Source organism: Canis lupus, chromosome 27 (assembly GCF_048164855.1).
Source record: "Canis lupus baileyi chromosome 27, mCanLup2.hap1, whole genome shotgun sequence".
NCBI lineage: Eukaryota > Metazoa > Chordata > Mammalia > Carnivora > Canidae > Canis > Canis lupus.
The window spans coordinates 21,632,047-21,920,404 of record NC_132864.1 but is presented as its reverse complement, the minus strand read 5'-3'; the positions used below and the strand labels follow the sequence as shown (position 1 = coordinate 21,920,404).

At 45.1% G+C, this 288,358-nt stretch overlaps 2 protein-coding genes and 4 long non-coding RNA genes across 24 annotated transcripts in view; 2 read left to right on the top strand and 4 right to left on the bottom strand.

Moving 5' to 3' along the window:
* Nucleotides 1–1,401, bottom strand: part of LOC140618983 (uncharacterized) — a 4,608-nt gene extending 3,207 nt beyond the window's left edge. The window contains exon 1 of the long non-coding RNA XR_012018957.1: nt 1,293–1,401. This is a non-coding gene — a long non-coding RNA (uncharacterized lncRNA). The remainder of the gene's footprint in view (nt 1–1,292) is intronic.
* A 31,057-nt stretch (nt 1,402–32,458) lies between these two features.
* LOC140619404 (uncharacterized) lies at nt 32,459–39,488 on the bottom strand. 19 transcript variants are annotated; one of them, XR_012019312.1, is made up of 7 exons: nt 39,238–39,488; nt 37,545–37,659; nt 36,325–36,427; nt 35,408–35,489; nt 34,649–34,760; nt 32,851–32,960; nt 32,459–32,635 (listed from the first exon to the last, which is right to left on the bottom strand). It is a non-coding gene; the product is annotated as an uncharacterized lncRNA (long non-coding RNA). The 19 variants fall into 19 exon arrangements; XR_012019317.1 differs by having other exon boundaries at nt 34,649–34,752; XR_012019315.1 differs by lacking the exon at nt 32,851–32,960 and having other exon boundaries at nt 39,238–39,487.
* Nucleotides 39,489–46,102: 6,614 nt separating this feature from the next.
* On the top strand, nt 46,103–57,315 carry LOC140619403 (uncharacterized). Its single transcript, XR_012019298.1, has 4 exons — nt 46,103–46,279; nt 46,993–47,059; nt 54,372–54,526; nt 57,175–57,315. It is a non-coding gene; the product is annotated as an uncharacterized lncRNA (long non-coding RNA).
* On the bottom strand, nt 49,009–62,552 carry HSPB8 (heat shock protein family B (small) member 8). The gene is made up of 3 exons (XM_072802735.1): nt 61,778–62,552; nt 55,494–55,557; nt 49,009–50,012 (listed from the first exon to the last, which is right to left on the bottom strand). The coding sequence occupies exons 1-3, from the start codon at nt 62,142–62,144 to the stop codon at nt 49,853–49,855; spliced, it is 591 nt and encodes a 196-aa protein (XP_072658836.1). The 5' UTR covers nt 62,145–62,552; the 3' UTR covers nt 49,009–49,852.
* Nucleotides 62,553–73,660: 11,108 nt separating this feature from the next.
* LOC140619400 (uncharacterized) lies at nt 73,661–113,985 on the top strand. The gene is made up of 4 exons (XR_012019294.1): nt 73,661–73,892; nt 100,309–100,366; nt 111,800–111,947; nt 113,804–113,985. It is a non-coding gene; the product is annotated as an uncharacterized lncRNA (long non-coding RNA).
* Nucleotides 75,389–228,267, bottom strand: SRRM4 (serine/arginine repetitive matrix 4). Its single transcript, XM_072802733.1, has 13 exons — nt 227,687–228,267; nt 120,492–120,638; nt 115,734–115,820; nt 113,755–113,826; nt 110,867–110,893; nt 109,030–109,080; nt 105,569–105,667; nt 102,593–102,749; nt 89,253–89,557; nt 85,051–85,254; nt 84,200–84,310; nt 83,468–83,608; nt 75,389–81,826 (listed from the first exon to the last, which is right to left on the bottom strand). Exons 1-13 carry the CDS (start codon nt 227,815–227,817, stop codon nt 81,529–81,531), a joined length of 1,830 nt encoding a protein of 609 aa, XP_072658834.1. The 5' UTR covers nt 227,818–228,267; the 3' UTR covers nt 75,389–81,528.
* Between the last annotated feature and the right edge of the window lie 60,091 nt (nt 228,268–288,358).

The window sequence follows — 288,358 nt, the reverse complement described above, 5'->3', positions numbered from 1 at the left end:
GGTGGCTCAGACCAGGTGGCAACAGTGGGGCTAGTGAGAAGTGGTGGGATTCCATATCCATCCTGGGTTGGCATGAGTCCCAGCCTACTCATGCAGTATAGTAAGGCTCTTGTCTTGTGCTCTCCAGCTCTCACCTGTGCCCAGGGGCCCAAAAGGCAGGTGTACGCAACATGTGCCATCAGACTATTCTATTCCATTCTGGTTCCACATGTCCTCAGTCACTGAAGCCACTCAGAGTGGTGACGTGGCCACCACTGTGCTCATTATGAGAACCTCAACATCATGTCAGGGAGGCACCTCAAAGCTAGTGGTCTTGGGGATGCCGGGGTAGTACCACGTGCCATGCAGTGACAAGGAGAAAGGCCTCTGGGCCTTACAGCTATTCTGTTTGTGCCCGTGTGGCACAAAGACTGTCATCAATATTTCTATCAGCTTCTGGCTGGTTCTTCCTCCCTCTCTTGACATAGGAGCTCATTCTAGGCCTTGGATTCCGTTTGCTCCCTCTTTCTCCTCAGTTAACCCCATCCTGCTTCTCTGGGTGCAACCAAAACAAGATTCTAGAGGAGAGCAGAGAGAGAGAGAGAGAATGAGAGAAGGGAAGAGAGGGAAGATATATGTGTCATAGGTTGGGAGCTGAACAAAGCAATGTGTGCCAACTCAGTGTTGACACTGTTGTTCCAGTTTACAGGTGAACAGATAGGAGCTCAGACAGGTTGGGATGCCTGGGTTGAGCCTTCGGCCCAGGTCGTGATCCTGGGATCCTGGGATCGAGTCCCAGTTTGGGCTCCCTGTAGGGAGCCTGCTTCTCCCTCTGCCTGTGTCTCTCATGAATAAATAAATAAAAATCTTAAAAAAAAAAAAAAAAGAAGAAGAAGAAGCTCAGACCGGTTAAGTGATTTGCCCCAGGCCATCTCTTGTGTATGCAAGCTCTCTAGTATTCCCTTTTCTTCCTCAATACAAAAACCTCAACCCCATAGTGCCCATTCCGCCCCGCCCCCCAAATCCAAAATGGCAAAATACCATTTCCTAATAGAACAGAATATTTAGAATTGAACATTTGCATTTCACACCTTGGCTGTGCAGTGCCTGTCACTCATAGCAGACAGTCGTTAGAGAAAGCCAGCCTTGAATCACCTAGGAAAGGATCATACTTTCCAAGATAAAGAATTGTGATCCATGCAGTTCATGGGGGCATAGGGAGGGGCAGGCAGGTTTTGATGATAAAACAGAATATTTGAAATTCTAAAAAACTGGAGGAAGGATGTCTGATTACCAACCTCCTGTCCACTCACCAGACTGGAGCTGCCTGGAAATTTGGGGATTCTGGTCCATCATCTCAACAGACCGTAAACTCCACGAGGTTGTGAACGATGCCTTTAAAAAGTTCTTTTTCCCTACAGGATCTTGAAAATAGTTAGACGCTTTATACAAAGACAGGCAGATTCCAGTTAGTACTAACAGCCCATGTTTACTGAGCACTTGCTTTTTTTCCGGAAACCACATTAAGTGCTTTAGTAATCATTACCTCAATAAATCCTTAAAAAGAAAAAGAAGGGCAGCCCGGGTGGCTCAGGGGTTTAGCGCCGCCTTCAGTCCAGGGCGTGATCCTGGAGACCCGGGATCGAGTCCTGTGTCCGGCTCCCTGCATGGAGCCTGCTTCTCCCTCTGCCTGTGTCTCTGCCTCTCTCTGTGTCTCTTGTGAATAAATAAACAAAATCTTAAAAAAAAAAAAAGAAAAGAAAAGAAATGCAAAGCCCAGATGCTCAGATGGTAAGTGCTATTATTATATTATATTATATTATATTATATTATATTATATTATATTATATTATTATGATCATTTCAAAGAAGATGAAATGGGGCTCAGAAAAGTTGAGTAAATAAAGCCCAAAGTCACAGAGGTCCTGGAGGGGTGAAGTATCTGAACCCAGCTATGGGGGCTTCTGTTATTCTGACAGGATGCTGACCTTGGAGTCCATTAGGTGTGGGTCAGAGCCCCAGCCTTTCTCTTACCTGCTGTGTGACCTTTGGCAAGTCACTTACCCTTTCTGAGCCATATTTCCCTCATCTGCAGAGTAGAAGTAGTAAGACATCTCATCGAGTTGGTGAGAAACGGAAAAAGAAAATACAGAAGGTGGCTGGCATTGTGTTTGTCAACAGTGGCCACTCTGAAGAGCTAGATCTCTCTCAACACTTAACAAAAATTGATTGCGAGAAGAACTATTTCCCTTTTCCAGCACGCAGAGGGTTAACTCAGAACCTCAGGCTGTTAGCATTTCTCTAATCTTGGTGCTAATTATGTACAGAAATCATTTTGCTTCTGCCACGTATAATGAAAACGATTGTACAGAAATGGAATTTATCATGCTATGTGTTATGAGAGGTTTTGTTTTTTTTTTTTTAAATACTACCTCAATTTCCCCCACTTTTCTTCATTTCCCCCTCTCCTTGCCAGATAATCAAATACAAAAGTTATATTAACCTCCCAACCACTTCAATTAAAATGCTCATCCAAAATTTGAAAACAATTAAAAAACCCATTATCTCAGATTTAACGTTCTCTGATTCCGTGTCTATTTTCTGCCACAGCATAAACGGCAGGTAACATTATCGCAGTAGGTGCCTTCTAGAAAGCAATGTCTCATTCTCTGCCAGTGGGTCCCACGGCTGCTCTCCCAGCACAGGCCTTATTAAAAACCCACACACCCTGGTGTACTTTGTCATGTCCAAATGCATCAAAATAATTGATTGTTTTTAATGAGCCCTCCATCTGTCTTATTTTCTTCTGTCTTTCTCGGTAGTGGGTTTCAGAGAGAAGAAAGGATAGGCTCCACTCTTGGGAGGTCATGGACTCAAAGATGGGAGGGTCTCTGACTTGGATCTGCCCCCCAGGGGTTCTGAGTTCTCTGATGAAATTAGAAATAGTTTTCCCAGAGAAGACCTTGCCAGGAAGTGCGTTAGGGGTTATAGTTAGGGGCTGCAAAGGACACCAGAGCCATTATCGATCCAGCTTAGAAGAAAGCAGCGTCTTCAATCAGTCCTTGTGTTTTAAGTTTGGGTCAACAAACATGTATTGAGTCCCTGCTGTATACTAAGACACCATGTCAGACAGTGGAGACATGGTCTCCAAGATCTAGAATCAATCAAAATATTCCTTGCATCAGACATATTCATACACTACTGGTGGGAATATACCTTTTTGCAACCTTCCTGAAGTGCAACGTAATGATATCTATCAAAAGATTTAAGAGATGTGCATGCCCGTTCACCCAGCAATTAGCCTTCTAATCATTTATTATAAGAGGATAATCACTTAATATGTTTGAAGATTTAGCTACAGCTGTTTTCTTTGCAACATTATTTGTAAAAGCAAAGGAAAAAAAAATCTTGAAAAGCCTAACTGTCAATGACAAGGAATTACATAAATTAATGACGGCATATCCTTAGAATCAAATAATTTAAAAGCATACTTGAGAGGAATATGTATTGGATGGTAAAAAGTCTATGATATACTGTTAAGTGAAAGAAACCAAATAGGATAGCAAGTAGTATGATCTCAGTTTTATGGGGGGAAAAATATATATATATAGCACCACTCTGAGAAGATGAGAATAAGGGTTATTTTTACATTCTTTTCTGAGCTTTTTCTGTTCTGATTTTTTTTCTGTTCAGAAAAGAAAAAGTTATTTCCAAAAGGGATATGTGTGAATTGCAGCCAGAAATGGAAGAGGAACATTTGGGAATTGAAGCCGCTTTAGGAGCTAGCTGGGTCCTCTTCCGGCACGGCTTCTCTTCTGTGTTCTTCCTTACTCACTGTGTCTTCCGCTTGCCCACTGTTCTGCTTCCTCAAAGCCTCTTCCAGCTCCTGGTCCATCAGAGCCTCCCCAGCTGGAGACCCACCCTGATACTTCAATGCCAATGTCTGACTCTTTCAGCCTCTGGATATAGCTTAGTCCACACTTCCAGGAGAGAGACTGTGAGTGGCCTGACTCCTCTCTTTCTGACCAGGCTGTGGCCTGTGTCACCAGCCAGTCTATATGGTCAGGTGGGGTAGGTCGAATCAGGTGTGGTCTAATCATTGGGCTCAGAGCAAGGTTGTCCAGAGCCATCTCTTAACGAGGGGATGGGGGAGAGGTATTTGCCTTTATGAGGCTCTGTGGCTGGGCAGCCACAGTGATAGACATCTTCAGCACAATGGTCCAATCGAAGAATTTGAGTAATTCAGAGCCCACACAACCACAGGGGACCAGATCCTTATGTTTCTGTACTATACTTTGATCAAATAAATTAAATCATTATTGATCCTGGTGACCTTTGGCCTGACATCACAGCTTACACAATATCAGGGGGAGGGCATATAGCATGAGTATCTGACCTAGGCTTTGTTCAAGCTATAGATGCAGACAAGGCAAAATCACAACTGGATCATGATCAGGGAATTAGAGCAGTAGAGCCTTCCATGATTATCATAATAATAACAGCACCATGTTTCATACAATGGCATAGTTTACTACACGCCAGACACCGATCCTCCTGGGTGTCATCCTGGTAACTCCTTGAGCAACCTTACAGCCTAGGTACCTGCTGGTAGTTCCATCTCATAAATGAGGAAACCAAAAGTTGGGGAGTTGAAGCAACTTTTCTCAGGCGTAGCTGGATCAGAATTCAAGCCTAAGCCTTTTCTAATTTCAAATCCTGCATCTGTCACTACCTCTCCATACCACTTAAATAATTTCTGTCCCAATTCCTTATTCTGGAATAATTAGCAATAACTATTGCCACTTCTTGACATTCCCTGGCTTTTAAGCCAGAGCAAGATAAAGTTCTGGCTCAATTTGTCCCAGATCAGACAAGCCACAGAACTGTAATAATTAGAATGCTTTTTGTTAATAGATAATGAGAATCCAACCAAACTGGAAATTCATTAGTCCAACCATTGAACAGTCTTATGCTTCTAGTGAAGATGAAGTAACATGGATGGGAGTTATCCTCCTGCCTGAGGCAATAAAAAAAATAGATGTAAAAATATGCTACAATGATTTTCAAGCTATTTGGGGCTCAGGAAACAAAAGACAGTGACCTGTGGGAAGCAGGAAACTAATGAGGTGAGTCCTAGGGGTCCCCCAGTGTTCCATAAGTTTCCAGGTTACAGTATGGGCAGGGGGGAGCCTGATGAATCCCCCAGAATTGAGAATACAGAGCTGAGAGTCTAGGGAATCCACAGTCGTTAGAGTTTCTAGTTAAGGAGAGATGAGAGCCACACAGAGAACTTCAGAGATGAAGGAGGTACTGATCAATCCATGAGTGCAAGGAAAGAACCACCTGTGAGGATTAGAGATAACAGCACTAGACATCCACATTGGATTGAGCCAGTAACTGTCCCCACTGGACTGCATGGAAAACCTTAGGAATCTCAAGACACCGGAGAGAGTACAGAGGGATCTTGTCTCATTGGTAGGGAATAATTAGCTCTAGGCTGAACATGTTGTCCATAAAAATCTATCTATAAAGTGGAATTCCCCATAGCTGGGATATTTAATGATATGCATTTTTTCACCCAAAATCAGAAAGAAGATAGAGATCACTATCATCTCTTCTGTTTAACAACATCCTAGCCAATGAAATAAGGCAAGACAAAGAAATAAAAGGCATTCAGATTAGAAAGGAAGAAGCAAGTGATCTTCATTTTTAGACAACAGGACTATCTGTGTAGAAAATCCTATGCAATCTGCAAAAAAGCTAATATATCTAATAAGTGAGTTTAGCAAAGAATTATTAATAACAACAAAGAATTGTCTGGCCCAACATGTCAATAGTATGAAAGTTCTAGAAGAAACTCTGCTTTGGAAGAATATGTAAGAGGAAATTTTGGGGGCACCTGGGTGGCTCAGTCTGTTAAGTGTCTACCTTCAGCTGAGGTTATGATCCTGGAATTTTCAGTTTGAGCTCTGTATTGGGCTCCCTGCCTAGTGAAGAGCCTGCTTCTCCTCTCTCTGCTTCTCCTCCTACTTCTCTCTCTCTCTGTCAAATGATAAAATTCTTAAAAAAAAAAAAAAAGAAGAAGAAGAAACTTTTGTGACCTTGGTTTAAGCAAAACATTCTTAAACATGACATAAGCACAATCTATGAAAACAAATGAACAAACTGGACTTCATAAAAATTAAAATCTTCTGCTAGCCTGATGGGGCTGCTATAACAAAATACTACAAACTGGGTGACTTATAAATAAGAGAAATTTATTTCTCAGTTTTGGAGGCTGGAAGTCTAAGATCAAGGTGCCAACAGATTCAGTGTCTGGTGAGGACCCACTTCCTGGTTCATAGACTGTACTTCCTCCTTGTGTCCTCCAAGTGTGAGGGTGGAGAGGGAGCTCTCTGGGCTCTCTTCCATAAGGGCACAAATCCCATTCATCAGGGCTCTGTCCTCCTGAATTTATCACCTCCCAAAGGCGCTTAGGATTTCAACATATGGATTTTAAGGAGACATAAATGGTCAGTTCATTGCATGCTCTGCAAAGGTACTGTTAAGAGAATGAAAAAATAAGCCACAGACTGGAAGACAATATTCGCAAATCATATACATCTGATAAAGGCTTTGTTTTTGTTTTTGTTTTTAAGATTTTATTTACTTATTCATGAGAGATACACAGAGAGAGGCAGAAACCTAGGCAGAGGGAGAAGCAGGCTCCATGCAGGAAGCCCAATGTGGGAATCAGTCCCAGGACCCCGGGATCATGCCCTGAACCAAAGGCAGATGCTTAACCACTGAGCCACCCAGGTGTCCCTGATAAAGGCTCTGTACTCCAATTATATAAAGAACTCTCAAAACTCAATAATAAGGAAACAAATAATCCAGTTAAGAAATGGACAAGCTTTGAACAGACAACTCACCACAGAAGTATGTTTGAGTGTATTTTGCTGAGCTTACTTGCCATAAGTAAGCTCAGCAAAATACACTCAGCATCATTAGTTGTTAGGAAAAAGCAAAGTAAAAAACCCACAAGATGACATTACACCTATTAGAATGGCTAAAATTCCAAAAACTGACCCTACGAAGCACTGATGAGGAGTGGAAGAAATTGTAACTTCTCTTATATGCTGCCAGTGGCAACGTAATATTGCACAACTATTTTGGAAATCAGTTGGGCAATCTTAAAAAAAGTAAATTATACCTATTCTATGATTCAGCTACTGTACTTCTAGGTATCTACCTGAAAGAAACGAAAGCATAGGTCCATATAAAGACTTACACACAGTGCTTGTGGCAACCCTAATTCTGAGAGCCCCAAACCCAAGTGTCCATCATCAAGAGGTGAATGGATAAGCCAACTGGGATATCCATATGATGGTATACTGCTTAACAATAGAAAGGAATGAAGTGGTGATACACACAACAGAGATGAACCTCAAAATAATTGCGCTGAGTGGGAGAAGTGAGACCAAAAAAAAAAAAAAAAGGTAAATACTGTGTGATTCTTTATATAAAATTTAGGAAATGTAAAGCTTATCTTTAGTGACAGAAAGCAGATCAGTGATTGACCAAGGCGGGAGGGGGGGGAGGATTAAGAGAGGTAGAAATAAATTTGGGGGAGGATGATAGATAATGCTCTTTTCTTGATTGTGGTAATGTTTTCACTGGCGTGTACATACATTAAAATCTCAAACTGTACTCTTTAAATCTGTGCTGGTTATTGCATATTATACCTCAATAGAGCCCTTAGATTAAAAAAAGAAAAAGTGTGAATACACAGATTTGAAAAAATTGGTTAACAGAGTAATTCTGGCTCCAAGAGTATCTGGAGGAAAAAAAAAAAAAAGAGCTCACACGGTATCTTCTTTTTGTAATGTCCCTTTCTCTGGTTGCTCGGCCTCTCCCAGAGGGGCTCTTCTCATGTGGCCAACAGGGCTGCCACAACTCCTGGACTTCATCTTTCTACATTCAGATCCAGAGAAAAGAAATCGATGTGCTTTCCCCAGCGATCTTCCCTAACCTCTGAAACTCTCTTTAATTGGACCAGCTTAGGTCACAAGCCCATGAACACAGCAACCAAGCAACCAGGAGACTGCGATGCTCTGAATGCCTCAGATCCAAGTCCTTGGAGTGAGAGCGGAAAGGGGATGGATTTCTAAAGCAATTCAGGACTGTGGTCCCAAGAAAGGCAATGCAGACTGTGATGATCAGACCTCTGGCTACAGGAAGCAGGGTGGATGGGGGCCTCAGCAGCTGTGCTCTGAAACCTGCCACCTTGGTGGTGTGGAGGTGCTGTCTCCCTGGGGCTGCTCCCAGGCAGCGGCTGAGTGCAGAAGGAACACTAAGGCAGGCCCATTCCAGGAGACACAGGCCTCCCCTCACAGGTGCCTTTGCCTCATGGACTCCCCAGGGGCCTTGCTGAATGGCCCTTACACCCTTCTTTCTTTACTCCTCTCTACCCCTCACTTGACATCCGTCCTGCACCAAGGTGACGGCTCTCCCAGCCTCTCCTGGCTTCTCAGAGCTTCCCTTCCATTTCCCCTAATAAATCTCTTGCGTGTTTAACCCCATTTAGCATCTGCCTTTTTTGGAACACCCGGATTAACACAAGTGCCAGGGAGGCAACTAACAAATCTCTACCTTTAATCAAAAGTTCTAAGTTTTACTTGGTATGTTCTTCTCCCATATTTTATTTGACTTGTGGCTTTGGTTACCGAAACTGCTGGGGACGCAAAAGCCTTGAAGTTGATATAACAATATTGACTTATTGGCTGATAACCCTGCCTTCTATTTGCCAAGCACTCAATGATTTACAAGGCCTTTTATGGCACATAGCTTCATCTGAGCTTTACAAAAATGCAGTGAGGCAGGTGGAATTATTTGATGTTAGTCATAGGAGACTGATACTCTGAGAGGTCAAAATGAATTGTTTAAAGTCCCATAGATTTATGTCACTACTGTGCCTAAAAAATTTTCAATAGCTCCTTGCTGCCTTCAAAATAAACACCAAGCCATTAATGTGATACAAAACTGCCCTGTGCTTTGGCACTAGACATATTAAGCTATGTTCAGGGTCCCAAGAAGGCCACCTGGCCTTTGCACGTGCTGTTCCGTCTTCCTGAAATTCCTTTCTATGGCCTCTTCTGGTATCAAGTAATTCTCTTCCTATAAGAAGATATTCTTTAAGACTGGATCATGTGTCCCTTGGGTTCCCCAGCAACCTGTACTTATCCATTTCATAGCATTCTGCAAAATATATAGTAACTTATACTGTAACATATACCATAATTGCCACTAAGTAGGGCTGATAGTCATCAGTTGCCAGAGGAAGAAACAAAATTAGGGAAGTGGAGTGTATTAGTCAGAGTTCTCCAGAAAAACAACCAGAAGGAGATAGGCAGATAGATAACATAAGGAATTGGCTTGCACAATTATGGAGGCTGAGAAGTCCCAGGATCCACAGTTGGCAAGCTGGGGACCCAGGAGAGCCGATGTGTGATTCTAGTCTTGAGTCCAAAGGCCAGAGAACCAGGAGAGCCAGTGATACATTTCTAGCCTGAAAGCTGCTAGGCTTGAGATCCCAAAAAAGCTGATGTTTCCATCCAAGTTTGAAGACTGGAGAAAGACTAATAGCTCAAACAGTCAGGCAGGGAGAAGTTCCGTCTAACACAGATTTTTCTTCTATTCAGGTCTTCAGTTGACAGAATGAGGCCCACCCACACTGGGGAGGCCAATTTACTTAACTGAGTCTACTGATTCAAATGTTCATCTTATCCAGAAACACCTTCATAGACACATCTGGAATAATGTCTGGCGAAATGTTTGAGCGCTCAGTGGCCCAGTCAGGTAGACACATAACATGAAACACCACGTGGAAAAATTGCTCAAGGTTGCATGACAGCTGGTGGCAGAGCTGGAGCACAAAGTCTGTCTCCAAGGATCTTTTTATACAGACATGTTACTGTCCCTTTGGAAAAGACAGCCATGGGCTGGTGACACCTACATGATCCATCTGAAGTTCCTGTATTTCTTAAGGATGTACAGGTACCAGGCTGTATGCTTGGCATTTTACTTACATCCCCATGACCTTGGACTGTCATTGTCTACAGATGCATGGACATTTGTTGAGTGAACAAATCACATTTGCCACTGATTATGGGATTCAAACCCAGGACCGTCTGACTCCACAACCAGTGCCTCTTACATTGCATTGTCCTTCTCGAAAAGGAGAGCTTGTTGTTCCAACCTCTGATTTCTTTTCTCCTGGAAACATGTCCTCCTGGGGCATGACTTTGTCTCTCCAGATGGCCGCAGGCTGGGCGGTACCCATTGCCAGGTCCAGGAACTTAAAATCACAGCTGCCCAGGACCATGCCTAGTGAGGAGGCATCATTATCCCTTTGCCAAAACTGATTTCCCCAGAGCTCCATGGTGCTGCTGAATAAGCAGGCAAGCAGACCTTGAGTGCAGGAGCCTGACCACACACCTTGCAGGTCAGCTGGCATTCACTCTGGGCCTTTCTACCCAGGTTCCCTAGATGCACAGGGATGTGCTGGGTCTGCAATGCCAAGTGGTAGCTCTGTTGAGGAGATTTGTATTTTTTTGTTTCTCTTCTCTGTTTAAATCTCAGCAGCAGCTGCTCCTCTGTCCATGGCAGGTTCTGAGTGTCTCAGAGAGGCATCAATATTGACAGATGAGGCCTCACCACCCAGCAGGGGATGCAGTTTCAGAAGAGGAGCTGAGCAAGCTCATTAGGATGGTTTCTCAGTACCCTTTGGCAGCCCCAATTACCTGGCTCTGAGCAACATGAATATGGATCAGTGAGAGGAAAGGGATCATGTGGATTAGGGTGTTTTAAAAAAAACAACAACAACACAGAGACAGTATAGAGTAGGCTTTTAAGGTCAGTACTTTTGCAGTCAGAGAGACCTGTCTTCCAATTCTGTCTCTGCCCTTTGCTACCCATGTGACCTCAGGAAAGGGCATTCAGCACTCTGAACCTCAATTCCTTTATCTGTAAAATGATCCTCATGATAATAAGTACTGCAAAGGTATGTTGTTAGGATCACATGACTTCATGTATTTAGGACAGGGCCTTGCATACTCTGAATGTTCAATAAATGTAACGGTTCCTACTGTTCCATCTAGAAATGGTCACATCCAGAGCAGCTGGTTTCTCTCCTAAGTGTGAGGAAACCTTTTCCAAGAGTCTCCCTGCAGACTTTCCCTTATGGTTCATTGGCCAGAATTGAGTTATATGCTCACTCCTGGGCCAGTCACTTGCTGGAGGAACAGTACTTCTATTACTGGCCTCAACCAGTGCTTGTCAGACAAAATTAGGTCATGTGACCACTCCTGATTGGCATTCAGTTGAAGATTACCAAGCATGGCAAGAAGCAGGAAAATACAACTTATAATGAGGAGAAAAATCAGTCAATTGAAACAGACTCAGAACAGACACATATGGTAGAATTAGCTAACAAGGACATTAAAACCAGCATTCTAACTATATTCCATGAGTCTCAGATGTTAGGTAGAAATAGAGAAGCCATAAAAGAAAAAAGGCCCAGATTGATCTTTTAAGGATGAAAACTCCCAAGTGTGAGATGAAAAATATGCCAAATGCAATTTACCACAGATTAGATGTCGCAGAAGAAAAGATTAGTGAAGGTGAAGACTCAGCAATAGAAATTATCCAAAGTTGAACACACAGAGGAAAAAGAATTTTTATTTATTTTTTAAAAATTAAAAAAAAAATTTTTATTGGAGTTCAATTTGCCAACATATAGCATAACACCCAGTGCTCATCCCGCCAAGTGCCCCCCTCATTGCCCATCACCCAGCCACTCCAACCCCCGCCCACTTCCCCTTCCACTACCCATTGTTCATTTCCCAGAGTTAGGTGTCTCTCATGTTTTGTCACCCCCACTGATATTTTCACTCATTTTCTCTCCTTTCTCTTTATTCCCTTTCACTAATTTTTATATTCCCCAAATGAATGAGACCATATAATCTTTGTCCTAGGAAAAAGAATTTTTAAAAAATGAACAGAGCATCAGTGAGCTGTTGGACAACTTCAAACGGCCTAATATAGGTTTAATTGGAGTCCTTGAGGGAGAAAAGAGAAACAGGAGATGAAAGATGTGAAGAACAAATGACTAAACATTTACTATATTAGATGGAAAGCTTCAGCATTGAGTATATCCTGGTTCAGAGCTCAGGGTATGCCACTCAGAACCTGTGCGAGCCTGGGAATGTTAAGTCACCAGCTCTGAGCTTTGTGGTGAGTCCAGATTCACCGAGTAACCTCCCTCACAGGGTCACCATCCCACAGGAGATACGGTTCACGGAGCACTTGCCACAGTGCCTGGAACACGATGAGCCGCTGGTACTGCTCTGCTATTACTTCTATCACAGCCTTTTCCAGCTCTGGCCTTCTGTGGTTTCCAGAGGTTCCAGTGTTGACCCTTTGGTTCATTTATTTATTTGTTTGTTTATTTTATTATTTTAAGAGAGAGAGAGAAAGAGAGAAAGCATGCATGTGGGCACATGAGTAGGGGGTGCAGGGGATGGGAATAGAAGGAGAGGGAGAAAGAGAGTCCCAAGCAGGCTGTACACCCAGCATGGAGCCTGAGGTGGGGCTCCATCTCCTGGCCCCAAGATCATGACCTGAGCTGAAATCAAGAGTCAGCCACTTAGCCAAATGAGCCACCCAGGTGCCCTGAGCCTTTGGTTCATTTAATAATAACTGACATTTATTGGGTACTTATGATAGCTCAAGTTCTGTGCTAATTGCTTTATTTGTATTAACTTATTAAGTACTTACTACCAACCTCTGAGGAATGTGTATGTTTATACCCAGCTCCATTTTATGGATGAGAAAACTGAGGCCCATGGGTTTAAGTAGTTTGCCTAAGGCCACAGCTGGTGAAGGCAGTCAGCTCTGTTAACCCCTCAGAGACTCTGATCATATCTTGCTCAACCTCCTTATTTTATAGTTCATGAAACTGAGGCCCAGAGAGGCTGAAGGTCTTGCCAGAGGTTGCACAGCAAATGAGTGGGAGAACCAGGGCTAGAATCCAAAGCCTAGCCCCGAGCTGGTTTCATTCCTTTCCAGGACCTCTCTAACAGGCTATGATTCCCAAGGCTTTTTAGTCAATGTATTGTCAGTATCTGCAACCAATTTCCCGGGCTCAGGCTGGAGCCTGGTGCAAGATCTCCTTCTTTTCCTTCACTTATTTTCCAGGGCAGGTGAGCAGCTCATTTAAGTCCTGTCCTCTCCAGCCAGCTTCCTAGAGCCTTGATGGAATAATTTATGCAAACATCTTACTTTCAGGTCCATTTGCATTCAAAAGCACTGCTGGGAGTAAAAATGCTTAACCTAAAGTAAGGAGTTTCCGAGGCAGGTTTTGAGGCCTCTGTGCTAGGGATGTTTTGTGATGGGCGTGGAATCTCACTGGGCACCCCTAAATCACACTAATCACTTGTTCTGTCTTGCTTTATTCCTTCACTTTTTTTGGTTATCTTTCTGGGCACTCCCAAGGGCCAGGGATTTTGCTTGGTATTGGCAAAACAAAAGTAAAGATGGTAGGGCATTTGTTCCTCCCTTTGGGGAAGACAGAGAAAGGAATTCATGACAAAGTTGTGACGATATGTGTTATGACACAGGATGGAATGCCTACCTCACTACTTGAGCCCATTCGGGTAGGCTTCCTGGAGGAAGGAACATGAGTTGAGTTTTGAAGGATTAATACAATGTCATCTCTTCCCACTGGAAAGAGCTCCGTGAGCACTGGGTTTTATATGAAATGTTGGCAAACTGAATTTAAGTAAAATTTTTTTTAAAAAAAGAGAGCAGTCAGGACAATGCCCAGCACTGCAGGTACTCAATAAATATTTGTTGAATGAATGCATAGAAAAATAGAGATCCAGGAAGGGATTCCAGACAGAAGGAACAGCATGTGCAAGTGCATGAGAATGCAAAAGGATACAACACATTTGGGAATGGCAGGAAACTCACTGTGGCTTTAGCACAGGGTCCATGGCTGGGGTGGATGAGTCAAGGCTGTGGGTCTGAAAAGGAAGGTCCTTGAACCATAGGCCAAGTTTGGACCTGAGTATAGACTTAGCCCTGAGGGCAATGGGAAGAAATAGTTGGGTTTTATTAAGCAGGGCAGTAACATGACCAGCTTTATGCTACAAAAGGATCATCCTGTTTATTGTGTGAACAAGAAAATAGGGATGAGGGAGAGAAGGGAGTATGGGGCTGGAAGCCCAGAGCAGCATCTGTTCTACTAGTTTGCACAAGGACTCCTGGTGAGAAAGCCAAGCTTGATTGAGGGGGCACAGGATGGGGTGGCTATTGAGGCTTGAGGGAGACCTCGTCCCAGCTACACCTTCCTTGGCTTCCTGCTGGAAGGCATGTGGTCATGCGGAAAGCCCATTACCATCCCACCAGGAGAAGCTTCCCCTTGTTAAAATTCTGGACCATGGTGTCTTGTATTAAAGCTGATATTAAGCCATAAAATGTAATATGTTATGACACCATAAAATGCAGTGTAATTGCTATAAAACCATAAAATGTAATGTAACAGGCACAGTGTCCATTACACTGTTTCACAGTCTAAAACAGCTAGCTTCCACTCTGCTTTTAGACAAACAAACAATTCCTATTCATGACTACCTCTGGAGAAAGGTATAGGAAAATCAACCCAGAGGAGCATGGATTGTAATGTGAATGTTCAGGGAGGAGGCAGTGCTGTGTGGAGGAAGATCCCCAGGCTTTTAGTTAGACAGATCCTAGCCTCCAACTCTGTCCAGTGATGTCTAGCTCAGGATCCCAAAAAGCAGAACCAAAGATGGGAATTGAGACTAGATTTCTCTTGAAACCACATTAGCCGAGCTCATTCCTCTGCCTTAATCTGCTTCTTGCACTCTCCTCCTGTAAAGTAACTGGTGGGCTCTCAGACCCCCACATGAGTCAAGTCAGAGGTCTCAGAATCTCCTCTTCCAGAGGGACACCAGCCTCCAGGCCTCTCTGAGCAAGGTGTGCAGGTATGAGATGTGAGCAGCCCACATTGGTGGTGATTAGTGATGGGCGCCCTGGTTATGGGTGATGTGTGCGCAGGAGGGCGGTACTGACAGCGCGAACAACAACAAGCTTACAGTTTGAAGCTCTGTCCCTTTGGCTGAAAGGCTTTCCTCTCTAAGCCTGAATTTTCTCTATACAAAATGAAGCTTAGTACTATCTTAGTGTAAGGGGCTGTGTAAATCAAATGGGATCCTAAGGAGTCCTGTCTAGTTCCAGGCCTATACAAAGCACCTTCCTATGTAGATATCCTCTCATAAATAAAGCCACATACACCTAGCATCACCCACATGTAATAAGCATCACATAACGCACATGCTTTGGGGAAACACCAGCCCAAATGTGTCTATAGAAGGTGGTATGCAAATAGAAACAAACACACATTTATTATTATTATTTTTATTTATTTATGATAGTCACACAGAGAGAGAGAGAGAGAGAGAGAGAGAGAGAGAGAGAGGCAGAGACACAGGCAGAGAGAGAAGCAGGCTCCATGCACCGGGAGCCCGACGTGGGATTCGATCCCGGGTCTCCAGGATCGCGCCCTGGGCCAAAGGCAGGCGCCAAACCGCTGCGCCACCCAGGGATCCCACAAACACACATTTAAATGTACATATAGAAACAGTGTCAGGTACATAATAAAGCAGTCCTAACAAAAGGGGTGTCTTTTTTTAAATTTCTTTTTTATTTTTTTTTTTAAGATTTTGATTATTCATGAGAGACATACAGAGAGAGGCAGAGACATAGGCAGAGGGAGAAGCAGGCTCCCTGTGGGAGCCTGATGTGGGACTTGATCCCAGGACCCCAGGATCACAACCTGAGCCAAAGGCAGATGCTCAACCATTGAGCCACTCAAGTGCCCCATGTCTTTTCTTTTTTAAGATTTTATTTATTTATTTATTTGAAAGAGAGACACAGAGAGAACACAAGCATGGGGAAGAGCAGAGGCAGAGGGACAAGCAGACTCCTCGTTGAGCAGGGACCTGGACGCAGGACTCGATCCCAGGACCTGAGATCATGACCTGAGCCAAAATCAAGAGTCAGATGCTTAACTGACTGAGCCACCCAGGGGCCCCACAAAGAGGATGTCTTGATAAAATAATAACTCAAGGCAGAGAAGAGACAATGATGGTATGATAAGAGGCATTCAGTGTGGCTGCACCAGAGGCTCAATTATCTTGTATCTGCTCCATCCTGAAGCCAAGCTACAGAGAAGGCATCTTTGTAGTGAGTCAGGGGTATTTGCAATGGATGGTATACTCCTGTGTTGGTGTGTGATGAGGAGATGGGCAGAGTACTAACATCATCTGCTACAGACATGAGAGAAAGAGAGAGGTCTCCAAAGAGGTGATAGGGATGTCCCATGGCCATTCAGCAGTGGGGGAATTATTTTTTTGTTTTTGTTTTTATTTATGATAGTCACACAGAGAGAGAGAGAGAGAGAGGCAGAGACATAGGCAGAGGGAGAAGCAGGCTCCATGCACCTGGAGCCCGACGTGGGATTCGATCCCGGGTCTCCAGGATCGCACCCTGGGCCAAAGGCAGGCGCCAAACCGCTGTGCCACCCAGGGATCCCTGGGGGAATGATTTAAAAAGAGAATAGACAGCCCATCTCCCCACCCTTAGGGGACTCTGTTCAGGTGGAAATGCTTGACGGCAGCATAATGATAAGGTCCTGTGGAGGCCGAGAAAAATTAAGGCCATTCCACCTCAAGTTTAGCATTAGCACAAGTATAGCCATCTTAGGTCCCTGGGAATAAGAGCTGAACTTTACAGGAGAAACTGCAGATTGTCCTAGGCAGGGAATCCCATATCGGAAAGACAGTAAAGCTCAGAATGCTCTGGCAGAGAATCCCATATCAGATCTTAAGAAACGCCCCCCTACCCCTGGACAAGCAGAGCAGGACTAACTCCATTCTGTGCTACACCTGCCATCTCCTGTAAAACCCCCCACACGACCTGCCTATTGTTTAAGGCACTCCCTCACCCTAGTTTAGCTATTAAGCGCACCCTTATCAGAAACTATCACACAGAGGAATGCGGGATCTCTGACCTTTAATCGCCAAGGAATGAAAACCTCTCGTTTGCCCGCCAAACCTGCGCACCAATTCTAACCAGAATAATAGGCTAGTTCAAATGGTCACTATAGGGTGAATCGTAATTCAATTGGCCACCTGCGTGTGGGCCGACATGACTGTGCAACTTTCTACATACGTTACTATCTCATTGGCCACCGACCCCTATAACACTACTATGCTTCTTAGTCTCGGGGTCCAAGTCCCTGCTCTGCTGTATGGAGTATACTTGGACCCAAGCTCGAGCTTGTAAATAAACCCTCGTGTACTTGCATCGGCGTCGGCTCCTTGGTGGTTTCTCGGATTCGCAATCTTGGGCACAACAGTCCATTCTGTGTGTTTGTTTGGATGCAGGGTATATGAATGATTAGCACATGGGAAGGCGTTCGATCATGTAGTATGTATCCCTCCCCTTCCACTCTTAATCGTGCAATACGTGGTGCCTGTTGTACCATTTCAGATTTCTATTCAGCTGCAAGAAACAGAGACACAAAAATATTGGCTAGCACAAGTTGGAAGATTATTCCCTTTCACCAAACAGAAGCCCAGAGGGAGGACAGTCCAAACTTGAAGTCCTATGGGGCCAGAAAGTAACGTAAACATCTAAAGAGAGCGGAGCCATGGGTACCCAGCTTCACCCAATTGCTGCCAGGAGATACCACGTGGTCTCATTGTTGCCTAATCTTTTGATCTTTCAAGAGAAGCTTAAAACCTGGATTTGGTATGTGTCATCTGACTCCTAAATGTCAACAACGAATTAAAAATGTTGAAAGCGCTGAGGACCTAGTAAAACCTGTGTGACATATTTAATCCAGGGCTGCCAATTTGTGATGGCTGATTTAGTCGGAACGATATAGAAATTCTTGTGTGTGCACATACACATGCATCTATCACCGTGTGTGTACCTCAATATTGTGAATGAGTCTGGAGCTTTCTTACCGAGCTGTTTTCAAGTGGTGGGTGTGCTCTAAGTCCTGGGGATTCAGCAGTGAATGATGGCATTAACCTGAAAGTTTGAGAGCTGGAGTCTGGGTACCAGGCTCTGCAGCAGGTTGGAAAAGCAGAACCATTATGAGTGGTCAAAGGGCTTTATTATAGAGCTAGACCTTCTGTGATCAGGGGCATTGGTGGGGCTGCCCGTGTAAACCCATTGCCTCTGCATCAGATGCTGAACCTGAAGTCAACAGGGCTGCCAGTCACAGCATACGGACATGAAATGAGAGACAGCAAGAGCAAAGTAGAACCCGTGAAGATGGGCTGGAACCCCCAGCTGTCTTTCTCTGGGACCCATGGATGGCTCTCAGGGCCTCCAGACTTCAGTGATGCTGTGATCTATAGGAGGACCATGGAGCTGCACCCAAATGTGGCCTGGTGTTTGGAGAAGGCAGAAGAGAAGATCTGGCAGGAGAGGGAGGGGCCATAGGCCTGTCTGTTGCCCCTAAGCCCCCAGCAAGATGGGCCACCTGACCCATGACTTGGTTGGAACGTTGTGATAATACCTGAACTTACTTTCACCCTCCTAGCATAAACGTGGCACATATTGTCAAAGTTCATAAAAATAAAAATAAATAATAATAATAATAAAGAAGAAGGGATGCGTGGGTGGCTCAGCGGTTGAGCATCTGCCTTCGGCTCAGGTCATGGTCCCAGGGTCCCAGAATCAAGTCCCACATCGGGCTCCCTGCATGGAGCCTGCTTCTCCTTCTGCCTGTGTCTCTGCCTCTCTCTCTGTGTTTCTCATGAATAAATGAATAAAAAAAAAAAAAAAAAAAGAAGTAAAACCAATCAATTACATAGTAATTACTAAAAGCATACTGTGCAGTCAGTCACCAAAAAGAGTTTGCAAACCCTGGAGCACTCAAACCAAGACATGGAATGAAGTTCAGAGATACAAGGGATACATTGTGTTAACCCAGTTTATGTGGCATGTAGGCAGTGAGTGTTTGTTTATTCGCAGGCCGGTTACAATATTAGAATGCTCTTAAATGAATGGGAATGTTCCTAAATGAAAGTGGTGACCTCGTGTCAATTTGGGTGAACAATTTAAGCTTTGCTTATAATTTTCAGAGGCATAAGCAAGAAGTGACCCAGGTCAAGTTAGCCCCACTTGTCTTAGAAAATAAGCTTAATTAAGCTATGCTGGTATAGCTAACTGCTTTTGTGTGATCAGGGAATTCTCAAGGGTGGTCTCCGTGTGTGTTTGACTTGAACAATGTCCACCTTTAGCTCACCCAGATTTCTCTTGTGGCCTACTCCTTGCAGGGGAAGTAATTTGGGACAGGATTTGCACTTCACTAAGAAGACACCATAGGAAGCCACTGCAGACAGAGAAGACAAAGAGTGACAAAGGAAGTGGCAATCCTGTTGAAGAGAGTTCTGGAAGGGGAAGAGAGGCGGCCTGTGGGTGCTCACCCAACAGAGGCCTCAGGCAGAAAGACCTGATGCTAAACTGAGAAATGAGCTGGAGGTAGGAATTAGCTTGGGGAGATGGGTGTGGGGGAAGCAAGTAGTGTGTGAGGGAGGGAGAGGGGGAGGGAGGGAGGAGAGAAGGAGGAGTCGAAGGAGGAGGGAGAGAAGCAGGGTAAGAGAGACCTGTAGAAACAGAAGAATAGAGACAGTGAAAGAAAGAAGCATAGAGAGACGGACAGAGATTGGAGAGAATTAAGGAATTTAAGAAGTACATGTATTTAGAACATCAAATGGAAGAATACTATGAAATGGGCTGGAGAAATAAGCCTGGACCAATAATACATGAACACTCACACACACACACACACACACACACACACACACACACACACACACGTTGTGCCCAAGTTTGTGAATCCAAGAAACCACCAAGGAGCTGACACCAATGCAAGCGCCCGAGGGTTTATTAGCAAGCTCTAGCTTGGGTCCAAGTGTGCCCGACTTGGACCCCGAAGTGAGTTACAGCTGGGTTTTTTATAGGCTGGTCTAGGGGATTTTCAGAAGGGGTGGAAGAATTTCTCAAGTTCTGTTTACATTCTGATATGGAGCTTTCAAGGGCATTAAGCTCTGTTCTCGTTCTAATATGGGACTTTCTACCAAGGGGGGTGGGCTCTGTTGTCTTTCTGATATGGGATTCTTTGCCCAGGGCAATTCTGAGCTCTGTTGTCTTTCTGATATGGGATTCCCTGCGAGGACATTGAGGACATTCTGCAGTTTTTCCTATAAAGTTCTGCTCTTATTCACAGGGGCCTAAGATGGCTGTACTTGTGCTAATGCTAAACTTGAGGTGGAATGGCCTTGGTTTTTCTCGGCCTCCACAACACACACACACAAATCAATACATATGTATATATAAATATATAACATACACTTGGATGTACACAATTTACCCAGTTAACACAATAGGCATCCACATCTGCCCATACAGATACACCAAAAAATACATATAAGTCCCCAGTGATTTCACTCCATTCCCCTCACACCCCAGGAGCAGCAGGGGTTAACTCTGGTCAGATCCTGGAGGTGTTTCTGCCATTGACTTTACCATTGGAGGGGTGGTATGGGCACTCAGCAAACCACAGCCATCCTACCCCCTTCGCCCCCCACCAGTAGGCAGCCCTGTTAGACATCTCATTTTGTTCTGGGGGTAAAGATGGCCCTTCTGATAACAATAGCAAAGCCTGACTGCCAAACTCGGGCTTGGCTTCTGGAGGCCTTGAGATGAGGCTTTGTTTCTTCTTCTTCTTCTTCTTCTTCTTCTTCTTCTTCTTCTTCTTCTTCTTCTTCTTCTTCTTCTTCTTCTTCTTTTGAGGTCTTGTTTCTGATTCACCTTACAATTCATTTTACGGTGTTATTAATGAATATAACAGACCATAAAAGTAGGGAGGAAATGAGACAGCAGAATGTCCACACTGTGAATTTTGGTGAGACACTGGTGAATGGGAAGGACACAGAGCTGTCAGCCAGGACAGTGTTATTGGGAGCTGTGGTTTGAAAGCAGAAAGGAACAGAATGGACAAACCCAGGGTCTTCCCTCCCAACTCGGCTGCCTGTGTGCCTGTGAGGGCCTGAGTGTGACTACATGAGAAAGAACTATGTGGATGCATATCTACAGGTGTCTGTTGCATGCATATTTGTATCTGAGTATATGGGAGGGCAAATCTAAAACCCCAGGAGCAAACTCTAAGGTTTCTACGAAAATACATTTTCTTTTGCACCAATGACCCCCCTCCCTTCTGTTTACAGTGGGAAAAGTAATCATGATTTCAAAATTTCTGCTAATGCTTAGTGTCCAGTTGGAGACCTGGGTTAGATGCATCTTTCTTTTCTAAGGATGCACCACCAAGAATTTTGAATAGTGCCACGGAAGGTCCTGGAGCTGTATGTGATGGAGATCAGAAGAAATATTCATTTGCTTCACAAAATAGAATAAAATTTTGCAGATATCTCCTGGCACAGGAAGTTGGAGAAGGATGTGGATCCTGGGGAGGGAGAAGGCATAAACAGAGAAGGAACCAGGCAGGGACCCAGGGGGAAGGACAGTCTGTGAGGCTCTAAGGAGCTTTAAGAATGGAGATGTTGAGTGTTAACAGTTTAGGGTGTTTCCTGTTTCACACTGTGCTGTAATTCACTCCCGATGTCACTAAACCTTCCATAAAAGTCTGCGTATTAGTTGAGGTAAAGGTTAAGCTGCTGTAACAAAGAACCCCCAAATGCAGTGGATTAAAGAAGACAGAAGTTTATTTCTTATTCGTGAAGCTGTCCTGAGGTGAGGGGTAACTGGAATATGTCAGGCTTTGCCCCACACCCTCGCTCAGGGAACCAGCTTCCTTTCCCAGCATTGTCCTTATCTGCACGGTTCAGCTACATCCGAGCACATCCCTAGGCCTTAGTATAAAGGGGAAGGAAGAAAACGAACATGATACACAATTTTCTTTTAAGCAAATGGGGCAATGCTAAACACATCACTTTCACATTCCATTGGGTAAAACGCAATTCATATGGGCTCATCTGGGCCCCAGGGGACGCTGGGAAATGTAGTCTTGGCTGAGCTCAGCTCTTACTTGGGAAGAAAGGGAGAATGGAATTTGTTAGAAAACCGACAATATCTATTGCAATCTTAGTCCCTATCTGAGTCACCATAGCTTCTTACCTGGGTTATTGTAATAGTTTCCCGCCTGCACTCTGGCTCTCTTCAGTCTATTCTGAAAGCAACAGCCGTTAAGTCCTGGAAAAATATATTATTCTCAGCTCAAAAATCTCTGATGGTCTCCTGTATGCTCCGAGTAAAAGCCAAAGTCCTTGGAATTGCTTACTTCTAACGTCCTTTCCCATCACTCCCTCCAGTCACATTATTCTCTGTCTTCTCCAAAAATGCCAGGCATGCTCCTATCTCAGGGCCTTTGTACCTCCTGAACTGTCTACCTGAAACACTTTCCCAAATATCCACGTGGCTCATCTCCTTCCTTCCTGAAGTCGTCACTCAGATGCCACCTTCTCATCAGTCAGGCCTTCCCTGACTGACCCCACTCCATTTAAACTGACAACTCTATCTCAATTCTCTTTAACTCTCTTCCTCTGATTTTTCTCCATAGTACTATCATAGTACATATATCATATATGGCATATGTGTCCATGTGTTTGTGGTATGTGTATGATTTATTTGGTTGTTTTTCCATCAGAATATAAGCACCAGAGGGCAGGGATTTTTATTGGGTCCACATGTTCATGCCTTCAAGTTATACTAGACTGGGATGAGGAGGCTGGATCTTTAGCTGTTAAAATGACCAGTCTCTATACCAGCTGTCTTGGAAAGGGAATGAGACATTGGGCAAGGTAGCTCTCCTCTGATGTTTGGGAAGGGAGGCTGAAGGGGGATCTGGTCAGTGCAGCATAGTGTCCCTTACTGGAGTCATTCTATGAATGAGAGGAGTAAAGAGTGAGTGTAAAAGCAGAGAGACAAGCTAGAAACACCTGGTAGGGAATGACTCTCCAGGTTGGGGGTGGTGGGAATCCCTAGTGACCAAAGGAACAGAGGTGGGAATGCACAGAGGATCTTCACGGATTGTGAAGGGCTACCTTTCCTCTCTGGGAACAATGAGTGACACTTGCAAATGAAGGTTGGGGCTTTGCTGTTATTTGGAAACTAGATGCTCCATCCAGGGAATAAAACTCCCTGTCCCCACACTTCAGGGCTGGCTCTTTAAGATCCAAACCACAAAGCAAACCTACAGAAGAAACATTCTTGGCAACCAGGTGCCTCCCAGTCAGTCCTCAGTTTTCGGACAAGCTGTGATGGAGCGATTAAATTTTGTGCCACACAGACTCAAGTCCTAAATAATGTCTCTGTAAGAGACTGTCTGAGATGCCAATTGCATCTTCCTTGTATTTCATGAGGACTCCCAAGGCAAAACAGAGCCAAATAAGTGGGGAGAGGTCACAGTCTGAGCACTTTGCATTCTGCAACAGTTCTTTGGGGTTCCACAGAGAGGTCATTGAATTGGGGCTTCCAAAATCAAAATTCTGGGCAGGAACAGAGACTCACTGTGTGACTTTGGGCAAGACATTTCCTTCTTGGGCTTCAGTCATCCCATATGCAAACCAATGGGGAAAAACATTCATTGCTCCCTAACGGGTCTTGAATATTCATAACGTTTTCCTTTTAGGGAGGGCTTATGCTATGTGGAGCTTTTTATAAGGGTTATCTTATTTAATCTTTACAAGAATCCTATGAGGTAAGGGTTATTATGTGAGGAAACTAAGGCTCAGAAAGGTTAAGTAACTTACTCAGGCAGCACAGCTATCTAGTGTGGGGGTGGGATTTTAATGCCAGCAATGGAGCTTACAATCTAAATCCCTCTGTTTTAGTTTTGTTAACAATAATCCTAAGGGTTCAGACTATTTTTAACCTTACAGTCTAGGGGAAGATGATTTATCCAAGGTCACATTCAGTTAGGTCTGCAACTTCCAAATGTCATTCTGATGCTTCGCCTGCTAGGCTTGCTCTCTGATCCTCTAGGCTGTCTTGCCCTTGGGCTGGAATTGTGTGCAGGACTCCGTAGAATGTACTTTGATTAGTATTGTTCCAAGAGGGCCAGAGTTTGGGGCAGATGTGTTGGGGAAGTCTGGACTTGACCCTGACAAGACTTTTCAACAGTTATTGACAAATCTTATCCTGGCAAATAGCCAGATCTCATCCTGCCTCAAGGTTCCCTGGACTCTACTTCTTAAATTCTCTGAGCTGAAGCCTAAGGAGACAGCTAGGTCTGCTCTTGCTTCCTCCTAGAACAGCTAATACATCAGGCAGCAGGCAGGGCATCCCCTGGGGCCAGCCACTTGCTGCAGGAAAGGAAACTAACCTGAGATGCCACTTGGTCGCCTGTGAACCTGGTTAGAGTTTCGTGTTGGTCAGAGTTCAGGGAGAAAGCACTCATGCCTTCTGGGGATGGTGGAAATAGATACCTTTCTGGAGGAAAATTTTGGTCACTTGCATCGAAACCCTTAAAAATGTGCATTCCCTTGTTGGAGATGCGCTCATTAAATATATAAATATATTTGCATGAAAATGAGTGAACAATGGTTATTTCTGGGTGATGGGTGTTTAGGGATATATATTTCAAAATTATAATAGGCAATTTTTTTAAAGAATTCATTTATTTATTCATGAGAGACAAAGAGAGTGGCAGAGACACAGGCAGACGGAGAAGCAGGCTCCGCAAGGGGAGCCCAATGTGGGATCGATCCCGGGACCCTAGGACCATGGGACCATGCCCTGAGCTGAAGGCAGACGCTCAAACACTGAGCCATCCAGGCATCCCTAATAGGCAATTTTTAAAGCAGTTTTAGATTTACTGAAAAATTGAGCAGAAAGTGCAGAGTTTCCAGCACCTCGGCCCCCCCTCCCAAGGTTCCCCCATTATTAACATCTTACACTGGTCTGGTACATTTATTACTATTGAACCAATATTGATACATTATTAATAAGTCCACAGTTTACTTAGGGTTCCCTCTTGATGTGCATTCCATGGGTTGGACAAGAGTATAGTGACATGTATCTACTATTACGGTGTCATACAGAATGGTTTCACTGCCTTAAAAATCCTTCCCTTCCTCCCTCTTTCCCCCCAAACCCCTGGCAACCACTGATCTTTTTACTGTCTGCATATTTTGCTTTTCCCAGTATGACATACAGCTTTAATCCTACAATATGATGCTTTTTCAGATTGGCTTCTTTCACTTTGCAATATACATTTAAGGTTCCTTCATGTCTTTTCATGGCTTGATAGTTCATTTCTTTTTAGCACTGAGTGCTATTCCATTGTTTAGATGGACCACAGTTTGTTTATCCATTCACCTGTTAAAGGACTTCTTGGTTGCTTCCAAGTTTTGGCAATAGTGAATAAAGCTGCTGTAAACATTCAAGTGCAGGGAGTTTTGGTGGTTTTTTGTTTTGTTTTGTTTTGTTTGTTTTTAGAGATGAGTTTTCAACTCATTTCAGTAAATATCAAGGAGTACAATTGTTGGGTTATATGGTTAGTTTCAGAAGAAACCACCAGTACTGTCTTCCAAAGTGGTTGCACCATTTTGTATTTTCACCAGCAATGAATAAATGTTTCTATTGCTCCACATCCTCACCAGCATTTGGTGTTGCCCATGTTCTGGGTTTCAGCCATCCTAATAGGTATGTATTAGTATTTACTTATTGTATTAACTTGCATTTTCCAATAAGCTTGATGTTGGGCATCTTTTCAAATGCTTGGATCCCATCTATGTATCTTCTTTGGTGGGGTGTCTATCTAGATCTTCTGTCCATTTTTTTGTTTTGTTTTGTTTTGTCCATTTCTTATTTGGGTTGTTTGCTTTCATATTGTTGAGCTTTAAAAGCTCTTTGTATATTCTGAATACCAACCCTTTACCAGATATGTGCCTTGCAAAGATTTTATCACACCTGTGATTTATCTTCTTATTCTCTTAATAATGCCTTTCGCATAGTAGAAGTTTTTAATTTTAATGGAGTCCAACTTGGCAATTTATTTCTTTTGTAGATCATGCTTTTGATATTGAATCTAAAATGTCATCACCCACCCAAGTTATCTAGATTTTCTATTGTCTTCTAGGAGTTTTATTATTTTTATTTTTAATCTTTCCAGGAGTTTTATAATTCTGCATTTTACAGTCTATGATCCATTTTGAGTGAATTTTTGTGAAAGGCATATTATCTATGTTTGGAATCTTTTTTTTTTAATTTTTGCATATGGATGTCCAGTTGTTTCAGCACCATTTGCTGAAAAGACTAGCCTTTCTCCCCCAAATTGCTTTTGCCCCTTTGTCAAAGATCAGTTGAGCATATTTGTATGAGTCTATTTCTGGCTCTCTATTCTGTTGCATTGATCTTTTATGTATTCTTTCACCAATACTACCTTGTCTTGATTATAGTTGCTTTATAGTAAGTCTTGATGTCAGGTAATGTCTGTCCTCCAACTTGGACCTTCTTTGTCAATATTGTGTTCACTATTCTGGGTATCTTCCCTCTCCATATAAATAAACCTTAAAATCAGTTTCTCAATAGCCACAAAATAACTTGCTGGGATTTTGATTGGGTTGCTGGGATTTTGAATGGGAATAATTTTCCTTTCTTTTGCTTATTCTAATTTTCTAATATCTCTTCAAAAGCTTGATTACCCAGTGCATGGACTTTTTAGAGCCTTCAAATCTGGGTCTGGATTCTAGTTCTGGTATTTATTAATTTAACAAACTTTTTTTTGGTGATGTTAGCTATGTACTAGGCATTATTTGAAGCAGTTTACAAAGATTCACACATCTAATCTCTGTTACAACTTTAGAGTCTCCATTTTACAAGTAAGGAAACTGAGACACCGAAAGGTTGATTTATCAGGGAGAAGTGTAGAGAGGATATGTGGCAGACAGCTTTAAGATGGCCTCCTTTGATCGATGATGCCACCTCCGGTGTTCTTATCCTGTGTAATTCCTTCCCCTTGAGTGTGGGTAGGATCCATGATTTGTTCTAACCAATGGAATATGGCAAAGGTGATTATTTTGCATAAGATCATAATGTCCATCCTGCTAGCATACTGTCTCCCTTGCTGGCTTTGAAGAGGCAAGTTGCCATGTGTAGGGGCTCATATGATAAAAAAAAAAAAAAAAAAGGCAAGAAATTGAGACCATCAGTGTGATAAGCCTTCAGAGACTGAATATTGCCAACCATCAGATGGGTTTGAAAGCAGGTCCTTTATAACACTCAGGTGAGACCCAAGCCCTTGTCAATGTCTTGATTGCAGCCTTATAAGAGACTCTGAAGCAGAGTCTAGACTCCTAAGCCACTGTGATATAATAAGTGTGTGTTGTGTTAAGCCTCTAGGTTTGTGGTTATTTACTTTGCAGCAATAGAAAACTAGTACAGGACATAAACCAGGAATCCTTTCTGGTTTATCCATCCAAATCCCATACACTCCACCTTTCCACCTTGCTGTCTCCCTTCTTCCCAGTCACAGGGCTTTGGGCAAGCTATTCAATCTATCAGTCTTGGTTTCTTCATCTATGCGATGAAAATAAAAATAATTCCAAATTCATATAAGGTTGCTATTGGAGATGAAGGAGAAAATCGAAGATCTTGGTAAAATGGTGGCCATTCAATGGAAGTTATCCTGTTGTTGAACCTCACAGCATCTGGAAGGGCACACGAGTTAAAAAGAATGCAATCATACACTAGGAAGCTGGTCTCAAACTAAACAGGGGGTCCAGAGATTGAGGCAAAATGGCTTTTCCATTCTATTCCTTTGGGTTCCCCTAGAATTCAGCTGTGTCTTTTCTACTTGGCTTTTGTTCATCTTCTCTCCCTTTGCTCACATTCCCTTGCATCTTTCCACCCCCTCTTCTCCTCCTGTGTCCCATCTCTCTCCCAAATCAGCACAGAAGGTGACAATCTCAAAATTTAAAATTGCCCTTGGAAATCCCTTAGGAGCCATCCTATTACAGAGTTACATGCTATGTCTCACTAAATCTTCATCTAAAATTGGAGCTGAGGACTATTTATTTGGTTTCTGTTAGGAATCATGTTAATCTACGTCTGTCTGTCATCTATCTATCTATCTATCTATCTATCTATCTATCTACTTGTGATATATTTATCTAAGTAGGTATATTATATGTATCTGTGTGTCTTTAAGCTGTAGAACCACCTTCAGTGTGACAAAGATATCTTCACCCTGAGAGACAAGTAGGAAATGACACTAACTGGGAATTTGATAAATTCACATTTCTCATCTCATGCCTATTCTGGGGCATACACTTACTGAGTGGAATAAGGGAGCATAATTATCAGCACACTTGTGTTGATATTTCTCTTTTTATCTTAACTTTTGAGGCTCCCACTAATCGTATTTCATCAGTTCTAATTCTAAGCACACTATCAGTTCTAAGTACACTTTTTCTAATTTTAACCTGTCTGAAATGGAGATGCATTTTCCAGTCTGTTGTCCGCCAGCCAGCAGGCAGGCACAATGTGGTTCCATTCCCCATGTCCAAGCAAATTTGGTCATAGCTGTTCATATTGCCGTCACTTCCACCAAGTTATACACACTGCCGGTCCTTCACAGGTTGATTTTAATTGCTGCTTAAAATGTCTTTGAAAAGATTACACTACAATATGATCTGGTATTGAAGTGGAAAGTTTCCGAGTACACAGAAAGGACCCCACGCAGAACAGTCGAGTGGAAGTTTCACATTAGTGAAAGAAATGCTTGTCTTTGGAGGAATGACTCCAGTTTTAAATGTTTTGAAAAGTAACAACCAAATTTTACTGAATGCCTAGAAAGTAAAAGACCACTGTAGGTGAGTCTGTATTGCATTTTGTCACCGAGATTTGTGCAGGAGTATTCCTTGTCACACACCAAGCCAGGCAACAAGAGGCAAGAAAAATTGCCAAATCCCTCAGCAAAGATGGAGGGAATTTTAAATGAGGCATGGTGTGACTAATTTAGGTGTTGAAAAGGACTATAAAGGCATCGGTTGGTAATTTAATTACAAAAGTTTATAAAAATTTTTTTTTAATTTTACGAAAAATAACCGTATATCAAGATCAATGATGGAGTGATAAGGGTGCCTGGCTGGCTCAGTTGGAAGAGCATGAGATTCTTGATCTTCAGGTTGTGAGTTTGAGCCCCACACTGGGTGCAGAGATGATGAAATAAAATAAAATAAAATAAAATAAAATAAAATAAAATAAAATCTAAAAAACTATAAAAAAACAAAAGATCAATGATGAGTTTAATGAAAGACAGTTGAATTCAAGTTAAATTTCTGTGATACAGTTCCAATTTCATGATCAATGAATTCTTGTGGTATAACAGTGTATTTTTAAAAACCTCTAAGCAACTCCCTCTATCTTTCTGAAAATGTGTCCCAACAAGAGGTAGAAAAGGGGGGGAAAAAAGATTTCAAAATGAAATCTATATGCATGTGTTTTATGGACATGCAACAATAAGCAGCAAAACTGTGTGTTTCCATTAATCTGGAAAGAAAGCATGAGTGAATGCAACTGTTTAGTTGCTGGGAGGGATGCTTACCTCAGCTTTGTTTATAAGAATGAAAAACTAGAAATAATTTACCCGTGTGTCAATAGGAGTGAACTTAAATTATAAGACATTCATATAATGGAATTGTAGAATAGGCATTAAAGACGAAGTCAATGTTTATTGGTATTAGAAGGTATTCATGATACATAATAATAAAAAGGAGGATACAAGCCAAGCTTGATACCATTTTTGTAAAATAATAATCATCATAATAGTAGCGATAGGGTCTCTATATTCAACACATGAATGTTGAAGAGAAACAAATGAAATATAATAGTAGTTGCCTCCTGGAATGCCTGGGTGGCTCAGTTGGTTAAGCATCTGCCTTCGGCTCAGGTCCTGATCTGGGGCTCCTATGATTGAGCCCCACGTCTGCCTCCCTGCAGAGCTCCCTGCTTCTCCCCCTCCCTCTGCCCCTCCCCCCAACTTGGGCTCTCTCTCAAATAAATAAATAAAATGATTTTAATAATGTAGTTGTCTCCTTCTCCGAAAGGGGGAATGTGATTTTTATTTTCGTCTGAGTGTCTGATTCTCCTTAAAAAAATATTTTCATATAGTTAAAATAATAAGAAGAGGGGGGAAAAAAGGAATTGATATAGATCCTAGGAGATAAATGAAGAGGAGCCGCGCCAGCGCAGGCTTCCTCTGTGATGTCTCTTTAGATGTCCATAGGCTCCTATTCCAGTAATGACTTTGTCTGCTGGAAAAAAAAAAAAAATCCTAATCATGCCATTAATGAAAGTATTTTGGTGGCAAATGTTTTTAGTTTAGTAAACTAAGACGGCAGTAGTGGAAGCCCCCAGTGTGTGTTTGCATTTGGGTGGGGAGGGCTTTGCCAAATTTGTGAATACTCCAAGCTTGGGTGAGTTTTTCTTTCTTTTGTCTTTCCTCTCCCTTCCCTGCAGGAGGGAGGAAGCTTTTGTTTTGGCCACCAGCTATGTCTTTCTCAGTGGGTGTGTGTTAAGAGACTGCAGCAGGGAGGTGGTGATTACTGGAAGTGGCTCTGTTTGGGACTGAAGATTTGTGGCCCCCCCCCCCCCCCCCCCCCCCCCCCCCGCCAACATTCATATGTTGGAGCCCTAACAACCCCCGCCCCCCGTGTTTGCAGATGGGCCTCCAAAGGAAGTAAGTATAGCTAAATGAGGTCATAAGGGTGAGGCCTTGATCGGATAGGATCCGTGTCCTTCTAAGCTTACTGTGTGTGTGAGATTGCACGTATGCATGCATACGCCCCTGCAACCGAGGAAGGGTCCTGTGAGAGCACAGTGAGGTTGCAGCCCTCTGAAAGTCCAGAAGGCAGGTCTCACCAGACAACAAATTAGCAGCACATTGATCTTGGGTTTCCTAGTCTCCAAACTGTGAGCGCTAAATTTCCACTGTTTAAACCACCTAGTCAGTAGTATTCTAGGTGACCCTGCATCCATTCTGGCTGCCTCTCTCTCCAAGACGCTGAGATCGCTCCTGGCCTGAAGGCAGAGACCATTATTCCTGATCAACACTTGAGATGTCTGGACCCTCATCCCCTGTGTAGCCCCCTCTTCACCTGATTCCTTTATTAAAAAAAGATTTATTGGGATCCCTGGGTGGCGCAGCGGTTTGGCGCCTGCCTTTGGCCCAGGGCGCGATCCTGGAGACCCAGGATCGAATCCCACATCAGGCTCCCGGTGCATGGAGCCTGCTTCTCCCTCTGCCTGTGTCTCTGCCTCTCTCTCTCTCTCTGTGACTATCATAAATAAATAAAAATTAAAAAAAAAAAAAAAAAAAAAAAAGTTGAAAAAAAAAAAAAAAAAAAGATTTATTAATTTATTTGAGGGGGGGGAAGGGAGAACATGAGCAGGGGGAGGGGCAAAGGGAGAGCAAGTAGACTCCCGATGTGGGGCTGGATCTCAGGGTCCTGAGATTGGTAACCTGAGCCAAAAGCAGGAATTGGCTTCCTAACTGACTGTGCCCCCACCAGACACCCCTCACGTTGATTCTTTGAGTCTCCTTTTCTTCATGCCAAGAGCATTCCGACAAATGAAACTGAGCATTCTCATTGCTGCCTTGTTCTGCTAACGCTGGACTCTCTACCTGGGGTTCTGGGGTGTCATCCCCTTTCTGCCCCTTCCCCCTGCCCACACAAGTCTCTTCCTGCTCCTGCCTCATGATCATCACAAGGTGTGTGTGGAGGCCGAGAAAATTAAGGCCATTCCACCTCAAGTTTAGCATTAGCACAAGTACAGCCACCTTAGGCCCCTGTGAATAAGAGCTGAACTTTACAGGAAAAACTGCAGAATGTCCTCGGCAGAGAATCCCATATCAGAAAGACAACAGAGCTCAGAATGCCCTAGGCAGAGAAACCCATATCAGATCTTAAGAAACTCCTCCACCCTTTCCCCCATATTGGAATGAAAAAAAAAAATTCCTCTACCCCTTCTGAAAATCCCCTAGACCAGCCATAAAAAACCCAGCTGTAACCCACTTCAGGGTCCAAGCCCCTGCTCTGCTGTGTGTAGTATACTTGGACCCAAGCTCGAGCTTGTAAATAAACCCTCATGTACTTGCACCGGTGTCGGCTCCTTGGTGGTTTCTTGGATTCACAATCTTGGGCACAACAGTGTGTGTGCCTGTGTCACTCAATGGGCCCTTGAGTTGGTCTGTTCCCTACCAGGAAATGTGTCTTATCCTTCATTTTGATGTTGTTTTGGAATCTAGGTGAGGTTTGGTGGGGTGAGGTCTGGGGCCGTCGACCAAGAAAGAATTCTTGAGACATCTTTGGTGAAAAATGGTGGTTTTATTAAAGCACTGGGACAGGACCCATGGGCAGGAAGAGCTGCTGCCCGAGGGTTGTGAGGAGTATCTGATTAGGAGAAGTGAGGCTTTCAAAAGAATTTCTGTATGCTAAAAAACCCCTACAAGATATTGGAGGCCTTGCCATTGTTGAGTTAAAGTTGTTTTTCCCTGTAATAAAGCATTAACATTAAGATAGTTGGGAGCTTCCTTCTGGAAGTTAGGTTACTGATAAGAATGCTTTTTTCCTTGTAAATCACTAAACCATTTTGTAAATTGAGGGAGACTCACGTCTATAGTACTATAATCTCTATAAATTAACTATTTGTTTTTCCTTTCTCTTAGCTTTAGGGTAGCCAGGAGTGCCTGAGTAATGTCACACATACCCAACCTGGGTTGAGGTGGGGGGGTGGAGGTGGATAGATGGGTGGGGGATGTCAGCTTGTGCTTTGTCCTCACTAGCCTTCTGTTCCCTCATCAGTTGTATCCCCAGCACCTAGAAAAGTCAGGCACATAAGATGCACCCATTAAATATCTGTTGTAGAATAAATGAATGAAGAGGAATGAGTAACATAGGAGTGCCTGGCCCCTAACAACCCCAGATTCTTGGACCTTCTGAAATAATCTAATGCAGTTTCCAAAACTCATTGCTTTCTGGATCCCTCAACACTCTTAAAAATTATGGAGGACCCCAAAGCGTATGTTTGTGTGATTAGATCTATCATTAGTTACCATATTAGAAACCAAAGCTAACAATTTTTAAAAGTATTTATTTAAAATCCATTTAAAAACAGTAATAGGCCCATGAAATGCTCAGAGAGGGTATGTCAGTTGTCCAAGATCACACAGTAGGCCAGTAGCAGAAACTGGGATTCAAACCCCGAGTTAGGGTTTGAGTTTTGGCTGAGTCCATTATTCACATTCTCAGAGCATAACTAAACGCTTGTGAGTTGAAAAAAGGAGAAGAGGTTAGGTTTCTCCCAAAATGTGGGCTTCCCTCAGAGTTGATAGAGGGTAGGAATACCCCAGCAGGTCAAAGAAGAGCTGAAGGGTCAGGACTGGCTCAAGTTGGAGGTGAATCTTGGTGGATTTCCCTCAGACTTCATAAGAGATGCTTTGAGGCCAATCCACCAAATATCAAATCCATGATATGTAGTTCTCTGAAAAATCAAGTTGCTAACGACCAGTTGCTCAAATTAGTCAAATTTTCCAATTTTCCAAATCTCATTTAAGGAAAATTCTCATCGAATATAGTTAATGAATATCAATATACTCCTCCTGAATATAGTCAATGACTACATTCTTCTACATATGGTGTTTTAATATGCTCACTGATACTACTCAATGAATTTATACTTCTTGAATACTCTTAGCCCCAAATTTATTCAAGATATTTTAATTATATTCAAGATTCTAAGATATTCAAGAATATATTTTTCATTAGAAGATAGTTATAAGAAAGCTAAATAGCTCCCATGATATTTAGCTTTAGACAAATTGAGCTGGAAATGCTGCTGAGAATATATTCAAGACCAATTTATTAAGCAGATCATATTCATAGTCATTGGAAATCTTTAAGAAAGCCAGTCTTCAAAGCATGTTTGGCAAATACAGCAAGCTGATGAGTTGGTGGTCTGGTTGTTAGCATGTGTCAGGCCAAGGCCTCTTGTGCCCATCTGGGGCCATACATCTCTCAATTCTGTGGGAGATGCAGGAGGAAGAAGTCCTATTACAAGACTATGAGTCATGTCTGGACCCTCAGAGGATAAGAAAACATTGTGTCCCCAAACACTACCTGGACCCATTGGTCACCTTTTTGAGAGGGAAAAACACAGAAGAGAAAAAGAGAAAGAGGGACTCATGTGGGCTGCATCATACTGCCGAGGACTTTGTAGGCATTATTTCTCTTAATCAACCCAAAGTTATGAAAATTATCCCTTTTGCTAATGAGGACATTGAGCCTCAGACATGTGAAGTGACTGGTCCAACATCATCTAGTTATTCAAGGTCAGAGTGCAGGTGTGAACTCGGGCAGAATGGATGTGAACTCAGGCAAAGTGGGGATGTGAACTCAGGTAGTATGGGGATGTAAACTCAGGTGGAGTGGGGAGGTGAACTCAGGTAGTATGGGGATGTGAACTCAGGTGGAGGGCAGCTTGGGTGGCTCAGCGGTTTAGCACTTGCCTTTGGCCCAGGGCATGATCCTGGAGTCCCAGTATCGAGTCCCACGTCGGGCTCCCCACATGGAGCCTGCTTCTCCCTCTGCCTGTGTCTCTGCCTCTTTCTCTCTGGATTTCTCATGAATAAATAAATAAAATATTTAAAAAAAGATAAACTCAGGTGGAGTAGGGAGGTAAAGTCAGGCGGAGTGGGGATGTGAACTTAGGTAGTATGGGGATGTAAAGTCAGGTGGAGTGGGGAGGTGAACTCAGATGGAGTGGGGATTTGCACTTGGGCAGACTATGCATTTGGACTCAGACAGTGAGATTTCAGAACTAGAGGTCTGTGCCATTGGACTATATATTCTCCCACGAAGATGAAAGGGAATCAGTGAACAGAGAAACAGACATTGGAGGTGCAGGGCTTTGCAGCGAAGGAATCTGGGAGCTGTAATGGGATTTGATGGCATGTCCACTTGGATGTTAGACGAACCAAGAGAGGAAGCAGGAGAGGAATTATGAGTCCCATGGACAAGCCCCCTTTCCCTTCTCTTTGCCATGTAGAAATGAAAATGATAGAAATTCTGATGATCTCCTGGTCTATTTGTTTTCCCATAGTCATGTGTCCCATAGTCACTTAGAGCTTGGATCCAGCTATATTATGTTCCCTGAAATATAAAAAAAGCTAAGCACAAAGAACCATGAGAGAGGAACACTAGCCACTGGCATAGAAGCTTGCACAGCTTCCAGCAGCAACTTTATAGAACTTTTCCAAAATACTCACTTCATTCTTTCCAGGAGAAAAAAAAAAGCCCTTTAATTTTGTTCTTTATTATCCAAGTAAGATGCACACTGCATGCATATTGCTGATAAACAAACAGACAAGACACATGTAAGCTAAAATACTAAAATAAAAATCACCAATAAATCTTCCCTCCCCTAATCCAAAAAAATCATTGTTAATAATGGATATATTTTTCCCAGGGCTGTAGTTTCTATGCAATTTTCAAATGAGATCATATTGCACATGTTATTTTGTAACCTGAATGTATTTGTAACCCTGAATGTATTATGATCATATTCATAAGAGCCACTTCACATCATTTTTATTAATTGCAGATTTGTGATTGTTGATGACTTTATTCCCTGTCCCCAAAGAGGTGAGAGATGGGGAAACATTTTGGGCCTACCTAGGGTGCGGCTTGCCAAATCAGGGACCCTCAGACGGGACATTAGAGGGCTTTACTGGGTGGATCTTTAAGCCACCTGCAGTCTCCCCTTGGCTAGTCAGGGCTCAGGAGCCTTCTGATGGGGAAAATTTGGGGAGCCCTTGCAATAATATTCCACCAATGTCGTGAGGCTGTGAGCAAGTGCCCTCACTTTCTTAGGCTCCTCTGTTGAAAGAGGCTGTTTTGAGAATTGTATGTAATAAGACTGTTGGGTGCCCAAACAGGACCTGCTCCTTCTCCCTCTGAGCTCTGTGGATCTAACACAGACACTTCCATTGACACTGGAGGGTCTGCAGAGCCCTCCCAAGGACAATGGAATTTAGTGGTGGTGTTCCTCCAAGACAATAATGTTTGGCAGGGCACAGCAGAACTTGGCAGGACTGCGTGACTGGGCTCCTCTGAATGGCAGGAATTTGGCCCCGGTGCCCTGGGCCTCAGCATTCTTTTTTTCCCCATGGGCTGGCTTTCCTACCCCCAAGTCCCCCTCTTCTGCTTCTGGCTTGGTGTCCTTCGCGGTTCCCAGCTGTGTCTTTTTGCGGAGACCCAGAGAGGACAGGCTCAATGCAGTGGATGTACTGCTGGTGATAATGGGAAGTTGGTGAAGCCCTTGGGTGGTGACCTGAGGCTGGACAACCTTTTCCTCGATGTCATTTAGCATTTGAGAATAATTGCAAAGAACAGACATCCTCCAAGTAGTCATTTTCCTATGCAAGAGAGACTCCTCCAACAATAACTTATTTCTAGCCAGTTAGTGAGATAATGTATATGTAAAAACCTCACCCCAGTGCACATAGGAAGCATTGCATATGTGCTATTCCTATGCTTATGGTCACTTTTAAAGGCATAGAAAGCATGAGGATCCTGCATCTGGGCAATGGTGGGGAGGGAGTCTGAGGCCCTCTCTCCACTCCCACTCCTCGGGCAGGATGCATGCCAGGGAGTATTTTCATACCCCCTCACTGCCTGAAGACAGCCAGGGTGTCACCAGGCAGATAAATGTGCTCATCCTCTCCCGCTAAAATTGGCACGTCCGGTGTGGAGTTTCGATGATTTATTTACCAGTGACAGTTCTGCTCTGGGGTGGAAGTGCCCTGGTTTGCGGAGTGGTTCATTCATTTGTCTTTGTTGGCAGTCCAGGCCCGTGGGATCCCCATCTCAGCTCCCACCAATGCCTTATTCCTTCCATATATTGCTGCTCTCATTGAGGCAGGGAAGATAAGGAGTTCATGGTGTGCTTGCCTTCCCACCTGCAGAAGCACCCTCTTGGGTCTGTTTTGGGTGGGGGTGGTCCCTCGAGATGGTGCTGGAGGTGGGAGGTATATGTGGCATTAGAGAAACCACATCTTACAATCATGGACCTTTTTAAGATGCCACGGGGAGTCAGATTGCTCTGGGCTCAAATGCTGTCTCTGCTGTTTATTAGTTGTGTGGCCTCAAGCAAATGGCCTGACCTCTCTGATCCTTGAATTCCTCATCTGTTATGAGGGAATAATAACCCGCATTTCCTGCTCTCTTGTGAGGATAGAATACGTAAAGCACCTGACACATAGTAAAGTGAGCCTGACATATGTAGGAAGCTCTTAATAAAAGGCAGCAGTTATTCCTATCTTCATATACTCATTATTATTCCCCTGGGCTCAGAGCTGGTCCCTGGAAAAGAGGGAATGTGTTCCCTTTACACTTTTGACATACCAGAGGGGGAAACAACTTCTAGGAAAAGCCAGACAGCTGGGATGAAGGTCCGACTCCCTATGCTTTCTCTGTGTGAGATCTTGAGGGAAGGTACTCTGAGCCTCTGTGTTCCCATCTGTAAAATGGAAAGTAATTGGCTTCAAGGGCATTCTGTGAAGATCAACTTTCTTCTACCTTCATTACTTGCAAAATGCTTTACGATTTACAAAGGGTCGTGACAGTCATTATCTGATAACGGATTTTCAACAGAGATACTCCAGCCCCAGGGATGGAACATAAACCCCGATTCATGAATAGAGAAACCAGGGCTCAGGGAAGGACAGCAAATGATACTGTCCCAACTCATATTCATTCACTTAACCAATATTTATGGAGTGCTTACTGCACACCAGCTACTGTTTGAGGTGCTTCAGATACGTTGATGAGCAAGACAGGCAAAAAAAATCCCTGTCTTCACAGAGCTTACATTCTAGGGGTGTGACATGGATGGAAAAAAAAAACAATGGAAATAATAAATACATTATTTATGTAACATGTTAGAAAGTGGCAAGTCTTGTGGAAAGAATATATCATGACAGGAGGCTCAAGAATGATGGATGAAGGAGGGTGGGCTGCAGTTTTAAAGAGGGTGTTCAGGATGAGCCTCATTGAGAAGGTGACAGCTAAGCAGACGCTTGAAGGAGATGAGAGTGTCAGCCAAGCAGATGGAGGAAGAGAATTCCAGGCAGAGAGAATAGCATGTGCAAAGGCCCAGAGGTGGCAGCGTGCCTGAGGTATTCACAGAACAGAGAGGGGTAGAGTGGGGAAAGTGGAAAAGGATGAGGTTGGAGGGACACAGAGGTAATGCAATGTGCATGCAGAGAGAATCCTTTAGGGCTTTGTAGGCATAATAAGGACTACAGCTTTTACACTGAATGAATTAAGGAGTTATAGGAGGGTTTGAATAAAGTTGAGCCATGGTCTGAGAAATATTTTTCCCAGGATCACTCTGGCTATTGTGGATGAATTGACTGTGGGGTGTCCATCAGTGGATGGATGTATAAACAAAATGTGGTCTATCCATACAGTAATATATTATCATATAGCCATTAAAAGGAATGAAGTTCTGACACATGGGTGGATGAAACTCGAAGACATGATGCTAAGCGAGAGAAGTCAGACACAAAAGGACAAATATTGTATGATTTCGCTTTTACGAGCTGTCCAGAGTAAGCGCACTCACAGAGATGGAAAGTAGGTTAGAGATTACGAGGGACTGGGGAAGGGAGGAATGGGGAGTTATTGCTTAATGCCTGCGGAGTTCTGTTCGCAGTCATGAAAAGGTTTTGGAAATAGATAGTAGCGATGGTTGCACAAATTGTGACTGTCATTAATGCCACTGAATCGTGTACTTGCACAAAGGGTGAAATGGCAAATTTTATTACATGTTTTATTTACCACCATGAGAGTATTTTCAAAAGACTGATTGTGGGGACGAGAGTGGAAGTGGCCTCTGCTGTAATGTCCGTGGGCTCAGATCAAGGTGGAGGTGGAGAAGAGGTGAGAGGTACTCAGATGCCAGATATGCTTGGGAGTTATGGATTTCCTGAAAAGTTGCAGGTAGAGCTATTGATTCCCAGCACCATGTTGGAAACTGGGTCTCCAGAACCTTCCCGAGGACCCCAGGATCACACAGCAAGTGTGTTATACTCACTGCGGGTCATGCTCTTCCAGCTGCCTGCAAGGTTTCCTGCTCCTGGTCACCCTGCCAGGACTGGGAGGTGGATTCCTCTGGTCCTTCGGGGCACATGGTGGTAACTATGTAGAGTGGATGTTCTGGGCTGGAGCCCTGATGGACGTCAGCCGCCCCTCAACCACCGTCACATCCTGGGCTGGCACCAACGGTCCTGCCCTGGTGGTTCAGCTATGAGTTGGCAGGTCCCTTCTGTTTGTTGCATCACTCTGTTGTTGTCTTGGAGATGAGCTGCAAGGTCATGAGCCCAGTTTAGGAACTAGGTGGAGCTAGGTGGAGCAGATGAGCTCATGAGCAACACTGTTGCTGTTTGCAAGGGGGACCTTAGTAACCGGCCACAGAGAGATTGGCCCAAATCTTCCTCCTCTCGAATTCGGGCACCATAGACAGGGGGTCCTGGGGAACTCAGCATGGGTTATGGTCTCAGACAGTCCTGGGTTCAGATTCCAGCCCTGCCTCCTACTTCCTGTGTGACTTTGGGCAGATTGCTTCTCTTCTCTGATTCCCCATTTCTTCCAGTTGGGATGATACTACCCAACTCTGGGACTTCTAAGGGTTAAGGGATAAGTAGATGAATGAGTGTTGTAAAGTGACCACAGCTAGACAAACAAGGACTCATATGACAGAGGACATCAGCATATGGACCATGCCTGGTGACAGGTTGACAAGGAGGGGTGTATATGATGCCATGTTCTGAAGAGGCAGAGAAAGGGAGAGAGCCGTTTGCAAGAAGAGGTACTGAGTTCTTTTTTGCCCAGGTGGAGCTTGAGAAGTCCCTGCATGGAAATGCCCAGGAGGCATTTGGGGCTCAGGAGAGTTGATCTGGGCCAGAAAGAGGGACTGGGTGTGCTAGCTTAGACAAGATGGCTTAGTGGAGCAATAGGATGTGTGATGATCCCAGGGAAAGCATGGGGGAGCTTAGGACAAGGTTCCCAGCACCACTGCATTCATGGGATGGTTCCAGGAGACAGGATCAAAGAAAGAGGTGGAGGGATTTGCCCAGTGGTCACAGGAGTCAGTCATTGAGCTGGACTGGATGTCCAGGTGTCCCCTTACAGGTGGCAGGGGAGATGCTGCTTGGCCCATCATCTCTCCCTCTCTTTCTGTCTGTCCCTCTCTCTCACTCACTATGATAGCAGCTGGCGATTGTCATTTTCAAGTGAAAGAAATAGACTTTAACTAATTTAGGGGAAAAGGATGTGGTATAGCTCGTATAATTGAAAGAAAAGCTAAGCATTGGACCCCAGGAAGGACAGGAATGGGGCTGCTCCAGGGATCTAGCAAGTAAGAAAAATGAACATCTCTTCAGGGTACTGTCACTGGGATGAATCAGATTCAGCTATTTTCCATCCTTGAGTCTCTGCAAAAAGTTTCAAATTCCCACGAGAGAAGCCCTGATGGCTTTAGCTCGGGACGGGGCTCTTTGATGGAAAATCCCCATGAAGCCACACATAACAGTGAGGATACCCCAAAGATATACGAAAGGGCCCCAGATGCTGCCAGGTGGAAGCCATTGGTGCGCACCCCCGGGGCCTGCACGGAGGCTCTCTGGGGTTTCTGCAACAGGGCTCAAAGGGCATCCCTGGAGGAGGTAAGACTTGAACACAGATGAATGGGATTGGCCACCTGATTCATTCATCACTGCCCACTTACGCCTGGCAGGATCCCAAAGGGATGAGACAGCAGGTGGGACGGGAGAGCTTTAATGAGAGGAGGAAGAGCAAAACAAGACCCTCGCCATTCAGACTAGTAATTAGGGATGCAAGCAGGGGATAGGGGAAGGTGTCCACACTGCCTGGCTTTTTATATACCAGGAATTGCTCTAAGTATTTTACATATCTCAACTCATTTATTCCTCACCACATCTCGACAAAGCACCACATCTCTACTCCTTCCTCACCTCTATGGTGTTGCCCGTGAGCCCAAGGCACAGAGAAGTTAAGACATTTGCCCAGGGTCACCCAGCTAGTAAACGATGGAGCAGAATTCAAACTAGGGCAGTCCTGCTCTGCAGTGTGTACGCGTAATCATTTCACTCTACGGCCCTGCAAATCCCATGTCGTAGGAGAGGAAGGGAAATCTGTGTCAGGTGATCTGTTCCATCAAAGTGTCCCTTATGAGAATCAAATCCTGGATTTAACCACTCAGTTTGCTTTTTTTGTCTCAAAGTCAATATATTCTCTCTGCAGAATATTTGGAAAACCCAGAAATGCACAAAGGAAAAAAATAACTTGAACACCACCTTTTTTAGAAAAATAACAATTAAAAAAATATTTATTTATTCACGAGAGACACAGAGAGAGAGGGAGGCAGAGACACAGGCAGAAGGAGAAGCAGGCTCCATGCAGGGAGCCTGACATGGGACTCGATCCCGGGTCTCCAGGATCACGCCCTGGGCTAAAGGTGGCGCTAAACCGCTGAGCCATCCGGGCTGCCCGAAAAATAACAACTTTTATGCAAATTTGTAACAACTACATAACTAAAATGCAGCTGTGATTTTATATTTCTTGTAAATAGATGATCATACACACTGATTAGCTGAGGCCAACTTTTCCCTTGTCCTATTGCTGTGACCCTAAATCAGTTTTAGGAGCATAATAGTTAATGGCTGCATACTTTTCCCCTCGTATGGAAGTACCCTCATTTGTCCAACTAACCCGTGTAGTGGATCCATATTGTCATTTCCAATTCTCTGTGAGTATAAATGCAGCAGGCATTGCCGGTGGTCTGCTCAGAGTTCTGCGTCTTTAACCGTCTGTGCACCCTCCTCGCCTCTGCTTCTGGGTGGGTTTGCATCTGTGACTCTTCTTTGCAGAACCCCTCTGGGGCTCCTAGAACCACTTTGCTCACAGGGTCAAAGTGTCTGCATCCCCCACTTCCATCCCGAGGGCAGACCGTAGCCAATGAGCGTTGGCGTGGGAGACTTAAAGCCCAGATTCCTTGACTGGGTTGGAACACATTCTGACCCGCTCTCCACTCCTTGACAGGGATGCTGAGCGACAGCATGCAGCAGAGGCGATGTCTTGCCATTTTCAAGGCTGGATCACAAAAGACATGACAGGCATGCCTCTCTCTTACGTCGTCTCCGGGATCACCTGCTCCGAGGGAAGCTAGTGGCCGCATCATGAGGACACTCAACCAGCCCCCTGGAGAGGCCCACGTGGTGAGGGACAGCCTGGAGAGTGAGCTCGGAGGCAGACCCTGCAGCCCTAGTCAGGCCTCCAGATGACTGGAACCCTGGCCGACGTCTTGACTCAACGTAATGAGGCACTCAGACCAGAACCACTCAGCTGAACTCAGCTGAATTCCTGAGACTTAGAAACTGTGCCATAGTATTTATTATTTTTGGTCAGTACGTTTTAGGGCTCATTTGTTATGCAACAAGAGCTGGCGGCTACACTTCCCTTTTGCATGTTCACGATGCACCCTGGCAGGCCAAAGGAGGGTGTCGAAGCTGCTCTATCCTGGCACTTTCCAAAACTGTTTGACTATAGAGCCCACCCCACTCCCCTTTCTTCTGATGGAACTCACTTTGGGAGCTGCCAATCCAGTGTGAAATCTGGGACATATCCAGCAATTCTCAATTTCTGTCGGTTCCGCAAAGACATTATTTGTCCTCCAACAACGGTGTCTGTGCTGGCTCAGATCTGAGGGTCTGGCGGGCGTGTGTGCGTGCACGAGCATGCACAGCTATCGGCAGTAAGCTCTGTCATCCTGTCTGCCGTGGGTTTTATAAGCTGTCACTGTCAGAACCAGAAAAGGCCAGTCTGTCATGCATCTCTGACACTGCACGAACAGGCATAGGAAAAATGAAATCATCCCGTGATATCAGGTCACTCACGAGGCCTCGTTTCCAAGACAGCTGGCCTTTGCCTCTCCTCTGCTCTCACTGCTCTCCTGAGCTGCTGAGGTCACATCTTACTGTAGTTTGCAAACTTTTTTGCTCATCTTCGCAGCCACCCTCTGGAGGACAGGCAGGGTGGCAATGAATGAGTCCTGCTTTAGAGATGAGGAAACAGAAGATTAAGGGTTCTGTTTTGCTTTGTTTTTTTGTTTTTTTGTTTTTTTGTTTTTTTTCCCCAAGACACACATCTACTTGAACCCACGCATTATTCCCTTTGCCAGGAGCTCTTAATCCTTCCCACCCCTCCTGCTCCCTGGGTCAGATAACACAGTGCAACGGCACCTGTCTGCCTGAGCCTCTCTTTCTTTTTTGTTTCTCTCTTTTTTTTTCTGCCTGTGTTTCAAACTGTCTTAGCCACTCTGCCACTCCCACCTGTGGGGCCTTGGGCACCTTTCTGGATCATTGCAGTTTGGCTACAGATTAAATGGAACAATGGATGTGAGGAGCATATAGTAAATATTCAGTAACACTATTATTAATAATACTAATCCTTCGGGTTTCAGCTCTGACATCATTTCTTCCAGGAAGCCCCAGGTCACCGTCACCATTCCCACTGTATCTGGGCAGAGTCTAAGCCTGCTCTGGGCTCCTGCTGAGCGGCCTCAGTCTCCAGTGGTCCCTAACCCTGGCTGCAAATTACAATCTCCTGGGGAGCTTTTAAAATATATCTCTGCCCGGGCTTCATTCCAGACTAATAATATCAGAATTTCTCGAAGTATTTCTATAGCATGAGCTTACCCTTGTTCTTCTCTTGGGCCAGTGAGGGTGCCTAGAAGCTGGGTGTCTGGGCTTCAGCCTAGGAGAGAGTCCCCATACTTCCATTTGGGGCCTGGATGGGGAAAAGTGTGAACCCAGGCAAGCAACATTGCCCACCTGTGTCTGTCCTCAGTTTCCAAGTCTTCCAGGGAGGAAAATGCTATAGTCTACCGTTAGCATGTTCTTGGCCCCTTCCTTCCCACACTGTTCTCTTTAAAAAAAAGAAAAAGAAAAAAGAAAAAAAAGAACACTTTCCATGGTTTTGCAGGATAACCAACAACAACGGTGATGACAATAGCTGATATTCTGAGAACCCGCTTTGCCCTAGGGACTGTGCTGACAGCTGAGGGGCTACAGCCATCCTCCTCTTTTCGTTAAACATGACATAATTCAGATCTCAAAGTTGCATTGACAGGTTTCTCCTACAGTACAATACAGGTTCATTCCTGGGCAGGAGGTGGGCTTGGCCACTGAGATTATGGAGATGTGGTGTCACAGTTACCTCTAGACCTTTAAAATACCTTCCATGTCCCTAATTTCTGCTTTTCTTCTCCGAGATGGAGACACTGGGGACTGGGAAGCAGCTGGGAAAATGTCCAGTGGCTCAGTAACCCACCGTGGGTCCCTGGACGACCCTGGACTCAGTTTTTCAGGAGGGACCCTCCACACCTTACTTACTATGGTCCTACCCTGTGTTGGCACCTGTGGGCTAAGCACCACACACACACATTTATTCCTCATCTTAGCCCCAAATCAACATCATCCACTTTTGTGAATAAAGAAATGAACACTTGCAGAGGTCAAGGGACAAAGTCACGTGCAGTGGTGAGCAGCAGTGCTGGGGTCAGAACTCAGATCTCTGTTGGTCCCCCTGCTTCCCGATCTCAGAGCCCATGCTCAGAACTGCCCTGGGACCTGCTATTTTCTTTACTTCCTCACTTACTGCCTGGGACCCCACTACCCCCACGAGGGCAGATTCCTACATCTGTCTAGTTCTCCAGTGTCTAGTGCTGTACTGATACAGGGTAGGCTGGGCAGGGCAGAGTAATATTCAAATCTTTGACAACTGGGAGGCCCAGGGCACTGACTATTCAGAATAGCCACTGGTCCAAAGGCAGCTGCCTATTCTCAGAGGGACTGGCAGGGCAGGGAAGGTATCTATATTTTAGAATGTAACTTTTATTATTATTCAGTCATGGCCAGGCTGAACGACCAAGAGAGATGTTTGCTATTCAAAGAATAGCCTGTAGGGGCACCTACCTGGGTGGCTCAGTGGTTGAGCATCTACCTTTGGCTCAGGTCGTGATCCCGGGTCCTGGGCTCGAGTCCTGCATCAAGCTCCCCATAGGGAGCCTGCTTCTCCCTCTGCCTGTGTCTCTGCCTCCCTCTATGTGTCTCTCATGAGTAAATGAATAAAATCTTAAAAAAAAAAAAAAAGAAAAAGAAAAAATAGTGTTATACTCACAGCTCCCAAGAGGAGAGGGCTTGCCACACCAGAGTCAGTTTAGAGGCAGACGGAATAGGCGGAAATATGAACAAGGAGCTTTTACTGTGGTTTCTGCAAGAATGAACAGGTGAGGCAGAGTAGGCAGGCTTAGGTTTGGCTTGTTTGAATAATTTCAGCCAGCGTTGGGGCGCAGGGGCTGTCTCCTGGCATCTGGCACCTTACCTTGGATGATCAGGGCCGGTGGATAGTGGCTTGGAGAGTTAAGAGTGTGATGAAGAATGTGGTTGAAGTGTGGGCTCTGGATTGGTTGATTTTCCCATGAAAAGTGTGCCTGCAGGTGAGTCCTTTACTGTGTGGAGGAATTAGCCAAGCTGGAGAGGGGTGGTCCCTCCAGAGTCAGCAAGCCCTCAGGTGATCAAAGCATCAGAATAAAAAGACATGCTTAATACAGGCCAGGACAATGGGGTCACCTTGGAGGCTCAGGAGGTGTTATTTATCAAGTGACAAACACTGAAGGATTTCAATATTTGGACACCTGGAGTCCCGTATCTGTGCATGCAATTGAACTGATGAAAGGCAAGAAAGGCATTGGTAATACACCGTGAATTGCTGAATTGGGGGCACTAAGCCTGGAGTCCTCCCCCCATCCCGTGTATCTCAGTTATCCCTGGAGAATGGCCATAGCTGTTGCACGTGGCTACCTTCCCCTTTCCCTCAGGAGCCTCCCAGGTAGCTCGTATCTGCTTGCACCCAGGAGGCCTGGAGCTGGGAGTCTGGTGCATTGACCCTGCTGCAGTCGGGGTGACTCAGCCAACCCTCAGCAACCAGGCAGCAGATCTCACAGCCGGCCTTGAGCCTCCCACCCCTTCTGACAACTCCCGGGCTCAGGACAATGGGTGAGAAGGGACCTCCTGGCAGCCCCACACCCTGCCAGTTCCAGGTGTTGGCTCATTTAAGAGACAGTATTGATTTTCACATTATGATGCATAACTTGTGAGGCATGGGGTGGGGGTGAGGGGGTGGGGGCGGAGGGAGAAGCCAGCCGCTGATTCCCGGAATTTATTTCGAGACACATTAATTTGTTTCTTCCCTTCAAGGTCAAATCAAGGCATCTCCATACATCACCATTGGCAGCTGCTGGCTGGCAGGCAGTTGGGAGGGGGCAGAGGTGGGCTGCGAATAAGACTTTCTGGGGAGCTGGGTCAAGGGAATGGGGTGGGGGGAGCAGGTCCCCGGCACCCCATGTTCCAGCATCATCAAGGAAGTGAGGGTTTAGGAATAATACCCTCTCATGTGGCTGGAGATCTACAAAGGGCCCGGAGCCCTCTATTTTGACGACAAGGCTGTGTTTAAGCTGGAAGCTCCCAGAACTGAAAGGAGCCAGGTTTCTGGGGTTTGAGATCATGCATTTGGCCTAATTTTCCAGGGTGACCCACACTCACCATTCATTCGCTCAGTACATATTTATTCCTTGATGTGCCAAACATTGCACTTGGCACAGAAGACACAGAGGGTGGGTTCGCTGCCCTTCGTGCTCGGGGGCTCACCATGCATAAGCCCAGAAGTGGCAAACATGGCAATAGTGGCTTTGTTTTGCTCCCTCTCGCAGCTACCCTCACAGTGTATAGACACGGATCTGACTCCCAGTACGACACATCATACGTGGTGGGTGCTCGGTAAGTATTTGTTGAACAAACATCACATGAGTAGGGATTTCTCCCTTTGACTTGAATGATTCCTCCTCCCACCCTTGAAAGCAGGGCAGTCAAGGTCAGTTGGGTTTTTATGATTGTTATTTCTTCTGCTGCACAGATGCCCATGGTGTTATATGGTGTGCTGTGTGGGGACAAGGGTAAGCCAGAGAGGGCTCTGGCCACTCTGGTGGAGTCTGAGCTGAGACCCTAAAGATTTAGCCAGCGAAGAGGGTCAGAGAGTAATCGTGGAGAGAGAGAACAGTGTATCAAAAGTTCTGGTAGCAAGAGAAAACTTGTCTGGTTGGAGAAACAGGGGGGAAGGTAGGTGGGGCAAGAGGGTGAAGGTGGGGGGTTAAGGTAGGGTGGAGAGAGTTAGCCGGACGACAGATCCCATAATGTCTCGCATGTCTCACAAAGAAGCTTGTACTCAGTCCTTCCAACAGTGGGGAACCATAAAAGGATGTTAAAAGGGACATACCTTTAATGAGGGCTCATGTGTTTTCTACTGCCGATGAGGCCCCTCCCAACCCTACCCTTCCTTGCTCTCATCTTCAAGTCTGACAGGAGCACCCTCATCCCTCTCTGATAAACCATCATCCCTACCCGCACACCTCTGCAAAGCCCAACTTGAAACACCATCTCTCTTTTCTTCCCACAAGGTGGACAAACTCCCTGAAGCCACCCTTAGATTTTCTTTGTTGAGAGAATGGCAGAGCAAGGTCCTATTTCATAGTAGGTCTGGAGTCCGATAGCCTGGGCCCCTTGCTTACCAGGTGTGTGATTTAGGGCAGCGCCCTTAACCCTTCTGGGCCTCTGTTTCCTTATCTGTAAAGTAGAGATGAGAGTTGAACATACCTCCTAGAATTGCTGAGCAATGGAGCTGTGTGGACACATGAAGCCCTAACGTGGTGTCTGATACACACGAGGGAGTAAAGTGAGGGACAGGCCTGCTTTTATCTACCTGCTTGTGTAGGTAGGTCAGTGAGCTCCTATGGCCAGAAACTGTGGCTCATTGTTCACTCTATCCTTGGCTCAGGACCCAGCAGGTAGGTGTTCAGGAAATATTCATTGATTTCTGCTATCATTTGGGGGTTTAGAGATGCCCTTGAAGATTTCTTTGCAGCCCAGAAACAAATATCCAGGTTCAAGCCCTGCCATTATCCTGTGACTTACCAAAGTCGCTGAGCATCAGCCTCCTTTTTTTTTTTTTAAGAATTTATTTATTTATTTATTTATTTATTTATTTATTTATTTATGAGAGAGAGAGAGAGAGAGGCAGAGACACAGGCAGAGGGAGAAGCAGGCTCCATGCAGGGAGCCAGACGTGGGACTCGATCCCGGGTCTCCAGGATCATGCCCTGGGCCAAAGGCGGCGCTAAACCGCTGAGCCACCTGGGCTGCCCAGCATCGGCCTTCTTCATTGTAAAATGAAAGTCTACTTCCTAGGTTGTCATGGGGGAAAAAATGGGATTGGCTCCAGGGATAGAACATGTGGCCCTGTTTTGGTCAATGAGATAAAAGGGGAAGTCTTCCAAGAGCTTCTGGAAAAGATCTTGCTCACTGATAAAAGAGAAAGCCAGATGAGATGACTTTTTTTTTTTTTTTTTAAACTCCTGCCTTCTCTTCCTGTACATTGTCATAGGAAGATGAGATGATTGGAGCTGCTGCAGCCATCTTGCAAACAGGAGGACAGATCTAGACTTGTCAGAGATGGCAGAGGAAAAAGATCTCTGGGCTTTGGTGGCATATGAACTGAATAAATAACTCGGAAATCACTCATCTCTAAACTTGTAAAGTTAGACAATAGATGTTTAGGTCACTTAACCCACTCTTTGTTGGGCATCACTATTTGTGGCCACAAGCACTCCTAATTGATAGTCTCTCTAAGTGGTATAGCATTTAGCATTCCTCATTAAAAGAAGCACACAGGCTAAGAACATCAGCTCCTTTATTAGTATTATTTACTGTTATTCCCCCCCTAAACAACAGCACAATTCAAATAACAATGACACACACATCCCGCTCATATACATAATACCACTAGCCTGCCTGCCAGCCTGTCTGGCCTTTGCTTGGTTCCTGGCGGAGCTGTTTGGAGACAGCCCCCTCTGTAAAAATCCCAAATTGGACATAGGAGGCACAAGAAAGGGGGGACTTTAGCCAGAGAATAAATGGGCATCCAGAGTCCTCAGGGAGTGCCAACTTGGGGACATGCTATATAAATGCTTGGATGAAGAGCAGAAGGCACTATTTTCATGTGGCTGTTGAGTAAATCCCATATATGGGGATGTAAGACCTATCTATAACCCTTTGCAGGCCAGGGCTGCTGAAACACAGCAGGGTGAGCTCTAGGCTCCAACCACCAAACCATGGGGCAGGCATGGAAAGTAGGAGCCCAGAACAGGAAACTGGGTGACAGGGAGGTCCCCAGAGAAGAACAATCCTTGCATTTGCTGCAAAAGGAAGATACAGTGTGAAATGTTATGTCCCCTTTTATCTGTTTTGCAGCTATAGAATGTGCAACATTTTCATTATGATAGAAAAGGTAAAGAAAAAAATCTCCCAGCATTTTGGCCTAATGCAACTGAGCATGACCTGCCAATTGCGCCATCCTGTGGAAAAACCTAGAACTACACTATCCAGGGACTGGTCAGTCCACCCCCACCCCTAACATTTTAGTCACACTAAATCTATGAATTCAGCTAAAGTAATGTACTCTGGAATCAGAGAAGCCTTGGGGCTGGGGAGGGAAAAAGATGGGTCGAGACTGGGTTCTCAGGAACAGGTGACTTCCTGGCTGTCTTGGGGAAGCTCATTGTTGAAGTTGCTCTCTCCAAATGGTGAGTAAGGGGGAACCTGGGGAGCTTCGATGATCAGCAGGCCTTCTGGGGAAAGTGAGGCAAATACTGTCACAGGATCCACCTCTGCGGGAAGCCTAGGAGAAGCACAAGATATTATCCATGTGTTATTATTATTATTATTATTATTAAAGATTTTATTTATTTGAGAGAGAGTGAGAGGGAGAGAGCATGAGCTAGGTGAGGGGCAGTGGGAGAAGCAGACTCCCTGCTGAGCAGGGAGCCCGACGCCAGGCTCTGTCCTGGGACCCTGGGATCATGACCTGAGTGGAAGGTAGCCACTTAAGTGACTGAGCCCCCAGGTGTCCTCATGCATTATTTTTAATATAGCTTAAACATCCTTTTGTTCATTTGGAAGAAAATAGTTTTGACATGAGTTCAGGTTCTGAGGGCATCCACCGCTGGGTCTGAATCCCAGCTCTGCCCCTCGCTAACTGTGTGATCTTGGGAAGGTCACTCAATTGCTCTGAGTTTATGTCCTCATCTGCCAATGGTGGTAGCAGTATAAACGTGTGTAGTAATTTGAAGTGAGACAGAGTCTGAACAGGCTTTGCAAACAGTAAAATGGTGGTTCCAACAGTAATTTAAAAGATCGCCATGGCCCAGATGTCTGGTCTTTGGTTGAGGTCTCTACCCACATCTGCCCAGTTGTGGGCGGAAATGGCCAATACTACCGTCCTGTAATAGAACATAGGTAAGATGCTACAGCAGGTAACATGTTCTCATTTGCCATGTGTCTGTTTAACGTGCTTTACTACACAAGGCATCACTGGCAAATTAACGACAGAACAGGCTGGCCACATGGGAACATTCTCTTACGTTTAGGATGAGCCTTGATTTGGGTCACAGCTGAAGTACCCTTAACAGGTCATAATTGCTTTTTCCCCCAAACACATTTATAGGAAATGACCTGGCCAGAACTGTATAAAGAGCCCAGAACAGCTAATAGGTAGGAATGAATATGCCCATTGCAGAGAACATTTAGCAAAGGCTTGGGGTAATCAAGTGGCAGGCTCAATGAGTGAGAGCCTCAAAGGGATTTCGGAATCCAACTCTGGTTCCAGTTCTGAAGCTATTTTTTATGAGTTTTTGATTGTTTTGGGTGAATGAGACAATCTGGGACCTGGCTCCTTCCACTAACTACCGGAATTGTGAGAACATGTTCATGGCTTCATTTGGATGCCATTATTAATAAAGATTATGAAAACTAGGACCTTCTGAGCACTTTCTATGTGCCAGGTACTTCGCGTGTGTATCATTTCATTTAATCGTTAACAATAATCCCACCAGGCAAGTTCTGTTACCGTCCCAATTTACAGACAAGGAAATTGAGGTCAGAGAGGTGAAGTGATTTGCCCAAAGTCACACTGCTGGTAAGAGGCAGATGGGAATGGAATTGGAATCTTGGTCTCCAAACTTAGAGTAGCTGATCATGATGTTCTAATGCCTCCCCTGGTACCAGACTTTTTGGGAAAAAAGGGAATGCCAGAAGGGTCAATCAGCACAGATCTTTCCACTGGTCCAGGATGGCCTGGCTGTTAGAATTGCAGAAGTTTTGATGAAAGGACCAAGCAATGAGGCAAACCCATTCCTGGCCAGGGCAGGATCCTTCCTGAAAGGGGGTGGGGAGTTTCTGCTGTGAGTAGCAACATGTAGCCACATGAGCAGTATCTACCCAGGAGACTTACAGAGCCACAGAGATTAATGAGGGACCCGCTGGGAAGGAGGGAGGAGAAAGAGGGAGCTTGGGCAGATGCCAAGTCAAACTTCTGAAGCACAGAGGAGGCCTAAAGTCTGGACCTCCCTCCCACTGCTGGGGATGGGCCGACTCTGTTTAACTATTTGTAGGCTAACTGGTAGCACACCTGGTACGATGGGGCAGGGCAGCTGTGAGCCAGAGCATGGCCTTTGCAGGCAGGCAGACCTGAGTTCAAATTCTGATTCTTCCTGACTGTGTGTGACCTTGGGCTTGTGACCTAGCCTCTCTGAATCTATCTCCTTATAGGAAAAGTGGGTTAACGATGTTCACCTCTTAAGGTAGTGCAAGAATTACACAGGATAATGAGAGAAAAAGGCTTGGCTCGACACCTGACATACAGTAAGTGCTCAATAAGTGTTAGCTTCAACATCGTTACTGTAGTCATGACTATTCAAGTGGGCACCCTGGTGGCTGTGTATATTTTAGCACAAGTGGTCGTATCACTGAACCATAAAATGCCAGAACCCAAAAGAATCTCCTTGATTGTTCAGGACAGTGCTCTCATATTACACCTAGGGAAACTGAGGTCCAGAGATGGGAATAGACTTGTTCAAGGTCTCTTACCAGATGACCTGTACATTGAACCTCCATGGTAGGAAGATTATTCCTCTTCCATTCTCTTTGAATCCTTCCATTTGCATCCAAAGGAACATCTCAACTAAGTGTTAACATGACTTTAACACCTTTAGCCTCTATCCCTTGCTATTTTCTGTTTTTAACAAAGAGAGGGCTGATCTAAGGCTCGGATCCTTTTAAGCAGGCAATGCTATCTATTTAACTGCATTTTTCTTTCATTGGATTTGTTTTATGATTGCCCTCTTCAGCGAACATTTTAGCAAAGGGAATTTAACTTTCTCAAAAGTGATCTAATCAGAAAGAAAAGAAATCTGAAGCAAATAAAAATATGGGAATATAAGCATATAAGGCAAAAAGTAGTTGAAGATGGTCTGTGAATGACCGCAATATGGTCTCCCCTATCCAGGTAGGAAGGCCATGGCCTTTGAAACTGGGGAGACCTGTGTTCAAATCCCAGATCTGGCTCATGACTAGCTGGGTGACCTTTGTGGAATTCCAAAATCCCATTAAACTTCAGTTTTTTCATCCACAAGGTGGGCTTAATAATACCCACTTTATAGGATTCTTTTAAAAGTGGAATAATATTAAACTAACCCCTTCTTTAAACCTAACTCCCTCTTCACATGGCTCTTGACACACTGCAGGTGTCAGTAAATGGCAGAACAGATATCTGGGAAGATGTGGAGCAAGGAGCTAAAGTTTGCTTTGGCTCTGAACATCTTCCATGGATGATTTCCTGCATCCCCTGCTTCCTGTCCTCTCATCCAAGTTGGGTGTGGAAAGGCCCCATCCACACACAAGTCTTGCCCTGCCCCCAACCTGATCAGCAAATTCCAAGATCTCTCCTGCTCCCCCTCATCCGGTCAAAATGGTGCCTTTCACATGGGGTTGGATGTGTTGGCAAGAATTTCCTAGCCGTGACAAAGGCAAACAGCTGTAGCATCCTGCCTGGGAGGAAATCTCCAAGGGTCTCAGTCTGGCTGAAGGAACTTCCCTGTCCTCTGATGACTAGAGTTTTTCCTGGGAGAGGGAATGGAGCCTCCTGAGTGTGGGCCAGGGCCATCCTTGGTGTCTAGAGTCTGGGCAGAGCCAGGGCATCCCAGGAGGTCCCAGCTGCTCTCATGTGACTCCAGCCTTGCAGAATTTTTAAATAACATTAGTCCCCACGGACTGAATGCTGAGTCTGGACCCCATGCTAAATGCTTTACACACATCCTCTCATTTGCCATCCCAACTCTGTCCACGAGGGAATCTGGGGACAGAAGCTCAGAGCAGTTGTTCCAAGGTATCTACTTTCTTTACCAAGGAACCAGGACTCCCTACACCCAGAGAAGCTTCAAAATACTTAGCAACTGGCACAACTAGACAATGACCAGCCAGAATGGATGGAAACATGCCATAAGTGATGGAGGAGGGTGCTGGGGACCCCTTGCTGTTGGAATGTGGGAAGGTTCAGAGGGTCCTGGGGACAGGATCGGGATGCTGGGCTGGCAAGGGAGGGCACTTGGGGGTGCTCACGACAATGGCTAGTCTAATACTGTAACAAGTAGCTCAGCTAAGCTGCTGGACCCCAGCTGTGCCTTGAGCAGCTTTAGGCATTTCTATCTAGTCAAGTCACCCCAGCAAGCTGCTTTCCCAGAGGCCTCAGAGATGGGGAAATCCACATTTCATAAAGATGATTAACCCCCTGACTTCTTTCCATCTCCTTCCACAGTGCTGTCCTGCCTGTGACTCCATCCTGAGACCTTATTTGAGTCTCTTCAAAGAAACATCAGCTCCCCCTGCATTTTTCCCCCTTTCCTTTCCCCTGTCCCTCTCAGCAGCCTTTGATCTGGCTGCTGTTGGGGGGGGTGGGGGGAGGTGGGGTGTTGGGGATGGCAGGCGAGCCAGCAAGCATGAAGACAGCCGTTTGCCTTATGAGGAAGCGTCTATGGGGTTCTAAGGACTCCAGAGGCGCTGGGTGTATCAGTAATGGGCACAGGGCAGGAGAGAGAGGACTGCAGAATCCCAAAGCTGAAAGAGGCCTCAGGATTCAAGCCAGCATACTCTCTTCCAGCCCCAGGAAATTTTCTTTTTTCTTTTTTCTTTTTTTTTTGGCCAGGGCTAGAGGTGGAGTAAAGTGCTCAACAACATGGATAAAGGGAACAACAAACTGCCACTTGTGGGGGCCTACTGTGTGCTGGTGGCTGTGCCATGATTTCATTCCATTCCCAGCTGGTGGCTCTGGAATCACCAGCCACCCCATCCCTTTTACAGGTGAGCAAAGGGCATCCCTTGCTCCAGGCGTGAGCACTGAACTCAGAGTTCAGGGATTGGTTTGGGGCTGTCCTAAATTCGAATTCTCAGGACTCTGGGCAGGTCTCTTCACCTCTGGGGTAGTTTCCCCATCATACAAGGAGGGTATGATGATTAAATGCATGGCCTGGGACAAGACTTTGGAGCTAGAGTATGTGCAACGGAGAGCTGCTGGGTAGAGGGTGCGTCTGGGAAGAGGTGTCTGTTAGCTCCTTGCTGTGTAGACTTCCTCCCCACAGCTGTTGCCATGAGGGCCCCTGTGTGGCTTTGATTCACTGGCCCGGCCTGGTGGTTTTCCTGCTGCTGGCATGGTTCCCCCAGGCCCAGCCCTGCCCGCACCTCTCAGCCAAAATTGCCCCCCATGCATCCCAAAGTCTCAGCCTCCAGAGCCCTCCCAGTGGGCAACAGCAATGCCATGATCCCTTCTGGCTTCATTCCTGTGGACACTCTAGGGAAGGCGCACACTGTCCCGGTGGTGGGCCCCTTAGGTCCCCCCTTGCAAGCAAGCTTCACAAGATTCTTCTGGGCATTTGGGCATCAGGGGAGAGTCTTTCCTGATGGTGATGGGGATCCTGCCCAGGCGGACCACACGCATAGGAGAGTGGCCTGGTTTTCATGGAATCACAGACAAGTCATTTTGCCTCTCGGACTCTTCATTTACAAAGTGGTGGCATTGTTAATTCCCACCTCACAGGGCACTGAGCAGGTGTGACAGCATAATTTATGCCCCCCCCCCCCTTTCTGGGACCCAATGGCAGGTTTGCTGTGACACTTTTGTCCCTTTAGGTGGGAGGGTTCAATTCTCTCCCCTGGGGCTTATCTTGGAAGAGAGAGAGATGCCCAAGAGGGAGACACTCCAGATCTTGGGTCCCAGGCACTACTCACTCAGTCACCCCCACCCTGGAACCCACACCACCAGGTTACTTACTGGATTTTCTTTGTGAAATTCTTGGAAACGATGCCACCTTCTTGTTGCTTCTCTTCGTGTTTGCCTAGAAGGGAGAAGAATGCCACATGTAAGAATATATGTCCCATAAACTGAATCACATGTTGCACCTTATCTTCTAAGCCTTGCACCTTCACCCCTTCCTCCTAGCCAGCCACAAGAACCCAGAGGCTAGCATCCCAGGAGGCATGGTAGGAAAGAAGTGGGGTCACGTACCGAGTGTTGGTTTGCCACCCAGTGGGCTTTACAACTCACAGGGCCTTTGCTAGCTCTGAAGGTGGGCATCTTTCCCCCTTGCCTACTGATGGGGGAACTGAGGCACAGTCACCACCAGGCCTGGCTGTGAACCAGCTCCCCCTGAATCTACACCAAGTACTGGGGTCTCATGCCTCTCTTTCTGTTCCAGCTTGCAATTAGCTCTTTGAGCCACATTATCCATACTTACAACAGATGAATTGCCTGGAAATAATGCTTCAATCTGCTAAATTAAAAACAAAAACAAAAACAAAAAACAACAAGACCCAGAGTCTCCAAAGGGAGCTCTCCTTAAGAAATGGCACATTAGATACCACAGATTTGAAATTCCACCTGCCCTGCCTTCTACAGGGTGACAGGGGAAGGCAGTTTTTTCTTCCTCAGGAATGAAAAGATAAGATTACAAGGGTTGGGCCCAAACCAGCTATCACCTTGCAATTTATATAGCAACCTTTTAAAAAAAATTTTATTTATTTATTCATGAGAGACACAGAGAGAGGCAGAGACACAGGCAGAGGGAGAAGCAGGCTCCATGCAGGGAGCCCGACGTGGGACTTGATCCTGGGACTCCAGGATCAGGCCTTGGGCTGAAGACAGACCTCAACCACTGAGCCACCCAAGCGTCCCTATATAGCAACTTCTGAGCCTTTTGGCTGCTCCTTTTTTTTAAATGGAGAGAACCTCTAATTTCTCTCTCTCTCTTTTTTAAAGTTTTTATTTATTTATTTGAGATAGATAGAATAAGCATGAGATGGGAAGAGGGGCAAAGGGAGAGGGAGAAGCATATTCCACACTGAGCAGGGAGCCTGACAAGGGGCTTGATCCCAAGACCCTGAAATCATGACCTGAGCTGAAGGCAGCTGCTAAACTGACTGAGCCACCCAGGCGCCCCTCTAATTTCTCTTTAAATAAGCCAGAGTAGTGCCCAGTAGAGGCTTCCAGCTCCTATCTTTATTTGTTCATCTGTGGGGCCACATTCCCTGGCCAAGAACCCTCATGTGTCCAGGGACACTCTTCTGAGAAGCTTTGGAATCCAGACTGTAAATAACCTTGTGGGATTTTTTGCAGCCCAGGTTTATTAAAAAACTGACAATTAATAGGTGATTCCATTATTAATTGCTTTTTAAATTATTAATAATTGCTTTATTCATGACTGTTCTGATATTAATACATGTATTATTCTAGAAAAATGTAGAAAATAAATAAATAAATGATCGAAACCACCCATAATCCTATCACCCCAGTAAAACCACATTTTTATATATGTTCCAGACTTTTCTTTCTATGTTACTTAGGCACACATAAATGTTACATAGTATAGATGTATATGACGTATTTTAGCAAATGGGATCCTATGTTATGCTCAAAACTGTTATCTCTTGCTAACACATTATAATTATTTTTCCAGGGATGCCTGGGTGGCTCAGCGGTTGAGCATCAGCCTTTGGCTCAGAACGTGGTCCTGGAGACCCGAGATCGAGTCCTACGTTGGGCTCCCTGCATGGAGCCTGCTTCTCCCTCTAGTTCTCTGACTCTCTCTCTGTGTCTCTCATGAATAAATAAATAAAATCTTAAAAAAATTATCTTTCCATGTTACACCAAATATTCTTCCACAATGTGATTTTTTAATGGTTGCACAGCATTCTGCTATAGGGATACCTAAGTTCATTTGCCAATCCCTGGCTTTTGGGCACTGCAGGGGGTATCTGACCTTGGAAAGAACCTCACTGCACCGAATATTCTTACAGCTGGATCTTGCATCCAGCCTGATGACATCCTTAGGATAAATTCTAAATTCTAGAATGCCTGAGCCTTGATCTGTGATGCTATACTGCCCTTACGAAAGGCTGCATCAGTGTATTCTCTTACGGGCTGAGCAGAAGGGGGTTCAGGGATAGGAATTCGTTTTTGAACCAGAGTGTCTGGTTACCCAGAACACACAATGATGTGAAGGTGCTGCTGCTGGGAGAGTTGATTTGGACCTGCCAAGTCCATGTACCAATTGTCAAGCTCTAACCCAGGCCTGTGGCCAGGGGAGCACTGTCTGTTCCCTGACACCCTCCCCACGGCTTGGGCCTCCAGAGGCCTGCTTCCTCTGGGGACTGGCCAGTGCCTCTGACTCAGCCCTTTTGCACACTTGGTGTCCTGAGAATAGTAAACAATGATGATGATCGAAAGAATAGCAATAACAGACTCTTATATAGCGCTTACTTGGTGTCAGCCACTGTCCCAACCCCTTACTATGGCTACTTTAATTTTCACAACCTTAGAAGTCAGGGACTTTCGTGATTACCCTTTTGTGGATGGGGAATGGAAGTTCAGAGAGGTTAAGTGATAAGCCCAAGGTCACACAGCTTGGAAGTGCCAGAGCAGAGGTATGTAGGTTTTGGACTTTAGTCCCTGCTCTAACATTTGTGAGCACATCTCTACTCTTCTCTGAGCCTCAGTTTAGTCTTCTCTCTATAATAGGGTGACAACTGCTTCCTAATTATTGGGTTGCTGAGCAAATGAGCATGAGTCACAGAATTGTTTTCTAAGTTGTAAAAATGCTGTGTGAAGGTGATGGTTTGTGGCTTATTTTGATGTTCGGATAAAGGACTGCTGCTGAAAGGCTAAGCTGTCCTATCCTTGCCCTGAAAATAGGGTACTGGGGTTAGGGAGGGGAGGACCTCTGAGCAGGCGCAGCTCCAAGATTTTCATAAAGAGGAGCCTGGTTGAAAATGGATGTTGCTACCGGAGGCTCATCGTGAAGCTTAATTTGCATATAATTTGAATATCTATTTATTGGGGCAGCTTAAGGATTATGAGTGATTTTTTAATTTCTTATTTTGCTTTCCCATCTACATTTTCTACTGTGGAAATATTTTATTTTTGTAAACAGAAAAAAGTAATTATGATTCTGTTTTTTTAAAAAGAACTCATCCAGAGGCCAGAGCAAGCCAGAGGCCCCTCACTGCTACTATTTTTTCAGCATGCCTCAGAGAAATGTAGGTGCCAAGAAGCAGGCATCAGCACTTCGGGGAAAGCCATTGGCCCAGCTAAAGAAAGAAGGTGCTGTTTCCAGGGGAGGCAGAGGCCCTGGGATTAAGGAGAAGGGGTGGGAATAAGGCCTCTGGGTTTTCCAGTTCCTTCTTGGCTGGGACCTAGCCCAGTGGCCCATGAAGAGAACATTTCTTGGCTGGTGGCTGCAGGGTGGGAATTGGGGTGTATAAGGCATCATGGAAAGCATCTAGTCTAGCATTTTCCAAATACTTCCTTGGAACTGGACATTCAAATGTGGTCAGATAAGACAGGGCTGCCTCCAGAGATCCACAAACTACTTTAGTAAATTCAAAGCTCTGATAAGGCCTGCAGTGAGGAGACCTATTGATCATTTTGTTTCCTCTGGTACCTTTTGAAATTCCAGACTGCCTATCCGGCATTTCTTAGATGCCTATTGATATCTTAAAATGTACCATTTGGCAAATACTGATTTAGTTCAACTCTTCCTAAGACCAACAGCAAAACTGAGGGCCAAGAGGTGGCAGGATTTGTCCAAAGCCGCATAAGCTGAAGAAAACTCAGCCATCCTGACTTAGAACTGTCTAAGCAGGCCTGACTTTGAATTGCAATGTGCCATGGAGGATCTCGGGGGTCTCGGGTGAGTTACTCTCTCTAAGCCTCAACTTTCTCACTTGTAAAGTGGGTATCACAAATCTACCCATATCTCCTTGAAAGTCCATGTCAGGAACCAAGGAGTCAACATACAGAGGCATTTAGCACAGTGCCCGGCACCAAGTGCTTGAGACAGAACAGGTCTGTCGTTATGTGATGCAGGGTGAAAAACTGGATCTGATTTTAAATGGAACCCCAACATCAATGTGATTTCTTGAATCCATTTTCTGAGAGTCTCTGTATGTACTCTCGGGGGATTTGGATTCTGTCAAAGCTGAGGTAGCTACGTGCACACCTAGGAAGCATTTTACAACCTAAAAAGGCTTCGTCTATCTCACTTAAGTGCTCAATGACCCCATTTTAGAAATATGGAAACCGAGGCTCCATGACTCACTCAAAGCCTCTTGTGGAGCCGCTGGATTTGTAAGGTACACTCAGCTGGTGTCTCAGCCTGGAGCTGCCACAGCCCAGTTATTAAGAAGCACCCAGAAAGGAGAACGGAGGAAATATCCTCCAGGAGACCACGGGGCATGGGAACCCCCCGACCTGGGGTGGAAATCTCTGGAATCCTAGTTAAAACAAAGAATTTCTGATTAAAACAGAATTTCTGTTTACAGAGTGCCAGGTGGACACTATTATTAGACCCATTTTACAGTCTCTCTGCACTTACTATCAGAGATTGTCTGTGTGTATTTTTAATATTCTCTACAGACTTGCAGGGCCAATCATCATGCTCCCCATTTTGCAGAGAAGGACACTGAGGCTCAGAGTATTGAGAAGACTTTCTTGTCCATATCCATCCGGCAGGGTCGGGATCTGAACCCAGGTCTCAAAGAGCATCTACCATTTATGGTTTACTGGGGCCTTACTCTGGGTGCAGCATTTTAGTAACAGCAGCGTCACAGCAAGATGAATACTGATCCCCCTTGCTCCAAGCAGCAGGTCCACACTTGACACACATCGGCTCATGTCATACAACAACGATCTCCATACAGTGTAGCCACTGGCACCCCGATTTCCAGATAAGGAAACAAAGCACAGAGAAGATAAACAATTTGTACATCCTGCTGGTCAGTGGCAGAGCCAGTTTGAGAACTCCGGCCTGGCTCGGCAGCCAACTCAGGAAGCCCTGGCTACACCCCTCCATCCCCACGAGGCCCCAGCGTGTCTCGTGTGGCCCACCACACCCGGCCCGAGCCTCTGATGTTTATATTTCTGCCCTGCGAGGCTTTGAAACTCCCCCTACACGGCGCCCTGCCCTACCGGGCTCGTCTCTGCCCAGCCTGGCTTTGCAATGGCTTTTATTGATTTTCTGGCCTGGAGCCTGCCAGACACTCTTTTTAATGGAGCATTAATTGGGAGGGAAGAGAGAGGAAGCGGATCCCGGCTGCCCGGCTTAATGGGGACTGAGCCTCTGGTCTCCTCTTCTGGGATGTGACCTGGGCCTGGAGTCCTGGGCAGGCCCAGACTCTTCCTGCTGCTGACTCATGGTGTGACCTGGGCCAAGTCCTGCTTGGGCCTCGGCCTCCTCAGCTGTAGAATGGGAGTAGAGGGCCCGTGTCTCAGGGCTGGAGTGAGGGGGGATTATTTGGTGGCAAGAATATAAGAGTTTTAGCCCAGTTCTTGGTACCTAGCAGGCGCTCAATAAATCATCAAATTGCTTCTGGCCTTCCAGTTCCCAAGACAGCCTGGGGTAGAATCCAGGAGGCTATGGGCAAGTTACTTTAAGCCTTCTGTGCCTCAGTTTCCTCATCTGTAAAAAGAGGAGACAAACAGGCCCCACCTCCTCCAGTTGTTCGAACTGAGATGCTACAGGTAAAGCGCATAGCAGAGAGTAAGTGTTCAACCAAGCTTACCAGTCAGTGTCATTAGAGTGACAGTCATGCCTCAGTTTCCTTATCTGGGACAGGGGAGGTGTGCCTCTTGAAACCTGTGCTGATTCTTAGCTCTATCATGCCACAGCATTAAACACACCCTTCTAGACTGTGCTGTGACACCAGGGTGCCAAGGGCCCTATCTCTTCTTTGCCTGTGTATTTCTTCTCTTTTGACTTATGTTTTATATATATATTTTTTTCTGTCAAAACGTGTGACGTGGTTTCCATTTCCCTGCCTGTCCTCTGATTGAGACAGCACCCAAAGCCCCCATCAGCTGGGTCAGGTTGAGGCATCTCCTGGAAGCCAGGAGAGGAGTGCTTTTCCATAGATAACTTCTATGGGCTGCATTCCTGAGCCCTGAAGTCACCTGTGTCACACGCTGTCACAGCTCACCCTCTAAGGGAACGTTCTCTTGGCTATTCCCGGGGCTGAGGCCTACACCCCTCTCGGGGACCTGTCTCACTCCTGCCCCTCACTCACCGGACACCTCCACGTATCCATCCTTGGTCTTCACCATCAGCTCCTCTGGCTTAAAGCTGTGCACGTTGACACACACTTTCCAGGGCTCCCCGGGGAAGGGTGGGGGACTCCTGCCCTCCGCAGGTACCCCAAACCTGGCTGCGGCCGTGGGCCCCCGGGGCACCATGCCTGACCTCAGGGTCCCAGGCCACCCGGTGGAAAATCGAGGCAGGGCCCAGTTGCGCCATGAGGAAGTCAAGTCGTCGGGGAAGGGGTCCATGCCAAAGTCATCATCCAGCAGGCGGGAGGGCAGGGGCGAGTCTCGGAAGGGGTCGCGGCGCAGGCGGCTCGGGTAGTGGCAGGAGAAGGGCATCTGACCGTCAGCCATGGCTGCGGAGGCTCAGGGACAGGGGCCACCTGCCCAAGGTCACCCAGCGACGTGATACGGGTGCCTGGCCCTCCAAGCTTATGCTTCGGCTTCAGAAAACGCCGGACCATCCACTGCCGAGGACGGAGGGCGCGTACCCGGCTGGGGTCCCAGCCCCGAAGCCCCCGCTCCCGGCGACGCGACGGCCGCAGCCCCGTGGGCAGGCGCCCGAGCCGAGCCGAGCCGAGCCGAGCCGAGCCGAGGGGCCTCCCGCGCACTGCAGCCCCGCAGAGCAGCCCCGCCCGGCCAGGCTCTCCGCCAGCGCCGCTCGCAGGGCCGGAGCAGCGTCAGGAGCTCAGGGAGCCCCGGGGACGGAGGCCTAGAAACTTCTCCGGGCTTCTCCGGGCGGGCGGAGAGCCTCCTATTTATTGCTGCCTGGGGCCGGGGGCGGGTTCTGCAAGCGCCTCCTGTCACAGGAGTATTCGGAGGTGATGAACCAGTCCCCGAGAATCCGCGGGGAGCAGCTGGGCTCCCGGGGCGGGCGGGGAGGGCCCGGCGGCCGAGCGCAGCCCGCGGCCCGCCCCGCTCCCCCCCCCCGCCCCCGCCCCGCTCCCTCCCCGAGCCTCGGCTCCACGCGGGCCGCAAAGGCCCAGACGCTATTAATAACCGCTCCGCCTGCTGAGGCTCGGGTCACCCCAGGCGCGCCTCCCCCCGCCCCCAGCGTGCTGCGTCCTGCCCCCCCCCGCCCCCCAGGAGCCCAGAGGGCTGGGAGCCCCGTGCACCTGGGCTGCCGTCCCCACTTAGAGCCCACGCGGGAGCCCACCTTCAGCGTCCCCTGAGAGCAGTAAGGTCATTCCCTTCAGCAGGAAACTGAGCTGTCGGTGTTCCCACCTGTAAAATGGACGTACTGGAGCCACCTCGGGGGTGTGTCACGAGGATCACACGAGGATCACATGTGGGGGCCCCTGGGCGGCTCAGTGGGTGAGTGCCTGCCTTTGGCTCAGGTGGTGATCCCCGGGGCCCGGGCTCCCCCCTCTGCTTGGGCTCCCCATGGGAGGCCTGCTTCTCCTTCTGCCTATGTTTCTGCCTCTTCCTGTGTGTGTCATGAGTAAATAAATAAAGTCTTTGAAAAGGTATCGCATGAGGGAATCATCTTTAAACATTTAGCAGACTGACACATACTCAATTTTGAGTTCTCAGTTCCACAAGGCTTGCTACATGCTAGACCCTGTTCTAAGGGCTTTCCAAATATTAACTGGTTCAACCACAACAACCGTCCTGTTGAGGACACTGCCGTGGGAAGTGTTAACCAAGGGTAGCCTCTATTATTAGTAGTCATCCTTGTATTATGACTGTTAATAATGCTAATTATCAGAAAGTGCTGTGCCAGGCAGCCTGTCGGGTCTGGAACTGGAACCCCAGAGAGGACCTTTCTGCTAGATTTCTATGCCCCTCCCACAGAGCTGGGAGAATGAACTCACAGACTGTCCATTGACCTAAGAGCCCCCCTGAGCTTGGGTGCCAGCCTGATCTGTCCCCAGCCACAGGCGGGCAGTTTGGGCGTGCAGCCCTCCCTCTGTGGGCTGCAGGGTCTCAGCCCTGCCTTCCCCGCGGGGTGGGGTGGGGGTGTTAAGGAATTCAGTGAGTCACTGGTTGAGAAATCGGTTTGATGTTAGGCAGTGCCCGCATGAGGCCGTTTGCTAAAAATAATAGTATGGAGAACAACAGCCACCATCGTTTACAGCCTCCTCCTCTGTACCTGCCTCGGTGGGGAGCACGTGGCTGCCACTCTCACGTGAAACCCTCACAACAGCAGTGAGGGGGTTAGCACCACCCCCATTTTGCAGGTGAGGAAACAGAGGTGCAGAGCGTTGCCCCGTGCACAGAGCTATGGGGTGGCAAGGCCTGGGGGGGAGCACCCGGGCCCATGCTGAGCCGACTGGTGGAGAACCCCCTCTCCCTCCCCCGCTGGCCGAGAGAGGGAGACTGAGGCGCCCCCACTGCCCCTTCCCGAGTGACTGGGTCCCCACTTGACTCTGGTGAGATCATCGGGCTAGAAGCTTCAGGCTGACGTCATGGCTGGGCACCGCAGCCTCAGCTCTCCCCATAATTACCGCCGGGCGGGGCGGCTGGGTTCGCAGCCCCAGTGGGGAGACGCTGCGCGACACCGAGAGGGAAGCCGGCCCTGCCCGGGACTGGGCTGGGGCCAGCCGGAGGCTTCCGAGTGGGTGGCCGGTCCCCGGTTCGTTTGTGCGTGGATCTGAGTGGGTGGAGCGGCTCGTGTGTTCATGCAGGGACCGGGCTGTGTTCATTTATGGGTGAGTCTTGGAGGACCCTCCCGCTCCTTCCTCTCTAGGCTTCTCCCCACAACCCCACGGAGCCTTCTCATTTTGAGGATGCTTGCAGCACCGAAGCCAGCAGCAGAAGAGGGAGGCTGTGCAGCTAGAAAGCAGAAATAGCAATCATTAGCATTTACCCAGTACTTTCCACGTGCTGGGTTCTGTTCTAAGCCCTTTGAATTTATGTATATTAATTCATGGAATTCCCCCCCTACAACCCTACAAAGAAGGGGCTTTTTTTTAAATCCCCATTTTACTGCCCAGAAGACCGAGGATCCGTGAGATTATGTGACTTGCTCAAGTCTACACATCCGGTTAAGTGTCAGAGCTGGGACTCAGACCTAGGCAGTTTGGCTCTTGACCACTCTGCTGCACTATCTCTCCCTTCCCCCCCTCCCCCCCGCCTTTTAAAAAAGATTTTATTTATTTATTCATGAGACACACACAGAGAGAGGCAGAGACATAGGCAAAGGGAGAAGCGGGCTCCCCGTGGGGAGCCCAACATGGGACTTGATCCCCGGACCCCATGATCACGCCCTGAGTCGAAGGCAGATGCTCAACCACTGAGCCACCCAGGTGCCCTGCACTATCTCTTATAATCACAGTCATAACTCACATTTATTGAGCACTGACTGTGTACCAGGCCATGTGCTCAGCACTTTTTATTCATGACCTCACTGGACCCTCATGGTTCAGAGAGGTGAAGCCACCTGTCACAGGCCACACAGTAGGGACCTGGGAGCCCCCAGTCTCATCCAGTGATCTTTCCACATGCTTGCTGTATGTTGTCCCCGCCCCTGTCCTCGCCCCCAGGTTCTCATCACTTTTCTGGGTCAGGCCACCCTTCCATTTTGGAAAGCTGAGGAAGGAGGAAGTTGTTCATCCTGTTGCCCCAGCCACCTGGAGAGGAGTCAGTAAACCCTACAGACTGTCATTATCCAGATGAAAATATGGGACCAGGCCCAGGAGAAGACAGAGAGGGGAAGGTGCCTCCAGGTTGGCTCTCCCTGGGAAGGAAAGACTCTGCGGAACCTGTGTGTTGAAGCAACCGTAGACCCCAGGTTCCAGAACAAGTGTTCTCTTGGCTACCTTCATCCTAGAGCTTTCACATGGGAAGGACCACAGTTAATCCTCAGACAGATAGGCCTGGGGGAAGGTGATATCACCCTGCAGTCTGGGAAACGGGCCCCAGGAAGAAGCAGCAGCAGCCTGAAGTCACACACGTTGGCTGCCCAATTCTGTGCTCTTCCTTTTCATGGCAACCAGACCCCACATTATCTCCTCCCCTAGATATTTCCAGCCCTAACCCTTGCCCAGTATCACACCCCTTTACCTGCAGGTCCAGCCCTAACTCTATGTGGCATGGGGGGTCTGTAGGTGCTGAAGGAGGGGCCTCTGTGATTCCCTCAAAGGCATGGCTTTCTGGACCTCATTTTTGCTTAGTGTTTTCTCTGCAATTCTAGGGGTCTTGTTCCAGGCGTGGAGGCCGAGCCTGGAGGCCTCCTGCATTCACTCAGGCTCCAGATCCAGGAAGACTCGGGCCAGAGTGCCCTGCATTGGACACCCCTGGAGCCCAGCACCTGTTTCAAATAGGAGGTGCACATGCTCATGTCATTTATTCTTCCCTTTCAGACCCACAACAGGGACAGCACTAGGGGAATTTCCAGCTCACTCAGCTCCGGGAGGGTGGGACCCACGGGTGTCTTGTTCACATGCAGTATCCCCTGCTCCTAGAAGGGTGCGTGGTGCATCGTAGGAGCTCAGCAGATCTCAGCCGAGCCGATGATGTCACGTTAGCAACCTGCCTCAGAATTGCCCTGCTCATGTGTGTCAGACCCAGTGCACAGTCACAGCATCAGAATATTAACTAAAATTTCCAGAGTACTTAGAAGAGGCCAAGCTAAATGATTTCCAAGTGTGCTGTTTATTTATTCCAGCCCCCCCCCCCCGCCACCGAGAAGTTCACCCCATCATTATCCCCATCTTCCAGATGAAGAAACTGAGGATCAACGTGAGGCCACTGGCTTAGGGCTTCTAAACTCTGCTGTGTGTCAGCCTCAAGCCCAGTGCTCTTTCCTTCGCCAAACACTCCTGCAAAAACAGATGATTAATAAATAAATAAAATAAAATAAACAACCCACATGGTTCCTCCTTATGCAAAACAATGCCTTCACAATCCCACGCAGCTAATGCTTATCCATTGGGCTCTAGCTTCCTCTTACCATTATCTTCAAAATTCTTTCCAGGGATCGTTTCCTCTGACCACCTCCACAGGTAATAATAATTATACCACTTATTTAACCTTTTGTAAGAGTCATATTTTGCACAAATCAATTTCTTTAATCCTACTCCAAACTGCTCTAAGATAGGTATGATTATCCCTGTTCACAGACAACATAGAGGCACAGAGAGCTTCAGAAACTCTCTCAAGCTCACCCTTAAATGAATGTGACACTTTTTTGAGCTGACGCCCCAATCGAGGCAGCCTGGCTCCAGGCCCTGTGCTCCTAGCCTCTACATGATTCTGTGAATAACAACCACCCAAACCACAAAACAGTAATGGTCCCCACCATTATTTGAGACCTCTTATGTGCCAAGCTCTGCTAAATCCCCGATATGCCTTACCTCTCTTCATCCTCATGACAACCCTACGAGGCGGTAGTGTATTGTTAACCTCATTTTAGGATGAAAAGTAAAGGCACAGAGTCAGATCTGTGCTGTTTGATGGCTAAGCCAGTCCTCTTTGCTGCCCAGTGGGCTGTGCCACTGTATGCCTTGTGAGAGCGGGGGCTTTCGAAACCCAGAGGGACCCAACAGATCACAGCTGACCTTTAGGTCACCAGCCCACTTCTCCCTCTACCTTCTTGCTGGGCTCCTTCTCTGGAAACTTCTTTTAGCCCTTCCAGACTTTCCCAGTAGAACAAGTGACACCAGGAACTCATAGCATTTGAGAGCCTAAAGGCTGCCTGGGACAAGCCATCACTGGGTCAGCCAGAGGGATCCTTCTGTGTCACCAGTGTGAAAGCTGCTCAGAGCCAGGGCAGGGGCCAGGGGTCCAATGTGCTCAGTGGGAGCTCCTCTTAGCTGTATGTGTCTCTGGGAGAAGGGAGGCCAGGGGTCAGCTGTGGACAGAGAGGCTCATTCCATCCCCTCCATCCATCTTCAAAGAGGGGTGCCTCCAGCCAAGGGCTCTCAGGGGCCCCTCTACTTACTCCCATGCTTTTATTAGGGCTTCCAAAATCCCGTTTCATAGCCTGAATAATTATTCTGCAGCCTGGTAAATAATATTTCCACTAGCCTGATTTTTAAAGAAGTGACAGTGTTGGCACTTAAAGCTTAAGAAAGACAGTAAGGCCTTGTGGATAAGAACTTGGACAGACCTGGCTGTGCTACTCTGGGTCAGTGGCCTAGCCTCTCTGAACCTCTGCCTTGTCATCTGTTAAAGGGGGATGACAGCAGTACCTATCTCAGCGGGTAATTGTCATGGATCGTGAGGTGGGAAATGGTTGTGGAGGTGGGTGTGGGCTAGGTATGTAGGGCCTTGTGGACTGCATTGACAAGCTAGGCTTTGTCTTGGGCACTTTGAGGAACCATTGAACTGTTTGGAGAAAGGAAAAAGGAGTGATGAGATCTGAGTTCTAGGAAAATCACTGACCACTTGTGGAGAGGACACTGGAGGGTAAGACTGTCTTAGGGTCCAGGGAAGATGGCAGCTTGGGTTGTGTTGTTGGCTAAGAAGAGAGAAAGGGTGCATATATAATCCATGATCTATTTAAGAAGCAGAAGTATTTTGACTGAGGGATTGGCCTGGAGGAGAGGAAAGGGAACATCGGATGCACGCCCAGTGTTTAGATGTGGGCATCCGGTGGGTGGTGGTGTCCGTCAATGAACATACGCAGAGAAGCGATGTGGGGAGTGGGGAGACTCCCTTCATTATTCATCCATCACATATTTATTAAGTTCTTATGTGCAAAACACTAGCCTAAGGGCTAGAGATGAGACAAAAGTCTCTGTTCTCATGTCTATCAAACAAGTAGTCAAATCAACAATTAAAACAATTTTAGGGGGGCACCTGGATGGCTCAGTGGTTGAGCACCTGCCTTTGGTTCAGGGCATGATCCTGGGGTCCTGAGATGGAGTCCCACATCAGGTTCCCTGCAGGGAGCCTGCTCCTCCCTCTGCCTATGTCTCTGCCTCTCTCTCTGTGTGTGTCTCTCATGAATAAATAAATACAATCTTTGAAAAAAAAAACAATTTTAGAAATTGAGAAGTTTCATGAAGAAAATTAAGGCTCTCAGCTGCCTTTCTGATCTGATTCCCTGCTATCATCACCCTTTACTTGAGTCTTGTGGCCTCCTTTCTATCCTTCGGACAGAAAAGTCACACATATTTCTGCCTGAGGACTTCCCTCCTGCTGTTCCCAATGCCTATGACACTGTTCCCTCAGATCTCTCTGAGACTGGTCTCTTACTTCATTTGTGTCTCTACTTAAATTTCACCTACTCAGAGGAACTTTCTCCAACATTTGATCGACAATCAGCTTCTCTCTCTCTCTTTTTTTAAAGGATTTTATTTATTTATTCATGAGAGACCCAGACAGAGAGAGAGAGAGAGGAAGAGACATAGGGAGAGGGAGAGGCAGGCTCCACGCAGGGAGCCCAATGTAGGACTTGATCCCCGGGCTCCGGGATCACGCCCTGATCCAAAGGCAGATGCTCAACCACAGAGCCACCCAGGCATCCCTACAATCAGCTTCTCTTACATTAGCTGATTTTTCTTCATAACTCCAGTTACTAACTGACATTTATACTTTATGTCTCCGTTATTTTTTGTTACCCGTCTCTTCCATTAGAACGTAAGCTCCTTGGGGGCTGAGGGTGGGAACTTTGGTCTGATTGTTTAAGGCTGTGTCATCAGCATCTAGGACAAATAACTAGCACATAGTTGGGATTTAGTAAAATTCAAGGCACAAGATAGGAAGCAACGTACTTCCTGTTGCCATTGTGGTTGGTCAGAGCCACATAACTAGCTGTGGCCAGTGAGTTGTGTACAGGGAATAAGGTCTGTCACTGTCAGTTCATAGCATGTGAGTAGCCCATGGGAGACCTCAGCTCCACAAAGAGAGGACCCTTAGGTGATTTTTCTTCCTTCTGCACAACATCACTGATGAATAGAATGTCACCACTGGCTCCCAGGGGGAATGGGTGAAAAATGAACCCTTATTCTCTTAAGATTCTGAAATTCGGGATTTGTCCATGGCTCCGTCATAACACAGATGATTCTGATAGCTAGGCTTCCAAATTCTGTCCTTTTGTGGTTGTTGTATTGTTTCAAAGGAAATTCTTCAATGTTATTATCATTCTAATAAACTAGTCTATCTGCTTCTCTGCCCAACGGGCCAGCCTGAAAGTGGTATCTATTCCTCTCAGCTTGGGACATTTAGGTAGAGGGCCATTGGAGGCACTCCTGCAGAGGGGTGGTTCCGAGATCTTTGGAGGGAGGGAGAGCTGGAGAGTCTGTAATCTTGAGCCCCAACCCCCCTTCTCCAGATACCTCTGAGATCAGAGTAGGAGCTGGTTTGACCAGTTGGTGACCATGACACCAGGCAACTGCTTTGGAAAGTTTTGTTTTTGTTTTTGTTTGGGTCTGGGAGTGACAGCTCTTTGGAGGGTTTGGCCTGAGAAGGTTTTCATGGTTTGTGCTGGGAGAGGAGGAAGGTTGCAGTTGCTGAGGAGGCTGCATAGAGATAGACCAGAAAAGCTATAAATAAGGTATATCCTGGGGACTGTCTTACTTTCACCCTGAATATGAATTAGGGTAATTTTAGTTGTGAGCAATAGACAGTCTAAATAACAGTAACTGAGAGAAAAGGGAACATTATTTCTTCTTAATATTAAAGTCCGGAGACACTCTGTCTCATCGCTGGCATGGTACTCCTGCTTTGAAAAGCCCTCAGAGACTGAGGCTTTTCCATCTTCTTGCTCTGTTTGTTTGGGCTCAATTTCCAAAGCCACCTCATGGACCAGGGAGCCACTTGAGTGCCAGCCATCATGCCTGCATTCCAGCCAGCAGGAAGAAAAAAGAGATGAAGAAGAAAAGGAAATGCACAGGACAAATCACTTTTATAGAAATGTCTGGAAGCTACTGTGGAAAATGCTCCCTATATTTCATTGGCCAAAGTTAGTCACATGGCCACACCTAGCTGCAAGGAATGCTGGAAAATAACATTCTTTATTCTGGGTGGCAATGAACCTAGTTAAAATTATAACTAGGATGAAAGGGCACTGGCTGTTGGGAGGCAACTAGAAACTCTGCAGCATTGTGAAAGAGTAAAGTATCCTAAAGGCTTCAAGTTGGGTTCCTTTGGAAAACTAGTGGGGAGTATGTAGTTCTCTGCACCAACAGGCTGATATTTTCATACACAAAAATGTTTGCCTGGGATTTCAAAGGATCCACAGATTCTCTGAAGCCCAAGCATAGGGGGCCATGGATTCTTGATCTAGAAATAGGGTTCAAGGTGAGGGAGACTGAGGGAAGAAAACCAAACTGTGTGTGTGTGTGTGTACACCTGTTCCAACCCTTGTTGATTTGGCAACATGATGTGGTTGGTGTTGTTTGTTTTAGATTTAGATTTGAGAGTAGATTGTCAAAGGTACACAGTGTTATACCTTGAGAAAGTATTGGATAGTTTCACTGGCAATGGGAAAAAAAAAAAAAGACAGAAAGAAAAACTGCCATGAGTCATCTCATCATGGGTTGGCCATAGCTGTAGGTTGCTTTGGAGTAAGCATTCAGAGGCAGTGGAAATGCTGTGGCTGTGGGTAGAAATGCCTGAACAGGGCCCCATGTCATTCTAGCAGATTGACGTTAGAACTACTGTGGTTGAAAATGTTGATGAAATACCAGGGTGGAGATGGACCTGGGGAAATCGCCAAGGTCTTGGGAGACTCTAGATTCCTCTGATTGGAGGGAGGCAGCCCGGAGTGCCTCTCTTGAGAATTTGGTATTCTAGGTGATGAAAGGTGAGAAGAGAGAATGTTGGATCTTGGCCAAGGTGACCTGGAACCCGCCCAGAAACTTGACAAGAGCTTATCTAGGCAAATGAACTTACCCCCACTTTTTTTGATATCAGTAACAATGATACTAAGTCAGGTGCTGGGCCAAGTGCTTTACACGTATCACACTTCATGGCACCCTTATGAGATTAATCCTTTTAGTATTCCCATTGGAAAGCTGGGGAACCTGAAGCTCAGAGAGATCAAGCCACTTACACATAGGTGCATAGCTAGGAGGTATCGGTCAGGCTCGAACTCAGGTCTTCTGATTCCCAAGTCCTTGCTATCAGCCACTGCCTTTTAAAGAGCACAGCAGTTTCTAATCCTAGGGACTATACCCCTGAGCCAGGCACAGTGCTGGATGAATAGTGGGTGCTCACATCTGTCTGCCTCATCCCCATGCTGCCTTCTCTCACACCCAGGGAAGGACACAGCCCCTCATTGATAGAATGTGTGCATGAGACATCCTTAGGGTCCCTGTGTGGGACACGCCACTGTTTTGCCACAGTTTTCCTAGCCATACTCCCCACCGTCTACCCAAAGTAGAGATTAACCAGTTCAAAAATGCATGGGACTTGGAAGGAAGAAGATCTGGCAACTCCAGGCAGATTTAATCGCTTTACAGCCACCAGTGCTGGGCATGGCACTCCCTGTGGGCACACAGGGATGGGGGATGAATGAGGCAGACAAAGGCTTCTCTCCTCTTGGAGATGGGCTATAAACAAGTAAACAAATAAGCCAGTTACAGACAGTAATAGCACTAAGGAAGGAATGCACAGGGTAGGCAGGGGACCAAGAGCCTACTTTTGGCAGGTGGAAGTCATTGCTCTGGTCCTGTACACATGCAATCGCCCCTGCCCGGGATCCCCAGTCCTCCCTCCTCTTTCCTGAGCTCCTTCTCCTGGCCTGATCCACTCTGCTCACTTCCCTCGCATCAGCCAAGATGTCTGTTTTTCTGTGATGTCTTCCTTGAACCTCCTAGGCTGCCTTAGGTGTCCCTTTGGACTTAGCCACATCCTGGTGTCCAGTTGTGCCACTTACTAGCTATGTAGGTGGGGCAACCAGTCTGTGGCTCAGTTTCTGCATCTGTAAAATCAGCATAGAAATAGTACCTGCCTCATAAGGATGTTGCAAGGATGAAATAATGTAATTTATGTTAATATACATCAAGGGCTTGGGATCGTGTCCAGCACATAGTGGGTCTTATGTGAGTGTTGAGTGTTGTTGCTGGTGCTGTCATTACCATTGTGGCAGCTAGCTGCACACCTATGTTATCACACCTGAGCAGCACACAATATGTATAATTCATGTAATTCAGTGGTTCCCAATCCTGGCTTCATATGTGAATGACCTAAGATGCTTTTAAAAACACCACTACTGGGCAGCCTGGGTGGCTCAGTTATTTGGTATTGCCTTCAGCCCAGGGTGTGATCCTGGAGACCTGGGATGGAGTCCCACGTTGGGCTTCCTGCGTGGAGTCTGCTTGTGTCTCTGCCTCTCTCTGTGTGTCTCTCACTAATAAATAAATAAAATCTTAAAAAAAAAAAAAAACACATCACTACCTGAGACCGACCCTCAGCCATCCTTATTATTGGGGCTGGGTGGGACTCAAGTGTGTGTGGCTTTGTAAAGTGCACAGTTCATTCTAATATGTAGCCGGCATTCAGAACCACTGGCCTGACCCCACTTCTTTTAACAGGTAAAATAACTAGGACCCAGAGGGGCTTAATTTGTTTAGGTCACAAGGTGAACTAGGGGCAGGAGTCTTGGCTTCAGATGTCCTCCTGAGTCCCCTGCTTCTCTGACTGCCTTCACCCTGAGGAGAGGCTGTGTGTGTCCCTGGGATTGCATAAGTAAAGGGGCTGGCTGCATGCTGCCTCGGCTCCATCTCTGGGCAGCTGCTAATCTGGCCTGAAAGAGAGCCATCTCCCAAAGCAGCTCTCCCTCTCCTGTGGCCAGGACAGAGGAGGCTGGGAGGGGGTGGGGTGCTTCTTCAGACCAAGAGCCAGAAGAACACCCAACTCCTGTAACTGGGAGCCAGAGCAGGAGGTAGAAAGGCAGATGCCTCTTTTATGAGTCACTGAGGGATGGCTGGCATCACAGGGACAATCGCCTGGCAACCACATTTTCCAGAAAAAGTCATTGGGGATCCTTACAAAGGGCTAGCTCTGAGTTTTGGGGCTCTCACCTTCAGAGGTAAAGAGTTAGAGCAGAAATGGACCTGGAGCCCACAGACCAAGATTCAAATACCCTCTAGCTATGTGGTAATCCCTCTGTGGCCCTCAACTTCCTCCTCTGTTGAATGGGGTTGTCATGAAAAGGAAGTAAGTTAATGCATGAAAAGGGCTTGGTACATGATCATTGATCTACAAAAGGTAACTTTTATTATTACTTCTATTATTATGCATTGACGAAGCCTCATAAGGGGACACTGGTTGCTGCCTGTTTGAGAAGAAATAAATCAGCATGTGGTGGTGGTGGTGGTGGCTGCGGCTGCTGGGCCTCAGTAGTCCCAGTCCCAGTAGATAGCAGTGGCTCTACTCCAGGGAGTTTGTCTCATTCAAATGACAATTTTAAGAGAGATTTCCAGAGGGGCGAGATACAAGGGGAGGTGACAGTGGTAAGCTATCTTGTTTGCTCTTTCTCTCCTAGCTGATAACCTTGTGAGGCATAGACTGGGCTGTACTGCAGACAAGGAAAGGGCTGAAGGGCTCTGGGGATGGGAGGGGGATTGTTGTCTGGCCCCTGGGATGACATACATTATCCATGCATGTGTTTGTATAAATTTTTTTGACTTGCATAGTGTTTGAAAAAAGGAAGGACACACATTTTAAAAAACAGGAAATTTTATCTGAAAATTCACTCTCTTGAGAAGTGGGGAAATCTGGCAACACTGAGCTGAGCTAGCACACACCTGGCAGTGGTGTACTGGAATTCCCGATCCCCACAGTCCTAACCCTGCCCGCTTCCCTCACCTGCCTGCCCCTGTGGGGGTTTTCTACCCCTGTTTCCTACAGCAGGAAATTCTGAAGTTGGGCACTGAGGGCATTTCCGGAGGCCTCCACAGGACCTTGCAGGAACCCCGCTGTTCCCAGGTGGCTTATGGCTGTCTCCATGAGCCCTGCTTCCTTAGCTCTGTCTCGGTTTAGGGAATAGTAGTCATGCTCCCTAACATTCACTGAGGGCTTCCCATGCATCACCATTCCATTTGGTTCCCACAGCAGCCCAGGGAGGGAGCTGTTGCTGTCTCCATTTTAAGGATGAGCAAGCCAAGTCCCAACGGGGTGTCATCCTTGCTCGGTGCCACACAGCTAGTAATGGCAGGGCCTATCTCAGAATTCAGATCTTTGGACTCCCAAGTCTGTGCTCTACACACTGAACTTCCTCCTGCTTATTAAGGCCTGGGAGAGAAACCATTCTACCAAAGAGAACTGATTACTCTCTGCAGCAACCAAAGTGTTGTGGAGCAGAGCAATGCAGAGTCTGAGGGCTGGAGTCAGCCTGTCTGGATCCTATCATTGGCTCCATGGCCTTGGGCAAGTGAGTTTTGCTTTTCAGGGCTTTAGTTTCCTTCTACATAGGAAGGAGATTCTAATGCCTACCTCGCAGGGTTGTGGTAAAGACTGAGATAATGCACATAAAATGCTTAGGGAAAGGTTTCCCATGGCACTCCGTGGATGCTAAGAATGTCTATGCAAAACCAAAGTGTCTACAGGTTTGCTTTGAAGACTGAAGAAATGAGATGAGCAATGCGACCACGTGTGCACACAGCAGGTATTGCCCAGGTGTTCTCTGTCCCGGTCTCCCTGCCGCCCCTCTTCCTTCCCTGCTTCTGGGCACCCCACATAGACAGAGGATCCTGGGCCACAGATGAGAACACCATACCATGGAACCTTTTATTAGAACAGAGACATGTTTTGTACAGGCTGAAAAATCGGAAACCCCGGGAAGGTTATGCTTAGCTGTGGACACCAGAAATCAAACAAGCCACGGCCGCTGTGTCACAGGGTAGAGGACAGGGTCCCAGGATGCTGGAGGACACAGGAGCTTCTCCCCCTCCGATGTGGATGTTCCAGGAAGAGGCTGGCTGCTCAGGCTGAGCTGGGCTGGTGGTGGGTCCCCTAGCTTGGGGTTTTCCAGATGGGAATTCCAGCCCCCGGTGTGGAGAAATGGCCTTGGGGTGCACCAAGTCTGCTGGGCTGATATGGTGGATTCTGTGAGGTCCTTGGCCTATGACTGCTTGAGGGAGCAGCCAAGAATTGGGAGAGAAAAGAACCTGCCCAAAGTCCTCACAACAGGGACCTGGCATGAAAGAGCTACCAAGCGAGGGGGGCATGGAGCCAGGTGGGTCTGAGCTCAAGGGAGTTCAGGCATACCAGTTCCCCCTTCCCAGGCCTCAGTTTTCTCATCTGCAAAATGGCACCATGACCTATGTCACTAGCTTGTTCAAACAACTGTACAAAATACAGCCCTGACACAATAAACAGCGGTGAACTCCAGAGAACAATGAAGTCTTCTTGGTCTCTCCTTTGATCACTCTGGACGGCTGGGCTTGGAGAGAAGGTCAGGCTAATAGAGGGGGCTTCTTTGACCTGGGCTACAAGAGTTGTATCAGGTGGCAGCACCCGGAGGCCTCCCATTTTTGACTGCAGGACTCAGCTACTACAACCTCACCTTGCAACTGAGGTCCATGCCCTGGGTTTTTATGTCCCTTCCTTGGGAGACATCCTTCAACCTACAGTTGGCAGAAGACACAAGGGACTGAATATCTGACGGTTCGGAGCTCACAGCATCGGAGTTGGAAACCCCACCCTCCACCGTGCCAAGAATGCTTAGGCCAAATCCCATTTTACAGATGATAACACTGAGGCCTGACACCCACCTCCCTTTCATCCAGACAGACACACACAGGCCAGAGAATCACAAAAGAATGTTGTTCCAGTCTCTTTGGCTCAACTTGTTAGATGAGGCATATCTTTTCTTGGCCAGAGAAAAGGAATTACAATTTGGTCTCTCTCTCTCTCTCTCTCTTTTTTTCAAAGAGTTGTGACTTTTTAATAGAAGTTGGTTCGTGCACAGGCATTTTATTCCTCGATTAATTTCCATCAAAATGAGGTTTTTCCCGGAGATAACCAGTGTTTTAGTTCCATTTGAGCTTAATTTGTATGACCGAAGACTCCGTTTCTGCCAATTCCAATTTGCTGGGTGATTCTAGCACTCATTACCTGAGTGAAAATGCCCCTGCTGCAGACAGCCGCACCCAGAGCTGAGAGATGGACCGATTTCCAATAGCAATTCAGGGGAAGAGGTGGTCCCTCTCCTCTCCCGATATCACTCAATAAATAGGGAATAAATTATTAAATAAGCCAGGTTCTGATGAGGGGCCCCCATCATGATATTTACAATGCAAAACAATCATCCCCCCAAAAAACTCCTCAATAAATTAAAAAAAAAAAAACCAACCAAAACAACAGCCACAGACAGAGGGGAGATGCCAAGTCTATTCGTATCACTCGCTCATTGGTGCAGAAGTGAGGAGGAAGAGGCTGCAGTAAAGCATTGCGGGATGATACTGGATCCAGCATAAGCTCCTTAGCTGGATGCAGCTGGCTAATGGAGGAGGGAGCGTTTTGAGGAATTCTGGTTTGTTTTTTAATCACACTCTTCTATTTAGCTGGAGAGCAAGCAAGGCAAGACACACGCTTGTGAGATTATTTTGAATATTTGTGGAAAAGAATACAATGGAAGAAATGATGGGAGTGGGACTTAAAAAAAAAGTGCTTGAGAACCTTCGGGAACACCCAAATGTCAGCCATCTTCAAGCAAAGCCTTTGGCAAAAAGGATGCTTCTGAGCTAATGCATGATAGGGACTCTCTGAGACAGAGACCCTTGTGTCTCGCAAGCATCTTAATTGTGTTTTGCTTCTGAAAGATTGCCTTTCCTTCAAGGAAGGGAAGAAACAGAGCTAGGAATGCAGTGGAATCTCGAGGAACTAGAATGTTCCTGGATGAGGGTTTTGAGGGAGTTAGCGTTTCTTAATTTAACCGAAGGGAGTTCACATATTGTTTTCAAGTTTTACTCTAATGACTGAGAACCTCCGAAAAATATTTAGGTTCTTTTTCTTTTTCAATCCTGGTGAACTCATTCTGTCTTTAGACAGTTTTCTAGGCCTCAGGTCAACATTCTGGATTCTATCTCAGAAACTCCCCCACTTCTCAAAGGGATTGTAATCTTTGGCCCGGAAAAGGGGAGCAATCTGTCCAGGGTCATTCATCTAGGCAGGCAGCAGGTCTTGGGCTGCATGTTTACTGGGCCTCAAGCCACATCCCCCAATGCTGGCTTGTAAAATAAGCACATGCCACGTGCGGGTTGCAGGTGATTTGTCTCACTCCCTGGAAACAGAAGGTAATGTGGGCGAAGTAGGCAGAGGAACAGTGATGCCAGGAATTGGGCCACAACAAGGTTACCAGCGCCCCAAAAAGCATTTATATTTGGATGCATAAGAAAGGAAATGTAAGGGAAATTAGAGAAGGCTATTTGGCAGGAGGTGGGGGGACAGAGATCCCCACCCCCACACCAGGAGGCATTTAAGCAGCCTCTTGCAAACTTTCCCCTGGCTGGGAGTTAGAGCTGGATAGTCACATTGCCAGGGAAACAACCAGGGATATTGCAAAAGTCTCACTAAACTCAAAGCTGGACCACAGGAGCCAGCAATTTCAAGGCAGTTGAATGGTGACTTTGGAAAGAGTAGGGCCCTCTCTGGGAAGCAGCAAGTAGACAGTGCCAGTCAGAGAGGCAGGACTGGTAAAGGCCTCTAGATCCTGGCTCCATGGGATCCGAGATGACCTTCTTGCGGGGACCTTTGGCTGCTCCTTTCATCTTGTCTCCCCACCCCCGCCCCACCCGTCCCTAATTTCTGGAAATAGCATTGTGCTCTCGTCTGATGGAAAGCAAGAGATCACAGTAAAAGGCTTTAGCTCTGGGTCTGTGTATCTCTCTTAGGAGGGTGGACCCTGCTTCCAGAAGCGGTGTGTGTCCATGGGCAGAAGGAAGAGAGCAGCCTGGAAAAACCTCAGGGGATGGGGAGAAATTAGCTTCAGTGGAGGTGGAAGTATTTGTAATTTACACAAAACCCACCAGGCATGCTCAGAAAAGCTAGCGAGTGATCCTGCCCACTACCTGCCGCCCTGGAGTAAGGGTGAGACCACAGGTGCATCTCCTCTCCCCTCAGTCAGCTCCATTCTTGCCATATTCTCTCCATGTCAACTCCAAGTTTGATCCCAGCGCTAAGCCAGATGTCACTTCAACCACTGTGGCCCCCCAAGCTCAAGACAGCTACATCAGTAAATACTGAACAACGCCTCCTTGGTGAGCCAAAGGACAGTATAGCTGTCTCCCAGCAGGTGTCTCCCTAAAGTGCTCACCCCACAATTCCTGACTCTGCAAGTTGTGCCTTAGTTAGGTTATGCTAACTTTAGACTCAATCCCCACGTGAGCTGTGACTCCACTATATCATTTCAGGGCCTTAGCTCACAAGCCTCGTGGCTGTTGTTCATCCTTCCAATACCTCAGTGAGGCAGCTGGTGGGCAGGGAGCTGGGGCACAAGCCTGAAGCTCACCGACATAAGGAACCTTGGGTCTGAAACACTCCCCCACCCCCTCAGGCCAACTCCAGGATGTTTGGACTTAGAGCTTGTGGGTGTCACCTGAAGGGACAAAGCCAACATCCCTACTCACATCCCACCTCTCAGATTTCATCCACAAAGATGCGAGGGAAAAAAAGATGCACAAAAATAGAAGCCCCCCTCCCCAAACACACACACACACACACACACACACACACACACACACCTTTCCATATAAATAAATAAATAGTTGAATACTGCTAATGGCAACCGAGAGAGAGAGAGACAGACAGACAGACATCACATAAATAAATAAATAAACATAAATAAATAAAATAAATAATAGGTTTGCTAGGAGCCCCAGGCAAAATGGTCCCCTAGAGTTGTCTGAAGGCAGTCTGATGGGAGGCTCTGGGGCCTCTCTCACTGCTGTCCTGCTAAAGAGGTTCCGTGGCTCGGAGAGCCTTGGTCTCCATGATGGGAGACTGGATCCCAGTTTGGGTTCCTGGGCAGGGAAGAGGGTTATTTACAGTTGCTGTACATGCCCTCCCAGGGCACCTGCCCCTGTCCCAGGCACCTGCCATCCGGCCTTCTGTGGTGACAGCATTGGCATCCATCAGTCTGGGTGGGTGGGGCCCAGGGCTGAGCCAGAGGGCATCATGGGAAGGCCAGCTTGTCCAGTGCTGTCTGGGGCACCTCGCTCCTGTGGGTGGTTGGGGGGCAGTTTCTGGTCCCATGGGCTGATGTAATGGGAAGGATTGGGGGCTGGGGGAGACGGTCACCTTTTTCAAGAAAAAAGGATTTTTTTTTCAAATGTTTTCCCTGGGGTGTGAAGGATAAAGAGTGTTTGGCTCCCCATTGCTGGCCCCAGTATCCAGAGCCAGAAGCCGTGCCCCCTCACTGTCTCCCTCCAGGCCCTGTCCTGCCACAGTTGCCACTGCAAACTTGAAACTCACCCACAAGGCTCCGGAAAGCCGGTCAGCTGGTGAGGGGGATGCCCAAGAGTTTATTTTAAGGATCTTCCCCCTCACACCCCTGTTTGCGGTGCCTGCTGTAGATGAAGCAACTGGTGGTATTTGCGTGTTGGAGATCAGCTTACCCATGCTGCCCAGCCCTGGGCAGGGGGAAGACAGGGTGAGGGCCGAAATGAAGGGCAGGCTTGAGCTCACAGGAAGCCTCAGAAGCCAGCAGAATCCCAAGCTATGGAAGATCCAAGGCCCTGTCCCCTCACACTCTCGGGATTTGGGTCTTTCCCCCCAAACCTGAGCTGCTGTGCCCCGTCCTGGCAAAATTCCTGAGAGGCAAAGGGGGTGGCTGAGGCCGAGGGTGGGTGAGTAGATGCTCGGCTGCACGGGGTGGGCTCCAGGGTGTGGCAGTCTGGGAAGTGGGGGAGGGCACAGGCAGGCACCAACCCGAGGGTAGGGCCAGACTGGCCGGCGCTGGGGACTGGCAGCGGGCCATGGCACTGGGGAATGTTCAGCAGATGGTCTCGTGGAATTAAGTCAGTGCCAGCTAGTGGGGGCTGAGGCAAATTTAGGATCTGGGGCTGTGGACCAAGCTGTCCTGACTGTCCACTGTGTCCTTTCTCAGTGAGGTTCAGAGGCCCTGTGAACAGCCAAAGGGCTGTCTAAGCCATGAGGTGGCCTTTCCACTGCTAGAACCTACTGGACTGCTTTTCCTGACCCCACCAAGATAATGGGGGAGGGGGCAGCAGAATGACCCCCTGCCCTTTCATGTCTGTACTCACAACCAGAGAACCCATTTCCTAGCTCCTGACACTTTGTACCAATCGAAATATCCGTGCTCCCTACTCAGGTTAGGTCCCCTTCTCTCCCCACTCAGCCTTCTGGCCTTTGTTCCAGCCTGTTTGGGGAGGTGGAAGGCCTGACACGCGCCCCTGGGCCTGACTGCACCTGGTTTCCTCTCCTCTGCTCCCATCCTACGAGGGTCCACACACTCGCGTGGTGAGACAGGCGAGGATGAGGGCAGGGGGATGAAGCACTGCTAGCCTTCCTCGTGCACCCTGTGAGCAGTAGGTTGGCGGAACTTTGTTTTCCCGGCCAGGCTCAAACGTTTGAGTCACGGACCCATTTCTTCTTACAAAACCCTGTGGTTTTTTTGTGCCAACAGAGGGTGGTTCTCTCCATATGCCCAGGCCTGAACTGAGCCCCAGGGTGGTGCTGGTGGAGGCTCCTAGCAGCTTGACATGGAGGCTGAAGGCCCCCGGTACCCTCCTCCTCCTCCCCAGGAGAGCAGGAAAGACAGGGTCCAGGAGCCCTCAATGTCTGTCACCGAGGAGAAGGCAGGGTGGGCAGGGAGGGGTGGGGGAGGCTGGCAGAGTGAAAGGGGCCCCCTGCAGGCAGCTGGCTCAAGGAGGGCCCGTGTTTAGCGCCTCGTGCTGGAGTAGCTGTCTGCGGAGCTGTAGCTCCGGCTCCGGCTCCGGGAGCCCAGGCTGGGGCTGCGGGAGCCGGAGCTGCTGCTAGCGCGGGTCCTGCTCCGGCTGCGGCTGCGGCTGCGGCTCCGGCTGCGGCTGCGGCTGCGGCTGCGGCTCCGGCTGCGGCTCCGGGTGTAGCTGCGGCTGGCAGAGCGGCTGCTGCTGCTGCTGTACCAGGAGGAGGTGCTGCTGAGGCTGCTGGATGATGAGGGGCTGGGCCGGTAGTAGGGGATGGGGCGTTTCCGGGCACTGCGGAGACCAGAGGGAGCGCGCTGGAGGACCAGACCGCCCAGCCTCCCCCCGAGCGCGCCCGCCGTCCCCAGGGGAAGCGGACTCCTTCCTCCATCCCAGGCTCTTGGGGAAAACACCCTTTTGCGCGCTCCTCCTGCTGTCCTGAGACCATCTAGTGCTGGTGTCTCGAGAAGTGACAGCTCTCACTTGAGAGCCAAGCAAGCCTGAGGCTGGGAGTCTCCAGCTGGCAACCGAATCTACATCTAGACTTTAATTGCACGTTTTGTTTATCTCTTTTTACTTTTACTGGAACCTTCTATTTATGGTAAGAGAGGCTGATCTTCCATTTGCTATGGTATACTGTGGTGCATTCCTTTTGCATTAAATGTATGGACCTCTAAGAAAGAACATATCTGTGTAAAGAAAGGTCAACAACAGTAGCTTACTAAACAGGTAAGTGCAAAGTGCTCGGATGCCGCTGGATGCCTAAAGTTTGGGAAACACTGAATGGCTCATCAGGATGGATTATCTGAGGTTGACTCAGGAGACGAGAGACTTTTAGAAATGCCAGTTTATCTCAGCCTTCTTCTAAGTCCACCCCAATGGCACCTGTGGTCCATGCTGTGGGAGTAGGACTCCCTTCGTGTGTGCCATGCTGTTCTATGGGATATCCGAGAAGGTGATGCCATTGCCCCCATTCTTATTGTTTGGAGTCACAAGTGCTTTTCCCTCCTCCAGGTCATCTCTAGGGAGGAGGCCCAGGGCAGCCAGGACATCGAAGCTCCATTCCTGTGAGTCCCTGGATGGAATGGCTGACCCTTGGAGGGCCAGGAGGAGCTGATTGTCCGGAGCCAATTTCAGGACAGCACTCAGCCATTCTTCCTGCTTTCAAGGCCTAAAACTATGTGTCCATTCAGACCTCAGGTTTTTTTTGTAGGGCTTTTCTTATCTAAGACCTTAACTGTTAGAGGCAACCTGATCCACCTAATCTGACCATTCAATCTGTAACAATGACACAGCGAGGGTTCTAGTGTTTTGCATTTCAGTTTACAAAGTGTGTTCCCATCTCTTTGCCCCCCTTTTTTTTCATCTTCATGATACACACTCCTGAAGGAAATATTCATGGATGAGAACTGAGAATCTGGGAGGTGAAGAGACTTCTCCAGCTTACCAGGAAAGTGGCACAGCCGGGTTCCACTCCAGATCCAGTGCTCTCCCCCTGGCCCACCGAGGCTCCCTCTAAATTCCTTTGGCACCTAAAGATCCTTCTTGCCCTCTCCACACTTGGTGCCAGCTATGATCAGGGCCTATTAAAGCCTGGCATGTGGTCTGACCGTGATCCGTCTTCGCTGGCCGGCTCCACCCCCAGGAAAAGACCGGTCCCGCTGCTTTGCCCCCTTCGCCGGGATGCAACCTCGCAGCCCTCTCCGCAGACCCCGGCCACACCCCCTCCTCAGGCTGTCCCCACCCCTGTCCCGGGGCACCCATCCTAGCCCCGCCCCGAGGCCCTGACCTCTCCTGTCAGGCCTCGCAAATTGCCTGAGCTCCCACAATCCTGAAATCCAGCTCCACGGGGTGCAGGGGAGATCCCGAGGCCCCGACGGGTGGGAGGGGTGGGAGTGAGGGTGAAGGTGGGCACCCCGGCCCTCCTGGCCTCACCTGGTTATCCTCCGCGCCTCCAGGTGGCTCGGGGAGTCTCTCCGGCGCTTGCGCATGGGCGAGTAGGACCGCCGTCTCCGACGTGCTCGCTCGCGCTCCCGCTGCTGCGAGTCCTTCTCATTGTACTTGGGGTCCCGCTCCCTGAAGGGGTGCGGGGGTCACTGGGGAGCCGGGGCTGGCTTTTCCGCATGAGCCAGGGGCACTCACTTCCTCTTCCCTGCGCCCCGCACCTCATTGCAGCAGGTGCTGGGTTCCTCCCGGGGCCCCAGGGAACGCGGTGGGGAGTAGGACAGGGCTCTGGTTCAGTATTGTGGGGAGACCAGGCGTGGGCGCGGGTGTCGGCCTTCGAGGGTGGGCGTTACAGGGGCCTAGGTGCTGCGGGGTTAGGATGTGGCGGTCCAGAGGGCCCTGGTGCATGCGTAACAACTGCGGCTCTGAATAACGGGGATCAAGGGTAATATTAGGTGCGTGAAGAGGCTGAGGGCCGGGGATGCGAATTCTGGGGTGTGGCTGGCTGTACTTTCCAGGGGGGCCGTTAGAACCCCAGGATATGTTACACGTCTCCACTCCAGCCGAGACCAAAGAAACTACGAGGATGCTGGGTGGTCTCCCCATCCCTACTCCCTCAAGGCTGGACAAAGGGGGAGCTGGGGCGGGGCTTGGGTGACGCTGCGCAGAGGCCGGGGGGAGGGGCCGCGAAGGCGGAGCCCGGGCTTGGGGGCGGGGCTGTACCTGCCGGGGCTGTACCGCGAGTAGCTGGGGCTGCGGCGCGATCGCGAGCTTCTGCTCGGCGGGCTCCTCTTGCCAGACTTGGAGGAGTAGCTGGAAGAGCGCGAGTAGGACCTGCGGGACACGGTAAACAGTCCCCGAGGGCCTGCTGGGCTTCGCCGGGGCCGTGCCGGGGTCGTCCCGCAGGGGTAGGGTTGTATGCGGCTGGTCCCCCGAGGGCGACTTTGACTTTCTGGACGCCAGACCCAGGAATCTGGCCCTTTCCTGAGAATGAAATTCCCTCTCTTTTGGGCGACTAATAATAATATTGGTAACTCCTCCTTACTGAGTTCTTACCATCTAAGGCCACTTACTAGTTATGTGACTTTGGACAGGTGATCTCACCTCTCTGAGCCTCTGTTTTCTCATCTATAAAATGGGGATAAATAATCATACTTTCCCTATACAGTTGTAAATTCAATGAGTAAATCACTTACATACCTCACATAGGCAGCACACAGGAAAGGTTAGCTATGACTGTTAGGCTGTTAGGTATTTCATTGAATTAATGCTTTGTGTGCATTTCTCATTGAATCCTCAACACATTGTAGGGCGAGGTACTATTATCAATCTCATTCCACAGATTGGGAAACAAAGACACTGAGAGGTGAATGTTTTCATTTTGCAGATAAGGAAACTGAGGCTCAGAGAGGTTATCTGAGCCACCAGCTAGGAATGGGTACAGTGGGCATTCAAACTCATCTGTCTGACCTCCCCCCCCCGCCCCCCACCAGGGCCAAAGGACATTTCCAGTTACCATAACTAGCTCCCTAAGGAGGAAAGCTCTGCAGATCAGAGGCCAAAACTGCACTCACCTTTTTCCAGAGGAGGTGGATCGGCTTCGGGTGTACCTGGGGGAGACTCTGGGGTTTGGGGATCGGGAGGAGTGGCTGGAAGAGCGGGTGCTGGCATAAGAAGGGCTGCGGGAGCAACCTCTCATAGGGGAGCTCCGGGCTGTGGATGGGACCAAACCAGACTTCTTCACCTCTGCACATTCCAGACATGGCGACTGAAATCCTCTGCAGATGTGGGGAGAACTCCTGTCAGCACTGGCTTGCCTGCCGATCTGGAGGCATCTGCTGATACTCCTCTGCCTACCTTTGCCTAGGCTGTGGTACTCTCAGAAACCCCTTTCCACCTATTCCCATCTTACTGCCTCTGGAAAGACTTTCCAGAGCACAGATGTTAGAGGAATAGGAACAGAGGGGAACACATTCCACAAGGGCACTTCAGAGGATTTTAGGTCAGTGGGCATAATGGTAAATAACACCAAATCACATAGACATTTATTTCCTTTGGAGTCTTTTTTAATCCTGGTTACATTAATGAGAATGGGTTGGGTAGTAGTGGGTTTTCCACTATCTCTGTAATACTGGCAGTCACCCAGACATGGTGCTCAGAGCCTTGGGAAGGCAACTGTTGCTAACTAGAATTAAATACACTGTCTTTATGTATTTTCATATATAAATCATGTATTTTGCAAATGCTTTCTATTTAGGACAAGTGCTACAAATTTTCTATGTAAGGTAGTAATGTAAGTTTCCTTATATAAAAAAGTGAGTTTATTAAAATAATATCAGTAGTATAGGGATGTGATTAAAATCAACAAGGGGCCATACAGGTGGTTCAAGTTTGGGAAGCTTTGATGTAGCCCATTTTGCAGATGGGGGAATTGGGACCCAAAAAGAGTGAACGGTTGTTCAAAATCACCCAATGACAGGATCCTGTCCTCTGTATTCCCACCCTGCTTAGAGCCATGTGAAGCTCACGTTGAGTTCTCAGTAAGGACCTGTTCATTTGGTTTGAGCCAAGAGTCAAGTTCCAATCATGTTAATATGGTTTCCAGGCTCATCATTATCTGGCCCCGCTTACCCCTCCAGTTTCACCTCTTGGCACTTTCCTCTCTTGACTCCAGCCATGATAGACTACTTGTTTGTCCTGGAATATGCCTGTTCTTTCCCTGTCTCCAGGCTTTAGAACATTCCCACTGCCTGGAACCCTCTTCCTTCCCCTCCTCACCTGACAATAACTATTCATGGTTCAGACTTCAGTTTGACCACACCTTTTCTGGGAGGCTTTCCTTGACATCTCCCTGCATCTAGTTGGGTGGCTTTCCATATGTTACCGCAGCCCCTAGCCTCTATGCATCCCCTGTCCCTGGAAGAACTCACTTGGTCTTACATTTTTCTTTTCCTCCCCCTTGGCTATTGAACTCCTTGGGGGAGAGGACTCGATTCTAGATACTGTATCCCAGCATCTCACATCTGTCCAAGGTCATGAATAAATAGTTGTGAAGAAACATATTGTCATGGATGCCCTCCCAACCACCTCAAGAAATTGGTGCTAGCCTCTCCAATTTAAAGAGAAGACTCAGAAGGGTTAGTTACTTCCTCAAGGCTACCCAGAGTCTCAAGCTCTCATCTGTCCAGCTTCAAAGCCCCTGTCCCTGTCACCTCACCAGTCCCCAACCTTTACTCTCCAAGGTTCCATGGATTTAAAGCTGATAATGTCTCTTCCATTCAGCCTTCTGCTCATTGCTGACATGACATAAATAATCATTAATTTAGAGATCATTTGTATTTCAAAATGAAAGGCTGAGTTTAAATTATTTAACTTGGCTGTCCATGTAGATTAAAAGAAGCAGGTAACAGCTAGATGCCACTTAGACTTTAGCTTCAGTGCTATGACAGATCTGTGTTTGAATCCCAGTGCTGTCCCTTATTAACTGAGTTTCTTAACTACTCTGAGTCTCAGTTTCCCCACCAGCTAAAAGAGGTCAATGCTAATACTTATCCCATAAAGGTTCTATGAGGAGTTAAGGAAGATTATCCATGGCAAGCACTCAGTGTGGACCCTTGCATATAATCAGGGCTCGACACATATTAGCAGTCATTGTTATTATCAGTTGTTATTACTATTGCTATTCTGGTTCTTTTTCTTTCTTTTCTGCTATGGAGTATAAAAGTAGACACTCGTCCTCCCTCTCTCATCCGGGAATTTCACTGTCTCTTCTTGGAGACATTGATGTTTGGTTTGACCCAGCTCCAGCTCCCAGGCAAGCTTGGGTGTGAACTGAGGCCAGGGATGTCCTAGGGCAGGCAAACCAGAGGCTACATGTGGAAGCCAAGCTGTTTGTCCAGAACTGAAGTGGGCTACGTGTTGGGAAGAAAGGGCGCTCTGTCCTTAAAGCAGCCTTTAACTGCTTCACTGCTAAGGCTTTGGGGCTATCATCCTGACATCTTGGCCACTCCAAACAAAAGCAGGCTCCCACCCCCAGAAGAAAGAAGACCCCACTGTTAGCCTTGCAGAATGTACCAGCAAACCTTTTCCACTCCTCTTGCATCTACCTCATTAATTATATGCTCCAGAGAAAAAGGATCATGCTATTTTTATTTCTCCAGCACCAAGCTGAGTGGTTGGCTTATCGGAGGTACCTGATAACCAGGAGAGGGATAAGTAACTGCATGAATGATCTAGAGTAAATGATCAGCGATTTTTACTAGCTATTATTGTGACATTATCCTCAGTGATTAGCATTTTGCTGTGATTTCTTGAATGAGAGGGTAAGGGGTAATGAAGTAGAATTATAACTGGCTCATAAGCAACTGCACGGAAGGGTTCTCTGCAGGAAAACTGCATCTAGCAAGTGCACTAAGAGACACACACTATACATGGGTGTGTGCGCGCATGTGCACATGCACACATGCTCACACACAGGTTGCAGGTCTATGGGAACTCTCTGTACTCTGTGCATCTACAACCCATCCTACTATCAACATCCCACACAAGAGCGATACATTTGTTACAGTGAACCTCCGCTGACACTCCACCACCCCAAAGTCCACAGTTTCCATTAGCATTCACTCTTGTGAACTTAATGGGTTTTGACAAATGTAGAATATGTATTCACCATTGCAGTGTCGTACAGAATCCGTACTGCACCTGTTCATCCCTCCCTACCACCTGCCCTCTCTACCTCTCTCTACCCACTGATCTGCTTACTGTCTCCATAGTTTTTTTTTTTTGCCTTTTCCAGAATATCATAGAGTTGGAATCATACCATATGTAGCCTTCAGATTGGTTTCTTCCACTCATTTAAATTTCCTCCATGTCTTTTCATGGCTTGATAGCTCATTTCTCTTTAGTGCTGAGTAATATTCCATTGTGTGGATGTACTACAGCTTATTCACCTACTGATGGATGTCTTAGTTGATACCAAGTTTGGGCAAGTATGAATAAAGCTGCTATAAACATCCAGGAACAGGTTTCTGCATTGACACAAGTTTTCAGTGCATTTGAATGTTTTTAAATAGCAGGGACTTTAAATGAATTTAATGTTAGGCTTTCTCCTGAGATTACTGGTAAAACTTTTTGCCTGCCCAGCCTCCATCCTCCCTGATATCAGTATCCTGACTTTTCCTTCAGAGAACCAGACATCCCCTATGTTTTGTGTATGTGGGAAGACTTCTCACGAACTCTGATGGTGGCATGTGACAAATTCTTGCCAAGAGCACAGCATCTCCTGGGCCACAGTGATTGGTCCAAGGGTGGGCAAATGACCCAACATGGACGAAACAATGAGAATCTTCCCTGGTATTTTGCTAAATTTTGGGGAAAGGAGTGTTCTCCTTCCACTGGCTGGCTAAACCGATAGAATGGTTGGCATATGTGAATGCTGCTTGGCACATGTGCCCATGCTTTAGGAGGATCTGCTTGAGAATGAACCCAATAGAGAAGGAAGCAGAGATGAGACATGTAATGGGAAAGACAGATTCTCAATGATGTATTTTTGAGTCCCTGGATCAAGGTGTACCTGAAGCTGATGTCCTTGTCCCCACCTCATGCCCCCCACCCCCAAAATTTTTTGCCAGTTTGAGTCTTTTCTCTCTTGCAAATCAAAGGCTCCTGGGTTAGGGGTGGGAAGTAGGTGGGTATAGGGCTAAGGTGAAAGACTGAGATAGTGGAGATAAGGCATATCGCCCCTCCCCCACCCGTTCTCCACCTCAGTGACACTGACCTTGACTCTCTGCCCCTGCTGGTAGGGGAGAGATTCTCCAAAGTGGCCCCCTTGTTCTGGGGTGAGGAGGTGGTGAAGGAGTTCCCTGAATCCGATGTGTTGCCACAGTTGAGCTCCCGGCTTTTGTTTAGGCCCCCACTGGGGCTCCCCTTCTCTTGACCCCGCGACCTGGCTGAGCTGATTTGCGTGGAGGGTGGTGAAGAGGTGTCATTGCCTGAGTCATACTCCTGGGAGCGTCCTCGGGAGGTGGTGAGCGGGCTGGCTGTTTTGGTAAAGAGGTCAGCTGCAGACCCCGACCCAGTGATCTGAAAGCAAAAACACCCGTTGGACACTGCTGATCACTGGGCCTGTGTGTTGTGTCTAAATAACCAAGAAATGTTTACCGTCATGATGCACTGTAACGAAAGGAAAGAGAGAGAAGAGGAAAGAGAGACGCCAAAAAAAACAAAAGCACAAATTCCTGAAAGAATTCCACAGAAAGGAGATTTTTTTTTTACCCCCTGCTAGAATAACTGGAAGATTTAGGTATCATGCAGAGAAAAAGCATGCGATCCAGATTAAACCAAAGAAAAAGGAAATTATACAAAATTTAATTTCTAATGAATTAACTCAAACAAAAGTGACAACTCAATCGAAAGGGGGGTGTGTGTAACACCCTTAACCTAAAACAATAATAAAAATAAAGGAAGGGGAAGGGGGAAAAGAAATGGGACCATGGGCATGAAAAACATGTATCTTTTAACTTAAAAACAAAAGAGAGAGATAAAGCCAAAATCTTAAACTTCAACCAAATCCTCAAACGAATTTGACTTTTTTTTTTTTTAAATAAAAAGTTCCCTGCATAGAACCCTACACAAATATCGCATGGGGAAAAGAAATGAAATAAAGAGAGTTTTTTTTTTTTTTTAATATAAAGTCAAGGTCACAAAATGACATTTTGGTCTTTTTCAACTAAAGGGGAAAAGAAAGGGGGACAAAAAAAATGGAAGTCAAATAGTCTGACTGAAAACAAACGAAAACAAAAGCTCTCTACAGATATCTGTGTGTGTCCTTTTCCCCCTGGAGAAGGTAGCTAAGGCTCTCGAGTGGCTTCTAATAAATTCTCTCATGTCTTTGCGGATTTTATCCACTTACCAAGCAAGAGCTCCTCCTTTAGTACGTAGGTAAGGTGTAAGAGAAAGGGAAGAGCGGGCAACGTCAGTCCATCATTAGAGTCGAAATTGACAAGAAAAAACACACACCTTTCTGCACACCCTCACACTTGGCTCTGAGCTTTGAGTTTTGGTTTTTTGCAGTGTTCCTAAGAGGTTGAGGCATCACTTCAATTTGGTTTTCTCAGCAAGGGGACCTCAAGCCATCAACGGTAACCTTGTTCGTCCCTTGGTACCCAAGTTGGATCAAGAAACCCTTGCTGAAGACGCAGTGTGTGTGTGTGGGAGTGCTAGGATTTGCCTCCATCTATGTGTCAAGATCCAGAGGGTGTGTGCTTGTGACAAAGCGCTTTGGGATGGGGGGGGGGCACTTGGACATTTGGCTTTGGGGTGAATGGGAATTGGGGGGGTCCCAGAGTCCTGTTTGGATCTAATCTGGGACAGATGGAGGAGGAAAGGGGGTGGAACCAGCCCTTGGGAAGGCAGTGGATGGTTTTCTTTAGATATTCAGACCAGTGTCACAGCTGTGATGACACAGGGGGTCTGGTCTGGCCCCTGCCAACAGTACTATGCTTATTTAGCCATGGGCAAGTCGGACTCCTGCCTTGGGTCTCCTCCAGCAATTACCATCCTTATGAGGCAAGAAATCTGTGGAGCTGGGAGGGTACTACCTGGAAACCACTTCCCCTGATACTACCTTATGGGTAGCTGAGACCCCAGAATTCTCTGTTTAAATGGCCTCTGAGCCCCCTGCCAGGGACTCTGCAGGCTCATCTATGGATCTCTTCTCCTGGGGACACACCTTGCTTCAGGTTTGCACACTCTTAGGTCCAAGGGTGGCCATTTGGACAGAGCTTTAATGTTCAGGCTGAGGTGTCCACGTGCATGTGTGGGAGGCCCATGGTGTAGGTTGGTGGGAGCGGTAGGAGGAGAAAGGGAGGGACCAGGGCCTTGAGGCAGGGTCCCCCACAACACACTGCCATGCTATTGCCAGCCACTCTGAGGGGGCTGAGATTCTAAAATCAACCCGGACTTTCCGGATCATTTTAAAGGTATGTTTGCCAAGATAGGAGAACATATTGTGTTTGTTTGCTGGCTTGACTTATAAACATTCAGATATCTAGTATGTGGGCCTCCTTCTCTACTCTTGCGCTGGGCCCCATGAATATTAGTGAAGCCTGACCATCAAGAGCCTGCTTCCTTCATACCCCTTATTCCTTGTGCCTTGTGCCTAAAGGAGTGGGACTTTTGGACTTTCTTAGAGAACCATTTCTGCCTTCTCAGCAACTGGTCATGAGGGTGAGACAGAGACACCAGAACTATGAGGGTAACAGCAAACTCTGGTGGCTCAGGATGTCAGCTTTTGGGCTGGGGAGGTGGAACTTCCTTTGTGGATTCTCCCATAGGCTTTGCACACAGACAAAGTGATGGTCCAGCTCTACCTAGTTCTACCTAGCACAGCGGCCACTTTATGTGCTTGGTGATCTGGGGAGCTTTGGTCTGAGACAAGGGACCGCAAAAGGCCCTGTTCCCATTCAGTGCCTCCATTTGTCTTCCTATTTGCAGTAGGGAAGCTGATCTTCCCCATCTCCGGGAGTTCAAAGGCAACACGTGTATTTCTACCACCTCTGTCAGGAATGAGAAAACGTCATGGGGTCTGATGGGCTCTTGGACTGGGCCTTGGTCCAAGGATGGGTACAGATAATCTTTGCCTCGGAAATGGTGAATGTTTGGTGGTCAGAATATCACAAGTGAATCAGGCAAGCCATTTTTGGAGGGAACCAGGGGCCTGTGAGTATAATGGCCTCCATTTTCTATCCATGATAACTGACTTGCTACTTGGGGGCATCCAGACTGGCCTTCCTCTCCCCGGATACTTGTTCCCAGCCCTGACTGCCAATTTTCAAAGCATTTGTCCTGGTGCATCGTGGGTCCCCATGGGCAAGGAGTTCCTGAGTGTGAGGCCCCTCCAGGCTGATGGAAACAGAAGGGAACTTTGCCCTGTTCACCTTCTCATCCCTATACCCTGAGCTCACTTATACACTTTCAGCATGTCTCCACCTGACCATGACCATTATCCACGTGTAACCTGTGTAATTATAACTGAGAACTGTATAAAGCATGATGCTTTATACAGAGAAAATAGAGATAAAGGTCCTCTGGAATGTTCTCATTGGGTTAACCCTAGTGCCTGAAAATATCAACATCTCCTGCTTGTTTAAAAGTCTCATTTCTTTTGATGAATATAAATTCTTCAACATGGGTGACAATATCCTTTACAACCCAACTCAGATCACAGACCTCATCTCTTCCACATACCCCCACAGTGGCCTCTACAACCTAAGCCAATCGGTTAGAATTTTCTTGGTTTTGCGATGTCTTGCTCTCCCAACCCCAGGCCATTTGCACATGCCATTTCCTCTGCCTAGAATACTCTTCCCCATTAGTCCATTTCATATCGACTAAATTTATACATCCTCCATATTATATATCACCTCCTCCAGAATGCCTTCTCTAATCCCCCAGATCAGGATGGCACAACACTCCATAGTTCATTCATTCATTTGACCTTTCATTCGTTCACTCTTTCAAAAATGAGTTGCTTCTGTGTGCCACAGCACTGTTACTCAGTGGGGTAACATTGCTTGTTTTATTGCCTGTCTCTCCATCTGAGTGGGAGTTTGTTGAAGACAGATGCCATGCATGACCAGTTTGGTACTATACCCAAGTAACCACCAGTGCCTGGCACAGAGTAAGTAAGTGCTCACTATATTTGGCTAAATGAGTAAAGCTGCTCCATAGCCCCTTACAAGACTGAACTTGGGAGCCTGGGCCCATCCTAACTTAATTCAGTGGTGAAATGGCTGTCATCAGACCCTGGGGAGGTCCAACTGGGTAACTGCCAACTTGGGAATTTGATGGCTTTTTAAAGGAGGGACTGACCCCCATCATATTCAAAATAGTTCTAAAAAAACGAGGTGGATTATTAGCTGAAGGCTGGTATCTCAAGACCAGCTCAGGGTTGGCTGTGTGATCAAGAGATAACTTTAGAACTGAGTCCTAGTGCATTCTCAAAAGCCTAAGTTCCAGGCTGAGATGAAAAGCTCCAGTTCTGAGAAGACTTCCAGATGAAACAAACTATGCTTGGTCTCCTTACTTCCCTTCCACTCTTTACTACTCTAGGAGGTAAGCTTAGAAAAGTGGCTGGATCTGGCCACTTGCACATAATAGGGCTGTTAGCTCATACTTTGTTCAGATTATAAAAAGGTGCTCCTTCTGGGTCAGGCGTTAGAAAACAATGCTCCCTTGGCCAGACTCATCTGGATAGTTTAATGGCTTCTTAGTTTTAGACTCCACCTTCTCCAGAGCTCTCTATTCACTCCATGCAAAGATGAGGAAAGATATTGAGGGGAGCCAGAGATAGAATGCGTGTGTGTGTGTGTGTGTGTGTGTGTTGGGGTGTGTGACAGCCATGATAATGCACAGAAGACCTTCATGATAGGCAGACAATGGAGGCCTCTGTGTTCTTGTCTCTGCTCCTTCCTAGACAAGTACTCACTCACATAAGATGTCAATAGTTGTTCACTCGATATTGACATGAGAAGATGGCTCCTCCTTGCTCCTCATTTAGATAACAGCCCTCTCAAAATTCATTTTTGAAGAGATCTTCATCTGTTGGGCATTAATTGACCTTGGCCCCTGTCCTCCCGGTTAGGCTGCAAAAACGATGCTCAAGATACTTGCTAGGAGGAGTCATTCTATACCCACAGTTGTCCAGGAACAATGCCCTCAGGGTACATGGGGCCCTGGTTTAAGACCTGGAGCCCTCATCCAGGGCACTCCTCTTTGGTCTACTCTGACCCCTTCCTCCATATCAGCCTTGTCCTTTTTCTGTCTTCACAAAGGCCTACCTGTGGGGCTTGGCATAAAAGCTCAGCCACTGTAAGATCTGTTTAATTACAAGATGAAAAAAAATCTGTCTTAATGTGGATTATCCCCAAAATCAAGACAGGAATTTGAATGCTAGTAGTTTATTTGAGAGGATAAGGAACTTCTGTAGGGGAGTGGGGAAATGAGATGAGGGAGAAGAGCCAATGAAAGATAGGTTATCAAACCAGCTATCATGGAAGGCAGTCGGAGGACACTCTGGAAGCCAGTGAGGAACTAACCCAACCAAGGAGGGAGCTGGGATATTTATACACCAGTTCTCCACCACTCATAGACTGAAGGCTGCACCCAGTGGGTGTCATTTCTCTAGTGTGCTCCTACTGCTGCACGACCAAGCAAAGTAGTCTTTGGTGGCCACAGAGCATCTTCCAGGAGCGGGAGCTGGCCTTGTGCCCTGAAGTGGAGAGTGTGAAGGGATGTAAATGAACAGTGTCTGCTTCAACATCCCAAATCACCATCGGAAAACCAACAGGCCAAGCTATGTTTTGCTTTAGCCACGTTTTCTTTAGCCCACTTAGTATATATGTACTTAGATACATAGCCTGCTTGACAGTAAATTTGAATTAGTTGCCAACATTGTAGAATGGGGTAGTTTCACATAACAGCTCTATTTCTAGTTTGTGCTGAAGAATAGGATCTGACAATGCTTGGTTCACATTTCTGCTCGCTAAGAATCAGCTTGAGAGAATGCAGCTGCCCGTTTTAGGCGGGGCGTAAACTTTTTTGGCCCCCAGCCCTCTGTGATCCCAGATGCTTATATTTATTAAGGCTAGCCCCTGAGACATCTGAGTTTGTGACCCTCTCTTCTTAGTGTCTGCTGCCACCCTGACCACTCCAAAAGCACCACAAACACAGTGAATCCTGTATGCTCCATCTCTCCCTTCCAGAACTATGAAATGGATTGCTCCATCCTCTCCATCTCAATCCTTTTCATCCCTCTTAGGCTCTTGCCAATGGAAGGAACCAGAAGACCAAAGCCAGACCCTGACAAGATCCTCCCTTCTGGATCAGGATCGCTAATCTCAGATTTTTTTCCTCCCTAAGGACAAACTGTATTTCACAAACTCATGGCCATTGGAAGAAAGCAAACAAGCATTTTCCTTTTACTCCCTTGGCCCCCTCCAATGTGAAGCTCCGATTTTTTTTTTCCTCTTGAAACCATAAGCTTGACTCATCTCCTTGTTCCTTAATATACTCAATGTTAACACGTGGGTTTTTCTAATAAGTAATTAAATCCCCCCCACCACCAACCCCAGCTCCTGGTATTTCACTGGGAGTCTCTCTCAGCCCTCCAGGGAAGCTGGCACTGTTATTTATTGTTTTTGTTTCAAATCATTATTTAATCAAGAACAGGGAAAAAAGGCAACCTCTCACTTACACTTCAAAATTTAATTTCAGCTGAATTCTGAGATCAAGAGGCAGCACGGCCTAATAGGTTACAAAAATACAATCAAGAAGAGAATTCCAATTAAACTGAACAAGTCCATTTACTGAGCTTCAAATGGCCCCATGGAGAGAGATGGCTATAAATTTTTTTCCCCTCCCTGCCATATGGGGGACTGGAAATTCTCATGTGAATATAGAGCTGCATGGCAGAGCTTTTTGCTAGAGGGTTCTGGTTATTCCTTAAAAAAAAAAATCCTTTTGTTTCACAAAGACATTAAGTTTATTTTCCTTGCTGTTGTTCATCTTCCTTTGTACACTAATTAGGAAGACAGAAAAAGAATGGGTTCCTTGACCTTTGTGAGTCCGTGTGAGAGGAGGCGGGATGCGGGGACAAGAAGATGATGGGAGTCCTTCAGGGCTGGGGCGATCCCATGGGGCAGTGCAACTGCAATTGACTTTGGGCCCATGTTTGTGGCCTGGCTTCCTCCGTCTCTGCCACCACCACCCCGTCCCCAGCCCAGGCGGGAAGTTGAGGGGAGATGGCAGCTCTGGGGCTAACATTCCCCTGAAATCCTCCCTGCTGCCCCCAGCCTACGGGTTCTCAATCTCTATATGGATCCACTCAGACAAATTTTGCACCAGGCCAAATTGAAATGGAGACAAGTTAAGTTCAATGTAATGAGTTTTTCATCCAGCTAAATGCATTTGATTTAAGGGCTCATCCTTGCGTCGGAGGCCATGTCAGTACCACCTCTTCTGGTGGTAAGATGTCACTTTCGTGATAGAAAATGGTGCTTTTCTTTTATTCCGAACTGACATGGTAAAAGTAAAAGTTAACAATGCTATGCCACTTTCCATTAAAAAATCACCACCACCACAACAGGTCCAAGTGCCCGTCTCATACCGCCCTTCCTCCGCATTCTTCTGGTCCCTCTCTGCTCGCAACTGCAGTGAATGGTGTGGCACGTGGAGTCTCTTGGCTGAGTGAGAGCTCGAAGGCTTTTGCAGAATGTGTGAGAGCCTGGATCGGGGTCCGAAGGCTGGGGCTACCACATGGTCTCCCTTAGCCTCCTTTTCCCTGTCTGCAAAATGGGATGCATCCTTTCATCCTATCTTTCTCCTAGGCTTATTCTGAAATTCACCTCAGATTGTAGATATGATTAAGCTTTTTGAACCCAGAGATACTTCAAAAACATCACAGCTAGGATGATTAGGAGTAAGCTTAATATAACCACTGCGATGACAAATAATAACGCTAGCAACGACTGCATATTGAGTGCTAGTTATGTCCTGTGCATTGGGCGAAACTGCTCACACAGAACTGAAATTGAATGAGGCTAGGATCCTTGTCTGTCTTGTTTACTGCTGCTCACCTAGCACTTGGAACAGTGTCTGGCACACAGTAGGTGCTGAATGCAATTTTTTTTTAAATGAATGGATACCTCAACTCACTCCATCCTCACAACCACCCTATGAAATAGGTATGATTATTAGCCTGAAGTATAGATGGGGATGCCGAGGCCCAGGGAAGTGAAATGACACAAGGGAAGTCATGTCGTTAAGCACATGGATTCTGAGGGCACACTTTCGTGTTTGGATCCTAATTTCTCCATTTCATTTAGCTGCCTTCCACTGAGTTGTTCTAGGCCATGGCTTCCTCAATGTAAAATGGACATATTAGTAGAAGTTCCCTTGAAGAGCTATTATAAGAAATCGATGAGGTGGCACAGGTGAAGAATTCAGCCTAGCACCTGGCACATGGTAGGTGCTCAATTGGTCTTGGTTGTTGTTGTTACCCAGGGTCACCCAGGGAGGCAAGATCAAGAACCCCAGAGTCTACAGATCTGCCTCAAAGCCCATGACTTCCTCAGTGCCCTCTACAGCCTCCCCCGTTGACAGGTTTCACAAGGCTCTTTTTTATGGACCCCAGGTTCTTTCTGCTGTCTTTCCTGTTCTTCTTCCTTTTCTCTTTTTTCCTCTTCTCCTCCTTCCTCCTCCTCTTGTTTCTCTTCTTCCTCTTCTTCTCCCTCTCCCTTTTCTCTTTCTCCATCATCTTTTCTTTCTCCTCCCTCTTCCTCTTGTTTCTCTTCTTCTTCCTCTTCTCTTTCTCCTTTCTCTTCTTTTTCTCCTTCCTTTTCTCTTTCTCCCTCCTCTTCCTCTTGTTTCTCCTTCCTTTTTCCTTCTTCCTTCTCTTCCTCTCATTCTTCTCTTCCTCGTCCTCCTCCTTCTTCTCTTGTCATGGGATCTGCAGGTTTTTGTTGGGAAGGTACACATGGCAACTACTGGCCCAAGCTGGAGGTGGAAGGAGGAGAAAAGGAGCCCGCACTTCTCCTTGGTCTAGCTTCCATTGTGATCAGCCCTCTTCCAGATTCCCTCTCCCGTAAGGGCACACTTGACAGAGAGCTCCGTGCCCTGTGACAACAGGGAAAGGACTTGGCCAGGCCTTGGCCAAACCTTGGCACCACTAACCCCTCTGTCCTCCAGTTGGTCCTCTGGCTATCAGAGGAAGCTTCTGAGACACAAGCCACGATTCACACCAGCTCTCCTTCCTCCCAACTGGGCCACCTACTGAAGTTACTTCAGCTCTGTGAGCCTGTTTTCCTGTCTGAAAATGGTGGTAATAATTGTATCTATCTCAAAGAACTGCTCTGTGGATCAAATAGCAACAACAACAACTGCGTAAAGTATGGGACAGTTTCTAATGTTACTTTACTTTTGTCCCTTTGTTCTAACAAAAGTACCGGTACACAGAGGTATCTCCCTCTCCTTTTATTCATTAGTCATCTCCATTTCATCTCATCCTTCAAAGCCCAGCTCTAATGTTCCCTTATTTGTAATGCCCTCCCAGGCATGGAGACAGCATTGTCTTGTCCCTTCTCTACATTGTACTTACTTCCATCACCACCAGGGTGGATAGCCTGGGTATTCAGCAACTGGGGAGGATGGACATTGCCCCATCCGAAGGTAGCTGGCCTTGGTACTGAAGGCTGTCAGGTAGCACTTTCTAGTTGCTGAACTGTGAGGAAGTCCCGAGGTACCAGGGGAGGGAGGGAGTAGCTTTGTTGACTTGGAGGGTAGGGAGGGTAGGGTGGTGACTTGGAGGGTAGGGTGGTGTCTATTAGCCAACTAGCGCACAAGTTTTGGAATATTCTGACAACCGGGAAGGAACTGGTGCTCACTGACTCAATCTCAGCCCTAGTTACTTATCTCACTGTAGTGCAGCCTTCTGTTGACTACCAGACTGAGCTCTGGGGTTGAGGAAGAGTGTTTTATTCATCTCTGTCTCCCTGATGCCTTGAACAGAGATGGTTGAGTGGAGATAAAGAACATGAATGGGGCTGTGAAGGGTCCCTAAATCATCTCCTTAGGACCCTCCATTTGGATTTGGGCTCTGACTGAGCAAGAGGGCTTCAGGTTATCTTTAGCTTACCAACTAGGATTTCAATAAGACACAACCTGAATTTGCATATTCATATATGCAAATATGCCCCTTGATGTAATGTGCCTGTCTTTGATTTTTTTAAAGAGCCGTGCATTTGAAATACCTGCAGCGGAGTATGTCAGGAACCAGGGTGTAGGAGACCCTCTGTGCTAAGGCTCCTGTTTATCCCCAGAACCCCATCTCTTGCTCTGGAATTCCACCTCCATCCCAGACTCCAGAACCCCATCTCTTGCTCTGGAATTCCACCTCCATCCCAGACTCCAGTCTCCGTTTCCTGCTTCCTTTGCCTGATTCTTTTTCATCACTAGTTTCTCAGTGGTTGCCTTCTCTGCCTTAACATAATACTAACCCTGGTATCCCTTCCCTGCCTGCTTCCTCCTATCCCATCTCAGCATCTCTGCATTAATTGTGGTGCATTGTCTTTTGTAGTTTTTACTTTGTCTCTCTCCTAAGAAGGCACAGGCCCTTCTATATTCACCAGATCCTGAGAGCCATGGCAGAGCTTAACCCTTGATAGATGTTTTGGGAGATAACTGGCAGATTTGAATGAATGATTGGGTGGGTTTTTCAGGGGCAGTGACTTTGCTGTTCTCTTTACCAGGGAGCTCAGGAAAATCCTGGGGCCAGGACTCTCAGAAAACCTGGTCCAACCTGGCATCTTCATCCATCTCTGCCTTTTGCAGGAGAGAAGAGGAGAAAGAGTCTAGCATGGAGGGCACTTGGAGGGCTAGACTTGGGGGTATCTGATGCCCCCAGAAGTCAGGCAACTATGAGTAGCGTGGGGCTAGCCATTAGGGCTGCAGCTGCTATTTGGGATGGAGGAAGCTGAAAGCAGAGGCAGCGGGGGCCCTGGCCCTGGTCCCAAGTCATGCACTGACTAGCCCGGGCCTGGAGCCATACTATGATTACTATGACTACTCCTACTACTACCAGTGCTGCTAACTATTGTCACTGCCCCACTACTATTTCCATGGCTACTCTTACTGCTGCCACTACTATTATCGGCAGTGACTATGAAGCATTTCCCCACTTGCCTGTTGCAATCTAAAACATTTACTTACATTAAGTCACTGAATCTCCACACTATGCCTCTTCCGAGGCAGGTCTCATTGTTTGCCTCATTTTGCAGATTTAGAGAAAACTGAAGCACAGGAAGTTTATGGAACTTGCTCAAGGTCCCACGGTTGGTAAGTACCCGGAATGCTGTAGTTGTAACACCCACAGGTATTTTCTGAGTTTTTCCCCTGTGTCAAGCACCAGACCCCAATACTTCACAATATTACTTTGCTTTTGTCCTAACAACAGGGTTTTTTGAAGAGACTTATTCTCTGCATTTTTTTAACAGATGAGGAAACAGTAACTCAAAAAGGTTTAAGTAACTCTCCCTAGCTCAGAGCCAGTATTTGATGGCATCATCATAGCACTGTGTTTTGAATGACTTTGACTTGTGATAGCCCATGGAAGTAATTCTCTTCTCTGAGTCTCAGGTTTCCAGTTTCCCTTTTTGGAATCAGGGCATTGTGCTAGGTGAGCTCTTTAATGCCAGGCATTTCTAGATATGGGTGAGCTTTCAGCTCTTCTGATAGGGGTTGGGCCCATGGGAAACATTGAGTCTTCAAGAACCAACAGCCAATCTGGTTCCTCACCAGCTGGTATGGGAGGACCACACATTTTCTTTTTTTTTTTTTTTTAAGGAACGTCCAGCCTTTTGCAACATCTTGACAGACCTAGCCTATTAGGAAACCATCTCAGGCAGGTGATCAAACAAGCCAGCTGCTCCCAATGGCACTTTTTAGCGAGGGCCAGTTGGGGCCACCAAGTGGATTGCCACAAATACCAGGACCAGAATGACTGGGTGATTTTGACTCACTTAAATTCTCTACCTCTTATTGCTTTTATTTTTATTTATTTTTAAATTGCTTTTATTTTGAATTGATTTCTAACTTCACAACAATTCCTCTGAGAGACAAATGAGATTGTCATGCTCATTTTCCAGGTGAGGAAGTTGGGGCCGGGAGGGGTAGAAGGAATTGTCCAGCCAAGCCAAGACTCCCACCCATACCTCTAGACTCTCTGCCATCTTGAAAAGACCTTTAATAGGACATCAGCAGAGGAGGAAATGCAAAATATCCAGCAACCACAAGACAGCTCTACAAAGGGGGCGCCTGGGAATGTTGCAAATGGTTCTAGTTGGGCAAAGGATTTGAGCAAAATGAGGCACAGGGTGCCTCAACTGGTAAAGAAGAGCTTCTCAGAATGCACTGCAGGTGATAACTTGCATCAGATAGTACCAACTAGTGTTTATCATCACCTTCCCTTTCTGACCTTCCTGCAAGCACCCCAAGCTTCTCCTCATTTTCACCTCATCCGAAAATTTCAGATTTACTCATAGCTAGAGGAGATAGGTCCCTTCCAGCTGCCAACTGCGATTGTAGGCTATGTCAATATTGTGTCTCCTCTCTTTTGTGTATCTGTCCTTTTAGCATCAACAAAAGGCCTTTGCATACTTTATCTTACTGGAAATCCCGACAATCCCATATGAAAATGGTATTATTTCATGTTTACCAATGAGAACACTGGGTTTCAAAGAAGTGAAGTGACTTTCCCAAAGCCACACAACCAGGGAGTAGCAAAGCTAGGACCTGAGTTCAGCTCCAACCCTACATCCCTTGCTCAGGAAACTTCCTGGCATCTGAAGTCACATTCCGGCTCCTCTTTGTTGACCTGAGAAAGCATCACATGATTCCATTCAATGGTGGGTTGCTAAATCAGATTCACTCTTGCTTTGCTCTGTGGCTTCACCCCAGACAGTAACCTCTCTGAGCCTTGCTTTTTCTGTCCCACCTGTGGAAGGGACCAATGAGAGCAGCCATGCCCTCGATTCCCTGAGACCTTGTGTGGATGCATGAGAGGACCCAGATCAAGTGCTATGAGCTCCTTGAAGGAAAATCCTCATATACATTCAAGGCCGTGTTTATATAGGTGAAATCAAATCCCAGCTGCTAATCAATGCTGCAGGCTAGCTGGCATCAAAGATACAGACTTCACTGAAAAGCTCGGAATGCCTCGGATACATCAAAGACCCCCTCTTTTCCTTCCTCCCCAAAGAAACCTCCTATGGGTGTCTCACACATGCATTCCTGCAGATGTCACTCTGGAGACCAGCGTGCAGTTTTCAATGTTTCCCCGATAGAAAGCCTGGGTATTTAGCTTTACTTCTCCCCCACCCCAACCGAGTGCTGCCAAAGGCTGGTGAATGACCATTTGGTTAATCAATAATGAGGGCTGAAAGCCAGTGGCATGTTTGCCCGAAGCTGAATTAAAATGTGACGTACACTGCCCTGAACTTGTGCTTCCATCTCCCCCAAGTGTCATGGCCAAGACTGGCCGAGGAGGCCGTGTGGAATACTTACTACACCCCTGGCCGACAGGAGGCTGAGCATCTGGAGGGGCTGGCTGGGCGGGTGGCTGGAGCGGGCCTCCGGGCTGGCCTTGCCGAGGGTCCTGGAGCAGCGGTGGGAGTGCCTTCGGCGGGACTTCCGCCCTTCCTCGGGGGACCTGCCGCGGTGCCTGGGGGCCGGGGAGAGAGGAGAGGGTCTTCGGAAGGGGAGTGTGGCACAGGGCTGGCTGTAGGGCCAGTAGGACCTGAGGACTATGGAATGTGTTTGGGGATGTTTATATGAACTATGTGTGCTTCCATCTATCCCTCTATCTGCCCCCCCGCCACTCCCACCTGCTCTTTCATTCAGTAGCTTGTTCTCTCATTTGTTCCTTCCACAAAGGTTTATTCATGTACCTGACTCTGTTTGGGGGCCTGGGAATGCAGCTGGGAAGACAAAAAACATCCCAGCCTCATTCGGTTTCATGTCCTTGCTGTATGTGTGACGGTCTATCAGTATGTTTGTACGTGACTGTGTGTGTATGTCTGGGTGTGTGTCCATCTGTGTTTGTCTATAAATATGACTGTGCGTATCTGTATGTCTTTGCATATGTGACTTCGCCATCTGTAAAACAGATGCATCCCAGCGACTGTCACCCAAAACTTTTGGGAAAAGAGTAGCTGGAAAAATGACAAGGGTGGTCAGACCCTATAAGCTGGTCAGACCCGGGCTGCCCTGTCTGCAGGAGAAAGCAAAGGAGTCTCTGACTCTTTACAAATGGTATAGTTAGACTCTGTTGGCCTGGCAGCTCTGGGCCATGGTAGAAAGAAAAGTAACACCTCATTGATTTGCAATCCCTTCTGAGGGTAGTTCTCAGTCCTCTCTCCAACTTGAAGATGCAACACAAACAAGGCAGGTGGTTCCCATTTTACAGATGAGGCAGCTGAGGCTCAGAGTTGTTTGGGGACCCACCTGAAGTCACAAAGCTTTGCAAAGTGGCAGAAGTAGGACTGGGGTAGGGTTTTCTGAGCCAGGAGGAACTGAGCCTCTCAGTGTGGAATGTCCCTCTGTGCTCTGGGACCTCCGGATCATTTCAACTGGGTGTGCGTGCCCCCAGGGCCAGCTCTCAGTTGCTTTGATGCCTGCTGGAGTGTCCCTCCGGCCCATCAGGCACTGGAGAGCTCAGGCAGCAGCACCACCAGAAAAGGTGACCGTGGAAGAGGACTAAGGCTGTGGTCTGCAGAGGTAGGCACTTCCCGAAGAGGTAAGATAGACTGCGAGCACCAAGCTCTCCGCACCATCCTCTGACCTAGGCCAGCAGGGCTTAGCTGCTGAAAGCGATTTGGCCCCCGGCTGGAGGTGAAGGGCTCCGGCTGAGTCACCTGGACCTGAGTCTCTGTCCCAACACTGTCAGTCACCATGACCTTGCTCAGATAGACATCTTTGCTCACCAAGATGCAGTTTTGTCAGCTGTACCGCATCAGTAATGCAATGGAGCTCAGTGAGCCAATGCCCTCCAGACAGAGGCCACCAGGAGCTTGGTGGCTGAATAAGCGTGTTCACTGCTCGCTGCGGTGGTGGGGAGCACACTCCGCAGGAAGTGGAGAATGTCCCTGTACAAGAGTGTCAGAAAGAGCCTATCATGGGCAGGTGGCTGGTGCCCCACTTTAAGGAGCATGGAAGGCACTGGGGCTTTGTCCAGGATTGGATGCTGTCCTTAAGTGGGGGTGATACTCTGATTATGATACTCTTCATAAATCTTGGAGCCTAGACCAAGGCTAAAGCCCCAACTGGTAAAGAAAGAGCAGTCTCCCGTGTGAGCCAGGATAGAGAGATGCTGGGTCACTTTTGTGTTTTGTTCCTATTCCATTTCGGCTCTGACCTGACTACAGAGGGATCTTCCTCTTGTCTTTATCACTCAGGGTCGCAGAGCCACCTTGCTTGATGTCAACACTCTTTACATTTGCCGGTGTTCAGTGGGCACACCAAGGTGTCCCAGTGATAGCAGCCCACACCTCAGGGGCTATTTTTCTCTTCCTCCAACGCTTCTCACGCTGGGCTCCACATTTGCATTGCGGGGGGGGGGGGGGAAGATTTAAAAATCTCGCTGCCCCAGCCCCGCCTCATCCCAACTAGATCAGGACACCTAGAGGGTGGGATCCAGGAATTGGTATTTTAAAATTTTTTCCAAGGTGACAGCAGAGTGCAGCCAAAGTGGAGGAGCCCTGGTCTGGTTCATGGTGTTAATGGGATGATGTAGAGAGGAAATGTATTTGAAACTCTAGTCCCGAGTAGGACTTAGACCAATATTCCCCCTCCCCCTCCTTCTGCTTCTTCCTCCAGACTTTGATTTAACTGGGATGCTGTGGGACCAGGGCAGTGACGTTTTTAAATCTCCTTGGGTGACACTAATGCATAGCCCCAAATTAAGAAACTTAAGTCCAAATTAAGTGTGTGGGAAGCACGTACTAAAGGACAAAGCAGCTTCTGGCATCCAGAAGCTGGCCTGGATGTGTCCACTGGATGTCAGCGGTTTCAAACATCAGCATTAACACACCCCCATGCTTCGTTCTTCTCCCCTGTGGGAGCCCTACTTCCCCTTCTCAGGCTGGGATGGCCAGTGTGTCAGCACAGAGAGGGTCCAGGTTAGGAGTCACCTGACTTGGAAGGGCCTCAGAACAAGGTACTTTGTGCTGTGTGGCCTTTCCCAGGTTGCTCAGCTTCTCTGTGCATAGAGCAAGCCTGAGAGAGAAGGCCAAGTCCAGAGCCAGCCTCCCCAGCTCCATCCTAGCTCTGTCACTCAGTAGCTAAGCGAGTGACAGGTTCTTATCCTCTCTGTGCCTCAGTGTCCTCCTCTTAAAAATGGGGAAGAGAAACAGTAACTACTTCATAGGGTAGTAGAGGGGGTCATTTTCTCTACAGGGAGGTGTTGATGGTGCCAGGCAGGGGCTGTCCCCTTGGGCAGTAGCTGGGTGGGTGGGGGGGAACTCCCTGGGGAGAAGCGGTTACCTGCTCTCACAGCTTGAGGAGCGGGACTCCGAGCTCTGGGACCTCGAGGGATAATGGTGATGACGGTGGCGGTGAGATTTTCGGGGCCGGCTTCGTGATCTTGGGGATAGGGGGTGACAGGGAGCGAGTCAGAGGGAGGAATGAAGGGAAGAGAGAGGGGGGAGGGGAGAAGGAGAGGGAGAAGAGGGGAGAGAGGAAGAGAGAGATTTTGATCTTGTGACACATGTCATCCTCTGTACCCAAGTCACTGTCCCTCCAAAGTTAGGCATTTCCTCCTGCCCCCCCCACTCCTGCCCCCCCCCCCCACTCCTGCATCACCACAGCTTTTTGCCTGGGCGTTTGGGGGTCTCCAACCAGCTGTGTTGAACACAAGTGAGTGGCAAGGGTTCCTCTGGAGGAGCCAGCGTGGGTGACTCAGACTCCCAGCCTGCCGAGGCAGCCCTGAGGCAGCCCACATCTGGACAGGAGTGTCACCTCCACTCATCACCTCTCTCCCACTTAAGGCAGGAGTCTCAGTCTCGTCAGCTACCATCATGTGTGAATCAGTCAGGCAAGAGCTAAAGAAAGAAGTGGCTGTGCTTCCAGAATATTGGTGTGGTAGTGGATCTTCTAATTTTTCAAGTGAATGGAGAAACACAGATTTTTATGTAAAATATCTCTATTTAAAATGGAAGCTCATTTTTAAAAAAGACACTGTTTTGGGGGCAAGGAAAAACACATTTGCAGAGTAAATTAGGCCTTTGGGCTGCCAATTTATAACCTCAGACCTGGAAAATTAAGTCCAGATTCTTCACGTGGAGTCAAAAGCCTATTTTCAGGGTTACAAACATCACTGACAACAAAAATTATAACAACGATTAACAACCACCACGACCACGAATAAGAATATTATTACAGGTTGCATCAGTTCCTCCTGAATGATAATAAGGGCTCAGAAGTACTAGCAGCAGAGGCAGTGGTCACTGAGGATGTACAAGGAATGTCAATAGTCTGGGCCAAGGCAGGAAGCCAGTGGGAGTTAGAGAGGGCTCTATCGGGAGGCAGCCTGGTTATCCCCAACAAAGGACTCAGCTCTTGTTAATGTGACAATCAGACCATATTCCTTCCCTGCTTTAAATCTTTTTATTGCCCTCATGTCAAGTCCACACTCTGATCTTGAGCCCCAAGGATCTTGAGGAGTCAGCCCCTGCAAAGCTCTCTAGCTTCCTTGGGTGACATCGCCTGCCCTGGCTGGGCAGACTCGAGCTAGTCCCAACTCCTGTATTCTGGCTCACTTATGTCTCAGTTCACGATGTCCTCGCGATGGTGATGATGACAGGTAGCCCGCACCCCAGCGCATACCGCCTGCCAGGCACCACAGTCTATATGTTTTCCTTAAATGGACCCATCTCTTCCTCACAGCAACCTATGAAATAGGTTCTTTTTTTTTTTTTTCCCAGATGAAGAAACCACTTGCCTAACCTGCAGGCTGGAACAGTTAACTCCATCCTTAGCCTCAATCTAGATACTTCCTCCTGTGGGACGCCCCTGCTCACCACCAAGCCTTCTCGCCGTGACCTGCCCCGTGTCTGGCTCCTGTGTTTTGCTGGGAACCCTGAGGCTGGAGACATTGGCTAATTTCTGTCCTTGGGCCTAGCCCGGGGCCTGCCATGGTTTAGATCCTTACTAAGGGATGCTGAATCCAAGGAGGCTGGGTCTCTCCAGTGGTCGCTTGTTTAGAAGCAGCCCTGGCCATGGGCCTGGGCAAGAAGAGCCATCTTTTATCTTAGTGGTGTCTTGTTTTCTTGCTTTTCCCTCTCCTGACTCTCTATTTTTATTTTTATTTAAAAAAAATTTTTTTTAAGATTCTATTTATTCATGAGAGACACACACAGAGAGAGAAGCAGAGACACAGGCACAGGGAGAAGCGGGCTCCACGCAGGGAGCCGGACATGGGACTTGATCCCAGTTCTCCAGAATCACACCCTGGGCCGAAGGCGGCGCTAAACCGCTGAGCCACCCGGGCTGCCCTGACTCTTTTTTAAAAATCTTGTGTAACCTAGCAATTTCTGGACTCATCCAGCTCTTGGTACCAGGGAGGGTGGCCACCTTGCTGCCCTCAAGCGGGCAGTCCCTGCCTCAGTGATGATCCCCTCGTTGCTCCTGCCAGTGCTCTTAGAGTCGGAGTGCAACCCCTGGCTCTGTTTATACTGCAGCCCCACTGGGCAAGTGATGCCACAGCCTCTGAGAATAGGCACTCAGTCTTGTCTGCGCTTAGCATGAATGCAAACTCAATACATGTGACCGATGATTGCCTTTTGACTTGAATTGAGCAAGCCTGATGATCCGGAAGTTGTTTCCTCAGCTCTACTGCTTCCTTCTGGAGCATTCCCTAGGCCCCCTGTGGGAATGGCTCAAATGTCCTCCTTTGCACTGACCTTGGATGAAGTGACCCTTTGGGCAGCAAAGCAGGGTGCCCCGCCTCTGCATCCCTCCCTCCTCTCTTCCCTCCCCAACAGCCAACTGCCTTTCATCCTATTGCCTTTGATCCTCACTTTAGAAGCTCCTTGGCGGGAGATAAAATATTAGTTGATTGGAAAACACACACACTAAACATTTGCAGGGTATAAAGTAGGTGGGTTGTAACCACATTTACTTTTAATTTGTCTGGGAACTGAACTCCGCAGGCAGCACTAGCTGATTTGAATTTCTACTACCAGCCATAAACCGTGAACCAGCTGGGGCCCCGAGACCAGGGGTAGGAGCCTCACTGCTATCTCCATGATGTAAGCCCAGCAGCCAAGGCTCAGACTGACACACACACTCACACCTGTGCTCGCACGTGATCACGCCCCCATCACCACTCATGCACACATGGCCCACCTGTGTGCACAGGGAGACGCCACCCCGCACCCTCCACGTGCATGGTGCACACAGGTAAATAAGCAGTGCACACGCAGAGTGCAGAGAATTAGCACACGGAAGGAGACAGTGCACCTATTGGCACATTGTCTGCCTTCACGCTTGCATATAGGCAGGAGCACCCAGAATGCATTCGTGTGAACACAAATATATACCACACACACACTGACCCCACTGCATATGTTGGTACACACGGGCACACAAACGTTTGCAGGATGGAAAGATGTACAGAGATCTACAAACAGTGTGCACACTACACGTAGGTGTCCTTCATAAAGATGTATACACGGTGGCCGCCGGGCACACAGATGTGCAACATTCACTTTCATGCACACACAACACATGTACGCACACATCATATACACGCCCTTGTGCATATACCCAAACCCACAAGGGCAGTGCATCCCAGGCCCTGTCCTTTCCCTGCTCCTGTGCCTCTCACCCTCCTCACTGCCTCCGTCTCCCTGTTTATTTGGCAACTCCAACACTCCAGCTGTTATGAGGCCAGGTTCCCCTCCCTCCCCAAACTGGAGAGAATGTTCCAGGTGGTCTCTACTTACTGTTTTTTGTGCCTCTTCTCATCTCTCCTTTTGCTTTTTGGGCTTGAGGAGCTAAAGGAGAAATGGCCAATTAATTGACAGATGCAAAATTCCAGTTACAGATAAAAAGAAACGAGCGGCTAAAATGCTTAACACACAGTGACCACCAGATCCAGGCAGTTTGGGAACAGACGCGAATCACTTCCGAGACCAGAGCAGTCACTGCTGCTGACTTTGACCGGCAGGTTCAGCCACAGGCACAGACTCGAACACTGACCGAGAATGGGGTGCGGGGGGGGGGGGGGGGCATGACCAGCTGTGGTAGCTTAGTAAGAGCAATGGTGAATAAAGGGGATACCTGCCATTTTTGGAGGACTTAGTAGAGTGAACAGTCTGCTAAATCCTTTTTGTCAGCAGTCTTATTCTCCCTGCAACCCACGGGGAGAGGCATGTTTAACACGGACTTATTTTACAGATGTGGAAACAGCCTCAGCTAGGAGAAGAAGCTTGGCCAGGATCACACAGGGGAGCTGGGATGTGGCCCCAGACCGTGGACCCCCAGAGCCCATGCTCAACAGACTGATGTTCAATTAATTTATAAGAGAGAAGGATGGAATGTTCAGGGAGATACTCTGAAGCTTCACAAAGCTTGGCAGAGTCACAAACGTTCTGGGCATGGATATTTAAGTATCTGTATTTGTTTTTTAAGTCAGAGGGCTGGGGTATGCGTCCAATGGACCGTGATGAGTGGGAAGGTTCCCAGCATCCTCCAGTGGAGGCCCCAGGGGGTGAATGCTATTTGGTAGCTCAAGCCAGACTGGCTTTGGAGAGTCACCAAGAGGGCACGACTGGTCTAGGTCCTGGAGAAGGGGAAAAAACCTCATCCAACTCATCCAACTGAAATTGCACCTTGAGGTTAGAGCTGTGTGGTTTCTCTCCACGTTTGAGACTCAGCCTGGGCAGTGGAAGAGCCCAGGGCCTCGCTGAAAGATCCAGGTTCATGCCCCAGCTCTGCTGCCTACTTGCTGTGTGACATCAGGCAAGTTACCTGTCCTCTGGAAGACCCGGTTTCCTTGACCGTGGAGTGGGGCCATTGCTCAGGCTGCTGGGCTGAGGGGATGGATGACATTGGTAACCACTCTCTACCTGTTAACTGGATAAACAAAAGGACTTTGCACTCTGCCAACTGCTCTAGATGTGGATGTTACTTCAGACACCACGGTAGGGTGTCCTGGTCCTCTGTCGGACAGATCTGGGTTTGAATTTTGCCTGTGCCTCCTGACTGTGTGTGGACATGCCTGTCCCATCTCCTGCCTGAATCTCAGTTCCTTCATGTGTAAAATGGGAATAATAAACATATCCACTGTACTGGGTTATGATGGAGACCAGCAGAGACTAAACCCGCACACACAGGGCAGAGGCTTGGTGCAGGATCCAGTTTATAGCGACTACCCTGTCAGTGACAGCTCTCTTTGTGCTGACTTCGTGTCTCCAGTACAGTGGGACTTGGCCTCTGTCGCTTGGCTACAATCTGGGGAGGCTCTGGCAGGCCGGTGGGGCTGATGTTTCCCTATATGCCCCAATCCAGGATTTCAGCTAGTGATTTCAACAAGTGGACCAGTGCAGTGAGATGTTCCAGGCAGGGGCATCGGTGGGGGCTGGTCAAGAAGCGACCATCTGCCCAGATGGAAACCAGCCCCAGGCTTTCATTTTGGAGGAAACTGAGGCCCAGGAAGATGAAGGGGGCGTGCCCAAGAGCACAGAGACGGAGACAGAGAACTGACCCCAGAAGCTGCCTTGCTATGAAAGCAGGAAAGAGAGCAAGCAGCCAGAGGCAAAAAGGCGAAAAGATTCTTACCTGTGCCTTCTCTTCTTGGAGAATGACCTGATGAAAGGAACCAAAAGGAAGAGAGGCAGGGAGGGAGGCAAAGGGAGCGAGGAGGAAGGAAGACAGGGATTGAGGGAGGGAGGGAGGGAGGGAGGGAGGGAGGAAGAAAAGACAATAAATAGAGGTGAGCTGAGGCTCGTCTTCCTGGGACAAACGTCTCGTGTATTTGTGATCATGCGGCAGGGGGTCAGGACACTGGCAAATCCTCCTCCTCTCACAGATTTCATAAGACCATTTTGAATTTCCAGTCAAAACATCCAGTGCTTCAAATCTCACCCTAAAGGGTTCATGTCTATCTCAGATGGGGGTGGGTGAGGGGACATACGAGCATCCTCTGCTTCCTCCTCGATCCCCATCTCACCTTCACCTTTCTCTCCCTAGTGGTGGATTCTTCATCACCATCTTCCTCCTCATCAAGGACAACCAGCTCCTGTACGTGGAGCTCTTAATGGGTGCCAGGCTTTGTGCTAAGCATCTCTCACACACAGTCCCACTCAATCTTCACCCAAACCCTGCGAAGTTCTACTAATATCATTTTACAGACACTGAAGCTCAGAGAAGTTGGTTAAGCTGCCCAAGGTCACAAAGCTTCACCCTGCTCATTCTTCAGAGTTCCACTCAGATATCACCTTCTTGTAGCATTTTCTGATGCCATCAGGCTGGTCGGTGCCAACCCTCCACTCCTGTAAGCTTGGGTAAGCTTCTGAGCTTAGCCTTATAATACAGACCTCTGCACATTATAATTATGCATCTCCCCGATTAGAATGTGAGCAACTCCAGGCCAAGGGCTGGATCTTGGTCACTGACTGTTCTCAGGACCTAGATTCCTCATTCATGAAACATACTGGGTATTCAATAAACGTATGTGAAAAATGTTTTTTTTTTTTTTTTTTTTTTTTTTAGCCCTGAAGCCATGCTGATTGAGAGGAGAAACAGAAAAATCTCCAAGCATTCCCCTGCTCCTAAGCACCTATTTCCAAAAAAGTCAACTATCATTAATCCAACATCTCAAGAGCTTGGAGAAGCTGGGCCAGAAGTAGGCTGGTGCTCGGTAGGTGCTTTGGAAAGGATCACCAACAGTATCTCCCTCTCCTAATCTCTCAGTGATGGGCCTCCTTCACTCCCCACCTCCCCTCCTGGGCTGGCTGTGGCTGGCAGAAAAAGCCTGCCTTCTGGCATGGTTTCTTTTTCATGAGTAGAAACCAATGAGTGAGAAGCCACTTGATTTCCAAGATCTGGATATGGAAAGGTCTCCCAAATTGGGACCGAATGGTCAGCGTAGGAAGGTGACAGGATGGCAGTCTCAGTCAGGGGCAGGGCATTGCCTCCACAGGAGACCTCATGTTGGGAAGGTTTTCTAACACCAAATTAACAACCTTTCACTTATTGGCTTGCCCACGTCTTGTGTTAAGTGAGACTCAGCATCAGTGGAGATGTCTGGGCAGGCAGTGGACATAGCTAGTGAAAAACCAAACTGGGCTGAGACCATTCTGGCCATGAGGGCTGAGACATGACCACACTCTTGGCTTGGGAAAAGCCACTTTGAGGCAAATTTGAACAAGGAATGAGAGGGGGGAGGAAAACCAAATGAACTCTAACCTTTTATTCTACTGTGCTTGTCTAATGGCACAAGTAACCCACTACTGATGCAGATAAGCAAAAAAGAGGATACACATCACTCTTTCCCACTCATCCACAGCCAAACACAGCAAATAACTTATACAGGGAGTTTCACACTCCCTGCCCCCAGGGGGTCAAGCGGGCTTCGTAAATGAGGGGGGCTCCGTGGGGCCTGTAGCAAAGCAGAGCACCTACGCTCTGTCTAAATGCACAGCAACCCCTGAGCCTAGTCAATGGCTTCCTGTGGGAAAATTGGTCCAATGAATACAGAGCTGCTGATTTTACAGAGGAACTGGAAAACTTGGGGTTTTTCATTGCACAATCTCCTGATTATAAAATGTTGAGTTGGCCCATGAACCACAGATTTGAGTCCTCTGGTGTACACTTTCAGTTATTCCCCCCTCCCCCCGTGCGTGCGTGCGTGTGTGTGTGTGTCTGGGTGTGCATGCATGGAGTGGGCACCTTTTGGAATGTGTGTCCAGCTCACAAAGTCCCTTAACTACCATCCGTAAGGGTGGACAATCCCAGAAGCCATGTTTTACACAGTCCCGTCCTCTAGGATGGGTGGGACCAACCAGAGAGGCCTTTCCTTGGGAATTTGGAATGAGAAACATGACAGAGGGCTTCAGTGTCTTCTTGTGGCGGGGCTGGCCACACGGGGGGGATGGGAGCAGGGTGCGACCCTGTCTCCCCAGGTAGAATAGGAACTGTGTATCTTGCTTGGGGTGCCACGCTTTCCACTCCTTGGTTCTAGATCCTCACGAGGCCTGGCTGGTCCCCAAGACATTCCTGTCTCCTTATTATCAAACAAACCCCCTTTTGCTCAGAGTTTGTGGTAGTGGGCCCTGGGTCCTTGCAACTAGAGTTCCAAGTTGTATGTATGTATGTATGTATGTATGTATTTATTTAAATTTAATTTAAATTCAATTTGCCAACATACTGTATAACACCCAGGGCTCATCTCATCGTGCTCCCTCCTCAGTGCCCATCACCTGGCTACCCCATCCTCCACCCCTCTCCCTTTCTGCAACCCTTTGTTTCCCAGAGTCAGGAGTCTCTCATGGTTTGTCTTCTGTGAGTCCCAAGTTATACAAGAAAAAGGAAATAATAACACACAGATGAGTATTTTATGTAAGTGAAATGAGAAGCTTCCCAGTGAACTTTTGGGGCCACCTACTCTCATCCCAACCCCCAGCACCCCCGGGGCATCCCTGGTTGTCAAGGCGAAAGGACAATACCTGTGTCGCTTATGCTTTTTGGAGCCTTTCTTCTTCTTTTTCTTGACAGGCGATGGACTATATGATGGGGACCTGCCAGGGAAGGAGACATCTTCAGAGGGAGCTCCTTAAGAACTGGGATTGGCTTCAGAGACCCTTCTCCAGCCCCCACACATGGTCTCACACACACGGATAATACCAATACTGATATTATCAGTACTTGCATTTACTTATTTGATATAATCAGATTCGCATTTGCTTTCAACATCACCGTGTATTTTATATGCATTCCCTCACTCCGTCTTTCCTAACTGTGTCTTAGGCAGGTACGACTGCTACCTTCCTTTTACAGACAAGGAAAGTGAGGTTCAGAGAGGTAAAGCAACTTGCCCAAAGACACACTGCTAGGAAGTGGATAAGCTGGGATTCAAATGGAAGCCTCACTGATGGCAGGGGCCTTGTTCTCAATCCTTTTATCATCCCCTGGTTAGGCCAAATATTTTGTGTCTCTCGTTCTCCCTCCAGCTATACCCCTCCTCTCAGATACTTTAGTCTCTCCTCTTTCCTTACCCTGGCTCCCTGCTAAGATTGAGCCCCCGGAGGAGACCTCCTCAGGCTGTAGTTAGCATGGATGGTGCTATCAGAGGTTCCCAAAGAAACAGAGCACCCAGGACCATGATTATGACTATGACTATGACTAAAGACTGAGGTTCAAGCAACCCGAGTTCCAATCTTGACTATACCCCTAACTCATGAAGTTACCTTGGGCATGTCACCGCTTTCTCTGGGTCTCTTATGTCCCCGGTGACAAAATACCAATATCAAAAGATTGATACAGAGAAGGAGGTCAACAGGGGCCTCTCAGAGAGCAGGCTGGGTGCAAGACAATAGGGAGCGGTGGGGACCGTGGTGAACCAGAGACCATTGGCCTCTCAGATCAGCCGAAGCTCTCATGTGGAAATGCAGCCCCAAGCTTCTGGAACACCTGCCTTTTAAATAGAAGTCACCAGCAAAACACATCTTCATGTGAAATCCCCTGGTTTTTGAATGTTGGCCACCAATTAAAATGACAAAAGAACACCTTGTGGTCAAACAGAAAAAATCCACAGGCGAAACTAGGGCTGAGAACCACCTGACTATTAGGGAACCACAGCACCTGTCCTCAAACAAGTGCCCAGTGGACATTTATTGAATGAACAATTGAATTAGTGAAGCCTGACTTCCTTCTTCCAAATGTTTTGCCCACCCCTTAAATCAGGGACCTCAAGCCCCTTGCCCCAATTCCTACTCTCACCCTACAACATAGGGTCTGCATTCACATTCCCTTCTGGGTCTTCTTTGGGGCTGTCCTCTTAGAACTAGGCTAAAGGGGTGTGGAGGCGGCAAGAAGCTGGAAAAGCAGTTGTTGGGGCCCGAGTCCGCCAGACACTGCTCTCTGCTGCCCCCTGCAGGTTTATCCAAACACTGCCTCCGAGCTTCCCCGTGATCTTCAACCCACCCCTCTGGGTCTGGCACACTGGACGTGATTTTAGTCTAGTGAGCGGCAGGCAGCCTAGAAGAAAATCTGGAAATACCTTTAAATTAAAAAAAAAAAAAGAAAAGAAATAGTACATAGGGAAAAATCCACGGGGTACTGCCCACACAGTAAGTTTTCAAACAAACAAACAAACAAACAAACAAACAAAAAATCAGTATTCGTGGTCATGATTATGCTGATCCACTGGTCACTTAAGATGTACCAGACACTTGTGACAGCGCCTTCCACATCCATTTTTCTCCGTCTGATTCTCAGCGAACGCTGGCGATAAAATAGTATCACTATTTTATACAAGTGGAAACAGGCACAGAGAGGTGAAGTGTTTTGCTTAAGGTCACACAGCCTAAGAGGCAGAGAGAGGACTCAAACCCAGGGGGAGTCACTGTTTGACTCTGAAGCCCACTTGACCCTATTTTGTCCTTTGCTCCATCTTCAAGCTTTCATCTCCCCTCAGGACGCTTACCTCCTTCTCTTCTTCCGGGTAGATTTCTTCTTTTTCTTCTTCCCCCTGGAGGAAGGTGGTGGCGTCAAGTCTTTGTCTCGGGAGGCACTGTGGGGAACACAGAGTTGGGTATTAGATGACCCAGGATGTCCCCTCACCCCCAACCCGGGCTGTTGCAGCCAGGAAGAAGGACTCCATTCTTTGGAGGAAGAAGGACCCATGGCGAATGCCTAATCACCCCCTCATGGCTGATTCAGTCCTATTTCAGATTAAGTGCTTCAAATAAGGAGTTAATGCCAACCTAATGAGACAGAGGCTCTATCGTTACCCATACACCAATTGATTATTTAAAACAGAGTTATAGAGGTTAACTGCTCCTTAATAGATTTATTATTGAATTTGCAAATAGCTCACCTTGGTAAATAAATCACTTTTTAAATAATTAATCGGCAGTTCAGCCCCCCTCTTTCCCCAATACTTCATGTCCATAGTTCCTGCTGGAAATTTAATAGGAGGAGGAAGTTATGTTAAGTAGCAGCTGATTATTAAAAGTATATTTGCCGAGGTCTAATGTAATGAGATACATATCTTATATCGCTTCACAGAACCTCAAAAACCTCTGCTCTTCAGGAATAATTATTTCCCATTCAATTAAATTCAAATGCTCGGGCTGCAGTTAAATGAAGTCAACTTATCTCCTTCTATAATTGGGGCAGGCTCCAGGGATTTTTTAAAACACTATCCCATGGCAAAAAGAGATGGGTTTGGGATGAAAAACTGCTTGGGAATTGAAACATGCCCACCCAGTTGAACTTGACTGAGAAAATGTAATATTAATAAGAATACTATTGTCATTATCAGCGATAACACCACCACAGCTAATTCGCTTATGATGTGCCAAGCATTTTCCATTCTTTTATACTCACAAAAACACTTTGAGGGTGGTATGATTCTTAGGGTCTAATTTTACAGGTGGTGAAGAACATAACAGGTATGGAATCATGAATTGGCTTGTGCATGGGTGCATGGTTAGGAAGCAACTGAGCCGAGATTTGGCCTCTGTGATTCCCATCCTATTTATTTATTTATTTATTTATTTATTTATTTATTTATTTATTTATTGTGATTTCCATCCTGAGAGCTTTCCCACATAACCAACTGCCTTCTTAAAGTTGTTTATGTAGACATTCTTCTGGAAATCACCTGGTTTTTTAGAGACCATCATGAAATGCTGCCATATTGAATTCCATTCTAAGAATCTGGATCATTATGGTTGGTGGAAAAAATGCCCAAGTGACTAGACTATATGTGAAGGTCTTTGCATTGCCAAAGGGTAGAAGTCATATAGCTATATGTAGAACATTTTTAAGAGAGTCACTTTAAGCAATTTAAAATAAAATACCACAGGGATTAAGTACCTAGCTACTCAACTACACTTATATGTTATAAAGCACAAAGCATGATACACATATCCAGGAAGTAAACAGGCTGCTTGTGTAAATGTGGTAGACCATTTCCAGATTTTTCCGGCAACAAGTTCTTGACACAGAGTAAAAGCTTAATAAATATTTGTTGGGTGACCAAATGAGAGATGAATGGATGAAATAATTTAGCCTCTTGTTAAATTATCTTGTTTTATATAAACACTTCCCAGGGTAACTGTTGCCAGGAATTTGAGAGGAAAACAAAACACTCAGGGGAAAAAAAAAAAACCCTTAAAACTGTGTCTTATAAAATAGAGACAGATCTCATTGTTTCAAACAATTATTCTTACTTCTTTCAGGAACCCCAGGGTTTCAGGGAAGCAGATTTGGAAACCACTGTCTTCCACTCACATGTGAGTGATGGAGTAAGATGGAGAAAGACCTTGAATTTGGATAGATTTGAGGTCTGTGAGAAGGGGGAAAATCAATCCCTTCAACAAATCCCAAATGCCTTTATCTAGGTAGGTCTCCAGTGCCTCTACCTTTTTTCTTCTTCCTGTCCCTGTGTGCCTTGGTGTGCCCTCCCAGCAGGGCTGGAGGGGCCAGAATAGTGTTTATATCAGTACACCACAGTTATATAAGCAGCAGTGAAATATGCAGAAGTTAAGTCTGTGCAGACATAGAGTGGTTCAGTACACGGTGGTCAAACATACAGAGTAGGCAACAATAAAGAATGCTGGCTTTAGAAGCTGACACACCTGCACTTACATTCCTGCTCCATTACCTCTTAGCTCAGCGACCTCTCTGAGTATCACTTTCATCATCTGTGACATGGAAATAAAACAGGAGACCTGTGTCCTAAGTTTGTCACAAGAAATGAGGACCTCACTCAGGTAACGTGCCCTGGTCTGGCACAGAGCAGGTTCATGTAAACGCCCTTTCTATTATTATAATTATGCATAATAACACAACTACTATATATTTATTTATTATATGCCAAGTGACTTTTTATTATCACCTTTAACATTATCACCATTATTGTGTTTTTTATCACGTCGGAGAGTGGGTCTCAGATAAGAGAAGGGAGCAAGGCAATTCCACAACCAAAGGGACACTCCACGATCAAACTGACAACATGGCATCATTTTTCAGATTTTCATGCCCAGAACCTGCTCTTCTGGCTCCGTGAGGCCCTAGCCAGCATTTAAAGCACCTCTTGGGGCACCTGGGTGGCTCAGTTGGTTAAGTGTCAACTCTTGATTTTGGTTCAGGTTGTGATCTCAGGGTCTTGAGATTGAGCCCCGCATCTGGCTCTGTGCTGGGCATAGATCCTGTTTAAGATTTTCTCTCTCCTTATGTCTACCCCTGCCCCTGCCCTGCATTCCTGCCCCTTGCATGTGTGCACTCTCTCTCTCTCTCTCCAAAAAAAAAAAAAAAAAAAAAAGCACCTCCCATATTCTAGGCTCACTGTCAGGATCCGTACTTATGTGATCTAATTTAATCCTTATGAGAATTAGAGCTCAATATTCCCATTTCATAGTTGTGAAAACTGAGGCTCAGGAAACCAACTTGCTCAATGTTGCCCAGTTGGTACGTGATGTGTCTCTTATGTTTTCAAAGTACGAAATGGGTAATGTTTTCAAAGTACGAATTCTCCCCTCTCTCTCCATCTCCCTCAGCCTCACATGAAAACCACTTTCTTTTGTTTCCTGGAGACCATTCTCCAGATCTGATAATGACCTTCACTTCTCTAAGCTGACAGGACTTCACTGTTTCTTCCCTGTTGAAATCAGAGCCTAAATAAAGCCTGCAGCCAAGATGGTAGCCTGGGTGGAGGATCAGACTTCATCTGTGAGAACCACGCTGGCTTCCCAAACCACTTCTTCAGAATTCAGGTTCTTAACTAGACAACCTTGTTCATTGGCCCCAGAAGTCTATGAATTCTCTGAAATGGTACGTGGAATTGGGGGAGTATTTCTGGAGTGTATACACTTTCTCTGGGGGCAGCACTCCTAGCTTCCATGTAATTCTCAGATGGGTGCCTAATATGGTTTAGAACCTCTGCCTTAGGAAACCAAGAACTCCAGGATACAAGGAAAGAATCTGGACCAGATTAGGGGTCTTCAGGCTAATCTTGACCCTGCCACCTATGTTTTTCAGTTTCCCTATCTGTAAAATGGCTCGACACCCTCTGATTCAACAGGAAGAGGCAGGGATTGTATCTGGGGCTCTCTGCTGGCAAGCACACTATGTTCATTTTCCTCCTGTCCCTGATGGGGTAGATACAAGCCCAGGGTAGCACGAGAGGGGCAAGTTAGTTTGAGGACTAGGAATAAAGCCTCCAACCAGCTGGTGAAGCCAGATTATAAAGACAGTGCTGCCAACAAAATTGATTCTCTAGAGGCCAAAGACAGACTAGGCTTTATGTATGCACGGTGCAAAATTTAAAAATAGAAGTCAGGGGATAGATTGGCTTTTTCATTAGCATCGATGTATAATGTGGTAGATGTTAGTCTAGGATTTAAGATCAGAGAGACCGTAGTTCAAAATTCACTCTGCCACTTACTGGTTGCTATATTTTGGGCAAGTCACATTACCTCTCCGAGCCTCAGTAAAATGTTGTGTCTTCAGATGGCAGCACAGTGCCTGTCACTATTGGGTGCTAAAGCCATCTTGGCCGAATAACTGAATTTAAGGAATGAATGCAAAGATCTGGATCTTAGGAGACAGATGTGGGCTGAAATCATGACTTGGGAATCAGTGGCTCATAGAGTCATTAAAATGGACAGGAACTAGCTCTCTCATTTGAGACAGGGGCCACAAATTGTGGCCCCCAGGCTGAATCTAGCCTGTTTTCATAAATAAAGTTTTCTTGAAACACATCTATGCCCCTTTGTTTACATATGGTCTGTGGCTGTTTCGGTGCTATGATGGCAGGCGTGAGTAGTTGTGGCAGAGACCATCTGGCCCTCAAACTTAAATTATTTGCTATCTGGTACTCTACAGAAAAAAATCTGCTTTTTCTTTTTTTGAAAAGATTTTATTTATTCATGAGAGACACACAGAGAGAGGCAGAGACATAGGCAGAGGGAGAAGCAGGATCCCTGCTGGGAGCCCAATGCGGGACTCGATCCCAGGACCCTGGGTTCACCACCTGAGCCAAAGGCAGATGCTCAACCACTAAGCCACCCAGGTGCCCCAGTTCGCTCATTTTTTATTGGATTTAAGCGTCTGAAAGAGGAACTTGGAAAGGAGAAGTGGGTATGAAGGGTGACCAGAAAGACAAACTTCATTTCTTCATCCTTAACTTGAACTTCCTCATTGGACCAAAGAGAGGGTGGGGGTGGCATCTCACCTGCGTGCTCTGGCAGGACTGAGCTCCCGGCAGGCCTTGTCTCTCTCCCAGCTGTTGGTGCCCAAGGCCTCGGTGGCCAGATGCTGGCTCAGCTTCTCCGAGGGTCCATCCTGAGCTGGAACCAGAGGGCTGCTTTGGGGTTCTGTCCTACAGGGGAACAAATAAGGAGATGGAAATGTTAGGATATGATAGATTTTTTTTTTCTTTAAGGGAGAGAGAGAGAGAGAGTGTGTGTGTATGTGTGTGTGTGTGCGCGCGCGCATGTGAGTGGGGGTGGGGAGGGGCAGAAACAGAGGGAGAAAGAGAATTTTAACTCAGAATTTTAATGACCCTGAGATTATGACTTGAGCTGAAATCAAGAGTAAGACCCTTAACCAACTGAGCCACCCAGGCGCCCTAGGATATGACAAATTCTTAATGTTCATCAAACATTCACACACATCCTAATATTTCCCAACTTCCTTTGCACTTAGGTTGGGGCCATAAGAGATTATATCTAGCCACTGGTCTCTGGGTGAGAGTGACATGAGTCACGTCTGGCTTGAGGCAGTAAGGTTTGTGTGCTTTCTTCAGCTCTCTCTCCCTTCTTTGCAGTGACCTCGGAGGCCACATACCCCGAAAAGTGAAGCTTACTTGCTGGAGGAGATACCTAAGCCACATCAGACTATGTATGTTAGAAATAAGCCTTTGTCAGGTTAAGCCACTGAGATTTAGGGGCTTATTTGTTACTGTGGCATTGCCTGGCCTATCCTGACAGAACCACAGGGAGAGGCTGGAAACCAGTGTTTCACTTCCTTGTTCAAAGCAGAAGAGGAGGCCAAAACATGATAGGATTAGTTTCAACTCCCTTCACCAGTTCCGTCCCATTTCCCTGCCTTATCTCTGTATGGGATGGATATCCCTGGACTCAAATACTATTTTCACCATTTAGTAGATAGAGGACTCAGTTTCTCTGTTTTACAGTTTCCTCAATGGTAAGACAGGGAATAACATTAGTCCTTATGTTGTTGAATGGTCATGAAGACAAAATGAGATAACACGAAGCAAACAAAAAGGCCTTTCCATTTCCCTTTACCTCCCTGTGAACCAAACCTCCACACTCTGGTGTCCTTAGCAGGTATAAGCCACCTACTTGGGATGCATGTATTTTGCATAAAGGCCTGAAGTGCCCTCCTCTGCCTCTGAGAAGAGTCCCAGGCAACTCTAGGAAATTACCTGAGTCCCACCTCCTTCTTTGAGTCCTGAAAAGATGAAGGAGGTGCCGTGGGTACTCTGTCTTTGAAAACACTGTCACTCATACCTCTGGGCCCCCAACCAAGAAGAGTCAGGAGTTTGAGAGGCGCAGGTGGATTTGGCACCATCCAGTAAACTCGCCTCCCTCCTCACTCTGCAGAATCCAGATCAAGCACTGATCAAAGGCATTAGGATTTCTCCTCCACCAAGCACCTGCAGCCAGTGCCTCAAGACTGGTTTTATGACTCAGGATGAATGCATCTGATAAGCCTCCTGCTCCTTAGGGCTGCCTAGAGAGCAGGCCAAACCCAGTCAATATTGAAGGAAGGGCAGCAAAACACATCCATCTCTGTCAGCTGCTGATCAGTGCATCTTTAGAAGCAGAGGTGAGAGATGCTGCAAGCCCAGGAGGGATGGGGATTCTTGTCCAGACCTCCTCACCACCAACTCTAGGCTTCCTGAACTTCAATCTTCCATACACCTCTCTGCCCTGCTTCTCTTACTGTGAGGGTTCCATTTCCATGCCTCCAGTCTATTCATGCGGAATGCTGCCCTGGATCTTCAAACCACTCAGAGCTTGCAATGTCTGCCTGGTCCCCAGCAAAGCTTGCCTCTTCCCATGGTTGACCTGGCCTGGGCTAACCTGTGTCCAGGTCAGTTCTAAGTGTGGGGCTGCAGAGAATAAGGGGGAGTGTCCTCTGTGATAATGGAATTTACATTCGAGATGGAGGTATAAGGACATACACAAGTAATAATATGACTTACTGGATGGTAATAAATTATGGAGAAAATAAGCCAGTGTAATGGGAAGGGGTGACTGTTCTTTCGTAGAGAGTGTCAGGGAAGACCACTCTGAGGAAGTAATGGGATGGAGGTTTAAAGGATTAAGGACTAACCTTACAGTTTGTGGTGGTTTTAAAATGTGTTCACAGATTCTTTGACAGCCCTGCCATCAAAAGATGAAACCTAATTTCTCTCCCCTTCAGTACTGGCTGGGCTTAGTGATTCACTTTTAATGACTAGAAGGCAGTAGAAGTGATAGCGTGTGACTTCCAAGACTAGGTCACAAAGGCAGCCTCTGCCTCTCTCTGTTTGGATTGATCACTCGAGGGAAGCTGTCACCATGATGTGAGGACACTCAGGCAGCCCCGTGGAGAAGCTCTTGTGAAGAACAGCTGAGGCTTCCTGCCAACAGTCAGCACCAACATGGGCATGTCACCTCGGAAGTGGATCCTCCAGTCCCAGTGAAGCGTGAGATGACACTACCACCCTGGATGACATCTGACCACTGTCTCAATGTGAGATGGTCAGCCAGAGTCGCCTGGCCAAATTCCTGACTCACAGAAACTGTGAGACATTATTTGTTGTTGTCCTAAGCCACAAGGATTTGGGGGGTAAATTTGTTGTCAGGTAATGTAGAAGTTTGCATAGGTCAACCTGCAGGAAGTGGGAAATGTGCTCTAGGCTGAAGAAATGGCAGGTTCAGAGACCCTTGGCTTATATATATAATATATACAAGAAAAGGCAAGCAGGGCTAAAGTGGATAGAGGGGAGACCACGGACCAGGGTTCAGGTCTTGTAGGTCTTGTAGGTCTGTGGCTGAGATGGGAAGCCTTTGGAACAGAGGAGTGACATGGTCCAGCTTACATTTGGAAGCATCACTCCAGTCGCTTGAACAGAGGACAGAAGGGAGGGATGACAGGGACAGGGACACTAGTGTAACTGTCCAGGCTCTGATCAGTGGGTCAGGGATGAAGATGACAAGATGTGGTCAGGTTCTGATATTCGAAAGTAGAACTCGTATCATTTGCTGCTGGTTAAATGTGGGATGGGAGAGAATAGGGCATGGGAAGGGTCAAGGATGACTCCCTGGTTTTGAGCCTGAGCCACCAGCAGGGAGGAATCTCCACTGAAGAGGTGGAGACAGTGATGTCGGGAGCAGAGTTCTGGGGTGGCCTAAGCCCTGTTCCAGGATGTGACAGTCCCGTTGCTACTATGACTCCTAATACACGCTGTTGACATCTGATTGTCTTCTCTCATGCTAGACTATGAGCTCCCTGGGGGTAGGACCACGTCTTACTGTCCCAGAGCCCGCTGTGTGGTAAACACTCAACATTTGTTTAATGAATAAATGAAAGAGCACACGCTTTGGCTAAAGAGAACATGCATCTGTTTCAACAAGTTAGAAAGGGCTTTTGCGATGCTTTGAGCTAATCCGTTCATGTTAGAGTTGATGGAGATAAATCAGCCAATGTCTTGGTCAACTCAGACAGCTCAGTCAATACATTTTCTCTTCTACCCCGTATTTCTCTTAGAAAAGTGACCAGTGAACTTATCAATGTATGTGCATTGCCCAGAAGAGTGTTGAACTAGACATACACAAGAACAGCATTTTGGACTCTGGGGCATGATAGGAAACCATCACACAAATCTGTATCAAAGGCAAGCCCTCAATAGGAAAAAGAAAAAAAGAAAAAAAAAGAGAAAGAAAAACAAACTGATGTGAGCAATTTGGCAGTGAATGAATACATGATGAGTAAGTGCTGGCATTGTGTGGAAGGTCTCAGTGACTTCCGCTAATGGAGGGAGTGGAGGCATGGGTTATCTGCAGGGCAGGGACAGATGGGGGATGCTCTTGCCGGGCGCTGGGGGACAGGGCTTGGGATGAGGACAGCGCCTCATCCATCATTGCCAGCATCAGGGATGAGCAAATCCTGATGATGGTTTGATGAGGAAAAGGTACAATGTGGTTGCTGCATTTATAAGCTGACACACCTGACGTGTTCTCATTTTCTGTAGCCCTGGCTACACCATCCTGGCTATACAGACCACATCCCAGATTTTGTAATAAAACAAACAAAAAAACCTGAGCAAAACCAGAATTAATTCTTACCAGGCAGATAGGGAGTTGTGAGGGAAGGAAGAAAGGAATTCTCCATAATATCATAGAACTTTTAAGATCCTTTTTCAAGACGGTCTGACACTTTGCTTCTCTGCTTTCTTAAAAGTGAACGACTCAGAGGCCATGTAGGCCCAGGTTTCTAAAACCTGGCACACTATCAAAGGCTCCCAAGAAGCTGTTAAAAATATAGACTTCTCAGTCCCATCCCAGCCATAATAAATACAAGTCTCAACGGGGTGAAACCAGGAAATGCACGTCTTGAAGAAACGTCCCTGGTGATCTTGCTTCCTCTGGATTAAGAGTAAATCCAAACTGATTACCAGGTAATCTGTACCAGGTACCCGATAAAAGGCTCTGCATGATCTGGCCTCTGCACCCATCTCCTACCCTTCTCTCTGTCCCTTACTCTGCTCCAGCCACATGGCTTCCTTGCTGTCCCTCACATGGAACAGGGCCTTTGCTCAGAGCCTTTGCCCTTTGTTCCCTCCACTTGGTATGCTGCTCTTACAGTTCTGTGCATGGCCACTTCATTCAAATGTCACCTTCTCAGAGAGGCTCTCTCTGACCTGTTCTGTGATTTTGCCCCTGTGTTCACTGTCTCCATCACAGTTGTCTGCTGTGCCTTACCCCTGGACATTCGTTACTATTTGAAATTACTGTTTTATATGTTTATTTGCTAACCATTGGTCTTCTGGACTCAGATGTGAGCTTCATGAGAGTGGAAACTCACCTCTTTTCTTGCCAATGAATCCCCAGGGACATAGTGCCTGGCATAGTGTGCCTTTTTGCTCAATAAACAATTGTTGAATGAACGACTGGATGGATGGATGGATGGATGGATGGATGGATGGATGATGACTGATCCCATGTGGGAACCATAGATCAGAGTCAACATCTCTCCTATGTATAAAGAAGCAGTAGTTCAGGGAAAAGGGCCCATCTGATGTCACTCAGCATTTCAGTGAACTCAGACCTCAGCCATGGCACCCCCTCCTCCCTCATAGCCCCATTCTCTCTTCTCTCCCCGCCTCCCGATCTGCATCCTTACAGGGCTTTAAGAAAAATTTTATGTTCTATCTTTGCTGAGGAGTCCTGGCAGCTGCCTCGTTTTTACCACACGGCCCTTCGATGTTGCATAAAAAAGCACTTAAAAGGAGGCAAGATCTTCAGGGGACAGCTAAAACAGTGAAGTCAAGGGCCGCACACTCCACTTCACACAAGGAGGGAGGGGGCCATGCGTGCTGAATTCCTCAAGGCCTTCCAGCTCCGTTCCTGCTAATCAGCGACCTGGAGCTTAGATGCTGCTCTCCGTAGTCATGGCAACCAGCAGATTCCCAGCCTCTGATAAAAGTCAGGCCTGAACTTTCTACAAAACTCTCCAAGATGCCTGGCTCCCTAGCTGCTTCCCTGCTTCTCGCATCAAAGCACCCTGCTCTCAGCAAAGTGCTCAGTCAGCCCTGGGTTGGATACAGATTCTCATGCCCCAAGCACTAGATTGAGTTAAAGACCAATTGGGGAATCCGAGACAAAAACAGTGTTGGAGGAATAGGAAGCGTCCCCAGCCCTGGCTCTCCTCTGTATAGAGTAGGGAAACTGAGGTCTTCAATAGGCAAGGGGACTTGCCCAAAGCCACACGATGAGTGACTCCATCAGAGCTCTTTCCATGTCATGTAATTGTAGCAGCAGCCAGCATGTATCAAGCACCTGCTCTGTGCCAGACACAAGGACGGTCCGAGCACCATCTCGTTTAAGCTTCCACAGAAAGCTAGGAATAGGCATGGTCATCCCTACTGTACAGGTAGGAGAGGAACAGACCCAGGGACAGTAAAGTGGCAAGAACACTAGCTGCTCTGCTTGTTTATGAAAGCATCAACTGAAGAAAAAGGAGAGAGATCTGGAAAACACTTTGAAAATGTAAGGAAGTATTAAGTGGGAGGATAGGGTGAAACTTGGTAATTTCATCGCAAGACAGGGATTTGCCTTATGTGTTTGGAGGAGGGGCTATATCTCAAGTTTGGCTTGAATGTTATATTCCACAAATAGGAAGGACATTTGGTCATTAGACTGGGGACACTTATTGCCTCCATCCCACAGCTAGCTTCTCCAGGGTGTTGAGTACTAATCCAGCGTCTCAGCTGATGCTGACAACTCTCTGTAAGTCACCCAGGTTAGTGAACTCCTCCCCATTACACAGATGAAGGCACTGAGACATGGAGAGACAAAGAGTCTTGCTTTCCTTCCAAGGCTCATGCCCCAGCTTCTTGTCCTGTGCCTGCATTTAGGCCTATGAATGATTCATCCTTGTCCCCCATACTTGGCCAGACACCTGTAACCTGCCTGTTTCAGGAGAGAGTGAAGGCTCACACCTTCGGCTCAAGAGTCCACCAGAAAGCTCAAGGCTTATCATGGGGCTGAGTCAGCCCACAAACAAGATGGATTTGGCTAATTTGTGCCTTGGTTCTTAGGGCTTCAGTCCTCGCCTAAGGTCTAGGTGCCAAGTCCTTTTTAAGGTTAATAAAGCCTGGTGAGGGGTGGGTAATCTGTGGAGGCTGTGGTTCTTTAAGCTTTGCTGTCATGGCTAGGAAAAGTATTGGAGCTTGGGAGAAGACTGGGGATTCCTGAGAGCCTCTGAGGGAGATGGCCCTGGAATCAGGGTCATTTGTGTTCATCCTAGTAGGAACAGAATAAGAAATAAGATTTTTTATGGAAGCTTGGCATGTCTCTCATTATGTCATTCATTTATGCAACAGCTGTTTGCTGAGCACCTACTTAGTATCAGATTTCAAGGACTGTGAAGTAACTAAGACTGGCTTCTGCTCTCAGCCTGAAAGGCAAGATAGATCCCTCTACTGGGAATTACAGTACAGTACAGTGATTTCAGAGGGCCATGGAACCACAGAGAGAGCACCTAATCCAGCCTGGGGAATGTGGGCGGATGGCCATGGAAGGTTTCCTAGAAAATGTATGGAAACTGGTCAGAAGAGTGGAGTAAGTAGCATTTAGAAAGAGGTCATGGCAGTTATCCGGATAAGACAGAGGGGCTGGAGGGGGGAAGCAAGAGTGGAAACTGGTTGATTTCACCAAGCAAAATGCCCATAAAGTCCATCCAGGTTGCCACAATGGCGGGGTTTCCTTCTTTTTTTGTGGCTGGGTAGTAGTCCATTGTGTACATATAAAACATTCTCTTTACCCACCCACCCACTGATGGACACTGATGGTATTACCATGTCCTGGCTATTGTCAGTGATGCTACAAAGCATATGGGGTACAGGAGAAAAGAAGCTGAGACTGGGGAGGAGGCCAGGGCCGGGGTCCTTCAGGGTCATGTGGAAGAGAGACAGGTGCTTCCCACCCCTTCCTTGCTCCTGAATCCCCTGGGGATCTTATTAGGCTGGAGGTGCTGACTCAGCAGGTCTGGGGTAGGGCCTATGCTTCTGTGCTTCTAACCGATGTGCAGGTGCTGCTGTGGCTCCGGGAACTGCACTTTGAATAACCAGATTGCAGATTTTATAAAGGATTCAGACCCGCCCCTGCAGGGTGGCCTACACAGACAAGCACAGCCCTCTAGCACACTCTCTCTTCCAGCAGGACGACGATGCTTGAGTTCAGCTCTCAGGGCTGAGAGTGTGTGAGTGTGTGAGCATGTGTGTGTGTGTGTGTGTGTGTGTGGTAAACACTCCTGTATATCAAAAATTGTCCAGGTCCCAAGTTCAGGTCAAGGGACGAAAGAACCATATGGAGAAAAATCAGCTCAGCACTTCTTACCCAGCTCAGTCAAGCGGGTCAGGCACCCAACATGCCTGGGTTGTGGACTCTCATCACTGAACACATCCATCCTCTGCCCTCCCATCAACCCCAAATTCAGCCAGTCATCTCTCCCTCCTCAGGCTGGCCTGCCGATTGCCGATTTGCCTAGTGAAAAGGCAAGCGGCTGAGAGGGGGACATTTGATTCTTGGGACTGCCTGGAATGCAGGCTTTCCCCAACTTGGGAAATGGCCAAATTCCAAAATGCTGTGGTTTTCCACTTGAATGGGCTGCAAAAAGTAATTAGGTGATGCTGAGAAAGTGCACAGGTCCTGGGATCCTACTGACCTGGGTTCAAGCCCTGATCCCACCCAGCTGGGTCACTTGAGACAAGAGTAACCTCTCTGGCTCCAGCCCAGGGCCCCCTCAGAACCTTTCTACAAGCTTTCCCTGCAGACAGGGTTTAGAGTTCTCCATGGAGCATGAGCGGCTGACTATATTTTCTTGCCAGGGGAGGGACATTGCTAGGTGAATCCCTTTGGGCGTCATTATAGCCACTGCTGGAGGAGGCACCAAGCAAGCAAGACCTGCTGGGAACAGGACAGAAGGCTCCAGCTCATGGTAGGAGGAGCCTTGGATTCAAGAGGCAAGAGCAGTAAAGACTGGTCCCAAGAAGGGCCACCAGGGACTACTCACTTATTCTTCATTCAGTCACTGATTCAATAAATATTTACTGAGCACCTACTATGTGTAGGCCATGTTCTCAGCACCGAACATGTAACAGAGAACAAGGCAGAAACAATCCGTTTGGCGGAGCTTGCATTCTACTGGGATGGGCAGAGGGAGGGGGAGCAGAAAACACGCATAACTCAGTGGTGAATACAGAGGCTGTTGGAAGTTGCAAAGAGAAGAGAAATGGAGGATAAAGAAAAGTGGGGATGCTACTGGGAGAGGGCTGGAATTTTAAATGCACTGAAACTAGAGCTGAGTGAGTAAGGGGAACAAAATCTGAGAGGGGAAGGCATCAGAGAGGTAACAAGGGACCAGATCACGGACAGGCTGGTGGACTACTGCAAGAATCTGACTTTTTCTCTTAGTGAAATGAGAAGCCATTGGAGGGTTCCAAGAAGAAGAATGATGAGATCTGATGTAGGCTTTACAGGGTCTCTCTGGGGGCTTGATGAATGCAGTGCACAAGGGAGCCGGGATAAATGTAGGAGGACCAGCTGAGATTGTTGCAACCATCCACCTGAAGAGAAGATAGTGGCTGGGGTCAGTGTTGTCACTGCCATAATGCCAAGTGGTCAGATTCTGGACACAGACTGAAGTTGGACTCAGCAGAGTTTGCTCATGGATTGGATGTGGAAGTGAGAAATAAAGGGGTCTAGAGTGACTCCAAGGTTTGGCTCTGAGCAATAGAGAGGATGGAGCTGCTGGCTACTAAGAAGGTGAAGACGGGTGTTTGGGATGCCAATTAGACACCCACGTGGAAATGACAGGTAGCAGTTTAATGCCCAAGACTAGAGTTCAAAGAAAACATTAGTGCTGGGGAGGTGCCTCTAAGAGATGTTGGCATTTAGATGGCATTTAAGGCCGTGTGATCAGATCTTCTTGGGGGTAACATGGAGTACCTCACTAGAGTGAGGCAAGAAGCTGAGGAAGTAGGTAAGCTCTGCGCCAGTGAGGTTTTAGAATAACAGGATGGCTCAATAGGACTGTCCCAGGCTTGTGGACTGGCTCTTAAAATACACAATTGACTACTGAGCAACACACGGATTGGGGGTGCCAGCCCCGTGCAGTCGAAAATTCATGTATCACTTTTGACTCTCCCCAAACTTAACTACTAGCAGCCTGCTGCTACGGATAACATAGTCAGGTAACACATGTCTTGTATGTCATATGTATTAGACACCATAGTCTTATAACAGAGTAAGCTAGAGAAAAGAGAATGTTATTAAGAACATCATGGGGAGGGGAGGTATCTGGGTGACAGCTGGTTAAGCATCTGCCTTCAGCTCGGGTCATGATGCAGAGTCCCGGGATTGAGCCCCACATTGGGCTCCCTGCTCAGGGGAGCGCCTGCTTCTTCCTCTCCCCCCTGCCTCTCCCCTGCTCACATTCTCTCTCTTGCTCTCTATCTCTCTCTCTCTCAAATAGATAAATAAAATCTTAAAAAAAAAAGAACATAAGGACAATGCACTTACGGTACTATGCTGTATTTATTGAAAAGAATCCACATAGATGTGGATCCTGTGCAGTTCAAACCTGGGTTGTTCACAGGTCTGCTGTGCTTATAACGTGTCTGACTCCTCCTGTTCATTCATTCCTCAGCTATTCATTAATTCATTCATCTGCTAAGCATCATTTTACTTCTGGTAGAGGGTCATTTCGAAATGCTCCAGACATGCTCCTTCCCCCAAGGAGGCCTTCCTCAGAGTCCAGAGGAAGACGTGGGTCGGGTTCATGAGAAACTCTCAGGAGCCAGAGTGACCCAGGGAAGAAGGGAAGAAGTCCTAAGGAGAGCAAGGGCAAGGTTGGAGAACATCTGCAGGGAGCGGGCAGGGTGACCGGTCTAGGGAGGGTTGGTAGAGCATGGTGATCAGATTCATCAAACAGACTCTCCTGGCCGCTCCCCAGCTGGGTGACCTTGAGCAAATCTCTTCACCTCTCTGGTGAAACACAAACTGTATGCACCTCAGGGGGCTGTCACGAGAATAAAATGGCATGATGTATGCTCGGTGCTTCCATGGCGGTCCTTTAAATACCAGCCACACTTTCCAGGGCAGGTCACGTTGTTCTCCAGCCTCACTGCTGATTCTGATCCCCTGTCCCCAGATGGCCAAAGGCAAAGGATTCTGGGAAGAGGAAGGACAGAGAGGTTGGCGTGCCCTTGAGCATCTCAGGAGTTCCTCCCTACACTGGGACCTTGCCTCTCTACCGTCAAGCGAAGTGGCTACTTCAGAACCCAGCGATAGCCCATTCCATGCCATGTCCAGGCATCTTTCTCTCTCAACAGCCCAGGGATGACTTTGTCTCTCCTTGTTGTCCCAGAGCCACCCACTGGAGTCTTTCATCAGCTAGAACTACAGTTGGGCGGGGGGGCATGGGGCTTCTGAGAGTTTGGTGCAATTAGGACTCTGTGTTCCTGCACACACACACACACACACACACACACACACACACACTCACACGTGTGCACGCACGCCTCCTTCCCCGGGCTGAGGTTTGGAAGAAAATTCCTAACAAGCAGAGAGTAAAGCTGCCACTGAAATCTGCAGAGAGGACAGAACAGACAAGCCACAAATCTCGATGGCAGGCGGCGAGCAGGCGGTGAGCTCCTGAGGTCTGGGCTCGTTAGTTTTAAAATAACACAGCAGAGCAGTGAGATAAAGGGCTTCAGTGGGGGAAGCTGTCAGACACCTCGCCTCACACTGTTGGAACCACCCGAGGGGCCCCATCTCTCCTCCTGGGTTACAGAAACGCAGACTGCCAGCCGGGGCGGGGGCTGTGCGGCCAGATCACAGTCAGAGCTTGTCAGACGTAGGCCAGGCCTTGGAGGACTTTGAGCCCAAGCCTGGAGAAGTGGGGGTCTGGGGAGGCTGGGTGCTACACTCAGAGACCCTTGACAAATGAGCAGCTGAGCAGGGCCCACCACTCGGTTCCTTTGCTGCTGTGCCGGATGCTCTTGGCCACCTACGAGGTGGATGGGAATATTGGCTGCAGATGCCTCACAGGCAGCCCTTTGCAGGTTATGCCAACCCCACCCCCCCCGGGGTGGGAGGGTAGGAAGGCAGTCCACAGCTGATGACTAAGTGACCTAGAAGTCCCAGAGACCTGCCCCCTTGCCTCAAGGTAGCACCAACTCTAGGCTGCGATCCACACTCCGGAGCCCCCCCTGGGAGCAGGCTGAGGCTACACTCGGGTGAAACCACACTTTCCCTCTGCTTTCTGCTCCTGCCTTAACCCACTGCCTCACCTCCTTTCTCATGAGAGCATACCCTCAGTAGGTCACATGCACCCCACCCTCTGTCTCGGGCTTTGTCTCTTGTGAATTCCATCAAAGACTCAGACCCAGACCAAGTTTTTCCTCTATCAAACTACGGTATGCAAAAGCAATGGTCGGGGAAGTACTGTATTTTTCAGATGGTCATGGGTTTGAATCTCTGCTTTGCTACTTCCGGGGTGTGTGACCCACAGGAAGTTAAATTTACTATCATCAGGCCTTAGTTTTCCCATCTGAGGATGGCAAATGTTAATGGGGGTTGTTCATAGTACCTGCCTCATAAGGTGGGTGTAAAATGCTTAGCACGTTTCCCAGATACATAAGAAATGCTCAGGATATGTTATTTGATGATGACGACGATGATGAAGATGGTGATGATGAGGATGGAGCCCCAAGGGTGAGGTTGGTCCCTGAGAACCCCATCAAGCAGCAGAAAGCTCTCAGAAGACTCCGCCCCTGCAGCTTCAGCACCAATGGCCAGTGGGTTCTCAATCCACACCCTTCCATCCACCAGGGCCCCCTCCTTTAGGCTTGTCCCAGAGGCCCCATCCTTTGCCATCATGGTTCTTCTCTGACAAAGGATTCCCTGTGGGAGGGAGGGACCTCTGGAGGGAGCAGACGTCTGGCTTTACACAGAAGTGGCCATTTCTCAATGCCAGCTCAGGCATCCCGCTGTCCCACCTGTAGGAAATGGCTCCTCCACAGTAATTCTGATTAAAGAGTTGATGGGAAAGGTCTGTCCCTCCACTGGGACTTTTATCTGCTTTTTAAAAGTCAAACCCATTACTGCAGGATTGCGGGTTTATTAGGGAGCTTTATCTTTATTAGGCAGTCAGTTTTGTGATGATTGCCCTCCAACTCTGATGGGTTCCTCTCAGCTCCGGGAGGGCTTGGGCGCAGGGGTGGGTTGTGGCAGGGACACATCTCAGGAGGTGCCAGGGGATCTTGGGACAGCCCCTCCCTAGCACACCGGCAGAGATCTTTCTAAGCTCCGAGGTTTAGCTCAGGGCTCATGGTCCATGGGCAGCGACGGACCAACCAGGAGCCACCCAGAGCTTTGGAATCGGGTGGCCCGGAGCTCGGAAGCTGGTTCTGCCATTTTCAAGCTGTGATCTAGGACAAGTCACTTCATTTCACTTCTGCAGAACAGGGTTAATGATACCGTCCAGCTCGTAGACATGATGCACGTAAAGTGCGTAACACCATTCCTGGTGCAGAGTAAGCACTTAATCAATGTTAGCTGTCACTGTAATTGTAATTATTCATTGTAAATAGACTTTGGGACACAGATGCCTGAATCTCTGTCTTTGCTCCAGCTGATCCCTCTACCCGCAGTGCCCTCTCCTCCTTTCTCTATAAAAAGAAACCCACCCATCCTTCCAGGTTCAGCTCAATGAGCTCACCCTCGTTTTCTGACCCTTACTGCCCATCCTCCTGAGGGAGCACATTCTTTACTTCACCATGTTTCAGGAACTCTTGGTAAATCCCTCCAAGATATTACAGCATGACCTTGAGCAAAGCCTCCCCTCTCTTTGAGCCTTGGTTTTCCCTTTTTTAAAAATGGGGATAAAACCTCATCTATTGAGGTGGTTGTGGAAAATATATGAATGAATATTAGACTAAGCAGAGTGTCAGATTATTGCTAACTATTGTTGCAACTATTACTGAAAGAGATTTGGTAGCTCCAGTATGAAAAACAATTTCTGCTCGGCGAGGAGCCTTATGGCTTAATCCTTTCCCTCTCATTTTTGAGGAGTGCATAGCTTCTAATCTGCCGGGAATAGCTTGGGACCCTGAAGGCCAGCTCCAGTGACCTCTACAGAACCTGTCCAATTACAAGATTTTTGTAAATCAGAATCTTTCTTGGGTCTAAATTGTCCCTAGCTTCTGACCTTTTTCTGAACACACTGGGGATGGGACAGTAGGGCTCTGAACCCACTAACATGACCCGTTAGCCCCCAATTTAAGGATGAGAGTTGTCACCTACAAACACATCTTCTCGGTGCCTAAGCGGAAGCCTGGGCATGCTGACTTCTCTAAGTCACTGTGTTTAAAGACATGGGATCTCACATTTATTGAGCACCTATGATGTGTCAGGCACTTCATCAGGCTTTTAAAACTCACTATTTCATTTAAGTCCTACAATAAAACTTTGGGGTGGTTATTGTAAGGGTTGGTTTTAGATGAGAAAACAGAAGTTCAGAGAGGCCTAGCGGCTTGTCTAAGGACACAAAGCAAGCAAGTGAGGGAACCCAGAGTTCTCAAGGAACTGTGGCTGGGTGTCCCTGGTCTCCGGACTGAGTATGGCTACGTGTTTACCCAGCTTTGGGGGTAACCATGTCCCTTTCTTCTGCTGACCGTGTCTTTGCCTCTCCTATGCTGACTGGTGTTCTGTCCTCCTATTTCCTCGCCTGCACCCGGTTCCTCGGCTGCTGTCTGCAGTCTATTGACCGAGACACTCAATCAATCAGCCAGCTTGCTCCGACAGCTAAAAAACACCCCGTCGACCAATTTCCCCTCCAGCGCCTTTCCGCGGACCATGAAACCTCACTAATTTGGAATTTGCAATGATTTCTGACACAGAACCTGCATTTCTCATTCCGGTAAAAAACAGTCTGAATGAAATGTCATCACAGGAACCCCTGGGGGGTTTTGAGCAAGGTCCCAGCAGCCAAAAGGCCCTTTTTGCCACTTCCTCCCTTTTGTTCTTGCTCCTGATTTCTTCCATCAGTATCCATTTTTATGTTGGATTCTAACTGACAGCACCATTATAAATGCTACCATTACCAATAATAACAGTGGCTATTCATGGAGCACCAGCTATGTGCCAGGCACTGTGCTAGGTGCTTTGCATTTGTTTACTCTGCCAAATATTCACCTTAATTCCTTGGGGTTGGTACAAAGAAACTAAGGCAAGAGGAGAATCCACTAAAAGGTGGGAGAGAGGGAATTTGAACCCAGACAGTCTACCTCCAGAATCCATGGTCTTAACCCTTAAATAAAACATAGTGCCTTTGGGACCGGGCACTGTGGGGGCCATCTGTGAACCCTGTGAACCCCAAAGTGCCTCCTGCTTTGGGTTTCTGAAAGCATTATGCAATGAGACAAGATAGCTCTGTGTCCTACAGCTGCATGATGGATGTCAACATCCAGGGTCAGCAGTCGTGGAAAAGCTGCCTCCTCACTCCACCACCAGGAGCAGTCCTGAAAGACACACAGCCTTCAAAAGAAACTGGTGGCAAAAGTCTGAGAAGGTTCAAAATCCTGTTTGAGAGTGTTGGTTGCCCTTGGGGACGCACCACTGACCCAGAGCTCTGGTTTCTTCCTATAGATATTTTTCTATATGCCGGTGGTAGAGATGAGAAACACACAACCAGAAAGCTATGCACTGTCCCACTCAGACCTTCCTTGTGCAAAGGTCCTGTGGCCTCCTTTCACATAAGCCCAGAGCGGATCTGCCTTTGTAGATTTGCAGTAGGGCATCCTCCTTTTTCATGGAGGGAGACATTGGTCACTCAGATTGCTTTGGGAATATGGTTTGAGTGGGAAAGAAAGATATACTATTAAAAAAAAATCATTGAAATGTTTTGATCCTACCAATTACCCATTGAGCTGGTATAGACTGAGCCTTGGTTCCCTGAACAAATCTCTCAGCCCCTGGTGGTGGGACCTGAGGCCAGAGACAAGTGTAGCCTGCAGGACTGAAGCACAGATCTTAAGACCAATCCAACACTCCTCAGACATAATGATGCTGCCTCCCTAGGAAGTGCATATTCGTGGTCACATTTTTACTTGCACCCAGGAACACATAAAATGGGTCCAGATGTGTGTGTGTGTATGCGTGCGTGTGTGTGTGTGTGTGTGTGTGTATAAGGCAGGGTGAAGCCTGGACCAAGATGTTCTCTGTATCAAGATGCATCATGTGGCAGGGTCAATTATGTCTAGAGTGGCCATGTAACTCATTGTCCAAACCAGGACCCTGGGGATTAAAAGGGGCGCTGACGGTAAGTGTCTCAGAGGGTGTATGGTCATCCTAGCCATCTCCTGTTTCTGATCATGAGTCTTGAGTGACAACTGCCTCCTCCACGTCTCCTCCCGAAGGGCCTCTGGCACCTCAAACCTAACCTGTGCAAACCTCACTACCCCGTCCATCCTCCCCCAGCTCCCCCTTCCAGCTTCTCATCCAAGCACTGACCTAGCCATCACCACGGACACTCCTCACATCTGACCCTTCTCACTCCAGGGGGCCTCGGTACCCATCTTCTCTCCACCTGCTCTGGCACCCACCCCGCGCAGGGGTCCAAGGCCTCTTCATCTCTCGCCCAGACAACAGTGGCTGCATCTTCTGTCACTCTGGCCCTGTCCAGCCCACTCTCCATGCGGCAGGCAGGGTCATTTTCCAGACACAGGCTTGAACACGTAGCTCCCTTCTGCGGAGCCCTGAGAAGCAAGCCCTCCCTCTCGATGTGGTTCTGGTTGCCTTCAAGGCCCAGGGCGGTGCTCTCCAGGTATGTCATTGTCTGAGGCTTCTCGGCCACTGTGCTTAAGCCTCCTGAAGTCCTTGTAGGGTCCCTGCCTCCTGGTGATCTGTCTGCCAGATGCAACTAAGGGCGTAGCCTGGCGCCAGACCGCTGGTTCAAACCCTGGTCTTGCCACTCTGTGAGCTTGGACAATTGACTTCCCTTCTCTGGGCCTTCCTTCTTCATCTGTAAGATGTGGATAGTGATAGTATAGGTACTATACTATTGGGTTATGTCATGGATTAACAGTGCATATATGTAAAGCTCTTGGAACAGTGCTTGGCACACACAGTAAGTGCTCTGTGTTTACTAAGAAATGAGCCCTCTTATCTTGCCTACTTTATGTTGAGGGCCTCCTGTCCATTTTTCAGATTTCAGCTTAGAATGTCACCTCCTCTGGGAAGCCTTCCCAGACTGCTAAGCGTGTTGTGTTCCTTCTCTATGTTCATAATACCCTTCCACTGCGATCATCTATTTAATTCTCTGTCCCCCTGCCCTGACCAGACTGTGAGTCCTTTGAGGCAGAGCCCAAGCCTTTTACTGCATTGTATCCTCAGCACCTAGGCGAGTGCCAGGCCCATGGTGTATCTTCAATAAATATTGGGTTGGATGGGAGAACTGAATGGATAAATAGCCTAATCAAGCAGTGGCTACAGACAGCCTTCTTGGGAGAGTTTCTGAGTCCCAGGACGCCGATATTTGTAACAGATGTCTCTGCAGGATAGGCAGGTACAGAAAGGCAGCCAGGTTTCCCCTGAGGACACTGCACACAGAAATGGCATGTGGCTCTCCCCCTGGTTTCCTGCTGCAGATGTCCATCCGTTCCACCTTCCAAAAATGAGCCCCTCCACTCCAGGGTAAAGAGGAAAAACTGAATCCCAGAGCTTGGTGTCCAGGAGTCCCCACCTGTACTGACCTCCCTCTGCTGTCCTCCAGGTGTCCCCTCCTCTCCCACCCAGTCAGCCTTTCTGAACTCAGAGGCCAGGGTTTGAATCCCAGCTTTGCCACATACTAGTTATAGGGCCTTGGGAAAACACATTCATCTCTGTTCCTGGTTTCCCCATCTATAAAATGGAATGTGTAATAGTGCCTACATCACAGGGCTGTGGTGAGGTCACACATTTTGTGATGTGCCCAGTACATGGCAAGAGTGCCACAGCGCTTTTCAAGACTTTAAAAACAATGATTCCAAATTCCATGTCTTGTTCACGCTGTGCTGCCCACTTCCGAAGCCCTCTCCCCATGTCCCTACACAGCCATGTCCTACAGGGTGCATTTCTCTGTGTGTCTGGATGCCCCAGCTGCTCTTATATTCTCTAGTGAAGATCCAAGGCTGCAGGAGACACCTGGCAAGATCTGGGCGTCTGCATTGTCAACTTGGCTCTGTCTAAACACAGTGGGTTTGAGCTCTTTTCTGAAGCACCAGTTGGCCAGCAAATGTCCCTGGGCCATCTTGGGAATGGGACCATTCTCTTAACAACCAGCCTTAGAGAGAAGGACTAAGGGTCATGTATTTGTGATGTGATGCCAGGAAGCTCTGGTAGGCAGGCGAGGAGGCTAGATCAGGGAGGAAGGAGCCACTAACGGGTATGTTGTCTAGCCAGCCTCCACTGCGGGTGCCTGGGGCATCATCCCGCCGGGGAACCCTGGAACCAGCAGACCACACGATCCCATGTTACTTTACCCAAGGCACCTCGAGTCTTTATTCTTCAACTCTTAGCAGTCATGGTTGAAGGCTGCTGCCAAGGGGCATTAATTCCTGCCCTGTGTCCCGGCAGAGTGGGCTTGGTGGCCAGAGAGGCCCAGATCCTGTTGGTTGGAAGTCAGGCTGGCACGCTCAGGAACTGTGGGCATCAAGGGCACAGGGGCAGGGCAACACCAGCACCCCATCTGCAGCCATGCCTGCACACCTGCACATTGCGTGGGGCATGTCCTGAAGAAAGCCAGCCACCAGGCAATTATCTAACCTCTCTGGACTTTCACAAGGGGGCCCTGAATTCTGGGAAAAGGCAGACTTCATTCCCCTTGTCAGATCCCCCACTCCTGCTCCCTTTTCTTTTCCACCTTCGTTCTCCTTCCCCAGATATTCTCGAGCTTCTGCTCTCACAAGCATTTTTAGGGTGCAAAGATTGGACAGGATGCTCAAGTCTCCCTGTCCAAACCCTTCTTCCGAAACCAGCTCAGCGAGGGGATCTGGCCTGCCCCAGGGAGTGGCAGATACCAGGTCCCCTGACATGCTGGGCTTCAGGCCCCTCCGTGGTGCTCTTCCTGGAGGCCGCATCCCTGCCCGTCCTGCCCGTAGCTTCCTCTGGCTGGAGGGGGCTGGGCTGGCGCAAGGCCGAGGTCAGGCTGGGTTGCCCGGCGCGGGGCTGGCAGCTTGCGGAGCCTTCCTCCCGCCTCCGCCAGGCCTGCGTGGCTCAGCATTTCAAACACATCCTTATGTACTGGAACAGTCTCAGGAAGAAAATAGGATTTTGCCTTTTGTTGCAATTTAAAAGAAGTGGGGGGGGAGCCACAAACACATCCTTCCCTCTCGCCAGAGAACGGCCCATTTGAGAAGATCAATCAAATGTTTTCAGCCAAAGCCTGTACAGGTCCACATTTTCCCAAATTACATCAGCTCAGCTGAAAGGAAGATGAGAGACACGGAGGAAGGGGCTGGGAAGCAGGGGTAAGGGGGCTGGTGGTGGAATCATCCCCGGGGGAGCGGGGGAGGGGCTCCACTGTCTGTCTACACACCTAAGGGAGGGCAGGAGGAGCGGGGACAGAGACTGGACAGCAGGTAGGACTCCTTCTCTTTGTGGAGAGTCTCGGCTCCTGTTAGGAAGAGCTGCAGAGCCCCGCAGAGACCCCCACTGGGAGTTCAGCCCACTTTCAATCGCTCTTGTGGAATAGGAAGCTGATCCTGAGACCCATAGCCAGAGCCAGGGAAGCTACCAACCCCGGGGGAGAAGTGTCTCCCTGCAGAACGACTCAGTGCTTATCAGGCACAGCATGACATGTGGATCCGTCACGATCAACTGTACGCTCTGTCATGGGTTTGTTACTAAGGATTATTAAGGCAAAAAATTGGGGAGGAGTTTCCAATTAAAACAGATGCGTAAATATATGAATCTTCATCATCTCAGTTTATGGCAGTTCCTTTCAGGAGGGAACCTTGATGTTGTCCTTGATCTCTCTTTCCCAAGACCCAGGTCTGACCTATCAGCAAATCTAGATGCTACCTTCAAAATACACCCAGAATCCAATCACTTCTTTCCTCCTGGGTGGCTGCCACCTGGTCTAAGCCCCCATCATCTCTCACCTGTGTTTTTTCAAGAGCCTCATAATGGAACTCCTTCCTTCCATCCTTGTCCTCCTGCAATCTACTCCCCAGAAGGCAGCTGGAGGGATCCTGCTGAAACTCAAGCTAGATCCGGGTACTCCTCCCTTCAAAACACTCCAATGGCTTCCCCAAAGCCAGTCTAACTACAAGGCCCAGTCTGGCTCCTGTTGTCACTCTGGCCTCACTTCCTACTCTTTTCTTCTGCCCCACTGGCCTCCTGGTTGCTTTTTTGACATGCCAATTATAGTCCTGCCTCAGGACCTTTGCACATGCTCCTTCTGGAGACATCTGACTGCCTGAAACATCCTTCCTCCAAATATCCATGTCTTCCTCCCTCACCTCCTTCAAGTCTTTGCTCAGATGTCACCTTCTCAGTGACATTTCTTCCCTGACACCCCTACATAAACCCTATTTAAAATCACAACCCCTCCCCATTGTATGCTTACCTCTTCCTGCTTTATTTCCCCCTATAGCACTGTACACTTTGTATTGTGACATAACCATTTCCATGTTTATTTTGTTTAATGTATGCATCACCCACTCCTGCCCCCCCACCAGTAGAATCTAAGTTTCATGAGGGCAGGGATTTTTTTCATCTCTTGTGTTCATACCTGTTTCCCCCAGACTCTTGGAGAGTGCCCGGACAACATTCAGAGCCTTGTTGATATTCATTAAATGAACAAGTGAATGGATTCTAGACTCCTCCTACAATAGAATCCTTTACCCTGAGTTGTATTCTGCTATGCTTCCCTGAGCTGGAAAGAAAGGTGTGGAATTAAGTTGGTGGGCTGAGATTGTTATCATTATATGTGATGCTAGGTTTATGCGGGTGCATGTGATATGTAGGTGAACATCATCTGTCACATGTCTGGGCTGCTGGGGAAAAAAGTTGAGAACAACAGGATCAATGAGCAGATTTAGGGCATGGTATAGGCCTTAAGTGCTGTGTGATGTTGAAGAAGTTGCCCGCTCTCTCTGAGAGATAGCTGAGGAACGAGGGGATCGTCGCTGCGCCCAGAGCACTTTGGCTCGGGTCCCAGTTCCGCAACTATTAGCTGAGTGACCTTGACTAAGGAGGCTCTATAAATAGAGGCTCAGGTTCAATAGGGGAGGAAAGAAGCCACCGAGTAGGAGGGGCAGCATACGTGGATGTCAGCTTTGGAATTGAGATGGGGGCTTGAATCTTGGCTCAGCCACTCAGGAGCTGTGAGCTCCGTTTCTATACCTTGAATGGGAATAATCCGATCCCACAGCAATATAGAGGAGTAAATGAGTAACCGGACAATGATACAGAAATAATAACAGCTAAGTAATATTTTTAGCACTTCTATTCCAGTCACTGTTCTAAGTCTTTTATGTATAACTCGTTTAATCCTCATCACAAGGCTATGAGGATGACATTATTATTCCTCCTATTTTGAAGCTAAGGAAACTGAGGCACAGAGTGGTTAAATAATTCACCCAACATCACACAGAAGAGCCAGGTTTCAAGATCTAAAACCAGCCCTCCCTGAACCACCTGGCTCCTTAGCATCCTGACACCTCTCACACCAGAAAACCAAGGCTGGGGCTCCCAAATCGACACCCCCCATTTTCCAGGCACGGCCCTACATCTTTAAGCACTTGAGTTCTCCTGAGCCTCTGAGTGGTGAGGGGCACCAGGTAGCTGAATTCGGGTTGATTAAATCAAGGAGAAAATCAATTAAATTTAAATAAAGAAAAAAGATTGGAAATCAGGCACAATGCCTTCTTAATTACAGCACCTAATCACTGGCTGGAAAAAAAATAACTCCAGAACGTTTCATTTCATATATGGCCTTGTGTATCTGAAATGAGAGGCTTCTAATGAAATGCACATTACCCCACTTGACTAGTAATTGACTAGGCAATCCTGACAGTTTCAGGGTGGACATTATCAGGCACAACAGCCAGGGCTTCTAGAGGAAGTGGCAACACAGGATGCTTTGGAGTTTATGGAGGGGTAGCTGACCCCAAGGTCCCCTTTCCTAGCAGTACCACTCGCAATGCTCCCGACAAAGAATGTGGCCGCTGGGCAGGGCTGAGCGTGCAATGCAGCAGGTGAGCGTGATTACATGGCTTTTCTCTGCACTGTGTGGAGTTGTTGCAAACACACGGGGCCAGGGAGGATCGCCAGCAATCAGTGACCAAATGCCTCAAAGAAATTACTCTGACAAGTATCTCTGCAGTTGAGATCCTGGATTGTAGCCTTCTAATTGGTCTCCCTTCTCAGGCCTCTCCAATCTCTCTCTCTTCCAATCTCCTCTGAAGCTAGGGGCATCTTTGTAGAGCACATCTCATTAAGTTACTTCCTTGATGAAAATCTGTCACTGGAGTCTTGATGTCCCTACCATGGCTCAGGAGACCAGACATGACCTGATCCCAGGCCATCATATCTCCAGTCCTCGTTTCCCTCTCCTGTATCCTTTGTTCCTCTCCTGTATCCTCCACCAACCTAGTGGAGTTTCCACAAACCTTTCATGGGTTCGTGAATTCATGCCTTTGCATGTGCAGTTCCCTTTTCCTGAAACACCCTTCCCTCCCTCCCCCACCTGACTAAGTCCTGACATCATGTCCTCCTGAACCACTTCCTCAGTGACTGGCTGGGTTTGCAGCCCCTCTTTGATGCTGTCAGAGCAGCCATGATGCCACTTCCTATGATGGCAAGAGTAGCCATGATGGCATCTCCTATTACCTGAAATAGTAATTGTAAGCTCAGTGAGGGGCAGGGTCTTAGGGCTGTTCATTCATTTTTGTCCCCAGAACCTAGGACAGAGTACAGCCCTGCTTAAAGACATTGTTGAATGAGTGGGCGTAGACTTCACAATGACGGCTGTGACAATGTGGGGGATTTGCTGCCTTCTTGCAAAGTAAAGTATCAAAACCACCATCTCTCATCCAGGATGCTTTCTTGTCTTTTTGACTATGAGTGAGTATGATAAGGCTTAACGTTTGCTTGTTCTTTGGCCCTCTTAGAGTGTGGGCAGCAGTGACCAGAGCTCTTAGGGACATCATTGATTGAGTTACTCAGTCATGCAGTCAACTAGACCCCATTTATGATACATCTGCAGTTGCCCAGCATTGAGCTGGGCACCCAAACTTCAGAAAGCTGACCAAGGTGCAATAGCTCACAGCTCATGCACAACAGGTGTGCAAATGCTCACACCAAGCAGGACATAAGGGATGGACAGACCCCTGTAGAGCCCCTTTTACAGAGCAAGGGACTGAGGCACAGAGATGTGCTGTGGCTTTTCTGGGATCACAAATACGATACCCAGCAAGTATGTGAATAACATTCATCCCACCTGCCTCCCCTCAAGATCCCCATGTCTCCTTGAGACAGGGGGGATCTAAAGAGCTACCAAGTAAGCCAGATTCAGTAGAGTCATTCCTCAGATGGATAAGGTTGCAGGTGGAGCAGGTGGGATTTAGGGTGACCTTAGGACTAGTGTTGCAACAGACATAGTAACCCCAAGAAGTGACGGTCTAGAGGCCAAGAGCCCTTGCATTGAGTGCCTGTTCCTTACAGTGTTGGAGAGGGGACAGTCTCCTAAAGTCACTCTCGTTGTCTATTGTTTGTGGAAGATAAGCATTGAACCTCTCACTGAATTCATTCCTCCAACCATTCACTCATTCATTCATTCAACAGATCGTTGAATCGTATGTGGTATCTGTTATGAGCCAGGCAGTGTGCTAAGAGCTTTGCAGACATTTTCTCATTTAATACACAACCCTAGAGTTAAAGCTGATTTTAAGGTAGCATTATAATTGTTCCCACTTTGCATATGTGGAACCTGGGGTCAGAAAGGAAAATAACTTTCCAGGTAGTTATAATGAACAATAATGATAATAGTTAACATTTGCAGATCATTTATGACATGGCTGGCAGGGTACTAAGCTATTATGTTGAATTCAATCCTCACAAGGGAGTTACAGGGTAGGTACCAGGAACAGCCCATTTTACAGACCAGGTGATTGGTATTAGAAAAGGTGAGGTAACTTGCCCAGAGATATAGTAGCTGCTATATGACGGAGCCAAAATCTTACCTTACTTAGCTCTGCTTGACTGCCCTGTCCAGTATTTCTCAGTATGGTCCCAAGATCACCTACCTCAGAATCACTGGGGACGTCTGTGTGAAACGCAGAATCCTGGGCCCCACAGATCTCCAGAATCTGACAGCAAGGCCCAGGAATCAGCATTTTATACAAAGTTCCCCGGCAATTTCTACACTCGCAAAAGCCTGGGAGTTTTGTTGCCATCCTATAGGTATAGACCCAGCAGCTTTCAGCAGAGAAGAGGATATTCCATTTGACTTTCTCACTCAGTTGCTTTGGAAAAACATGATGAAAGGGGGAAAAAATCAGTGAAATGCTCCCTGGATCCCAGGAGGGCTGCAAGAGATATAAAATGAAGACGGCAAAGACATTTTGATGCCAATACTCCAGCAGATGTGTTTACGCAAGTCGGTTTGATTACAGGTGCTAAAAATACCCCCTTTAAATTTAGGAGCCCAGAACATTTTCCACTGCTTTACCATAAAACAGCTAAAAAAAAAAATTTTTTTTTAATTCATTCCTAACCTTCTTCAACTAGTTATTAGTATTGATGCTGGAGTCCCAGAGTTTGTTATCGAGAATTATAATGGCAAATCACAGAGACATTTCCTCTGATTACACAGATTCTCAGTGTATTTGGCTCCCACCTCCTCGCCAGCCGTTCCTCTGAATCAGCAAAGTGCCAGCTGTACTCTTCGACTTCCTTGGGGCGGGTGAATACCAGACCTCAACAACTTCCCAAAATAAATCTTTCCATCCAGCGGACCCAGCCCCCACTTCCTTTCCCCAATCTCTCTTATTCTGTTTTTGTACTTTACATCTTTGAATCATAAAATTTTAAGACTCGAGAGGTTCAAAGACGTAATTCACACATGAGAGAAACTGAGGCATAGAGAGGAGAGAAGAGTAACACTTCTGAATTGACAAAGCACACGAGTGGTGGGGCTGGTTCCAAACCTGAGCATCCTACCTCCAAGCCCTTGCAAGGGTCTTCTGATCAGACCAGGCTGCTTCTCCTGGTATTCTGATCTTCACTCATACTAGCTTATATACAGTTATAAGCTAGTTATATAAGCTAGCTTATAACTGTAGGTTCCTAAACCTCTCTGAGTTTTCTCATCTGTAAGAGGAGGAAAGTAAAAATACTACCTCAAAGGGCCATTGTAAAGATTGAATCAGATAATCCATGCAAAGTGTTAGGAACAGTGGCTGGTACATAGTAAACCCTCAATAAACGGCAGCCTATCACCATCATCCTCTTCATCGTCATGCGGCCCAGAACACATGCAAATGTATTGATGCAATTCTTTTTTGATTTTTTTTTTTATCCTGCTCGCCTTTTTTTTTTTTTTTTTTTAAATAAGAAGAAACAATGCCTGGTCACCAACATAAAAATGTTCAGTAAAAATCGGTGGGATGTTTAGAAAACAGTGTGGAGGTTCCTCAAGACATTAAAAATAGAGCTACCCTTTAGCAATTGCACTACTGGGTATTTACCCCACAGACACAGGTGTAGTGATCTGAAGGGGCATCTGTACCCCAGTGTTCATAGTAGCAACGTCCACAATAGCCAAACTGGAAGGAGCCACTATGTCCTTCGACAGATGAATGGATAAAGAAGATTTGGTATAAATATATACAATGGAATATTACTCAGCCATCAGAAAGGATGAATATCTGCCATTTACATCAACATGGATGGAACTGGAGAGTATTATGCTGACTGAAATAAGTCAATCAGAGAAAGACAATTATCATATGGTTTCACTCATAGGTGGAATATAAGAAATAGTGAGAGTCCATAGGGAAGTGAAGGAAACTAAATGGGGAAAAATTAGAGAGGAAGACAAACCATGAGAGACTCTTCAACTCTGGGAAACAAAGGGTTGCAAAAAAGGAGGAGAGTGGGGGGATGGGGTAGCTGGGTGACGGGCATTAGGAGGGTACCTGATGTGATGAGCACTGGCTCTACACTATATGTTGGCAAACTGAATTTAAATAAAATTAAAAAAAATCAGTGGGATGTTTTAGGAATGAATGGGAAAATCCAAAATTACTAACCTCAAGGTTTTGACAAGCTTAATGTTTATTTTAACTGGAGTTGAGAGATGATGACCACTGGCTAACTTCACACAACAGAAAGGACACTGGCTTCTGTCACTGTTCCTCCTTCAAGAAAGACTCACTCAGATCTTCCCTCCTCTTCAGATTTTCCTCCATCCCACTTCCTCTAAGCTTCACCCACATTGCTTTTGGTCTTCAAAAAAACTTTCTCTTCCATCCCATATGGGAGCTGATTACTCCCATTCTGAGCTGATTACTCTCCATGTCTGAGATAACCTAAGGACAAGTATGGCAACTGTCCTTGTATGGGTGTGCCACACATGCTGGATGGGGGAACTCATCGGCTTATTTGTAGTCGGCTATTGCCCATCTAGGACCTCTCCCCTCTAGAACTGTGGCGGCACATAAGAGTCACCAGGGAAGTTTTCTAAATATGCCATTGTCTAGGCCCACCACCCATCAATTTAACAGAATCTCTAGGGCAGGGGCCTGGGCATTTGTGTTTTTTAAAAGCACACCCTTCCTCCCAGAAGTTTATTCTTGTATAGAGCTAGAGGTGATAATGACTGCTTTGGACTCTTTAAATAATTTACATATATGATTTTCTAGCCCGCCTGGCTGGGTGCTCAATGGGAATGGATCTTGTTTGTCTTTGCACCTGTAGCCTTACCTAAGCACTTAATGTGTAGTGAATTAAGTGGTGATAATCTTTTTTTTTTTTAATTTTTTTTTATTTATTTATGAGAGAGAGAGAGAGAGAGAGAGAGGCAGAGACACAGGCAGAGGGAGAAGCAGGCTCCATGCACCGGGAGCCCGACGTGGGATTTGATCCCGGGTCTCCAGGATCGTGCCCTGGGCCAAAGGCAGGCGCCAAACAGCTGCGCCACCCAGGGATCCCGGTGATAATCTTTTATACAAAACACCATGACCCTTGCTGATTCATGAAGGTGGTATTTCTGATCTCTGTGACCTCTGAGTCTCAGTTTCCCCATCTCTACACTGGGGGTGAAGATAACATCTATTATCTTTATGGTGAGCCGTCAGTGAGACGATATTGGTGAAGTGACCTAGATGGAGCCAGGAACATCAGAAATGCCCACAAAATGTGATTTTTTCTTCTCTCTTCCTTTTAGTAAAGTGCCATGGAAAGCAGCCAGAGGGAAGGAAGGTACGAAGCAGTGTTTAGGGGCAGTGTACCCACTACCTGATGTGGCCATGCCACGCCACCAACAATGTCACCATCAGCCACAGCATCATTAATGAGACCAAACTCTGTGCAGGCTCTTTAAAAAGAATAAAACAGGGGCACCTGGGTGGCTCAGTCAGTGAAGTGTCTGCCTTCAGCTCAGGTGATGATCCTGGGGTGCTGAGCTCCAGTCCTGTATTGGGCTCCCTGCTCCATGGGGAGCCTGCTTCTCTCTGCCCCTCTGCCCTTCCCCCTGCTTGTGCTCTCTTTCTCAAATAAATTAACAAAATCTTTTAAAAAAGAATAAAACAGAACATTTTACATATATGGTTCCTTTATGCCAATGATGATCCTATAAAACAGATAGTATGACATTGGTTTTCAGATGAGAAAAAAAAGCTCCAAAAGGTTCTGTAACTTGTCCAAAGTGGCGCAGTGAAGTAGTAATGCCAGAGTCAAACCCTCTCCCATATTCCTCACTCCTCGTTTTCAGACAGACCATTCATTCTGCAAACTAGCTCCTGGATTTTGTTCTTTCCTTGGAGTGTCACATTCTTTCCTTTGTTATGTGTCCAGCTGAGATGACACAGGCCTCTTGTCTCAGCTGCTCACTCGCATCACCAGACCATGGACAAGTTGGCTGTTAGGCGTTGGACCTATCTCATTTAGTTGTTTACTTTCAGAGGCAATAGTGATTGCGGGTATTTGTGAATCCACCTGAGCTAGAGTCAGCTCAGTGACTTTTGGGCAAATGTCTTAAAGCAGCTGAGGCCTCAGTTATTCCTTCTGTACAATGGGGCTAGGGAGAGTGGCCAGTCCGCTGGGTGACTGTGAGGATAATGTATGCAAAGTGCCTGAATCTAAGTGGAGGCCCAAAACAAGCTAGTCACTGGTAGTCATGGTAGTTACCGTTCCTCTTTGGGGAAGATGGTCTAGCTGCCCAGGGGTCGGCCACCTGCCCGTAACTGGAGCAGACTGGCTGGCTGGGACCCGGAGATGTCCGACGTCTCCGTTCAATTACCTCCATCTGTGGGTAAAATAGCCCCTGCGTAATGGACTGATTAATCTCCTTATCGCACGGAGCACACAGTGTAATTACATCAGAGAATTCAGATCCCCAAGCGCGACATCAATCAACTCAGAGAGGGCAGCTTCGCCCTCCCTTCCTCAACAGCCTCGGGGAGAAAACACGTCTTCCCTCTGCCTCCCTTGTTCATGTTTCCCTCAGATGTGAGATGGGGGACCAAGAACGCCTGGGAAGGGCTGCCTGGGGAGCAGGTGGGAAGGAAGGAGAGAGGAGGGACCTTTCTTCAAGTCACTTGCCTCTCTGGTTCTGTGACAGCTGCTACTCTTTCCCCTTCCCCCTTGTAAGGTTCCTGCTTGAGTTTGGACTGAATAAGTGGGGAGGGGGGAAGCCCTACTGGTTTTGTTGTTGTTGTTGTTGTTGTTGTTGGTTGGTTGGTTGTTGTTGTTGTTGTTGTTGCCCCACTGTTTTGTAAAAGATGGCTGGACAGAACAGTAATAACATACTTGCTTTTGATTAAATTCTTACTAATATGCCTGCAAAGACATTACCTTTCTTGTCTCACAACAAGCTGATGAAGCAGGTGCTTAGTCCCCATTATGCAGATGGAAAAACTGAGGTTTGGATTGTGCCTCGCCAGACTCCAGGGGGTTAGGAGGAGGGTAGTCTCCGGACCAGAATAAAAGGACAACAGGAATAGGAATTAAAGCCAATTCTCAGTAAAGAGAATTTGGCCCTTGTAAAGCCAGGAAGTGAGGCTTTTCTTGCTGGTTTGGTGGCTGACTTCTTCTGTGTGATTTCCTAGTCTTTCTGTTTATACACTTGATAGGCAGCTAAAATCTTCCCCTCCATAAAACAGATAAAAATAGAGCTCTTCTGTTTGAAGCAGGGGTAGTAATCTGGATACCCAACCACTCAACCTTCTCCTCAGGCTTCAAGGCAAGCCCAGGGATAGTGCCACACAATGCAGTTTGGAAGCAGCAGACAGAGGTGGACTCTAAGATTTCCAGCTCTAAAATATGACAGATCTGTGGCTCAGAGGGCTCTGGTCTGTCTCATTCATAATTGAATCCTCTGTGCCTAGAACAGTGCCTGTTCCACCACCACCACCAAAAACAGATGTTGAAAAGACAGGTGATTTGAAAGTCTGTTCATTTAGTGGCTGGGTAAAAAGTGGTCAGGTGCATTTTTTAATTTCTCCCCTGTGTGAAGAAGCTCCTGCAACGAATAAACTCATGAACATGTTTTGCTTGGCTGCATTAGTACTTTTCAAACATTCAAAGTTATTGCAAACATTTCCAAATCAGGGATTTCGCGCACACATTTTAGTTTTAGATCATGATTGGGGACAAGGGACCTACATTCCTCTCCTGGGGGAGCCATTGGCCAGATCAAGGTGGCAGTGGCTCCCCAAATCATCTTAGTCCCTGCCTCTTATCCTCGAAAGCATGGGGAGTGCACAGATCTGGCCACCCTGAGTCTGGCCTTGCCAAGCAGCTTTAACTTAGGTGATAGTTGGTAACCTGGGGTGATTCCAGGCACTTTTTAAGAAATGAACTGGTACCTATAAGGCTGGGCCAGAAAACAGAGGCCCATTCTTTTTCTCATCCAGCCAGGAACAAGAGGGCAGATGTACATCTCATTGGCTAAGAGAGCACCAGGAGCTGCCCACCTAGCTCAGCACCTGTGCTTTCATTCCCCTTGTAGGAAATACACAACCAGCCACCCACATGCTCCCTTCTCTCACAGGATTCTTTCTCCCAGGTTCCAAAATGCAGGCTCAGCCCCGATCAGGTTTGGAGAGTGCCATGAAGCTGACACTGTGGTCTCTAGCTGCTGGGATTATATTTTAATTATCAAAATCCATGGTTCCCAAATGTGTGTCCACAGCCCGTGCTGATTGGGCTTCTTCAGAATCATGGAAGGCACTTTCTGTAAACGCACGTTCTTGGGCCCCGCCTGTGGGGATTCTAATAGGTCATGGTGGGGGAGAGGTGGACTCTAGTTTCTATATCTATAGAAAACTCTCCAGGCAGGTGAATCTAGGGCCCAGCCCACGGGGGAGGACCACAGATAACAGGCCAAACCACTCACTTTGTTCTACGTGCTTTGCTTTCCATCTCTTTAAATGTTGACTGTACTATGTGGGGCTTTCCTGTTTCTATTTTGCCTCACCTTGAACTTCCCTCAAGGATATCTCCCTAAGCCCGATGGTTCTTTCCCTCATTTTCTCCCTCAGCCAGTTGAATTATATCCTTTGGGCTTAGCTCAGTCCCCCAAATGCCCAGTTTCACAGTGCTACACAAGCGGGGAAGAAAGGACACCCCAGAATAGTATCTGTAAGGAGAGACACTGCCTTACTCCCATCCGAAGCCTGCCATGGGGATTTCTCCCAGACTCCTTGTTCCTTCTCATCCCTGTCCTCTCCATTTCTAAGCCTTGCCTTCTTTTTAGGATCAATTAATGGGAACGAGTGCCATTTTATCTGTAGGCTTTCGAAATCCATCAGCTGTTCCCGACACCTCCATGGCGGGTACTTGGAAGAAGTCAGTTCTGAGCGAGAGCGATAGAAGATCGGTGGCATGCGGAGTGTGGATTACCGTGCCCAGGGGTCCACCGTGGATGGGAGATAAATATCTGAAACTCCCAAAGCCATGGAAACAGCGGCTCTTCAAGGTGATTTTGCACACACACAAAAGGAAAAGAAAGTGGAGTACAGATGAAGCCCCCACCCCCACTGCAGCTACCCTGCCTTTCTCTTTGCTGGTTGGAGAGGGCAGTTTACGGAGGGAAGGGACAGGAAGGAGAAAGAGGCAGAACAGAGGATTTGGCTGTGGGGTAAGCAGTCTGCACAAAGCCTGCTTTTTCTCCCTTTTTGTCCTCCAGCTCCCAGGCTGGGTCACAATAGTGATGATGGTGGTTATGATGATGATGACAGCCAGCAGGTAATTCAGTGCTTTGCCATGTGCTGGCTCAAGCAGGGCACTGTTCTGCGTGCCCTATTTGCATTGGATCCTTGCAACAGCTATGACATATGCCCTATGTTACCATTGCTGGATCACATATGAAAAACCAAGGCATGGGAAGCTCTGAAACTTGCCCAAGCTCATGCAGCTGGGAGGTGAAGGAGCCAGGCACTTCCCAGTCTGAATCTGGAGCCTGACACTGAAGCACCAGGTTATGTGGCTATGGTCCTAGGCTCTGTCCCTACTTAGACATCCCCAGTTGACTTACATTTCATGAACATCTGCAGAGTAGGGTTATGCTACCACTATATGAGGAACTTGCAATGTAGCTGGAAAGGCCCAATTTAATAAAAACAAATTGTTAGCCCTAGTCTGCTAGGCTAAGAGTTTTATATGCACCACTTCATTGGATCTCCCCAACCACTCTGTTATCCTCATTTTACAAGTAAGGAAACTGAGGCTCAAAGAGTTTAAATCACATGCCCTGGATCACAGAGGGTGTGGGAGGAGGAACTAGGATTCAAATCTAGACCTGCCAGCTTCTAAAGCCCAAGCTCTGACCTAACAGATTCACAAAAATGTAACAAATCATACTAGGGTAGTTACAATATGGTAAGTTGTGATTGAAAATACAGGGCTCCCAGGTCTTGTTTGTATAAATTCTTGAGACCTGTTATGTGTCAGGCATGGTACTAGGCTCTGGGGATAGGATGTTGAGAAAAACAGATATTATTCCTCCCCTCATGGAGATTACAGTCCCGTGAAAGATGCCAAAGGTATGTAAGTAAACTGAAGAACTATGAAGAGAAGTGGACAGTACTGGGTAGACATATAGTAGGGCTGGGTGAAGCAGAAGGAGGGAGCAAGAGGTGAAATAAGACTGGAAGAGCAGGCAGGAGCCAACTTTGCAGAGCCTGGCTGGCCATGGTACTGTTTGAACTTTATCCTGAGAGCAGTGGGGAGCTATTGATGGTTATTGGTCAGGAGAGTGACATGGCCAGTTCCACTCTTTGGAAAGACCCTCCAGCTTCAGCATATGTATGTTATTATGAATGTGTATGGATGTATGCACATATGAATAGTGGAACATGGCCAGAGCCTGTGGTAGGAAGGTAGGCAGGAGGCCCTTGCAGGGATTCTGACGAGATGATGGTAGGTTGAGGAAAGAGGAGGTGGTTTATGTAACTTGTTCCCCAGCACAAATTCCTTCCCTAAATCCAGTTGGTGCTGCTGGTCACAGGCAACATCAGGTGAAGGGGTGTGGATAATTCAATATAAATGCATCCCTGAAATGTAAGGAAACAACATTTCTGAGTTACAGCAGTGTTTCTCAAGCTGGAACATGTATCAGAAACACTTGAAGAGTTTATTGTAGCACAAATTGCTGGGGGCCCCCTCCTGGAGTCTCTGATTTGGTAGATCTGGGCTGGGTCCCAAGATTTGGCATTTCTAACAAGCCCCAGGTGATGCTGCTTTTGTTGATGTGGGGACCACATTTTGAGAACCAGGAGTGTAGAGTAAAAAGCACCCACTTTGTGGCTACACTCAGAGTTGAATTCAATTTCTGCTGCTGTTTAATCCGAGTGGACCTGGACTGACATCCAACAACCTGTTTTTTTCATCTGTAAGATGGGGCCAGTAATATCAACATTGTGGGTTTGTTGTAATATTTATAGTAAATCAAGTAAAAGGCTTATTACAGTACTTGGCACATAAAGAAGTCTCAATAAATAATAGCCATTGTTATTACTCACGGCATAAGTTTAAATCAGCCCTTGACCAATGACATACCAGGACTGGGACTACAAAATGGTATCTTCAGTGAGCACTCAAAACTTGGGGCATGACATTTATGAAAAAGCCCACAGTGAATATCATTCTCAATGGGAAAAACTGAGAGCCTTTCCCTTAAGATCAGGAACACAACAGGGATGTCCACTCTCACCACTGCTATTCAACATAGTACTAGAAGTCCTAGCCTCAGAAATCAGGCAACAAAAAGAAATAAAAGGCATTCAAATAGGCAAAGAAGAAGTCAAACTCTCCCCCTTTGCAGATGACATGATACTATATATAGAAAACCTAAAAGACTCCACCCCAAGATTGCTAGAACTCATACAGCAATTCGGCAGTGTGGCAGGATACAAAATCAATGCCCAGAAATCAGTGGCATTTCTATACACTCACAATGAGACTGAAGAAAGAGAAATTAAGGAATCAATCCCATTTACAGTTGCACCCAAAACTGTAAGATACCTAGGAATAAACCTAACCAAAGAGGTAAAGGATCTATACCCTAAAAACTACAGAACACTTCTGAAAGAAATTGAGGAAGACACAAAGAGATGGAAAAACATTCCATGCTCACAGATTGGAAGAATAAATACTGTGAAAATGTCTATGTTACCCAGGGCAATTTACACATTGGATGCAATCCTTATCAAAATACCATGGACTTTCTTCACAGAGTTGGAACAAATAATATTAAGATTTGTATGAAATCAGAAAAGACCCTGAATAGCCAGAGGAATATTGAAAAAGAAAATCAATGCCGGGGGCATCACAAGCCGGATTTCAAGCTGTACTACAAAGCTGTGATCATCAAGACAGTGTGGTACTGTTACAAAAACAGACACATAGATTAATGGAACAGAATAGAGAACCCAGAAATGGGCCCTCAACTCTATGGTCAACTAATATTCGACAAAGCAGGAAAGAATAGCCACTGGAAAAAGGACAGTCTCTTCAATAAATTGTGTTGGGAAAATTGGATAGCCATGTGCAGAAGAATGAAACTAGACCATTCTCTTACACCACACACAAAGATAAACTCAAAATGGTTGAAAGATCTAAATATGAGACAAGAATCCATCAAAATCCTAGAGGAGAACACAGGCAACAACCTTTTTGAACTTGGCCCACAGTAACTTCTTGCAAGATACATCTATGAAGGCAAGGGAAACAAAAGCAAAAATGAACTATTGGAGCTTAATCATGATAAAAACTTCTGCACAGCAAAAGAAACAGTCAACAAAACTAAAAGACAACCTACAGAATGGGAGAAGATATTTGCAAATGACCTCTCAGATAAAGGGCTAGTATCCAAGATCTATAAAGAACTTATTAAACTCAACACCCAAGAAACAAAAAATCGAATCATGAAATGGGCAAAAGACATGAACAGAAATTTCACCAAAGAAGACATACACATGGCCAACAAGCACATGAGAACATGCTCCGCATCACTGGCCATCAGGGAACTACAAATCAAAACCACAATGAGATACCACCTCACACCAGTGAGAATGGCGAAAATTAACAAGACAGAAAACAACAAATGTTGGAGAGGATGTGGAGAAAGGGGAACACTCTTGCACTCTTGGTGGGAATGGGAACTGGTGCAGCCACTCTGGAAAACTGTGTGGAGGTTCCTCAAAGAGTTAAGAATAGAGCTACCCTATGACCCAGCAATTGCACTACTGGGAATTTACCCTAAAGATACAGATGTAATGAAAAGCTGAGACACCTACACCCCAATGTTTATAGCAGCAATGTCCGCAATAGCCAAATTGTGGAAGGAGCCATGATGTCTTTCAACAGATGAATGGATAAAGAAGATGTAGTGTGTGTGTGTGTGTGTGTGTGTGTGTGTGTATGTAACATATATATTACATATATATGCATATATAGGAATATTACTCAGCCATCAGAAAGAACAAATACCCACCGTTTGCTTCGATGTGGATGGAACTGGAGGGTATTATGCTGAGTGAAATAAGTCAATTGGAGAAGGACAATCATCATATGGTTTTACTCATAGGGGGAATATAAGAGATAGTGAAAGGAATTATAAGGGAAGACAAACCATGAGAGACTCCTAATCTGAGAAACAAACAACGGGTTGTGGAAGGGGAGGCGGGAGGGGGGTTGGGGTAACTGGGGGACAGGCACTGAGGAGGGCACCTGATGGGATGAGCACTGGGTGCTATACTATATATTGGCAAATTGAACTTCAAAAGAAACAAATTAAAAAAAAAAACCCAAAACCTTGGGGCATGAAAGCACCAGGTAGCTAATACTGGTGAATAGGAACAACAATTTGGTAATACATACAGATTACTCTTTGTTAAGCAAGACTTCAAAGGCAAACAGGAAACAAAGGCTATTTCTTCATGGCTGCTAAATCAGCTTGTCTAACTATTTATCCATCTATTAATTGTAAAATCCCTTCTTTCCTTCATTTATCCATTTTTCTATCCATCCATCCATCCATTCATCCATTATCCAACCATCCAACTACTCATCCATAGACTTTTCTAAACCCCTACTTTAGACAAAATACTGTCCTTGTTACTATGAAGTTCAATGGGAAAACCCTCAATCAAGTGGATCTACCATTTGTGCCCTTCTGGCATTCCATTCCAACTGGCTCATATTTCCATATTTCATCCAGAAGATCTGACTCACCCAGAACAGACTACAACCTGGCAGAGGCAGGCAGGGGGCAACAAAGAGTAGTGTGTCCTCAACCAACATGAAAACTAAAGGAGAGAAATGGTTAAGAATTGAGGTCCCAGAGACAGATCCAAGGTAGATTCTTGATTCCTTACCCTTTTGCAGTCTAGTAAGTTTGGAAATTTGTGAGCACTAATTTTCTTCTTTAGAAAACGGGAGTGCTAACAGTACCCATATCATGGGGGGGGGGGCGGTTCTGAGATAACACATAATATATATAAAGAGGTTGGCATGATTTCCTGGTGCATATTAATTAAATGCTAAACAAATCCTAACTATTATTGTTAGCAGTGGAGTAGGGGACATGGGGTTTATGGGGCAATTTGCTCAGATCAATGTCTCCATTATCAGCAGAAGCCAAACTTTGCTTGGGGTTTTCCCTGAGACTGTGTATAAATTCCCAAAGGGACAAGCAAAACGGGTCGCCTGTCCTTTTACACAAATTTCTGCCAGATAAATCAGTGTCTGATTCAAGAAACAAGGAAGAGAGGCCCTTGTCAATAGAATTCTGGTTTTTATAAAGCACTTTCTGCATTTCCAAAGCATGTTTATATCTTTTTCTCTCATTTTGTCCTGATAAAACCCCAAGCTTTAAATAAAGTTTTCTTAGTCTCACTTTGAAAAGAAGGAAACAAGCCTAGGGAGGTTAAGTGGCCTGCCCATGGTCACACAGCAAGTTAATAGCAGGGTTATGCCTAGTTTTCCTAAACATTCTTTCCACTATACCACATAACAACTTAAGTTCAATTTCTTGGTTTTTCCCTTTTTAATAAATAGGAAACCAGAGGACTTTGGCTGACTCCTCTGGTCTTTTATACTCTAATGCCATCACTGAAAAAAAATATGTATATGTGTGCATTTTTGGCGATTGTGAATTATTAATGACAATCTCTTTAGTGTGTCAATTCCAATTCTTTGTTCGAAACATTCCTTTTGGCATTGGCAACAGCACTGAAATAAATAGTTTATTTGCCAATAACATAGCTTGTTAAATTTTAATCAAATAGAGTATTGTAAGCACGTAGTTACTGGGATATACCCCTTGGGAGGGAGAGAGATCACTTTAGAAATGAATTAATAATGGAGCCTCTGGAAGCCAAAATGAAATGGCCAATGGAATCTTCATGTGGATTATCCCTATTTGAGCTGTAAATCAATGGAGTTGGTCTCACCCTACCCCCATTAAAATTTCCTTGTTAATTATTTTCGGAAGATAATAAGAACAACCAGATGTGGGGGTATTGTTTTGCCTCCTGTTTTCTTCTGAAATGCATGAGCTCTTTTATGATGTTTTAAGCATGTAGTCTAATATCATTGCGTGTTAAATCCTAGGGATCTGATGTTATAGCTTAGGAACAAAGATGAGAGGCCAGATCCATGGCTTCCACTAATTTCTCTCTCTTTCTCTGTCTCTCCATTCTTTCTCCCTCTTTTTCTCTTGTCTGCTTTCTCCTCTAATGCTCAAGGGAACATGATGCCATATTTTGTGTGCGGTGTTGCTTCTTACTCATTACCAGAAGGATGGAACTATTGAGTTGTTTCACTCTTGCTCACAATACTCCCCTACAAGCCAATGATTAGCATTTGTGAAATGGTTGTGTAGTAGTTATTAGGACTGTTAATCAATATCTCAGTTCTTCTTTCAGGCACATAGTAGGATTGCACTTAACCTCCTCCTTGACTTTAGGTATGATGCCATGGCTTGCTTTGATTAATGAAGTGCGAAAGGAATTAATGTGTATAACTTCAGGATAGAGGCCTTTAAAGGCAGGTGTGCAGTTCACCATTTTCCCTTTCCCTCTTCCCTAGTAACTACAGACACTCCAGATGGTAGAGATTCATTGAGTTTGGGCTCTTGACAGAGGACTCTGGAGCAGAGGTTCCTGTAAACCCATGACGGACATGTAGTGTGAGCACAAAAAGAAACCTTTGTTGTTTTAAGCCTGACATTTGGGGCTTAGTTGCTACTGCAGGACAACTAAGCCTATCCTTAGTGACACATGCAGGATAAAGTCTCATGCATACTTACCATGGGAGTCACATGCATTTATGACCAGGAGATCAAATCTGGGACTTCTGAATCTTTGGGAAAAGAGGCTGTAGCTTGTTCATCTTTGAACATCCATTGCCTACCAGAGTGCCAACCATTTAATGGATACCAGTAATGCTTTCTGAATGAATGATTTAGAAATATGACAGCACAATCTCTGGAGTTAAATGGCAGAGATGATAATGATGATTATGGCAACCACTTTATTGATGATACCAGCATCTACTGAAGGCTTAGTGTGTGCCTTAGCACTATGCTAAATAAGTTGGCAAGCAATATCTAATTCAGTCCTTACAGTAACCCCATAAGGTAAATATAAATGTTGTCTTCATTTTGCATATGAGAAAGAAGAATCATGGAGCATGAAAACCAATTGCCCAAGGCCATGAGTAAGTGGCAGAACTAAGATTTAGATCTGATACAGCTATTCCACAGATTCTCAATAAATGTGAGAGATTTTGCCCTCAGGGGGCATTTGACAATGTCTGGAGATCCTTCTGGTTGTCACAACTGGGGAAGCACAATAGGCATGTAGTGTGTACAGGCTGCAGATGCTGCAAACATCCTACAATGCACAGGGCAGTTCCCCAGACAAAAAAATTATGTAGGCCAAAATGCCAACAGTAACAACAAACCTTGATATATTCCTATTATGCTCTTAACAATTATGTTATACTGCCTCTGGACACATCTATCTTTTCAGAAATCAGGGAGACCAAAGCTTCAAAATTCCTACACTGTCCTCCTGGAATATTTATTTGAAATATATAATTGTGTTTCTGAATTGATCACATTATAAAATAGACTTACATAGAATTTTTCAGGAGCACAAATTTCTTATATAGTGAGAGACACCTGAAAGGTGATGTAACTAGTAGGTTCAATAGGTAAGGATGGCTGGAGTTGCAGCCAGGTAAATGTTTCATGGTTGGATGCACTGCAGCCTTAAATTGTTTAATCAACGACTGCTGTCCTCGGTGCTGAACCAGTCAGGCTCTCAGGGACATGAATCAGCAAAGCCCCTGGGTTTCAGTAGAAGTTCTGCTCACACGCCAAGTGCACACACAGGGCTACACCTTTTTCCTTTCCTAGCCGCTGATCTCAAGGACATTGTCCCCACCTTTTGAGCAAGCTAATTAACATGCAGGAAACATTGCTATTTTTGAGTCCATCTTGAAGAATTTTTGGTCTGGGTCTTGACAAGGTGGCAATTGTTTCCCTTCCATTATTCATTCTTTCAACCTTCAAGGACTCTTCTGCCACTGAGCACACAGCCCCGCCACACATGCTGATGCATGTACACACACACATACACACAAACACGGAGTCCACATTAAGAGAGGCAGGGAGCGGGCAGGCAAGTCAGACCAGGTTGTCACAACTGGGGAAGCACAATAGGCATGTAGTGTGGCAGGGAGACCAGGAAGTAGGGTATCCTAAAGAAGGACGTGAGGGAGTGAAGTGATGGAATATAGGACTTCATTATTGAAGTAAACTAGCCAGTGACCCGGATTTGGTTGGCAGGTGGTGATTATTCTCCTTCCTCCCATCTCAGACTATGATCTAAGGTTGATAAGATGTTTGATAAGTACAGGAGTGAGCCCATCTCATCCCAGAAGCCTATTTTTGAAGGTCATTATGTCCTTCAGGAAGTTGAAAGACTTGGAATTTGAGGTATGTAGGATCCAGCATATGAGAGAGGTTCTCCAAGGCTTAGGTGGAATGGGAAGTTGAGTATTATGGAGCTGAAGACCCTGTCCTTATTCTTACACTACTCTGGACCATAATTGGGAGAGATTCTTGTCAAAAACATTACTAACAGTGCATGGAGGGGTCAACTAGTTCCCAATCAGCTGTATCAGACCTCATCTCCTTAGTCTCCACTGAAATTTGGTTGAATACCTTAGGACGAGGGATATCCTGATTTATGTAGGCTCTAAAAATGCAAAAACTGATTCTGCTGTATGTGTGTTCGTGTGTACCCAACTCAGACACAACTGCAGAGCATTTACAGAGACCTGACCCCTGTAAAGAATATTTGAGATGCTCAGGGAGTTTAGGTAAACGGATGAGGGTGTATATGAGTGTGCATCTATGAGCACACACACGTATTCATTCATGTCATGTATGTGGAAATGCTTGTATGAACACATATGGAAATGTCCAAGAGTGTAACAGTATGGGATAGGAGTGCCACATCAATAGCCATTTCTCCTTTGGAACCATGGTTCTCCTTAATTTTGTTTTTGTTTTGTTTTGCTGTTTTGTCCATCTGCCACCAAAGTGGTTTTAAAAGGGGGGTTTTGATCATGGACTCACATATGAGATATTTTCAGGGTCCCAGTTGTCTCAAACATAATTTTATTCTCCTTTGATTCCCATTATACTCATGGAATGTCAAAGCTGCAAGGTTCCTCCAATCATTTCATTTTATAAATGGGAAAACTGAGGTCTAGAAAAGTAAGTTAAATCTACACAAAGCCACAGAGCAATCAAGGTCTGTTCCTGGACTTAATTCCTTAAGGCTACTTCTTTACTAGTCATGTTTCTAAGGGATTGCATTTGCATTAAGTAGAGGACTGATTTATGAGGCAATCAGCTCAAACCTCCATCTGATGCCTCCCAAAAGGGACTGGCCATCCTCTGTCCTTTCCCCAGATTTGCTGAATACTTCAATATTGGAATCGGGACTACTGTGGGCTACCAGGATCTGACCTGGAACCTGGATAAAGATCTTCTGGGAGAAAGATACAACAGAGAGGTCAAGAACCAGGTTAGCACCGACATGAAACACACAGAAGATGCAAATGCCTCAAGCTTTCCATGGCCCCCGTTGCGTTTAAGGTAAGATCCTGCTCCTGTGATGCTCAGGAGGATCCAACCCCTTCTTATACTCCCCAGCTCCTTCTCTTTCAACTCCCAACTACCACTCTATATTCTAGCCAAGGTGGTATTTCCCTAGGTGAGCCAGGACCTTTTCCACCTCAGTCTGCATATGTTGAGGTCATCTTCCATTACTTCTCTCCTCTTCCCTGGTCAGTTCTAGTTTATATCTCAAGTTTTGTCCTGTTTATATCCTAGTCATCCATTATCCTATTTGTCCTAGTCATTACCTCCTCCAGAAGCTGTCCCTGGTTACCTAAGTCCTTTATAAATGTTCCTCTTCTGTTACCGCAGAACCCAAAGCAAGTTAAACAGGTTAAGTTCTTATCTGGTGTCTGCATCTGGTTGGTTCAATGTTGTATCCCTATCTAGTGGCTCAGTGTTGTATCCCCAGAGTCTAGTTCAGTATCTTTCATAATAGATGGATGAATGAATGAATGAATGAATGAATGAACTAACAAACACCACTCTGAGTCTCTTCAACAGAGTAGGCAAGGGACTGGGGGTGAAGTAGAAGCCCCGGGGACTGGGGTGGGGAGGGGGCACTTAATTGGTAGAATCAATGTTTCTTCAGCCAAGACCCATACAGAAGTGATTTCAGGCCTGAGAATGCCATAGAAGCCCTGAAATGCTGCTCTGTTATTCACAGGCCTTCTGCTTGCTGGGCACGCAGGAGGGTTGGGCGGAGGTGTCTCTAGCTAAATAGCTGCAATCCAGGGAGAGGTAATTGCAGGATCTGAAGGCAACTTTTTTCTATGTCTGGCTCTGCTCAAGGGAATACGTGATCACAGACCTCTCAACTGGAGAGTCTGCCAAGTATCAGTGACAGTGGCAGGTGAGGTGATGGTACTGAATTTGGTTGCCATGGGCAAGGACAACCAGAGAGAGAAGGTGAAGGGTGTTAAGGGGACAAGTCTGGGGGAAAAAAAGGGTAGAAGGGAGTGGGGGCAGGAACAGAGGAATGGGGCCTGAGGGTGTGTTCCAGAGAAGACACAGTGGCTGGCTAGTCTCCAATGGCAGGAAGTATCAGAAGAGGTGGAGGGGGATTTTTCAAGCAGCTCATACTTCTCAAGAATGCTCATGCCGTTATTTCTGGAAATCTTCTGTATCATGATGGACCCTCTTCCAAAGAAGAATTACAGGAGGGGCAAGATGACCACTGGGTATGAGTGTTTGATTTATGCTGCCTAGATTCCAATTCCAGTTTTTCTACATACTTGGGTGACCTGAGAAAGTTACTTAATGTCTGTAAAATGGGCACAACTCTCATACCAGACTCAGAGAGTATATCTTATTGTTATGATGCTTAAAAATGAGACAGTCCACATAAGGCACTTCATACAATGTCTATGCTACAATATGGGCTCAAAGATTAACTAGTATTATTAATGTCTTGTGTTACTATTTACATATTTATTTCTGATGCCTCCCCCAAATATCTGGCATATAGTAGATCTTGAGGAAATATGGCATAAATAAATGAATGGATGGATGAATAAATTAAGGAAACATTTGTTATATGTTCGGTGCTTGCTATGAGACACTTACATGCCTTGCACTTCCTGTTCCCTCTGATTGGACCACCCTTCCCCCTTCTTTTTTTTTTTTTTTTTTTTTTTTTTTAGTGATCAACTATCCATAAACCAAGATTTAGCTCAGAATCTATTTTCTAGAAGGGAACCTTCCTGGCATCAGTTGGGGGAAATCACAGTGGCATCACTGTCCTAAAAGCAGCTGTGAGGGGTAGTAAGGATCCTGGATTGAAAGTCTGAGGATTTCAGTTTTCATTTCTGTTCCATTCCTAGCCTTGAAAATGACCTTGGAAAATTCCTTGATACTCTGTGCCTCTGTCTTGTCATCTATTGAATGGGGGGAAGCAACCATATAACATTGTCAACATATCTCTCCTTCAGCAATATTTATGGAGCTCCTCTTATGGGTCAGGCAAGACACTGTGCTCTGGAGAAAACTTAGTCAACAAGACAGGTAAGGTCTCTTCCATAATGAAACTCACAATTGGGAGACAGACATTAAAGAAATAAATGTTCTGGAAAAAATACAATTATAGTTTGTAACGGGAAAGACCAGGAAAGACTTGCTTGAAATTTGAACTGTAGGAAAGAAAATGGCCATTCAAAATAGGGCTTGGTAAGAGCATCCCGAGCAGAGGTAGCAGCATGAACAAAGGCCCTGAGGCAGGAGAGAGTACTTAGGGAGTCAAAGAACTGAAAAGTGGTGAGTAGGACATGAGCAAAATGAAAAAGGGGAATAGAGGAGTAAGATCAGGTCAGGAAGGTGGGGTCATAAAAATCAGGTCTGGCAAAACCTTACAAGCCATAGCATAGACATGATAAATGAGACAGGGATTTTGGCTTTCTTAATAAATGGTAAAGCCACATAAGACCATGTCTATGGACCTATAACTAGCTTTTTAGTTTTTCCATCAAGGCAGTGAGATAATATCATCCAGCCACCACCCCCATCCAGGTATAACAATGGGTATGACATCTCCTCGCAAGTGAAACCAAGTGACATCTCTACCTGATGGCATAGTATACCTAAGCCTAATTGTGCCTACATCTCTGGTTATGCCAGCATTTAGACAGGGCTGAGCTATTATCAAAGGGGAGGAAGCATCCTGCAGAGTGTTTTGCAGCCATGATGTATGTGGCTATTCTGGGCCTGGTGGGAGGGAGGCTGGGAGGGGGCCTGGCCGGAAGAGCAGAGTTATTTCAGGACATTGCATCAGGCAATTGGTAGCCTGAGTATACGGAGCAAATCTGGATAGACTGGAGGGGCCAGAGACCCTGAACTACTAGAAGCTAAAGGACATCCCTAGATGATCCCAAAAGAGATGTACCCTTGTTGTAAGGCATTTCGGCATGAGTCCTGGAGGCAGACAGGGCTAGAATTAGTGCTCACTGTGTGACCTTGGGAGCGTATCCACATGGTACTAGGCATGTTGTCAAGCACTTTATGTTCTACAGCTTATTGCGTCCTCCCACACAATATGTTCTGTGTTGTTCCCATTTTACAGATGAGGAAACTGAAGCTCAGGCTTGCTGAGGTCCTGCTGCTATTTTAGAGACAAATCTGAACTCACCTCTCCAGCATTATTTGTATTATTTGAACTTGTGTTATTTGAACTCAGCTCTCCTGGGTTATTCATCCTGCCTCTTATTACCCATGACAAAACAGTTGTCAGGACAACGAAAGGAGGTGGTACTTGCAAAATACTCAGCACAGCTTTTGCCATGTAGTATTTTGGCATGTAGACATCTTAGTAAGATGTTCCTGGATTTCACTTGTGCTCTTTGAAACTGCTTATTTCAAAGTGCATACCAAATGTTATGGCCCTTCATTTCTTGTGGCACTTTATTCGTGATAAAGGCAAGTCTTAAAAATAAATCAGGGCTTGGCTAAATGGGGATGGTGAGAGGTTTACTAGCCATTTGGGAAAAAAAAGCAACCCCCAAAAACCTGAACTAAAGTATGTTTTTTTATAGAAACCATGGAGGAAGAAAAGCTGCAATGTTAATTACATTTATAAATAACACTATTGCATGTGCTCTTTAAAATAATCTTGCAAGGCATGATGACAAGAAGCCACTGAACTGAAGACACAGAGAACCCTAGGACTTATGGAGTTGTCCAAGGTCACAGAGCGAACCGGTGGAAGAAAGGTGATGGGACCCCAGTCTGCTCCTTCCTGAGGCAGGCCCCCAGCCCATGAATCGTCTGAATGAAGACTGTCAGTAAGATTTTACAGGCAGCATAGTTTCCCCTGCTGAACATCCATTTGCTGAGGTTACGATATAAGTGGCGGACTCTTCTTTGAGGGACTACCAACGGACTCAGGCACAGGTGTCTATATGCCAGCTCCAGGGCTTAGTGATTGGCTCATGGGGAGGCACCTATCTCAGCCAGGCCAATGAGAGCCAGTAAGATTCAATTCTGGGACTTCTACTGAAACCATTGGGAAGGGACCCTCTTTTGCTAGGAGTTGTTTAAAAGGATAAGATGAAAGCTTAGGGTTACTGGCAGCCTTCTTATAATCCCAAGAGGCAAGACTGCCTAAGAAATGAATAGGGTGACAACATTTAAGTTCCTGGATCCAGCTAGATCTGAAGCTGGTCTTTTTGGTTATGAGAATCAATACATCCTCTTCATTACTGGAGCTACCTTGGTGTGGTTTATGCCTCTCTTGTAACCAAGGCTTCCTAATACAATCACTCTCATCATCATCATCAACAACAACAACAAAATACTGTGCATCTACAAAATATAGGAACTTCTGGTATCCACAAGAGTAGTAGTTAGGAGCATGCATGCTACAATCAGTCTGCCTGGTTTTGAGGCCTGCCTTTGCTATCTTCTAGCTGTGTGACTTTTGGTAAGTTCCTTTACCTACCTATGCCTTATCTGTAAAGTGAGATACTAATATCCCTTAACCTTGCTGAATCACTGGGATCATTAAATAATATAATACATGTCTAATGCTTAGGACAGGGATGAACATGGAGTTATTACTCAATAAATATTACTATTACTAGGATGTTGATCAAAAAGAAGGTGGTTTTATCCCAAACCCGGGACCTTTACAGGCACTATATATACAAATTGATGTTAGTCACAAAATATGATAGTGGGGGTTGCCCCTTTCTGAGCCCTTACTATATAACATATATGATTATTCCACATCAATCATATAAAATGGGTAACCTTCTATCCTCACTTAATTGACTATAAAACTGAGACTCAAAACCTTGTTCAAGACAACACGGTTGGTATGTGATGGAGCTGGCCCATAACCCAGACTTGCTTTCTCCAAAGCCATGTATCCCTCAAAACATTTCCTAAACCTCAGTTTCTCACCCAAGACCAGTTATGATTTTTGTCCATTTATGCATGTGTTTCTTATACTCGTATTTGTTTGATATTAGTCTTGAAATTTACTTGTTTTCTGACTTAATACATTTAGTTACAAAAGAAACCTCCCATCACATCTGGAAATGTTAAATGAGTGTCCTGGTCAGAAAAACAGAAAATAGCCTTAAAAATAAATGATGGAAACACAGGAACATTATTAAATCCTAGCTATCTACTGCTACCTGCCCCAGGCTCGGAGCCCGACACCTGCACCCTCTTTTGTTAAGAAAGGAAGATTAGCAAGTATTGAGAGATGTTAAAAACATAGTAGTCCCAAACTGAGACAATTCTTTGACAATAGGAAGGACAGCAAGAAGACAATCGCTTTCCCACCTTGTTATTACATGTTATTTCAAGCTATATCCATGGGCCCACCTAAAATATCTCAGACAAAAAATAATATGGGTGCTCAAACTCTGGAAAATACAGCACCCCAAACTCCAATTTATGTATCCTCTAAGGGCTCTCCCTTTCTATACTCCACCATATCTTCTCTCTCTCTTTCTCTCTCTGTCTTTCATCATTTGGGCACCCTAGAATATCTCTATGCTGGAACTTGGAATTAAGCTAAACTAAAAACAAAGTCTTCACTACCCAAGGGTCTCTCCCCAGGTGAGTCTTGCAAACATTGTATCATATGCTGACGCATATAGCCACCCAACTGCCACCTGGCAGACACACATGGTCCTTATTAGCTGACACTCACTGCCCTAGCCCTCTTTTTTGGAGGAGCCAGCACCCACCCACATCTCCTGCTACATGGGAGCCATCGACATCCACACAAGAACAACCACTGTTGCCACGGAGATATATTTTAAACAAGGCAGGTGATGTAATTCTCTTTGGGAATGTGGCATCAGAGACATGATTGGGACACATTGCATCTGATCCCAGCTCTTGAGCAGAAAGACTTCACATTGAATCTAATATGCTCCCAAGAGTCAGAGAGAGGAAAATGATAAATAAATGACTGCCAAGCTCAGAAATGTATACTCTAGTTGTGTGGCCTTGGGTGAGTCATTTAGCCCAGATCCAGACACACTTAGATGACTCCCCAAACACCAAGACTTGCCTGTGGTCACATAGACAGTAATAGAAGCATACAGAGACCCAAGGACAGAGGGATTGTCTGATAATTCATTCCATGCCTGACTAAGCTATAAAGCTGCATTTACCAAAATTCATTGCATGGAACATTGGCTCTACACTAATGATTGCTTGCTCCCCTACATGGCATGAGGATGGGGCTGTCTACTTAAATGGGATTGAGAAACACAAAGAATCAGGTTTTGTTGCTACATGAGTTATCAGAGCTTGTTCCGTGTTAACTGCAATGTAAAAGCCCAGAAGGGAATGCGTTATTATGCAGCCTTTCTCAAAAATCTGTGGTCACAGAGCCTTTGTTTTGGTAATCTAGTGAGCATATATTCCATAGAATATTTTGGGCAACACAGCTCCATGGAGAAATCTCAGCCAGAATACCTTCAATGAGGGGAAAGTCCTGCTTGAAGAAAATCCGGCTGGCTAGAAAATTCTTCCTTAACTGAAAAAACTCAGCCTCCTTTTAACTTGTACTCTTGAGTTTCATTTCTACTCCCGTCTGAGACATAACATCTCTGAGTCTTGCCTTCTTAGTCCCATAAAGTGGGGGTGATCCTAGCCCTAATTATCCCCCAGAGTTGAGAAAATTACATAAGACAATTCAACTTTGTAAACTGTCGACTGTTGTAGAGCTGTCATCCGTACAGTAGCATCACAATCTCATGTAAATACAAACTGCCTCAGGTAGGCGCCCTGTGAACTAGCCCTCATGGAGATGGCTAATTCAGAACAGGGCTTCTTAACCTCAATACTATTGTTGTAGGGGGCTGTCCCGTGGATAAAGGACGTCGAGCAGCATCGCTGGCTTCTATCCACTAGATACCAGTAGCAACCCCTCAGTTATGGCAACCAGAAACATCTCCAAGCATGGCCAACTGTCTCTTGGGACAGAAGATTGCTCCCAGTTGAGAACCACTGTTCTAGATCAGCAATCTTTCTGTAATGACAGAGACACTCTGTATCTTGTATCTGTGCCATCCATTATGGTAACTCTAACACATGTGGCTGTTAAACACTTGAAACACAGCCAGGGTGACTGAGAAAATGGATTTTTAGTTTTAATAATAAATTTCATATTAAATAAATAATATAGTTAATAATGAAACTAATTTTATTTAATTTTTAATTTAAACATATAGAGCCACAGGTGGTGGTTACCATATAGGTCTGCCTATTAGTGGTTGAGCATCCGAGTATTTGTTGAGCACCTACTGTATGCCAATCATGATGCCACATACTGAATATGTAGTGAAAAATGACAGACATGATACCTGTTCTCATCAACTGCTAGACACCAGCAAGTAACCTGGAATACAACATGTGCTTCAGGTTCCATTGAACTGCAAGGTTTCCAAATGAGGAAAATTTATTAGTACCCACTGATGTATCAGGATGAGTTTGTTTATGTAATTAGCTACACTGAACAAATCCCAAAGAGCTTTCTGAAAGCAGAGCCCTATCTTGCTCATCATTATCATCACCAGAGCCTGGCACAGTGTCTGGCACATGTAAGTGATCAGCAAGCGCTTCTTGAAAAGAGATACAGGAACAGATCCAGAACAATCTGTCATGTATGGTGAAAGTTCTCAAAACCATGCCATGTCAAGAACAACTGAATGACCTCCCTGTACTTGCTTAGTATAGTATCTCAATACCTGACACAGAGTATGTGCTTAATAAATATTTGTTGACTAAGGAGTGTGGGGAAGGGAGCGAGGAAAGTCTCAAAGCCTGTGTCAGTCCCTGGGAGGTATTGTTCAGATATGAAGAATGTAACTGGCCTTGACAAGAGAGGTCCTAAATGGGGCATAAGGATAGTAACAATAATTTACTCTTACTTTTATTATTACTATTTGTTATGAACTGATTTCATTGTGTCTCTCCTCAAATTCATAAGCTAAAGTCCTAACTCCCCAGTACCTCAGAATGTAACTGTATTTTGAGATAGGGCCTTTAAAGAGGTAATTCAGGTAAAATGAGGTCATATGGATGTGCCTTAGTCCAATGTGACTGGTGTCCTTTCAAGAAGCAGAGATTGAAGGCACCTGGGTAGCTCAGTGGTTGAGCATCTGCCTTTGGTTCGGGTCATGATCCCAGGGTCCTGGGATCGAGTTCCGCACCGGACTCCCCACAGGGAGCCTGCTTCTCCCTCTGCTTATGTCTCTGCTTCTCTCTCTGTGTCTCTTATGAATAAATAAATAAAATCTTTTAAAAAAAGCAGAGATTGGGACACAGATAACTCAGAGACCGAGGGAGGACCATGTGAGGACATAGTGAAAAGGCAGCCATCTTGAAAGAGGCCTCAGAAGAGACCAAACCTGCCAACACCTTGGTTTTAGCCTTCCAGGCTCCAGAACGGGGAGGAAATAAACTAGAGTTTAAGCCACCTGGTCTGTGGTATCTTGTTATGGCAGCTTGAGAGGACTTACATGCTACTGATCATTTAAAACATACCAGGCTCTGTGTTAAGAGATCCACATGCAGTACCTCATTAAATTCTTGCCCTGGTCCCCCTAAGTCTATTCTCTTTCTAATAGAAGTCAGACTGTGTCCCTCCTTTTCTCAAACCCAGGCTGACCATCTCACTCCAATATAGATAGTATAGATCAAAGTCCTTATAACCACCCGAAATCATTGCCCCAACTACCCCACTGTTGACTCTCCAATCTTATCATTCTCCACTTCTCTCTAGTTCCTCCAGCCATCCTGGTCAAGTATGTTCCCACTTCAAGGCTTTGGCATTTGCACATCCTCCTGCCTGGAATGCTTTCTTCCCAGATGTCACCTGGACTGTTCCCACACTTCCTTCAAATCTTTGCTCAAATGTCACTTCATCAGTGAAGCCTTTCTTAAATATGATGTAGAAGGTACCTGGGACCCCTGCCCAATTCCAGACTTTCCCTTAGCCCCCTTACCCTGATTCATCATTCTCCTTAGCATTTACCACATCCATCATGCTGTGTATTTTCTTGTACATCTGCCTATGGCCTCTTTCTTTCTATTAAAATTTAGGCTCCACGAGGGCCAAGTCTTTCTTTTATTTATGGCTACACTTCTAACATCTAGAATGGTATCTGGCACATGGTAGGTACTCAATAACTATTTCTTGAATGAATGAATAAATGAATGAATGGATGGATCCTCAAGACCTCCTTATGAAATAGCTATTGCTATCCTCATTTCAGAGGAAGGAAACTGAGGCTCAAAGAGGTCAATTAACACACTTAAGATCAGATTCCAAATAAGAGCTAGATATAGTATGTGAACCCAGTTCTCTTTTCCTGAAGTTCCCATGCCCTTCAACACCAGAAGGCATTTGGAGAACTCCACTGTGGGAAGATAGTTAGAATAAACCCACAGCATACAATTTATGCTTATCCTTGCTGCTCTGTCTTGCTCCTTCTCCCCTATCACATGGGCAGGCTGAATATGTCTTGATGATTTGATTCTAGAAAGAAGAAGGAAGGTAAGGGACACTGGGAACTATCTCCTTTCATATGAGATTGTGGATTGAACCCTGATTTGGGGCTAAGGTAGAGGGACCTGCATTCAGACCCTGCTTTACCACATTCTCCAGCTGTACGATCTGGGGGTGAGCTCCATTACTATTCTGAGACCTAGTTTCCCTAACTGTAAAATGGGTATTCTAATTCTTATGTAGTGGTGAAGGTAATATGCAAGAGCATTTGAGAAAGGGAAATTTTAAAAACTATAAGCTGTTATGCACACAAACACAGAAGCAGTATTGGTTCTCAAATTACCAAGTTCAAACATTTGTCTCTTTTAAGAACTGCTAGCATTTGGGGGTGCCTGGTGGCTCAGTCAGTTGCGCATCTGCCTTCGGCTCAGGTCCTGATCCCGGGATCCTGGGATGGAGCTCTATGTCTGGCTCCCTGTTCAGCGGGGAACCTGCTTCTCTCTCTCCTCCACACTTGTGCACCCTCTCACTATCTTTGTCTCTCTCTTATATAAATAAATAAAATCTTAAAAAAGAGAACTGCTAGCATTTACTATATATTATGGTAGGTTGTATTATTATTCTGTTCTTCCCGCTTCCTTGTGTCCACACCCTTTGTCATGTGACTTTGGAGGAGGTTTATTTCTCTACCCCATTAGTGTCGGGTTTGCCACATGACTTGCTTTGGCCAATGGAGTGTGGGTGGAAGTGACAGTCTAAGTTCCAAATTTGGACCTTAAGAGCCATGATATTTCTAATTATCTCTCTTGCACTTCTCCCATTACATGAGAACTTGTCCTGGGCAGTCACCTGACCCAAGGAAATGAATGCATGTGATGCAGATCTAAACCCAAGTCCAGCTAGACACAATCTAAATAAGCTGATTCCCAGTTGACCTGCAGATGCCAGAATAAGAATAAATGATTAATGTTTTAAGACATCCTGGGGTGATTTGTTATACAGCACTATTGTGGTAATAGCTAATTGATAAACGTATTTGCTAAATGTTACTTTATGGACATTATTGTGAAATATGTGATAGATTCAATGACTACCTCCATTTTAAAGATAAGGAAATAAGAACAGTTTTAGAGGTTTGCTTAAGCTATCCAGTAAGGAAATAGAATAGCCAAGCCATAAAACATTGAACTTTGTGAGTATACAATCACCACATTTTATATTCCAAGCTATGCTTTCTTACACCTGGGAAATAGAAGCCAAATTGTATTCAGATAATTCAGGCTGAAGCAATGCCATATCAGTGTTCTGGATATTTCAAGAGAGATTGGATAATGAACAGCTCAGGTACCATGGTGAAATTAAACACAAACAAATGAAAGATAGTAACAACAGGTTCAAAAGAAACCTGGATTTTGATCCCAGTTTTGCCACAAACTGACTGTGTATCCTTGGCCAAATTCCCTCACTTCTCTGGCCTTAACTGTACAACAATGAGGCTGAATTCTGAATCCTTTATGAAAATAATTATAAAATGTCCATTAAGCTCCATGATGTTTCAGAGGTTTTCTTAATTAATCCGTACAATCTGAGACTCAAAAAATTTGAGTAACTTGTTAAAGGCCACACAGCTGGAATTTAAATCCAGACCTCCAAACTTAACCCTGGTTTCAGGGTCCCTTCCAGCTCCAAGATTCCCTGGGTGAGCTTCATTGTGGACGGGAGCCAAGAGATTGCCTTGCTCTGGCTAAGGGGTCACACCTGCTTTACTCCTCCTCCACCAGGGGCTGTGGCTCTTTATAAACAGGATCTCTGCTTGCCTCTCAGACTGTCCAGGCTAGGCTAAGAAGAGATAAAGGGGTCCTGAAAACCAGCTCTGGGATTATTAATGGTGCCCTAAGCAGACCTCTTTTCTCCATCAATGAGTCATTGAGATTGTTAATTATTTTCTTTATAAAAATAATTAATTCCAATCAAGACAGGAGCTCTTCTAAATTACAGTTCATTAGCTGCTCATGCATTTTTCTGTTCCATAAAAAGTCATATCATCCCCATTTCACAGATGAAGATGAGGATTACTGGTCCCTGGAATCAGCAATGGAGGCAAAGCCAGCCATGTTCACAGACCATTACTATCAGCCCTGTTGACTTAGCTTCTGTAATTATACTTGGGGATGGGTGTGTGTCTGGAGGTCTATGCATGTGTGTGTGTGAGGGATAGTGACAAAGACCTAGGAGTTCCAAAGTCTGGGTCGCAATACTCTGCTCTCTCTCCAAATGAGGCATCTGCATCAAAGATGTGGCTAAGGCTTAATTCAGAAGGAACAAGCTACATGATATTGGCAATGCGGATGTGTTGGAATGAAGGATCATCACCTGTGGGAAGTGTGACAACATGGAGAGACTCTTGAACAGGAATTCTGGAATCTTGGGAAGTCCTAAACCAACAGTCAGGTCTGGGTTCAAATTCCAGCTCTGTACCAACTGCATGTGACTTTGGGTGTGTCCACCTTTTGGTCCTTCGTCCCCACATCCATATAGCGGACCCTCAATGATACTAATAATGACAGCTAATATATACTTAAACCTACTAGGAATCAGACTCTATTCTAAGCATTTACTCTGTATTACTCATTTGAACGTGAACAATCCAATGAGGTAGGAACTAGTGTCATTTCTGTGTCACAGATGAAGAAATGGAGGCACAGCGATGTTACTAACTTGCCCAAGGTCACTCAATAGCAGAACTGGAATCTAAACACAGCCATTCTGGTTTATAGGATTCATATTCATAACCATAATGCCATATAGCCCTTTCAAGTCCTTGCTAAGGAGAATCTGCCTGACTTGGCTGGGTGTCTCAGTGTCCTCTTTTATTAATAATGAAAATCATAATATATCAAGTCCCTTGTATGTGCCAGGCTTTTCCAGATATTTCTGATATATTTTTATCTCTGTTGTGCCTCTCAGCAACCTTGAGACACAGGGGGTATCTTGATCTACATTTGGCAGAAAGTGCAACTCAGAGAGGTAAATGGACCTGGGCAAGGCTGCATAGCTGGGTCTGTTTGGGTCCAAAGCCTGTGCCCACAACCACTGCGTGACACTATCCCAACAACCTGTTGTCGGGCTCCAACTCTGATCTGGGAGGCAGGATGAGCACTTTGGAAACTTCACTTCTGACTCTGTTCTCCTTTTTTGGGCACTCATCTCCCCATCTGTGAAAGAGACTGTGTCTTAGCAGCTCTGAGATACTACCCAGCTGGATCTCCTTGTCTCCTGAGGTACCCAAAGGGAGCTACTCATCTATGCTCTCAGCCATCATTTAGATGGACAGAGCACCAATGACAAAGAAGAGCTTCCTTCTCAGGAGACTGGAAAGTAGCCTAGAGCTTGGCAGATTTCTGGTTCCAACCTAGGATCAGAAGTCCAGAGAATGTCTGGCCACCCAGTCCTCAGGAGATGCCTGGGACATAGCTGTGTGTGTGTGTGTGTGTGTGTGTGTGTGTGTTTGCAACTCATCATTCCCTTAAACAGGCATATCTAGTTTTATTGCAATTCATTTTATTGACCCTGGCAGAGACTATATTTTCTACAAATTGAAAGTTTGTGGCAACCCTGTGCCGAGCAGGTCTATGGGCACCATTTTTCCCAACAGGATTTGCTCACTTTGTGTCTCTGTGTCACATTTTGGTAATTCTCACAATATTTTAAACTTTTTAACTATTATTATATTTGTTATCGTGATCTGTAATCAGTGATTATGACTGGCTGAAAGCTCAGATGATAGTTAAGACCTCTTAACAATATTTTTAAATTAAGGCATGGACATTGGCTTTTTTTTTTGAGACATAATGTTATTGCATACTTAATAGACTATAGTATAGTGTAAATATAACTTTTATATGCACTGGGAAACCAGAAAGTTCATTTGACTGGCTTATTGTGATGATCTGGAACCAAACCCACAATATCTCTGAGAAGTGCCTGAACTTTTTTCTTCCTTCCAGGCATCCTCTCTCTTGTTTGCCCTTTCTTCGCTTTGATGCCTCTTTGTCTCTGAGCATCTCTACTCTGTAGCCATCTGACTCCCTTGGTCTCCCAGGCCGTCCTGAATTCCTCTCTGCTTCTTTTCCTTCATCTTTCTTGTCTTTCCCATCCTGACCCCTTCTTCTCTCTCTCTATCCCCTTCCCTCACCTTCATACATCCTCTCTCTCCCAGTCCCCTACTTTCCTTCTCTCCCATCTCTCATCATCCCCACCGCCTCTTCTTTTCAGGTTTGTTGCTGTTTGTGAAGCCTGGCAGTGTCCTTGGTGGGCGGTAGATCACGCACATCAGAGGTTTGAATCAAATCAAACTGCAACTGAATTACACTAATAAACCAATTAAATGCCATTCAAAAAGTAATTTCTGTAGCATCCCTCATATTTATTGCAAATCTTATTTATCTAACATGGTGCCGTCTCCTGTTCCTTCCCCCATATCCCTTCTTCCCTCCCCTTTCCTTCCTGGCCCTTTCTTTCTCCTCCATCCTCAGCCTCTTTCTAGTTCCCTCTCCCACAAAGTCTGCCTGCAGCTCCCCTTCACCCACTCACCCCACTACATAACCTGTTTCCCCAACCTTGGATTCAAACTACATTACAGAGCATTGGTCAGATGAAAAGAGCACTGACCTAGGAGTCAGAAGGCTTGGTTTCTGGTTTTCGGCTCTGCCACTAATTGGCTTTATGTTCTTGGGAAAGTCCCAGAGTCTTTCTGAGGTCCTTTGTCAGTTGACGGCATTGGGCTATGTAATTTCCAAGGTCATTCCTAACTCCTGTGGTCTATAGATTCATGACCAGATTGACTAATTAGGTCCAGAGAGAACTGGATTTGAATCCCAGCTGTGCACTTATTAGCTGGGTGTCTTAGGCAAATGGCTTCACCTGTCTGTGTCTCAGTTTCCTCTTTTGAATGATGGGGTAATAGGAATACCTCTCATATAGTAAGGATTATTATGAAGATCAAATAAGCTAATATAAGTAAGAAGCTTAATATAATGCCTGGATCACAATAAACAATCATTAAAGGACAGCCTCCATTACTACCGTTGTTTGTGTTGCCACTGATGCTGGGACAGGTGACTTTTTTCTCCTTCCCTCACATTTATACTTTGCCTCTTAGAGGAGGTGACCTCCACCCACTCTCTCTTTACTGTGGGAAAGTTATAAGGAGAATTTCTGGCATCCTCTCCTCCCCATATTCACTCCCTTCCATGTGAATGTTGTTGGTCCAACTGGTCAGAGTATGGAAATAACTAGGTCATGTTTGATCAGTGTGTGGGGTCACTGCATACAAAGGCAATGCACATGCTCTACACACTGTCTCCTCTCTCTCCATCTAGGTAGGTGAGGAAAGCTTTCTCGCCTTCCAGCTGCTTCTGAAAATGTGGATGTCAAGTTCTGGGAATTTTGTTCAGGTATCAAAGGCAAATGTCCTAATTCCGCCTCAGACTCAGGTCACAATTTCTTTTGCAGCCTTATTAAGTTCAGCATTGGATATGCATGTCAGTATTTTATCTTTCATTTGGTTATTCATCTGCCACTTTGTTCATATATCACATTGGTGAGATGTCCAGCCACCTTGGTTTGTCCAGGACTAAGGGGCACTCCTGAGAGAAGGGACTGTAAGTGCTAAAACCAGGAAAGTCATGAGCAAATCGGGACAAATTGGCCACTCTACACATTGGTCCAAACTTTGAAGTGATGAGTAGTATGCTAAGTTCCCTAATCAAATAATAAAAATAGTAGTGATACTAGCGCTAAAACATGAAAACTATAGAACATATGAAACATGCAACAAAAAAAGGAGAAGGAGGAGAAAAAGGAAGGAACTGAAGTCATCCATAATCCTATCATGTGGGGACTACTCAGCCAGGCCTGCCAGGAGACATCCCTGTATATTCAAGGACATGCCCTCTACATGGACTATAGCATAAACTGGCTTCTTGGCACTGTGCACTATGTCAATACCAACCACGGCATCACTAGTCGTGTTACCAAGGGGAGCACCAGAAAGCTCTACAGAAGAACATGGGGTGTCGGTTGGCAGTGAGAACTCATTTGATTCAACTATTAGAGTGTTCTGAAAAATAAAGCTAAGATGATGCCTGTTGTGTTTGAGCCAAATCCCATCCCTAACTTCCTTAATTTCTGTGGCTTCCTGTGCAGTGCTCTTGTATTTAGACAGTATTGAGATAAAGGACTGAGGTGGATCAATCTGCTCTCAGTAAGTGGTGCCAGATATCAAGACAACAGCTGGACATAAAGAGGCCAATCCAGCTCTTTTCTACCCCCTTGGCTCCTGCCTTCATCGGAGGTGAGGGGCAGTGAGTGAGAATCCTAAACTTTCCAGGGAGAGCTGATAATACCTGGGTCTAACTGGGCAGTGGGAGTACTCAGTAGCAAGTTCCTGGGGATGCCACACCCTTGTAGCATTCCATGAAGATGTGGAAAAGAGGAGGATAAAAAAAGAGATGGGGGAGCATGAATGCAGGACATTCCATGTTGTCTAATAAGAAGGAGATAAAAGATCAGACAAAATTAATGAGAAAAACTTTGCTGAGCTAAAGAACGACTTCTGTTGGCAAATCAAATACACTTAAGTTCTGGGAACAAATAATGAGAAAAGACAAACACCTAGAAATCTTGGCAAAGATTTCAACTTTCAAAGATAAAGAAGCAAGTCTACAAGCACTGTAGGGAAGAAACATTCGTTATGTGTTCAGCCACCGGGCTGTGAAGACTGTGATGGTGCCCACCTTGATCACAGTTGTGTCCCCAGCACCTACCAAAGGGCGGAACCCATAATAGTTGCTCAACAAATGTTTGCTGAATGGACATAATAGTATTATTACTTCCTGCCCATTCCTATAGTATTTATGGTTAGTCATTCCTATAGTATTTCAGCCACAATCAAACCTCACTGATGTGCTGGACCAGCAGGGAATATTACCACCCCCATTTTACAGTTGAGAAAACTGAGATTCAGCCAGGTGATGTATTTATGTATTCAGAAGTTGAGAGAACCTGGATGAGAACCCAGGTGTCTCAGTTGGCAGCCCTGGACTCAAGCCTTAACTGCTCAGAAGCAGCCCAGATACATTCTCATGCCTTCTCTTCTCCTTATCTTTAGCAAATGTGTTACAGGGATTTTACCACATGCTCAAGCAACACATATATAAGCCAGCTGTCCCTGCGGTGATCACAGTCTGGGAGGCCTAATAGACACCCACAGGGTACACATATAAATAAATCAGCCATGTTGACCCATAAAGCAATTCCATGTGATAACGTGGCCCTTGGCAACAAAACCTTGATTCACGCAGATCTATTTTTCTTGATAGGCCTGGGATAATTTTTCACCCAGACTGTAATGTGATGGGGAGGCACACAGACATCTATAAACAATTTAAGAGAAGGCCAATCCTTATTCTGAAGGGTTAGTGGTGCCCTATCTCTCTTCTGGTCCCCCAGTCTCCCCTCCAGCCCCAACCACAAGGCCTGGCTCTCTGCTTGCATTCTGAATAGCAAAATCTGTTTTCTAATAATGGTCCTTAACTCCTAGGGCATTTTCCTCCTTACATTGCATGGCACTTTGCAGTCTGGGTGTCATTCATTCTGAGAGCTCTCTCACTCTGCTTCCTTCCCTCTCCTTCCCCTCTGCCTCCATCCTCCTTCCATATCCATCTGAGCAAGAGAGGCCAAACCAGTGATCTACCCCAGAACTGGAAGAAAAAAGATAGCTAGCACAGCCAATGAAGAGGTGGAGTTACCTCCTGCTTTTATCTGCAGAGGGTGTGGACATATGCCTTACCTCCAGAATCCCTTGTGGCTCCCATCACAACCTATTTCTAAGACATTTTGGAAATAAGACAAAAAAATTCCTCTTGGTGCCCTTTTCCCCCAGAGCAGCAGGTGGTAAAAGTGAAGAAGACTGGCAAGGAGTTTACTCAGAACAGAACCCTTAGCATAATTCTCCTCAAATACCACCAGAAGATCTGGGGCCATCCCAGGAACCCTGGACATACTTGGCTAGAGCAGTAGGAGGTTTCATAAGGTACAAGTGGGCATCACAGACCATCTCAAAGGCTCATTCTTTTTTCTGTCCTGTATCTTCTTTTTTTGCCACGCTCTTCCTTGCCTTTCTGCATTCAATTTATTTTTTCCTGTTTCTTTCTCCCTTAAACTTGGACAGTTATTCCCTTGGGCACTACTCATAATCACTGTCACTCAAGAATTCCCCAGGTCTGTTACCCAACTTACTTCCTTTGTGGTCTTCAAAATACCATTTGAAATGACCGATAGACTATAAACATAGTGTTGCTCCTGTATTCAACCATGAGACGCTCTGTTTATGCTAGAAGCTGAGGAAGGGTAACTCTCACAAGCCAGGAGAACATCCAAGGATTCAGCAAGGTATAGGGTTGACAGGGTAAACACAGAGGAAGGCCCAAGTTCAGTGTCAAGCCACTGTGTGTTCAGAACAAAGGGCCTGGAAATAAATGGAAGAGATGCTGCCTGAACCTTATAAACATCTGGCTAGAAGGCTGGGTGGGCTATGAACTCATCAAGGGACAATTCTGGAACCCATCAATATCTCTGGAAAGTGAAATGAAGCCAATAGCCTCACCAAATGGAATTTACTGTGGCACTGATTCATACTTGGAGCATGAAGAAAGTCAGGGCACTTTTGGGATCCTGCTGACCAAAATTGGGGCCACTTCTGGCATCCCTACAAACAAGAAAAAGAAAATTTTTTGCACAGGCAAAGCTCCTTGCCAAAGATATCTTTGGCTCTGGCTACCTCTCTTATCTCTCCAAGCAGCTGAATCTATGAAAAGGAAAAGGAAAATTACAATAAATCTAAATGTTTCCCTTTTCTCTCCATCTGGCCTGAAATATCCAACCAAAGATCTATTAAATCCCTCTTAGAACCCATGCCGGCTTCCAATTAATGATAAGCTTGGACTTTGCTCAGTAAGCATGGGCAAACAGAGAACAATGTCTGGCCATATGAAAAGACTCAAAGTTCAGAAGAAGGGAATAAAGAAGACTCAGTGATATAGATGAAATACAAGGAGAAAAGTTTAGGAATTTCTTGATGAAAGAGGGCACTGCTTTTATATAGCTAGCATAGATAATCAGAGAGGGGTACCTATGAAATCTGGAAAATGTAGGGCAATGAAAATCATGTTGGCTGAATTAAATATAAAATTACAATAGAAGCACTAAACAGTAGGTTGCATATTATGGAGCATTAAAAGAAAAATGTATAGATAAGCTCAAGAAAACCTCCCCCAATTCAGAAACATGTAAAGGAAAAAAGGAAAATAAAAGACATAGAGAACAGGTCCACAATATCTCATTGTAGAATGAGAGAGGCAAGAACACTAAGAAATAATAAAGAAAACTTTGCTGAGCTGAATAATTACTCTTATCTGTAGATCAAACAGACTTAGCAAGTTCCAGGAAAAAAAAAATGAGGAAAGACAAACACCTAGATATCTTGGTGAAATTTTTTCAATTTCAATGGTAATGAAGCAATTTTACCAGCAAAGCAGGGAGAAAAGTTAATATTAAGAAACAAAAAACAAGCAGTCCTCAAACTTCTATACCATGAAATATAATGAACAATACAGTTTTGAAGGGAAATACCATGAACCAAGTATTACATACTTAATGTAGGTAATGTATCAATTGAAGAGTAAAAAGTCTACATTTAAAAAATGTAAAGATTAAATGCTATAATTTATATACTCTGAAACAAAATTTAAAAATACAGTGCATCCAAGTCAGAAACTAATCAAAACAATGAATTATATAGCTTATACAGTAGACAGAAAATGAAGCAAATATTAAAATAAGACATAAAATAAGATGCTATATTGGTTATGACTATAAATAAAGGAATTAAATTCCACTATCAAAACACCAGTACTTTTAGTTGTGTATCAAAAATTAAAATTTACTATATGCTTTTTGCAAGGGACACACCTTGAAAATAACAGAAAATGCTTGGAAATAAAGGTATGGCCAAAGATATATCAGACAAACCAAAGGAAACCAGGGGTGAAAGTATCAATGAATATAGAATTCAAACCAAAGAAAATTTTCAAAGAAAGGGTTTTACGTGGGCAAGAGGTTCATGCCATAATGAAGACACAATATTGTGGATATTAATGTATTGAACGGCATAACTTCAAAAGGCATAAAGTGAAAGCTGTAAAAAACCAAAAAGGTAAAAAACACAAGAAGAAACAGCCAAATCATAATTACTTTAGAATACGTTACCACTCCTCAACAAAACAAAGAGGTAAAAATTAGTAAGTTTGACATATATACATATATGTTAGATATATATGTTCTCTCTCTATGTGTGTGTATATATAATATATACACATATATATGTTAGATATTTAACCTTCCTAAGAATAAATAGGATTCTTCAACATTGGCAGATCATTTATAAAAACTAAATCCCCAAACTTAGAAATTCTGCAGCTGTAGTGGAGGCTGGGCTATCCTGCCCAGATTCACTTTCAGTAATGAAGAGTGTATCCATTCTTCCAGCCCCTGGGAATCCTGTCAGCAAAGAGCACTCAGTTGTCAGACCGACCCTTCAGGGACTACCTCTCTTGCAAGAGTCCAAAGCTCTTCCCCTTCCAGGGGCAGCCTGCATTCAGTGATTGATGTAGGCAATGAAGGTATCCTCTCACCCCCAACTCCAGATAACTCTGAAGGAACCTCCCAACTTCAGAGCTCTTTGTGGGGTTAGCTGAGGCTTCCACTGAGACTCCTTTGCAGCTCAACTTGTTCCTCTGCCCAGTCCTTCCTTCCCTTCCCTTTCCTTTTGTAGGTGTCACCTGACCCCAAGATCACTTGCCATAAATCCCTTGCAAGGTAATCTTTATCTCAGAACCTGCTTCCCAGGGAAAGCAACCTTTAAGACAGACCATACTGCAATATAACTAGAATTGCTTCTAAAATATTTAAACAAGAAAGCCAGAGTGACATATATGAACATATGTATTAATTTCATATAGTTATTAGATCAAGAATCAAAAGTTTAATTTGTAGCTAACTTTGAAAATAAGTCAGTCGGAGAAGGACAAACATTATATGTTCTCATTCATTTGGGGAATATAAATAATAGTGAAAGGGAATATAAGGGAAGGGAGAAGAAATGTGTGGGAAATATCAGAAAGGGAGACAGAACGTAAAGACTGCTAACTCTGGGAAACGAACTAGGGGTGGTAGAAGGGGAGGAGGGCGGGGGGTGGGAGTGAATGGGTGACGGGCACTGGGGGTTATTCTGTATGTTAGTAAATTGAACACCAATAAAAAATTTTAAAAAATTACATATCAAATTTATTTATTTATTTATGTATTTATTTATAAACAGTTTTTTTTAAAGATTTTATTTATTTACTCATGAGAGACACAGAGAGAGAGAGGCAGAGACACAGGCAGAGAGAGAAGCAGACTCCATGCAGGAAGCCCGCAGGACATGATCCCAGGCTTCCAGGATCATGCCCTGGGTTGATGGCAGGCACCCAACTGCTGAGCCACCCAGGTGTCCCTACATATCAAACTTATTAATATGTGCTACTAGTTATGTACTCAAAAGTAAATTCATAGTTTTAAATGCTTTTCATACTATATAAGAATTAAAAAATTAAGAAAAATCAATCCAAAAAGGTGAAAAAGGAACCACAAAACATATCTGAGAAAATTAGAAAAATATTTTTTAAGAGATGCATTCTGAAGTATGCAGTGATGAAATAACATAATTTCTAGGGTCTTCAAAAAATATTTCAGCAAATAAAACAAAGGAAAAAGAGAAAAGGGAAAGATGATGCCAAGGGAGCAAAATCTTGATATTGCCGTACATGGCGATAGGTACATAAGGATACCTTATACTATTAATTTTGAGTGTGTTTGAACATTTTTGTAATAAAATAGCAAAAAAGAGAAGAAAGGAATAAAAATAAATAAAGATTAATTAATTCGAAAAAAAACTGAAAGCTAATAGAATTGATGTATAAATACAAAAATTCATTCTTGGAAAAATCAACAATAAAATAGATGATTCATCATATCTAATCAAGGTTAAAAGAGAGAACAAATGAATATATATAATTAGAATATAACTACAGATCAAAATTTAGGTTTAAATATGACAGGACTATAATTATAACTTTTAGCTAATACATTTTAAACACTTTCAATGAAATGGCCAATTTGTATGGGAAATATAAATTATCATATTAGCACAAGAGGCAGAAAAATGGACTAGACCAGTGATGGCAGAGAATCTGAACATTTGTTACATAATTACTCTGTTAAGAGCCTTGGACCCACCCAAAAAAAAAAAAAAAAAAAAAAAGGAGCCTTGGACCCAGATGACTCTAGAGAAGGATCTTTCAAACCTCCAAAAACCAGCAATCCCATACCTATAAGGTAACATGACCGAAAAAGGAAAAAGTTTCCCAAGTATTTAATAAGATTAATATAACCCTAATACCAAAATAGTAATGATGATGATGATGATGATGATAATGACCAATTATCTCACCATAAATATAAATCCTACATTGAATATTAGCAAATGAAAACCTCAAGTTTATTGAAATAAATGTGCTACAACCCATGAGATTTATCCTAACAAGTCAAATATGAAAAAAACACGAGGGTTGTTTAAATTAACGCCCCCTTAAAAACCCAAGACTCATGAAAGATAAATTTGAAATGTTCCTGAACTAGGAATAAATTTGATCAGAATATCAATTGCAAAAGAACAAAAGAACATCATGCTTAATGATGAAACACTAGGAACATTCTTGACAAAGACACCTGCTACTATCTCTTTTATTTTACAATTTCCCTCGAAGGTTCTAATCAATGCAGGAAAGAAAAAAAAAAACCCACAAAAACAAAAACCTGAAATAACAGAACCAATGTCTCCACCCTCCATCTTTCCCCTTCATGCAACTGAGAGAGATTCTAACACCCTGCTTGGGGCCCCTTGTTCCCAGTCAGAAGTCCGAATGAAAGAGGTGCAGTCACACCATCACTCAGGTGAGACAGTTGAGAAAAGATGAACCACTGGTTTGAAGAATTAAAAATAAATAAGGCAACTATGAAATGACTTTTAAAAATAAAGTTTAGATGCTAACCTATCCGATGTGGGGGTGGAAATAATAAAAGAAGAAACAACAAAGCACATAACTGTCAGATTTGACCACGTAAGATATTATTTTTGTAAATTTCTTAACCAAGATTTTAAAACAAATGACAAAACCTGAAGAATTTCTAAAACATGCATGACAGACAAATGGTTATTGAAATCCTTATTATATTAGAACAGTGAACAGCCTTTAAAAAAAAAAAGGACAAGGACATGTATTGGCAATTTACAAAAGAAGAAATACAATGACCAGTTAATAAAAAGATTTTATTTTACTCATTTATTCATGAGAAACACACAGAGAGAGGCAGAGACACAGGCAGAGGGAGAAGCAGACTCTCTGCAGGGAGCCTGATGTGGGACTCAATCCTAGATCCTGGGATCACACCTGAGCCAAAGGCAGATACTCAACTGTTGAGCCATCCAGGTGAAATGACCAGTTAATAAATGAAAAATAAAAAAGTTATTGAAAAAATAAAAAGAAAAACAGGACATCACCTTTTCCTTAAAAAATTGAAAGGATTAAAAAATTAACAATAGGCAGCATTGGTGAGACTGCAGATGGGTTGGACCTCTTGTTTACTGCTAGTGGGAAGGAAATTCATGCAACTATGGCGGGGGTAATTCCTCCATAAAACTCAAAACTCTGAAAATTATTCATATCATTTTATCTAGCAGTCACTTCTGGAATGTGATGAACAGACTCTAAGATGATCCCCCTAGAAATCTCCACCTCTTGGTGTTCACACCCTTATGTAATCTCCTCCCCTTTGAGATCTGTGATTTGCTTCTAAGCAAAAGAATATGGCAAAAGTGATGGGCTGTCCTGTCTGTGGCTGGGTTACATTAAGATTGCAACTTCCATCTTCCTAGCAGATTCTTTCCCTTACCGGCTTTAATGAAGACAGCTGCCACATTGTGAGCTCTTCTATGGGGAAGTCACATGGCAAGTAACTGAAGGTCTCAAGTCAACAGCTAACAAGGAACTGAATCCTGCCCACAGTCAGCTAAATAAACCTGGAACCAGATTCTAACCCAGCTGAGCCTTCAGATGAGACCTCAGCTCTGGCCTGTCCCTAGATTTCAGCCTTGTGAGAGATCGTGAGGCAGAAGACCTGGCTAATACTGCTGCATGGAAACTGAGCTAAAAATGTGTGTGGTTTAAGGTGCTAGTATGCAGAGAGTTAATTTGTTACACAGCAGTATATAACTAGTGCATAGGATTTACCAGAAGGAAATGATCATGCATGTGTGCAAAGATGTGGACACATGAAGTTCACTGCAAAATTTTTATAATTGAGAACATTTGGGAACAGTCTAAATGTCAATGAATATCAGGCTAGAGAAATCAATTATAATACCAGTGAACCGTATGAAATTGTCATTTTTGTAGGTTAAAACAGGTTGAATATCGCTAATTATATACATCTCAACCTGATGTATTCATACAATATAGGCATTAAAATAGTATTCATGGGAAATAGTTTTCAATGTGGGGGGGGGAGCCTCATGAAAATTTCATGATATATTGTTAAGTGAGAAAAATAGTTTTGTAAAACGGAAAATATTTTAATTTTGCAAAAACAGAGAGATGTATGTATATGCAGAGACAACAGACTACAGGGATATTGATAAAAAGTTAACAGTATTTATCTTTAAAGTATGGGATTCGGGGTGATTTTTATTTTCTTTTTTTGCTGTACCTTCCTGAGTGAACACGTATTATATTTTTATAGTCAGAAAGCAAGCTTAATTAATACAAGTCAACAATGGAACAGATTCCTAAGCCAGAACTAAACTTTCTGCCTAGAACATGGTCCCTGGTTTCTCACAAATCATTCTGCTTGATTTCCTGGGCTTATGGAATCGCTAAGAGTGCATTTATAAGTGCCCTATGATATCATCAACAGCTCTGCCGGATTATCTTGCTGTTTTCTGGAAAACTGTCATCCCTCCCTAGTGGTTAGGTTCTTTCTCATCCCACAGCATACCCCAGGTTCTTTGATTTGCTCTTTACAAATCCCTTGGTTTCTGACATTTCATGATGCTGGGCAGTAGAGGGAATTCTGAAGACAACATGTGTTCTGAGAAAATGTGGAAGCTCACGGTGTATTTTTTCTCCCATGTTTCGTACTTCCACCCTTCTGTCGCTGTTCAGATTCATCTGTTATCCAGCTAATGACCCTATTAGAAAGCTGAAGCGCTCCCCAGCTTCATCGTGAATGGCTGATGGATTTTCTCTCAGACCCCAGAAATGCCTTGGGACTGCTGTGCAGGTCCCTGAGGGATGGGCCATTATCTGGGAAGTCATCCTCATGAAGAAACACATTCCCTTACATCAGAATGCACTCCTATCACGTTTATGTGGTGCAGACTCCCAAATGTGTCCCTGACCATGTCATGTCTGCATTTAATCCAAGGCCCCCACTCCCTGGAGGAGAAAGGGCTATGAGTGATGTGATTTTTGGCATATTCAGCGAATTTCATTACAACCAAAGCATGTGTTATCACTGCAGGAAGAAACGGGGGTGTGGGACAAGGGTTAGTTGTGACTGTACACATTTCCTCTCACTGAGAAAGGACTTAAGATACTTTAACTTCAAAACTACATGTAAGTTACAGCAAGGTGGACTTAGACCAATCATGAAGACAAGAACCACCTCTCTTTGATTCACCAAGTTCTTAGGACCATTTCTGGCACATAGTGGGCTCCTGATGGCTGGCTGGTGAAAGGCTAGGTGACTGGATTAATAAATGATATCAAGAATTATTAACACGCTTTTAGTTTGGAATTTCTACTTATTGGCCCAATTTCTAATCCTGATAACCACACAGAATAAACCTTCTCTGTGCTGCGTATAGTTTTCGAAATGTTTGCTCACTCTTGTGTCTCTGTCTTCATTGATTGTTTCCTTGAGGCTTAACAATTGCAGTGCCTTCAGTCACAGAATATTATCACTTTTCACTCAGTGACAAAGGAAAAATCACTGTCCTTGTCCTTGGCTTTGATTGAGGAAATTAGAATGGGAATAAGGGAGCAGGTTCTTGTGGGCACATATCCAAGCCATGTTCTTCATTCTCACTTGAGGGAATGAATGGGGATGTCTACCCATCCCCTCTCATGAAAAAAAGATACTGTAAGCTATACTCCTCACCATTGGGTATGGGGCATAGTACTTTCCCCCCTGCCTACCTTTTAAGTGGTTTCCTTAATCAGTCCCTGCCTGACTCTGCTATCGTCCTGTTCCAGGGTATGTAATCTGCCTAAACCTCCCTTTATGGAGCAACTCTGACTGCATATCCTCACCACAATACCTCCCACCATGTAGAAATCCAAGGCAAGAGTGCTTACGTAGCTATAATGTGGCATGATAAGTGTTTCTTTGGTCATGTCTATAGTCTGGAGTGACTAATTTAAGATCATTTTCCTTCATGGTTTCCTCCTCCTCCAAGAAGCCTTCCCTGAGCAGCCCACAGTCTTCTCTCCCAAATTTGTGATGCATTTCTGTAGCCTGGTGCAGTCTATCATGCAGATAGAACATGAACTTTGGAGCCAGGCTTTTCCAGGTTCAAATTCCGGGTCTGGCACTTACTCACTACAAGGTAGGGGCAGATGATTTATCTACTATAAGCCAGTTTCCCCACTTACAAAATGGGGGTAGTAATTCCTCCTTTACATAGTTATTCTAAGGTGGTGGCTTTCACAGTGCATTCAGTATCACCTGGAAACTTGTTAGAAATGTTAATCCTATGGCTCCCCTTCCTTTCTCATATCTGCTGAATTAGAAACTGGGGATGGGGTCAAGTTATGCTTTGATAAGCCTTTTAAGTGTTTCTAATGCATGCTTAAGCTTGAAAACCATTAAGGATCAGCAACAACATGTGCAAAGTACCTGTATCTATGGGTTTAAGAAACTTAGCTATTATTATCCTGTACATATACCACTTGGCTTGATGCTCTCTTGCATTAATCAATTTGTTATGAGAAGCAGTATAGCATAGTGGTTAAGAGTAGAGGCTCTGGAGTCAGGCTGTCTTACATTCCACTTATACCAGTTTTGTGATCTTGAGTGACTTAGTAGCATCTCTGTGCCTCTCTATCTGTGATATGGAGACAATAGTAATAATAAATATGCTGTTGTGAGGAATAAATTGTGATAAGCTATGTTGAATACTTATTCCATTGTCTAGCACATAATATGTGCCCTTTAAAAATGATCTATCATTTTAGTCTCCAATTATGTTAATTTCTACTCAGTTATATCAAAGACTCTTATTAGCAGGGCTAATAACTAGGTCACTTACATACTCCACAATGATTTGCATCATGGAGTATACAGCAAGGGTACAATTAGTACTTGTAGATCTGACTCTCATTGTCCTGTATTTTAATACCATACAGGGCAAGAGCCCTTGGTTTATCATTTTTTGTTGGTCTGAGTTGACATCAAAGAGGAAAGCTGTCATTGCCAAAGTTAAGCGATCTTGTAGGAGGATCTGGGATTGTGTCCCTAGTCTGACATCTATCAGCCATGTGACTTTAAGATTTCATTTCTTGTGCTCGCTTCGGCAGCACATATACTAAAAAGATTTCATTTCTTTATCTATAAAATGGGATTATACAGAACATTGGCTCAAATTGCTGCAAACTATAAGGAAATATGTGATCTTAATTCCAAAAAGTCCGGTGCTTGGGTGGGCTACAGGGTTAGGTTTATTGAGTGACTCAGTAATGTCACTGAGAGCCCAGGTTCCTTCTATCTTTTTGCTCTCCCACCCTTGACGTGAGGGCTGTGCTCTCAGGCTGCTCTGCCATGATTTTAAGCTGGCTTATAGTCCCAGACATCATACACAAGTACCAGAATGTCCAGAGAAAGACATGTGACTTCCTAAGGAGAGATCTTTCAAAAGAGACCCCTAGCAGACTTCTCTTTATGTCTTATTGGCATAAATTGGGTCACACACTCATTCTTAAAACAACTACAGGTAAGAGAATGGGATGCCCACAATTAGCTTAGGTTGATCATCTGGCCTGGTGGGGATGGATTGGGATGCACCAATGCTGCTCCCTAGAACCACATTTACTGGATTGTTGTGGCAATTAAATGAAATCATTGTACCATATGCTATATTTAGCACACCAATGACACCTGATGGATATTCCCTTCATTCTCTGTCTCTTCCTCTTTGAGTCCTTGATCTCACCTCTCACATACAACCACCAAGTTCTAATTATTTCTCCTTAATAGAAATTCAATTTATCCATCTCTGTATATGACTGACCCCATCAGCCCCCAAATCCCTTTTCCTGAAATTCTGCAACCACTCCATCCCCACAGTTGTTGTTGTTGTTTAACTCATTCTATGATTGATCTTTCCCTACCTATCCTCTTCATAGCAGCTAGAGTGATTTTTTAAAAAATAACATACATTGCTTAAAACTTTCTGTGGCTTCCCATTCTCCCTAGAATACAATCAAACACAGATGAGGCAGTCATGAGCATGTATATCCCAGATTTCCTACTACTACAGGGAGCATAACAGACCCAAAACCCCCAGTGCTGACAACTGTGGGAGTGAAGATCATACTTCCCACTGGCTGCTTCTAGTCAGTGGCTGGGTGGCCAGGATACTAATGCTTGGACACATATGACTCCCTTATGGCCAACTTTGGCTTGAGGGCTCCCCAAGAGCCTTGCCATAACTTTCACAGACTGTACAGCTGGCTAGGATGCTTTCACTCAAGCTTTCTTCCTCCTCTTTGTCCTTTGCTCAAGATCTGATTCCCTTCCAACCTTCTCTATTTCCCTCTTCTTATGCCCATTTATCTCTCAGGCAGTTCCCCTAGTAAAATCTTTATCTGTGCAGTCCTATCTTGGCAACTGCTTCTGGGAGGACTTGAACTCACAGAGCTAACACCTCCATGATCTGGACTCTGTTTACCTGTCCAGCCTCAAATCTTACCACTTATTCCTCACACTAGATCACCACCCTGAAATACAGATAGCTCCCCCTTACTTCCTGGTCTTTGCTTATGCGGTTCCTCTGCCCCAACGCCACCCTACTCCTACACTCCCTGTTTGGCTAACATCTCAGTACAAGTGTTATTGCTTCTGGAGATCTTTATCTTCTGTCTAATCACACACATACACACCAGGGTTCCAGTCTTTGCTCTGGATACTGCAGAACACTCTTCCCAGACCCTCATCAAGGCACTCCTTAGTCTATCATTTTTAAAAAATCATTTATTATAATTTGAGAGAGACAAGGAAAGCAAGTACTGGGGGGGGGGGGAGCAGAGGGGCAGACGAGAAAGAGAGAGAAACTCAAGCAGATTTCACACTGAGTGTGGAACCTAATGCAGGGCTCGATCCCAAACCCTGAGATCACAACCTGAGCCAAAAACCAAGAGTCAGACGCTCAGACAACTGTACCACCCAGGTGCCCCTATGTTGTATTTTTTTTTTTTTTGATTCAGGTTCCTCCCCACATACAATGCAAGCCTTGTGTGGGGCAGAATTATGTTCTCTCATTTTTCCTATTTGCCCAGTACCCAGAACAGTACCAACACACAATAGGTACTTATCAGTTGATGGTCCCCTTCTCTTATAGCCCTAATACAAGGCTGGAAAGACACACAGAGTCCCTGATAGAGCCCTGAAAGACATGTATGTTATATCTCCAACATTGGTCTGGTTTGGATGTAGAAGGACCAGAAAATATCCCAAGGCCCCCAGATCCAGCTTAGAGATGTGGCTAGCCTGTCTGTCCTTGTGCTTCCACAGGAGCAGGTCTCAGCCCCAGGGAGGCTCAGTTTAAAAGCACATCAATCATGCTCTAGCGAATCCTGGATTAAAAGATCAAAGCTGACAAGCTGCCTGTTGGAGGAGGGGGCCAGCTAGGACATACCACGAAATGTTTGGAGTAGAATACACACAAAGCAGGGGCTTGTGAAGAGCAGGACTTCTCTGTGTATGTGTGCAATTGATGAGTTGCACAAAGGCTGGTCCAGCCTAAGGGCTGGTAGGGGCTGAAGCCAGCCCACATTCTCTCCACCACCCTGTGTGCCATGTTGTCAGGCTGCATCAGCCAGAACACAACCACCCAGAGAGGGCACCCTTGGCAACCACACAGAGATGCACTATCATCTTCCCTTAGTGAGGAGGGGCCAGACTCCAGGAAAGAACTCGGGGCTGGAAGCCAGCAGAGTTGGGTTCTGGCCCTTATCAGCCCCTAATATGCTGGATGATGCCAGACCACCCCCTTCCCGGGGCTTCCGCTACTATTTTTAAGCCTGTGATGTGCCAGGCACTGGGAATATGAGAAAGGCAGAAAGATTAAACAGTCCTCTTGAAATGCACAAATAGAAGGAGAAAACAGACATTAAACAAATAACCATATAAATACATCCAAACAATTATGATAAGCACAGTGGAGACAAGCCTCCACTCACAAGTTCTGTGAGACAGAATTACAGCAAGGGTTCCATTTGCAAGAAGAGAAGAAATCATCAAGGAAGAAGCATAAATAAAAAGGAGTTCACTAGAATGTGGAGGAAAGGAGGTAGGACTTTTGGTTAAAGAACAGTAATTATCCACACGACAAATATTCTTTAAGCACCTAGTATGTGTTGGGTTTGGAGTAATGAAGAAAGGGGAAAAAAATGTCCAGCAAAGGGTGGAGAGACAAAATGGAATGAATTTATGTGGGAGGTGGAAGAAAAAGCCAAATCATTTTGCACCTTGGAGAGTAATGTAAGGGTTTGGAGTTTTCTTTTGGGGATAATAAAAAAGATGTTGGAAGGTCTTAAGCAGCTTCATGACACAATCCCATCTGCATGTGAGAGCCCACTGGGTGCTTTCAGGAGACCAGAGTCTGGCATGTACTATGGGCTCATGGCCTGTGGGCTGCTATTGGGATGATGTTAAGGACACACCTAGCTCTGCTCCCCCAAGACACAACAAGCAGCCCTTGGCCATGTAACCTGAAACCTGAGACCTGTGGCCTCTTCCTTTGTCATATCCCTCCAACCTTAGGGGAACCCCTGGTCTCGAAGGACTGAAGGAAGAATAAAGATACCCCACCACTCAAGTGGTAAGCTGTTCACAGTGCTCATCCCTTTGCAAAGTTGCTTTCCATTTTGCGATCCAGGGATGAGTCCTTGTTCACCAGAATCTGGATTCTGTTCAGGCATTTGGACTGGGGGAAGACAACATGCCTCATTAGGGGAGGCTCAGCCCTCCCACAGCACCAGAGAATGAATCCTGATTGACTGAAGCCAATCACAGATGCCCTTTTCCTTAGCAGTACCTGGCTTAGGTACAAGCATGGGATATAATTCTGGAAGGCCAGGGGAAGATTTTCTTTGTTCCATAAAGAGGACATGAAAAAGGATGCTCTGTCTCATTGTGCCTGCACATAATGCATGGAGGTGCTACAGCCCTCTTGCAGTGGTGAGGAGAAACATCCTTAACATCTCCGAGAATGGCGGAACCAAATCTGAGGTCCAGTTGAGTTGCTAAACTAACCGACATTCCCTCCCAGCTTCCTACATTTCCCTCATTATTTCAGTCATTTTCCATTATGTTTTCTGGGCCCTATGACTGAAAACCCTATAACTGGTGCAGGCTCTCTGGGCTTCAGTTTGAGGTGTATATAACAATGATTTACAAATTTCACAATCCCTCTGCTAACATGGGGTAGGCTATGGCTAGCAATTCAGCTCCATGATATATGAAATCTATGTCCAGTAAAGCCTCCCTCCTTCACATCAAGGAAACGTTCAACTGAGTTGCAGTCAGGAAGTTCTGGTTAGCATCTGGCTTAAATTTTTGCTGCTGCTTTAGGGACTTATTCCCCGTGAAGGAAAGCCTGTGGAGATCTTCTCTTTGCCTTAAACCACCACCTCAAATCTTGGCCCCATGGGGTGATCGCCTTGATTATGGCTGGATCCCTGGCATCTAGACCAGTGTCCAGCACAGAATGGGTATTGAAAAAGTGGGTTTCTTTTACATAAACATGAAGTCTTCATCAGAGGGTAGAGTGGAGGTTTCTCTGTTAGGGAAAGAAAACAAGCATTCTCCTCTTCCAGCTGAGACACAAATGCATCCTTATCTACTAACTTCAGTTCAGGCATGGGGCCCCAGTGGGATTGGACAAAAGCTGGAATTTTCAGCCCTAGAGGAGAGGGATTCTGGCCTCAGTGGGCACTGTGGGGGCAGTAATTCACACATTCCCTCATGGGTCTCTGGTCTTTGGGAAGTTCTGATCCACCCAGGCTCCTGCCTGCCTAGGTGACCCAAGGTGTCCTAAGAATCCTTTTTCTCTCATGAAAGCACACACTGCCCTAGATATAAATCAGTGGATCTCTCCTGACTGTCATTTTTCCTCTTTTCCATAACTCTTTAGATTCCATCTCCTTGAAAGACCATCCATGGTCAGTTCATTTTCTTTGTTTAGGTAAACGTTTTTGTTTTGTTTTAAATATTTTATTTATGTATTCATGAGAGACACAGAGAGAGAGAGGCAGAGACTCAGGCAGAAGGAGAAGCAGGCTGCACACAGGGAGCCTGACATAGGACTCTATCCCGGGTCTCCAGGATCATGCCCTGGGCTGAAGGCAGCGCTAAACTACTGAGCCCCCCGGGCTGCCCTAGGTAAACGTTTAAGAAAACCATAACAGACTTACAGAAGAGTCCCCAAATCATCAAGGTAGAACTCAATGAATTCCACCAGGATAAGAAACAGAATATTCCCAACACCCAGAAGCACCCCCCACCCCCCGCCATGCTCACTTCTGGTCACTCTCTCATCTCTCTTTCCTGACTTTTCTAACTTCTAGATGAGTTTTGCCTGTTTTTGCACTAAATGTAAATGGAATCACACAGTAGGTACTCTTTGCACCTGGTTTCCTTGGTTCAACACTAAGTTTGTATCTGTTGCTGCCTAGAAGAGTAATTCACTCCTGCCCATTGTACAGATGAGGACACACAGGCCGAGGAGCAAGTGCAAGCAAGGTCAGCCAGACAACCAATGGCTCCTCTGCACTGCCTTGGAGTCCCTTACCTGCTGCCACTATAGTGCCCCTCTGTGGGGTGATCACCCTCTCCTTTTCCCTTCCACCCTACAGGACCACTTTGTCTTTAGAAAAGACCACCTTCACCCCTGTTTAAAAAAAGAAAGAAAAAAAATAAAATAAATAAAAAAAGAAAGAAAAATCCCTTCCTCATTCTTGGCTCCAAAATAAGATCCTCTTTATTTCCCCAGCTCTTTCCTTCCTGTGCTCTTGATACAAAACCTTTCGCCAGCTCCGCAATTACCACTGAGAGAAATCTCATCTATTTTGGGCGATTCATTTGCGCCTTCACACTGGGCCTGTCTTTAACACCTGAACAATCCTCTTCAGGACAGCCTCCCCCCTCTGAGTGGCACCTTTTCAATGCCACCAGCCCAGACTCACGCCCCCTCCATCCCGACTCTTATCCTTTTCATGATTTCATTCCTTGCACTGTTGGAAATGGATCATTCAACCCAGACTGTACTGATAAGACGAATAGCTCTTCCCTGCCCGGGGCCACTGGGTTTACCAACACTTCAATGTAAGCATCTTCTACAAGGATTTAATTTAGATATTTAGACAACAGATTTTTATCTGCCACACTGGTGGCTTTGCCTCAGAGTAGAGTGAGGATAATCAATTGACTATTTAATCAGGACGTAGGTGGGAAGGTCTGTGTATCCAGGGTGTGGGGGATAAAATAAAGACTGGGAGTCAAGACTCAATGTGTGACCTTGAGAATGTCACTTCCCCACCCCAAGCCTCAAGGTTCCATCAGTAAAATGTGCATGAAATTGGAGAGGGAATGATCTAGCAGAAAGTCCACAGGGGGCCACCACCCTCAATCGTGCAAGTGGCATAATGCTCAGGGATACCCTGTTCGAGGGGTAAGTGGAGGCTGAAGCCCACCTATAGAAAGGAGTTCCTTTTCCTAATTCCCAAAGGTGACTTGTGGCTAAGCAGCAACTCTGGTGCTGTGATATGTGTGTGATTTTTCTGCGGAAAAAAAAAAAAAAATGCCTTTCCAGCTTCTCAAAGCATCCTAGTCTGAAGGATTCCAAACCATTAGTTTGCATAGTCTCTTGAACCCCTTGCTTCCCCTTCCATAGGAGGCAATATGACTCCAGGGAGACTGAGGCAGGATGTCCATGGAGAGAGGAAGGGACATTTATGAAGTGTGAGGTAAAAAGATGAATAACCTGTTATCTGGGGTGGAGGTGGGGTAACAGGGTGAAGAGACAGCTGCTGTCAGTGAAGCAAAGAAGCTGCTCTTGTTTGGGGTTTCAGGCTGAGTAAAAAAAATAAAACAAATGTGGCTGAGATGGGTGGGTGGTGGGAAAATGCCTGGGGGAACAGGAATCTTCAGGGACTGCCTGACATCTCTGTTTTACCCATGCCTTCTGCGGGAAAGGAGACAGCAGGCTTGGATCTGCAGGTAGCAGATCCTGCAGAAAGTCTGTGACTTCAACCCAGGGATGGTTGACATGTCTTGGATTAGGGCTTGATCATTCAAATTGCACAAAGGATTTTGTATTCAACTTTCTTTTTTTAAGCCTCTATTAAATATTTAAGGAACTGGTCTCTCGAGCATTTAAATTAGGATTTGATTTACGTCAAATTGCTTTGCACATCACCTTTGCCAATCAGGTCCTCTTTTCAGAGAATGTGGAACTGGGGACAAGGAGACTCAGTCTGCCTGTTGTGGGGAGCAGACCTGGAAGGTTATATAGAGCCAAAGGCTGAATCTAGCAATCTGAAGCAGTTGCATTCTGGAGTAATTTCTCTGTGATAAACCCCTTTCCACCTGAGGGTCATTGAGCGAGTCTGGGATTCTTGCAACCAAACCATCCTAAAGGAGACACAAACTTCAGCCACCACTGGGGGTGATGATAGGATGGATGCTCTAGAGTCTTCAGGGGGGTCCTCATGTCTCCTAGGGGGCTTGGGAGCGGGTTATGCCCCACTTTAAATAAACCCTAGATATAAAATTCCAATTTACAAGAAAGCATATTGGATAGAGTAATTGTTTTTGTTTAAAGATGTATTTATTTATTTTTAGAGAGGAGGGAGGGGGAGAGGGAAAGAGAGAATCTTAAGCAGGCTCCATGCCCAGCCAGTGCTCAATCCCACGACCCTGAGATCATGACCTGAGCCGAAATCAAGAGTCAGATGCTTTGCTGACTGACCCACCCAGGCGCCCCTATCCAGTATTTTCAATTAAACCCATTCATTCCAGTTCTCCTTCTTCAGGTGCCTAAACAAATGCACCTCCCTACCCATCTCTCTCTCTGTTTTTCTTTTTCTTCCGACAATTACAACGCCTATTATGTTGTGGGCTCATACATACTATGTCCTAATGCTGTGTTGAGCCTTTTGTTGACATTATTTCAACTAACACTCACAGCAACCCTGCTAGGTTATTCTCCCCTGTGTCAATGATTAGGAAACTGAGGTTCCCACGGGTTGAGAAACTTGCACGTCACACAACTGCTAAGTGGCAGAGGCAGGACTCAGGCAGGGCAGCCTGAGTCCAGAGGATGAGACAGAGAGGAGCTGGCAGGTGGGAGCAGAGAGCTGGGAGGAGTTAGAGAGAGCTGAGCTTGTTGAAAGCAGGAAAGAGGGGGTTGAAGGAGGGTCTATGCTAGACTGAAGATGAGATGGACCCCTCCCTGGAAGATGCTGGAAACCCTCACTTTAGATCTCTTTCACTCACTCTTCACCCCCTTCAATGGATGCCACTTGTTTTTGGCTGCTTTTAAGAATCTCTAAGTCCCCAAGATTCTAGTCTCCCAGTGTCCTCCGCATGGTCACACTCCCCCATGCATGTCTCTGCCCCTGCTTCTCAAGACCCTTCCATTCCTGCCACCCTCACCTCCTCCTGCTTCCCTCCTGGCTTCTCCAGCAGCTGCCTGTCCACTGAGCAGGTGTTGAATCTGCAGCCCAGACACTAAGGTCCAGAGTCTGAAGTGTTCTCCTCCAGAAGAAAGTATCCAGAGCAATGTCTCACCCAAGAACGTGGGGTGTTAATGTCCATTTCAGACACAGAATCAAGGAAACCTTAAAACTGGAAGAAACCTAAAAGGTGTATAGTTTCAGGATAAAGAAAGTGAAGTCCAGAAGAGGAGAATGACTTATCTACCATCATGCACCTAATGGGCGGCAGAACTAGGTTAGTTTCATCCATCTATCCATCTATCCAAGATTTCTCAAGTAGCTATCATGCACCAGACATAGGAACTAGAAATGCAAAATGGAATAAAACAACCTCAAGGAGCTTATAGTCCATCTTGATGGTATAGCTCCCATCTTAGAGGATGCTTTATTTCATGAAGATATTAAAGTTGGTTATATAACAAGCATAAGAGTATTTACCATGTTCTATACCTCCTAGTATTTACAATTATAATCTCAATCAGTCCTCACCACAGCCTTATAAGGTAGGTACTATTTTATACCCATTTTGCAGATGAGAAAATTGAGATACAAAGGCAAAGCCCACCCAGCTGGTAAGAGGTGGAGCTGGGATTCAGGCTCGGGCTGCCTGGCTGCATTATGCCTCCTTGCCTTTCCCAAGCACTTTCATGGCATGATGTTGTAAAAACAAAGAGAAAACCTACCAACATGCTCTTCAAACCACAAGTAAAACAGGTAAAACATACAAATAAAGAATGCAAAAATCAGAATTCAGAAAAATAAATGACACTCAGAAGTCAAGCGTGATGAAGGGGAAAACAAAACATGGAGTTGCAAGGTATCATCTTGCCTAGGGTCATGAGTGTTCGACCACAATTGGGGTATGAGTCTCCTGGCAGACAAAGAGAAAAATTACAAAGTCTGAGTTCCAGTATTTTCATAATTCTTTTTTTTTTTTATTTTCATAATTCTTGATTAGAAAACTAGTTCTTTTGGAGAAGTGCAACAGTCTGTTTATTTTTTCTTGATGGGCACTGAGGGGGGCACTTGACGGAATGAGCCCTGGGTGTTGCCAACTATATGTTGGCAAATCGAACTCCAAATAAAAAAATACACAAGAAAAGTCATATATTACTGACCCCTGAACTCTTGAGAGCAAAGACCACATCCTATGCATCTCTCTGAAGGATCCTCTGATAGAGCAATGTGGAGGTTATTTGGGGGAGGGATGTATTCATTTCCTAGGGCTGCCTTAACAATGTACCATGAATTGGGTGGCTTAAAACCATAAGTGTGTATTCTGTCACAGTTCTGGAGGCCAGAAGTCCAAAATCAAGGTGTTGTCAGAACCATGCTCCCTCCAAAGACTCTGGGGGAGAGTCTTTCCTTGCCTCTTCCAGCTTCTAGTGGCCTGGGTGTTCCCTAGCTTATGGCCACATCACTCCAATCTCTGCCTCTGTCTTCATATGGTTCTCCCCTGTATGTCTGTGACTCTTCTATTCTTATAAGGACACCAGTCATGTTGAATTAAGGGTCAACCCTATTCTAGTATGACCTCTAGTATGATCTTAAATCACAATTGCAATAACTATTTCCCCAAAAAATGTGACACTCGGAGGTTCTGGGTAGACATGAACTTGGGGGGAGACATTTTTCAGCCCACAACAGACAGTCAGAGAGGGCTTCCCTGAGCAAATAATGTTTTTGCTAAGCTCTAAAGAATGAGGAGGATCTGGCCATGCACAAATCTGGGGGAAGGAGGAACAGTCCAGGGTAAATTGTGAAGGTTCTAAGTGTGGGATGAATGTGGTGTGTAGGAGGACCAGCAAAGAGATCCCTGTGGCTGTAGCAGCATGGGAAGGAGGGAAGTCGGGGGCAACTGGGGGCAGGGAGGAAGGGCAGAAAGGGACTGAGGCCATTTGCCAGGAGCTTGGGATTTTATTATAGCACAGGAGTACAGGTTTTGAGGAGAGGAGTGATGTGAACTGGTTTGGCTTCTAAATGATCACTCTGGTGGCTGCATGCAGCATGGCTTGGAGGGGGAAAACAGTGTAAACAGCCACAGAGATTTGGAAGACTGTCCCTGTGAGTCCAGGTGAGAGATGATGGCAACTCTAACTAGTTCAGTAGCTGCGGGGATGGAGAAGAAGGGATTCAGGCTATATGTGTAACTGATAGACTTGCCAATGAATCAATTTTATGTTAGGGAAGCAAAGGATGATCCTGTGGTCCTAATTATTGTACCATACATCTGTCCACCTGCAGCTGGCATTTTTCACTCAACAAACACCTTGGTTCTCTTTCCATGCCCAAACTTAGACTTCAGCTCCAGTCCTTTTAACTGCTTCATTGTATTCCATAGCCTGAGTAGATCGCAATTTATAATTTCTAAATTCTCCTCTTGTTGGACACTTAGGTTGTTTCTAGTTTCCCACAGTTACATCAATAATATAATAAAAAAAAAATTAACCCAATCACTCATGTCTTCAACCAATTTCTTGAGCAGAATTTGGACACCTGTCTGAGGGTGTAGGCTAGAAGGGGTATAGCTGGGTGGTAGAATTCTCTCATTCTAATGGGATTTAGGTTTTTGCCAAAATACATACACATGGGTTTGGTAGCTATTGAACTCACTGAACAGAGAAAGCTCATCTCTTCCCCACCTTCTGAAGCCAAATAGTCCCAGAGGAACCCCCTAATTCCTATGCCTCCCTAAAATTAAAAACTATGGAGTTTCTGTAGGCCATATGCTACCTTATGTCTGGTCTTTAAAAACATGGAGTGGCATTTTGGCAATGGGGACCAGGCTGCCAACTATAGTTTGGATCTGGGAAATAGTAGGGTTCTTTTTGCACACATTTCTTTTTTCTCCTAATATAGGCCTTCATTTGAACCCAGGTCCAGCAGGAGAAGAGGAGATTTAACCCTCATACCTGTTCTGACTCATGGAGGGAGACGGAATCCAGCTTCATTCTCTATCCTTTCTCTGAAAGCTACCTATGATTTTTTTGGTCTGTTCTGAATCTCTGTCCTCATCAGCAACAAAATAAAATTTGAGGTAACACACATGACAGAAGAATAATTTCTTTAATATGCAAAGAGCTCTTACAAATTAAAGAAGAAAAAACCCAACTCAATTCCATTAAATAGATGAAGGACACAAAGAGGTAAAACAATCATAGAAAATTATAAAATGGCCAACAAATACGGAAATATTCATTATTAAAGTAAGAGAACTTAAGCAGGCAGACACTACTTCTAACTCGCAGAAGGGTGTGGAAGAAGGAGCTTGATAATCTCATCTTGCAAAGGTCTAGGAAAAAGACTCTTTTTCCTCTTGGGAGGGGAGGATGCAGACTTTGGGTAGAGCAATTGGGCAATATCTCCTAGGAATTTCTAATAATCCCTTTTCTATGAATATATGGCATATATACACACCCCAAAGTGGATAAAGATGTACCAAAATGCTCACTGTAATATTTTTTGTTGTTGCAAAAATTCTGAAAACAGTCCTGATTGTGAGTCACAGGACACTGATTAAATAAAAAATGGCACATCTATACAATAGAATACAATACAGCTACTACTAACAAAGAACAGAGAAGCTCCAAATGTAGCAATATATTTTAAAACCCAAGATACAAGGACATCTGAGTGGCTCAGTCAGTTAAGTGTTCCATTCTTGATTTCGGCTCAGGTCACGATCTCAGGACCATGAGATCAAGCCCCATGTCGGACTCGGTGCTGAGTGTGGAGCCTGCTTGAGATTCTCTCCTTCTCCCTCTACCCTTTCCCATTCGTGCACACACACATACTCTCTCTCTCTCTCTCATTCTCTCTCTAAAAAAAAAACCAAGCCAACAAAAATCCCAAGAAATAAGTTAAGAAGAGACAAGTTTTCTAGTACAATATATAGTATTCTTAAAGGAAACATTTCTGGAAAAATATATAAGAAAGCACAATAGTAACTGCCTCTAGCAGATAGCAGCAGTGAAAGGCCTTTCACTTTTGTATACTTCTGTTTTGCTTTCAATAAACTATTACCATGTGTTACTTTTATGATTAAACTTATTTAAAAAATATTTAGCAGAAAGCTGATGGTTCAGGACTGTGCTTGAAATCAGTGTTTCTGAGTTCATGTTCTATTCGTGTTCTATTCATCAGTTCATGTTCTATTTAGACCTGTGTTATATTGAGTTAATTGCTCAACCTCTCTGGGCCTGATTTTCTGTTCACTGAACTGGAGATGCTAGGAGTTTGTTGGTGGTGTTGTCATTGTTGATGTTCTTCTTTATGCTGCCGGAGGGATACACTGGTACAGACAAGTAAGCAGCTTAATTGTTTGGCTTCAAAAATTGTTTTGTTTGTTACTCATGTGCAAACATCGATCTGATATTCTTGGAGATCACGTCACTTAGTTAAAGAAATAATAATGATGCTTCCCCACCGTGAAGGCATATCTGGAGATGTTAGAGGGTGATCCAATTTTCACCTATCCTTCTGTTAATTCCACCTGTAACCTAGTGCATGCTGGGAGTAAATAGCATTACCTCCCAGGTTGATGTAAAACACCTGGTGAGATTTTTCTCTCCTGCCTTCCCTGAAGTTGAGAAGGTAATTGGGTCAGACTGTCTTGGATAGGAGCAAACAGAGACATAAGAAATGTTGACAGAGAAAGCACTAAGCAGGGGAGATATTATCAATAGGGACAGGAAAACTAGTGATGCTTAGGTAAGGGGGGGTAACTGACAAAATAATAAAAGAAATGTGCAGGGTCTTTGCAGAAAAATGGCAAAAAATCATGTTTTAAAGAGCAAAGATGGCCACATGGGATCGAAGGAAGAAATTGGTTGAGTAAGCAAGAGTGCAGTTGAAACAAGAGGTAGGGCCACTGTGGCAGACAAAGACCATCTTGGGGGAGTTCACTGGTTGATTGAGAAAAGAGTGGGGAGGGGAACAGGTCAAAGAACAGGAAAAATCAGAGAAAATTGTATTCTTGAGATTGTTATCAATTTGCCCCAGTTCCAAAGTGAGGAAAGAAGACAGGTGGAACAGGCTGACTATGGAGGCAGGGAAGATGTGTGGCAGAGAATGTTTCACAGAAAGTTTTGTCTCCAAGCAATGTTGCTAAGTCAGAGGATGTCCTCCTGGGAACCTTGATTAGATGTCATGGGAACTTTGACTAGAAAGATACCCACGTGGGTCCCAGCTCAGATGCTAGGTTATAATGGAGTGTTGGAGCTCCTCATGGGCAGGACTCTGTGTCGGATTCATCTCTGTGCAAAGGAAGTGGCCCATAGTGAGCATATGGTAAACTCTTACTGCACAAAGAATGAACGATGCCCATTTACTTTGGGGCAGACATCTGGCCTCTTGGGGAGGAGCAAAAGAAACTCTGATACCCTTCTCCCTGGAAATATTACTGGCTTCTATCAGGACATTGGCTAATATTCAATTTACAAACATTGCCCCACAGCATCATGGCTACCATTTACTGAGTACTCAACCGTATCAGGACACTGCTAAGTGCTTGCAGACATTGTCTCATGTAATTCTCAAACCCAACCTCCAAGATGGATTACGTCATCATTCCCCTCCACCCCCCCAGATGAGGAAAGACTTAGGACGGTGGAGTGGCCTGCCCAAGGTTACCCAGTTGGAATTTGAAACTAGATATGTTTATTTCTGCCCAAGCCATTTGTATCAAGATGCCCGAGACCTGCAGTGGCCCACATGGAGGAGATGCCAGTCTCCGTTTTATAAATGTGAAGACAGTCACCCAGGGAGCTGACATCCAGACTTTCAGATTCCAATCAGGCTCCTTCCACTAAGCAACTGTTTCTCCATGATCCCAAAGGGAGGCTGGAGACCACTCAGTGTGTGGTTTTGTTTTTAGTTTCCAAAACTTTCAGACATCTCTTGATTTGTAAATAAGCTGTCTTAAAGTCCTGACTGTCCAGCCAATTTGGGCTTCCAGGACTGGGTCAGTGGGTGTCAACCAGTGGCAATTTTGGCCCTCAGGGGACATTTGAGAATCTCTGGAGATATTTCTAGTTGTCACTCTAGGAGGCAGGGAGAGATTCTACTGACATCTAGTGGGTAGAGACCAAGGATCCTGTGGGGACAGTCCCCACAACAAAGAATGATCTGGCCTCAAATGTCAATAGTACCAACGCTGAAAAAACCTATGAAAATCCCAAGCTTTTTTATAGGACTTTTTGTTAATTTGGGTTTTTTTTTTGCTATTTATGTGTCCTCTACCTATTCTTTTTTAAAATTAATGTTTGTGTACATAACTAAAACAAAGAAAAATCTTGTCATTTATGAAAACATTCTCATTAAATACATAAGCCACAGAGATAAAGCTAAATATCTGCTCAGCCTCCCTTCTGCGGCAGCAACATCATCATCTGCCATTTGGTGTACATCCTTTGAGACATTTTTCTATACATACATATTTATATACAGTATATGACGTTCTTTTGTATGTTATTTGTACAGACACCCAGAATGCTTTGGTGTATGCATACCACATAAGATGTTATCATCATCCTGCAAATTGATTTTTTCTCTCACAATCTCTTTGCAATTTATGTTAATACACTTGGATCTCCCACATTCTTTTCAGTTGTTGGTTTCTATTCTGCAGTGATGCATAGTTTATTTTACCATTTCCCCCGCTGAAGGGTATTTGGGCTATTGATAGTCTTTCTTCCACAATGAACCCAGCTGCAATGAACACTCTCGAATTCACTTCATTTTTCCTCTAGAAATGATATCAAAAGCTGGACACGGAGTCAGCAACCTTTTTCAAATTTTTTCTTTGACAGATGCTAAACTATCTACAAGTTTATACTCCCACCAGCAATGTACAGGTGTACCTGTGTTCCCACGTCTTCATCAAAATATGCTATTATCACACATTTTAGTTTGTATCAGTCTGTAGGGTGAAAAATGTCTAGTTTTTAACTCTAGAAGAACAAAGAGAATTTTTGAAGTGGTTAATCCCCTCTTGGCCTCCCATGTAAGGGCTGGTCCTTTTCACCCCCAACCACTTAATATACACAGGGTGTCTGAAAACATTTTCTGAGCACCTGCTATGTGCTGGGCCCTGAGCTTGAAGCTGTTCCATACAGGGAGACTATATTCCCATTGGCAAATAGTCATGAAATATTAGAGCATCTACTTATGGTAGTGCCACACACCAGCTCAGGAACTCAAAAAGAAAGGGGAGAAAATTGTTCTGACTGACACCAGTGGAAGAGAAAGCATGTGGGAAAGTTGCTTGAAGCAATTGGCATTGGGGCCCTATTCACAATTTATTTATTTTTTACTAGTTGGTTTCCTTGTTCACTGTTTTCACCTCTCTCCACCCCAATCTGTCTTATGTTCTCTCTCAGTATCTCTGACTCCTAGCATAGGGCGGGGTATACAGCGGGCCCTCAATAAACATTTACCCTTTGAATGAATGATCTTATCTGATTGACAACCCTGAGTAGGTATTCGTGTTTTCTCCATTTTACACCCCAAGGCTCAGAGACATGAAGTAGTTGGCTCAAGATCGCACAGCCAGCAAGGAGCAGCAGTGAATTAGAACCCAGATGTAGAGTCCAAAGTCCTGCCCTTGACACCAAGCTCTGGAAGGCGGTCCCACTGCTTAAGTGAGAGGAAGTCATGTAGGGTACAGGACCCAGGAAAAGAGGAAAACTTGCAACTTTTCCAGATCTTTTCTTCAACCCTTGGATTTGAGAAGGTTTGGCTCTTTGAGCCTGGGAGCCACGTGAATCTCCCGTCACTCCTCTCCTTTCGCTAATGCATTCCACCCTTTCTTGCCCCCGAATGGATTCTCTTATTTAATTGTCTTTCTCTCCCCTGCCCTCCCTCTTCCCCATTTCGTCCAGTCCCTAGGGGCTGCCAAAGATGCCATTCGGTAGGATAATTAAAGTTCCCCTCCTGTTAGCATCTTGCTCCTGAGCCCTCCTAGCAGCTGTTCAGTCGGAGCAGGCCAGGGAGAGCTGCACAAAAGCTTTGCTAATAATTGTGTCTACAAGCTGCATGTGTGTGTGTGTGCGCGCGCGCGTGCGCGCTCACACTCGTGTACAAGGCCAGCATGCGTCTGGTCTCACCCCACCCCCTTGGGCGGGGGCCACAGATTCATTACAGATTTTTCTTGGTGGCTCTGAGAAGAGGGAGGGGAAGGGGACCAGATGGCAGACAGGCGGGTGGCGGTCGGGCCTGCCTCCCCCTCCTCTCACCAAGCAGATGCCCTAGGAACAAGGGCCCCTGAGGCAGAGGCAGGATTAGAGGGAATACTCCGTATCAATTAGTGTCAAAGGCCGGAGAGCTGATGGGGGAGGGGTAGCCCGTTGGCTCTGGCAGGTGGGGGAGGGGAGAAAAAGCACTGAAAGAGGAGGGGAGCCAAAACCAGGCCTGCAGGGGTTAATGTGCATCCTCACAGGGAGCTGGGAGTGAGAATGGAATCACCCTCAGAAATCTTCAAGGCAGCATCCTGCTTCCAGATGGGTAAACTGAGGCCAGAGGAGGCAAAAGGACTTGTTGGAAGTCTTAACAGCCCCTGGACTGGGGCTAATACTGCAATTGGAGCTCTATTATCAGATATTACATGGCATGAGATAATATTAGAAAAAGCTAATAGATATTAGATAATAATGTTATTATTCATATTCTTGTAAGTTAGAATACCAAAAATTCTAGCAGCAATGGAATAGTATTAGCCTCACTGTCAGGTACCCACTATGTGCCACATACTTGGCAGACAATTTCTTATCTATTTTAACCCCCCCATGGCCTAATAAGCTAGATCTTAATGGTCTTATTTTATGGATGAAGAAATTGATGCTCAGAGAGGGGAGTGAGGCTGCCCAAAGTCACACAGTCACACAGTCAAAGATGGGGCTGGGATTCTAACCCAGAGTTGAGCAAACCAAAAAATTAATAAACAAGGCTTCTCTGGACTCTGTCTTGGAGTGTGACTGGGTCCATGCTGGTGTAGAGTATCAGCACTCTTAAACCCTCACTTCTTATACCCTAAAAAAGATGACTGTATTTTAAGTCCCAAGACTGAAATTCAAGTTCAAGATCTTATTTACAAGCTGTGTGAACTTGGGCAAGTTACTGAGCCTCTCTGAATTTGTTTCCTCTTCCATCCTATGACATTACCCACCAACAGAAGATGAGTAAATTGCTTTTGATAAATGTATGCCGTGGAACACTATGTAGGCATTAAAAATGATGAGGTGGATGGATATTTCCTGGCATAGGAGGATACCCAGACTATATTGTTAAATTAGGAAAAAACCCGAAGTAAAACAAACAAACAAAAAAAACAACCTATTATTATTACATACTGATTAAGACATAGCAAAAGAAGTGGTAAGATAAGAAAATGAGAGATAGGGACACCTGGGTGGCTCAGCGGTTGAGTACCTGCCCTTGACTCAGGGCATGATCCAGTCGTCCCAGGATTGAGTCCCACATAGGGGCCCCAGCATGGAATCTGCTTCTTCCTCTGCCTACATCTCTGCCTCTCTCTCTCTGTGTCTCTCATGAATAAATAAATAAAATCTTAAAAAAAAAAAAAAAAGAAAATGAGAGAGAAAAAGAGTAAGAGTCTAGAAGGCCAAACTCCAAAATATTCATGGTAGTTATCCTATGCAGTTGTATTTTCTTTTCTGTACCTTAATGTTTCCAAAAATTAGTAGTCATACAAGTGACAAATATTAAAAGTATGTTCAGGGATGCCTGAGTGGCTCCGTGGTTGAGCATCTGCCTTTGGCTCAGGGCGTGGTCCCAGAGTCCTGAGATCGAGTCCCACGTCAGGCTCCCTGCATGGAGTCTGCTTCTCCCTCTGCCTGTGTCTCTGCCTCTCTCTCTCTTTCTCTCTCTCTCTCTCTCTGTGTGTGTGTGTGTGTGTCTCATGAATAAATAAATAAAATCTTTTTAAAAAACTAGTATGTTCAATCATCAGTCTTGGTCAGTTCTGAGGATTATGAGAATCCAGAGTCTGGCTCTGCATACTGTTAAGTGCCCCCCCACACAAGAAATGGTTTGTCTCTTGGGCTGGGGAGGAGAGTGGTAAGATATGGGCCAAGGTCTAGTTTACAGCTCAGTTAGAGACCTGGCAACTTCCGTGGGTCAGGTCAAAGTCAAAACGAACCATGTCTGAGGGCCACTGGAGAGGGAAGGGTTAATGTGCAAATCCATAAAGCTGACCCTGGGGTGGCCCACTTAGGAGACCATCTGCCAGTAGGCCTGCAGCTGCCAATCCCAAGCAGGCTCTGCCTTCTTCCAGGCTCCTCCCAGCCCACACAGCTCGGAGCAGCCCCCATGCCTCTGCCTGGGCCCTGTTCTCCAGCCAGGGGATCTGGCCTGTCACAACTCCCTCATCCCCAACAGTAGCACTAGCATTGGAGGTGACAGAGGTTACAAAATTTCTCACTTGTGGTCTCATTTGACCTAGTGACCAAGATAATGAAGCGTTGGTTTTCCCATTGCCTAGCTAAGGACTCTGAGTCTCAGAGGAGTTAAATGACTTGGCCAAGATCATGAATTCTCTTTGGGAGCCAGCGCAGGCCTCCAGGGGTGAGCAGCAAACCCCCCTGATCTGATATTCTCTCACAGGTGCTAACTCTTCCAAGAGAAGTCCAGGGACTAGATGAGGCCTGTGTTCCAAAGCCTGTCACCAAGAGCTCAGGGAGGTGAGGATGGTGGGGGAGAAGAGCTCTAGGTGGGGGGCCAGGACACTGGATTTGAATCCCTGCTCTACCTCTCCAGTCTGCCTCATCTGCTGCTCCATCTAGATGGTCTCAGGGACCTTCCAACTCCTCCGCTGGATGAAACCCAAGATCTCTGGCTATTTCCTAGCCCTGAGGAGGGACTAAGACGAGCACCTCTCTTCACACACCATCACCACACACTCTGGAGTCAGATGTTGGGCCTCATAGACCAGAAGAGGGGAGAGAAAAGAGTTAACTTGAGGGGCAGATGGAGGAGGGACAGAAGCCTCCCTGGAACCTGCCCAAATGTCAGACTGAGCAGTTCAGGACTGGCGGCCAAAGGAGGCAGAGAGAGACCCAAAAGCTCCCAGAACAGATGGGCCAGCCAGGGCACGAGGGGGATGAAATGGCCGTCATAATCATAATATCTCAAATTCCTCTGGTGCATTCCTGTTTCCAAAGCTCATTCAAATCCATTATCTTATTGGAATCTCACAACTCCTCTGGACAGTAGATGGCCAGGGGCTGTGAGATCCATCTGGCAAGATGAGGCAACTAAACTCAGAGAGGTTAAGAGATCTGTCCAAGGTCACACAGCTCATTTGCTGTCAGAACAAGAGAATCAGGTCTCTTGAATTCCAATTTATCCATCAATGGACTAGCAATCCAATCTTCCATTTCCCAATGTGGGGGCTTCGAATGATGAGATATATTAGTAATACAATCCCAACAATAATGACAATAATAAAACCAACAAGTATTGATCACTTACAATGTGATTGGCAATGCATTAAGCACTTAGTGTATCTTACCTTATTTAATTCCCACTCTGACCCTATACGGGGTAGATATTACTATTAGCTCCAATTCACAGATAACGGACACTTAGGTGCACATGAGTGAAATCACTTGCTCAAGGACACAAGTGTAAAATAATGGAGCTAAGATTCAAATATAGATCTCTCTGCTCCTTCACAACTGCACTGGCAGGTCCCAATCATCATTGCATATTAGAATCCCCTAAAGGCTGTTTAAAAATTCCTGATGCCCAGATATCACCTAGAATCAATTAAATCAGAAACTCTGGACTTGGGGCCCAGGCGTCCATACTTTTTAAAGAGCCCCAGGACAGGCTCCCTGCTCAGTGGGGAGTCTGCTTCTTCCTTTCCCTCTGTCCCTGCCCCCTGCTTGCGCTCTTTCTCTTTGCCAAATAAATAAATAAAATCTTTAAAGGGGCGGGGGGCGGGGGGGGGTGTGCCTGGGTGACTCGGTTAACCAATTGCCTTCAGCTCAGGTCACGACCCTGGGGTCCTAGGATCCAGCCCCACATTGGGCTCCCAGCTCAGTGGGGAATCTGCCTCTCCCGCTCCCTCTGTACCTCCCCACTGCTTGTACTCACTCTCTCAGTCAAATAAATAAATAAAATCTTAAAGAAAAAAAAAAAAAAGAGCCCCAGAGGATTCCATTATGCTGCCAAGTTTGGCAACCACCGTACTACAATCTCCTAGGGATTATTCCACATCTCATCTCACAAGGGCTCCCGAGTGCCTCTCTTTCTGCATCTGTACAATGGAGCCCCCTCAGCTTTGAGAGACTAGGATGCAGCCTCTCTAGGCTCAGTCCAGGAAAGCATCAAACATCCCCCCTGTCCACCCCCCTGCACGCTCTGAGCTTTGTGCTGAAAGCTCCAGAAGGCAGACTGATCCCAGCTGTCCCTTCCCTCTCCCTCAGTCAGTTAGGGTTTGGGGAGTCTGCACCCAGAACCAAGCCTGCTGTATAACTTTTATTCTGTTTATCTCAAATTAGGCTTTTGTGCCGCAGCAGATGCTGGAATCTGCAACCACAGGGACTGTGAGGCTGCTTCGCAGCGTTTTCTGTCTTCTCTGGGCAAACCAGTTAGATGCCCCCGAAATACAGTGAAATCATAATGGAAGGAGGATCCGGGGGTGCTGCCAACGGAACAAAGGAAAGAACTTCCCAAGAAGAGCCTGTGGCTTGGTGGGAACCGGGATGCTCCGATTGTCCAGGCTCTGGAAATTGTCTCCACTTCTTCCCCAGTAGGAAGCAAAGGAGCCTTCTCTACATTTGTTCTCCTTTCAGAGTCTGGGGAAGCAGAGTGTGGAGAGAAGGAATCTCTTCCCTAGGTTCAAGTCCTGACTGTTGGCTGACTTCTGAGTAGACTGCCATGCTCCGGCCCATTTCCTGGCCTGTAAATGAGGCGGCTGGAGCCCCTCCTGACCCTGACCTACCTAGTTCTCTCGACAGATCTGTCAGCCGCAGGATGGAAAATAGAGAAACCCTAATGAATATAGAAATCCAAAGAAAAGCAGGCCTCCTGAGAGAGCTCTCTGCTCATTTGCCCCTCCTCCACCAAGAGCAGCTGCCCTTGAAACTGCAGTGCTTTGCTGAACCCCCTGAACTCACCAGCCTGGTCTGCAAATATCTGAGGCACATGGGGGGGGGGGGGGACTTTGAGGATGGTGAAGTGTAGGAATCAAAGGTCCTACAGGACTCTGTCTCCTAGGAGGCAGAAATAACCCCACCAGCTCAGCTGGTGACAAACGGCAGATCCGTGGATCATAAAAATCATGGTTTTGGAATCTTAGAACCAGGGGCATAATCAGATGTGCGGGACTTGAAGCTTACACAGTTTGGGAGCTCCTTTTTAAGAAAAAGAATATGAAATCTGAAAAATAAAGTTAGGTCCTCAAGTGAATATTTATTTGGAATGAGAGGAGAACATATGACAAAAATTTAAAAGCCAGGAAAACCCACCAACATCCTCAATCCAGAATATAACACAATTTTTTATTAATTAATATTCTGAAATACCTCTACCATATTTTATTCCTTAGACTTTTTGGACTATATATTCTGATCGCCTCTTCATATGCCAGGTTTGTAATACTGTCATTTATAGAGAGAATAGAAAAATAATTCTGCATTTTTTTCCAGGATGGCTTGTTTAGGAGGACTTTGGGGTATGTGGGTGATAAGGTCCAAAGGTCCCACTGAGATATGGGAGGACAGGTACCTTCCTGTGTCCCTCTGATCTTTCTCCTGCCCATTAAAAGGACTTCCTTCCAGAGCCATGCTGGGAGTGGTGTCTTAGTCTCATCTAGATATCTATGCACTGAAGATACCTCACTTCTAGTTGGTGACCTCCCCTCATAACCTCTACCAGCTCTCCTGCTTAACAATCTCGAACCCTTGGGAGAAAGCAAGTAGAGGAAATAGGAACCGAAAATGTATATAAAATTGCTCTCATTTTTGATAGTCTGTGATCTACACAATTGCTGACTTCAATCTTTTGCAGCATGTCCCTGAGACCTTCGGGAGTCAAGGATGCCACAGAACCCCGGGGACCAGGGCTCAAGACAGCTGGAGACAATGAGGGTAAAGAGCCCTGTGTTTCAGTGGTTTGATTGGATGACACTGTTCCTGGGAATAAGGGGAGGTAGGGAAGTGCAGCCCCAGTGAATGGGTTCAATCCACTTACCCCTGCTCCTTGACCAGGCTGCACCCCAAGCCTAACAAAGCTTTCCCACATGCCCTTCCTCCCTAGGGCCCAAATATAACTACACAGAAATAATGCAGCAATATGGTATAGTGGTTATGAGCACAGGGCCTGGGGCTCAAAACCCTACTTCATTTCTTATCAGTTATTAGCTGTGTGACCCTGAATGAGTGCCTTCACTTCTCTGAGCTCCAGGCTTCTCAACTGTAAAAGGAGAATGAAAACATATTCACTTTATGAGGTATTTTTGAGGAATAAGTAACATAGTTCATATACAATGCTTGGCACAGTACCTGGCACTGGAGTAAACAATAAGTGCTGAATGTTACTATTAACTACTCCTGTCCAGCTCGGCCTTTCTCACCGCCAGAGCCCAGTGAGAGTCCCCACCCTTGTATTCCATCCCAACCCCCAGCTCTGCTCCTTGAGAGCAGAGACCCTGTTTACTTCATTGTCACTTCCCAAGCATCCAGCACCAGGTCAGTCACATAAAATATACTTAATAAGTTACTGAATGTTTGAGTGAATAAATGGGAGGCTAATTTGCAAAAGGAAAAACTATCAGGGGAGATTACTTCCTGAAGATCAAAGAGGAACTTTCTGGCAACTAAGTTATTTTCCTGTTTTCTTTTTTGTAACCAATGTTAAATAAATGTTAATGGTGTGCCATGCCCCGGTTCATCGCTTTATCTATCATCACGTCAAATCCTCTCCCCAAAACTCTTTGAATATTGCACTTCACATAGGCAGTTCAGTCTGATGGTTAAGAACTATATTCGGGGATCCCTGGGTGGCGCAGCGGTTTGGCGCCTGCCTTTGGCCCAGGGCGCGATCCTGGAGACCCGGGATCGAGTCCCACATTGGGCTCCCTGCATGGAGCCCGCTTCTCCCTCTGCCTGTGTCTCTGCCTCTCTCTCTCTCTCTCTCTCTCTCTGTGACTATCATGAATAAATAAATAAAATCTTTAAAAAAAAAAAAAGAACTATATTCAAATCCTAGCACCAGAAGTTTCTAGCTGTGTGATCATAAACAATTACTTTCTTTCTTTGGGGGCTCTCTTTGTCTATAAAATGAGAACAATATATACTTGACAGAGTTAATACGTTAAACATGCTAATGCATATGAAGAGTTTAGCATAGTGCCTGGACCATAGTAAATGATCGTTGAACACTAATTTATTTTTCCTTCCCTCTTCCTCTCGTATGGAGAAAAAAACCCTTTGCAGATAGTCCTCGATGCTCACACTAGAAGTGTGATTCTAGGAATTATAGGCAATTGCAATATATGGGAGAGGATGGCACCAGACCCCCCTTCCTTTCTACCCAGATGCTACTAGGTTATACTTCCCAGTTCTCTTGGCACCTAGATGGGATCCTGTAACTAGCTTTCAGCAATGGAATGTAAATAGATGTATTGGGTCACTTCCAGGTTGAAGCAGTCAAGAGCAAGTTGGGACTTCTTTACCTTGGTTCATTTTCTTCATCTCTCATGCCATATAACCTTGAAGCCATGTCATGGAGGTGGGTCCCTGTATAACTACATGAAGCAAAGTCCTTCTTCAGCCTACATGGGACTAAGATATGAGCAGGACATGACTGGATCATATTAAGCCACTGAGATCCTAGGATTTATCTGTTATAGCTGTCATTCTTGCCTACCCTAACTATATTTTTCTCATTTAATGACCTTGAAACATCCAAGGTGACATCTATTCTGCTTATTCTTTGAGTTCAAGTAGTATCAGCAGCCAGTATATATTATCTCCTCATCAGAGAATATGTTCTTTGGAAAAAGGAGTGCTAGGAATTGATTGCAGTGGTGTGAGGGATTCATAAGAAAGAAGGGGAGTGTGTTGACAGAAGTCCCCATCTCTCCAGTGACACTGCCTCCTAGGTTCCAATGGTCAAACAATCCCACAAATGCAGACAGTGCTAAGCTTTCACTTAGGTTAGGCTCTGGTGAAATGCCTCCATCTCTAGCTGTTTCTTGAGAAAACTCAGAACAAGCATAATTACAGCCCAAGGATAGGGCTGTGCACGGCTAGATGACTTGTAATCACAAAATCTATGTTCCAATGGTAAATACATTTTCTGTGTTCTTTTTGCCTTTACTTTTTCAGAGATGCCTCTTACACCTAGAAACAGTTTAACCCAATGCTGACTAAAGCTGTGGTCTGGCTTTTCCCAAGTGGAAACCACTACCACCAAGGTCTTGAATACGGGACCTGTCACCAGAAATGCAGGGTCCACCAGGGTTAAATAGAATAGAGATTTCATGGCTCCTGGGTCGGAGTCCCTTTCTTTCCAGTGACCAGTTATACAGGGAAGAGAAGAAGATGCTAAGAATAAACATGGCATGACTTCTCAGTTACAGATGACTAGGCTAACTCTGGCCAGTCACTTTGTACTTGTTCATCCCCGTCCTTAAAGAGAACCAGCAAAGGAAGTATTTGCTCACTCTGATAAAATGGTGGGCTCCATGATGGAAGTGGTACATCTTCTTTGATGTGCCAGGTATGTTAGGCTCTCCCAGTTTACCAGCTCCAATGGTCACAGTAACCTTGGAAGAAAGTTTTTTCCCCCATTTTAGAGATGATAAAACGGAGGCTCGGGGAAGAGACATGCAGTGCAGTGCAGGGGTTACTTTGTTGTACTATTCAAAGTATCATCTATGCCATATGTACTGTACAAAGCATGGTACAGAGCAGAGCCGAAGCACCTTTCCAACCCTGGCACCATTTCTGACGTGTCAAAGGATGGGAAGCAGAAAGAATACCTCTTCTACAAAAGCACGAATAGCCATAGAGGATTTGGAAAACATAAAACTATATAAATGCAAGTTTAACTAATAAGTGAGTGAGTTGATCCAGAGGCAGGCAGTAGAGCATGGAGATAAGTGCACAGGCTCTGGAATCATATGGGACGGGGTCTGACGAACTTAGGACCCCTCTGAACCACAAGTCTCTTCATCTGCAAAACAGAGACATGAAGAGTCCCCATCTCATAGGCCATCATGAAGCTTTAGTGAGTTAGCACATATGAAATGCTTAGCCTAACGTCTGACTTAGATTGTTACAGTTGTTACTGCAATTATTACAAATAACTCGATTAGACTTAGTTTTCTTATCTGTGAAACAGAAATCATTCTACCCATCTCACGACGCTTTCATAATGGGAAGCATGCCAACTCTGCAGATAAGATAAGTCAACCCCAAATTTAACAGAGGCTGGACAAAGCTGAGAAAAGGTGTGGCAGGAGAAGACTGGGCTCCATGAGGACACCCCTTCCCACTGCCTTCCCCCTCCTGCAGGGCATTCAGGTGCTCCAGGCAAGATGAAGCTGGCATTGTCCTGACTCTGAGTAAGCCCCAGCAGCAGATCCGGATCCTGCAGCCTCCCAGTCTCCTGCTGGTGAACACAAAGCCAGAAATAACTCCCTTGGTGCAGGACACCCGTGTCCTCCTCCTCGTCCTGCTTCAGCTCCCTGACTTGCCTGGGGACATCATGAAATGTGTCTGCTTAGCTTGGCATCTTGAAAATCAGCAGTGGGCAGGGAAGCCTGTCTTCCCTGTCATTATATGTACGGCCAAATCTCTTTCCTCTCCGAACTACCCCTCTTAGGGTGTCTAGCACAGGCACTGTTCATAGTTCCAGGTAAATATGCACTAGGTGTCGGCTGTGACCTGGGCCCCATGCTAGATGCTGAGTGTATGGAGATAAACAAGACAAAGCCCTCTGGTCAAATATATACATTTACACGCTAATTAACACATTCTGGGATTGCCCATCTATTGATATTCTATTCATCAACCTAATGGTTTATGTATTTACCAGTAGTTATCAGAGCTGGTTAGCCACTGACTAGCTTTTTGAACCTTGGGAAACTGACCTGACCTTTCTGAGGTTCTCTTTTCTCATTTGTAAAATGGGGGTGAGGCAGAGTCCTGCGATCAACAGTAATTGAAACAATGAATGCAAAAAGCACTGCACCAACAGCATAGCAAGTGTTCAATGGTTGGTGCCTGTTTTGCTCCTTCCAAGAGCTGTAGCATTCCCATCCTGGGAAAGATAAATACATAGCAGGCATATTGCCACCTCCCTCTCCTGCACCAATGACAGACACCACTAATCGATGGAAACACTCTTTGCTACTGATCTCAGATACATCCCCAGAAGCCATCTCAACACAGTGCTTCAGGCAGCTATTTCCAATTAGTTGAAGCTGTTGACATTTCCTATGGAACCTTTTCCACCATCCTGTCCTTACCGACTCAGGTGTATAGGTCTATAGTTTGGAGGAATATCTTTTTCCTCTAAGAAATGTCTCTTTCCTCTCTGGAACTTTATTCTGGGTTCAGTTGAGTATAACCTCCTTAGAGACTGAAGAGCATGAGCACAGGTCATATGTGTGCAAGGGTTGCTCACTAAATGTAGGTACACATTGATGTGCCTGCAGTTAGCCAGTTGAGTTCCCATTCTGCTCACTTGCTGCATGATCTTGGGGAAATTACTCTTCGTCTCCGGACAATCTTGATGTATGCATTTTTTTTTTCTCTCACAGGTAGTGTGTTAGTAGGACATGTTGGTTAAGATCCTGACTATGGGAGGCTTATAATCTGGTGTTTGAATCCTGGATCTACTTTCTGGCTATGTTACCTTGGAGAAGTCACATTATCCTCCTGAACTTTAGCTTTCTTACTTATTAATTGGAGATACTAATAGTACCATCTCAAAAACTTATGGGGTTTAAGGAGATGTGAAGTGGGGTAATAGTTTGAGATATTGACCCATGTGGTTTTTTTCCCTCCCTGGATATTCCCCTTGTGTTTTTTGTTTTGTTTTGTTTTTGTTTTTGTTTTTACCATTTAAGCAGATCATGGGTTCTACCCTCATCACCTCAGGGGAGGCATGTGTCAGGGCTAAAAACAGGAAGAATATGAGTGTTTTCAGCTTTTGCATTTTGGAAAAGTCAAAGCCTGCAGGGGAAGGGGATTTATGGGTTTAGGAGAGAGTCTTGAAGAAACACAAAGGAAGAAAGATTTCTCCAGAGTAGAAAGAGATTGCCTCCAGGCTAGGGATAGAGAGACAGTGTGTGTGTGGGGGGGTATCCACAAGACCAGAAAGATGCAGGAAGGTTGGATGTCTCCATGGTAACACGCGTGAACTGACGGCCAATGGTCTGAGCTCTGCCAAGCTGGGCAAATGTGGACAAGTAAAATAACCTCTCTGGAAGGCTGTTTTTAATCACTCTCCAAGTTAGGGCAAAAAAGTATAAAATTGGTGCTTAACAAATATCTATTATTCTACTCTTCCTCAACACCAGTGATTCAGCTTGTGGTCCTCTGCATTGCCATCTCTGAGTTTAGCTCTGGTCAAGAAAACATATGGTTAACTACCAATATCTCTTGTCTCTTTGTCTTGAAGGGTTATCCCTCTTCATGGATGGTTCGATAATCCTCTTGCTAGGAAGAGCACTTCTAGCATGAAAGGCACTTCCCGCTGGCTGATTCTCCTTCTGAGTGATTGCCCAGTGTGGGAGGAGACCATCAATACCCCAGGGCAAGCCCTCACTGAGCCCAGAGCCCCATGAGGTGAGGTTGGCCTCACTGCTGCGCAGTCCCTCCCCCCTCTACCTGAGCCCAGTCTTGGAGTAAGCCTAGTGTGGAGTCATCATCTAGAAATTTAAAAGTAGGAGAATAGCTAGGCCTCACCAGTGACATTTTGTGCTCCGTATCTTGCCTCTGGGGAAGAAAGTGTTGGGTAAGAGTGAAGTCTGGAGCAGCATACCTGGGCTGTCATCCTAACTCTGAGTTGCTTAAATCCTCTGAGCCTTACTTCTACCACCTACAAAACGGGGACAATGGATATGTATCTCCTACATAGGGTTGGGGTGAGGATATAGTGAATAATATCTACAAACTGCCTAGCATAGAGCTTGATTTATAAATAGGCAGAGAGATCTAAAACTGCAAGGCATCACAACTAACTTGTATGACCTTGGGCAAGTCGCTTGTTCAGACTCTGATTCATTTTTTGATGATATTAACTCCTGCCCTGCCTGCTAATTGCTGGTTATTTATAGACATGTCTCCCCTGCTAAAATGTAAACAACTTGACAGAGAAAATTGCATTCATTATTATGCTTTGCCTATAGTAGAAGTTCTGTGCTAGATGAAGGTATGAATGAACGATCAAAAAGGAAATATAAAATCCCTTTGCACAGATTCAAAAAGGGGTCCTGGCAATTGTGGTTCTTTGTTTCTGATAGGAATGAATTTGGATCCATGTTAGCACAAGTTCTTGAGGTCAGAGATGTTTTCCCACTGTGGGATGGTGTCAAGAGACCCGGGGTTTATTCTGTATCTTTATAAGACCTTGAGCCTCGGTTTCTTCATCTGCCAGATGGACACAAAACTGCCACTTGCAGTTGTGAGGACCAAATGAGAATAAACAAGGATGATGATGTAACATTATTTCATGCTGTGACTTCAGGCAAGTCATTTCACATCTGAGACTCACTCATCCTGTTTGATAAATGGGGATACATTAGTTATCCTGCCTTCTACCCCCAAAGAACTCTGAGTAGTGTGGTATTTGAAGACTAGGTGTCAAGTGGGCCCACATTTCAGCTATCACTCTGGCATTAGCCTCCTGATACTGCATGGAGTGTCCTTTGCTTTTTCTGTGCCTTAGTGTCTCCCCACTATAAAATGAAAGGCTGAATATGAGTTCTTCAAAGGTCCCCTCTGGCCCTCCCATCCTGACTGCAGGCCAAACGTCCCAGTGAGGTGATGCTGGTTTGTAAGGATCTGACCAATGGAAGGTGCTCTTACAATGACGGGTTCCTGCGGGAGACAACTATCCACATGATTAACAACGGCCCTGAGCCCATCCTTGCACCACTGCCCAGATACCTACCCTTATGGAAGTGGGCTGAGCCCCAGAATCACCTGCCACCTGGCTGTGGGAGGGAGGCTGGCTAAACAAAAGCCTCCTTATCAGCTGGAAGCTCTGAAACATGATCCCAGAAACAGCCAGAGCTGCTCACCTGTTCTGCTAGGCACAGGCTGGGTACAGATGGACATCTCATCAGGATCCCCAGACCAGGCTTCAGGCAGCATATGCCACAGGAGGTCTCTATGGGGCAGGATGCCATATCTTACTGCAGGGGGTAGGGTGGTCAGAGAGAGCCACGTCTGGTCACCTGATCACAGCAGGGAAGTTCAAACACAAACATGACATTGGGCAAACACCACTTCACTGAACCCAGAGCTGACCCAGGCTGACTCAGTCTATGAATTTGGGCAAATCCCTCCTCCTTTGTAAGTCTCAGTCTCCCCCTCTGCAAAATGGGGATCTGAATTACAGCAGTGCATCCTAAAGATCTTTCAATCTTATGTCTCTCTAAGTAAGAAATTTTGAAAATGAAACCCACATATATGTGTATTTATTTGTGAATTACACATACACACTGTGGTTCCAATATATTATGCATAGTATAAAACATATCCCTCAGACCTCTGCATGTACAATGAAATTGGATGATCTCGAAAACCCCTTGAGCTCTAAGATTCTAATGCTGTACCTCCATAAGTCTCCTAGTTTCCTCATCAGTACTATGCTCGTATTACTACATACCCTCATTATTTATTCATTCAACAAACATGTAAAGATCCTCAACCATGGACCACTGTCCCAGGTGTTGAGATAGAATAAGGAACAAGACAGACATGGTTCCCCACCCTACCCCTGCCAGCAGTTCAAATGTTTCTCTTGCAAATCAAAGGAATTAACATTGCTGTCTTTTAATATTGGCATTTCCATATGCTTTAGACTATTAGGTGTGCAAGTGACTTGACGGGGGAAAGTGTTACAATTCATGCATCCAGCAACACTTGTTTGGCCCCCTGCTGTGTATCAGGTGAAAGAGATTCACCAGTGAGCACACAGACATAGTCTCCATCCCCATGATGCTTTCAGTCTCTTAGAGGTACACTTTAATAATGATCTCACAAATCAATATAAAATCACAAGCATGTTGAGAACCAAGAGAGGTACTGCCATAAGAAAGTCTGTAATTCAAGGTATGATGTAGTCTAGAGCACTGTGGAAGGAATCCCTAATGAAATGACATTTGAGCTGAGATCTGAAAGTGCAGTAGGTATAAATTAGGCACCAGGAGAGAGGGAGAGCCTTCCTGGCATCATGTGCAAAGGTCCGGTGGCAGAAAGGGAATGGAAAATTTGAGTGACTGAAAGGACAGGGGTGTGGCCAAACAGAGGGAGGGAGAGGGGGGCAACACTTCAGAAACAATATTGGGGGGTAGGCAGACAGATGCTGAACTAGAGAGTCTTTAGGCCTTAGGAGCGGGGGTAGCTCTGTATTCTACAAACCAAAGGACAGTGATGGAGGGTTTTAGATGAGTGGAGGGTGTGTGTATGGTCTGACTTGCCTTTCAAAAAGGTTCTTCTGGTTTGATGGGGAGAATGGGTAAGGAGGGTCAGGACAGAGAAAGACAACATTACAGAGAATGGTGTGAGTTGGGATTATAACAATAGCTATTGCCTAAGTGGATTGGGCATAAAATAAGATGAGTAAAATGAAACAAATACACCCACAAACTTAAAAGCTAAACCATAGTGACAAGAGGTAGAGAAGAATGTAGTTGCAATCACGCAGACCCGAGTTTAGATCCTAGCTTCACCTCTTACAAACTGGGTGACCTTGGACATGACGCACCCCACCACCTCCCTGGTCTCAGCTGTTCCTCCTCTGCAAAGTGGACTAGACTATAAACACATCAGTTGAGAGCTCTGGGTTCTTATCCCAACTCTGACTCTTACCAGCCAGCAGTCCTTGAGCAGGTTACTTCTGCTCTCTGAGCCTCGGTTTCTCACCTATAAAACAACCTTTAAAATACTTCTCTCCCAGAGTTACTGTGAAGATGGAATCAGGCAACAGATAAAACATGATTGCTTATTAGCACAGGGCTGGGCATATAATGACATAAGGAGCTTGGCATCCACTTTCTACTGTGAGCGAGTGTGCACACACACCATGAATCCACACTCTTCAGGCCCAGATGGCACCTCTCACCTCAGAGGAGTGGTGACTTGTCTTGTAAAATTCCAGCTCACTTGCATAAGCTTAACTTTTAATGAAGCCAGAGAACAGTGATCCACTGGTGTTTCTGCTCAGCGAAGCTGTCAGCGGGAGGTAAGCCCAGGGAATCCGGCAACGAGGGGATTCTCCCGATGTGAGAAGCATTTGCGTCCAGAGGATCTTAATATTTGTTTTGAACAGACACATGTAGACGTGAATTACTTAATGACTGTTTTAGGGTTCGGCATTGTTCTGTATTTGGTTTGGCTTTGTCTCTATGACATCTTAATTCGTGTTTTATTTCACGGAGCTGCGCACACAGGCTGTGGCATATGGGAACTCCCTCAGCAAAATCTCAAATGAAGATGGGGGGAAGGGGGGGTAGGGAGAGAGAGAGGGACACCAAGAGTAAGCAGACTGTAGCTTCAAAGGTGTGCAGTGAAGGGGGGCGGCTGGGTGAGAGGGATAGTCTAGATTTGCACGCATGGATATGAGATAGACCAAACCCGCACCGTCATGGGAACAAGATTTTCCACTGCTATTTGGAAGTCTAAACAGTGTGTTTTTCAATTTCCTAATCTGATTGATCACAATCAGAGAGATTGTAAATTTCATGCTTGTCCATAACACATGCAGGGACCAAGCTAAGCTTCTAACACTGCTATTCGAAGTCATCCTGGCTGTATTTGAGTCAGACAGAAGAGCCAAATAGAAGCAGATCAGACACAGGACCCTGACTGAGAGGGAAGGAGCCCCCCTGTGATCCCCCTTCCTGCTCCCAGCCTAGGAGTCAAGGACCTGGGAAGTCCTTAACAGGCTTAGGATGTTAATTGCTTGAAATGTTTCCTGCCTACATCTAGGGAATCACCCCTGTTAGTCTTCCCCTCACTCACTCTGCTCCAACCATACTGACTTCCCTGCCATCTTTTAATCTTTTAATACACCAAAGGCCCTGAGGTGGCTTCCACCTCAGGGCCTTTGCACTTGCTATTCGCTCTGTCTCAAAAACCTTTCCCCCTTGGTGATCCTCATGGCTTTTTCCCTACTTACATCCAGGTCCCTGACCACTCCATCCAACAAAGAAGCCCCCATCCTCATCCTTTATCACGTTCCCCCTGCTTTATTCTTCTTTATAACACTTACTATAACCTGACTGTATATGATGTCTTCATTTATCACCTTTCTCCCTCACGAGAGCAGGGGCTTAGTGTCATTCACTGCTATATCAAGTAGGAGCTCAATAAAATTGTTCAATGAATGAAAGCATAATTTTATTTTTTAGCCACATGTGGCTCCTTCCTTTTTGTGATTCATTCCCAGTAGTTTATTTTCTGTTTGACCTGTGGGCTCACTCTAATCCCCCAATTGGTGGCTGCTCAAGGAATGCAAACTGGATTTTGTTCTAGCCAGAGCTGGACCATGAAGGACGAGAAACCTAATGGTCCACACCAGAGTCTGCATCCTTGAGCCAATGACAGAGGAGTTGGAAATTTTATACAAGAAAGGCAGTTCCTTTCCACAATCGCCCTTTATTAGCACTCACTCTGACTCCCCAATAGGTGACAGCCCCTCCAGAAAGTTTAAATTGCTTTTTCTTCTGGAGAGAAAAAAAAAAAGTGTCTTTTGAGACTCTACTAGCAACAAAGGCCTTATTCATTCTGCTCATTCCTTGCATTTGTAGGTAAAATTGATGAAATAAATGAATCATTCCCATTTCACAGATCAGACCACTAAGGAGAACTATGTGACTATAAGCAAGGGACTCCATGCCTCATGGAGGGTGCCTCCCTCCTCTGGTTTTCCACATCCCCTTTTACCTATTCCCACCCACATTATAGTACTTAAGACAGTCTGCCTCATGTTGTTGGTACTGGTGTCTGTGCCCACCTTTGCCACTAAATTCTGCAGCCCTCCCAGGGAGAGACTGCATTTCATTCACCCTTTTCTCCTTGATGGGCCTGGCATGTAGTAATAATAAAAACTATAATTTATTATTAATAGTAAGAGCTAACATTGATGGAGCCCTTGCTCTGTGCCAAACAGCACTTTCTATAAATTAGCCCATTCAGTATTCTCAACAGCTCTTGGAGGGGGCTGCTACTATCAGCCCCATTTTATGGATGAAGAAACCAAGATGGAGAAGGTCAAGTTCTTGCCAAAAGTCACACCACATCTGCAAATGGTGAAGTGTCTGGAAATAGTAAAAGGAAACATGTATTTTGATTAGTGTGCCTTCAGGGTCCGTCAGATTTTTTTCAACAAATCTCCACATCTCGGTGGCTCTTTAGGGAATGCCAAAACCACGCTTAGAAATGAATACAGAGCACTGGAGTGGTCAAGTGGGGAGGCCAAGGAACCCCAACCATCACCACCAAGCAACCCGTCCAGTCCCGGTGCCGAGGGGCGTGGCACTCTCTCCAGGGATCTCATCAGGTCGTGGTAACAGGAGCACTGTTTATGGACATCTCCCTCTGTGCCAGGCACTGTGCCATGTTCTTTCTATGAACGATCTGGTCCACTCCTCACTGCAATCCTGTGACATCAGTGTCTCACAGGTAGGCAAACTGAGGCATGGAGAGGCAAAGGGATTAGCAGAGTCCAGAGGCAAGAAGTAGCACAGCAGGATTTCACCTGACCTGAGCCGATCTGACTTCAGAGCCTAGGTTCTTCGCCATTCCACTCTCTCCCCCTCAAAAGTGTGCCCTCACACCTCAGAGAAATCTTAGTAACAAGCAATTAAACAACTCTGGTTTTGCTAAGCCCCTACAAGCACTTCTACCTCACAGGAAGGTAAAGCCAGCCAATCGGGAAGAAAGGATATTTTTAAAAATTTATTGTGCTCCTGCAGCATGCCTGAGGTGCTCACAAGAGCAGGAGGCGGGTGACCCAGGCTTCCTTCTGCATCACAGGAGTTAGGCTTTTAGGGGTGTTCCCCAGCCCCCGGCATTTTTTTTTTCAGGAGTGGGGGTAGAGTTCATAGAGGCTCGCACAGGCCTGGAAAGCACTTCCAGGTGGCATTTGGTCCAACCTCCTGTATCCATACCAGCTGACGTGTCTACTCGCCCAGCCAGACGGACATCTATACCCAGACAGCTTCATTCTGACACGGGTGCGACTTAAATCTCTCTGCAGAGTGTGTGTCTCTTAGGCTGTGTTGAGCAGAATCCCCAGCCTGTCAGGAATGGAGGTGGGGCTGGGAGAGAGCGAATCTGATACTGGATTTGGACCGCGTGTACTCATTCAATTAATGCATCCAACTTTCATTCAGTGTCTGCTGCAGCCCGAGAGTCTCTAAGACAGCACGGTTGCCAAGTGAAAACAGCCGTGTCAGAAATAATGCCCCCCACTGACCCCTGTACACCATTCAGCAAATTTCACCTTTCAGAAGGAGAAAGGTTTGCCCCTAACAATAACTCTCTCTTTCCTGCGGGGGGAAAAAAAACAAAAAACAAAAACAAAAACCAAAAACGATCATTCATCGCCAGGGCAAGCATTCTCCATGACCCCTCCGTACCTTGGTTTTTAACCACAGGCTGTCAAGAAATCACCTCCCAGCTGCCCCTCACTCTGCTCCCGAGGACAGAGTCAGCACAAATGTGCTAACTGATCCCTTGGCACAAAGCGGAGTCTGGAATTAAATGATTCAAAGGCATTTTTCCTGCCTTACAATTTGGCCATCTTTCCCTTTATGCAGTAAAATCTCCCAATAGTTTGGAATTTATGATCCTTTGGACAGACCTGGGGCCGAAGTCTGCTTCTGGACTATTCTGCATAGAAAGGATTTTCGAAGAAAATTAATAGCTTGCCAAAAGAATTGTAAAGGCAATTGCTTATTCTATTTAAGAGGGCTGCCTTTCTAGACCTTTACAAACACTCCTGCATCCACAAACAATTGATATGCTAATTTCAAATGGTTTTTACATGTTCATTAGGTCTTTAGCTACTACTATTCGGTGATATGATTATTATACTTAGGTCTAGCCTCAGACACTTAAGTTTTCCACTTTGAGCATAAACTTTTTGGGTACAAACTTTCTGGAGCAAACAAAAGATAAAATTAATTAATGTCAGGAAAAATGACTGTATATCTTTGATGGGGACAAAAGAAGGATCTCTTACTCTCCAACTACCTATCTTCCGGATTCATGCTGACTGTCTTCCAGCCCATATAGGGCGAGGCTTCAGTATGGCCACCCTACACCCTCGTTTGCCTGAGATGGGTTCCCGTTAGATCTTCCAACCTGGAATAACTAATCACAGCAATCCTGTCACTCTTGATAGGAATAATAAATTATATAGTCACTCTAGATTTGATGGAACTAGGGATTCAAAGTAATTTTCAAGGAGTTTGAGCCTTCTTTGGACTGGCAGTACCTGGTCATCTCTACACAAATGAAACGAATACTCCACGAGGCTGTTATATCAATACATTCTGAATCTAGGTAATTCTTCACCAGCCCTACACCTCCTCACTAAAAAAGTCACATCAGAAAGCAGCTAACCTTCCCTCAGGGAAGAAAATTATGGGACCACTCCCACCCCACCTCCTGTGTATTAATTCCATCTCAATGCATTGCCTGTCAGGAGCTGAAATCCCACAATGTTTACTGCCAGCATCATTTGGGAGAGCAATGGGTAGGCACAAAGAACACAATACTGGAAGGAAATGTGGATTTCCTTTGGCCATTATAAACTGAGCTGTTTGTTTTAGAAGCAATGTCTATTAAGCAATCACTATGCGCCACACAATGTAGGAGGTGTTTTACCTGACTCAGTCCTCATAATTCAATGCCTGAGATGGCTACGATTATTATTTCTATTTCAAGATGACAAAACAGGTTCAGCAAGGTAAAGCTTCTTGTCTAGGACACTCAGCTAAATGGTAGAACTGGAGCAGGAATCCAGCTTTGTCTGAAACTCAAGTCTGAGCTCTTAACCACTATGATATACTGCCTCCCACTCTGCTATACTGTTCTGACATTTGAGTCAGACATCTGCTTGCAATTTGATACACATAAAGCTATTGCCTCATCAAGTATGCCTCATGGAGGGGGAGAGGAAGGCGGGGGGGGGTACTATGGGAGGTTTTCCTTGGAGTGTGATTGTATGATATATGCATAGTGCTAAGAAATCAACCAATTGAATGGAAGCTTCTATCCTGGTACTAAATTATCTTCAGAGATAGACTTAAAATATCCTGGGGAAGTTCATTCAGATGAGGGGTAGCCCTCGTCTATAAACACATATTAAATGTGTAACCAAGGGAACTGGTTGGTGTTTCATCCAACCCCTCCCCCATCTTCCTACAGATCTGCTGCCTGTATGCTGGTCTTGACTCATGGAACTAAATGACATTTCTGATGAGATCAGGTCCCTAGACTGCCTCCAGAGGAAGCCACTGGGGCTTAGCTGATGTTATACCAGTGTCTCTGTCTCTTTCCTTCCTGAGAACTCAGCTTTGGAAACATGGTGGTACTTTCACTGTTAAGTAAACATACAACATTAGAAGGGAGGTGGAAACTGACCTCACTGGATGTGGCTTGGATGAGGATGGGGATGATTTGGGTTTTATAGACAGTCTGTTGAAAGACGACTCAAACCCACCCTTCCCTAAAGACTTGAATACAAATGTTCCCCACTCACTTCCCACCCAAACTATAAAACTGGAATCTATCCTATCCAGCTATAAAACTGGAATCTATCCTACAGAGAGGCTACACCTGTTACAGAAGTACTGAAGAGGGTCCTTCCCATATGACATAAATTAGGAGCTTATGACTCAGACTTTCACCCCAGGAGTGGTTTCCAAGAGAAAGGAGACCCAGGACGTTAAAAGACACCTAGAGGGAAATGACAACAGGGGGAGGAGGGCTGGCTATTGTTAAGAGTCTCAGATGCATTATGTTGAGATTTGTACAGTGCTACAGAAAGCATGAGGGTTAGGTGACTTTGGGCAATTCATATGATTGAGAATATGACTAAGAAAAGGGCATGACAGTAACAGACAGGCAAGCGGTGAAGGTACCAAGTCAGGTGGACTTAGGCATTTTCTGTATTAAAATATCATCAGGAATCCGCTCTTCTCTTCCTGTAGCCCTGAAATATATGGCAGACTCTGGACCAAATGTCACACTAGTAGTTTTCAATGAAATTGTCTTTAGTTTCTTCTACAAGGGCATATTCTTTGGCCAACCCAGCACCTGATTTGCCAACAGGAGGTGCACTCCAAAGGTGGAATGGATGGCTGAAACCCAGGAAGATAAAACTGCTGACGTCAAAACTCTCTACAAAGAACCTTTTTCCAAGCAGACAGACATCAGTTTCGGACGGCATTTGGTGTTCTGATTCCCCTTCTCCAGACTGTGTCACAAGATGTCCCCTCCCTCCCATCTGCAAATACTGGTGGCTGCTGCTGCTTGCAGCCTACCACATCTTGCTTCTAGTCCACACATTCCCAACATGGGGAACCCATTTTTCTAAAGACTTGTGTGAGCGAGGTTCCTATCAGACTATGAAAAGTTGTCCAGCCTGAGTTTGATTCTTTAGATAGGATTCCCCATCACCCACCCCATACCCACTGGAAAGTTCAGAACCAGTTGTGCCAGAAAAGGCTTTCTGGTCTGAAGCACTTTCACAGACATGTTTTCAATCCACTCTCTGATGTAGCCAGCCAGGATTAATAAATCCTCCAAGTGGTCTCCTCTAGTCCACTTCTTTCTTTTTCTCCCACTGAACCACTCATCCAACACCAGCAAAAGATGAGTTTTCATATTGCCTTGATTTTCCCTGAAAGAGGGCAGAGCCGCCTTCCTTTCATTTCAAACTCCTCTAAATTGAATGCTTTATGAAAAGAATTGGGTTTTCTCGGTCTTGGAATGTTCTCCCCAACCTCCTCTCCATTTTACCCCACATCCTCTTCTCTCCTTCTTTCTGCCTTTCTTTCTTTTCTTCCCTTAGTCCTCCCCATCACACTATTTTCACCATCTACAGGTCTGTTCTCCTTGAGTTCAAAGCAATCAGATCCTATTTGAAAGCCCAAATAAAACTCTTCCAAGATCATCTTCACGATCTTGGAAGGCTCCTCCCTGACTCTTGAGCTCAGAGTACTGGTTTTGGATGCTGGAGAGGAGAGAATTCAGCAGCAGTGGCAGCCAGAAAGGCGTGGAGGAGGGTGCTGTTTAGGGTGTATTTGAAGGAACAGCATATGGGGCTTTTGTCAAAATGTTCAGAGCTCGCTAGTTTTTGAGCTGAGTATAGAAATGTGCCGTTACCTCTGAACGCTGCTTGAGCTGGTTCAACCCTCATCTTCTCTTCTTGTACAACAGCCCCAACCACCCCAAATCCACCATTCCTTTGGCACCCCCCCTCCCCGTCCTCTGAGCTCTGATACCAAGAAAAGTTTCTTAGTTAAGTCCTAGCTCACCTACACCGCCCACCCTAAAGAAAGCAAAATCTCTCAAATAGCAGCTGCCAGGTCAGCAGGCCATTGAGTGCTGCTCCCCCTAAAGAATCCCTGTCCCTTCTCACCAGCTTCCACCTCGCACAGGCAATTAGTTCCCATGTTCCAGCGGGAGACACCGAGTAGTGACGGGAAAAGACAAGCGCCCTGGCCCAGCTGCCTGCATTCACCCCTCAGGGCTCTGGGGCACACAGGCCAGGAAAGAAGGACCATCAGGCTCTCTCCCCTGTGAAGAAGGAGGTCATTACCTTGGCAGCGGCTTGCGGGCCGTGATACTGGCGACAATGATGCTCTCGGGACGCGGGGTGGCCACAGCTTTAAAGGTTCCTCGCCAGAACTTCTCGAAAAGCTGCTTCTCGCCTTGCTGAACGCTCGCCATAGCCAACCCAAGGGGGCCGGGGCTCCCGGGCGCTGTCCGAAGTGCTGAAACGTGGATTCCAATGGGGGCACACCCGGCTGCGGGCTCGGTCCGCGTGAAACCCAGAGGGGTGGGGTGGAAGAGATCGGGGTTCAGGGCGGGGGATGGGGCGCCTCAGCCCGGGCAGGCAGGGGAGACAAGAGGTTGCTCTATCGTCTTTCTTCGCCTTCCGTGTTGCCTCTGGGCTGAGCTCTGAGCTTGCTGAGCCTCCGCGCCCCAGGAAGGGAGGGAGGGCTGGCTTCCTCGGCAGCGCCAGGAGAGAGGAGGCGACGGGGTCGTCTGTGTGTGCGTGCGCGTGTGAGCTCAGGCGCGCCCGGGTTTTGTCTCTCGCACAATGTGACGTTGGAAGAGGAGGCTGGTCGCGCGAGCTGCACTTTCCTCCCCCCGCTCCGTCTCTCCTCCTCCCCACCAACTCCCTCCTCCTCCGGCACAGCCTCCTGCCGCCATCTGCATAACAAAAGCCCGCAGGTCTTGGGAGGAGAAAGGGCGGGGCGAGTGCCTGTCACCAGGGCCCCGCGGCGACGGAGTTGCAGCGCTGACCCCTCCGAGGAGCAATCCCGGCACCCCGAACTGAACCGGGCAGGAGATCCTGCTTCCCACACTGTTCTCCTTCCCAGCCATGGCAGGCCTTCCCCCTGCCCCCATCGCTTCTGGCGTGCCCCCTGGGCCCCGCCACCTCCCTTCTCAGCCCGTTTGCAAGTCTTGTAGCGGATCTTCTGGGGGGTTGGGGGGAGAGTAAAAAAATACTTAACCTACCCGCCCAAGTCAATCTGACCCCCTCACTTCTGGGAGGGACCGCCTAGGCCAGCAAAGGGGGTCCCTTGCATTTCTCTTTGCGCCTGGGCGCCGCGAGATCCCCACCACCCAGAAAGTGCCATTTGATGGACAATCCATCACCAATTCGGCTTTTCGCCATCTGCCAAGCCAGGTCCCCGCCCGCGGAGGGGCGCAGCATTACATCTGTGCATGCGGCGCTCTAAGGAAGATTTCTTTTGTGCCTCACAGTCAGCCAGCCTGATGTCCCCGCTGCCAAACTCGTCCAAAGGAAAAGAGTGCTCCCACCCCACCCCACCCCACCCCACCCCAGCCCATCCCATCCACTCCTGGGGAATTCAGGCGCAACCACTGAAAAGTGGTTAAGAAATTAACAGCTTGTCTCAGGAGTGGAGTCCCTTTCAGAAAAGTAAAGTGCTTAGGGAGAGGGATTTTGGGGGGAGCCGGGGGGGGGGGTGTTAGGATTCCAGGAGGAATAAGTTACTTTTAGATCTCTTCCCAACTTCTACCATCTCCCCCCCACCCCCACTTGAACCCTAATCCCAGAAAGTGAGAGTTCAGAATCACAAATAAATCCTTAGAGGCAGAGGGTCTGGGGAGAATTTCTCTAGTTTCACCCCCAGGGTTTTCATTAAGAAAAAGAGACAGTAGCAGGACCCCACCCAGCATCTCTCCCTCAGGGCCCTTGCATCTCCAGTTACTACTCCCACTCCCCAGATTGTAAATTCCTGGAAGGAGGCCTTGCCAACTCTTAAAGGCCTCCAAGCACCAGGTCTGGGCTACAGCCAGAATAAACCCTTGCTTCTTGCTGATGCTGATAGGGACAGGGACCAAGAGACTTAGGCACCAATATGAACTTCAGAAATTCTTGCAAAAGGACGGTGTGTGTCGGTGGGGGGATGGGAGAGAAAGGGGGAGAAGTAAGGCAAAGAAATAAGATGGGGGGGGCAGAAAGAACCCTGGAGATACAGAGTATGGATCCAGAAACGTTCGTAGCTTTGGATACGCATTTGGGTATTTGTGCGCCCGCTCTGGAGGGTGACTGAAAGCACTGCTCGCTCTGCAGCGACCCCTTCTGGTTGACAACTAGAGATGCATTTGCCGGCTTCTGGAAGTGGGCTGCAGCAGCCGGGAGGTGGGGTTGGGGCTGGGAGCTCAGAGGAGGAGGGAAGTGGAGGGGAGGTTCTACGTGTCTCCTGCCCACCCTCCAGCCCAAATTCCTCTGCTCTCACTCTCAGGTCCAAATGCCCACCCTGAAGTTGACCGAAATTTTAAATGCCATTGAAAGCTGGCCCCTTAAGTAGCCTGGGATATTTAAAAGCATCTTTAGTCATGACATTTAGGGTCTGAACTGAGTCACTTGCAGGGGAGATGTAGCTGGAATCCTACCCCCACAAGAGCAATCAACATTTCTCAGCCTGTTCCTGTTCTAAGTTCCCAGAGTGTTGATAAAGTTCCATTTGCATCACATTGCCTCTTTTGACCTGGGAACTGTAGCAAGAGGTGTGTGTGGGGGGGGGGCGGGGGGGCGGTAGTTGCTCTTATTCCCTTTTAAAGGTGAGGAAGGTGATGTGTGGGATGGTCAAGTGACTTACCCAAGGTGGTGCTGTAGGGATCAAAGGATGTCTGCGAAGAAAACTAGTTTCTGTTTTTGCTGGGGGTGGGGGGGGGGGGTGGAGGGCTGTCCTTGGGACACCAGGCAATCCTGAGTAGAACTGGGTAAAAAAGATCAGACAGCAAAAAACTATGTATAGAGTCATGGTGGTAAGGCTTCTTCTTTTTTTTTTTTTTTTTTTTTTAATTTTTTATGATAGTCACAGAGAGAGAGAGAGAAAGGCAGAAACATAGGCAGAGGGAGAAGCAGGCTCCATGCACCGGGAGCCCGACGTGGGATTCGATCCCGGGTCTCCAGGATCGCGCCCTGAGCCAAAGGCAGGCGCTAAACTGCTGCGCCACCCAGGGATCCCTGGTGAGGCTTCTAAATGGGAAGTCTTGGGTGATAAATTCCAGGAATCAAAGTCAGACTACTTGGGTTCAAATCCCGGCACTGCCACTTTTCAGCTGGATGGCCTTAGGCTAGTTACAAATCTCTGCCTCAGTTTCCCCATCTGCAAAATGACGATATTAATGAACATTTCATGGTAGTTGTGAAGATTAGATGAAATATTTCCTGTAAAGAATTTAGCTTGGTGTCTGATTTATAGCAAATGCCCATTAAATGCTAGGTGTTGTTGCTGCTGCCGTTGGAATCATCCCCTACTGGCATTGTAAGTCCTCATTTGGTTCAATGAGCATTCATCAATGCCTAAACTTAGTTAGATACAATCCTAGGCACGGAGGGTTCAATGATACACAGGGCATGGGCCCTTCCCTGATGGAGTACACGGTCTAATTCACCTTCTGGGAACCCATTGCCTAATATTTGTCCCCTTTCCACCTTATCAAGTCTGGAATGCCAACACCAACCAATTAGTAGCTATCTAAAGAATGTGTTGAGAAAGATTCTGAAGTCATGTCCCAGAAAGAGTGCTATGATGGATTAGTGATATTTGCCACTACAGAGATAGGCAGTGATTATGCCACGTGTGACTTAGACTGTAGGTCTGGCTTCTCCGATATAACATAAACCTCAGTTCTTCTATCAGTTTAGCAAAATATAACCAGCTTGTTCTCATTCCCTCGGGGAATTGTCTGTTTTCCCAGGGGCAGGAAGTCCACCTCATAAATTGAGACCTATCAATATGCTGGTTAGTGAATACAAATATGTGGCACAATTGCTGCCTATCCTCTGTGGTCAGCTGGTGGCAGACATCCACAGCCGTCCATTAGTGCATCGCAGCACTCTCTCTGGGACGAGACCTCAGACTCTTTCTCAACACATTCTTTAAAGAGCTTTCCCTAATTGGCTGAAGTTGGTATTCCAGATAAAATCAATTTGCCATCCACATCTAGAGGGTGCTTCTTTACTTGATTAATATTGTTCTTTCATTAGAAAAAGGAGAGACCAGGGAGAGTTGCAAATCCAGGCACTCTAGAGCATGAGCTAAAGAGATTCTTATGCATCCTTCCTTTTAGTGATCCAAGGAGGCTGCACCTCCAGCTCAGAGAAATAGTTACCCCTCACCCTAAAGCAGTTCAAATCCCACCTCACTGATGTTACTGTGTTACGTTGGGTAAAATCGTTATTCTCTCTGTGCCCATGACTTCTCTGAGTATAATGAAACTAATCATTATCCCCCAGTATCAAGGGGCATAAGGGTACTTGACAGTCTGTACCCATTTCCAGATGTCCAGTGAACAGTGAATGACTCAAATAATTTCTGGTAATGGGGAATGTGATAATGAGACCAATTCATCCATCCTTGTGCCTTTAGACTTTGTGCTAAACTATTCAAATTACAATATTCTGTATTTCTTCATATAGACTTTTGGGGAGGAAAAAATGATTGCACTACTAGGGTTCACTAATCTTCACCCCTTGAAAGAAAGTCTAATCTGAATCCTCCCTTTAGATGTTAATTGTTTGTCTCTCTTCTGGTACATAGATATACGCTGCTTCCATAGCCCCTGAACTAACACAGATAAACCAGGAATCCTTTTTCCCTGGCAATGTAGTTCCCAAGAATCTATAAGATGAATACACTCATTGCTGTCTCTGATACTAATAACAGTTGTGCTTATCATGTATATGCTTGATGTTAGATGCCACTTGTACTAAACCTTCGATATACATTATCTCATTTAATCCTTGCAAAACTCTATGAGCAACGAACCATAGTCTGAATTTTGCAGATTTGGAAACTGAATCTTAAAATGGTGAGAGGATTCTCGGTATATGCAATGACTTCACATTGAAAAAGAGTTGAGTATATTCAAGGAAGAGGCCAAAGACCAGAGAACATAATTAGTGATGGGAGAGTGTGCTCTATGCAATTATTCTGCCCAGTTTTAAAAGCCAATGATATTATACTGTTATTTCTTAAAGTGGTGTTTCTTGGAACCCCGGTGGTACTGTCCAAAGTGTTTTAGGTGGCACCCTGGCACCCAGGCAGAGAGAACATTAAATAACATTGGAGTGTGTGGTCATATACGGTGAGAAAGTATTCCCTTTTATCACTTTTCTTCCTAGCCATTAGGTTACTTCCAGAAGTAAAGCTCCATACCTTGATTTTCTTGAAATGTCTTGAACACATCTCTGAGTTCATACTCTTCAACATTGAAAAAAATGACCAGATACAGAAGCTTGGACAATGAGAATTTATTAATAGCTTTGCTTTCATTGAATTTATTTTATAGTTATTTTCTACTGTGAACATGTGATACTGGTTTTTCATTTTCTAAAATGTCCTTTTTAAGTAAATTTGTTAGGTAGAGAGGTAAGTCACTTTTCAAAAAAAACTTTCATTATAGAAAAAAACTTCAAACATATACAAAAGTAAAGATGCTAGCCATAATTAGCCCCTGTATCCATTTCTAATTTCAAAGATTATCAGTACATAGTTGATATTTTTTTATCTTACTCTGACCCACTTTCCACACTTCTAAATCATTTTGAAGCAAATCCAAGACATTATATTATTCCAGTTGGAACTACTACAGGATGTATTTCTAAAAGATAGAAACTGTCTTTTTTTAAAAGCATAATTGTAATATCATCATCACATTAGACAAAATTAACAATAATTCCTTAATTTTGCAAATATCCAGTCAATGTCCACTCCCCCCCTCCCCCACAATCATCCTTCAGTGTTTGTTTATTGCTTTGTTGAAATTGAGATTCAAATAAGGCCCATTCATTGTGGTTAGTTGATGTGTCCTCCCTAAGTATCCTTTCACCTGTAAATCCAATCCCATCCCATCAGCTTTTCTTCTTTATTTTTGATAAGAAACTTGGGTCTTTGTCTAGCAAACTTTCTTATAAACTGTATGTTCCTGATTGCATACCTGTAGCACTGATAGCATTTCTCTGTGCCCTCTATTTCCTTTTAGGTGATGGTAGGACCTAGAAGTTTAATCAGATTTATGTAAAAAAGAAATTCCACCAGGTTACTACTGTGCGATTTCTTCTTTTCTTGTCATGCCGACACTAAAGATCTTTGCCTAATTTATTAATTTATTAGACGTTGCAAAATGGTGGTGGTTCTAGCATTTATTTTTCATGTATTAGCTATAAAACAGTTCTATAGAGAAGTATCCCCTCATTAACTAGTTGGACAACTCAGGATACCATTGTATAGGAAAGGCATAGTAAATACTTGATCCTTTTTCTTTGTTTACTAGTTCAAAAATAATGGGTTGGTGTACTAACATCTTTACAAGGTATTACTGAGTGATTTTTTTTTAATCCTGAAGATGAACTTAAGATTTAAATATAGTTAGTATGTTTCAATTAGTTGCTATTATTATCCTTAATGATGCTATAACTGTCCCACCTTTAGTCAGGAGAGTTCTTTGTTATGATCCTAGAAGCCTTTGATAGTTTTGTTGCTTTCTGATACATTAAGATGTTTCAAGCTAAACTGTGCAGACCTAGAATTATCCATTTCTCCAAATAGAACTGGTTCCTTTGGTAGATACCAGAGTTACTCAGCCTTACTGGGTTAGTCAGTCACTGTTTCTAGGACTTTTTAGCATAGTGCCCTAGGAAATTTTATTTTTAGACAAAAAATATATTAAGGTTCTACTGACATTTCTAGCTCAAATAAGAGCTGAAGGTTTTTCTTATAAATCATAAATCTTACATTTGTATTTTCTTGTTGACATGCCAAAAATCCAAGTTTAGCAACACCAACATTACTCATTTCCTTTATCCCACAATACCACACGTGCCTATTTCAGAACACCCAGACTTATACTACCACCTATAATAGGATTACTGAAATCAGTTTAAGATTTTTTTTAACCTCAACTTACTGAATATTAAAACTAATTGGAATAAAATCACATTAATTTTTATATATTTACTTTTACTTTTGATTTTTTTTATTTTTTATTTTTTATTTATGATAGTCACAGAGAGAGAGAGAGAGAGAGAGAGGCAGAGACACAGGCAGAGGGAGAAGCAGGCTCCATGCACCAGGAGCCCGATGTGGGATTCGATCTTGGGTTTCCAGGATCGCGCCCTGGGCCAAAGGCAGGCGCCAAACTGCTGCGCCACCCAGGGATCCCTACTTCTGATTTTTATGGATTACTTCTTAATATAACTTCATTTTTAAAAAAATATGTCAAATATTTACCTGGTTCTAAAGTCAAAAGTGCCCAAATGATATATTTAGACAAGTCTAGACACTCTGTCCTATGTACCCCCTCTTCTCCCTCTCCATATATAATTTTAAAACATTTTATGCTTTATCCTTCCACTAAAGATAGTATTTCTCAATCAAAGTCATTTCATTTCAAATAGTGCAAATAGTAAGAGCATAGGTGAGGCAAAGGTGCTACAGAAATTCTAAAGCTGTATTTAAATTGCTAACATTCAGGGGATGTTGTATTATTTCTCTGTGCAACAGCATGACCCTGACTTTTCCAGGCCAGGCCAGGGACGCTGCCAGGGTGGGATTCAGCAGCCTTTTGTGCACAAATGTGTAGCATAGCTCCTTTACTTAAAAGCAACATGTATTTGTCATGTACACAATGCAGGCCTCACATCTACTACACTAAGCTGGTATAATATTTAGATACGTATGTGGACATATAAATCCATGCTCTTCTAAACAGAGAGCTAAAAAAGAGAACTTGCCTAAGAGAATCCAGTTTTGCATCTAAAAGCAGCCTTCCATCTGCCATGGCTCACCTTAGTGTGTGTGTGTGTGTGTGTGTGTGTGTTTGTGTGTGGTGTGTTATATTGCTTCTAGTGCTTTCTGCTTTTAAATGATAGGATGCAACTTCTAAATGTGGCTCACTTTGTTTTGTCTGTTACTTCTTTTCTCCTGAAAGGAATACAGAATTCTCTCTTGGAATGTTTTGAAGCAGAAGACAAAGGCAACTGACCTTTAGTTTGGGGGAAAAAAAGACAGAACAAGAAAGAGAAAAGTAAGTCTGTTCATACGCCCCTGTACACTGCAGATCTGGAGGCAGAGCCGAAGCCAGGCATCTTCTGCAGCCAGGGGCTTTGGGGATACCTCTCTGCAGCAGCACCCTGCCTCCCACTTTGCCCCTGGATTGGATGTTGCAGAAATAATTACCAGACAAATCGATAGTTAGTGTAGTGATGTGATCACAGTTGCTAATGCATCATTTTCCTCCTGAAAACTTAGTTTGCCTTACAGGCAGGCCAGATTCTACACAAGCTCCTGACAACCCAAAAGCCCAGAATAACTTCTGGACTATTTAATCTTTTCTCCCTGGACAAGCACTGTATGAACATTTTCACATTTACCTCTTGCAGTGACACTCTGAAGCAGGCTCTGTAGGAAGCGATGGGACTGGTCTGAGAGTCCATAGCCAGAATGGCGATGGTACATTTCTCTTTTACTCTTTTTCTGGGGGGAAGGGAGGCTGATTAAATGGACATGTCCTAGAATTTTGGTTTTAGAAAACTGATAAATGCTGCTATATATTTTTAAATCCCTCCCAACTAGACTTCTTGGAGAATTCCCTAGGTTTATTATTTGGGGACAGGCTTATCACTCCCAGCCCCTTTCATATCCTTCAAGGGATCTTTATGTGAGGTTGGGCAAGCCACAGAGGGCTTGGAGGGCCAGGATGCCTGGCCTCCCTGAACCTGAGCATCTCTATGCCTAATTCCAGCCTCATCTCTCCCATCTGTGAAGTTTAGGGGTTGGGCTCTTGGAGGTCTCAAACTGGCAGCCCACAGAATGAGTCTGTGTTCTCTTTGATATCCACAAGGCATGTAGAAATAGAGTTTGAATAACTACAGGTCAAAGGCAAATGTGCTCATTTTTTGCCCCAGATCCCACCGCTCCTAATTGCATCTCATCCAGTCTTCTTTATGCACACACATTTCCACTAGAACTCTGTGGAAGCTCCTGGGCTTGAGATGTTCAGTGCAGCACCCCCCTCCACCCCTGAGGGGTGGCCTCCTATAGTCTCTTTATGTTTTTTTTTCTTAGACTATTCATAACAATAATTTTAATAACAGCAGAATTAGCATTTATTGAGCAATTACTATCTGCCTTGCTGGGGATTAAGCATTAATTAATTAATCAATTAATTTATACATCATCTCATTCTCTCCTCATAGCAATCCAAGAGAGAAGCTATTGTTGCAATCCACCTTTTGTGTATGGAAGTAAGGCTCGAAAGGATACACAGGTGATGGTAAGTAGAAGGGCTGGGATTTAGATCTAGGTTTTTGTAATCCCCAAAGCTCATGCTCTTAACCAGGGGTGATCTTCAATACACTTTACTGGTACAGCAGGGGCTGACTAATCAGATGGATGTTAGGTTCAGGGCAGCCTGGGTACCAAAAATATGCCTCTGGTGACCAGGACAGTGCAGACAGGGGGCCCTGGAGAGGGATCAGAGGAGAAGCCTCTATTGAGGTGAATAAACATACTTCAATATTAAATGTCTGATGTGGCTGTAAATGTGCTTTCTGGCTGAATGACAGGACTGCTCCTAACCATTTCGCTCGCTAATGTCTTGCTGAGTCAGAGGCCCTGAGGAATCTGTAGAGCCAGTGTTCAAGAGACACAAAGAACACAGTGCTGACCAGACCAATGCCAGGTGATTTTAGGGGTGGACAGGGTCTCCTGAGAGATGGGGAGGTGGGGAAACTCAGAAACAAAAGCCAGACTCCCTGCTTTCAGAAACCTAGAAATAAGGAAGGGAGATGGTATTGACCAGTTCTGTGGGTTTCTACACGAGCTGAAGGAAGCCAGAGTTAATATTAAATGGACCATTTAATGCAGCTCTGGCTCCAAACCACGGAGAGTGTGGCTGACTCTCTGCAAAGTGATTCAAGTCATGTGACCCTTCTAATTGTTATCACACATTTATAAAACTTATTGGGCACAGGCTACGTGCCAGAGATTGTACCAAATGCTGAGGTCAACAAGAAGTAAGAAAATCTCTGCCTTTGATAGGTTCGCAATCCCAGGTTGCGGATAGACTAGTAAACTGGCTGTGACTTTGTGGTGTGATCAGTGATATTTCAGGCTAGACTCAGAGGTCTGAAGATGCAGAGAAGGAGCCCTCTTCTCTGTGTTGGGGCAATCAGGGAAAAATGAGACCTGAAGTTTGAGATATCCAGACCAAGGAGGCAGGGAGACAAAAAGAACGCTCCAGGGAGAGAGCTCTTCCATAGGAAGACTCAGAAACCAGACAGAGCTTAGAGTATAGCAGTGGTTCTCAAAGTGAAGTGCAGACCAGCAGCAGTGGATTTCCTGGGAACTTGATAGAAATGCAAATTCTTGGGCCCTGCCTTAATCTTACTGAATTTCACATCCTAAGAAGTAGGACCCAGAGAGCTATGTTTTGACAAGCCCCTCAAGTGACTGATTCAAGTTCACCTTTGAGAAACACTGAGACTGGAATTTTTGCTCAAGAGTGATCAGAGTATGCCTGGAGAGGAGGGTGAGGCCAGGTCCCAAGAAGTCTTGTATGATTGAGGTTTTATCTTGTGGGTAATAAGGAGCTTTTGAGAAACTTTAAGAAAAGCAGGATATGACTTTACCTTCCTAAGTGTTCCTCAAAACTGATCTGGTTCTAAGCCATTGCATTTGCTGTTCCATTTGCCTGGAACATTCTACCCCAAGGTTTTTTGAAATAACTAACTCCTTATTCAGATCTCAGTTCGAATGCTAGTTTCCTCTGACCACACAGTAAACAGTTCTCCTGTTCTCATTTCCCCAATCAGCTTGTTTTATTTTCTTACAGCTCTTATCTCCACCTGCAATCATCTTGTTTATGATGTGTTTTTTTCCCCTGTCTCCCTCTACTAAAACATAGCTCCATAAAGGAGGAAACCAGTCTGCCTTGCTCACTCCTATGATCCCTGCACACACACACACACACACACACACACACACACACACCCAGGGCAGGTGGTACCCAGCACACAGCAGGTGTTTTCAATAACTAAACTCGGAGAATGAAAAAATCAGAAAGAATGACAAAACATGAGAGACTCCTAACTGGGAAACAAACAAGGGGTAAGTGGAAGGGGAGGCGGGCAGGGGGATGGGGTGACCGGGTGACAGGCACTGAGGGGGGCACTTGACAGGATGAGTACTGGGTGTTATGCTATATGTTGGCAAATCGAACTTCAATAAAAAATACACATATGAAATTTTAAAAAAATAATAAACTCAGAGAATGAAAGACACAGGAAGCCCAAAACAACTCCCACAGTGAAATTCCCCCAATGGTCATTAAAATATACAGACACTGAGGGAGCTCAGAAGAGAGGAACACTGGATTCGACTGAGACAGCTTCCAGAAAGAGGCGGGGCTTTTAATTTTCTTCAGGACCCTAAGGTATGGTAAAGAGGAGAAGCAAGGAAGCAATATAGAAGAAAAACCCAGAATGAAGTCAGAAGCCAAAAGAAGCCAGTTGAAGGCAAGGAGCCCAGGTGGGTTAAGTGTGCTAGAAAAAAGCAGAGAAGGGGAGTGATGAAGAAGGTGGGTGGGAGCCCGAAGGCAGGGGTGAGGGATGGAGGGGATCCTCATGAACTCTAAGACCACAGATCAGCATCCCTTTTCAACCACTGCTCGAGGCATCATGGAGCCATCTGTCCCTCTGTCCATCCATCCCACCCAGACTACTGACCTCTTCTAGGTTAGAAGTGAGTGTTTCTAGATGTTGAGTTTCTGCAAACAAATACAACTTTTAAAATATAAATAAAGTAGAGGGTGCCAAGTTTTTTTGTTAGGTGTAAATAATTATGATCATTTCACGAAATCAAGTATACTTTACACCCAAAATGCAGGAGAGAGGAAAACATGATCTCAGAATAAAGAATTTACTCCTAAATTGATAAATCTCACTTGTTGAAAAACACAGAATATCATCCATAGTAGTTTTTTTTTTTTACTTTTTTTGCCAGACTGGTGGAAAAGACCCACATCTGACCAGGATTAAGTACCCAGAACACTGCCCTAGATGCAATACAGCTAGCCCCAAAGGAGGTTGGAATGTGGATTAAATGTGTATATTTAAAATAAATAGTAAAAACAGTGGCTTCTTACCCAGCTTGGAAACTCAAAGTCAAGTTCATTGAATCATTAACCTTACGGATCCCTCTGTCCAATCCCCCTTCTCCCACTTTTGTTTTTTTGCATTTTGTATTGTGATAAAATATAAATAACCCCAAATTTACCATTTTAATCATTTTGGTGTATACAACTCAGTGGCATTAAGTACATTCACAATGTTGTATAATCATCACCAATAGCCATCTCCAGAACATTTTCATCATCCTGAACAGAAATTCTGTACCCATTAAACACTACCTCCCTCTCTCCCATTCACCCAGCCCCTGATAACCTATTTTCTCCATTCTGTCCGTATGAATTTGCCTATTCTCGGTACCTCATATAAGTGGAATTATACACTATTTCTTTTTCTGCCTGGCTTATTTCACTTAGCATAATATTTTTGAAGTTCATCCATGTGGTAGCATGTGTCAGAATTCATTTAAGACAGAATAATATTCCATTGTATGTATAGATTAGTTTTTGTTTATCAATTCATGGTCAATGGATGCTTGTGTTGTTTCTACCTTTTGGCTACCGTGAACGATGCCACTATGAATGTTGGTATACACATATCTGCTAAAACCCTGTTTGAGTTATTTCGGGTATATGCCTAGAAACAGAGTCCAGGGAGTTGCTGGGACTGCTAAGATCATATGGTGATTCTACGTTTGATTTTTTTTAAGGACCTACCCCCTCATTTTATATGTCAAGCAACTGAAGGCTAGAATGGGTTCAGGATCTGCCTAAGGACATATAGCATTGAGGAGGTGTTAAGAGTAGTAACTAGACTCCCAAACTCTCTACCAACCCCAGATACTGGGCATAAGCCAAGGCAGGGGAAAAACCACAGGGCCAACATCAAAGAGACTGACAGGGGTTGGGCGTCTCCTGGGCAGAAGAGTTCACCCATTGGCAGTCTGTTTTTCTGTTACTGGGCCAAAGGCACATACAGTCAAGCATCTACAACTATAAGCCGAAGAGGCTGAGTAAGCAGTACGTTATGTAAAAAAGAAGGGCAAGAATGAAGAAAAATTCAAAACAGTTTTGCTCAAGTGCTCAGGGGAAAGTTCCTACATTTTAGGAAGAGTTAGGAAGCAAAGAGAATTGATGGGAAAACATTTTGGCTTTAGAACTCTAGGCTAGTTCTATAGAAGAAAGGTTCACTCCTAAATTAAAAGTCAAATTTGGGTGGAAAATATCCCCACCCATGAGACAAACTCACACATTAGTACAGCAAGAAAAAGAAAAACTTCTTTGTTGAATACAGGTTGGGGAAAGAGCCTAAAGACCTGGATATAAATTCCTGGCTCTTCCACTTATCAACTTTGTGACTTCTGTAAGAGATAACCCCTTTCTAAGCCTCAGTTTATATGTCTATAGAGTAGGGGTGATAATAGTACCTACTTCATAGGAAATTGTTATGATGACTCTAACCCGAGTGATGGTGGACCCTGGCTGCAATTAGAATCACCTAAGATATTTCTTAAAATTCCTGATGCTTGGGCCCCACTCCCAAAGATTCTGATTCAATTAATCTATGATGATGTCCAGTCCTTTTTATTTTAAGCTCCCCAGATGATTCTAATCCAAAATTTAAGAATGGTGGGCTGGATCCAGTGCTTTTCAAGAATCACCTAGGAATATTATTAAAATTCAGGTTTTTATTTAGTAGGTCTGAGGTAGGTCCAGAGATACTGCATTTCTAACCAGCCCCCAGTGATGTCATGGATGCTGGTCTACAGACCTTTGACTAGCAAGATTTAAAAATGCCTAGTCTAGGGCAGCCCTGGTGGCCCAGTGGTTTAGTCTGCCTTCAGCCTGGTGTGTGATCCTGGAGACCTGGGATCGAGTCCCACATCAGGCTCTCTGCTTGGAGCCTGTTTCTCCCTCTGCCTGTGTCTCTGTCCCACACCGCCCCCCCCAAGTCTGTCGTGAATAAATAAATAAAATCTTTTTTTAAAAAATGCTTAGTCTAGTCCTGGCCTCACCCACAGTAAGTACTTTAGTATGTGTCAGCTCAGAAGTAATAATGATATTTAGTGGGTTCTAGAGTTATGGGGAGTTATGGGGACTTCAGCAAATCTGAAGTCTCCTAGAAGAAGCTTCAGTGTGGAGTTTATTTGAAGTAAGTAAATCTTTAGAGTGGCTTCTGTTGCTTATGGAGATGGGAGTTGGAAGTCCTGAGTGTCATGATAATTGTGAATCTTGCCTGGAAGTCAGGCTGGAGTCTATGTTTATGCATGGAGATTCAGGTCAAGCAGGAATCAAAGCTACAAGGCAAGGAAGTGAAATTTCGGGGACAAGTTAGAGTACTCCAGTACTTTATTCAGGAAATATTTACTGAGCATCTACTAATGCACAGTACTGTAGTAGGCACTGGGGGGTCTAACTATAACCATAGTTCCTGACCTCAAGGAGCTCACAATCCAGTAGGAGGAGGCCAAACCACTAACCAAACAACTCCAAAATTCAGAATGACTGACATTCCATTGGAGAAATTTTGAGAGGGATCCTTGGCTCAGCCCAAGGGAGTTACAGAAAGATTCCTAAAGGAAGCAATGGCTGAGTTGTGAAAGATAAATAAGAGTTATCCAGGAGAGGAGGTGGGAGCAGAGATGGTCCCAGGCAGAGGGGAGAGCCTAGGCTAAAGCAGGTGGATAGGGGAGAACAGAGCCTCTTCCCAGAAATAGCTCAGTTTATGGATACTGGGGCTGAGGATGCAGCCAGAGAAAAGCCTAGAGCTATAGAGAAGACTTGAATGTCACTCTAAGGTATGTGTACTTCTTTCTGAAGTCAGAGATCTATGAGGTCAATGAAGCCCCTGAAGCTCTCTGCAAAGTTTGTGTTTATGTGTCTGTGTATATTACCTAGGATAAAACTATTGGGTTTCCATCAGACTGTCCAATGGATTCCAGATCCCCAGATAGGTAAAAATCCTAGGAGCTGTAGATGGGATCTAAACATCCTGTTGGTTAGTGCTTGCTCTGTGCAGGCAAGGGAATGTCACAAACCCTGGGATGGAGAATTTGGTGATAGAGGAAGAGCCTACCACCCTGTCCTTTTTTTCCCACTTTAGTCTTTGCACATCAACTCTCTCTGCCTGGGACACTCTTTCTCACCTCTGCTGCCACCCACAGCTCACCTTGTTAATTCTTATTTATCCTTCAGATTTGAACTTGAAATCTCCCCTTTTTGGACAAGACTAGCTTGACTTCCCCCATGAGGTCAGCCCCCTCCCATAATACACACTCATAATTCCTTTGAAACAGTTGCCACATGTTTAGTTACATAATGAATAATGTAATTCATCACTCAAAGCTGTCTGCATCCCTCCCATCTACTAAAATACACACTTTTGTTGGAAGATATTACCTGTTGTGTTCACAGCTATAATGTCAATACTCTCAACAGGTCTTGGCACATAGTGGGGACTCAATAAATATTACTGAATGATGGCATAAATATTTGAATGAGTGAATGAGTGGATTGACTTGCCTGATGATTACTGCCTGAATTCTTTCCCTTCTCAGCCCTAACACTAACCCCCCTCCAACTCTGCACTGTGCATTTTAAGCTCTGACCCTTGAGAACCAGATCACTGCATGTTACTTGGTGGGAAAATATTGTAGCAGGGAATTGACCAAACCAGCCAGATTCCTGAAGCTTGCCCTAGTGGCTTCATATAGATGCTTTTAATCACTTAGTGAACAGATGTAGTCTATGGGCTAGAATCCAGAGACCTTTCCAAAGTGGTCAGGCAAACGCCATCATTGACTAGCACCAACATGTCACTCATGCCTGTATTTGGAAAATCCTGTATCTGTTTCCTAATGAGCAAGTTGCCCTTATTTGGCTTATCCCTTATGAGTTTTCAGGAAGGTGGGAAGGCTTTCACTTGTTCTACATCATCCCATGTGAAGAGAAGAGGAGAAGAAAAATACCTACATTACAATAGCAGCTTTGGGTTTAATATTAATTTGGGTGAGTAATCCTGAAGGCAAAGAGAAATGAGGGTGAGTCAACAAAGTTTTTCAGTGGGTGTCAGATTAGCAGCATGAACCTCTATGTTCTAACTCCTACCCGATGACCATGACTCCCCAAACCTTCATCTTGTATCATCTAGTCAGAGCTTCCATGAGTCTCAGTTTCCATATCTGTAAAGTGGACAGAACAGTATTTATCTGATAGGATGGTTGGGAGCATTAAATGAGATAATGTATGCAAAGTGTTTGCCTCTATATTGCCTTCTCCCCATATACCAACCCCTACTTCCTACCAATCTTAGGATTAATGTAACTATCAGACTCTAAATTCTACACAGCCCTAACATTACAGAGGGCAAAAATGTGAAGTTCTAGGTCAGAGTGTTTGAAGATAAATGGTAAAAGACAAAAAAGAAAGAAACTCTGTAGGACAGCATTAGGTTTCATTAGCCCAAAAGGTTTGATTATGCATCTTTAACCAACAAGGAACTTTCTCTGCCTTTTCCATGTAGTAAGCATTTCCCTTCTGTCTTTTTTTTTTTTTTTTTTTTTAAGCTGATGGAACAGGAAAAGAAGAAGGGAAAGAAGCCACTCTTTTTTCATTTCTTCAAAGGCAACCCAAATTTGATCCCTTTAGTGAATGGCTCAAGATAAAAACTCCACTTCAGTCTGCTTTCTGTGATTAAACAACCCTCTTGTTTGTCAAATAGCAGGGAGAAGAGAAGAAAGGAAAGCTCTTGTTGCTGTTAAGTGCTCTGAAAGTGTACTCCCCTCCCAGCTCCCACCAGTTAGGTGCACCAAAGCCTACAAAGAGATTCTTGAGATGAGGCAAAAGCGGTTGCCTAGAATAGGAGAGAAAATGAGGATGGGGTGGGAGGCCCTATAAAGCCCCCATAGGATTGTGGATTCCTCAAATTGAAAGGTCTAGAACTCTTCTGCTCCTGCTTTCTTTTTAGGGACATCACATCATTTGAAACCAGTCTATTCCAGGACATCTCCATACAACAAATCATATCCTTGAGTGAAATAAATAGACTGTCAGGAAAGATCTGGGGGTTGAAGAGAGCTAACCTAAATCCATCTTGCTTCACCGAAATCCAATTTCAATGTGGCAATGGGAGAACTTGAGTTTTCACGAGAGGCAAGAACTATTTACTCAAATCACTCTTAGAGAACTCAAAGTTCTAGTTGGAAGATAAATGGGAAAGTGTTGGTTTGTTGATAAGGTGGACAGATGTACAAATAAAAATACAGAACACCTAGTGAAATTTGAATTTCAAATGAACAATGAATTATTTTAGTATAAGTATGTCCCATGTAATGTTGGGGACATACTTATACTAAAAAATTTTCTCTGTCTATTTGAAATTCAAATATAACAGGGCATCTTGTATTTTATTTGGCTAGCTCGCCTATTGACAAGGTAACCCCAGCAGGCATTTCCTGTTTCATTTCCTTATAAGTGGTATCGGGAATATGGACAAGAGCAGGGAGACAGTGAAGGCTTCCTGAGGAAGTTTCTAGGGTGGTTATATCCATGGGTTTAGAGTCAGGCAGGGCTTGATTCAAACCCTATGCCTAACTCTTAAGTGATCTCTGGCAAGTGACTTTCCCAACTGAGCCTCTTTTCTTTAAGGCAAAATGCGAATATAATATCCACCATACAAATTGTGGAGATTAAAATGAGGTGACAGTAAAGCACCTAGCCCCCTGTAGATCCATAAATGCAGCTCTTACCATCTTGCCTTTCTACCTCTCCTCAGCAGCAGTTCCTTCTGCCTGGAATGACTTTCCTCCATTCCCTCCTCCCTTGGGAAACTTTCTCCATATTTCTCCTTAGCACACCCATATTTTGTCTAAGCTTCTAGAAATGTCCCTGTTGTTCTGAGATATTATATTGGAATCAGCTTCACTGTTCACAAATGTTCTCCTCATCAAGATTGAATTTTCTGGCTCAGATACCAAGTTTTCTTCATCTCCGCAGGTCTAGCAATTAGTACAGGGCTTAACATATAGGAGGAACTTGATACTTCCTGAATGAACATGTTATCAAACCATTAACATCTTAGCATAAATTGCCTATGACTTCAGTTTACAAATGGTAATATAGTACATGCACAGACACATACACAAAATCAGTAGAGGGGATTTTCTCAAAAAGCTAAAATGATTCCATTTAGGAACTGCCTTTTAGTTGAGGCTATCTTTTCTCCTTTGGAGAAAAAAACCCCCACGACTTGTCATTTATAAAATAAGTTTTAAAAGGTATTTGACAAAATAGAGAGTTAGCAACTTCCATGGTGAGATACGTTCATATCTCTGGATCTCTATCTGGATCTCTATCTCAACAAGGAAGTTTCAACACTGAAAATGTACTAGTACTTGGAATTCAAATTCTGAGTACCACCACTTCAATGAGATAAGAGAGTAAAAGGAACTCGAAGGACTGCAACTCATGACTGGTGAGCTTTGATGGGAAGAAGTGGGAAAAGAAAGACTGTAGCAGGAGATGGCCAGGGAGGTGCATTTTATTTGAATAAAAATGTTACAGAGTCTGGGAGAGGAATATGACAGGTGGGGAAAAAAGAAGCAAACAAACTTCCCCTACTTCCCTAGGACAAAACCTCACCATCCCAGAGTTCAAGATCTTCATGAATTTGAGTCGGAGGCCTCCCAATCACCCCTCCCCCAATTGCTCAAGTCAGCAAACTCCTTTGAAGAATGACAACAAGGAAGGATGTCCATCCCATTGACCTCCAAGGACCCTCCTGTCTTTGGACCCCGAGTTTGACCCCTCCCTCTAAAAGAGACCAGCTGTGCCAGTGCCCCAGGCAAACTCTGGGAACTTGCCCTTGCCTTGGCCTCAGAGTTACGTTTCTGCAAAGATAGTTCCTTAAATCTCTTAGCGCCATTGACCATGATTCCAGGCATTGTTAGGTCACTTCTCAGTCCTGCCTCCCCCCATCCCTCCCCTTTTTGTCTTATCCTAGATGGACACATCTGTCACTTTTAAGTCCCCATTGCTCATCTGTCATGCTCCACAACCAGGAAGTACAAGGGAAAAGGCCAGAGGAATGTTCTGCCACTAAAAGGAAGACTTTGACACTTTTAATTCCTCCATTTCTCAGGGCCATCGTGTCCCCCAACCCAACTTAGAAATAATAATAATAATAATAATAATAATAATAATAATAATAGCAACTATTTAACTACTTGTTGAAAGCTCATCCAATGACAGGAATTGTGCTGAGTACTTTCTAGTGTTATTCCATTTAAATAGAGTCATGTTACAGATGAAGAAACTGAGGCTCTGAGAACTTAAATCATTTACCCAAGGAGTGTCTCCCAGCTGGTAAAGAGGAACTGGAAAGCCAGTGTTTCTGGTTTCAGACTTCTGTGTGTAACTTTACATAATACTGCCTCCACCCAACCAACTTCAGGGACTTCTAGTGGTTCACCAGATGGGACCCAAAATGTTCCTGTGGGCTCTCAGGACCTTCTAATGCCTGGTCATCGTCTGTTTCTACAACCTCATCTCCTGCTAAGGCCCTCCCAGAATTTTGGAGTTCCTTTTACTTAAAAAGTCTCCCACCTCTGAGCCTATCCCCCCATACTGTTCCTCACCCCATAGTGTGCTATTTCCTCTTCCCAAATCCACCATATTGCAAGCCCACATCCAATGTCACCTTTCCCAGGACACCAGACCCAGTGAGCTCACCTTCATCTCAATCTCTTAACACCTGGGGTCTGCTGCATAATACAGCTCATGCCACAGATGATGCCAAGTTGCTAGCTATTCATCCCTCACATAGGAGTTTCATCTTGCCAGTTTGACCGACACCCACAGGGTGTACCATGTTACGGCACACATGCCTTTTGTATTACCTTACTGGGAACAAGTAAATGTCCAATCAGTGTTTGATGACTGATCCCCTTCTCTCCTTTTCCTTTCTCTTCTTATTCATTCTTTCCTATCTCCTCCTCATTCTCTGTTTTGGCATTTCCTCCCTTTTGTACCCCCCCCCCCGCCCCCCCGCATCCTCTCTGCATTTTTAAGTGTGGTAAGCAGCTGCTGACATGGCTCCCAATGATCTCTGCCTTCTGATATCCACAGCCTTTTGTAATTCCCTCTCCTTGGTGTGGGCTGTGCCTAGTGACTTCCTTCTAATGAACACCACACAGCAAGGGCAATGGTATGTCACTTCTATGATTAGATTACAGGGGACTCCGACTATCTCTTGTTAGTGCTCTCTTGCTGGCATTCTTTCTTGTCCTCTCTCTTGCTCACTCAGATAAAGGCAGTTCCATGTTGTGAGATGCTTTATGGAGAGGCCCATATGGCAGAGAATCAAAGAAGGTCTCTAGCCAACAGTTCATAAAGAAGTGAGGTCCAACAATCCACAAGGAACTGAATCCTGCCAACAACAATATGAGCAATCTTGGAGGTGAATCCTTCCCAGCTGAGCCTTGAGATAACTGCAGCCCTGGGCCATACCTTGATTGCAGCCCTGTGATAGACCCAGGGCCAGAAGACCCAGCTAAACCATGCCCAGACTCCTGATCCACAGAAACTGTGAGAGAGTAAGTTGTTTCAAGAGGGTGAATTGTTAAGCAGCAATAGATAACAAATATACTAACTATTCATTTGCTCCAACATTTGTTGGACATTTAATATGATATTCTTGTTAAATGAGGGGACATTTTGATGACTCAGGAATGGTTCTCTAGTTTTAAAAATCTCTATCCTTGCTGGGAGTTGGGGAGAGAGACAGTCATCAGAATAGTCATATCATATCATTTTTAAGAGTTCTAATAGAGAAAGGAAGTAGAGATTTAGTAGAGATTTGTAGAGTCAGCAGCTCATTCTGCTTAAATCTGAGAAGGCTCCAAAAAGGTGAATGTTGAGCCAGGTCATGGAGCACAAGTGGGAGGTCACCAAATTGAGGGAGCTTGTCATGGTGGGTAAAAAAAAATGAGAAGTTCAGCATTTCCTATTTTGATGCCTCTATAACAAAAAGAACAATATACCTTTATTCAGTGTTCACTCTGTTAGTTTTAACACTCAGTATCTCATTGAATTCTTGTCACAGTCTATGAAATGGAAAATGTCCATTGACATGTGAGGAAACTGAGGCTCAGAGAGTATTAGTGTGTTGCTCAAGGTCAAGAAGCAAGTCAGTGGATTTGATGCTGATGTGCCTGACTCTAGAGACCATCCATTGCCTGTGTCACATTTCTAACAGGCGCCTCAAGAGGGAGAGGCTTCAGTTTCTGCTGGATAGGACAAGTCTCTAAATGCCTGTGGACCCACACACTCCTCTCACAGCCTGGGATGCAAACAAAGAGAAAAAACTGGGATAGTCATGGAGGGCAGTGGGTAAAGGCACAGGCCTAGGTCCAAACCCTGGCTTCCCCACCTACTAGCTAAGTGACCTTGGGCATGGTATTGAACAACCTCTGAGAATCAGTTTTCACTTTAGTAAAATGGAGAGATGATAATAGCACCTCCTTCATAGAATCAATGTGATAACCCATGGAAAGCAGAAACGGTGAAGGAGAAAGGATTCAATGAAGTTGACAGTTCTTAGTAAATCTCTCCGTGTAAAAATCCAGTAATGAAGGACCTGAAAAATTGAGTGGGAGAGAGCCAGGTGGCCGTATATATTTTGCTCAGATTTTGATAACTTTGCAATGCTGAGTATCTTATCTCCTTAAAACCAATATGCCATTTTCTTCATTTCTTCAGACAATTGATATTGTTGGGGGTATGGAAGAGGGAACATGTATTCCCTACTTTTCATGTTTTCCTATAGGGGGACCTCTAGTAAAGTAACACTCTGGGCTCCTGCCCCACCTGACTGGTGCATGCTTAGCTCAGTATTCTCTTTTGGGATCTGCTTACCTACAGAAAATACATTCTGAACTTAGCAGAACAGGCTTTGTTCTATGAGTTTGTCTTATGTTAGGGTTGGGGGTAAGTTCAATTCAAAAGAGTATTAGTAAGCGATGTTCTCCCAAGAGTTTTTAAAGTCAGTAATAAAGCTGGCACTGACTCTTCCCTGTCTCTTGCAATTAGTCTGATACCACCTTGAAAATGTTCACTCCTCTCTCCTGATGTTACTTATTCCAATCCTTCATTAAGTTTCCTTGTCACAATTCCAGATGGCTATCCTTTCTGCAAAGACAACTCTTGCTTTGGCTTTCTTCTCACTGATATTCTCGTTCCCCACTCACCCAGGTCCTGAATCATGGAGCAATTTGGCAGATTCACTTTATATCCATGCCTTCCCCTCTGCCAACCCTGCAGATGCTTAGACATATCCAAGTCTTTTCTAATTACTCCTTGGCTGATAACTATTCTAGCAATCCCTTCATGTCTGGTAAATGTTTCAATTTCTCTACTTTGTCTTTCTCATTGAATCCTTAAAAAAAAAGCTTGGTAACTCTGGCATTTTTGAATCATCATTAATTTCAAGCTTGTCTTCTTTTATTAGCTGTCCTATATTCCCACCGAGAACTCCTTCCTCCTTGATCCATTTGAAAGCCCCCATTTAATTTTCTTTCCCATTACTGAGCGAGGACTAGTTTGGACTAACATGTTCCAATAATGTCCCCACAGAAGCAGCAGCAGACTGAATCAGGATGGGGGCAGAGGGGGTTCCCAGCTATAGACTGCTGGCACTGTGAGTCCTCAAAATATCTCTTCCCGGGGCTTGCTGCTCTCTGTCTATTCTGAAATACTTTCCAAGAATCACTTTTTCTGAACTAATCAGAGGTAGGCAAAAGTTTCTAGAAGGACATTAATAATGTACATGTTTATTGAGAGGAAGGTGAGCTGATCAAATAGCTTTCTCCCATTAACAAGTACAAAATGATTTTCTTTTCTCTGTCCAGAGGCTCTCTTATCACCAGTGGGAATTTCCCTAAAGGGATTAGGGAACCGAAAGAGGAAGGGGACAGAGAAAAAAGGCAGGCTCAGAGTTTGATTATTAGTAGTGCTGTCCTGTAGAATGCTCTGTGATGATGGAATGTTCTATATCTGTGCTCTCTGATATAGTAGCTATCAAACTTCTATAAAATGTGGCCCCTGTGACGGGGAACTGAATTTTTAAGTTTATCTAACTTTAATAAATTAAATATAAACAGCCACAGGGGCACCTGGGTGGCCCAGTCAGTTAAGTGTCTGCCTTCAGCTCAAGTCATGATCCTGGGATCCCCAAGTCAGGCTCCCTGCTTTGCAGAGAGTCTGCTTCTCTCTCTCCCTCTGTTCCTTCCCCCACTCATACTCACTCTCTCTTGTTCATTCTGTCTCAAATAAATAAATAATCTAAAAAAAAATCAATCTAAACAGCCACACATGACTTGTGGCTACTAGACTGAATATCATGGCATTTGGGGTTATCTAGAACTTCCCCTTTCATAGTAGCCATAGTTCCTTGAAATCATGGAATAATACACAAGAAGACAAAGATCCATCTGACTCAGTATCCAGGGTCAGTGAATGGATGTCATAATGCTCCATGTCCACAGGAGCTACACTCTAGTAGATGTTTCAAACAGAGGTCACAGGTTGGTGATCTACAGGTTAAAGTCAACCTGAAGGCATGTTTCACTCACACAATTAAAAATAATTAGTTGCTGGGGCACCTGGGTGGCCCAGTAGGTTAAGCGTCTGCCTTTGGCTCAGGTCATGATCTCAGGGTCCTGAGATCGAGCCCCATGTTGGGCTCCCTGCTCAGTGGGGAGTCTGCCTCTCTCTCTCTCTCTCTCTTTGCCTCTCCCCCTACTTGTATGTGCTCTCTCTCTCTCTCTTTTGTTCATTCTCCCTCAAATAAATAAATAAAATCTTAAAAAAACTAATTAGTTGCTGACATTTAAAAATCAAAAGATTTCACATCAAGATTTGGATTTCCAGCTTCTCTTGAGAAATTGGAAGACCTCACCTGACAACATTCAGATGGAGATGAGTAGCAGCAGCCTCCTTTATTCAGCACAAGGGCTTTTCAATTTGCCAAACTCCCACTATTCTCTATGGTCTAAACATCCCAGGCAGGCATTTGGGTTTGTTTGTCCTTGTGTCATGGTTCTAGGCATGGGCTTTGTACGGCATCAGACAACCTGAGTTTGAATCCCATGTCTGCCTTGTAACAAGCTGTGTGACCTTGAGCAAGTGACTTTACCTCTGAGAGCCTCAGTTTCCTCCTATGTAGAGAAGGTAATAGAATGGGCCCCAGAGTGTTGTGGTAAGGACTCAGTAGAACAATACTTGTTAAGACTCTTGATATAGGGGGCACCTGGGTGGCTCAGTGGTTGAGTGTCTGCCTTCAACTCAGGTTGTGATCTTAAGGTCCTGGGATCAAGTCCCACATCGAGAAGCCTGCTTCTCCCTCTGCCTATGTCTCTGCCTCTCTCTGTGTGTCTCTCATGAATAAACAAATAACACCTTAAAAAAAAAAGACTCTTGATATCAGGCTTACAGTAAGTGCCCAATAGATGGTAGCTGTTGGAAGGAAATGGGGAAAGATGGGGAAATGGAGGAAGAGGAGACAGAAGAGAAAGAGAGGAAGGAGGAGGGGCAGGAGGGAGATAAGAGGTCCTAGTCAGTTTCCAAACACATCTAAGACCTAACAAGGGGTGGGGGGAGACCTCTTTCCTTAACTCCCTATAGCTTTAGCTTCCCTCCAACATAATACCATGACCACCCACTTTGCAAACCCATGGACACAGGGTGGGAGTTGAGAGGTTAAGAAGGGATGTGTGAATAAAAGCAAGGAAATAAATCAGTTGGCCGCTGGGACCTTTGCCCTTGGATCTGCCACCTTTGCCCTGAGAACCAGTTCTCCTGCCCACTTCTTGGGAACACTCAGGACCTTGTGACAGAAACACCAAAGGGTTCGGTTTCATCACACTTGCTGGAGTTCATGTCCCTCCCCTATGTCCAGCATCTATAATCAGAAAAGGTCTCCATGTGGCATAGTTTGTACACATCTGTCAGAATAAAAGCAAGCCCCTTGAAGACAGATGGAGGGAAAATGTACAGCTAGCTGTCTGCAAGAAATGAAGAAAAGTAGAGCACTGGACTACATTCCCAAGCAGTTATGACCTCAGGTTCCTAGTGTTTAACTTTGCCCAGTTTCTCAAAGTTGATTCAAGGACCATTGCAATTCAGAATATGCTGGATGAGGGTTGCTGAAATGCTGATTCCTGGGCCACACACCCAGACCCTTGAATTCAGTTCATTTGGGGGTGGGGCTAGGGAATCCATATTTCATTAGAGCTACAAGCTCATTTACTTTCTATGATTCTCTTAATCAAGGCATATTAATACTAGGAAGCATGGTTTGCAGCTGGTGAGAATAGCCCAACACACCTCCCACCTCTAGCGAAGCATGAAGATCACTGAAAAATTGAATGGTCAGGGAAGGTTTCTCAGAGGAAGAGAGCTGGCCTTCTACTGGATCTTAAGGTATCTAGACAGAAGCCAAGGGACGAGATTCACTCATTTATTTATTCATTCAACACATGTTTCCTGAACACCTACCATGTGCCAGTTTTGTTCTCGGTGCCAAGAACAGAGCAGTAAACAAGACAGAGAAAGCATTCTGTTCTCATGGGTCTAGTTAGGAGAGGCAGGCAATAAACAAAATGTATAAGCAAAATACTTAGCTTGTAAGATGGTGATAAGTACTGAGGAGAGAAGCAAAGCAGAGACCTTTGGTAGAAACATGATTCAAATTTGGATGTAAGCTGAGTGAAGTAAGTCAGTCGGAGAAGGACAAACATTATATGTTCTCATTCATTTGGGGAATATAAATAATAGTGAAAGGGAATATAAGGGAAGGGAGAAGAAATGTGTGGGAAATATCAGAAAGGGAGACAGAACGTAAAGACTGCTAACTCTGGGAAACGAACTAGGGGTGGTAGAAGGGGAGGAGGGCGGGGGGTGGGAGTGAATGGGTGACGGGCACTGGGGATTATTCTGTATGTTGGTAAATTGAACACCAATAAAAAATAAATTAAAAAAAATTTTTTTAAATTATAAAAAAAACAAATTTGGATGTGAGGTTATATTATACAGGCATGAGTCCCTGTCTAGTGATCAGATATTGGCAGGAGGCCTTCCATCATAGTAAAGCATCACACCCCAGATTTATCCATCCATCCATTCATCCATCCACCCATTTAGCCATATATCCACCCATCACACACCCATCTATCCACCTATACACCTATTTAGCCATCTACCCACCCATCAACCACCCATCCATCCACCTATACACCCATTTAGCCATCCACCCATGCATCATTCATCCACCCACTCACTCAACCACCCATTTAGCCAACCACCTACTCATTCCATCCATCCATCCATCCATCCATCCATCCATCCATCCTCCATCTATCCATCCATGCATTTAGTCATCCACTAAACCATCATGCATCCCTTCATCCACCTATCCATCCCATTACCCATCCTTCCATATTCTATTCTTTCCTTCCTTCATTTATCCAATCTACTTAGCTATGTGCTAGACCTCCCGTGAAGTTCTGCAGATAATGAAAATAAACAAAACAGACACCGTTATGGAATGAATTATGTCTTCTTTCAAATTCGTATATTGAAATTCTAACCCCCAGGGCCTCAGAATGCCACTGTATTTAGAGATGGCACTTTTAGAAAGGAGATTAGGATACAATGGGGTCATTTGGGCAGGCCCTAATCCAATATGACTGGTATCCTTATAAGAAGAGGAAATTATGACATACACGCACAGAGAGATGACCATGTGGATACAGTATGAGACGGTGGTCTCCTGCAAGCCAAAGAGAAAGGCCTTAGAAGAAACCAAACTTGCTGACCTTGGTCTCAGACCAAGCCTCCAGAACTGGGAAAAAAATGTTCTGTTGTGTAAGCCACCCAGTCTGTGGTATTCTGCTACAGCAACTCTGGCAAACTAACACAGACACCATCATATAAGTAGGTGCTCAGAATTCAGAGACAGAGAAGGAAAATTAAACAATTATAATACAAACATACCTCTTTGCTTTGCCCAGAAGTCTACCGATATATATCCATTTGCATTAATCTTTGCTCTCTCATTAGTCCAACAAATATTTGTTGAGTGCCTACTAAATTTCTGGGGCTACACTAGACACTGGGAATAAAATGATAGATAAGGTAGCTATATCAAGATTTGGATTTCCAGCTTCTCTTGAGAAATCGGAAGACCTCACCTGAAAACATACAGATGGAGACAAGTAGTAGCAGCCACACTCTAGAAGTTCACAGTTCCTATGCCCCTCCCTAGAGACCTAAACACTGTTCTCTACCCAGATTCAAATAAGGGAATGCAGTGTTGTGTGGTAGATACGATCACAGATTGTGGAGTCAGACAGATCTGGGTTTGGGTCCACACTCTACCATTAGTGGGCTGTGTGGCCTGGGGCAAACTATTTAACTGGTCAGAGCCTCAGTTTATCTCTAAAAGGCAATAAGGTTGTTGTGAGAATTAAGAGCATGGACATAAATCAGAATAAGTACTCCATAGATGTTTGCTTCAGCTTTATCACTGCTGCCTCTGAAGCAGAGCCAATCAGATAATAATAAATATTATCACTAATATGGAGTGCTTTCTTGATACCAGAGAACTCTAAGTAATTTGCATTTATTATAATTGTATATCTATGAAGCATCTTCCCCACCACCCCAGCCTTTCCTAGTTTAATTTTCTGGTTTCTCTTTTGTCTACTTAGTGTTTTATCACTTCCAGGAAAGCACTTAAGGCCCAAGATAGTCTGAGGCAGAGGCTTATACTCTGTCAGGAAAGCACTGTCTCTTTCTCCTCATTCATAGCTCCCCCTGTCTCTTCAATTGGCCCCCTGGCCTGGGCAAACCGGAAGGGGCATCTGGAGGTGACAGGGCCCCAAGGCTCTCAGTTATAGCTGCATTCACCACCAACACATTTGATTACACATCCCCATTAAGGAGGTATTGGTGTTTCTACAGATGTCATTCCTGGTGGGGTTTTTTTTTTAATTTAAATTTTCCTCCAGAGCCATTGGGAGGTAAGATCCGCCTTCCCTTCTGAGGGACTAGGGACAGGAGCCAGCAAGGAGTTGTTATCATGGAAACCACGTCTTCCCCTGGGCCCCAAGGGGCACTTCTGGAAATGGTTCGGAATCTGATCACAGTCTTCAAGCATAAGAACTGTGTTTAAAAGCTGTTATTTCCTCGCTTCTGATAAATGGTTGTCGAGAAGCTGCCAGTTCTGGTTTCGCTGGGGGAGATTGGACTCGGGGAGGACATGGGTCAGAGGAATGGGAAAAGATGACAGGATGGGGGTCCTGGAGCCTCAGACCCACACAGCACCCCAAAGTGAGATGACAGTTTGGAGACAGTCCTGCCTGACTCCTTGTCAAGAGTGAGACAGTCAAAGGGACAGTGAGATTAGACGGGGTGAGTCGTAAATGGCTCACCCTCTCAGGTTGGAAGGAGACTGGGTGTTAAGTAAGGAATTGAAACACCTGGATACGAATCATCAACTCCTATGGCTTTGAAAAAGAATTCCAGATATAGGAGTTGCAAACTCAAACACCTGCAGGTACCAAGAGGAAAATACCATTAAGTAAGTGGAAATGAGCTTGGCAATATGTTAGGGAGACAGAAGAGTATGCTCCACACCTGAGGGGGGCAGTGGCCACCAGCTCCAACTACTGGCTGCCACATGGGCCTCCGGCCCCAGGTGATTATCCACTTCTCTAGGAAAAGTCCCAAATCTGGAACTTGAGGTGAAATCTCCTGACATTTACCTGTAAGCTATGTGTTCAAACATTTTTTTTTCGCTCGAACATTTTTAAATCACATTGCAGGTCTAATAGAACATGTCTGAAGATCAGATCTAGCCTATTGGTTCCAGTTTGCAAACTGTGCTATGATTGTTGAAGAGAAACTCGAAATTCCACAGGCAGAAGGGAATTTTAATATATTATCAATTACCACAAAAAAAACACAGTAAAAAGAATAGTTATGATTTGTTTAGTGCTTACTGTGTGCTTAGTAATTTGTTTATATTACTCCATTGAGTCTTCCCTGCAATCCTGGGGGGTGTAGGAATTTTAACCTTGCTTAGGAGGAAACAGAGATTCATAGAGGCTAAGTCACTCATCCAAGGTCACACTTCATGATGCTGGAATCTCTGCAGAGGGAGTAATCATTTCCCCATGCACCTCCCTCAGCACAGAATGCCCTAGTCACTGTCAAAGACTTCATTCTCATCCCAAATTTTGCCTTGCTATATGTGTTAGGCTTGTTCCAATGCAATGTGTTAGGCTTATTCCAATGCAATGGCTTTTAATCAGGGGGCAACTTTGCCCCCCAGGGGACATGTGACACTGTCTCTAGGCATTTTGGGTTGTCACAACTGTTGGGGGGTGAGGGGAGCATCTGGCATCAAATGGGTAGGAGCCAGGGATGCTACTAAACACCCTGGAATGCGCAGGACAAGCCCCTCATAACAGAGGCATAACTAAATGCCAGTAGTGCCAAAGTTGATAAACCCTCGTCTGAAAGGATTAGAGGAAGAAGAGTTGAGAGCTGGGGGTTACTAGAGAGATAAGAAGAAGAAGCATATTTAAGATGCAACTTGTAAAAAACAGCTTGATTATTAGAGAAACTGCGTGATTTAACCAAGGGTTTCTCAACCACACCGTGCACTGGAACTTCATGAGGTCCCTGAAACACATCTTCTTATTGCCATTATGCCGATAAGGAAACTGAGGCCCAGAGAAAGAGATTTTTATTTTCCCTCAGGCTTCATGAATGGCATTCATGCATTCAGGTACAAATATTCATTGAGTACCTGGTATATCTTGGTTCTAGGTAAGGGATCTGACCCTTCTGCCAACATTTATTCGGTGTTTTCTACCTGCCAGGCACTGTCATTATTCAATCCTTCTAAGCAACTTAATGAAATGGGCACTCTGCATACCTCTATTTTTACAGTTGCTAAACTGAGATTCAGAGAAGTGAAATCATTCGACTAAAGTCATCAGAATTTGAACCCAGGCATTTATGATTTTGAACAATGTGCTCTTAACCACTGCACTGCATGCCAGGATAAGCAGCCCATGACGCTTATTCAATGAGTTCCCCATTTCAAAGAGATTGAGGATATACAAGAGCAATTCTTATATGCATCTTGACTTCAAGGAGCTTACATTCAGATGGAAAGATCAAGCACATTCACTACGAGCTATTTTACACAAGATGAAAAGTGATTGATTCATAAAGAAGAGTAAAGTGTTGTCACACAGGAGTTGGCAAACTATGGCGAGGGTCCAAATCCAGCCTATGGCATATAGTCATGCCCACTTATTGATACAGTGACTGTGGATGCTTTTGAGTTAAGCAGTTGCTACAGAGACTACCTGGCTGGCAAAGCAAAAAATATTTACTATGTGGCCCTTTATAGAAAAAATGTGGGGGGCCCCTGCTGTAGAAGGAAAGAAAGATAACCAGTACTAAAAGTTACCCACCCTTTGTGCTTCTCTCTAGATCCATCAGTGATTGATTGTTCCTCATAAACATTGGGATGATTATCCCCGGAGATGGCTGTAGCAGCAATGACATTAACGAATCCATGAACTGGGTGCTGACTGTGTGCCAGACACAGGCCTAATCCTCTCCAGTTCCCCCAACAAACCCATCAGATAGGTATCATTAATCTCTTTTATACATGATGAACATGAAGCTCAGAAAGGTCAAGAGGCAAATGCAAGTTCAATTAGCTATCAAGAGACAGAAGCAGGGTCTGAAGGTGGACATGTACAGCTCCAGTGCTTTTAGCCACCTGCATGTGAAATCACTCAGCATGAGTCCTGGCTCTGCTGAGTCAGAAAACTCTGATATGTTTACCATAAAGTTTTCCTTTTTTTTTTCTTCCTTGACCAGGGCTCCCACCCTTGTAAACCAGTGTGATACCAGGATTTTTTAAAAAGTTTTTAATTCCGGGTAGTTAACATATTGTGCTACATTAGTTTCAGGTGTACAATATAGTAATAAAACAGTTCCATATATTACCCAATGCTCATCATGACAAGTGCACTCCTTCATCCCCATCACTTATTTAACCCATTCCTCACCCACCCCTCTGGTAAACATCAGTTTGTTCTCTATAAATGAGAGTCTGTTTCTTGCTTTTTCTATATCTTATTTTTCCCCCATTGCTTGTGTTGTTTCTTAAATTCTTTGTATGATTGAAATCATATGGTATTCATCTTCCTCTGAATGACTTATTTCACTTAACATTATACTCTCGAGCTCTGTCCATGCATTGCAAATGGCAAGATTTCATTCTCTTTCATGGCTGGATAATATTCCATTGTATCTATAGACCACATCATCTTTATCCATTCGTCAGTCAATGGACACTTGGGCTGCTGCCAAATCTTGGCTATTGCAAATGATGCTGCTATAAACATAGGGGTACATGTATCCCTTTGAATTAGTGCTGTTGTTAGTGTCTTTGGGTAAATACCCAGTTGTGTGATTGCTGGATCATAAGGTAGTTCTGTTTAACATTTTGAGGACACTCCATACTGTTTTCCACAGTGGCTACACCAGTTTGCATTCCCACCAACAGTGCACCACGGTTCCTTTTTCTCCATATCTTCACCATTACCTACTATTTCTCATACTGTTGATTTTAGTCATTCTGACAGGTATGAGGTGATAACCTCATTGTAGTTTTGATTTGTATTTCCCTGATGATAAGAGATGATGAGTAAGATATTGGGATTTATAATAAAAAATAAATATATTTGGTCTTTGTCCCCATTCCTGGCACAGAGCTCGTAAAACCCTTGGAATTGCCTAAGCTATGAGAGGATGATGGTGTCTGGTTATGTTAATGAGGAAACATTTTGGGAATGTTTGGAAAGGCCCTAGCTAACCCAAGGATAGGGACTAGTGGCCAGGAGAGCAAACCATGCGGTTGGAGGGTTGAAACTTCCAGTCCCACCTCCATGACCTCTGGGGAGGGTGCAGGGGATGGGGGCTGAGTCCAATCACCAGTGGCTAATGAGTTCATCAATTATGCCTATGTAATGAGGCCTCCATGAAAACCCAAAAGGACAGGTTCTAGGAGCTTCCAGGTTGGTGAACATATGGATTTGGGGAAGAGTGGCTTGCCTAAGAGGAAACATGGAAACTCATATGCATCTCTTCCATCTGGCTGTTCTGGAGTTATGTCCTCTGATAATAAACTGGTAATACAGTAAGTAAAATGTTTCTCTGAGTTCTGTGATCTGCTCTAGCAATTTAATTGAACACGAGGAAGGGGGTCCTTGGAACTTCCCATCTATAGCCAGTTGGCCAGAAAGAAACACAGGTGACAACCTAGACTTGCAACTGGAATCTGAGGTTGGTGGTGGGGACAGTCTTATATTACTGAGCCCTTAACCCTTGGGGTCTGGTGCTATCTCCAGGGAGAAAGTGCCAGAATTGAGTTGAATTCTCAGTCACCCAGATGGTGTCAGAGAATTGCTTGGTGTGGTGATGGAAAAACCTACATGTTGGAATTGGTGTCAGAATTGTAACCATTAAGAAACTCTTGCCAGGCCCAGAAAGGCCTGGAAGCTCTTTTCAGAACTCGCATGCCTTTCTCAGAGCACCCAGCAAGTCCCATGTTTCAGTGGGTTGCAAAGCTGCTCACTTAGCCTCACCTCTGGGAGCTGTGGCTGTTTCCAGACTGGCTCAAATGCCTTCCCACCTCAGCGGTCCAGCAGCTGATATTTACACAGCACTTTACAGTCTCCCTTGGTTAATCCAGCGTGTTCCCAGGTCACTTCTCATTAAGCCAAGCGTAGCCTCCTTTTCACTTGTTCTGAATCAAAGTGTCACTTTCCCCAGCAAGGAGCTTCAGGTGGAAAATATAAGCCCAAAGCTTGGAAGGCAAGAGAGGGAAGAGGGGACAGCGCCCAGTTAGTTTCTACTCCCTTTCTTCGAGCCACAGTGATGCTCAGCAGCCCCTCCCACCTGCAAGTTAAACAAAAAACAAATCCCAGTATTTTGAAGATTTTCAAAAACTGAGGGTATTGAGTCCAGCTGGTGCAGGAAAATATCCAATGACAGCAGTTGGACCTGTAAATGTCTTTCATGGTATTCCTGGGCTAGCCAATTATCCCAGCTGTGCAGCCAAGGCCCACTCAAAATGTTTTGAAGGAACGAGCTCATAGCAGAAGCACTGCTCTGATTCCAGTTGTCCCCAGTCAAGGCACCCAGTGCCTCTTAATTCTCTCCAGCCTGATATCAGACCATGAAAGCCAACTGCCTGCCCAAGGCACTCACTGACTGACAAATTGCTGCCCAGCAACGTAGAAATGGTTACCAGACCTCCCTAGGGCAGCAAATCCAGGAGTAGGAAAAAAAAAAAGAGGCTGAGTATTTTAATGGAAAGGATTTGGGTTGAAATCCTCCAGTTCTGTCTCTTCTCAGCTATGTGATTCTGAGCGAGTGACTGAGCATCTTGGAATCTCTGTTTTTTCTTCCATAAGATGAGCTGTCATTAGGGTTGTCTTCAAGGTGTAACTACATAACAGGACAATATTTTAAAAATTGTAGTAAAATAAATATATAACATAAGATTCATCAGCATAACCATTTTTAAATGTACTGTTCAGTGGCATTACATACATTCACACTGTTTTTTTTTTTAAGATTTTTTTTTTCTATTTATTCATGAGAGACACAGAGAGAGAGGCAGAGACACAGGCAGAGGGAGAAGCAGGCTCCCTGCAGGGAGCCCAATGCAGGACTCAATCCCAGGACCCCAGGATCACAACCTGAGCCAAAGGCAGATGCTCAACCACTGAGCCACCCAGGTGCCCAATATTCACGGTGTGGTACAACCATCACACCAACCCTCTCCAGAACTCTTTTCTCTTTGCACACCTGAAACTCTGTCCCCATTAAACAACTCCCTGCTACCCTTTAACCACCACTCTAACTTGTCTCTACAAATTTGACTATGAAGTAGGCACTTCATATAAGTGGAGTCATACAGTATGTATCCTTTTGTGATAGGCTTATTTCACTTAGAATAATGTCTGTCAGTTTTATTATCTTGTAGCTGGTACCAGAATTTCCTTCATCTTCAAGGCTGAGTAATACATACAATGTAAATTGTATGTATTCACCACACATTTGTTTATACATTCATCCATTGATTGACACTTGGGTTTCTTCTCCATTTTAACTCTTACGAATAATGCTATGAACATGGTTGTACAAATAGCTCTTTGAGTTCTGTTTTCAATTCTTTGAAGTATATATCTAGGAGTAGAATTGCTGAATCGCATGGTAATTTTATTTTTTATTTTTTTGAGGAACTGCCTTACTGTTCTCATTAGCAGCTGCACTATTTCATATTCCCATAAATAGTGCACAAGGGTTCCAATTTCCCTACATCTTCATCAACACTTGTTATTTTGGTTTCTTATAGTAGCTATCCCAACGGATGTGAAGTGGTATCTCATTGTGATTTTTGACTTAGATTTTCCTAGTGATGAGTGATGTTGAGCATCTTTTCATATGCTTGTTGGCCATCTACAGCAATATTTTTGATTAGTGCCTGGAACATGTTGGGGGTGGAGACCTGATGCCCATAATTACAAACTGTAAAATATACATCATGACTCCAGCTGAATCTTTCTTGCAGGCCTGAATGCTTCTCTGCTCCAAGGCTCAGAGCTATTTAGAGAGGAGGAAGCTGGTGCCTTCTCCAGCTGTGGAAAGTCACGTCATTTCTCTGGGCCTCATCAAGATGCTCTGAAGACACACAGAATAAATTCAAAACAACCTTACAGATGGTGGAAAGATCACTGCACTAAGAGTCATACAGATCTGGGTTTGTATCCTGCTCTGCATTTATTAGCTGTGTGATTTTGGCCAAGTTATTCATTATCTATTTAACAGATATCCATGAAGCAATCCGGCAAATATTCCACAGATATTTATTAAATAGATAAATGAACGAATGAATAGATGAATGAACGATCTCTTTCTCATCAGCAAAATTATACCTATTCCTGGAACAACCTATCAGCTAATAGAATGAGTTTGCAGAGAGCTTTGCAGTTTGAAAATACTTGGGATGAAGTATGGCTGTTGGTTCAGAATATATTTTTGCATATTTATAAATAAACAAATCTCAGTATGAATCCCAGATCTGCCAATACTGTCCATGTAAATCTTAGACAAGTTGTGCATTCTTCTAAGCCTTGGTTGCTGTTTTTAATTATGAGGACGATAAGACTCCTTGCTGTGCTAGCCAGCCTCCAAGATGGCTTCCAATCATCCTTGATTCTGATATTTAAGTTCATATATAGCCCCCACTGAATATTAATACGGCTGATCCATGCAACCAATAAGTTATCGCTGAGATGATGGCATACATAAAGGACACTTCAGCCTCTGCCTCGGAGACTTGCTCTTTCTTGGATCAGCCAGTCTGGGGGAAGTCAGCCATCAGGTCTCAAGGATATTCAAGCAGCTGTATGAACAGAGGTCTTCATGGTAAGGAACAAGGCTTCCTGCCAGTAACCAGCACAAACTTACCAGCCATGTGAGTGAAACACTTTTGCAGAGGATCCTCTGCCCCAATCAAATCTTCAAATAAGACTGCAACCTAATGGGACACCTTGAACTGGAACCACTAAGCTAAATCACTCTCAAATTCCTGACATTGGATGCAATGCATGAGGTAGCAAATGTTTACTGCTATTTTGAGATGTAAAGTTTTGGGGTGGTTTGTTACACAGCAATGGACACCCAGTATACTCACCTTAGAGTGGGCCCCTATGAACTTTAAATGCATGTGAAAGATCTGCCTCGCACAGTGCCTGGCCCAAAATTATAGCTCAGGAAATATCACTTGTTCTTGCTATTTTTGGCCATAAAAAGAATTATTTGCTCTTTGCTCTGATTCAGACTCAGGGGGTTATGTATGTAAAAATATGTACTGGAAGATATATCAATAAATTACTTAAAGCACAGATGATCCAGGGCCAAGAATATAACCTTTTGGGGCACCTGGGTGGCTCAGTTGGTTAAGAATCCAACTCTTTGGCTCAGGTCATGATCTCAGGGTCATGGAATCGAGCCCTGTGTTGGGCTCTGTGCTAGGCATGGAGCCTGCTTGGGATTCTATCTCTCTCCTTCTTCCTCTGCCCCTCCCTGACTGCCTGTGTGCTCTCAATCTCTCTCTCTTAAAAAAAAAAAAAGAAGAAAGAAAGAAAGAAAGAAAGAAAGAAAGAAAGAATTAAAGAAGAAAGAATTAAAGAAGAAAGAAAGAAAGAAAAAGAAAGAAAGAAAGAAAGAAAGAAAGAAAGAAAGAAAAAGAAAATAATCTTTCTGTTACCCAAGCTAAACAGGGGGGTAGAGATGGGGGAAATAAAAGTCTAAAGGGCTGAAGGTTCTTTCCAGCATTGCAAAGATTTAAGTAAGCTAACGGCAGGGGCTGTAATGCCCAGGAAATACAAACTATGAAGATTAAATACAAACTATGAAGGCTGGAATGTTCAGAGTACTGTATAAACAGACATGTTATTATAGTTTCCTGCACTTATAAAGTCTACAAAGTGCTGGAGTTATCTCTTTTCAAGCTTGCAATAAGCCCACAGGATGGTTATTCTTGTATCTATTTTAAGGATGGGCCAACTGAGGCTCAGAAGACACAACCTTCCAAGGAATATATAGTTAACAGGTGCTAGTGATGGGTTTGAGACCCAGGCCCCCAGTCCTCCCTAGGACTAAGCCCAGTGATGGTTCTGTGCTGCCAGTCTTCAATCTTTTCTTCTCTCTGAGTCTCCATTTCATTAAATGTAGAGTTTGGAAGAAACCAGAAATCACATGTTCAGAAGCTTAATGTACAAGGCCGGATTATTTAAATGAGAAGAACAAGTCAATAAAGAGTGAATTTTCCACTACAAGGAAAACAAGAGCACACATGCTTGGAGTGGGGGCCACGGGACCTGGGAAGGACTCTGACAAAATGAAAACCATATGTCCATTCTTGAGAGGGTCTTTTCCTTAGCTCTATCCAGGTGTGTTGCCACGTAGGAATAAAAGTCCAGGGCTCCAGATCACCTATTTCTTGAAGAGAAGCCCAGACCTGTATTTCATATGAATTATCCCCAAGTTTAAAAGTTAGCTCCAATGAAATAAAAGTACACAAAACATTGTCTGAGTCAAGCACACATACCTACAAGCCAGTTCAGCTCATGAGCCACCGTTCAGTGACCCCTGGACTAGATAATTTGCAAGGTCCCTTCCTGTTCCCAGACAGCCTGTCTTCATCAGTGCTCAGCATGCACTGTTTGTTTACACAGAATGCTGGACAGTCTCATAAATATTCCAAACTGGTTTTCATGTGTGAATGTGAGCCGTGTCCTCAAATCAATTCCAGACTCTCTGAGGTCAGGAACCAGGGGGCAGGAACCAGGTCCTACATTTCCCATGGGTTTCTGCTTCTGACTCTCCCTGCAGGAGGTATAGCCCCTTAGGGTGAGGGATCATCCATAGTTAGGTCAGAGGCTGAATGATTTTCCCCAGGCAGTGGCTCTGGAGAGCTCTGAGTCTTTCACATCACTTGGGAGTCTGAGCTCTGGATTTTTGGGAGGACAGCTTCCATCATTCCCAGCATTCTAAGTAAGTGAGGCAAAGGAATCAAGGTTAATGATTTACACTTACATCATGTCTGCTAGATTTACAAAGGAAGCTTCTGTTTTCTTTGGGAATCCTGCCTGCTACTGGGCAGATGTGGCTGCTTTTGCAGAGGGAAGGGACTTCCTCCAAATCAACCCAAATGAACAGGCAGGTTCCTCTGAGTGTCCTCTCCTTGGAGTTCTAGTCCATCACATCTGTGGCTTTGGATGACATAGTACCTAAAAGCATGGCTTCTGCCACCTTTCCTGGGTTCGAATCCTAGTTCCTCTACTTACATATTAACAAGACTGGAGTTGCTCCTTGATCACCCCCATGCCCATAGTGGTGAAGAATCTGTGTTGAAAAATATGACCTATGTCCTCTGCCCTCCAGGAGCTTATAATTTAATTGAGGAGATGGAACAAAAAAGTTACAGAGGCTTAACACAGATATGAAAAATTATGGTCCATGGCAATAAATGATCAATAGTAAATGAGTTGTGCAAAAAGAAGCACCAGAACAGAAAAGAGGAAGAAAATAGCAGAGTGAGACTCATGTTGCATTCATTCAGGAGGGTTAAGCTTTAAAAACTGCTAGAGCTGGTGGGGGAGCAGGGATTTTCTGCAGGGAGCAGAGGAGCACTAATGAAAAAAAGCTATGTTTGCCCCACATTGAAGAAGACAAGGTTGAACAGAGGTTAGAAGAAACACAGACTCTGGAGACAGACCTAGGTTTGAATCCTGAATTTACCATATAGGATTCTCTCAGTTGAAAGTGACAAAGACCGACTTCAGTGGGCTTATGCCAAAGGGGTATTGCTTGGTTCACAGAGGGAGGATGGGTTAGTTCAGAGAAGAAACAGAGGTAATGAGGGCAGCTTCTGAAACCTCAGAAATTGGAAGCCAGTGGCATTGTCTGACTCTGTCCATCTCACTCCAGTTTTTTTTCTGACCAGCATCACACTATCCTGTAACAGACAGGTCTTCTCTATAGGGCAGAGCATATGGCACCTCACAACCTCACAGTCATGGAAAGGTCCTTCCAAGTTCCATGACCCAAGAGAATAGGCTATTTCTCCCCCAGCTCTAAGCAAAATGTCCTAGGAAAGAGCTCTGATTGGCTTGGCTTGGTCACATGACTTCCACAGGTCCTTCTCAGTGACCTGATGGCTGTGGTCCTATGATTAGATAGACCTGAGTCTTGGATGGAGTCCTGAGATTGACAGCTCATCAGAACCACAGAGGTAGGGAGGGTGTGGAGAGAGACTTTCACTATTCCAAGAAGGGTAGAATATTATCAATCCTTTGTTTTGGAAAAAGGTCTAGAAATAATCTAGGCCAGTGTTTCCCACACTTGGATAAGCTTGCTAAAATTCATATTCCTAGGCATCACCCAAAGCTGTAAACCTTTCTCCAGGGACTGGAGTCCAGAAAAATGTTTTTAACCAGCTTTTCATGTGACTCCAGCGATTGGAGAGATATGGGAACAATAAGTCAATCTATCCCAATCCTCTCATTTTAGTGAGGAAGAAACTGAGGCACAGAGAGGAAAGCAATTCACCTAAAATCACAGATCCAAGTAGTGGCAAAAGAGGAATAAGACCTGAGTTCTCCAAAGCTCCCTGCTCATTCTCCTTATAGCTCCTTGCTTTTCCAAGCTGTTTCAGTGGGTCCCCAGACCACAGAGGAGGACCCCATGAACATCTCCTCCATGACCTTTCTACAATTGGATTTCCCTACCACTGTCCCAAACACTGACCCTCTCAACACACACACATACGCACGCACACATGCATAGAGCTTGATATTCTTCTTCTCTTCCCAATAGCTGTGACTTCCAAAACACAACTATAATTTGGCAAATAGGACCCAGTGTTGGGGAGGAGAGCCTAACAGACAGTAGACAATTGGATGCCATATAAGAGGCTGCAGAGGAGGGTACTTCAGGCAGAGGAGACTGCCAGTGCAAAAGCCTGGAGGCAAGAACAGGCATGAAAAGTACAAAAAATGGAAGCCCCAGTGGCCTGAGATTGAAAGGATGATTGAAAGGAGATAGGAATTTAATGAGGCTGCAGTGGGATTGCAAAGGAATTTAATGTCATGTTCCCGAATAAGGAATCTGGTGGGGGAAAAGGATGAACACAAGACACATGTGTCGTGAGTCTTCAGGCCACGATGATTGGTTCAGACATGGGCACATGAGAAAGGCTGGTCCAGTGAGATTCAGCCTTGGGATTTTACTGAGAACAGCAAGGGAAATTCATTTTCTTTCCCTTGGGTTTGCTTATCTGGTGGGAGGTACACTTGGAGCAGCCATCTTGGAGAGCTCAGCTGAGAAAGAAGACAACAGAGGGCAAGACAGGACTGAGGGATGGAAAAACTGAGTACATATTTCACTTGGACTTCTCGATCCAGACATTCTTAGAGTTCTTTTCACCTAAATTTTTAATTTCTGTGAGTTAATACATTTTTTATCCCCTTAAGCTGGTTTCAGTCATTTAAAAAAAAACCCTTCTATTAAAGCATTTATATAGTTTAAGAGGTCTGAATCACCTAGCAAACATTTACTGTGCAACTATTATGTGCCAGACCCTGAACTATGAATGGGGCTGGAGGAATAAATATAAATAAAACACATCCTTGCCCTTAAGCTGCCCACAGTCTAGTGAAAGACAGACAAACAAAAAAGTACATAATCTAATACAATGTGACACATGCTCTGAGTTATATACAAGAACTCAAGGGAGCAGAGTGGGTATAATATGATGGTGTGAGGTAGTCAGTCAAGCCTTTCTAGGGGAGATTGAAGATCTAAATCTGAGATTTTGATATTTAAAATGCATTAGTGTATGTCACAGGTTAGGTTCTCTGGGAAGCCAACTCTGAGAGAGATAGATATCCATGTGCAGGATGCTTTTTAGGGGCACCTGGGGATCAACACTTAGGGAAGGGGGAAACCAAAGCAGGATTGGGTGAGACATACCCTAAGATGGTCATGGCTAATCCCATGGGGTGCTCTGAAGCTAGAATGGCCCTCCAGAGTTGTTCCAAGTTGGGTTAAAATGGTCAGCATTCACCTAAGACAAGAAATGCAGCTCTATCTGTTCCTGTGTTCACATCATCATACCTTCCAAATAGCAGTATACAGATGGTACTAGATTTTTTTTCAAAATTTCTAGTTTGGACTATACCTCTATGGAATTGCAAACACTGGGCCCATTAAAAGAGCACTGAGACAAATGACAATATAATGATAATAGCCCATATTTATAATCCACATGAGTGGCTGCAGCCAAGGTGTAGGGGAAAATGTGCTTGTTAAAACGTGAGAAGGTTCTTTGACGGGATTCCTTGGTGAAATGTAAATATGCTAGTAGTTATCAGCAATATCCAGTGGATCTAGTTAGATGATTTATTTTCAGGTCTTCAAAGATGAACATTTAGTGGCAAAGAGCATGGGTCTCAATGTCAGCCAGACCTGGGTTCAAATACTGATCCTTCTACCTCCTGGCTTTGTTACCATGGATCAGTTAATTCAACTTCTCTGAGCTTCTACAATGTTCCTGGCACACGGTAAGTGCTTGACCAAAATTAGTTGTCTTAATCACTAGTAGTAGTAGTGCTAATACTACTATTATTCTACTTCTAGTATTACTAACTCAAGTACTGCAAAGACTTCTGGGGCCAGAGAAATCCGCCAACTCAGTGTATTAGCTTTCTCCCTATGAGTCTGACCTAAGTCATGGATCCAATCCCTGTGAACACTAATTAATTCATTTTGCCTTATTAAATGTATGCTCTCTTAGCTTAATTAGCAAATGTTTCAGTCCTATATTTCACAAAGTGTAGAAAACAGTAGGCATACCGATATTAATATTTGTTCCTAGAAATAAGGATCAAATAAGATTGGGAACTTAGTTAAACAAAGGCAAACATTTCTTTCCTGCAGGACTTGTCAGAGTCTTTTGTGTTCCAAAGGGATTTGTGTCTTTCTAAAAGGCAGATATAATACTGTATTAATCTTGACAGTTTGGGCTGCAAATGGTAGAGGCCCAATGAATTTAGCTTAAGTACAAAGAGAATTTATTGGTTCATATAACTCTAAATATTAGGATTGTATATACTTTAGGATAACTGGATCCAGGGGTTCAAATTACGCCACTTAATCTCCCTCTCCCTCTCTCTCCCTCTCTCTGCCCTTTATCTTCCCCCCTCCTCCCTCCTTCAGTTCCTTTCTCCCTTTTTCTTTCTCCTATATTTTCTGTTTATCGATTTGAACTTTTCTTCTCTGTTTGGTTTCATTCTTAGTCTTTTGCATATGATATCAATATTGCTCCATGGAAGTCTCAAACTTACAGAGGAAAAAAATATTTTTCCACAGTCTGCCTTTCTTGGGTCAGGACCCACGTCTTATTCTGTTGCCATGACCTGGGGTATGAAGTAGTCTGAATGGACAGGTGGAAATAAACTAAGCATGGGAGAGGGGAAAAGCATTTTCCCAAAAGAAGAGTTGCAATAAAGTCAAAGATGATATATCCACTCTGAATATTTAGCATTTCACCTTACTGGGCTAGTATTTTTTAAGAAATGCTGACAAACTCAGTCTCATCAGAGGAAAAAGAAATTACCATTTTGGGATACTATTTTTGGGTATCAATTATGTGCCTGTTACTGTTCAGGAAATTTGGATACAAAGATGAATGAGATCCTGTCATTGTCTTCCGGAAGTTCACAGTCAGGCAAACAAAGATCTGAGGCAGACAGTAAGAACTGGGCAATATTCTAGATATTATAACAGAGGCATGAATAAACTGCCACAGGAACACAGAGAGGCTGGATCATTCTTCCTTGGTCATGACAAAAACACTTCACAGAGGAGGAGATAGGAGACTTTCATGTTGAGTTTGGGAAGAGGCCAAGTTTGAGAAGGTCAGGTTATCCTGACACTGAGAACTGCCCAAGAAAATTCTTCTGCTTGAGAGCACATGGCTTAATCTGGAAGCAAATGATAGTTGTGTAATTCAAAAACAGCCCCTTTGGTCAGGCAAGAGATGGAGTTGAAGAACACTGGTGCTAGGTTGGAGTGCTGACTTGCATGCCATCTCTTTTCCAACACTTCTCCAGAGAGTTTTCTGCATAAAACAATGGAAGATGAATACTGTTGCTCTGCGTCTGCCCAGTGAAGTTCCTCAACCACTTTCTCAGGTCCTCAGGGGTTTTCATATGAACCAGGCTGAGCCAATCAGGTTTTGTATTATCTGTTCACTGTGATTGGCCTAGGAGTGGTCATGTGACCCAGATACAGCCAGTCATGTTGTATCTTGTTTTTTGGAGCGACATATTTAAAGATGGTTGATTTTTTTTTTTTCCTACTGTGGGTAACCAGGGGAAAATATAAATCTAGGGTTGCCCCAGTATCCTTCTATGCTACATGCATTTGCAACTTAAATTGGATTTCTGTCCCTTGTCTTCAAAAATGGTCACTTTTCTCCAAATTTACTGAAATGCTGCAAAACCTCCCTGTAGGTTCTGGAAAAGGGGAGAAAGTCTTTACCATACGGAAAGAAGTGGTATAGCCACTAGGTAGTCTTAGGAGCAATGCTGAATAAATATCATGCTTCTCAGGACTGTGATCATGATATGGAGGTCAGAGTCTGTCAACCTAATTCTGCTTCCATGAATTGCACCTCCTCCCCCTCTCCTTTCAAGATCTATCTAACTTAAATACCTGACTCCAAGTCGGCCTCCACCTCTAATGTACTCTTCACACTGCATGCAGTACCCTGCATGGATGAGCTCATATCTGACAGTGTCACTTGTTACAGAAACCAAGGTGTATCGATGGGGAAAAAATAAAAAGGCTCCACTTCCTCAAGTTAACCTGCAAGATCCTCCAAAGCTTGATTCCTGACAAGGTTCCAGTCTCATCTCTCACCACTCCTCATAATTTGCCCTCTATCAACATTGGATAGCTTCTCTTTCTCAGAGTATAGCATTTTTAGAGCCTCTTTTTGTTCTTCAAAAATACCATCCATCCTTTAAAATTCAACTAAGATATCTCATTACTTCTATGCCAGGTATCCTAGAAGGACTCTTGTGTACCCCTATCACCACAGTTCTATCGGCTTTATAATTGTATGCTTGGGTGTCTGTTATCCCAGGAGAGCAAAGGGTCTGGTCTTCTTCTTTCTCTCATATCTCATATCCAAATCATATGCAAATATTGTCAGCTCTACCTTTAAAATATATTAATATATTCTAAATCCAATCATCTGTTATCACTACCAAATACTACCTAGGTCTGAGCCCTTACCATTTCTCATTTACATGTTACATAATGCATCATTATTACATAAGCCTTCTATCTACCGGTCTTCCTTAATTCTGTCCTAACCACCTTATAGGTGGTTGTCCATTGTCAAGACTGCAGTCACAATGAACCTTGAACAACTATCACTCAGTTCCTCTTGGTCCTCTGCTTAAAACCTTAAATTAAACTTCTCATTCACTTAGAAAAAAAATTAAATCCCTACAATGGCTTACAAGATCCTACATGATTTGGTCTCTGTTCCTATCTGACATCATCTTAGATTATTTTCCTCCCACCTCATGCCACATCAGCTCCAAGTGGTCTTCTTGCAATCCGTCAAGCACACCAGCCATGCTTCCGCCTCATGGAGCATACATTTATTATTCCTCTGCCTGGACTATTTTTGCACAAGTTTTGCTCCCTCACCCACATTCCGGTCTTTTCTCTGATGTCACTATCTCAATCAGGCCTTCCCAGATACCCTGTTTAAAATATCCCCCTTCTTCAACACTCTCTATCCTCTTTATTTATTTTCTTAATTCTGTACCATTATACCATCTATTTTACTTGCTTATTTAATTTATTATGTGTCTCCTGAGTAGATCCCCATCCCTAAAAGATAAGCTCCTTATTGAAAAGGACTTTTCAGTGTTCTGTTCTCAAATATATATTCCTAGTGACTAAAACAGTGTGTGGCATGTAGTAGATGTCCAATGAATAGTCATCAAATAAATGAATAAACAAATGAATGAGCAAATTATTTGAAACCAAGTGCTTAGCATATAGTAGGCACTCAATATAATTTATTGAGTAAATTAATTAACTAGGGAAGGCTTCTGATAAGTCTAAAAGAGCTTTTTTCATGGCATTTTCATGTTTCTCAATTCCCTTCTCAAGATTCCAGGTCTCCAGTTACCTAATCAATTGCCCATGGAGATTGTTGCCAGTCTCTGATGTGATTCTGTAAATGTCTTCTCCAGCAGTAAGAACAGAGTCAATCAATGAGTAGTTGACAATGAAGGGTCATATCTCATCTGACAAAGCCCAGCTCCATTCAGGAGAATCTATCATTCCTAGTGACACAGAGTGAGGTAATGCCACAATTCTTTATCATGAGTTTCCAAAATATTGGGCTGGACATTCATGTGCACATAAAACTAACTAAACTCTTCGGATTCTAGGGTTCCATAAGAAGGGCTGATGGAGAGAAATTGATATTGAAATCATCAGGATAGCCCTCAAAGAACATGGGGAATACATCTGAAGGCAAATAGATTTCCAAACAAATAGAGATGTGCACAAAATATGTCTCCACTCAACCTCTATGAGACCCATAGAGAATTTGACATTAAAGAGTAATAATTAGCATGAACACAGAACTTAATAGTTTGTAATAAACTTTCATTTGTATAATTTCATTTGGGCTTCCTAACTACCCTATGAAGAAGAGAATATTATTATCCCAGGCTATTCTGGTTCCAAATTATTTGCTGTCCTGCCTGTAAGAGGGTTATATGACCCTGCTAACCATCATGTGGTTTGCACTGCCTCTCTGTGGGAGAAGTATAACATCATGCCCCCATGGCAAATGAAATGTGAGAACAAAAGTGAATTTGGGGGGGGGAGGGTGTCTGGGTGGCTCAGTTGGTTAAGCATCTGCGTTTAACTTACATCATTATCTCAGGGCTGTGGGATTGAGCCCTGCATCAAGCTCCCTGCTCAGTGGGGAGTCTGCTTTTCCCTCTCCCACTGCCCCTCCTCCTGCTCGTGCTCTTTCTCTATCAAGTAAATAAATAAAATCTTTTTTTTAAAAATTGTGAATATAGAGGACATCTGAGCAAAAACTTAAGAGAAATTCCATTACTCTATATCATCACTCTCTATCCCTTAGGTACCAAACCAAGATTGGAAGTGGATGGTTCTTCATTTTGATCTCAGAATGAAAAATCTATATGGAGAGGATCCACAGAACTATAGCTGAGAGCTGGCCAAAACAGAAATATGAATGAAAAATAAACCTCTGTTGCTGTAAGTCACCAAGATTTGGGGGACTATTTGCTACCACAGCATAACTAACACACCCATTTCACAGATGAAGAATCTAAGTCTTAATAAGATCTGTGCCTTTTCCTAAGGCACTCACCTAATAAGTAGCAGAACCAAGACTAAATCTCAGGATGTCTCACTCCCCAAACCATGTCATTCTACTATATCATTCTGTTTAAAAACAATGTCTGCTTCTGCACATCTCCTAGAGTAATCTGGGAAACTGGGTAGTACCAGACTCCAAGCTGGTATGTCTTTCACTGATGAGAGCCCTTTCCTCTCTGAGCCCCTGCCAAGTCAGAAAAGGGTTCTAAATTTCACAGTTATTTAGGAAAACAGAGTTGGCTCCATATAGCTGTTTTCATAAACTGCTCTCTGGACATGATCCCAGTCCAGGGTAAAATATGAAATTTAATCACAGTGGGAATTGATCCAGTACCACCAAGCCCCATTGACTGTTCCTCTTGTTTCTTTTTAGGACTCAATTGTTTTTCAGAAGCTCTTAGATGGATCTGGAAGTGCTCTGGGGGCACAGGATCAGAAGGTTAGCTTTACTTAGGCCTTTCATTCTTTGGGATCTTGCCTGATATTCTTCTTAGGAAAGAGAAGGATATCTGGGGACCCAGGCCGGCTTACTACCAGGCTAATATTTCTAAACATGTACATTCTATACACATACAATTTGTTCCTTAGGGGACACAGTTCAGTGCATAAACATTTCATTCTCAAGAGTTAAAATCTGGGCTAGAGGTATCAAGCATATAAAGAAATTGTCCATGTCACCCAGGCAACCTGACTATCTAGCAAGGTTTCCAAGAATTCTACAAAACAAATGTCCTTGGACCCTCCTGATACAAAGTAAAGGTTGGCGGTACCTGGAATCTGCTCATGAGGAGGGAGGAGAGAAAGGTTGCAGTTAACTTGGATGTTTCTCTACCTTACTATTAGAGCCCCAGGATCATATACAACAAAGCCCAAGAGGAAATCAGCTAAGTATGGGCCTGGTTATTAGTCCAGGAGCTATGTAGCAATATGCATTGGAAGTTTCATCTACATAACAAACAAACCTTTACCTAGCACTTACTATAGGCCGAACACTTTCCTAAGCACTTTGTAAATATTCTTATTTAATGCTGGCAACAATTCTCTCTGAGGTAGAAACTCTTATTATCCCTATTTTAAAGATGAGGAGACTGAGGCATACAGGGGTTAGGTGATTTATCCAAGGTCTAGAAACTAGATGCAGAGAAGGCAGGATTTGGACCCAGAAGTCTGCCTCCAGAGTCCATACTCTTTACCTCTATGTGATGATGCTTCCAGGTGTCATGGAAGAAGTAGACTCTGGCACACATTGAAATGAATTCAAACTCTGGCAATGCCATAGTTTCTCTTCCAGTTTGCACTCAGAATGAGATGGGGGAGATCTCACTTTCCAAGGTAGAAGGTGAATGCAAGACACTTTCTCCAGGGCAGCCCTGGTGGCTCAGTGGTTTAACGCTGCCTTTGGCCTGGGGGGTGATCCTGGAGACCCAGGATCAAGTCCCACGTCGGGCTCCCTGCGTGGAGCCTGCTCCTGTCTCTGCCTGTGTCTCTGCGTCTCTCTGTCTCTCATGAATAAATAAATAAAATTTTTTTTAAAAAAGACACTTTCTTCATATTTCATGTCCCTGGGAAATTTCTAACTATGAACTCTCAATATGCAGGAAGAGAGCCACTCTTTGTAGTACTGTCTCCATAGCACCTAATGCAGTGTCTGAATCAGAGAATGCCAGTAAGTATTTATCAGAGGGAAGGGAGGAAGTGCGGAGGGGGACAGGAAGGGAGGGAGGAAACTATTTAGTTCTCAGTTACCTATCATCTTATCTCCAGTTACCAGTTAGCTGGGGAGAGCCTCAAGTGTCGCTCCTGAGATGGATGTTTAGAGATATTCTCAAAATAAGTAATTTCAGCAATTGCCATGACTTGTGTCCCCTCTGGTTCTTTCTTCTGCAGTATATTCTCCCTGGCTTTCCAGATCCCTTAGTTACTGCTGAACAACATATGCACACAAGCACATGCATGCACACACATATACATGTACACATACAAACACATGAGTATATACATACATGCACACATGTATATGCATGCACACACAAGTATATGCATACACACGTACACACACAAATACATGCATACATACTCACAAAGCACTGTACACACATGTATACCATTCTACACACACGTACATGGATGCACACTCATACTCATCAATGCAATACACATGTGCGTACACATACAACTACATGCATGCATACACTACACACATGTACTTGCATGCATTCGCACACACACACCAACAGAACACTGTTTACCCAACTAGCTAAGACATGGGACTTCATACTCTATTATTCTTTCCTGTCTATAAAGAACAGAGAAAGGACCCAAGAAGGGGCATCACCCTGACATCTCCATGCTTTTGGCAGAAGGAATGTCCAGAGCTCCAACCTCTTTTCTGGCCATGAGAATCTTAGCTACTAATAGCAACTAGCTGTGAAATGTCACAACATCTGAGAATGCAAGAGTCTAGAGGGACCTGTTACATCACCCTGTCTGAGAATTCTGAATCTTAATTTTGGGGATCTGTTAGTATGTCCCTCCATGGCCTGACCCTTTTCATTATACTACACTGTCTTTCTACTCTCACATCTTTCCCTATTACTTCCTTGGAACAACATCGTCAAACAAGGCAGTGTAGCATTTCTGTTCAGAGTGCTAGGATGATGCTAGAGGGGACTTTGGTTCAATCCTAGGCTCAGCCACTTACAAGCTATGGAGGCTTAAACTCATGTCTTGCCCTCTCTGAGCCTCAACTCTGTCAGAGGTAAAATGGAAGTAAGAATAGAACCACACCATAGAATTTTTCATGGAATCAGTGAAACAATGCACCTAACCACTTAGCACAGAGTCTAGCACATAGGGAGTACTCAATAAATACTTATAACTATCTCAATTTTTCAGGTTCTGTCCATACTCCACACAGCAGCATCATGTTTGTGATGCCACATGATTTCGCTTGTTTCCAGAGTTAGGAAAAGCCCTCCCTTGTTAACCTTCATTTGGAAAGCAATTTAACTCTCTGACATTAAAAATTAAAATATAAACAGCCCAGCGCCTGATTTAATGGACAATTAAAAATTAAATTAACAGTTAGTAAGTGATGAGCTAATTTCGTTATTGTAACCACATTAGCATCATACTTGGAGGAATATAAAAAAGGGAAGTAGACCCTTTAAAATAAAAGGAAAATTACAGGCAATAAAAGATTTAAACTCATATATCACAGTCTTGACAGATTCATTCTTTGAAGCTACTCGCCCCAAAACTCAGTTGTTTGATATTCATGCAAAAATGTTTAGATGACAAAGTAATGAGAATTAATGACCTGGTAGAAAGGCAAAGAACACTAACATAATATTTTATTGTAATATATATGGAGCAAACAGCTTGGCAAAGTAGTCTGGGTCATCTCACCCTGTGTGGTTGGTGGCCTCAGGAGAGACCAAGGATTTTCTTACCTTGTTTTCAAACACGTGGATCTGCCAGGAGTGCTAATTGCAGGTCTTAGGTCCACACTCTCTTTTGGGATTTCTGCACTTAGCTTTGACAGACGGGGAAGGTGAAAAGCAGCCCACATGACCTGGAGAGCCAACAGCAGAAGATGGATCCGGGAAGAACTGTCCATACTCCAAAGAAATCACAAGTCAGAGAAGCTCACCTTTTCTTCCCACACCCTCCTTGTTCCATACCTGTTTCCTCCTCTTCCTCTGGAGCCTTACTGCTCTCAAAATCACTTTGTCATTGAATTTTTATGTATCTGTCCTTCCCCATGGTCCGTAAGGTGCATGAGTTTAGTGATTGCTTCTGTCTTCATACAACAGGTGCTCAGCATTTGTTGTCGAATGGATTTAGTGTTAATGAACGAAAAATTTGTTCAATCTCAGATGTTAAGGATTCAAAATGCTGCCCTTTCTAGAGCTGTTTGCCTGATGAATGGGGGATTGGAGATAGTGATCCTGAATCCAAAGAGAAAGCTCAAACTTGGTATGATTTCAGACATCAAGAAGTGGCTAGGGGCTAAAGGGATAGTGTTGGGAGGGGAAGCTTCCAAGAACTCATCAAATTGCAGCTTGTAGATGTCTATTTGCTCTGATTACATGCTGGTCTGGCTTCAGTGAACAGAAACTGTCTTAGGAGCAAAGAACACCACTCTGTTCTCACAATGTGTGAAGTGTCTGACAAAATACGATCTGATTCTGATAAGATGTGAGCTGAATGAGGCAGCCTCCTGCCCAGAGGGTCCTCCTCCCCTCCATTTTTAAAGATCCCCACTGTCATAGTCTCTGCTTTGGAGTAAAGGACATTTGTGGGCTTTTGGTAGCCCAGGATCTATTCCCTGTAGCATTAAGAGCTCCTTATTATCCTCTGGGATATTTTCCTCTCACTCATTGTGTGTAGTCAATGACACCAAAAGCCAAGGCACTTTACCTCCCACCCAAGGGTATATGACTCAACTATGGCAAAGCAGCCCTTTCCTGCTACTACTTTAAACCTTGAGTAGAAAGCCATAAAGAGACAAAGTAGATGACATCACTTCTTCCAGAGTGACACATTTTCAGGTCTGTCGTCCACTTCATCCCACCCAAATACCAAGGCATTCCTTTCCCTTTCTGAACTAAGTTCTTCAGCCTTCTCATTGATTCTGGGATCCAACAGTCTTAATAAATTTGTTTTCTGCTTAAATTAGCCTGAGTCTGTTTTAATATCTTATAATCCAAGATCTCTAACTAGCATTTTTGGGCTGAAGAACAAGTGCTGAGGGTAAGAGGAAGCTCAGATGAGGGCTCTCATCCAGTTACACGCACTCTTCTGGTTACAGATAATTTATCACATTTATTAGTTAGCTTCTTCCAAGGAAAATAACCCTAATGAATTCAATGTCTAGTGAAAGAAAAGAGGAGGAGATATAATAGGGTAGAATCATGAGGATAACAAGTCCTAGTGGTGGTAAGAAGCCAATAGGAGAAGTCTTCTAAGACAATCTTTTGTTTTGTTTTGTTTTGTTTTGTTTTGTTTTTCCTATTGTGTTTGGCTTCAATCCTTGGTAAATTAACAGATCCTTTTTTTTTTTTAAGATTGTATTTATTTATTCGAGAGAGAGAGAGAGACAGAGGCAGAAACATAGGCAGAGGGAGAAGCAGGTTTCCCTTGGAAAGCCTGATGTGGGACTCAATCCCAGGACCCAGGGATCACAACCTGCACTAAAGGCAGATGCTCAACCACTGAGCCACTCAGGCATCCCAAATTAACAGATCCTAATCAATTTAGCCTCAGGTAGGGAGATGGGGATTCTGGATGACTCAAAAGGCTTTCCTGATTTAAGACCTCCTTGATCCCAGTTTCTCAGTCTCATTTCCCAGAGGGTCCAGGTATTCAGCCATGGGATCCCCACCTTATCTCCACATAATGGTCCAACTTCACAGGCTTTACAGAAGGAAAATCTCAAGAATATACATTGTGGGGACACCATATCTGAAAATAGCATAGCTTTCCAGCAGTCCATATGTCAGTAAAAAACTAGAGACTTGTGAAATTGGCTTCCTCCTTTAACTGCTACCAGTCATGTGCCACAAGAGTGTATTAAGTTATATTATAGAATTGAGTATTAGGTAGAGTCTCTACAAGGAAGGAAAAGCAAAAAGAGGGTCACATTTGAATGTCATTCAGTGTCTGCCCCCACATCCTCCATCATTTCCTTCCATTGACCTCCTCTCACCTGCCAGCTAATTGGCTCATGTGTGCTCTAAGACCCAAGAACAATGGATCCAAAATATGGTAAATGATTCATGATACCCATGGCCTGGGATAAAAAGATACATCTCGCCAATCAGATTGCTCTAAAATGTTGAAAATTATAAAGCTGGGAAGACTAAGACGGCACAGCGTTTGAGGATGAAAATACACCTTGAGATACAAAAGACAAACCATCAATAATCCAAACTTCTGCGTGAGCAGAAAAGATGAAGGGTGTGAAGAAGCTAGCAAATGGAGAGAAAGGAGACTGAACAAATGATCAGAGAACAGAGAGAGGAAGAAAGAGAGAGAGAAAATCAGAGAGACTAGTTCCTAGAACAGCCACGGATCCTGACAGCTTTCTGGTTCTAATTACGGTTCAAGGCTATCCTAACAATATACCTCTGTTTTGGAGGTAACTCAGAGTAGTCTGTTTCCTGCAACTGAAAGAACCAAACTGAAACAAAGGGAATCCAGTACACAAAGACAGAGGTGAAGAACACATGAGCCAATTCTAATTTTCTCTGGCCCAAGCTATATAGCCAGAAATGGATCTGTCTAAAATAATGTCTTGTGTCTGGAGCATGTTATATTTCTCAGACTGTGTGCACTATTATCCCATTTGAGCCTTATGACAACTCTCTGAGATAATAATGTTGGACACACATTCATTCAACAAACATTTGTTTAGCTCCTGCTGCATATATCACCAGCACTCTTCTGGGAGTGAATGGAGAAAGGAAAGAAAGGCCAAAGAATGAAGTCCCCTGCCCTACATGAGGATGCCAGCTGTGGACAGAGATATCCGCAACTTACAAAGGAGGAGACAGACCAAGTTAGGGGGTAGGTGTATTCAAGTTCACCCAGCTAGTTAGTCAAGGGGATGAGATATTAGCTTAGGTCTCCTGAAATCATCATCTCTCTAGACTTCTATTGCAATAGGATCCTGTTTCTCTCACTCTCATGACCCCACAAAGGGTTGGCAAACTTTTCCTTCAAGAGCCAGAGAGTAAGTATTTTAGGCTTTGTCAGTCATGTTCGGTCTCTATTATGACTACTCAACTGTGCTGTTAAAGCACAAGAGCAACCTTAGGCACTCCACACAAAAACAGGCATGACTGTGTTCCAATAAAACTTTATTTACAAGGAAAGTGGTTGACTGGGTTTGGCCTGTGGGCCATAGTCTGCCAACCCCTACTAAATCCTGTGTGCTTGAAGACCCCTTCACCTCCCATAGCTATGACTTGTTAAGAGTCCCAAGAGCTTAAAGAAGACAAAGCTGTGTGAGTCAAGTAACATTTAGATATTTTATTAACCTTATGATGCTTGACTGATTGGACCACAGGAGGAGATAATTTGCCATCCCTAACCCGACTTAGAAATGGATCATTTCACATAGGTAATATATTTTCTCCAAGAGCCTCTCAACATCCCAGCTGCCCATCACCATAACAACCCACATTCTATAATGAAAAAGTGGAAGCAATAACAAATAAGGGAGAATGAATTCAGGCTTTGACTTTTTTGGATATAAGTTTTGACATTTCAAGTTATGCTACTAACAGACTAGTCATCAGTGTCTTCAAATATCCTGAATTTCTTGGATCCACATGCTATAGTAAATGTATTTGTGTTTTTCTAAAGGCCAGTAGTCACATATCAAGAATCTTAAATTATTTAGAGTATATATACATACCAAGAAGAAAACTCCGTCTGTATCAGAAGAAGCAAAAATACAGAATCAGAGATGATAGATATGCTAAAAATTAACTGAGGAAAGCTCATAAAGGCTGTTGTGTAAATATAGACAATTTAGTTTTATACAAATTGCTGGTGAGGTAGATAAAGAGAAAGCCAGAATTTATTTCACATTTTTCTGCCTTTCCGAAGAATGCATTCCAATTGTTTGAATATTAAGCCTTCTTGTTGAGAATGTTAAAACTTTTCTATTAACAGAGTCCACAATGATTAGGGGGATGAAAGACAGACTTCTGAATTAGACACATATCCTCTCCACTTCTGCTGGGTCCCCAAGTCATGGATATCAGCACATTATGCCCTTATCTTCTATATAAGCCCACGCAATTCCCTGAACTGTAGGAGGGGCTGAAGGGCATGGAATGATGGTGGCTGCTTGCTCAGGATGAAGCCTCCAGAAAATATCCTCTGCCCTGTGGCTCCCTGAAAAATGAGGAGGGTAGCTTCCTTTCAAAGCTCAGACAAATTCTGCCCACAGTGTCCTGACTCCTGAGGAAAATGGTTTCCTGGAACTGTTGTTTAGAATTCTCAAAGCTGTTCCTGTCCAACTATAACAATGGCTTCGTTTTTGCTCTGCCTGTAGTCATGGGTCACCTGGGGGCTGCCATTTCAAGCTCCCCAGCAGTGGTGGCTCATGAATGTTTTATTAAATACCCTCCTTGGAATAGTTCTTAATGAAGGCAAAGAGCTACTCTCTTTAAGGCTACTATGAGCATCTTTTCAAGCTTCATGTTTATGGGACTGACCCTTTTCCTTGCTCATGTCTGGAAGGTACCAAATAACAATAAAGATAATTATATCTGACATTTATTAAGCCCTTACTGTGTGCCATGTGCTCAACTAAGCATTTTACAGTCAATGGTAGCATTTAATCTCAAGAACACTTTTGAAGTAGGTATAAGAAGTATCCTCATATTATAGTAAGGCAGTAGATTATGGTGCTTAAAGAGCATGAACTCCGGAACCTGATTTCCTGAGTTCAGATCCAGGTCCTCTACTTACTAGCTGTGTAATCTTGGGCAAGTGACAAACTTTCTGGTTGTGTAAGTCATCTATTGCTGCATAACAAATAACCCCACTACTTATTGGCTTAAAACAATACTCATTTATGATCGCACAGTTTGGGGCATGGCCTAACTGGGTCTTCTTAGTCAGGGTCTCTTACTAGGCTATAATCAAAGTGTCAGCCAGGGCTTCGGTCATCTCAGTTATGACTGGGGCACTATCTGCTTCCAAATTCATTCAAGCCTGGCAAGATTCAATTCCTTGAGTGCTTGTTGGACTGTTGGTCTCAGTTTTAATATGACAGCTTGCTTCACCAAAGCCTGCAAACTGAGAAGGCAATTGGAGCAGTCTTCTAGCAAACTGAAGTCTCAATTTTTTGTAACGCAACCAGGGAAAAGGCATCCCATCATCTTTGCCATATTCTACTAGTTATACGCAAGTCATTAATCTAGTCCGCTCTCAGGGGGAGGGGAATAACACAAAGGCATGAAATCCAGGAGATCGGGATCACCGAAGGCTACCTTAGAAGTTGGCCTTCTAGACTGGTCTCAATATCTTCAACTGTAAAATGGGGACACTAGTACCTACTTGGTAAGGCTGTTATGTATATTAGATGAGTTATTACTTGCAAAAGCTCTTAGATTGGAGCATGGCATATAGAAATGTTGGGTATTATTATAAAGAATAACTATAACACTGGGAGTTTAAGTCACCTGCCCAAAGTCATTCAGCTAGTGAGGGCCAAAGTAAGGACTGAATCCAGACTATATTCACTAATTTTCATCTGTGTGCTTTGAGATGCAGCATTGACCAAGACAGACACAGTCCCTGCCAACATTGGACATCCGGTCTGGAGGAGGATGGACATCCAAGTAAGAGGGCTGTCTAACCTAAGTATGGCTTACCAAGAAAAGTTTCCTTAAGGTTGTGACAGACCAACTGGAACTTAAAGGATAAAAAGGAACTGCTTGGAGAAGAGGGGAATCATGTTCCAGGAACTTAGAATAGCCTTTGGGAAGACCCTGGGGCAGAAAACCCATAAACTTGATGACATTTTCCCCAAATCTCCCTCTATAATCTCTATTCTCTTACACCCCATACATCAAATGGCAAATCAAATACACCACAGGTCAAATACCACCTCACCCATGCAGGCGTCCAATATTTTTTTCTTTCTAGTACCTGGAAATATTCCAGCCGTTCTCCCGCTGTTTTGCTTTGTCCAGTAAGTTTGCATCTGAGCTGTCTTTCCACCACTCTGCTTGCCTGGGAATTCCTTAAGGGCAAGGTCCATGGACCTCTCATCTCTTCCTCTCGGGGGAATGTTCACTGTCAAACTTTGGGACCAGGAGACAGAGGTGGAAAGGAGCTTTGCTCTGTACACTGCTGCACCTTTGGAGAAGAAATTAAAATCAGTAATAATGGGATTGGGGGGAAATGTTGCAGAGTTAGAACAGCATACAATTTGGAATCAAACATGTGTATCTGTGCCTAGAGATTCTAGCTGTGTGATTATGGGTAGGTGTCTTAACCTCTCAGAGCCGGTTTTTTTTTTTTTTCTTCCTGTAACAGGGCATTATACCACTTCCTTTGAAGGGTTGTTGTGGTACTTACTACATGTGATGTACCCAGTGAAGTACCCAGCACACAATAGGAGCTATGATCTCAATAATGCAAGTCAGTGGAGCTATTATCTCTTTTTATCCTGTTGGTATTTTAGATAGTTTAGCTCAGATTTTCCCTCCTCTACCTGCTAGTGGTATGGGGATCATCCAGTACTGAGTTGTTAAGCATTTATCTTAGGTGAAGGAAGAGAGCCAAGGTCTTTAAAGATGTGCGAGACGGAACTCAGGCAGCCTCCCCCACAATGTTTTTCATGCAGCTGAGCAAAACTGAAGCTATATAGAACAAAGGACACATTTCAGGAAGCCAGGATGCCTTCCTCATGAAAGTTCCCCTGTTGGGAAAGAAATCTGAGTAAGCCAAGGGTTTGTAGTGGAGCAAGCTTTGGTGCCAGGCAAAACTCAACTGAAACAGTGTATTTTCCTATAGGCTAAGACTCTGGAGGACAGGGCTACATCTTTTCATTCTTGCATCTCAAAAGATACCACTAAGCACATGTCATAAATAGTTATCAAATCGTTGATCCGGCCAGCCAGCTATTTACCCAGCCCTCTGCTTTCTTGTGAGCTCTGAAATTCTTCAACTGATTTCACATACACGAAATTCCCCAGTTATGGACTCAAACTTGGACTCCCAACCCCAACCACACACAACACAGGTGGGTTTTTCCACAGATCTGTTCTTCAGAGAGGGGCATGTAGATGAGGGGTAGCTGTACATAGAGGCTAATAATCCAGGCACCAAAGTCAGACATCTCAATGTTAAATCACAGCTGTGCCACTTCTTAGCTCTGTGACCTTGGCTATGTCATTTCAGGTCTCTGGATTTTCATTTCCCCAAGTGTACAAAGGAATAATAACAAATAGCTAATATATATTGGGTACTTACCATATGCCATGTGCTGAATGAGTACTTTACACATATTCATTATCAATGGTACCTACTTCATACAGCTGATATGCAAACTAGGTCAGTGCTCAGCATAGAGAGCAGCACACAGTCATTTGCTCAATAAATGCTACTTATTGCTGTTATTACTCTCCCACTGGGGCTTGAAGGCTTGTTTAAGCCTCATACCTAAGACAACTTCCCAGCCACTGCCATCTATCCCAAATAGGTGGACGATCTTTCCAGTAGAGAATAAAAGCTCAACCACAAATCATGGGCATTAGTGTTCTGCACTTGTGAGGATATTGGGACCCACATTCTTAGCAACAGGTGTTATTACAGCAATTCTAAATACATTTACAAAAATTCCTTCTGGTCTAATGTGAGATAAATGCTGACTGTCATCCCTTTCCGCAGTGTCTGCTGCCCTTAGGGATTCACATGTTAAAACACTCACGTGCAAAAGCCATATCCTTACTCAAGAGGAGCTTTTGCTACAGTGGCTGTTTTTAGTAGCATAGTTGAATAGCGTTTCCATTGCTTATAAACACACCTGCCTCTGGCACATGCTAGAAAGATAACAGGAAGCAGAAGCCCCTCTCTCAATTTTGGAGCCCCCTCAACATCAGGTACCATTCAGCTCTAATGATGAACCCCAGACCTGCTAAATTGCTCCTAACCCTTGTCATCTTCTATTGTGCATTACCACTTCCACTACATTGCAGCATTAATTTGATTTATGGCCCAGACACCCCACCCGAGGCCTGAGAAGATGGCTCCCCTCCGATCGCTTCCATCAGCAGTGTAAGTGGAAAGTAATAAAAACCCATACGTGGCTCAGACTTTCAATTTCAATTGGAAATTGAAACTGTGCAATATGATTAAAGTTTAATCTGCATCATCAATAAACATGTGTGCTAAAGCGATGAGGGTTGCTTCACCTCCTGGTCACAGGCATGGATTTGATGACAGCGTGTTTGCTGTCTCTTGTCTAAATGCTGTGTTTACTGAGGTTGCGCACACCAATATACATGCGTGAGCATGCAGGGAGTTGACGTTGTAAAAAAGATGAAAATAATCATATGGACATGATGAAAAGGTTGTTCATGCTCAGATGAAACTGGATTGAGTCAACAGCTCTATAAGGATTTGCTCAGGTGCAATGGTTTTTTAAGGAGCACTAATATCCATGTATTCATTCATTCATTCATTCATTCATTCATAAAGTACTTATTGCGTGCCTATGGTATGTCAGACCCTGTGCTGGATCCTGGGGTCATAATGGTGAGGGGGAGAAACAGACACCTTTTCTGCTCTCACGGAGCTTACGGTAATGGTTAAGCAGAATGTCAATCAAAAAATTAGGCAATTAAAAGTAAAACTGCTCCCATATTAAGTGCCTACATTAAGAAGCTTACAATGTTCTGAGTGCTACAAAGAGGGAAATGCGACCTATTCCATGAGGTCTGAGAGAGCTTCCTGGAGGTGGTGATGATTGAGCTAAAGAGTGAGGTCTAAAGAGTGAGTCATGTGGGGTTCACTAGGCTGGGGGCAGATAGAGGGGTTGGGAGCAAGGACAGAGAGAATAATGATCCAGTCACAGGAGGCCATACAAAGGCTGGGAGGAAGAGGAAGCATGACATATCTGAGGAAGGGGTTGAAGGAAGGGAGAGCAGCTCGAGCAGAGAGGGGAGGAGACTCAAGATGAGCCTTTAGAAAAGTCACACAGGACTTTGTAAGATGTCACCAAAGGACCTAGACTTCTTTTTCTACGTGCAATAGGAAGCTACCAGCATGCTTAAGCAGAGACATTATATGATCCATTCAAAAGGCTGATGGACAAAGAAGGGAATGGGGAAACAAGAGTGGATGGGCAGAGACCAAGGAAGGGGCTGTGTCTGTGGTCCAGGGGAAAGGGAAGGATAACCTAGACTCAGTGAGGACAGTGGAGGTGCAAAGCAGACACACCTTCTACAGGGTAGAAGTCAATGCCTGCCCTTCAAACACATAATAAATCAGCTTATCTCATCTCCTGTCTCATAGCCTTTGCTCAATGACTCCACCACTTTCATTCCCAGATTTCATGAAAGCAAGCCCTTCAATACACATTTAGGCAACTCTGACTTCTGCTTCCAAACTTGCCTGCATCTTTACCCCATCCTTACCTATGTCCATCCTCCAGTGGATAAAAGTTAGGCACATTTGCTTTGGCTTCCAGACTTTTGCACACATTGTTCCTTCTTCCAAGAATACACTGTCCCCATCCCCTTCATCCAGCTACCTTGTATTCAGTTTCCACATCTTTGCTCAGTTTTTCCTTTGAGAATTATTCTCTGACCCTCTCTAAACAACTTGCTTAGAGATCAGGTATCACAATACCCATAACAGCCTGCTTAGTTGGATCTTAGCAATCAGTAGACTGGAAAAACCTCAAAGAGAAGATGAGGCCTTGTTTCCCACTACATCCTTCAGGATCCTGTACAATGTCTGGCACACAAGAAGAACTCAATAAATATGTGTCGGGTGATTGAAGAGCTCTCCTTTCTTTCTAATGCCAACCCCTCCCCTCATGCTGTCAATCCTAATGCTTGCTACTTCAGCAAGATCTTGTTTATCAATTGTTTCTTCTTTCTTGTATATATTCAAGCTCACCCTCTTAACTAGATCCTTGCTTATAAGAAATTCCCCATCCTAAAGAGCACCTTCATTCAAACCTAGCTTTTCCCAAGGGTAGAACCTTCCCATAAGTTTCTACTGTTCAGTCAAGCTTCTAGAAAATATAGCCTACACACTCTTTCTATTCCTCACACCTTAATTCCTTTACCATCTAGCTGCCATTCCTACAGTTCCACCAAGATAGCTCTAGAGAGCCTTGGAGACCTCCCAATGCCAAGTTCAGTGGTCAGTGTTTAGCTTTTGTTCTATTTGACACCTCAGCAATATTTGATGCTGTTGAACTACCTGCCTTCTGCTTGAAAATCTCCTATTCCTTGATTTTTACGGTAACATTTCCCGGCTCGTCACTTACAACATTGGCTGTGATTTTTCATTTATTATCCTTTAGTGAATTTCAGGGGTTTTCATGCCATTTCACAGATGAATAAACTAAACATACAATAAGCCATGTGATCATGAACAAGTCTTCATCTGTTGGAGACAGTAAAGTACTTTTGAGTGAAATAATGTCCTATCTTGGAACTGCTTTAAAATACTACATATGTGGGATGCCTGGGTGGTCAGCAGTTGAGAGTCTCTGCCTTCAGCTCAGGGCATGATCTCGGTCTGGGATTGAGTCCTGCATAGGGCTCCCTGCGAGGAGCCTGCTTCTCCCTCTGCCTGTGTTTCTGCCTCTCTCTACGTCTCTCATGAATAAATAAATAAAATCTTTTAAAAAATAAAATACTATAGATGTAATCAAATA

Coding starts and splice junctions, on each gene's coding strand:
- HSPB8 (XM_072802735.1), bottom strand. CDS start 62,144: ATGGCTGACGGTCAGATGCCCTTCTCCTGCCACTACCCGAGCCGCCTG. Junction 55,558..61,777: donor TGGATACGTGGAGGTGTCCG/GTGAGTGAGGGG, acceptor TCTCCCTTCTAG/GCAAACACGAAGAGAAGCAA. Junction 50,013..55,493: donor AATTTCACAAAGAAAATCCA/GTAAGTAACCTG, acceptor TGCTTCTCCTAG/GCTTCCCGCAGAGGTGGATC.
- SRRM4 (XM_072802733.1), bottom strand. CDS start 227,817: ATGGCGAGCGTTCAGCAAGGCGAGAAGCAGCTTTTCGAGAAGTTCTGG. Junction 102,750..105,568: donor TCCTCAAGCTGTGAGAGCAG/GTAACCGCTTCT, acceptor CCCGGCCCCCAG/GCACCGCGGCAGGTCCCCCG. Junction 84,311..85,050: donor TCCACCTCCTCTGGAAAAAG/GTGAGTGCAGTT, acceptor CGTGTCCCGCAG/GTCCTACTCGCGCTCTTCCA.